General features: G+C 40.9%; 4 protein-coding genes and 1 long non-coding RNA gene across 11 annotated transcripts in view; 2 read left to right on the forward strand and 3 right to left on the reverse strand.

The window, feature by feature from the left end:
- sptbn4a (spectrin, beta, non-erythrocytic 4a) overlaps positions 1-34,100 on the reverse strand; it is a 41,107-nt gene extending 7,007 nt beyond the window's left edge. Inside the window, exons 1-18 of one of the 3 annotated variants that reach the window (XM_086012796.1) lie at positions 33,659-34,100; positions 33,436-33,539; positions 33,077-33,231; positions 17,846-18,109; positions 16,323-16,556; positions 16,163-16,252; positions 15,816-16,094; positions 15,608-15,738; positions 14,314-14,518; positions 13,290-13,535; positions 13,044-13,178; positions 12,160-12,401; positions 10,844-10,982; positions 10,622-10,706; positions 10,208-10,419; positions 7,862-9,216; positions 5,082-5,142; positions 4,732-5,000 (exon numbers count right to left, since the gene is read on the reverse strand). In XM_086012796.1, coding sequence (XP_085868922.1) covers positions 4,732-5,000; positions 5,082-5,142; positions 7,862-9,216; positions 10,208-10,419; positions 10,622-10,706; positions 10,844-10,982; positions 12,160-12,401; positions 13,044-13,178; positions 13,290-13,535; positions 14,314-14,518; positions 15,608-15,738; positions 15,816-16,094; positions 16,163-16,252; positions 16,323-16,556; positions 17,846-18,109; positions 33,077-33,199 — 4,070 coding nt within the window. In that variant the 5' untranslated portion in view covers positions 33,200-33,231; positions 33,436-33,539; positions 33,659-34,100. Of the gene's footprint in view, positions 1-4,731; positions 5,001-5,081; positions 5,143-7,861; positions 9,217-10,207; positions 10,420-10,621; positions 10,707-10,843; positions 10,983-12,159; positions 12,402-13,043; positions 13,179-13,289; positions 13,536-14,313; positions 14,519-15,607; positions 15,739-15,815; positions 16,095-16,162; positions 16,253-16,322; positions 16,557-17,845; positions 18,110-33,076 lie in introns of all 3 variants that reach the window. The other 2 variants (XM_086012795.1, XM_086012794.1) reach the window with 2 other exon arrangements.
- Positions 34,101-47,013: 12,913 nt separating this feature from the next.
- Positions 47,014-47,877, forward strand: bhlha9 (basic helix-loop-helix family, member a9). Its single transcript, XM_086013086.1, has one exon. It carries the CDS (start codon positions 47,014-47,016, stop codon positions 47,875-47,877), a length of 864 nt encoding a protein of 287 aa, XP_085869212.1.
- A 48,915-nt stretch (positions 47,878-96,792) lies between these two features.
- On the forward strand, positions 96,793-141,479 carry wscd1b (WSC domain sialate O sulfotransferase 1b). Of its 3 annotated transcripts, XM_086012557.1 has the most exons (10): positions 96,793-96,992; positions 99,514-99,677; positions 99,784-100,154; positions 114,405-114,519; positions 115,446-115,630; positions 126,120-126,241; positions 127,761-127,950; positions 133,702-133,866; positions 133,969-134,169; positions 139,992-141,479. In XM_086012557.1, the coding sequence occupies exons 2-10, from the start codon at positions 99,628-99,630 to the stop codon at positions 140,342-140,344; spliced, it is 1,752 nt and encodes a 583-aa protein (XP_085868683.1). In that variant the 5' UTR covers positions 96,793-96,992; positions 99,514-99,627; the 3' UTR covers positions 140,345-141,479. The 3 variants fall into 3 exon arrangements, with proteins under 3 accessions (XP_085868683.1, XP_085868685.1, XP_085868684.1); XM_086012559.1 differs by lacking the exon at positions 96,793-96,992 and having other exon boundaries at positions 99,519-99,677; positions 99,762-100,154; XM_086012558.1 differs by lacking the exon at positions 96,793-96,992 and having other exon boundaries at positions 99,519-100,154.
- A 24,778-nt stretch (positions 141,480-166,257) lies between these two features.
- LOC147132916 (uncharacterized) lies at positions 166,258-218,060 on the reverse strand. 2 transcript variants are annotated; one of them, XR_015081912.1, is made up of 4 exons: positions 217,541-218,060; positions 184,807-184,874; positions 167,772-167,805; positions 166,258-167,443 (listed from the first exon to the last, which is right to left on the reverse strand). It is a non-coding gene; the product is annotated as an uncharacterized LOC147132916 (long non-coding RNA). The 2 variants fall into 2 exon arrangements; XR_015081913.1 differs by lacking the exon at positions 217,541-218,060 and adding an exon at positions 199,686-199,936.
- A 23,258-nt stretch (positions 218,061-241,318) lies between these two features.
- On the reverse strand, positions 241,319-273,043 carry usp25 (ubiquitin specific peptidase 25). Of its 2 annotated transcripts, none has more exons than XM_086012872.1 (24): positions 272,814-273,043; positions 267,838-267,915; positions 265,710-265,854; positions 265,456-265,579; positions 264,554-264,716; positions 263,159-263,245; positions 262,336-262,473; positions 260,754-260,830; positions 260,547-260,620; positions 258,975-259,126; positions 258,544-258,671; positions 256,809-256,904; positions 256,515-256,679; positions 255,911-256,149; positions 255,584-255,654; positions 255,268-255,496; positions 253,741-254,007; positions 252,595-252,734; positions 248,005-248,183; positions 247,181-247,259; positions 247,007-247,086; positions 246,636-246,759; positions 245,272-245,464; positions 241,319-242,201 (listed from the first exon to the last, which is right to left on the reverse strand). In XM_086012872.1, the coding sequence occupies exons 1-24, from the start codon at positions 272,853-272,855 to the stop codon at positions 242,029-242,031; spliced, it is 3,243 nt and encodes a 1,080-aa protein (XP_085868998.1). In that variant the 5' UTR covers positions 272,856-273,043; the 3' UTR covers positions 241,319-242,028. The 2 variants fall into 2 exon arrangements, with proteins under 2 accessions (XP_085868998.1, XP_085868997.1); XM_086012871.1 differs by having other exon boundaries at positions 255,911-256,152.
- Between the last annotated feature and the right edge of the window lie 7,129 nt (positions 273,044-280,172).

Genomic DNA, 280,172 nt, shown 5'->3' on the forward strand with positions numbered 1-280,172 from the left:
CATGTATTCCATATCTTTTAAGAAAACGGGAATCCTAATAGCTCAAAAAGTTGACGTGGATTCGGCTTTCAAAAATTTGTTAAAGGTTTGGTCATTACCTGAGCCCTGAGAAACTGTGATTTTCAGTCGACAGGAGTGACAAATTGGCCGCCCCCAGAGATGGCCAAAAACGGGAGGATTAACTCTTATTCCACAAACGCAATATTTATCAGAATGCCTTGTTTTAACTAGTGGGCCTGCATAGAACCGATTCTTGAAAAAATATATAATTGGGTTGACTTCCCCTAGGGCTGCTCGATTAAGCGATTTTGAACCGTAACCGAATGTTCTGAATAAAGCGATGTTAAAAATGTTCAAATCAGCAGGTTCGATTTTTTTATTTTTGGTGTATCTAAGTGTAGCCCAGTTGTACTTTCTGTATTGTGTTCTGTTTGTACATTCTCTTCGTATTTGTACTTTCTGTTACTCTTCTCTTCGTATTAAGATCTCTGTTTTCCGGTGGTTACTTCCGTGTTTGTCGTGCGCTCACGTGAGTAGCGCGTTCAATCCAATTGCTTGAATGCGAAAGCGATTGTTTGAGAGTTTGAGGGTTTGAGAGCAAATAATCGGGATTTTCTTATTAGGTAAAATCGAACAGCCCTAACTTCCCCTTTAAAAACAGCAGTCTGACCGAACTAAACTAAAATTGTGTTCCCCGGAGTAATTACTGTTCAATATTCCTGACACATATGCTATTTTATTTCATCTGTCCATATTCTATACCTTACCATATTAGCTTCGCTGATGTGCTGGACCCTATTTCAGCCGACTTCAGGCGAGAAGCAACAACTGTTCACACTCAAATGTATAAATAAGGCAAATTTCGAGTCTTGAACGAATCTAACGTGCATGTTTTGAGAATTTGGGAGGAAGCTGGACTACCAGCAGAACGCACGCATGGAGAGACCATGCAGGCGGGAGTCCACATTCAAACCTCAAACTCAGAACTACGTGCAAATGTGCTAACCGCTCGGTCACTGTCCCGCTGCTCTTTTATATAGAATACAAAATACACCAGACAGCTTAGCAGTTCAACACATTGGCATTTCATATACCTAAAATTACGACTTCCGGCGCCGCGCGCCGCGCGCCGCGCGAGTGGCAGCCCGCTACAGTAGCTCCGGCTCATCGGTGAGCCTTTTCGTGTGTTTTTGTTCTTTAATATTACTCTACCTCATACCTTTTTCGTATAATTGATAGTCGTAACTTGCGTAGCAATGGACACCCAAACGGCGGTATTCTTGCTGCTGCTGATTGCTATTTTTTGCGCGATCGTGTCCGGCGACTTGGCTCGGAGCCGAGCCCCCATTGTTTACAGCCGGAATCAGCTGTTAGCACTCCGTGCTAACCATGCGCCGGCTCCCGGGGCGAGACCCGATATCCCCCGTGAGCTGAGGAGGAAGAGACGGGGATCTCGTGCGGGGGTTAAACGCCGGGAAAGGAGGAGACGATACCATCCCGTCCTCCCGTCTGTTATCATGGGGAATGTTAGATCGCTCCCCAACAAGATGGACGAGCTAGCGGCGCTTACCCGGCACGAGAGGGACTTCCGGGAGGCTAGCCTGATGCTATTCACGGAGTCGTGGCTAACAACGCTAACGCCGAACGCGGTCGTAGAATTGGACGGCTTCCAAATCATACGCGCGGACAGGACGCTGGAGAGTGGAAAGAGGAAAGGAGGAGGGCTGGCTGTGTTTGTGAACGATAGATGGTGTAATCCTGGGCACATCACGATTAAGGAGCAGCTTTGCAGCAGGGATATTGAGCTGCTAGCTGTTGGCATGAGGCCATTCTACATCCCGCGAGAGTTTAGTCACGTGATCGCGGTGACCGTCTACGTCCCACCAGCTGCCAGCTGCGACACAGCCTGTGATGTCTTGACTGCAGCAGTGAGCAGGCTACAAACACAGCACCCAAAAGCCCTGGTACTCATCTCTGGTGACTTCAATCATGCCTCCCCTTCCTCCTCTCTGCCTTCATTCACACAGTATGTCACCTGCCACACCAGAGACAATAAAACACTGGACCTTTTCTATGCCAACACCAAGGAGGCATACACATCACTGCCCCTCCCCCCGCTGGGCAAAGCTGATCACAACCTGGTGGCTCTCCAGTCTGTGTACAAACCTCTGGTCCGCAGGCAGCCAGCTGTGACCCGCACGGTTCAGAGATGGTCTGGAGAGGCCGAGGAGGCCTTAAAGGACTGCTTCAGCACAACTGTGTGGGAAGTATTCAGCGATGCTCATGGGGAAGACATTAGTAGTCTAACGGACACTGTTACAGACTATATAAATTTCTGCATGGAGAACACCATACCCACCAGGACAGTAAGGTGTTTCTCCAACAACAAACCCTGGATCACACCAGACATAAAAGCTCTCCTGAAGGAGAAGAGGAGGGCTTTTGCATCAGGCAACATAGAGGAGCGGAGGACTGTGCAGCGCCAGCTGAGGAGGAGGATCAGAGAGGGGAAAAGGTCCTACAGGAAGAGGATGGAGGAGCAGCTGCTGCAGAATAACGCCAGGGGAGTCTGGAGGGGCCTGAAGACCATCTCAGGCCACGGACAACCCAAGACCCGGACTGAGGGGGACCTGCAGTGGGCAAATGAGCTGAATCTCTTTTTCAATAGGTTCGATCAGATGCCTGCCTCCACTCAGTCTCTCCTGTTGCAGTCTCCACCTACTCCTCCTGCTGGGCGTGTCACCCCCTCCCCTCTTTTCTCCACAGACTCCAGCTCCCAGCTACACCAGATAGCCACCACTCCTTCCTGTCCAGCCTTGGCCTTCACAACATCTCAGGTGAGGAACCAGCTGAAGAAGATGAAGGCGAGGAAGGCAGCGGGTCCAGATGGCATCAGCCCCCAGCTCCTCAAATCCTGCGCAGACCAGCTGTGTGGAATTGTCCAGCACATGTTCAACCTGAGCCTGAAGCTGGGCAGGGTCCCCCAGCTATGGAAAACATCCTGCCTGGTTCCGGTGCCAAAGACCCCCCACCCGAAGGAGCTCAACAGCTTCAGACCAGTGGCGCTGACGTCTCACCTGATGAAGACCCTGGAGAGACTGGTCCTTGTCCACCTGCGCCCCCTGGTGAGCTCCTCAATGGACCCACTCCAGTTCGCATACCAGCCTGGCATCAGTGTGGATGATGCCATCATCTACCTCCTCCACACTTCACTCTCCCACCTGGAGAAGGCGGGGAGCACTGTGAGGATCATGTTCTTTGATTTCTCCAGTGCTTTCAACACCATCCAGCCCACCCTACTGGGAGACAAGCTGGAGCGGGCGGGGGTGGCGCACCACCTCACCACATGGATCCAGGACTACCTCACAAACCGGCCACAGTATGTGAGAACACAGGACTGTGTGTCTGACGTGCTCCTCTGCAGCACGGGGGCCCCACAGGGAACTGTCTTGGCTCCCTTCCTGTTCACCCTCTACACCTCGGACTTCAACTACAACACCCCTACCTGTCACCTGCAGAAGTTCTCTGACGACTCTGCGATTGTTGGCCTCATCACAGGCGGAGATGATCGGGAGTACAGAGAACTTACTCAGGGTTTTGTGGATTGGTGCCAGCAGAACCGCCTCCTGATCAATGCGGGGAAATCCAAAGAAATGGTGGTGGATTTCGGTAGGCGCCAGCACTCTTCACCTGCACCAGTGAATATCCGGGGAACAGATGTTGAGAGAGTCTCAACTTACAAGTACCTGGGTGTTCATCTGAACAATAAACTGGACTGGTGCGACAACACAGACGCTCTCTATAGGAAGGGTCAGAGCAGACTCTTCCTACTCAGGAGACTGAGGTCTTTTGGGGTTCAGGGGACACTCCTCAGGAACTTTTATGACTCGGTGGTTGCATCGGTCATCTTCCAGGGAGTGGTCACCTGGGCAGGCGGCGTCTCGGCCCGGGACAAGAAGCGGCTGGACAAACTGGTCAAGAGGGCCGGCTCTGTCCTGGGCTGCTCCCTGGACTCTGTGGACTCGGTGGGGGACAGGAGGATGTTGGCCAAGCTGTCATCAATGCTGGGCAACCCGGACCACCCCCTCCAGGGCACCCTAACAGCACTCCACAGCACCTTCAGTGACAGACTGTTACACCCTCGCTGTGCAAAGGAGAGATTCCGCCGTTCCTTCTTGCCTGCTGCTGTCAGACTCTTTAACAAGAACATTGTGTAGTCTCTACAAACTGGCGGTCATTAGTGCAATTGTGCAGTCCTGCACCTGAGCTCGTATCGTGCAATACCCAATATTCCCCACTACTGTAATACTGTGCAATACTCAACATTCCCCACTACTGTTAGTCTAGTTTTATTTTTATCCAATGCTGTTCCTTACATTTCACTACAGCACTGCAGCACTGTCACTTAGAGTATTTTTTCCTCTGTACTATGTACAGGCCGAAATGAGTGTTCCTCATATTTTTTATGTAGATGTAGGTTGGTGTGTATACACATGTGTATATACACATGTTACTGCGTATATCTACATAGGTTTGATTCTAAATGTTTGCCGTCAATGTTATACATTAATGGCCACATTATGCCGCCGCCCCTGTGTGACCTATATCTTTGCTACTGTAACAACGAAAATTTCCCCACTGTGGGATCAATAAAGGCATTCTTATCTTATCTTATCTTATCTTAAAATGCGTAAGATACGTAAATCTGTATGAATCACTGCAGTTTTATACCTGGTGGGGCTCCTCTGCTGAGCTTCAAGATCAGAGCTGGTGGCCTTTTTACGATACAGGAATCCTTCATTGTGTGCTGTGTGTGACGGTGGCTGGGGTGTCGTCGGGGCGCCAGTAGCTGGAGCCGATCGAGAGCGGCGAGTTTCCTCGGGTTCTTTCGGACGGGGCCTCCTCCTCGGTTTGGGTCGGTCCCGAGCACGAGGGCGACCATCAAAGCGTGTGACAGGAGCTGAGAGACTGCTTGGAGGACGATACGGCTCTCCTCTGGCCTGATGAAACAGATTTAAGAAAACGACACAAAACCATTATGTATTTTGCACCATTCTGCTTCACCATAAGAGATAACTTACATGGGCTGCTTCTCTCTCCTGGACTTGTTCTACAATCTCTGCCATAGTCGATCTCTTTTCCCTGCAGTGATAGAGGACAGCATGAGTCATCCATGAACAGTGAACAGTGAAAGTTGACCAGTCAAAATTCAGGGTCTGTTAACACAACAGTTTTCCACAAAAAATGTGTAAAAACTATGACTTGGCCATTTTTTGGGGACAACAAAGGCAATTTTGAGCATGGAATGTATGCATCCATCCATCCATTATTTGAATCACTTATAATCTCAAAATACACTTTCATTTATAATCACAACTAAATTATGTTGCTTTAAACACTTAAAGGTGGAAGTCAACCCAAACATATTTTTTTCAAGAATATGTTCTATGCAAGCCCACTAGTTGAAATAAGGCATTCTGATAAATATTGCATTTGTGAAATAAGAGTCAATGCACCCGTTTTTAGCCACCTCTGGGGGAGCGGCCATTTTGTCACTTCTGTTGACTGAAAATGACATCACAACTGCTCAGGGATCAGGTAATCAAGGTGATCAGGTATCAATTACGGCTGACCTGTTTTCTGAAGCTGAGCCCCCCTCAGATGGCTAAAAAGGGGTGCATTTTGCTGCTTAACTCATATTCCACAAACGCAATATTAATCAGAATGCCGTGTTTCAACTAGTGGGCCTGCTGGGAACATATTCTTGAAAAAAATATGATTTCCCCGTTAAAACAGCAAGCTGCGGAGTGCTTCGGTAGTGTTCATGCTAGACATATGTAAATGCTACATGTCTAAACCATCAATGCTGAACTACAGCGCTGTTGTTGCATATGTGGTCCGAAAGAGAATGACTTTAATAACAGTGTTTGAAATACAGAAACATGGACTTGTGTAATATAGTTGTTCTGAGACAAAATGAACAGTAACTTTAGCTGTAGTAAAAGTGATTCCTCGATATTATTTAAAATACCAAATCGCTCTTGACCCCCGAATACACTTGTTTTTCTCTTGTCCCCACCATCTTGATTATCAAGTTTTATATCATATGTAATAAAAATAAAATCAGCTTTTTTTTGGCATGACTTTATGTGCTTAAATATACAGTACTTGATTAAAAAAAAGTGCAGATGGTTTGCTGCTTGTTTTTCTTGAAAACATCACAAAAATGATAAAAGGTCCATTATCTAAAATTGTTGGTGCCTAAATTGTCTTCCAATTCTGTAATGAACTTAAAACTATATTTAGCATATTACTGGATTGATTACATGGCCTGTTACACTATTGCTGTCTCTAAATTGCAAAGCATTACATGTGTTACCATGGCGTTACTCTTACTAAAACAAGTACGGAATCCTAACTCTATTATAGTTTGAGTAGAAAAGCGCTATACAAGTGACAGCCCATTTACCATTTATATACTTTAGTAAGACAATAATGCCAAAACAACAGATTACAAATAACATTATTCTTAATATGTTGTACTTTTTCCACAAAATCAAACATGAGCTGTTTTCTTTTATGGCAACCGATTAAAATAAAAAGTCTGAAACTGGTTTGTCACTTTCAATCATGATTTACCATTACAAATTGCCCAAAGTTTATTTTGGCAAAATAAAAGTAATTATTTGTATTCACAGTTTTTTCTCAAAACAATTTCAACCACAACAAACAACAACATTGATATGGCAGGAAGAATGCGCTACTGTAAAAATGTAAAGGGAGCGGAAGTGATGTGCTAATACAGTAAGTCGACACACTTCATGACATCTGCTACTATAATGACTGACATCTTCCGTCCAATGACACATCAACAGTGACTGTTGAACTGTTGAGTGAGTGAGATCACAGTGAGGCAGAGCCCTGGGAATTTTCAAATGTCACTTTTTGTACAGTAAATCTCCAAAAAGATTTATAAAAAAGAATGCCTTACGTTATATTGTTAAAGCAAAAAAATGAAATATAAGGCTCAGTTTTCGTGCGCAGTCTACTTTTAGCCACCAAATTGTCAAGTGAGCCGGGCGCATGTCAAATCATGGTGCAGATATGAACAATATTCCAAAACAAGGGAATTGAGGCTTGCGTCGGGCAAAAAAAAATCAGGATACCCCAGTTTTTACACTCACAAATGCAGAGCCCATACAGTCAAGGACAAGTACTTTGTTATATCATTTAATGGACATAGTATTTGTTACACACAAAGCGACATTGTCCACTACTGGCCTAGGTGTGAATGAGGATTATTTCGACATAGCCATAATTTATACATGAAATTTTTCAAAAACGTCAATGAATTATTTCCTGGTTTTTCTAGGTGGTCATTGTGCATGCAACCTGAGTGCTCTATTTTTGTAACCGGTGTAAATCTGGAGTGGCGTTTGTTGTATCTCAGTGCGGATCTTGGTAATTTCACATATAAGCGCAGAGGCCGCCAGATCTGCAAGAGGGAGGGCTGCACCGCTGTGGGAGCAGTCACAGCCTACTTCACTCATGGCCAATTAAAACGGCTCCATTCATTCCCTTTAAATGTAGCACGCTAGTCACGCACTAGAGTCTCGTCAAGGCGGCAGGTGTAACTTAGGACTGACTTTCTGCCGCCGCATTGTCACTCAGCAGGGCGCATCTCCAAGGAAATACCCTCACTGCGCTGAAACGCCCAGTTTAGCGCTGACCAGACCGCCAAATTGGCAAACACGCACAGTGAGCCTTGCACAAAAATCAGGACACATCGGCAAATGCGCTCGGCCCCAGATGAACCGTCTGCGAAAATAGTGTCACCAGTTCGAGCCGTTGGTTGACTTACCCTGAGCGTTTGTCAGAGCCCTCTTTAACAGATCCCTCCAGGTCACTTGAATCTTGCCGTTGCAGCCTCTGCTTGCCACTCCCCTCCTGTTCACTGGATGACTGTCTCTCCAAGCGTCTCCGATACCGCTCCTGACGCACGATCATCGGAAGCTCGTTCAGCCTGGCTTGGATCTCCTGTTCGCTGGAGGTTTGTCTACCCAGTTTGTACTCCCTCTCTCGTCTCAGGTGGTCCATCTGAGGGTCAGAACGGCTGCCGCGGGGATCCCTCTGGAGACGGCCGTGGAGCAGGTCCAGTCCTGATTCTGTGCCCATCATGTCTGCCATCGGGATATCGCCATACTGTTCCCTCTGTACTCTACTGGCTTCTAAGAGGGGGTTTACAGCCTTGTGGATGTGATTGATCCCAGGTTGCATGAAGTCAGCTTTCAAGTGTTGCCACGCATAAGCCATTTTTGGGTCCATGATGCCGCCACTAGGCGCCAGGTAACCCGAACTGCCGAGACTTCCACTGCTGTAATGATTTTGTGCGAGATAGCCTGAGCTACCCATTCCTCCACCACTGTGATAATTCTGAGCTAGATATCCTGAACTCCCTAAATGTGGCTGTGCAGCCAAATATCCTGAACTCCCTAAATTGGGCTGCTGTCCCAAATATCCTGAACTCCCCATATTTTGAGGTTGTGTCAAATATCCTGAACTCCCCATATTTTGAGGTTGTGTCAAGTAACCGGAACTTCCCATATTTTGTTGTGTCAAATATCCAGAACTTCCCATATTCTGCTGCTGAAAAAACCCAGGGCTTCCCATTGGACCACTGCTTTGCTCCTGAGCTAGGTTACCCGAACTTCCTAACCTGCCAATGCCTGGATGGCTTTGCATTGCATAGCCAGAGCCGCCCACGCAACCCGCAGACATTCCAAAGTAACCAGAGCTCTCAGCACTATCAGTTGTTTGATTGTTTATCCCAGGGTAAGTAGAAGTGTCCTGTCCTCCACAGTGGGAAGTCAGCACTGAAAAAGCAGAGTCACTTCCACCTCCAATGGCTTGGTGGTTCATCCCAAAATACGAGGGGTTCATCAACTTTCCACTACATTGTGGCTCCAGCCCGTGATAGCTGGATCCATTTAAGACTGGATTGTAGCTGGCGAGCGATGAGGACAATCTCTGGGTTGCAGAAGGGGCAGCTGGTTCAACGCTTGTCTGTAAGGGTGCGGGTTCTATTTGGGCGTGTACCATCTGCCTCATGAAAGATGGAGTTGAACTGAACGAGGGGCCACTTGTCAGACAAGATAATGGGAACATCCTTCGACTGGAGAGCGGTGTCTTTTTGTCTTCCTCTTTTTTCTTCTCCGCCTGAAAAAGGATTTGAAATACGGGATTATCGGCACATGTACTAGGGAGGAAAACACAAAAGACAAGAAGCATATTTGCAATGCAGTTGTAGAAAATGACTAGGAATATTTGTTTTTTGGCAGCCATGCAACATGGGAAAAAAGATGGGGTGCAATTAGCAAGCTCATGGTTCATGAGACGGCTTTTAAAACCCAAATTTTATGTTATGTTCTATGCAGGCCTGATTAGTTTTTCCGTTTGAGGAAGGTGAGTTAAGCAGTAAAATCCACCTGTTTTTGTCCATCTCAGTGTGATGTCATTTTCGGTCGACAGAAGTGACAAAATGGCCGCCCCCTGAGATGGCTAAAAATGGGTGGATTTTGCTGCTTAACTCATATTCCACAAACCCAATATAAATCAGAATGCCATTTTTTTTAGACCAGTGAAGACACATAGTACATATTGTAAATAATTTCGGCTTCCTATTTAAGGCTATAAACAAAGAGGTGGTATAGACCAGTGGTTGTCAAACCTTTTACACCTACCACCCAAAAAAAAACTTAACTCCCATCAAGTACCCCCATCATGACCAACGTTACAATACAGTAGTCGCACAGAAAGTCCAAGTGTTCACCAAAAACGGGACAGAGGTTGATTACAAAAATGTATATTTTATATGTATATTTTTGTAAACCACTGTCACATTATGTAGTTTCAACATTAACACTACCTTTAAATATAGGAAAATTACAATCGCTCACACACAAACACTGTAACTACTGCACACACAATTTAAATAACAACAAACAGTGAAATGCAAATGTATTTAAAGTTAAATACAACTGAACTGTACTTAGGCTGTGGATATTTTGTGTTCCTCTACAAGTGTTACACATACCACATTTTGAGAACCACTGGCATAGACCCATGCATGCTGAGCAACTACAATTCCCCAATATTTATTTTCCCATGGAATTAAACTAATTAAACATTTAGCTCCAGTCAAGCTTACTGCGGAAAGCTGGCGGAGAGAGCTGAAGCGTTCTTTCCAGGTTACAGCAGCCTTGCGGAAGGCTTCGTGGCGAAGGATGAGCTGTTCAACCTCATCAGTTTGGGCCTGGGTCTGTCCCCCCTCTGGCTGCTTGGAGGTGATCGGAGGCTCCTTGGCCTTTAGCCAGGCTTCTGCCCTCACTGTCTCCTGGGCAAACTGGAATCTCTCATGCTCTGAAGAAGACAGCCTCCCATTAACCCGATAACCATTACCTCACATTATGATGCATGTGGCACAGTTCATTTGCATTTGTGTGTCATATTATAGTATGGTGCTATTTTAGGCCTGTGTGACATTGAGAACGACGAGGTTGATTTTTTTAACATTGAGGAATGTTAAAATTGCTTAATTGAAGAATTAAGCTACAGTACTTACTGCGCTGCAATCGTTCCTGGTGTTTGTCCCATTTCTCAACAAGATCCTTCTGCTTGGCCAAAAGAGCGTCCAACTTCTCTTTAATCTGCAGCCATGAACAAAAAACATATGATTAAGATCAATTTAGTTCGAGAAACCTGATGTTGTTTGCGTGGTTTCTCCTCAAGCCCATGCATAATTTCACATTTGAAGTAATTCATCGTTTCTTTTTGTTCGACTGACCTCCTCTGATGCAGGGTTGCCAGCCGCTATAAGGATCTTGCCGAGATCTGCACACTGCTGGATAGTTTTGCTGCGGCCGTCTATTTTGACTTTTAGCTCATGGTGTTGTTTCATCATGACCTCCAATGCAGTCAAATCCCTGAAACAAGAAATGTTTCGAATTACAGATTACAAAAATCAATACGTACTCTAACTTGAACTGCACTACATGGAAAAACATATTGAGACAATGGATATTTTTGGAGGTTTTGTCATTATAGTTAATCCCAAACGTGTTTAATGGGTAGGAGGCTCCAGCACACCTGTAATCCTAGTGAGGGTAGACAAGTATTTCATGGCAGGCAAATTCTTATCATGCCATACATTGTCGATCATTCTTTGTGCTCTTGGTCACAGCCATGCTCCCCAAAAGATGTTTTGTTAATCTGAATAATTATGATTTAGGGATAATTGAAGAGTCTACCGAGCCCCATGCTGATTTTACAAATTTTAAGGTTAAGGATGTTTTACAATTGGTTCGTTTTCTCTTGTCCCTCCAGTTGGTGCGTTTTGAAATTCGGTTGGTGTTGCCCCTGGTTCGGTTTATTTTTTGAGAAATTCCAAGCAAACCAAAATGCTAAATAAACTCTGGAAGATTGCTGTCTAATCTTATTCATCAAAATAATGAAAACAGGAAGAAGGCTTGTCGTACGGATTTGTGGAAACGTTTTTTTTTCTTGGGGGAGGTATCTTACTCAAAACTGAAAATTGACTGCAAAATATACAGTATCTGTCTGAACTAATGCAGCAAATAGTTGAGTTCACTTATTTCATTGCTTTTATCAGACAACATGCAAACCACATACAGTCTATGCACAACCAGAGAGGTTTTTGCTAAATCATCATTACGGCTTGAGGCCACCATACCGCATTGTGCCGAATTTGTTTCTAACCACCTGCTTTTCATCTTGTCCTTACCGTTAGCAAGTCACCGCAAGCAAATCAAGTGCTGTGTGTTTCTGGTCATTGATCTGAGCTCGTCTTAAAGAAACTCTTGGTCATTTTTCTCATTTGTGAAGTTTGTTTGATCAAGTGCGAACCCATAGTTGAACAGGGGTAACTAACTAAAAGCATCAATCCCATGTCTTTTTTTAATTCATATTTATTAAAACACATTTTGCAACCTCGAGATGGATGGAGTGACCCTCAAAAGCTTTGATTACATGATATTGAAAAATGAAGAGCGTTATCATTGCAAATGAGGTCAAGATGACACTGCGGCCCCACTCGACACTGTAATACAAATATGTTCACAAGAACAGTAGACGACATCTTACCTGGGCTCGTCCCATCCAATCTGGCCCATAATGCCTTCCATCCACATGAGATTTTCGCGCACCACAGAGAAGAACTGCACCTTGTCTGTCACTGAGGTGACCTGGACACGACTGGCCTCACAAGAGCTCAACAGCTCCTTCCAAGCTTCCATCACTTCGTGCTCTTTTACCATAATAGCCTCAGCCTTCTCGCCAGCATAAATAGTACGCAGCTGTGCAGCGTTCTCCTGTAGCTGTCGTACCTGAACAAAGATAGGATGCAATGACTTCATTTCAGGTAAATCTCTGTTGTTCAATACTGTCAAATAGTCAGGAGAGGTGCACCCATCCAAAACAATCTGTATAAACGTACCATACGGTATGAACTGAAAGTACACCAAAACCACAATTCTGGTAATAACTTCAAGCGGAAATCAACCCAAACATATTGTTGAAAAAAATATGTTTGGGTTGTGTATGTATGCGTCATTCTGATTAATATTGCGTTTGTGGAATGTGAGTTAAGCAGCAAAATCCACCCGTTTTTAGCCATCTCAGGGGGCGGCCATTTTGTCACTTCATCGACTGAAAATGACATCACAGACCCTCGGGGGTCTGATATTGACCAATCATAGCTCAGCTTCAGAAAACAGGTGAGCTTTGATTGGTCGTTACCTGAGCCCCGAGCAACTGTGATGTCATTTTCAGTCGACAGACGTGACAAAATGGCCGCCCACGTGGATGGTTAAAAACGGGTGGATTAACTCTTATTCCACAAACGCAATATTTATCAGAATGCCCCGTTTCAACTAGTGGGCTTGCATAGAACATATTCTTGAAAAAAAAATGTTTGGGTTGCCTTCTGCTGTTTGGTGGTGGTTTATAGAAGAGATGATAACACTTGCCTGTGTGACTAATAGTTGAAGGGCATGCTCAAAAGAGTGCATGAGTCTCTGCAGGGTGGCTGGATTGGTGATGTTGGCTTGGCATGCCCTCACCTCTGGCAGCTGCTTCGTCTTTCCTGCAATCTGAGCCAAAACCTACAACGCCAGACAGAGCCGTCATCACGAGCGCTTTGAAAATACAAGCCAGAAAAACGCCCCATGAAAAGAAACACCTGAAACACAGGCGGTTCTGAATTTGGAACACACCTCTTTGCAGTCAGTGAAGAACTTGTGGAGCTGGTTGGATGCTGCCAGCATCTGTCTGCGGGTCTCCATCAACTCCAGGAGGTCGGCCCAGGACTCGTTCAGTCCATCCTTCCACTCAGCGATGGTGGCCGCATCCGAATGACCACAGTCGATCATTTCATTCACCATTTTGTTCACCTGCTCCATCCGCTGCTGGCCAATGTTGTTTGTTTCTGAGGCAAATTTGGTGAACTTTTCTTGAAGCATCTGAAACAAATACATAAACTATCTAACATAGTACTGTATAAGGAAATTCATGTGATCTATGATAATTTGTATGGAAACTAATTTTGGGAAGTACACAATTAAAAAATAAAATTTTAACCTACATCTATAATAAAATGCTATAATTAATGTAGAAGAACGCGTAAAACCGCATTATTCTGAGGCTCATCCAGGGGCAGAACTACATGCTGGCGAGGGGTGGCCAAGGGCACCCCTGGTCTCTCTCTGGCCTTAGCTAACCAGCACTGAGGGGAAATTTTGAAACCTGTGACTTCACTGCCATTTTCACATGGATGCGACATTCTTAGATCATTTGATATTCTACCAAAATATATTTGTTTTACTTGTATATTTCAAAAAGAAATGTAAAATTATATTTAATGCTAACTCTTACCAAAATCTGCCAACAAAACAAAACATTCTTACCATCAATGTCAATCAAAATAATTACTTTCACACTGTGCCAAGAAACCAAAATGGCTGGGAAGCCATCGTTCATTATACAGTTCAGAGTCATGGTTTCATGTAATAAAATGCCCACATATACCAGTCCTACCCAGCACATCCACAATCACAAAAAGCAACATTTAGAATTGTTAAGAATTAAGAGATTTCGTCTGTCATTGTGATTTTTAGATTTTTTTTTTTTTAGGATTTGAATGACTTCTCGGTTACAGAGGGGGTGCTTATGACTCCTCAATAAAATGTTGTGACTCTGGCCAACCCACCGAAACATTTCTGGCTGCGCCCCCATTCTCACCGTAACATGCTCCAGGTTTTGGCCAAGATCGGTAGAACTTGCCACAGTCTCACGTTCCGTGATCCATTTCTCTAATTCTTCTACGTCCTTATTGAGTTGATAAAGCCAGTACTGCTGCTCCAGCTTGATCTTTCTATGCTCCACCATGTCTTTCAAAGAAACATACAGTCTGTCTATGTGGGACTGCTGCTTGGTGATTTGCTCACTGAGGAAAAACAACAACAACAATAACAGATCACAAAACTACACTTACAACTGTATCAAGTAATAGAACTACAACTGCATGTTGCAGACATGTCACTGTGTCCCACCAGGTAGCCTCCAATTGTTTAGGATATAACACATACAGTATAACATATAACATACTGTACTGCGATCCATTCATTTTCGATACTTGTTAACAAATTCAGGGATAGAGGGTAAGAAGCTAGCCCCTGTTCCTAAATTACTACATACCTCACCCTTAAAGGCGTAAGTCAACCCAAACATATTTTTTTCAAGAATATGTTCTATGCAAGCCCACTAGTTGAAACAAGGCATTCTGATAAATATTGCGTTTGTGGAATCTGAGTTAATCCACCCATTTTTAGCCATCTCATTTTGTCACTTCTGTCGACTGAAAATGACATCACAACTGCTCGGGGCTCAGGTAACGACCAATCAAAGCTCACCTGTTTTCTGAAGCTGAGCCGTGATTGGTCGTTACCTGAGCCCTGAGCAGTTGTGATGGCATTTTCAGTCGACTGAAGTGACAAAATATCCGCTCCCCGAGATGGCTAAAAAGGGGTGGGTTTTGCATCTTAACTCATATTCCACAAATGCAACATTAATCAGAATGCCTTGTTTCAACTAGTGGGCCGGCTGTGAATATATTGTTGAAAAAAATATGTTTGGGTTGATTTCCCCTTAAAAGTTATTGGGACCAATTGCAACAAAGTAATTACGAATTAAACACATCCATCCAGCTATCATCCATCCATCCTTAATTTCAAACTCACATTCGCACTTTTGGACAATTTAGCCTTCAGTTTACCTCACATGCATGAGTATAACATGCAAACTCAACACAGGAAGAACTGAGCTGAGATTTCAACCTGTGAGGCAGACTGAATCCAACACAGTGAAAATGTGAGCAGTGTCCTTTGCACTGAAAATCTCAAATGTGATTCCTATGTAAGTTTACACTACTAAACCGTTCAAGGTTATAAAAAAGAAAAAAAAAGAAAATTGTTTCTAAAACTATGGCCTACGCTTGATAGGTGAACAGAAAGTCAAATGATGAGTCATGTCACACCTCTCTGGGTGTCCGAGCTCTAGCAGCTGCTGGCATTGCTGGGACAGCATGCCCACAGTCTCTGCATATGTTTCCACTGTTTGCTCCAGCGCCAGGTGAGTCTTCAACAGTTGCAGGGTGCTCGCCTCATCCTGGAAACAATCAGAAGTCAGTCTGTGTACTGGAGTCCTGGTTTTACAACTCAACTGACTGCCAGCGTTGTCCGTACCGTGCCTTTTTCGTCATTGGCCTGCTGGAGTTTTTGACCTGATAACCAGGATTCCACTTTGGCTGCCTCACCGTAGTATTGTTGAGCCTGCAGTGCTGCATCCAGCATCACAGATCTCTTTTCCAGCTCCAACTGCAAAACCTCCCACAGCTGCCGCACATGGCCGGCCCCCTCACGCACAAATTCCACTTCAGGAGTGCGAAGTGATGCGATGATTCCCGCTCTGTCCAGAACCTCCTCAACACGCGCTCGCCTCCCTGCCAGCTCCCTCTGGAGAGTCTGAAAGACCAATCCCCGGTAAGTCTCAAGAAGGTTTTGGTTCAAAGTTCAACTCGGAATTTATTCACCTGGTTCTTTTTTACATGCTGCTGCACACTCTGGAGATTATTCCCATATTCCTTACATGATGCCAGGGGAAGCCTCTCTTGAATCCAAAGCTATTAAATGATAAAAATTAGATAATGGAATGGTAAGACACGTTTAAAAATGAGAAGATGACGAGCTAACCATCTCGTCCTCCAGGTCTTGAGCGACTTGGTGCATCTCTTTGGAAGCCAGCAGGATGCGACGCCTCTCCTTCAGGGGCTCAATGAGGCGAACGATGCGGGTCTCCACCATGCCTGAGTGCTCACCACCCTCCTTGTCGTCCGCCATCAGACCTCGCTGGGGAAGGCAAACCCCCTGCAAGCTACCCAGTTCCTCCACATCCTTGTAAATGTCCCCGAATTGAGACTCCATAGCCTAGGCCAAAAAGACGCAGTAGACTTTTTTTTTTAGGTAATAGCAAGGTGATTGTGCAACTAAATTGTGTCAATAGTTGTGGAATGTAAATAGCATAATATAGTATTTTTTTTTTTTTTTTTTTTAAAGACAACTAACCTTGCTTCTTAGATTAGAACACATCAGAGCTCAGAAATGACTGTATATACAGTATATACAATATTAACTGAAGCCTATCCAAGTAACAAAAACATTTTTTTTTATGGCTCAAGCTGCAAGGGTCAAAACAATACTTTTGGGTTAATTTAGGTTTAAATGAGAAAACACTTTTCTAAAGGACAAAACTGCCCAATGATTTTCTGAAACATAAAGAAATCTTTATTTTTAATTTTTAAACAAGGTTATGTTCATACCCGAACAATTTTCAGCAACATGCACATTATAAGTAAGCATATTAAAGTCCTGCTGCAACATGCTCTACAAACACGCCAGATAATTATTAAGGTTGGGAGATTCAATGAGATTCAATGAATTCAACCCATGATGTACATTTATTTTCTACTGAGTACAGTGGATTGATTATTACAACTAAACAAAATTTTAATGAGTTTACAGCTGCTTTTGCCCAACAGTGAAGTTTACTTAACAAGTATGGGACCGCATTTGAAAATGAATATTAAGATAATAAAGTTATACAATTTTTGGGATAATATAATTTTGGAAATAAATAGTAAAGAGGAAGTCAACCAAAACATTTTTTTTTCAAGAATATGTTCTATGCAGGCCCACTATTTGAAACACGGCATTCTGATTATTATTGCGTTTGTGGAATATGAGTTAAGCAGGGTGGATTAACTCTCATTCCACAAACGCAATATTAATCAGAATGCATTGTTTCAACTAGTGGGCCTGCATAGAACATATTCTTGAAAAACAATGTTTGGGTTGACTTCCCTTTAATTTTACAATAATTTGAAAATGTACATTAAAAAAAGCTACACAAATATGCACAGATATCCAAAGGGCTTTACTGCTTTATTTATATGATATTGATTCTAGGAAATATTTTTCTTTTTATTGACTGTGAGCCATATTGTCGCTGTGCTGTGAAAAACACTTATGTCCGTTTTTTTCAATTTTCTTATTTTTACGTGAATGTTGTTTCCACGTTACAGATATCACATTAATGTGAAAAAAAATGTTCTCCAAAATTGGACATGAGTTTTTTTCAAATGACAGCCCTGATATATTATTATGTATTATATTATATATCAATATATGATATATATTGTTATTTATACTGTACTTGCCTGGAATTTCTGCAGCTGCTCATTGAATGTGGGCAGATGATGTGCCTGCTCCAGTTGGGGGGGCTGCTGCTCCAAGTGGGAGAGCTGGTTGTCAAGGTCTGAGTAGCTTTTCACTGCTGGCTCCGGCTTGTTGTTTTCAAAGAGCTGGCGAGCCTTGGCTTTGGTTGTGGTCTCCAAGTCAGACCAGCACTCCCTGATCTCTTCTAGCTTCTGCTGCACAACTGTGCGCAGTTCTGGCTTCTCCTGGATCAGACCCTGGCCCTCCTAAGAAAAGAAAACAGGAACAATTGTTAAACTGGAACAAGACTGCATGACAGCACAGATTGATACAAATCATTGTATCGGTGAGAACAGTGCTAGCCGTATTTAGTGTAAAATATGCATTATGTGGGAGCGTTATTTCTTGGCTGAGTGACTCTGCTTCTCCCTTGTACACTCCATTAATGTCAGCCATAGCTTCAAGGGATGGTTCTTAAGGGGTGAGCTGCTGCCTCACTCAGTACAAGCTATGGAGAAGATGAAGAACACTGCAGCTGGGAAAGGCTGTTAAGCTTGTTCAATTTATAGACAGTGTCCGTCATTTGAAATACAGTGTATCTGAATCCATCCATTTTCCGTTACACTGACAATCAAACATTGATAGGTCATCATTAGCGCAGGAGCTGATGAGCCTCAGAAGCTAACCTTATCTGTACATTGTACATATGCCATTGCTTGGACTGGGAAAAGAAAAGCAAATAGGCAGTAGACACATTCCATTTTGTAGCCAAAAATAACACGGAATAACACAGCTCCATGCCAAGGCAGAGACCCCCTGCTTGCAAAGAAGCAGGGAATAGAGAAAAGTTTGGCCTCGGGCTGACCTACAAATCGTGCATGGTAAGTCTAATACACCTCTATCTGTCCTGTACCTGTGCTTTTTCTTGCTATGGGGTTCTTTGCGAGGGATTCTGACTGCACAGATGCATTATGGGCAATGCATCTGACGTGTTATTTTTTACCAGTCGGGCTGGTATTTTTTTTCCAGTACAAGTTTATAGAGTTACTAATAGGAAATACTGATTCGATGCCAGTGTTACTTGAACATCTTATATTTGTGTTTCATATAATGCTCTTTATGACAGTAGTGGTAGAACTGGAAACTTTCCTATGAAAGTTCAGATTAAATTTCATTTTTATTTGTGAAGGTTAAAACGGATGTAGTGTGTGGATTCAAACACAGCAGTGGGCCTCAATACTGCTGTTGCATGCGGGAATTTAGATATTGTCTGACATGGTGAAAGAATTCGCTGTGTATACTGTATGCAGGTGGTGTGGCCTGCTGTGAATTGTGTGCTGCATGCATGGAACTCGCAATTCACTTCAAATTATAATAGATAACTATAATGTTACTAAAATAAAATAGCAAGTCCCTTGCCATAGAGTAACCTGTAATTTTGCACCTGCCCAGTTAGTCCTGTATTTCCCTAAAATGTAATTCCAATGGAAAGGTTCCAAACTTAAAGAAAATCCTGATATGCGCTTTAAAATAGTGTAGTATACCTTCATATTCAATACATCAAATCAAAACAATCAAAAATCCTGATTGTCTACAAATTTTTTGCTCTCGAGCTGGACTATCTACTCAATCCAATGCAATAATGCAATGCTGCATTCCTCCTCTTGGCACAGCCTCTCTGTTCAACTTCTGCTTGTGCTCAGTCTCTCTTGCATCCCTCTGCCGCTTTCTCCCTCTCATAATGCAGAGCCAGCAGAAAGCAGTCTCCCTCCTCTCGTGGCTTTACTGACACACAGAGGCAAGAGGAGAAAAAAAAAATCAGAGAGGGGGTGGCGGCGAGGGAAGAGCAGATGAGGAAAGGCAGAGTAAAAGAGGAAAGGAGGCAGGCAAATCAAAGCTTTGTGGAGTGGGAATCAGGCCGCGGGTGTGCTGTGCTGTGGCACAACCTTTGCACAGTTGGTTCCAGTCAACATCTGCGAGGTGATGGCTTTGTTCAACGCAGTCACGGCTACCGTGTTACAATGTTGAAACCGCATCCACATGGCATTATGATACTGTTCTAAATTCTGCAGGCTTTCCTGTAATGCTGAGGCAGCAGTAAAATTTGAATTATGCAAGAGCGTGTTTTCTGTGGACAATATTTAAACATACTAAAGACAGAAAAGAGAAACCATGTCACATTGTGTGTGTGTCTTTTTATTTTATTCCACAAAGTCCATATGCAAAATGCATTGATAGTTGTCCATATGCGTCTGAGCCAAAGCAGCATTTTAGAGCTTGAATAACAACAGGGACATTTGTATGTGCACCCGCACGTACTAAAATAAATACAACTAAAATAAACTAAAACATTTGGATCTGAGCTAAATCACTGCTAAACAAGAAGCTAAGGAATAAAGTAACTAAAAAACAATTGGTGGCTGTTCAAAGCCAAGTGCATCTCTTCTGTTCAGGGTATTCAGAGTGTCAGGGAATCTAAAGCCAATCCAAACTGACTTTGGGCTAAAGGCAGACTACACCATAGACTGGCCGCACGGTGTTAATAACACATTGAATGAGAATGTAACCCGTACCAGCTCCACAAAATTCCGGTATGCGAACACTTCACAAACAGTGGCTGTGCTGTTTAAAAAGAAGGCAAAATATAAGCAGGCTCACATTTTGCAGAAACTGGGAACTCGCCACCTAGCGTTATTTTGCTGAAAACCGCGCAAGAACTTGCCACCAAGTGTTATTTTGCCGAGAATTGCGTGAGAAATTGGTCGAGAGAGCGGTAATGTGTTTTGGATTTGAATTGCAGGTGCTCAGGCTTCCTCCGGCATTCCAAAACCATGCATATTAAACATATCCATCCATCCATTATCTATACCGCTTATCCTCACAAGGGTCGCGGGACTGCTGAAGCCTATCCTAGCTGTCAACGGGCAGTAGGCGGTGGACACCCCAAATTGGTTGCCAGCCAATCGCAGGTCACATATTAAACATACCGGTAGATAAGACGAAAAATACCATAGATCGTATAGATTATTTGTTTGTTTGAATTTACTAACAGATTTGATACTGGAGTAATCCAAAAGTAATTAAAAGTATTCAATTTACATTACTTTAACATTATGGTATTTGGATTACGTTACTAACTACGTTATTCAAGATGTAACCAGTAACTATATCGGAATACTTTAAGTAACCCTAACAACCCTGATTATACATACCTGTAAGGTATAGAAGCCTATAGTATTCTAAAAGTAATATTCAACTCATCACATAAAAAGCACATTTGGACAATGCTAGCATGAATGAACAGTCTATGTAGCATTTGCAGCTAGAAGTAGCTAGCTGTATCCGGTCAGATTTAGAGTATATCTCAGACAATTTTATGATTACCGTTACTTTTGGAACAACACATCAGTCAGCAAATGTACCGAGACATTCTTGACAAATATCTGCTGCCATCTACGAGGATGACGAAAATGAAAAGGTTGACAAATTGCCAAGGAAACTCTCAATTAGTTTCAACGAAAAAAAAAAATGCTGCTTGAATGGCCCAGCCAATCACGTGAGTTGAATCCAATTGAAAATCTATGGAAAGAACCGAAACTCAAGGTCCATAAAAGAACCCCACAGAACCTTCAAGATTTGCCGACTGCTTGTTTGGAGGAATGGGCCAAAATCGCCCCAGAGCTTCAAGTCCAGGGGTGTCAAAATCATTTTTGTCACGGGCCACATCGTAGTTCTGATTTTACTCAAAGGGCCATTACGACTGTTAAACCATGTAAATGTATGATCGCCTTATACACAACTAATTGATGGATCACTAGTTTTGAAATCAGAAGCCAGTAAATTGTTTGTTCAACAAATTTTCAATGTATTTTTAAGGAAGGATTGGTAACAAATGGTTGAAATATCTAATCTGTTGTGAAGACAATTTAAAAAAAAAAAGTCAAGTCATCACACATGATTTGTCTTCGCGGGCTGCATAAAATGATGCCGCGGGCCAGATCCGGCCCCCGCACCTTGAGGTTTACACCTGTGGTCTAGTCTTTTCATACAAGAGGCATCTTGAAGCTGTCATTCAAACAAAGGCTTTTGTACAAAGTATCAAATACATATCAATTGGTGTATTAAGTACTTTCCCCCTGTCATTTCACATTATTACACACAACTTAATTTTGAATCTTATTTGCTCTGCTTTCTTTGCATGTATGGATTACTTGGGTTGTTTTGGATGTTTAGTGCTAAAAATGGTGACATGTTAAATACTAATTTCATTCGCTGTGTGTGCGTGCGTGTATATATATATATATATATATATATATATATATATATACACACACGCTGTGTATCAATATATATATATATATATATATATATATATATATATATATATATATACACACACGCTGTGTATCAAAACAAGAAAACATTTGACATACTGTATAATTAACAACTGTGATTTAACACACTGGGCATCGTCCAGTTTCATTGATGATTGTAATTGTTATACTGACTGTGGCCTCAGTTTTAATATGATTATTGACATGCGCTATATTTTCACCAAACTCTTGTCTTCACTCAGCTATAAAACCTCGTGAACATGAATCTGGACAGAAGAACAAGATCCTTTTCTCACTGTCATGTCATTGACCTACTTTTGAGCATACTGGCTCACAAGGGTTAGCACTTAGCAGTAGCACCCAAATGTGCAGCATCTTAGAATATTGTTCTCCTACGACACTGATTCATTACACCAGCAAGACAACACGAGTGCCCAGCACACACATACAGAGGATATATACAATATCTAGTTTGATATGGATGTAATTTGTGTGTTGAATTACTGTAGAGAAAACATAATTAATGTTTCTGTGTAAGTGTCTTTTGGTTATTGATCATATGCAGTGGGCCCTCTAATGCCAAATACCTTGACTTTGTACAATTGAGGAATAACAACAAGCATTTTCAGGAAGTTTCCAACATGTGTTTGAGACAACGTAATGGATGATGTCATCAAAAGTGTCCCTGGCAAAACCTCAGTTCAGCAAGCAGGGGTTAAGTTCTGTGTGTGTGTGTGTTTGTTTAGTGCTTTCATGGACTTTTGTGTGTGTGTGTTTTTTTGTTTTTTTTACACTTATTGTGAGAAAAGATTCAACCTGCACAAAAGGTGTTAAGAGAAGAATGTGAGAAGAGAACAGAAGATAACTTTTTTTTAAACACGTGTGTTACTATCACAAATGTTTAAAAGTGAGATATAGCTCACCTTTGTAAAGTTAAGACTGGGTGTTTTATGGTTGTTGTTTTTTCATTTTACTATTAACAGTGGTTAACGGGTATGGCTGTTAAGATATTAAAATGTTTACTTAAAGCATTGCCTATATGGTTGCTAAATGTTTGACCCAGACACTATCTGGGGATTTTTTTTTTAAATTTGAGGTCAATGAGCATGCCAGAACATTCCACCAGGGATGGGCACTTTATCCTTTTTTGCTAAGCATTGGTAGGACAACACGACGGACAGGACACCGGAGCCCGCTAGGGGACAGCACGAGAATTTTTAAGATTGCAATATCTTTTCAGTTTTTATTGTGGTATTTCGCAAAACAATAATCATTGCAAAATAACAAGCAAGGTTATTTTAGGAGGAAACGAAAGACTTCCACTTCCGGGTCGTTTAAGTGTACATCGGCGCTGACAAGGATTTTTACGTTCTAAATATGTCCCACACAAGGACACACTTTGCATGTAAACTTTGCACAAAATTGCTATCCACCTTTTCCCCACGCCCAATACATACCTTCTCCCGGATTACACACACAAGACAGGCTGGGCATGTTTGTCAGTCAGTGAAGTGGGGTTCTGTGGCATAATCAATGATATTACATGTGTTGAACCACTAGAGGGCAGACTATGCCTGTGCAATGTTACTACAGGGAATGCACTTGAAAATTGTTGTGCAGGCAGTTAATCAAGGTGGCTCCGTGGTATCGCAGAAGAGAACAGTGGTTTTTCTTTTCAAAAGAACCCAGCACAACACGTAAGTCTGTAGGCTACTTGACCCAGTTAGGGACAAATAGAGAGACGGATGAAAGCCCACATCTGTCCTTGTTTAGTCCATCCTTTTAAAAAGACTTCTCATCCTCCGTCCACCTGTCCACAAAATGGATGTCCATCCCGTCCGTTCCGTCCCCGGGATGGAATGCCCATCTCTGCGTTCCTTTGTAAACTGTCAAGCATAATTTATATGAGTACTCTAAAATATACTTAACTGATCAACATCTGTTTAAAAATGTCCATCCGTTCGCTTCATTTGATTGGACTTTTACACTGTTTCAACTAACATTGTTTCGCATCATAATATATTCTAAATGTTGCCCACTCGGGCCCACCCAGCCTGATCATCCTGGGAGAGGGATTTCCCCTTCCACGGCCCCTTCTGAAACCTGTCCAAGCTGATTTTAAGATGGAGGGTACACTTTGGACTGGTCGCAGTCAACCTGTCCGGTTACATTTCTTACGGTTACGTTTCTATTTGCATGCATATATGGTATTGAGTCGACTTATAGTACATACACTCGAGACATGCACAAAACCTTATAGGACATCTATCCATGCTGCATGTCCTCTTTAGGATCACAGGTAACTGTCATGCCTCCTGCGTTTGGGTCCTCCTCCACGAAAACCCTGACAGTAACTGGCAGTTCATATATAGACACCTATTCACACTCCTATTCACATCCACGAATACCAAGAGAAAATCCATGAAAACTTGGGGAGGATATGCACACTCAACACAGAGATGTTCCAAAGGAGATTCAGACCGAGATCTGTGAGGGAGACCTTGTAATTACTATTCCACAATGCTGGCCCTACAGGACAATGTTAATATGCTCTTTAGCAAGTGTTGTGTGGTTTGTAACAGCCTCATGCAACCTTACCCAGAATGACCAGTAATCAGTTCATATGGACCGCGGTATCGCATTTCAGGTATCGGGAATTGGAATTGGATGATGTCATCCATCCATGTTTTAGAACAATCATTAGGGTTGTGGGTGAGTTGGGGCTTATGCCAGCTGACTTTGGGATAGAGAGGGGGTACAATTAAAATTCCTGTAAGGTGTGGTGTCGCACACACACTACTGTATTTATTTGTGCCTAAATATAACTGTTGTTCCAACTATATAAATAGTTTCTATATCCAAACATGTAGTTGGTTTATTTGTCAGGGGCAGCTAGATGGGCCATGTTTTGTTTGTGTAGTTACGAAATATTGACCCCTGGGCCAAAAGTAAGGCTTGGCACAGGGTCAGCCGTGAATGCTCACACTATAACAGAGAAGCATCCAAAGTACTTTCCCACAAGCTGACCTTGAGCTGTGTACCATACCGAGAGTGCTGAGTGAGAAGTGTAAAAGAACAAAGCTAAGGGACATAGCTAAACTCTTCCAAAAGGAGTGCAGAGCTCAAAAACCATGACAACATGATTGAAGTGCGATATATATTTTTTGGGGGTAAGCAAGGTTTTCAGGCCATTGCTATAGAGGCCTATAGGAAGAGGCAAGACATAACACCTACAATGCAGACATGTTTAGTTTGTAATCAGGACTAGGGATGATTATCATAATCTATTACCTTTGTTAAGATTTCTGGCAATTGTGTAGAATTGAAACAATTGAGGCAAAATGGAGTACAATATCCTTTCGCGGGTTACGGGTGAGCTGGAGCCTATCCCAACAGAATTTGGGCAAGAGGCATGGCACACCCTGCACTGGTCGTGAGCCAGACAACCATTCTCACACACTCACAATGTAGAGTCTTGACCGAACCTAATACGCATGCTTTTCGAATATGTGAGGAAGCCGGAGTACGAAGAAAACCTACGCAAGCACAGGGCGAACAGGCAAACGCTACACAATCCCAATTCAATTTGCTGAAGAAAAATCATGACATCAGCTATTGAAAGGCAATCTACATCATCGAAGACCTATGTCTTGACACAACTCTTTCAGGCAGCATTATTTTCCTAAACAGGATGCACTGGCATCAAAACAGGAGTTCACAACATTCAGAGAGAGAGATTCTGATATCCTTTTAAAAGTTCCATCCATCCATCCATTATCCAATCCGCTTATCCTCACAAGGGTCGTGGGAGTTCAGGAGCCGATCTCAGCTATCTTCGGGCAGTAGGCGGGGCACACCCTAAACTGGTTGTCAGCCAATCGCAGGCCACACAAAGACAAACAAACATTCACACTCACAGCCACACCTAGGGACAATTTAGAGTGTTCAATTAATCTACCAAGCATGTTTTTGGAATGTGGGAGTACCCGGAGAATACCCACACAGGCATGGGGAGAACATTTAAACTCCACACAGGAAGGCCGCAGCCCGGATGCGAACCTACGACCTGTGCACTGCGAGGCGGACGTGCTAAACAGTCGACCACTGTGCCGCCGTCCTTTAAAAGTTAAATTTATAAAATAAAAATTGATTAATTGATCATTGATTTCTGTCCGCTGATAGTGTAGTGGTACACACGCCTGAGTTGTGTGCGGGCAGCGTGGGATCAATTCCCGCTCAGTGACAGTGTCTATGTGTGCCCTGCGACTGGCTGGCGACCAGTTTGGGGTGTAGTCTGCATTGACGGCTGGGATAGGCTCCAGCAACTCACCGCGACCCTATATAGGATAAGCGGTTTGGAAGATGACATGACATCATTGATTTCTCATAAATTTTATCAAATGTCCATCCGTAATTAGGATCTATTGTTACACAATAATGCTTTCTCTTTGTATGTGCAGGTCTACAACTACTAGTGTAAATTTAAAAAAAGGTGTACCGGGTAAATGCATAATTACAAGGGGTTATACTATAGTGCAGGATCTCGGGACACATAAAGTCCACATAAGTACTGTTTATGCAACATAACTCGTCAACATTTTGAAGAGGTGATAACACATACAGTAATTTGTTCAATAGTCATAAAAATGTTTGTGTTTATGCAGGAGCTTGCCAACTTCAAAAAAGCTTTTCCCCAATTGTGATTAGCCCCTGGAGCATGTGTTTATTTATTTTGTACAATAATGAACCACAAACAGTTTGAAGGAAATGGTTAATCAGATCAGATCAGGCCTTGTGAGTTTCTTTTTCATATTTTCTTTTTTCAAAAACACCAAAAGGTGGATTACCATGAAAGACTGCTGAATTAACATGTACATTTTAAGTGCCACATATCCAAGACGACTGTACTTTTATGAACTCATTCACTGCCTGACATTTTCAGACCCTCTTTTACCCTAACGTTTGAAAAAATTTAAACAAAATATAAATAGGTTCCTGGTATTGAATGGCTGGACTGTGAAAAGACAAGTACATTTGTCAATGGCAGTCAATGAGTTAAAAAGGACAAAACAAACTATCTGTGCAGAAGTCCAAATTACACATACTGTAAATAACACTTGTGGTAGCAACAAAACACAAAGCGTGTGTAGGCAATAGTAAATAAATAAATCTAATATGAAGATATCTGTTAGCACGTCCGCCTCACAGTTCAGAGGTCGTGGGTTCGATCCCGGCTCCGGCCTCCCTGTGTGGAGTTTGCATGTTCTCCCCGTGCCTGCGTGGGTTTTCTCCGGGCACTCCGGTTTCCTCCCACATTCCAAAAACATGCATGGTAAGTTGATTGGATACTCTAAATTGCCCCTAGGTGTGATTGTGAGTGCGGATGTTTGTCTCTGTGTGCCCTGCGATTGGCTGGCAACCAGTTCAGGGTGTCCCCCGCCTACTGCCCAAAGACAGCTGGGATAGGCTCCAGCACGCCCCGCGACCCTTGTGAGGAGAAGCGGTACAGATAATGGATGGATGGATGAAGATATCTGATTCCACATGTGTTTTTATTATCCTTACACTGCCAATAAAACTTTTCTTGATGACATTTAAAATAATTTACCTAATATTGTTAAACATCTTGGCAGCATGGAGAAGTAGTGCTTAGCATGTCTGGATCCCAGTCTAAGAATTTCTCTAGCCTTTCTGTGTAGTTTGCATCGACCTGTGAGTTGAAGGTTTACACTACCTCGCACCCCCTGAGTCAGCTGGGATCCAGCCCACACCATTTCCAACATGGATCACGGGTATAGAAAATAATCTTTGTGAGATCTTTGAGAAGGCCCCTTTTTTGTTCCAGCATGACGCAAGGCCGTAGCATAAACCATCCGTGGTGTAAAAGAACTCGAGGGCTCACTCAGAGACACCTTTTGAATGAACGAGAATGGATCATCCATCGTGACCTCACAAATATTCTTCTGGGTGAATGGAAAAAAAAACCAGACACACACCATATACACAACCCCCCACTAAAACCCAAGTTTCTGTAGACAACTTCTGTCCATGAAGTAACACCTTTAAGAAATGTGTATTTAAGAATACTATTTAATGCTATTGAATCATTTCAATGGCAGCTGAGTTTGTCACATAGGCCTACTGCTAGCAAGACCAAAATGTACGGCTGTACGCTAGGGGTAGGAATGGTGATAAAATATTATTGGGATATTTTGCCAATGGCAATGATGGCACAATACAGAGTGATAGTGTGATAGCCGATACATTGTAAGAAAATAGGATCACATGGCTATGTAACTGGAGAAGTATAAAAATGGACCAATATCTATTCATTATCCCTTAATTTTTTATGGCTTCATTTTCTTTTATGTGCAGTATTAACGCGTATCAATTCTCTGAACAATCATCTTATTTTCCAAGGTATTCAAGAAACAGTAAAATGCTTGTTGTGATAATCATAAAACATATTCTGTATCTGTGGTACATACAGTATTTCACAAGTTATTTCGCCATGGCATCTTGACATGGGGGATAATAGAGATTGACATTGCATTAAAAAGTCAAATTTGTAATCAAGTGCTTCACAACAGTATCGATCTGATCTGATGCCGGCGTATTAAACCCGTGACAGATAGCAACTTTGCGATATCGATAATCCGTCCTACACCAAGTGCACAATGCTGATGTTGTGATAATGTTGAGTAATTTCAACTAGTATTTAAAGCTGTGTGCTGTTGTATACAAACTTTAGAGTACACTAAAACCAATTGCAGATATTGCTGCTCTACTGAAAATCTATTTTAAAAAAAGGCAAAGAGTAGGACATGGATTGACTGAAGTCGCCTTTTAGCCTCTTACAATGTTTAAACTCATGTGGCTCTGTCAAGGTAGACAGCACATCTGCGTCGTCGGGCAAAAGCCAGAGGATCCAGATTTTTGGACCACTGCAAGTCTCGCTTCGCATGTTTGCCAAATTGACAGACTGGTCTTGGCTAAAATGGGCTGGCCATCGCAGCATAAGGAGTGTCTTGGAGAAGCATCTGGTGGAGTGACAATTTGGTGGGAGAAATTTGATGGAAACCTTACAGCTGCTCAGACCACATCTAACACTGGCGCAATGGTCAACAGCTGGTCTAATGCAACATATTTCATTCATAAATATGTGAATTGCGGGCATCAAACCCTATGAATCATTGTACAGGTATTGTATTTCTTAAAGGGATGGTGGGACCGGGATGGCCATGTTTTCACTAATAAGTTCATTTTAGATATTTTTTGATCAGGAAAATGGAAAGAGTTGTCATTTTCTATTTTATCAATAACTTTGGGGGAAATTAGGAAATAAGTGACTCCATGAATAATGCTTGTTAATGAGGAGAATGGCCACACCCCCTACCGTTCTATCCTTGTTCGGTCGGAGTCACTGGAGGAACCGATTCCAAACTCTCCAATGGAAATCATTGTACTTTCATTGCTTATAACGTCCAAAATGATGATCAATTGGCACCAAAATGTATGTGGACATCCCTACTAATGACTACTTCAACATATCAAAAGGATTAACCTCTCCGTGGCTGATTTATATGAGAATGAGGAAATGTGGAAGTGAGCAGAGCTACATAGATTTATGCTGGGACGAGTGCACACTGCTTCTTTGCTTATAAAAAAAAAAAAAAAAAAAAAAAACACTGCTTCTTTGCTGATCACGGTTAAGATGAGCGAGGCATTTAACACCAGTCAGGATATTTACAGAGACTGAAGTGGGAATGAGTGGACGTGCACATTTACTTGGATGAGGAATGGCCACAGTTTTTCGACCGACAACACGCCGTGGAATGTAACAGCCGAAACGGTACGTTCCAATGCGGCCACACTTGGCTGTGCAGTCAGCCTCCTTGCTGGAACGTTTTGTTTGCTGAACATTAACGCTTGCTGGCAGCTGTAAGCGGTCTCAGACAACGCACGCGACTGCTTGGGAGGCAACCCTGCGACATGAAGACACAGGCTCATGATCACCTCCACATGCTGCACGGACAGTAAGGAGCTAATGTTGTTGTGCTAACGCCTTTTGTTTTATCGGCCTGAAGCTAGTTGTTGTGATTAGCCGTCCCGTTATCCTGCCTTTCGGGGAGGGAAGGGGGTGGGGGTATAAAGCTCCAATCTGCCTGCCCTTCTGCTCGTTGCAAGCCGCCGTCTCCCTCCTGGGAGTTGACACGAGTTAAGCGTTGCTAAATGTCCGAAATATAAACCAGTCGGTGTTCGTGTGCGCATTCATGCTCTTTTCCACTTCAGCCTGTGTAAGGGCAGAAGCGATCGCCACGGTATTTTTGATTTTGTGGAGGTGATCATTATGAGATCACGTTTTATGTCAATAAATCCAAACTATTGAGCAGAACACTTTTATACTTTCACAGGTTGAAGTGGACAAGAGTAATAATGCGCGTTTGCATTTTGGTGGCGATCGCCGTTTTAGACAACAGAACTGACAAAGCGAGCAATATTACCACGCTTGGCTCACTCCCGTGACGTGGACAGCTGAGACCGAAAACATAACATAAGCCACGCCCCAAAAAGCGGCGGGGAAATTTGTCGTAAACCTAATCACAAAAAAAGTCTTTTGAGGTGGGCATTTTAGTTCTGATGTCATTTTTACATGCAAACCTGTTATATAAGTGTCAATGTTAAGCTCATCCAAGTGTCCCTTTAAATCAGGGGTGTCCAGCTCCGGTCCTCAAAGGCCGCTTTCCTGCCTGTTTTCCATCTATCCTTGCTGCAACGCGGCCTGATGATCGTTAGCAAGCTTCTTCAGAGCTTGCTAACGATCATCAGGTGCGTTGCAGCAAAGAGAGCTGGAAAACAGGCAGGACATCGGCCCTTGAGGACGGGGTTTGCACACCCTTGCTTTAAATCATCCCACGGAGCGGCACAGCTCTGAGGGGCCACAAGAACAATCGGGGGTGGAGGTTTTGACTCCAAGTTCCCAATTCGCACCGCGGATGTGCTTCCACCATGTACACGACTAGTGTGCCACATTTAAAGAGGTTGAAAGGATCCGCTTCGATTGACCAAGACTGAACTTGTCTGTGACCACTCCCACAGCGGCACAGCACTCCCTCTCACAGTCTGCCAGCCTGCGCTTGTCTGCGCAATTACCAACATTGGGTTTAATCCGCCTCGTCGCAGTTACACCATGCGCCATGCAGGATTTACGCCGGTCACGGAAATAGAGCCCATGATGTCTACTAATGATTTTTGAGTGTCTAGACCAGGGTTGTCAAACTTATTTTCACCGTAGGCCACGTTACAGTTATGACCTCCTAGGAGGGCCTGCTGAATTTATTATCTTTATGAATGGAACTCAATTTGAATTCTATTTTACCATATAGGCTAATATTCAACAGCTCTATTGTAAAGCCAAATCTAAAAAAGCTGTGTTTTCCCTCTGAACACACTGTGAAGTAATCTACTGCATGTATTGTACACTATACACCTAGACCAGGTGTGCCCAAGTCCGGTACTCGAGTGCCCCTATCCAGTCTGTTCTTACGTGTTCTCTCCTTCAACACACCTGATTCAAATGATCAGAATCGTTATTAGGCTTCTGCAGAGCCTGCTAGTGCACTGATCATTTGAATCAGGTGTGTTGGAGGAGGGTAATATGTAAAACACGTTCAGGAGGACCTGACTTGGGCACCCCTGATCAAGACTCTACACTATAGATACTTTAATGTACAGTATTTACTAATAAGTCTACTCAAGACTTATTTTAAGACGACCATACAATTTTTAGGTTCTGCTGCCTACATAAAATTATGTGGCATCACCAATGCAGTCTGGGGGGCATGTCTTCAACATATATGGCCAGGGCTATATCTCAATCTTAAATTGTCTTTTAAATATATAATAGACAGCCAAAATGGCTAATTCGATACATTAGGTTGGAGGAATTGTCTTCAAGGACCATGGATATAATTAGTTACACCACTATCTCATGAATATTTAATCATGGAGACAACAGTAACTTAATGTATTAAGATCATGACAGTCAATTGTATTTCTTCATGCAATGCGAGGACATAACAGATTTAAGTACAATACCCGAACACACATTTTCGGCAAAACAAAAATTCATTTGTATTTTAATATATGAAGACTGCGCTCAAAAATCCCAAGCGTACATCCTATCCTATCTGATAATTGTATAAAAAAAAATGTTCTCATTTTAATTGTAATGCAGAAAGATGAGAATTTTGAAGAGTTTACATTACAAACCACACTATCAAATACCCTAAAACGATTATAATTTTCAGTCTTCTCAAACTAGAACATATTGAACTGGAAATGCTCTTCTTCAATGAAAGTAGCAAAAGATTTGCAACATGGAATACGTGCATTGCTAACGTGGCTAATTTACATGGCAATAGCCCACCTTAGCTTCATCAAGGCAGAGGACATGTAGATAGGACAGCATAGCAGCATAGGGTGGTAATGACATTTTTGCCTTGAATAAAAACCTGCCTTTCTATATGCCCATAGAAAAGCAGAGTACATTGAAAGAAATCCACATTATCTGTACTGATCACGGCTGCAGCGAACATTTTTGTGTCATGAAAATCATCTGAAAGCTGACGCAATTGTGCTCTTTACATTGCTGCTAGAGAGGCCAAAGCGATCATGTCACCTGTGTATGTGAAATAGCACAGTCAACATTCATAACCTTGAAAACGTTATTCAAGATGCCCTCAATGAGTTATGACACCTTTCCCAATTTCAACGAGCTTCAAACACAACTCCGAAATGCCATCTTACAAAGGTGGCGCCCCACTCCCACCTCCCCCTGACTGACCTGCTCTATGTGACCTCTCCATCCTGCATCATGCCTTGATCACATCGACTCACCTGTTCTATCTTGGCCAGCCATTCCTTGTTTCGGGCCAGTTCTGCCATGAAGGCCTGGTGCTTGAGCCACTTCCTGTGTAGCTTTTGAGCCTCATCTCGCGCCGTGTCTCGGGCCATAAGCATCTTCTCTTCCACCTGCTGTCCCAGTCACTCAGCTAGGGGAGACAAAAATAGCCACCATCAGGAGGCCAATGCTTGAGCCGGCCCTTTCCCACAGGACGTCCTGCTTGCTTCTTCTACGCACGAGCCACCCTGCTCTACTCGGCTCTGCGGGGGCCCGGATACCTGTGCTCTCGCCACCCACCCCCACCAGACACCCTTTTTCTGGAGGAAAAAAAAAAAAAAATCAAGATAAGCACCTCAGCAGTGGTAGCAATGGAAGCACTCAAGCCCTTCGTTTGGATTGCCCTGGGTCCTCATGCCCTACTACTTCATCGGTCTTGCGGTCCTGATGCTGCAGTGCCTGCTAGCCAGCAAAGGCAAAAACAACCAGCAAAAACAAGGAAATGAGCCAATGGCAATGCTGGTTAGGAGTGACACACACATCCAAGATATCCTGCAGGTGGCGAGTTATCGTCTTGCCTCATATGTCAATTAAAATCCAGGAATCATTGAAGATGTAGTTGTAGCATCGCCACAGAGAAATCTTTCAGCCGGAGCAAACCTGATCATCCAGCACTCGCTAGTCCCGGTCAATCTATAGTCCTGTCTAGTGAAGCAGTAGACGGGAGGAGGATGAGGAGGAGGAAGAGTTCGAGTGGGAGGAGCAGGGAGAACAGGATGCAGAGGCAGTGCAGAGGAGGCCGGATAACATAAGCTATCTGCTCTTGAAATGCATCATTGCCACCGCTGCAATGATGCATGCTGACGTGAGACAGCACACAACATTCTCGCCTCAGTTCGCCTTTCTCATGCTCCCGAGCAGCTCACCCGCGGTTGGCGCATGCTGCTGCAGTCCTTGCCTCTCAGCAACGCTCTGTGTGGGTGCATGGGGGTGTGCGTGCGTGTGTGTGTGTGTGTGTGTGTGTGTGTGTGTGTGTGTGCAATCACAATCAGCACTGCAGTGCCAGAGCAGCGAGAGAGAGAGGGAGCAAGTGAGAGAGAGAGAGAGGGGCAGGGAGGGAGATAGGGAGAAGCGGCAATATCAGCGTAGGAGAGGCGAGCAGGAAGAGGGAATATAAAAGGGGGAAAATGAGGGAAGAGGTAAAAGATGGTGGTGGGAGGTGGTGGCGGTGGGCTGGTGAGACACAGAATGGAGGAAAGAGCCTGCGTCATCCTTCAGTGTCACCAGGGACATTTCCCTGCACTAGAAATGACTGCACTCGGGAGCAGGAGCAGGATTTGGGATGGAGGAGGGGTCATTGTAAGGCAATGAATGAGAGGGAAGGAGGTTGCATGCACACATGAGCAACAGTGCAGCTGACTGATTTGGATCAGTGCTCACTCTGCTGCTTCAAGACAGTCTGCAATGGGAGCCCCCTGCTAAAAATCCAAAACAAAAAATCAGTGTGCACAGTAATTCAATAATCAGGGGATGCACACATTTGATGGTTTCCGCACTTTTGCATACAGCATCATTCAAACAATTGCTTATACGGTATATAAATGTATTTTTTTAATTTTTGCAAATATGCTATTTTTTTTAATGAAGTTATGCTGGTTATTAATTTCATTGTTTTGCCAAGCATCAAGAAATAATTTATTTTATAAAATAAAATAGACAGGATACAATCAACCACTATTTCATGTCATTAACCATGCTTGTGTTAATATCAATGCTATGAATTTCTTTGTCCAACTTTCTCTTTTCATCCAACCATTAAGCCCCTTAGACTGTGACAACTTGTGCTACGACGCTGCTCAAATTCCATGTCATTCTACAAATCATACAAACATACACCCCAAATTCCTAAACACACAACAGCGGTTTAGCTGACAGGTGATTAAATGCCATGAAAATATATATCAAGAAGGAGAGCTGGGCTTACCGCCTAGCAGGCGGACCGGTCTGGCTATGATTGACGCCAATTTTGTAGGCGATAAACAATGCTTTATACAGTTTAAATTAATCTCCATAGTTAATGCTTTAACTTTGACAGCCCTAATCTATCTATCTATATACAGTGTATTATATACATATATATATATACTCATATATATATACACTCTATATATACACTCTATATATATATGTATGTGTGTATATATATATATATATATATATATATGTATGTGTGTATATATATATATATATATACACTCTATATATATATATATACACACACACTCATATATATATATATACACTCTATATATATATATATACACACACTCATATATATATATATATGTATATATATATATACACACACTATATATATCTATATATATACATACACACACTATATATATACTATATATATACACACACTATATATGTATATATATACATACACACACACTAATATATATATATATATATATATATATAAGCGGTATCGATAATGGATGGATGGATATATATCCATCCATCCATTATCGATACCGCTTATCCTCACAAGGGTCGTAGGAGAGTGCTGGAGACTTTCGCAGTCTTGGGCAGTGTGCGGGGGACACCCCAAATTGATTACCAGCCAATCACAGGGCACACAGAGACAAACAAACATCCGCACTCACAATGACACCTAGGGGCATTTTAGAGTGTCCAATCAACCTACCATGAATGTTTTTGGAATGTGGGAGGAAACCGGAGTACCCGGGGAAAACCCACAGGCACGGGAAGAACATGCAAACTCCACACAGGGAGGCTGGGGCTGGGATCGAACCCACGACCTCTGAACTGTGAGGTGGACATGCTAACCAGTCGACCACCATGCCGCCTATATATATATATATATATATATATATATACACACACACACACATACACACACACACACACACATACATATAGATACATACATATAGATACATACACACCTACACACATACACACCACAGTCCATCTGGCTCCTTCTCCTCACTGGACTTCTGTTGACTAAGGCATTCACTATAAGTAGGTCATCCTTTGGGTCCATCATTTTGATGTATTCTTGGAGGCATGTTGTTTACTCCTGAATAGTGCCCATGAGGCTCAGTAGTCCACGGCACCCCTCTTTCCACTTTGTGTACAGCCTCAGGATGCTGGATTTGAGGTGGAACACTCTGCATTGTCAGAAGCTTTCTAGTTTGTCACTGCCTCGCATCTCTTCCAATGGGCAAGGTATTATGCCAGGAGGGTATCTGATTACCGGCAGGGCATAGATGTTAAGGGCAGGGATGGACTTCCGGGTTGTTTAAGTGTACGTCAGCGCTGTCAGAGATTTTTACGGTCTACGGAAGTCCCACACAAGGACATACTTCACATGCAAAGGGATAAGGTTAATTAACAAAACAAAATTGCAAAATCCACCTTTTTTCTACACACAACACATAGATTGTCCCAGATTACACACACAATACAGGCTGGGTGTGTTTCTGTCAATCAGTGAAATGGCATAATCCATGGGATTACATGTATTGAACCATAAAAGGGCAGACTATACATGAAATGTTGTGCAGTCAGGTAATAAAGGCGGCTCCGTAGTATCGCAGAAGAGAACAGTGGTCTCGCTATTTAAAAGAACCCAACACAACACGTAAATCGGTACATGACCTGATTAGGTACGAATAGAGGGACGGACGAAATCCTGCTTCCGTCCCTTTTTGTCTATCTTCTTAAAAGACTTCTCTTCCTCTGTCAGTCCGTCCACAAAATGGACGTCCGTCCAGGCCCATCTCTGTCCTGTAGTATCATTCATACAAAATGTCATTATACAAATTTCCTGCACAATTGCCATTCAGTAATCCTGTTCCGGTGGGTCCACAATACACCAATTCATATATTTCTCATTTGCCACTAACAATATATTTACCACGTATTTATCACAGTGATGTATCATTCCTTCATTAAAGTAATTAATTTCCAGATTCTTGCAGTTTAAGGGGACATTATACATCAATATCCTTTGCATGGTGATGTTTATCATTTCTCCAAAATGTATTGTTTTATGAAATTTCTAGAAGATGTGCGTTCAATTCCTCACAAAGCAGGGTGTCTTTTAATGTAGTGGTCTATGAAGCCGGTGACATTTAATGGGTTATGTAGGATGTCTGCTTCCTGCAGTTAAGAGTATATTGTCGTTGATCTTAATAATGACCATATTATTGTGGGTATTAGAAGATAAATATAGGCCTACAAGATATACAGTTGTAGTACCTGTAGAAGATAACATTTGTCTCCTGTGGGTACTGTGTAATTTCCAGTACAATTTAGAATAGCCATCATAAGTGACGTTTCTTTGTTACATTTGAATTGATTTGCAAGGAATTTGCCGGATTTATCTTAGCTGCAGTAATACTATTTTTTTTTAATACGATACTGCCTTGTTGCGGTCTGGGATTTAGAGCTTAGTTTAGTCAGTTAAAAGTGATGCATTCATGGAAATGATGCAATGAACAGATAATATACTGTATTGGAAGTGGAACTTCTGGCCTTTGATGATGGAAAATAGCAAAAACGTTTTGTAGCCTACTTACACCATCTAGAGGGGAAGATGTGCATTTTACACCAACTGGTCAAACAGCATTTTCTAGCATAATAGCCTTCCTTCTCTTTTCTCAATAAATATGTAAATAACCGGAGCTCTTTGTAATGGATTATGTTTTTGGATTTGTTAATATCTTATCAACGTATGTCAGTCATTAAAAAAAACATGAATTTTACATAACATCCCATACACTTTCTCATTTCTCATTATAATTAGTCGTATTATTAACTTGGAAATGTACTGTCTACAGCAGTTAAGAATGTTTTTTAAAAAAATACAGGAAATTTTGCCTGTACAGTCAACAAAGACTTGGTGACAGTTTGACCCTAATATAGAACATTTCAGTTTCTATGTTTAGTCCATATCAAACAAACAAACGAGTTAATGAAAAAATGCTAGTTTTGACAAATTAATTTCCGTAGTCACAGACCAACTGAACTATGTGGAGGAATTATTGTAAACACTCACTTAGCTAACAGACAATAAACAATGTCAAACAATTCTTCTCTGCATAAATTGATGGAATGAGGTCATTACCTCCACAGACCCATAACATATTTATTGTCTCTATCCACTTGTAGGATTAAAATACTGCACAATGAACACATTTACATCAATACACAATCTGCCTATGCATCAACTTCAAACTGCTGTTAGTCATCCAGTGTCCCTGAGAGCAAACACTTCTCACACAATGTTGGACACTGTCGTTAACATTTTACATTCAGTTACACCAAGTATGGCTGGGGACTTTGTTAGAGTTTCTGCAGTCAGCGGGCACCACTATAAATATCGTGAGTTGTGTGGGAACTAGCCTACAGACAGTTAACCTTGACCACATGTTCCAACACTGCGAATGGACCCCTTAATGATAACCCAGTGTAATGACTGACTTCTCTGTGGAAAGAATGTCAAATGAACATACATCTCTGCCTTTGAGAACTTCAGCTCAATGCGATGTGGCTGATGTGTTAAAATAAATAGAAGCAACCGATTGTCTGTCCTTTGCCATGTGCAAAACTTATATCTTTTAAACAATCTCTGCCCTTATTTGCATTTACTGATCCTCCGGTAAATACTGCTGTCTTAAACTGAATGATTCATAGCATGATTCAGGACAGGAAGTGTGCCAACATTCCTTAGCAGAGGAAACTGTTAGACGTGTCATGACATCAGTACTACAATGACATAAATCAACAAGAGAGGTTTACATTAATGTCCGACTTATGGCTAAATTAGAGAGTGCACGTCTGTCACTGACCCAAACATTATCACATTTTTTTTACATGGCAACTATTTTACATTTATGACCTTACTGAAACAAAAATGTCTCAATCACTCAGCAGTTATTTTTTTTAAACAGAGACCTAAATCAAACATGGAGAAGAAAAAGACTAAAGCCAAAAAATACAGGTGCTTATTTTAGCCCACATATAGAGTAAAAGTACTGAAAAGATATGCAATATTGCAAAAACCTAAGCCGATTGTCATCTCACTGTCAATTGTACTGAGTTTGTAATTTTGCAACACGCAACTCACTGCTTTATACTCATTTTCCAAATGATCATCACGCACAAAACTATACACATTTATGGCTATTAATTCCACTATTCTGACAATTGTCTGGCTGTCGGCGTGGAGTACAGTACAATGGAGGGAGCAGGAAGAGTGAGAATTAGATGAGGTAGAGGAAGAAGAAGACAGAGAGGAGGAGGAGGACAAGGTGAAGGTCAAGGCGGAAGGAGAGTATGAAATAGAATTACTGATGACATCAGAAATACAATAGTGGACCATGTAATCAACCATGCAATGACCCAGATGGACAACATGACGTAGACTGATGTTTTTTTTTTTTTTGGCTCAGTGAAATTACTGTTTGTGTGTGTGTGTGTGAGTGTGCCTGTGTTTTGACACGGAAAAAACGTTGTTTTGTGTTTGTTTTGATGTTTACAATCAATGCAGTAACCACCTTGAATAAAAAAAACTTTGGATCCCTGTGTGTTTCCACAAAAGTATGACCTCAAACTGACAGCCTACCTTTTGCACAGACAAAACAAAGGCCAGATGTGTTTTTCATTCTTCCCAAGTGCGTAGTTGGCGCATTATGTGTTTGATATGTTAATATACTCTGATTTTTGTGAAGGGTAAAGGACAATCAGAGGTTGCTGTACACATTACCAAGGTCATGGTAACGTTTCAAACTGACTGAGTAACTACCATTTACAACTTAACTCCTCCAAAATGGTAGCTGTTTTTTGCCAAAATAAATAAATCCCACATAGAATCTGACATTTTCATTTCTGGACAGAAAATCCAAACTGTAAATGAATATAAATTATCGATACCAGTCTAACTTTCAAACATTACATTGATAGAGTACAATCATCAATTTTTCACTTGCAAATTTTAAGCATCTTAGAAATCACATGTCAACAGATGCTGAACACTTGTACATGATTCCCTGCATAATATCTCATATTGATTACGGTCTACCCAACTGGACCACTGCAAAATTGACTTCTCTAATATATTTGCACAAAATAGCGCTTAAAATACTACATATATAGAAAAAACAATATAATTCCATCATTGCACAATCCTCAATAAATAGAGGCTACTAAACTGGAAAAACTATTTTTTTTTCAGGACTGCCTCCTTGTATATAGAATATGTCACACATTAGCTCCACTCCCTGTCAGGTTTTCGTGGAGGAGGACCCAAACGCAGGAGGCAAAATGGTGTGCAAGATAAAGTATTTAATTTAAAAACAAAAGGCAAACAAGGTGCTGGGATAATACCAAATCAAAAAATGACAACAACAAAAAAATGACTTTGACAAGACAAACCAAAACGAACCAACAAGGACTGAAAGAAAGCGGAGAACTAAATACAGACAAGTTGACGATACAACGAGGAACACCTGGACAAGACACAGAGGGTAGGAGTGAGCTGATTGGTTAACACACAGGTGGACACAATCATCATGACGAGACAGACACAGAGCAAAACATGAAACTAACAAAACTAAAAACCAAAACAGACCAAACATGACACTCCCCCTCTGTAATCTTAAACAATTTAGATTAGCTGCGACAGTGGTTACTAGATGGGTTCCTCAAAAAAGAACTTCATTTAATCAGCTGTTGTTTTTTTCTTATCGACCAAGTAATGAGTGGAATGCTATCCCACAAAACATGAGCGAGTCAATCTTCTACTTGTCATTTAAAAGTAATTTAAAGAAATGACTCAGTGACAACCATATTTGTCAACATTAATCTTCTTCTTTTCCTTTCGGCTTTATAACTAAACAAAACAACAACGCCACACAACAGATGGGACATGCTGATTGACTGACTGTACCTCTCATCCAAAAAGCGAAGAGTCTGACCAGCAGTCACTCCCCTAACCAGTAATTACCTCTTCCGGCTTGCACTTCAGGGCCACCCCAAAAAACACAACAAAAACATCAAAGCTCTTGAGCTACCTCGAAATGCTGATTAATTTTTATTTGTTTAAGCATATTGGTGAGTTCAGAGCATGAACTTTTAAAAGTGAAAAAATAAAGGCTACCCTAACCATCATCAACATTTAACAAAACAAATTCAAGGGATTAAGGTGTGACAATTGGTTAAGGGACAGGGGAAACCACAAACACCTTTTTATTGAGGTGAGAAAATTCTTTGCAAAGGCCAAAAACACACATTAACATACCACCGCAAAGCCAAGGTTAGCCAACCCAGACCTTACTCGCTTATTAGCCTTAATTACCCCTTTGGTAATATACATCTACGTTTGGCACACAGACCTCTAATAACAAATAACTAGCAACCAGTCATTATTGGGGCTTGAGCATGAGATTTACAAATCTTAGTTCCAGTGGCATTGGACAGGTACAACTTCCTTGAAAATGGTTATCCCATCACTGGTGAAGTGAAGTGAGCTGCGTGCGTGATAAAATCTTGTGATTTATTTCTGGCGGCTGATAATTACTGGTGTGTTGTCACCTGTCAAAAATGAATGGGCGGGGAGAGTCCGAGTCTGTAGCCTGCATGGTCTTTACAACACTGCAGTAAATCGGAAATGTTTGTAAAACCATAAATCCATAGCTTGTGATAGAGGCTGCGCTCTCCTTGGGCTGAACATTTCAAAGCGTTTTGAACATTAAAGGAATGCAGAAGATCAGCAGGGTTATTTGAAAGGTGTGGTAACTAAGGAAGTGTCTACAACTTAACTGGTTGAACACAAAACAAGTACTAAAATAAAATTAATTATAAATGATGGTACACAGTGAGACTTTGATGGCTAACAGGATTATACTGATTTTGGTAAGGAATAGATTTGGAAATTTTCCAAAATGCTTCTGTTGCATTAAAGATGGCCCTCATTTTTCATACTCTGATCGAACATGTCATAATAGGTACAGCACTAGTCACAAATTTGGAAACACCTTCAAATTCAAATGGTCTTGAACGCATTAAGAGGTCAAGAAGTTCAAGATATTAACTCTTGATAATACACAGCTATAAGTCACTCCAGGTTGTGAAGCATCATCCACATCATAAAGCTGACTGAGAAAATCCCAAGATGTGCAAAGCTGGTATCTGGGCAAAAAGTTCCTACTTTGAGAATCTTAAACTCTAAAACATATTCTGTTTCGATTAACATTTTTTTGTTTACCAAATAATTCCATCAATATTTCCTCATAATTTCAATACAATTTTATTTATATAGCACAATATCACAACAGCTATAGCTGTAACAAAGCACTTTACATACAACAACAAAATAGCCATAATAAGTGAAAGCAATAAATTAACAGAAAACACTACATACAAAAGACACCGGAAAACTGTTAGTCTCAGAGATTGCTGAACATTTGCATTTGCGTTGTTAACCCTTTCCGATTGCAGCATGCCAAATTCAGTGACAGTAGCACTTTAACAGATTCTGACAGTTGAGGAGACAAATTCAAAGTGTTATCGTCAAATGAGACCAACACTATGCTGATACTACAAAGTTCAAGTACAGCTTATAATTTACTTTGGGTGCACCTTTTTAGGCATTCAGGTAAAAATGACAGGTGGAATTGCACACAGAAAAAGAAACATTTTTATAAAGGCCATAATAAGGCAATAATAATGTTATATTAAAATATGGGCTGTCAAAATTAAAGCATTAACTATGGAGATTAATTTAAATTTCATAAGGCTTTAAAAAAAAAAAAAGGTTTTATTTACTTCCTGTAGCAGCTGACCTCTGCTCACTCTACAGCCAAACTTAGAGCAGAGTCACTGTCGCAAAGACGGACTTTTACGTTGTTTTACTTTAAAAAGTTGCTTGACGGCTCATTGGAGAAATCCAAAATAATTTGCACACTTTGCATTGCCAAATTCAAATAACATATTAGTTGTACGTCTTTGGTGTATCGTTCAACTGTTGTATTTTACAGGAAAAGAATCGTATTCAACGATCAAAGAAAACTATTAGAACTTTCTTTGAATCGAAATATATTTTCATTTTTTTCCCCACATTAATTTACGGATTTTACTCAAGTAAATAACGGTTTCAAGCTTTGTAAAAAATTGTAGTTGAAAAATATGATTAATCGCGGTTAATTATGGAACATTTCGCGATTAATTAGTTAAAATATTTTAATCGTTTGACAGCACTAATTAAAATGTTACGTTGATGTCTACCTGTTTCGGCTGCATACCGTATATGCCCATTAAATATGGTCACATTTCGTAGACCTACAAGGCAAATACATTTAAATGCAATGTGTACTACTGAGCATTAACGTTTGTTTCATGGAGTGGAAGATATGATGACTACCGGTAGTTCAATATTGTAATGGTGCAAAGACTCCAACTTTCCTAACTTTTCTTGGTAGGTCAGTGTGCATTCACGGTTGGGATTTGTGAGGGCCACATATTTAAGTTGACAAAACTGGCCAAAAGCAGTTAGTGTTACTTACAAATATTGCAGATAGCATTAATATAACTTCAAATAACGATAACAGATATCTGTAAATTCAGATTTGGCAAAAGTCAAATTTCAAATATCACAAGCACACACACACCCGCCCCCACCCGCACACATACACACACCATTGGCTTGTCTCATACCCAGCCATGGCAAACGTAGTACAGTACATGTACTATTAACTAGTGTTAGTACGTCACTAAGTATTACATATAGCAATAAATAAAACTAATATAACATTTGACTGAAGTCTAATTAAGTCTCGCACCCTCGACACCCCTTGATAGTAACCTTTCAGCTTACCTGAATATGCTACTTGAAGTTTGACGGCACGTTTTTGAAAGTCTTTAGCAGCTGGCACTTCAGTTTGCAAAGTTTGTTGCACATTCGAAATGGAGGGTTTTTTCTCAAACAACCTAAGTACAACCAGGGATTTGCGATGGTTGGCTGGCCTTTCTGGCTACGAACCTCATCGCTGCTGGTACTTGATTGGGACACCGACAATCGGACATCTTATCGTCAAAGCTTTACGTCTGCACTAGTTTGAGTGTCGCACGTTGATTTGTGTCAGGTGCAAATAAATGAAATAAATATGGTTATGAAAGAAACACCTGCTTCAACAAAAAGCTGCAATAATTCAGCTTGGCATAATAACAATATTCTCAGAAGGGCAAAAAAAAGCTTAGATTTATTCTTCTTAGGTTTCTTAAAGAATTGATCATGTAACCTGTATTACAGTACATACCCTAGGTGTCATTAAATTATACAGAGCAATCGCGATTAAAACATCCACAATGTACTTTGAAAAATATGTACAAGAGAATATGGATAGAAAAATAACAGTTTATCTTTAAGATACTCGTACATCTATTATTATTTACTATCAGTCTAATTTACGTTATTTGTTAAATGGATAACTATTAATAAAGGAATTGGCAATTGTGACATTCTTTGATTTGATTAAATATTTACTGCAACTTTCAATTTGAGTCAACCATTGTTTTAAAACTGTTTCAGATTGCAACCTCAATATAGTTGTGAGTTTAAAATAATAAATAAATGATGCATTACTGTCTTGAATTCTTTATCAAATAAAAAAATAAATGATGGATGTCGATAGAGATGATTATTATGATATGAAGTGAAATAATTTCTTCTTATTACCGGTATTTTAGAGACTGCTCTTTCCTCTGATCCAATAGAAATAACGGCAGTGCCGATTTGTTTTCTTTTGTTGTTCAAAATGTTGACCTGCATTAATGTTGACCTGCATTAAGTGTTCCAAACAATATGTTTTGGCTTGTTTCCACTTCTACAACAAACTCAATCTTGGTGTTTGGTGTTGAATAAATTCCTTTTCTTCGCCCTCTATGCTCTGATTTTGAGGAGCGAAAAAGTCATTTCATGCATTCATCAAGGGATTGCTACTAGAGTTTATGGTTAATTGGAGGCATTTTGTGAAGGAAGTTTTTCCCTGAAAGTACACACATGATAAATTTCAGTCCAACAAACACATTTAGAATCTTTTCACTCTGCATTTGGTAAACGGTGTCAAGCTGGTCTATGGTTACAGAGCCAGAAAGAAAACCACATTGCTCCTCCTGAATAAGAGAGTCGACTTCCACATGAAACCTCCTCTGCAGAACCCATTAAGTATATCTCAGCGAGTGAAAGTTTAGTTGGAGTTGCCGACGGACGGCCATTTAAAATTAGAGGCGGACCGGCCTATAGACGGGTACTATTTTCCCCTCTCCGGAAAAAAAGGTGAATGACGGACGACGGAAGGGTAACTCACAAAATCCCAAACTATTATAACCCTAAATCATAGGTGTTTTTTGTGCGACATTTTTGTTTGATGATGTGCTTTCTCTAAAGGACAATGGTATGAGCCCTATGTAAGTTAAAAAAAAAAAAATTCATCGTACAATGTTATCAAAATGGGTAATGTCAGTTAAAATCAGCTCCCACTCAGAACACGGAAGCATACAGGAAAATATGACACCTACGATCAACAGTTACTTTGAGATGCAAGCCTGTAATTGTTTTAAGATTAGCGTCTCAAAGTCACTGCACACAATAAAACCAAGAGAGCTGGAAGGAAGCAATGCATCTCAATGACTCTCAGTTCGTGTCTAAAGACTTACCCTTGAGTTACCTGACCTAATGCTCTGGGTCAGGCGCTTAAAAGTCACAACCATCACCTTTTTCTGTCCAAAACAATGAGTGACACTTGTACCATTCACGTGGGTGAGATCATTTCGCTGACGACTACGCTGTTCGGAAGAGTCTTGGCAGGTTATTCACATGGTACATGTCATCGTACAAAGACATTGTTAAAAGACAAAGCTTGTGCTGTAACCGTTTGTGATACAATAACAAAATTGAAAACCACATTCTATTTTTGAGTAACAGGTTCTGGAAGACCGACCGCCTCAGCGAGCAGCAATTGCAGGTTCTAATTGTAAAGTGGCCTTGTTTTTTTTCCCCTCTCTTTGAAGTTGAGGCTTTGCTCTGCTCTTGTCCTGAGGTGCTGCCCAAGCCTGATTTATGAGGACGGTTTCCAGGGAAGCTACTCTAAATTACATGCCCCCTTAAACCGGAGCAGAGAGACACAGACAGAGGGTCAAATCGTTGCTGTTGAGATGTCTAATTGCAAGACAAATCTAACCTGTGATAGATAAGAAGGGTCCCAGAGAGAAAAGGGGAAACGTGTTTGAAAGATAGGGACACTTGGATAACTGTGCAATTTGTCTGCTGTCACTCATGTTGCGTAATGAATCCTGCCTTTATTCCTTTTTATAGAAAAGAACGAGCAGCATGCATGGAAGTACAGAAAAGCTTGCAAAAAGGAAGGCGTTTGAACCAATGAAGACCAACTCAGCGGAAGTTATTTGGACTGCCACCCCTCTTCAATGAAGCAAACTAAAACCAGGATTAATTTTCCTATTTATACGTCTGTTTTGTTCTGTATGCTGAGGCACAAGTGTTGAAACTTGTAAGGGATGTGAGGGGGAGCCAGAGTCAGAGGAGGTGATAGTGCCATTTGGCTGGAGGGTACTCATAAACCCGGAGAGGGAGAGAGTGCATCATTCCTCACAGGTGACTGTACCATGTGACTTCAGGAGCTTTAAAAAGCAAGCCAACCTGTCCCGTAGAAGTACAAGTCATCACAAGGCACCAGAGGAATCAGGGGAAGAGAGTACCAGGGCTGTCGGCACAGCAGCAAACACCGACAGCCCCGCAATCTGCTAATGTCGTACGGCGTTGAGATTTTCACTGCAAGTCGTATTTTTCATACCTCCAGCTAGTGTCCACTTCTACGACACAATGAGCTGCAGCAGCATTGCAGAGTCGGAGTTTTCAGAGGAAGAGTCGGACCTCGGCGCACTTTGCCAAGCCAAGGACGAAGGAAGTCCAAAGACGTCGTTTCAAGACAGCGAGAGCTCAACAAGCAGCCCGAGCGACCCAGAGGAGGGCCAGACCAAAAAGCGGAATAGGCCGGTCCGCTCCAAAGCTCGACGGGTGGCGGCCAACGTCCGTGAGAGAAAACGCATCATGGACTACAACCAGGCCTTCAACGCTCTACGCGTCGCTTTGAATCATGACCTCAGCGGCAAACGACTCTCAAAGATCGCCACGCTGCAAAGGGCCATCAGTCGCATTTCGGCTCTTTCTGTATTCCTGAACACGAACCCGCCCGGCAAGCCTTGCGCCCATCGGGAGTGCAACAGGTCACCGGTGGGGCCGGCAGCATCTCGACATGAGCCGGCCAGAGCTACGATCCCTTGTCTGGAGCGCCAGAGTTACGCTCCCTGGCATGCGTCCGTCTGCCACCAGATGCAGCCACAAGAGGGGCCTCACGTGCACGGGCTGGCTGTGGAGCCACACGTCTACGTGGATAACGCTGGGTCGTCGTGTCCCCCTTCACCACACTACCCTTGTTATCCTACGGAGGGACAACCTTATGCCTCACACGGCCACTGTGGCAGCCCTGGTGAGCATCCGCCTAGCCCTTTGCGATACTCTCAGGTGGCTGATGGGTTGGGGTATCAGCCCGGAATGTGGGGCCCCTGCTCTCAAGGGTGCATCGACACTTTTGTGGAGCCATCTCCAGCACTGGGACATCCCTGGCAGATGAACTATTTGCAGGAACTTGAGCACAACCTCTCTGCGGGCTCAGACATTTTGTAACAGGAGCTCTGACTGCTATGAACACCACTGGACAGTTGAATGATCTCAGGGAAGAGTTTGATGATTTTTTTCTTTTTTTTTTTTTTTCTGCTGATTAAATCAACTCAGTATTACAATTCACTCTAGGCGAATATAATTAACAGATACAAAAGAATGAATATTCTAAAAGAATGTTTGCACACAGAATGATGTCATTGTCAATTACGTCACAGCGTAAAATTGGAATTGTTCAGACATTTCACATTTCTCATTATGTAATAAAGAGATGCACAAGTACTTCTGTGCTACACTGTCATGTAAGAGTCTTTTCGAGAGCATATAGACACATACGTCAACATTTTTAGCAAGTATTTATTTACTCTTTTGTCATAAAATCCGTGACTGTCTGTATATTTTTTGTATATTTGTAAAGCATTTTATACATTTTCAAATTAAATGTTCAAATAACTGTATACGATTCCTCTCAATTTATATCACTTGGTTCTCTTTACTTTAAGCACCGCTCAAATATGCCTTACCTCCAACATGCATTTCCATGTGTGTGTTTGTGTTTCGAAGTGTGCTTGTGTGTGTGTGTGTGTGTGTTAGATTATAGCCTAAGGTCAGCAGCCTCTACTATTCCGTGTCTGCGATGACAGAGGTCCTTCACTCATTTGAAAAATGCCCTTGCAAGTCCATTCTTGTCATTTTTCTTGTCAAAGGCCAAAGAACTATCGGCACACAGAAGAATAAAAGCATCGTTGTTTTGTGGGCCGTTTTAAAAGGTATGGCGATTTTAGTTAAAGCAACTGTTTCAACACTACTGAGTAAATTTATTACAAGTGTGGGGTCAGGTGGTATTTGTGCAAATAAAAAGGCACACATTAAAACAGCAATTTCTTCTCCCGGTTGTACTTGCTTATGTTAGTCAACAACAACTTTCCCTCCCCTGCCAAGTAGCATGCCATGAAAAATAGCTTTAATATCATACATTAGGAGCAAGTTCACCGACAGATTTATGTGGGTTCAGGAAGGAAGACTGTGCCCCGTCATCAGTGCGGTGAAATCCCCCGTCGGAGCTGCACTGGCCTGAAGGTACAAATGAACGTGCGATTTTTTTTTTTGGAAACATCTTAAAGGTCTGTATGGCCCAGAGACAGCACTGAAACGAGGTGGCCCGGGGAGAACTACAGAAAGCTTGGTGTTGCAACAGTTAACAGCGCGGAAGAAAAGGGAATTTTGGACAAAGAGATAAACAGTGAGGAGGAGTGAAATAATTGGAGGGGGAAATGTGAAAAAGGAGGAGAGTGACTTCACTTTTTGCCTGTCGTTTAGCAGACGTGAATCAATAGAAAACCTTGACTCACCTGTGCGAGACGATGGGGGGTGACAGCCCTCAATGACAGCATGTCTTGTTTTACTCCTTTTTTGGCATATCATACCACACTCGCTGCACTGTCTGTTTCTGATCTTGTCTGGGTATGCAGGAGATCTCCAATTGTGGATGCAATCACAATATCATAATGAAAATAATAATGTAGCGTATTTCATTGAATATAGGTTGACGAGGATTTGCGCATCATTGTAGTCTGATTTTATTTTACACAACGGTCCGACTTCATAAGAATTGCGGCTTGTGATACAAGGACCCATTTGCGTTATTTTTTTCACATCACTCTAATTTTGTAGTTGGCACCAAATCATCTCCACCAACAGAAGGCCTTTTATTGTTATTTAAGTTGAATGTTTTGCAGTCGAGCCTAGAAAGCACAGTGCAGAGAGTAACGGGCAAATCTAGGATCTGATATCAAGCGTGAAGGCTCTTTTTTTTGCAGTTTTGCAAATCAATGACTTCATACCAAACAATGAAGGTTTTGCGAATCATTGAAGCAATTTAAACATTTTGAGAAGCAATTTTTTGCAGGTTAATCACAGGACCTGAAGCAAGTTTTTTTTGCAGGCTAATCACAGGACCTGAAGCAAGTTTTTTTTTCTTTTTAACTAAACAACAAAAAAATGGATGACCTACAAAAAAAGAACATACATATCACGTGCTATCATCTCTGTCTGCCTAATCTGTCTGTGCTATCATCTCTGTCATCATTTCAGTTTAAAAGAACATCAATTCTGCCTCGGTCTGCATTTGGAAACTGTAATGATTGGTACACACATAGGGATTTTTCCAACCTTAAAACGTTTTTAATCAGTGACAAACACCACACATGAAGAAAGAAAATCAGGTATTTAACTGTTTTGGTGGTATTGTGCGTGGTCTGCGGTCTGCTCAAATAATTTCAACACAGAGCACAGAACACTGTCCCACCACCTGTCTCGAAACAAAGTCCTCCAAGGCAGATATTTTGTACGCTCATACGTGACCTCACAAAAATGAATAGAATAGGAATAGCAGGAATGGGCATTCCATCCCGAATGAATGCTCATTTTGTGGACGGATGGATGGAGGATGAGAAGCCTTTTAAAAAGGACGGATGAACAAGGACGGAAATGGATTTTCGTAAGTCCCTCTATCCGTCCTTATCCAACCGGGTCAAGTACCGACGTACGTGTTTTGTTAGGTTCTTTTAAAACGCAAGGCCAAGGTTGTCTTCCGCGATACCATGGAGCCGCATTTATTAACTGACTGTACAACACTTAATGAGCTCTCCCTGCAGTAACATTGCACATGCATAGTCTGCCCTCTAGTGGTTCAGCACATGTAGTACCTTGGATTATGCCCCCATTTCACTGATTGACAGAAACACGCCCTTCCTTTCTTGTGTGTGTAATCCGAGATGGCAATTTTGTTTTGTTAACCAACTGTTAACATTTACATATCTTATTATCCCTTTGCATGCAAAGTACAGTATGTCCTTGTCTTTAGCGTAATCTTATTTTATCTTAAAAATCTCTGTCAGCGTCGCTGTATGACGTGGAAGTCTTTCATTTTCTCCTAAGATAACCTTGCCTTATTTTGCAATTACTTTATCGCGAAATGATGCAATAAAAACTGAAAACGTGTTGCATTTTGAGGCAAAAGTCTTTCAACAAAATGCAATAGAATTGCATTATAAAGCAATCTGAAATATTCTCGTCATGTCCCCTGGCAGGCTCCGTTCTAGTGACCGACGTGGATGTGTTAGCAGCTAAATGCTATCTTGGTTAAACAGTTGTAAACAATTCAATCGACTCACGATACTCCCAGCCGGTAAGTGGATGTGAATAGGAAATTAGCCAGCTAATGAGCTTTAAATAATGTTCATGCATCATGATACCTCTACCTCTACCTCTCCCATGGCATGCACAGACACACATTAAGGCTGGCAGTGCATTACCATACTTCTACCACTAGAGCCAGGAGCGCTGTTGCGTCTTTCTACACCTAAAGCCGGGAGAGCGTATATGTCATTTTCTTTTTTTTAATCCAATTCTCTGTCTCTTGTCATTTAAATGCATCAGAATATACACGTGGCCGATTCTTTCAAGTCATAATGGCAGACGCTGTCAATTGCGGGAGCTCTGAAATGAGTAACGGCAGTGTTATAGCTTGTTGGACTTTGAACCGGTAGAACCAGTCGAACGTGATATATGGTTAAGATATATGTTTTTAGACTATGACAATATCGACGGCTTTGTAGCAGAATACAGGATGGTAATTACCACTTGATTTTTTAAATCAAAAATAGTGCTTCTCTTACACTGACACTTTATTTTTACATCTTCGATTGAAACAGTAATAAACCACGGCCTGTTTATTTGTAGAATTACTTTTTCCTTTCATATAGGTCACATTATTCTCAACTAAGTAAAATGTTTGGCTTTTATACCGACCTCTGTATTTTTCTATGATTGGGCTCACTGAAAATATTATTGCAGGTTCATCAAATTCATGTGGGCTTATGAATCACCTGAGAGGTTACCTCACTTCTCCAACAAATGAATGGAGTGTGTCAGTGATGTGTCTTGTTCTCAGACAGATCCGCCTCCTCAACACCTCTGGCTGACAAACTGATGGAAAAGAAAACAAGAAAACATGAGAGAAATGATGCAAAGGCACAAGCGTGTGCTTGCGTGATAATGGGAATGAGTCAGCCTTCAGAGTGAAGACGCATGTTGATATTGTAAATAGTCCATGTTCTCCAAGCTTGCTCACACGCACACACATCCAGTATGACATTACCAGTTATGGTAAATGCTATTGCTAGTGACTACCTATTATCAACATTGAGAGAGAACTCAAAGGAGACTTTTATGATAGTCTTTTCTTTATTTTTTTTCCCCCTAGCAGTCTCAATGTGACATTCTTCTTTTTGTTGCCTCTTCAGTTACATACATTCATTTTCATTTTATTATTTTTCACGGTTGCACACTCACTCCCGTAAATGCTATCGCTGCTAATGAAACAAGATGTAGCTTGTTTTACTGATCTGTCTGACTTCACAGAGCAGCAGGCAGTGTCCTTACTAAACACCAGATGGAGACACTGGACCACAACAAGAATCCAGTTGAATTACCCATAAAAAAGATGAATAATGTTTTCTGTAAAATACAAATACATTGAAGGTCAAATCAATTTTATTTAAATAAGCGCCGATTCACAACGTAAGATATTTCAAGACACTTTTCATAAGAGTAGGTCAAGAACCACACTTCTCACACATGAAAAGAAAATCAACTGACCCCACATGAGTAAACACTGAGACAATAAAGGTAACTGAAGGTGCAAGCTTTGAACTGTATAGAGACTCTGCGTGGGGCGGCTGTCCGCGTCGATTGATGGGATTGAGATGGGGGGCTGGGGGGTGGGAAAGAGAGAGAGTTAGTGGTATACATAGGTGTGCAGTATAAGAATGTGAACAGGTAATGATAGAGAGAAGGGGCTCGGTGCGTTAAAAATATCCATTTAGAGATGTCCTGGACAAGCCTAAGTCAGCCCTGATAACAAGCTTTTATCAAAGACGAAGGTTTTAAGACTGCATTCAAATAGTGGGCATGAGAGTGAGAGCGTCTGCCTTCATAAGGTTCATAAGGCACCACAAGCTTTTTAACATATAATGATGCCTGACCATTTATTGCTTTATGGATGAAGCGAATGATTTTAAATCAAATTCAGTATTTTATTGGAAGCCAGTGCAGCGAAGCTACCAAGGGGATATATGAGCTCTTTTACTGGTTCAAGTCAGTAATCAGACCACAGCGTATTGGACCAGTTGGAAAATCTTTTAAGACTTGCTAGAACAGGCTGCTAGATAGAGAGGCGTTGGAATAATCCAAGGTCTAGAGATCACAAGTGGTGCGAAATACAGACAAACATTATAGTATATCTATCTATCTATCTATCTATCTATCTATCTATCTATCTATCTATCTATCTATCTATCTATCTATCTATCTATCTATCTATCTATCTATCTATCTATCTATCTATCTATCTATCTATCTATCTATCTATCTATGAGGAGGAACTCAGTTTTGTTGCTGTTTAATGTCAGGAGGTTTACGATAAACCAGGTTTTTATTTGACAGATGCAATCGGTAAGGGAGCTGGGTGGTAAAGTGGAAGATGCTTTAGTAGTGAGGAAACAGTTGGGTGTCATCATTAAAACCATGGAATTGAATTACATTTACGGAAAATATTGCTGAGGGAAAGGAGGTAGATGAAGAAGAAGAAGGGCCCCAGGACAGATCCCTGGGGCACACGCTTTTTACAAGGTTTCCTTCAGGTATTTTTATTTTATTTGAATTTTTTTCATGAAATATACCTGCTGTCAGTCATAGCAACATGGATGATTCTCTATTTTGGAAGAAATAGGGCAAAGTGCCCATCTCTGGGTGTTATGCATAACCAGCACTGTATGAATTGTAAGGGATCCCTTGATGACAAAACAAACGAGAGAATGCGGACATTCCACTATCTTCTACTTGAACATGAATGTATTAATCCTGCCAATTTCTCTTGAACTCAAAGGTCAATAAACAAATCAATATGGCCACTTCATGACAGTATTTCAATTAATACATTATTAAAACTACAATAAATCATTTGTTGTGGCAGCTGCCAATAGATTTTTTTTTTTTTTTCATGGGATTGGAATTGTTATGCTGTATGTTTGGTATTGTAGAGGATTTGATTCTTTTCTACTGGCACTTGTCAAATTACAGTTATGAGCCATTTCACTGAAAGTCAATTAATTCTTTCTTCCAATTAGGCTATTTTAAGTTAAATTCATTGTCATACCGGGTAGCCCCTCGGCTCCAACACCTTAAGCACGCCACAGAGGCTCGATCACTTAACGCAAGTAATTTAGTTAACAGAGGGGGCCTAAATAATTGTAAGTAATAAATTGGTCTATTCCGAGCCTATCTGTTCCCTTATAAAAGGCCCCGTCTCAGGAATATAAAACGAAACCTTGTTAAGTAATTGGACAGCTACTCGCACCGCTCTGCCCTTAATTATTACGTTTTTTTGCTCTCCTTCTAATCAACCTCTAACAAATAGATTTTTCCCCACTAGATTGGTTTTGAATGCCTCTGCATAAAAGAGTGACAAGCAATATTGGAACCAAATTTATTCAAGTTGACAGAATAGATGGATGGAAAGAAAAATAAGTCTTTGTGCTTTAAGTAGTCAGCTGCACTGTAAGACACGATTTATTTGTAGCTTTTCTAAGTCTTTGTTCACAAAACACAAATTGACACAAGTTACTGAACTTTCACATCCTTGGAATATTGGACCGATGCTGCCCGATGCTTGTCCTTCACAACTTAGATTTTTATATGCTTTTATCTTATTCAAATGATCATCCTCTGGGTTTAATAGCTAAGATGCAAGGAGAATTCCATCAAAGTTGTGTCATTAGTCATACTGTAGATAAAGATACATTACATGTCAGACTTACTTGGCCTTAAGGGCTTCACTGTACAGTAGTTTCCTTTCACTGAGATTTTCTTTTCTCTTGCAATGCCACTGAGATCCGTGATTTAATCAATTCTCCTTTCTAAGCTTGAGAACTAGACAGATAGGGCAATTACTGAAATAGAAAATATGATAAATATGAGGAATTTAACCCCAGCTGTCAAAAGAAGATGGATTACCTACAGTATGTTCGGTGTAGTACAATGACTGTGGTTTTACTCTTTTTACGTGTGTTAAGGACAATGAAACAACCAAATATCGCATTGTCAAGTTCTGCTCACAATTGATCTGTACAGTGTAGCCACTAAAGTCAAACAAGTAGGCTCAAGCACTTGCACATGTGTGCACATGGCATGACTTATAATTAATACAATTACTCCCATGCCACAGAGGTACCAATTGCACAAAAGGAATTAATAGAACAACCAGAAATAATTTCCGTGGGCACATGCAATATACATATCACGATTCACTCGAGACTACTGCTGCTGCTTCTTCTTTTTTAAATGTTTTTTTTGAAGCGGTTTCTTGGCCTGCACTGGAATGATTAGAAACAACTACTTTTACAATTCAAGGACAAGTAAAGTACAGGGTGTCCTTAAAGTATCCTTAAAAATTAAAAAAAATATATTACAAATGCAATTGATGAGACAGTTTAATCAGATTTTGTCTCTATATACTCAGAAGTTATCAAGGTAAGGGTATTTAATCACATTGCATTTGTGCATTCCATGTATCCTGTTGATTAAATGGGTAATGTTAAATTATTTTTGCAGTTGAAATGCTGGAACACATTTCTGAGGATGAGAAATTCCTTTCTAAACTGTTTAGTGATGAGGCATCCTCTCATGTTTCAGAGAAAGAGTGAAGACACAATGTGAGGATTTGAAAATCAAAACACCTCCATTTGACCAAAGGGAACTTTACGTAGATACTTCAAAGTGAATGTGTAACGTGGAATCATTTGTTAACATTTATGAGGCTAAGTAACAGGGAACATGGGTTAAAATCGAGTATTGTCATGATGTGCTTCGTGCAACTAAAAGTGTCTATATTCTGTACAGGTTTATGAAGTAGTTGAAAAAAATACATAAAACTTCAATTTATACTTCACAAGTTGTAACAATTTCCACATATGTCGCTGTCGTGTGAAAAATACTTATGTTCATTTATTTCATTTTTCTTATTTTTTGTGAAAGGTGTTTCTGCGTTACAAGACGTCACAATGTGGAAAAATAAGAAAAATGAAAAAAATGGACAAAATTGATTTTCACAGGATAGTGACGATATGTTCATTTGCTATTTTAGTACTGTATATTAATTTGTAATGCTCAGTTACAAAAGCCTTATTGCTGGTGTCAAAAAGCAAGACCATTAAAATTGAATTCACTGTCAAGCGTTACAGTTTTTCGCAGCTGCTTTGGTACATTTCTCAGATCAGAATTGAATTTCTCAAAACTACTTGTTCAACGTCCACATCAATGTGTCACTTGTGCACATCAAAAAAGCAGTTTCAGTTGAACAAATTACAAATGATTTGCAACATCCATGCAAATGATTAGGTACAATGTTCTGAGTTTCTGTTAAAGTGTCTAAAACCCCATATTTTGGCATTAGTTCATCGTATAAATCTTTACATGCAAAATCGTTGAACAAGTTGTCATAATGCGGTATGTCAAGCATGTTTCTATACATTTCCTTTAGTCTTTTTTTCCCCAGGTGAATCTTGAGTTTTTCTAAAGAAGGAACATGTTTGAAGCATTAGCTCAACCAATGATCAACCAGTTTTCTGAAATCACTCACAACAAGTGAGGATAATGATTGTAATGTGGATGATAATTTGTGGCCCAAAAGCCAGGAACGTAAGGTGTAGGGAGACTGCACTGTAATTTCTACAGTTTTGCCTGTACTTGAGGCTAAAAAGCAAAACAAAAAAAATAGCATACACTAGCATGGCTGTGTTGTGATTTTATGGATTTTCAGCAAAAGCGAAAAAAAGAGCCAAGATTCGAACAGCCGAACTTTGGGTTACTGAGTAACCCGCTCTATGAACTGAGTTGGCGGCACGTCCGCCTCACAGTGGAGAGGTCGTAGGTTCGAATCAAGCCCCAGCCTTCCTGTGTGGAGTTTGCATGTTCTCCTGGTGCGTGGGTTTTCTCCGGGTACTCTGGTTTCCGCCCACATTCCTAAAACATGCGTGGTAGGTTAATTGGACACCGTAAATTGCCCCTAGGTGTGACTGTGAGTGTGAATGTTTGTTTGCCTCTGGGTGCCCTGCGATTGGCTGGCAACCAGTTTAGGTTCAGGGTGTACCCCGCCTGCTGCCCGAAGACAGCTGGGATAGGCTCCAGCACGCCTGCGACGCTAGTTGAAGATAAGCGGTTAGGATAGTGGGTGGATGAAAACTGAAGTTATGGTGTTCGGTCCCATTGGCTCTTCTACATACCAGCCTGTTGACCTGGGCTCCCTGGCTTCATATCAACAGCCAACAGTCTCGAACTTGGGTTTAAATTGGACAGTGATCTTAAATTGGACCAGCAAATCAGCGCTGTGGTTAGGTCCAGCTTAGACAGTTGTCTTTTTTAACAAAGTTTCTACGGTTGTATGCTTTGTGTGGATATGTGGGGTGTGTGTGTGTGTGTGTGTGTAGGTATGAGTGCTGATGTACTGGCGGATATATATCTTTGGGTTTATTGGGAGGGAGGGCGGGAGCGGGTCTTCCACTTGATGTTGTTTATGTTGTGTTTTGGACATTTTTACTGGACAGCACTTTGAGTTGCATTCTTTTTGTATGAAAAGTGCTATATAAATAAATTTGATTTGATTAAGCCCCTCCTTTGTCATCAGCATTTAGAAACAGTTATCCATGCCTTTGTAACATCTGAGCTAGATTACTGTAATGCACTTTATTTTGGAGTCAGCCAGTCTTCTCTCAGGCGTCTCCAGTTGGTTCAATATGCTGCTGTTCGCCTCCTAACTGGAGTTCGGAAGACGGAGCACATAACAATTCTGGCCTCACTTCACTGGATACCAGTGCATTTTAGGGTTCATTTTAAGATGCTTCTATTTGTTTACAAGTCTTTAAATGGTCTCGCCCGGGCGTACCTCTCCAAGATCCTCCACACCTTCCTGGTGCCTCAGGTCTGTGGACCAGGCGCTGCTTGAGGTGCCGACGACCAAGCCATGCCTCAAAGGCGATCGAGCCTTTTCTGTTGCTGGTCCTTCCCTTTTGAATGACCTTCCATTGAATGTTAGGCGAGCCCCCTCTCTGTCCATTTGTAAAACCCGTTCGAAGACACATTTTTATTCTATGGCATTTGATCCGTGAGATTGACGGTTTTCTGCTGTTTTCTGGTGTCTATTTTATATAGTAATTTGTGTTTTGATTCATTGCTTTCACTTGTTATATTATTGCTATTTTGTTGTTGTAATGTAAAGCGCTTTGTTACAGCTGTAGCTGTTATGAAATGCGCTATGTAAATAAAGTTGTATTGCATTGTATTGTAGAATATCAACATTCGCTACCTTCGCCAGAGCACTGAATTGACGGGGCATTTAATGTGCATGAATTAACTTCATTGGTAACCCTTATTTTTAAGACTGGCACAACATGATTGCGCCAATGCTGATTACACACTAATCAAAGAGATGGTCCAAATGAAAGTCCTTCATATCCCCGCAAGCCCCCCCTCCCCGAAAACCCCCAAAATAAAACAGGACAATACCGTGTAGTCTTACAAATAAGAAAGCTATACGCAGTGTATAAATATAGTAAAAGGCTGAGCTACAGGCTGAATCAAAGGTAGAATACATTTAATTATCCACAGGTTAAAAACAAATAACTGAGAGAATGACAAAAGATTGAAAATCAATCAGTGATTGCACAAACATGGACCAAAGCAAGTACAACCATTTGGAATGTTCTAAAAAAGAAAGAACTCACTCGTGTACTAACAGATGCTAAATCAAGGAAAACAGCAGCAGTAGAAGACAGAAAAAATTTGAGAGCTGTCAAGAAAAACACTATACCAACTGTTAGTGACAACCTTTAGTGCAGGATTTAAGGTACAAAAATTATGATGAAATACATTTTTGCAGTGGATGTCATGGGCAAATGCACAAGTGTTATGCAAGAAGATCTAAATCAATCATTAAAAAGAAGAATTAAAAGGCAGGCTGGAGCTACAGAATTCTGGGGCATAGTTTTTATGGCATGGTTAACCTTTATCAAAGTTCAAAGGTCCTAACCTGTGCACCAGATCCAGATGTACGCATAAATAGCTAGTGAAAAACTGAAATGGTGATTCATTTTCTTAATGTCAAACCCAAATGTTAAAATAATTTTGGAGGAGAGTGTATGTAATGGGGGTGAAACTGCACTTATCCGTACTCAGATTTTTGGGGGTTGGAACATTTGATATTGTACAGAGGCATTATTACAAGGAACACTTCCTTTCCTGTAGGAGTATTCATACAGTGTACTCGTATTACAAGCTTGCAAACATCACGGCTAGTGGTATACTATTGGCAGCACATCAAACAACGAATTTGAAACAGCATCACACAAACGTAAATATATTAGTGGTATTTTATTAGTGGAAGTTCAAACATAGCTTGCAGCAGCATTTAACCATCTTCCACTAGGCTCCTAGAATACACCAAAGCAATAACAAATGCATCTGGCATTGTTAAAGCAAATTCTGCATACTGTTACTGTTGAACAAGGGCAATCCCTAAAAAGAAGACAAACAATTGATGTTGCATTTTTGTTATGTATTGAATATTATATATTTGATACATTTTCCTTAATGAAGAATTTAAATGTTTTATTTAATTCATATTTTGTTGTTGGTGTTGTTGTAGTTGTGATAATTGCAAATTTCACCATTGTGGGACTAAAAAAGGTAAACTTATTTTATAATCAAAAGTGTCGGGTTAATTCCAAATACTCACAAATATGGTTCTTTGCCTAGTAAAGGGTTACTTTAGTTACATGATTTATTTGAGCATTGTTTTTTTTCCATGAGTGCTGAATAATATTGGTATTCTGAAGAGGACAGTGGCCCTAAGCTTTAAATTTCTAGCAGACTTTTTAAAAGGGGCATCTTAAAAAAAGGGACAGTTATTCTACAATAAGGACAATGGTGGCTTCTGATCCTCCCCTTGAGTGCCCCATTAACTGAAAGACTTCTGTACTCATCCTGGCCATTACCATGTGCCTCATTACCCCTGTGTGAACTAGAATTTTTCTGACTGCATGTTAAGTAGAAATAATGGAACTTGGAGGATCCTCTCCTTATGTCAGCCTTCAGGATATTCTATTCATCTTTTAAGGAGGGAGCACCGACCGCTGCAGCTCATCCAAGATGTGTGAGTGTTCTGGTCATGGGTCTCCACAGCTGCATAATAGATTGGGGAGCTGAAAGGATAAACTACTGGATTCCCCAGCTGTCCAGGCTTTTTTGCTCGAGAGCCAACCAAAATCACCACAAATGCAGTACATTTCACTCGCATTTTGGAGAGTACCAAGGTACATTTTTTTTTTTTATCTGACTGTAAGGCCAGCCAGCAGAGTCATGATGAAGCAGTGGGACTTTTAGGAACTGTTCTTTGAACTTAGGCTTTCCAACAATGTACCTTTCCATCCATTTTCTATTTTTTATCCAAAGTTGGTCAAGGGGGCAGCAGCTTTAGAAGGGAAGCCCAGACTTCCCCCTCCCCAGCCACTTCATCCAGCTCTTTCGGGGGAATCCCAAGGAATTCCCAGGCTAGTTGGGAGACATAGTCTCTCCAACATGTTCTGGGTCATCGCCCCCCAGTGGGACATGTTCAGAGCACCTCACCAGGGTGCTGACCAGGAAGCATCCTAACCAGAGGCCCGAGCCACCTCATCTGGCTCCTCTTAATGCTAAGGAGCAGAAGCTCTACAGTGAGCCCCTCCCAGATAACCTATCCTCTCACCCTATCACTAAGGGGGACTCTACAGAGGAAGCTCATTTTGTCCGCTTATATCCAGGATCTTGTTGGTGACCCCTGACCTATGGAGAATCATTCATAAACTTGATAAATTATACAACTCACCAGAAGCAGCAGTCACCATGGATTACGTCTTAAAGTTTTACTCTACAAAGAGGAACCAGACAAGGCTGCTCACTGTCACTTTTGCTGTTTGCATTATTCATCAAACCACTGACTACCACAACATGTCACAGCGCTTTAATAAAAGGTATTACCTCTCTGATGACAGAACACAAAATCAGCCTATACGCAGATGATAGCGTACACTATTTTCAAAAACCCAAAGCATCACTTCAAGTGGTCTTTAACCTCATTAAGACAGTTTTTCAATAATCAGAAAAGAAGGATTAGAGGTCAAATTACATCAAATAACTTATTTAACATTTTCTTCAGTCTCTCTCTGCCTTTGTTCTGTCCAAAAGCAAATTTAGATTAATATCCATCATAATGCAAATGGCCATGGTGGCACTATAAGAATAAACTCTACTGTTGCATAAAAGAGATATAATTCTGCATGATCTAGCAGCCAAGCAGTAAAGATTTGTTTTGAAAAAAATAAGTATAGTAAAAAAACTAAAACTAAAAAAAAAAAATCCTATGGGTCACCCGATGGCCTGGCCTCCTGAGCAAACCACATTCTGGCCAAATGTAATATTGACCAATGTCCCCACCCCCCCAAATTGAATCAAGCGCGACCTACATGGGATCCATGGGCCTCCACTATGGCAGGGAAACTGATCCGGGATTAGTTTAACAGGTTTGGGCTACTAGCCCAAATACATTCAGATCATCCAATAGATTTGCAATTTCTATGGTGTACACAAAATTCACACCACCCATACCATCCTAAAGAGAAATGGCCAGTGTGAAAAATTTAATGGGACTTGATTGGCCAAACTATCTCCCACACATCACAGTCTCTTTCACCACCACCACCACCACCACTCAAACCACAGGTGGGTGACCCTGTGAACAAACCCTCATGTTGATTTTTTCCCCCTTGATAAGATGCAGAAACTGTTTAGCCGTAATGTCACTAATTGCTTACCGGAACATCAAATGTGCCTCCAGACTGCCTTGAGGCCAAGGAGCGGAATCAAGCAGAAGCTTGCCTCAGGAATGAGTGGCATGATCAATGGGCTGCAGCTTGCGATAGGGTGAAATTGTCTATTTGCAAGACGACAGTGCTTGAGGTAAAGCAAAGTTCCAGGGTTTTTCAGTCCCCATCAAGTGTAGAGTTGTTCTGGCCCTTTCTGAAGGTGTGGCTTTGTACTCTATTGCATCTTTCAAGCAAAGATCAAACATGTCCATCAAAATCTATTGCAATCAGACCCTTCCTCCTGGGCAAGATCCTGAGATGTTAATGAGACCGACCCTCTGCCATTAAAGGAGATGACCAAGAGAGTGGCGAGCGGTGGATTATCACTCAACCAGGGGCCCCAGTGGCACTCCAACCAGTTACTCTTAATCCCTCCATTTCCCCTTGTCTGCCAACCATACCAGTGGAACCTTTTGCTGTTGCCACTTCCCCATTAAATGTGGACGTTGCCAACCCAATGGAAGGACCGGTTCCCCCTTGTAGCATAAAATGTCAGCGACACACAAACCCCTGCAATCGTCCATTGACAACTTGGAGGAGAGGCAGATATGCTTCAGCTTCTGTGGTCCTTGGATCTGGTATTATGATTTCCAGTGGTGGGTCAGTCTGACGGAATGTCCGTCACTGTTTCCGTCATTATTTCAGGCAGACATACGTGGTGCCAGTGGTGGGCATTTTGCTAAATTTTGCTGGTCTGTCATTTTGCATCCGTCAGTGGCCAGGGTACCTGTCCGTCATTCGTCAGTACGTCATTTTTTGTGATGAACTGACGAATCATCACTCCGTAGTCAGTTCTGCCAGTTAGTCCACCAGAAGTCCATTGGCTCGTCAGCTGGTCCCCCCCCAAAAACGTCAGAAGAACAGGCGTCCACCAGTGACGGACTAACGCTCCATCACTGACAGATGCGGTTACTGGCAGTCAGTCCGCCATTTTTAAAAGGCGTCCCGTCATTCGTCACTCGTCAGCAAAACAGACAGTGACGGACTGACGGACCGGTCAGTTAGTCTGACGGAATGCCCACCTCTGCTTGGGACCAATCCGTACCTCGCCAGCGATAGCCAATCGGCGTTGAGAATGTAATTTTCATGTCAAATACAGATGCCGCGTAATCCGACATGCAGCCAAATAAAGAAATAAATAAAAATAATGACAAACACACGCACACACACCCAGAGCGTGTTGACTGGTGAAAATGAAAATGAAAAAAATATGGACTCGTGACCACCTCATTCGTGCACTCTGACTCCAGTAAGCTTCCCTGAGAACCCTTTCCTCATGGTCATCTTCCTGTAGTGATATCCATTTTTGCAAATCATTTTTTTGTAATTAATTCAACATTCTAATATAGCCTCATTTTATTTGTTAATCCTAAAATTCCATCTGTGTACAAAGATAGTTGGTGTTTGAAAGTGGGAACTCAGATCTCTGCTGTCTTTGTCTGTGTAATAAAAACCCGTGAAAGTGGGTATTCTCTGAGTGAAAGTCCCAGAGTGGTGTTGTCTCACTTGTCAGAGTTTATAGTCGCCTTGGTCACACATCTATGTATGCCTCTATCAATATACAATGAGGTTTTGGTTCATAATATAATTTATGTGGATGGTTGTCATCTCAGCAGTCACATAATTAGGACAACTGACTATTTTTGCAGTGTAAAAATAGCTTTTTGGGGAATGTTGTGCAGTATTATGATTGTGCAGATGCTTCAGTTTATTAAGGGTAAACATCCGTGCCAATGCTATGTCTTTAGGATTCACTATTATTTTCCATGAAGAAAGTGAATCACTACAGAAGGGGATTCAGACACTTTAGAAGTCCTCTGTTTCCTTGAGCAATGTTCTGCTACAAAGAGATCGCAGGAGGTTATTTTCCACATTACACATTGTTAAACATAACATTGCTGACAGACACTTTCTCAAGAAAAATAAAACCTTTGGTATCATTTTGTGTCTTGCAATGTGTCCTATTTTCCAAGATTGGTACCCTGGTGTTCACCATCCACACACGTTTCTAAAATCAGGTTATTGATTTTAGAAAAATGCTATTATTTCTCCATGTCCTTGTTGAGTGGATTTCATAGACCACTGATTATAGATTATAAAATTGATCAAATTATAATTATATCATTTATAAAATGATGGCATATGAGATCCACAGCTCTACAACTTTCTTTTGAATGTTTTTTTTTTTTTTTTTTTTAAAGACTTGTGAAACATCTAAGAGCAGACAAGTGGAATAATAGACCCGCTTGAAAAATAAAAATAGATACATCAAAGTCACTTAGAATTAGAAAATCACCTAATGAGGTGGATTTGGTTAAATAAAACCAATCCAAATAGAATAAAATAAAAATGAGTTTTAGGGGGAAAATATTTACCATTTTTCTCATCTTAGGTACTTTGTTCTTCTTGGGTGGCTGGAGCTCCGAAGATGGAGCATATAACACCAATTCTGGCCTCCCTTCACTGGCTGCCAGTGCATTTCAGGGTTTGATTTAAGATTCTCCTATTTGTCTATAAATCATTAAATGGCCTGGCCCCGGCGTACCTCTCTGAGCTCCTCTACTCCTACGCACCTTCCCGCAGCCTCACGTCTGTGGACCAGGCGCTGCTCGACGTGCTGAGCACCAAGCGGAGCCTCAGAGGGGATCGAGCCTTTTTGACTTCTGGTCCTTCCCTTTGGAATGACTTCCCATTGGATGTTAGGCAAGCCCCCTCTCTGTCCACTTTTAAAACACGGTTGAAGACACACTTCTATTCGCTGGCTTTTGATCAGACCTGAAATTTTCGGCTCTTTTCAGAGTATATTGTGTTTTATGTTAATTTATTGATCAACACTGTGTATTATGGCCTTTTATTGTTTGTTATTATTATTATCATTATTTATTTGTTGTTTATTGTTTGTAAAGTGCTTTGTTACAGCTCCAGTTGTTATGAAATGCGCTATATAAATAAAATTGTATTGTATTGTATTGTATTGTATTTTTTCCAGTGGTCACAGCCCTTTTTGAAAATGAGAGCTACTTCTTGGGTACAGATTAATGTGATGAGCTACCAGTTTGATACATACCTCTGGAATAAATAATCACAATAATTATCAGCATTGAATTCACAAGGTAGGAATTGGTTAAGCTCAATATTCAACTCTTTCTATAAATCTCTGCAAGTGTTTATGTTTTTTAAATGATCACTTCTAAAACATTTCTATCACAGTGTCTCATCACAGGTGAACTATATTTACAGCAGGCTGGCGGACTACTAATGTGGTCCACGGGCACCACGTTGGTGACCCCTCTACACACCTTCACCTACCTTTTATAATTAATGCTCACAATATTATATTAACCATGATTACCAGAAGACTGCATATTCTCAGTTGAACTATTTAATGGATGCCAGGAAGTTTGAGCCCTTCCAGCCCTTCTCTGCCAGAAGCGGAAGAAAGTCCAGTCTGACCAGAATGGTTCCTACTCTTGTTCTGTTTTGGCCGCCCTGTCAGAAGGGGGCAGCTCTGCCTTGCCCATGTGACAATGTGTGACTTCACGGTCTTACATGGTTTCAGCTAGATATGTGTGCAAGGGATACGAAGATACAGAGCCATGAGAAAAGGTCACAGCGACTTATAAATATAAATCATTTTCCAGGAATTTCCCAGGACCATTTCATCAGTTACAGTGCAAATCAAGTTATCGCAACATAGACTAATAAATTCTACCCACAAAATTTAGAGAAGTGGTGCTTTCTACAATTATACCTTATATTTTGTACATTTAACCAGACTGCTTCAATTATAACCAATAACAAATTGGCGTAAAAAAAAAAATGAACGCCTCCCTCCCAGAACTGCGAATCAATTTCCATCGTTCACCCCTAAAGAGCCGTTCAATAAACAACAACAAGAACAATTCGCTCATGATTGTCATAAAACTCATAAGCTCTCACTTGGATGTTGACACCTGACTTGCTTTCTTTGCTAAGTACGTCAAGACGATGGAATACAGCTGACTGACTAACGAGCTGCTGATGGGTTGGAGAGAGGCCAAACCCCATGCGAGCACCAATGGCACTGCCACAGCCAGGTTGACTAGCCCAGGGGTTTAACACTAGCTAAAAACTGCATGAAAAGTTGCATCTCTTCTCTGGGCACATACACAGTACATGAATAGAGCTGAATTCCTATAGAAGTTCAATGACAGATTTTCTGTTTTTGCTGTCGGACAGAATGGAGCATGTATGCAATACGAATCTAAGACCACAGTTACGTGTCGCTATCTCAAAGCCATTGTCATGGTTTCTGCGACTCTACTGAAACCAGAGATGTATTTCATCTCATAGCACACAGCCAAAAGTGACGGTGTGTCCACTAAAGCTCTCTGTCACTCAACAGAGATAACAGACAGAAGAAGAAGAGCCACACACTCGATATACAGCGCTACAGCAACACCCTCGAACTGAATGTTGACAGTTTTGGCGCTTCTTTGGAGAAAATAAATCCTTACTTGGGTCTGAAAAGCCGGTAAATCTAGCAGCAAAGTCATATGGGAACACAAGGGACTAAAATACAGCACACACAAGCCCAGTTTTCTGCTAAGTATTTTATTAACAATAAAGTCTCATAAAACTGACTTGTTTTCATTGGTCAATGGCAGAATGAATCTTTTCCAGGACATTAAAGGAATAAAACTGTTTCCCCTCAAACTGGATTGTTACTTTATTGCGGAAGGAGCAGGCATGCCAACTGATTATTTTGTGTATGAATGTTTTTTCAGTTATAAAATTCTTTCTTAATGTCACAAAACTGTACTCCAGGTCATACAAGCTAACTATGTGATTCAAGGTACATATGAATCCCAAGAGCACTGACATTTGCAAGTTTCTGTTGTCACCATCTTAAGGAAGCTGCAGGTGTTTTTCCAAATTAAATGCTCATGATTTGATTGCAATTATTTTTTTAAGGAAAAAAAAGGAAGAGTATAAATTGCTGAGTCAAACACATTGCAGAGATGAGTCCAGGGCGAGGATCAAACATAGTAAATTAAATTAACTGTGTTAACGCCTCCAAATAGTCCTTTGTATCTTGCTGGTTCATTGGTACTCGCTCCTCTGCCATTACAAATTGATGTTTAAAAGTCACACCCCAAGAGATGTCTGGAGATCAAATTTCCTCTCTTTGTTTTGGGGATGAACCTCATTCTTTCTATTGTCTAACATTATTAGATATTGCTCTAAGAACTACCACTTGGTTCTAGTCACTTAGCACACATTTATCACATCGGATATTAGCTTGGGCTCTTGTCATTACATTGAACTTCAAAAAGGTAATCAGTCTGAAGCTTGTGCCTGAGGAAAACATCAAGCTGAGTGATTGATGCTGGAATGAAACAAGACATTTAACAAGGAGCAACTGACCGAGTGTAAAAAAAAAAACTGGTTTGCCAAAAGGTGTTATGTGTGAGGTAGCAAAGTAGTAGCTTGTTTTTTAGTCAGATGAAAGTGCTGTTTTCTTATCGCTCGTGTGAAAGAACAAAGACAATACAGTACAGTCAGTGTTTTTGGCTGTCTTCTCTGAGATCACAGACGGTAGGATGAGACTACGAGCCAGTGTTTGATTTGGAAGTGAAACGAACCACTCAACAGATATGCACACAAACTGCTCAGCTTTTCTCAGAACTGACCTTGCATCTACTAGGAGATGCTGAGCCCAGAGTGTTGATAAAAAGTAAGTGCCCTTAAAGACAATAAAAGCACTAACTGCGGAGGCAGCAGTTCATAAGCTATCAGAGATGGGAAATTCAGGTCAAGAAAGTAAAAACCCTGCCACAATTTGTCTTGAGCCACAGGTGCTTCTAATCAACTGAGCTCATTTAGCTGCTGGTTGAGGTGAAGCACCTGTGGCTAAAACCAGACTGGGGCAGGGTTTTTATTTTCTGTACCTGGATTTCCCATCTCTGTAAACTATACTGTGTGTATGTGACACGTGGCTTTCCAAACAGCAACCCCGCTAATAACTTAACCTAGAAATCAGGTAATTATTGCCTACCAAATCATGGTGTTAAGATAATGCTAATCTGTGCATACAAAAAAAAAAATCCTTTTGTGCTTAACTTGCACAAAGACAACACTCACGTGATGACGTGATAGTGCTTCTGTGCTGTCCATCGGCCAGACTTGGCCCATTTTCTGAAAGCTGCTTTGAGTCTGTGGCCAGCCTGGCAGATTATGTCATCGGTGGGGAAACTCAATGTGGGGATGGCTGTTTACGGCTCACTTAGCTTCAGACATATTGAGAAACAGGCCGATAACAAAGAATTTACCTTATGCTTGTGTATATTCTCATCCCTTCAGGTCATTTAAACTCCTTTGGAGCTGTTTCCTTGACATTTTAGAGGATGTATTGGTAGATCGATTTTGGCCATTATCAATGGCAGTCTGTCTTGTGGTGTAGGCCCTATAACATTTTAAACATGCTGTTGCATAGGTGTGCCCAAGTTCGGACCTCAAGATCCCCTATCCAGCCTGTTTTAGATGTATTCCTACTGCAACACACGTGATTCAAATAATCATGATTGATTGATTGATTGAACATTGCTGCGATGCAATCAATTGTAGCAATGTAGCACAACAAAACTAACAAAATGGGAGTCTACTAAATATAAAATACTTGATTTTGAGTAGGGCGGCACAGTGATCGACTGGTTAGCACGTCCGCCTCACAGTTCAGAGGTCGTGGGTTCGATCCCTGCTCCGGCCTCCCTGTGTGGAGTTTGCATGTTCTCCCCGTGCCTGCGTGGGTTTTCTCCGGGTACTCCGGTTTCCTCCCACATTCCAAAAAACATGCAGGGTAAGTTGATTGGACTCTCTAAATGATGTGATTGTGAGTGCGGATGTTTGTCTCTGTGTGCCCTGCAATTGGCTGGCAACCAATTCAGGGTGTCCCCCGCCTACTGCCAGAAGACAGCTGGGATAGGCTCCAGCACGCCCGCGACCCTTGTGAGGATAAGCGGTATCGATAATGGATGGATGGATGGATGATTTTGAGTAAAAAGTATGTTACATTGAATTTCCTCTGACAAAAGTTCAAGTAAATGTAACAGAGTAGTAGATTAGAGTAGGCCGTTACTACCCACCTCTGGGTAGGTCAGATAATAAAAACAGAGACTCCAACGTGACTCTTCTAAACATTTGTAATCTTTAATCCAATTGGGCAAGTTTCAAACATATTTTATTATGGTTGATAAAGAATTATGAAAGGTAACAGCTATGGTCAAGTTATGTTAAGTTAATGAAGCTTGTAAACATTGGCGTTCAATGGCAATGCTTATTGATAAACATGACCATTGTGGCAGTTTTATCAGGATTTGTTCAAAGAAGCTTAAAAAAAACAGTGATCCTTTCTCTCCAGAACGAGATAATGGCTGTGACAGACAGAATGTTCGTCCAATCACCTTCCACAGTTTTGAAAGGTCTAATCCTAACCCAAACCCCAGAAAAATACTTTTCCTGACACTCTTTAAACCATTTTGTAGGTAATGTTCTTTCCATAGTGGTACAAGACCAACCATCAACTTAGCATCTTTTGATATGTAGTTCTGTTCTATAATTTGGTCTTTACACTGTCTTGTGACACCAGTGATGACAAAATACAAATGGCCTGTTTAGTACTAAATGTGGTTTGGTAAATATTGCATCGAGGGAGGCTTTGAGTCTTAACGTGCGGTTTGTCCTTTGTGAATAGTCAAATGCAAATGAAGTAAAATGTTGTAATACAGTGAAATCTCTCTTTAACAGTCACACGGGAAAGCACATGAGATATGATTTCTTACAGTCCTTTTATTCTGACAAGTGAGTGTGAAGATGACCTTTGAGAGAGGCAGAAGGAGCAAGGGATGGTGCGTCATTATAACTTTGAATGACAAGTAATGTTCTGCTTTGCATGGGCACACTCTGCCCAAGGATGAACAAAACATTTGGTGAATAGATCAAGAGGCTTCTCTATGAATTACAGGAGGGATTTTCTGGTAATGGTGCCTGCAGCAAAATTAATCTCCTTTGAAATTTGAATTCCTTAACTTGTGTATTGGCTCTTAAGCTTTGATGTAATCATTGCAACAGCGTCATGGAGCTTGCGTAGCACCCAGTTTGCTCCCCATGCACAGAAAATACCAAGACGTAAGCGTACTATTTTTTTCTCCTTTCAATGCTCTTCACTGTTGCCTGGCTTGATTGATTGAAATGTCTATTGAAGAAAAAGCCGCTGTAGCCCAAGAACATAACTGATTTAGCGACAGTCATAAAATTCAACCCCGGTCATAAAAATAGACTGGGGAAAAAAACATTTTGTGTTTCTGTATTTCTCCCTACTAAGTAATTATTGTCCCTGTCTTTCCTTAGTGTCTGATGTTTTTTGTCCTTTAAAGTCAAGAAATTCATAATACAAAAATCTGAGATGGCCATAGGGAAAATTAATTTCTACTTCCATCAGGTTATCAACTTTCTAAAGTAAGTGGAGTGGTTTTTTTTGTTCAGTGTGGAGACAAAATTATTCTTATAGTCCTGCAGCCACTCTCAAAGGTGAGGTCAACAAAAAGAGTGCAAGAGCAATTCTCTAATCACATCTTGTCATCTGTTTGCTGAGCAAAATATTTAAATCAGTTTGTACTGCATTCCTGCAGGATACTTCCCGCAGATTTTTGTGTGTGATCGAGAGCAGTGACTCATCATCATCATCATCATCATCATTGTCGTCGTCGTCGTCTTCGCCGTTGTCATCAACATCATCAGCATCATCATCCCTGAATACCTTTTAGAAGACTACAATCATCCTTCATCCACATTAGGCCCACCAGTCTTAGCAAAGACTTGAGGCTTGCAGTAAAAAACAGCCAGATAATCATGTATCCATTCATTTTCTATATCGTTTATCCTCATTAGGAATGCAGGTGTGCTGCGGCCTATCCCAGCTGACATTGGGTAAGAGGCGGGGTACAATCTGCTCTGGTTGTCAGCTAATTACAGACCAGATAAACAGTTGCAAGTAGCAGAAGAAACTGCTAACAGTAGAAAATTATACATTCTATTTACATAAAAAGGAAAAATTATCCATTGACAAGTCTTTGGATAGGAGCATGTTCATCTACGTACATGGACTTTACACAAGCAATTCTATGCATACAAGTCTTGCCAAACAGACTTACTTACTAACAGAGGTGTGTGGTATCAAGCTACAGTAAAATTACTCCGTTACATTTACCCAAGTAACTTTTTGGATTAATTGTACTTGTCAGAGTAGTTCTAATTCAACATGCTTTTAATTTTATTTATTATTTATTTATTTTATTGTTTTTAAGGAAATATTTTCAAACAAGTAACACAGGCTCTCATATTGTCATTGTGACTAGTAAAATGCCTTTTCGCTCCGCACAGGAACACAGTTCACTTGATCTTTATGTACTTGTTTGGAGTATATAATTCATACGCTAGCATATCTGTCCGCAGTTAGGAGATCCTGTTTCGAATCACTGTTGGAACATCTCTGTGTTGTTTTTACATGTTCTCCTTGTGCGGATGGGTTTTGTAATGACACACCATTTCACTTCAATGTCCCAAACCCAGAGGTTCATTGAAGAATTCCATATGTGTGATTTGTTGTTGTTTTTTTTTTCCGTGTATCCTACAATCGACTGACCAACGTCAGTTGGGATATGCTCCAATGAGGACGAGAGGTATAGAAATTAGATGAACACAAAACTAATTGTGAGCTAATGCTTAGATTGCTTAAACAACAACTTTATAATTCAGGTTGAGATTGTACTATTCAGCAGTTAATGTCATCTTTTGTCCAAACACTGTGTTTGTTTTTGTGTTTTCCGTTGTAGCACTACTTGTCTCATCACATATATTTTTACCTGCTGCCCTTGTGTCTGTAGTGACACTTTGATTTCTTGTCCCTCCCTAATGCGTTGCACCACTTTTACTATCAACACGCTGTGTTTTCCTCCATTTCGTCTTGTTTCCCCAAGTGATCCTGAGACAGATTGCTTTGGTAAGCTTTATTGTGTATTGCTTCAGGGTTTGTGCACATATACCGGTACATAATTATAAAACCCTGGAGATTGAGGCAATGGGGGGTTGGGTGGGGGGCATGTATAGGAAAACTTTCAAGTCAATGTTTGGGCAAATACAAGCAACAGATACAATATAAGCCATCTATCAGTTTTCCAGAGGTGGGCATGGACAGACCAGTCCGCCAGTCCATTACAATTTTGCTGACGATTGACGAATGATGGGACACCATTTAAAGTAGACAGACTGACGAATGACGGAAGTATGTTTTTTTCTGTTGGTGTAATTGTCACCAACCATGTCCGTCAGTGACTGTCTGTCAGTCTATCACTGACGACGCATGTTTTCCTAATGTTTTTGGGGGGACCGACTGACGGACCAATGGACTTCTGACAGACTAACTAACAGTCTTAAATGATGGACTGACTGACTGATTGATGGACTGATGCTTACAATTCAGTTTGTCACAAAAAATGATGGACTGGCGAATGATGGATGGATACCCTGGCTGATGACGAATGGCGGATGAGCAAATTTTAGTGAAATGCCCACCTCTGCCATTTCTATACGCTTGTCCTCATTAGAGTTGCTGGGGAGCAGGCAGAGATGAGTCCCAAATGATGAGTTTTTAACTCCCAAGTTCAAATAGTCTCAAGTCTTTTAGTTTTTGTCAAGTGAAGTCCCAAGTCATCAAAACGTGACTCAAGTCCAAGTTGCATTGATTCAAGTCCCCATCGTTGGAAGCTGGAGCCAATCCCAGCTAAAATATGGGCTAGTCACATGCCACTAGGACGAGTAAAGTGTCGAGCATATTTTGATAAATGCCACAAAACAATATGGAGAAGCCATATGGCTTCACATAATCTCTATATATTGTTCATTTAGTGTTCTGATTCTGTACAGTACAGAGTTGAGCTTTTGGTAACACTGCATGAATTTAACTGTACATTTGCTGCGTGTGCAGTGGGCAAACATACCATTGGTACGTAATTTACGGATGTTTTTGAATATGTGAGACCATGTAAACTTCATCAATATATTTACCATGTTTGCATTCATACAATCTGCCAAAATGTGGGAGTGTGATACTCATACTATCAACACAGTACAGAGTTGTAATTAATAAACAATACATCATTCAAGAGTTAACAGTGATGCTTCCTACGAAACCTTACTAATTTTTACTAAAGTCTCATTAAGCTCTCTGCACAGGGGACGGCAATTAATCACGGTGCATTTCTGGCAAATAAATATACCAGATGGAAAAGATAAGCACTCAAATCAAATTGAACAACCATCTTTCTCACATGAGTATTGTACAGTGCAGCATAAGAGACACTTTGAGTCTACTGTTGATTGTATATAGATTTTGTTAATCAATTATGCCATCAATATCAGAAAAAAGTCACATTAAGTATAAGCTTGATGCAAAAAAAGCAACCCAATGAACAGCTAGACCTTTTCTTGCTACATTTACTTACATCAGCTGTACAGCTTGTCAATGTATTTCTTGTGTTCTGTCTTCTGTCTTGCCCTTTTCACATTTAATGTTGATTTTAGATTATTGCAGTTAGTTATTACAATCTTTTATACATAGGACTTATTCAGATTGTTAAGGCAAGGCAGCTTTATTTTACACAGTGCATTTCATACACAAGGTAACTCAATGTCCATCCATCCATCCATCCATTGTCTTCCACTTATCCGAGGTTGGGTTGCGGGGGCAGAAGCCTAAGCAGGGAAGCCCAGACTTCCCTTTCCCCAAGCCAGCTGGGAGACATAGTCTCTCCAGCGTGTCCTGGGTCGTCCTGACAAGATGCCCGAGCCACCTCCAACCCTCACTGGAAATGAACCTGACTTACTGCCGGCAATGCGGACCAAACTCTGACATCGGTCGTACAGGGATCGAACCACCGGTACTAGGGCGGCTGATACACCATACTCCTGAAGCACCCTCCACAAGATCCCTCAGGGTACATGGTTTCTGACAAGGGATTCTGACAGACGTTCCCAGCAAACCCTCATAATACGTTTGGGTCTGCCAGGTCGGACCGGCATCCTCCTCCACCATCAGAGCCAACACACCACCAGGTGATGATCAGTTGACAGCTCCGCCACTTTCTTCACCCGAGTGTCCAAAACATGCAGCCGCAAATCCGATGACACAACCACGAAGTCAATCATTGAACAGCGGCCGAGGGTGTCCTGGTGCTAAGGACACCAGTATGTTTGAACATGGTGTTCATTATGGACAATCCGTGACGAACACAGAAGTCCAGTAACAGAACACTGCTCGGACTCCGATCAAGGGGGCATTCCTCCCACTCATGCGCCTCCAGGTCTCACTGACATTGCCCATGTGGGCATTGAAGTCACCCAGAAAAATGGAGTCCCCAGAAAGAAAACTCTCCAGCACTCCCTCCAAGGACTCCAAAAAGTGTGGGTACTCTGAACTGCTGTTTGGTGCAAAAGCACAAACAACAGTTAGGACCCATCCTCCCACCCGAAGGCGGAGGGAGGCTGCCCTCTCGTCTACCAGAGTGAACCCCAATGTACAGGCGCCAAGCCGGGGGGCAAGTATGCCCACACCTGCACTGCGTCTCTCACCGTGGGCAACCTCATAGGGTAAAAGAGTCCAACCTGTCTTGAGAGGACTAGTAACAGAGCTCAAGCTGTGTGTGGAGGCGAAGTCCGACTATATTTAGTCGGAAATTTCTCTGCCTCACACACCAGCTCAGGCTCTTTTCCTGCCATAGAGGGGGCATTCCACATCCCTAGACCAGGTTCTATAGCTGGGGATCGGACCGCCAAGGTCCCTTCCTTTGGCCACCGCCCAGCTCTCGTTGCACCTGATCACTTTGGCCCTCACACAGGTGTAGAGCCCATGGAAAGGGGGACCCACATTGTTCTTTTGGGCTGAGCTGGCCGGGCCCCATGAGTGCAGGCCCGGACCACCAGGCGCTCACCTTCGAGCCCCACCTCCAGTGACCACCATCCGTGGTTTCAGTGCATTCAGCAGGCACGGCCGCAACGTCTGAGAGCCGCAAGAATGTCTTGAATTTTCAAGCTTTTAAAGGCTTTTTTTTTATATACAGTACTTGACTTTTTTGGGGGGGCTGTCTTGTTAACAACACTCATTTCTGTGGTGATTTCAATTTATAAGATATTTTTATTCTCACTTTACAGGTACTTCAATAAAACATTATTAACTGATGGTGTACTGCTTCTAATGCAGGTGGTCACCAACTGGCACCAGCGTGCACCAAATGATCACATGAGTAGCCTGCAGGCTTGTTCTAAATAGCTAACCATTGATGGGAAATTGTGGTTTCCTTGGAATATTGTATAGGTGATCATTTAAAAGTGTAAAAGGAGGAGAAGGGACTTATAAAAATATAGTCTTGCATATTGATTTTTGTATGTTTCCCACCTTGGTAAATCATTGCTATAATTACCATTAACAGTGTCGTCACACATAAATATAATTAGTTATTAATAATATAAATAAAGGTAATTGGAGCAAATTTGGAGTGTTTATCAAACAGGTAACCCTTGGTATTTATCCGTATACCTCTCTACGGAGTGGTATTTCGATGTTTTAAAATAGCCACAAAATGCTAGAGAAAATATAAATGTGTAAAGTTTACTATTTGATGTTTTTCTGAACAGAGGTGTTGAGCGTGACTTAGAAGCCCTCATCATGGTTTGGACTCCAAGATTATGTGCAAATTTAGAGGCATATAATTCACATAATGCTGGGAGAGTTCGTAATTGCACAGCTTTGGTGTCGTTTGAGATTCCGTTGTTTATTACATGAGTAATTTTGATGAGAAAGTTAAGGCTGTGACCCGATGTTCTGTATCATAGCTTAATTTGATTTAACCACTTATTTTGAGTGTGACGCCAACACATAAAAAGCCTAGACTCAGGACTTTTTGTCTTTGCTCCTGTTCCCCCTCTCATTTTCAAACCAAACCAATTGGTCGATGCAGAGGGCCACCCACACATAGTCTGCTGAATCCTCCTTGTAAAAGCCCCAAGGCCACCCTTTCCAGTTTTTTTTTTAAACAAACTCATGAGTGTCTGAGTAATGTATTGACCAGATTACTTTGTGAACCTTGTATAAAATGCCCTGCTATCAATTATGTTATTTGTCTCTGTCTAAATCGAACTGATTTGACTTTGACTCCGCGTGACTTGACACCTCATGTATAAGTCATACAAAATGACACAAAAACACTGGAGGCTATCCGTACAGCTCTGCACAACATAAGAGAGATGGACTGAGAAAAACAGTAAGGCAGAGATGAAAGAGCAAAACATTTTGAGGCGGCGATCTAACCTTCTACTTCAAAACATATCCTTAAGCATTTTTCTTAAGAGGTCGAAGAGTTAGTCTGAGATCTGGTCATAGCCCCAACTTCCATTATTATAGGGGATTGTTTGAACATTCTCTGGTGGAAAGATTGTGCTTTTATGAACCATTTACTAAATAAATGATTTTGTCATTTGCGCCACACCCCGTCTTGTCTGATGACATGTGAAACCAGCCCTATTACTCGTTAGAAATACAAACATCTAATGAGTCATACATCTATATTTTTTCTTCATTAACCCTTTCATGCAAAGTGGTCACTACAGTGGACAGCTATTTAAAAGTTGCTTTCGCCTATATTAATAAATCTAACAAATATATTTATATTTTAAATAATAACATTAAATCATAATTAATGCATGAAAGTGTTACAAATATTTTAAAACATTTAGATTAATTAATATAGGCGAAAGCAACTTTTAAATAGCTGTCCACTGTAGTTACCACTATGGATGAAAGGGTTAAAAAAAAGTAGCCAATTGGTTAACATTGCAATAATGCCTAACCCTAACCCAACCCTCGAGATCCCAATTCACACCAATGGCTGTGGTGCCTTCAAGCAAGGCACCGAAATCATAAACAACAGGTCTATAATGAGTTGCCCCCTGCTACAGTGTTAAATACAGACAACCAGTTTCATCAATACGCACGTAAAAACATGAATTAATGATGATTATTTGGTGATTATTTGTCCAGTGCAAATCTTCCAGCTCACATTTATCCTCACCGTAGATATTAAATACTGATTGGATTGAGTTTTTCTTGGCGTTCTGAATAGTAATTCTAATGAGTGAATGTACATTTAAATGAGTCTTTTAACTTTCTGCAATTCTCATTGGGTGACCCCGGAAGGCAATGACATGTGAAATTGTTCTAATCTACCTTAAAGCAAATGTGTTTTGGGCCAGGATCTCCCTGTGAGTATATACTTGGGTGCAACTCTGCTGTAACCTAAATGAATCATCAAGCGTGCAAACTTGAGCCTCCTTTTTCATGAGACTCCACAATAAATTTGTATATAGCATATAGCATGTGATTATAGATTATGAGTTTACAATCTTCTGATCTTCAACTCTGTCTCTTTTACTTCCACCGTTGTTAGCTTTATGCCATTCTATCTATCTATTCTATCTACAGACGAGTGAGCCATGACAATGGTACAATCCCACCATGTCGAGACAGATTTGGGGTTATGCTTACTGATGGAAGAATTGAAAACCCATGTTTTGAGATTAGAATAGAATAGACATTGCAGTAACACTGAAAGGCAGTTAAGACTCTCTCTGTTTAACACCAACGTCCCCAACATTGCAAATAAACAGCAAATATATAAACAACAAGGTGTATGGAGTCAGCAGTAACACGTAATATTCTAAATCACCCGGTCTGCATGGCCTTCCTATCCTCCGTACAGCAACTGAATCACACTTCAGGGGGGCACTTGATGGTAGAGCTATGGAAGTTGATACCTCGTCTGAAATAACACATATGCATCCGTAATGCCAGTGAAGGTAACAAACATAATGATCTCTTGGGATTATGAGCATCTCACCTTTAAAATAGATGTCAGGTCTCCCTGCTCTTCATAAACCAAAAATGAATACATGAAGTTGCTTGTGTTTGAATCTTTCATTCCAACTGATTTAAAACACACTTTGCACTGGGGATTGTTTTGGTCCGTGTCCATCTCGTTGAAACCATACCATTTCAACACTACAGATCTACTTTTGCCCGATTTATTAACTAAATGCTCACTTGCCTGAGCAAACATAGCAGAATCGCCGGTAGCCATGGATGTTGTTGTTTCGGACTGCACTCTCCAGGGAGGAAGCGGAAATGCAGAGGAAACTACGGTGGCTTAGATACACCAAAAATAAAAATCGAAGGTGCCGATTCGAGCGTTATTAAAATCGTTCTATCCAGAAAATTCGGTTACGGTTCGAAATTGCTTAATCAAGCAGCCCTACCCAAGAGAATTCAACTTTGCAACATCTCTTCCTTCTCTCAATCGATGTAGAGGCATGAGTGTGTAAATCCTCTTGGATCATTTGAGAACATCTCCTTCAGCTTTACTGTTTTCAGTACCAGGTGTCTCACTTATCAAAGAGTTTGTCGGATTCGAACTAGAAGTGTGCGTAAGCATAAAAGATGAAAATGATATACAGAGAAAATCAGACCTAATCAGAGAAGGAGGGAGACAGACATGGCTGTTGAAATTAGGTTTGCTTTCTTTGATAAGTCACCAAGATATGAACACAACGCATTCCGTGAGGCTGTTCATAAAATGGATTGTTCATAGATCATTATGTATTAAATTAAAATCTTTTAGGGTTAGCCTGACGAATTTATTTTCCAAGTCCACCTTCAGGGGTTACGCCCTCCACTCCCTATCTGAAAATGTGCCGCTCTAAACAGCCACACTCGGCTGGAAGTCCGATACTCTGAATTTTTCAAAGTCTGTTTATCCATCCATCCATTGTTTGCACCGCACTATCCTCATGTGCTGGATTTTTCAAAGTCCAACCTTGACATTTTGCCGATCACTGGGGCTTGTCGCGCTGCTGCATATCCTATATTAACACACTCGAACAGGCCATTTGCATTGCCACGCCGAGCTGCGCATCTCTCGTCTTTAGAATTAGCAGTCGCCCCGCTACGACTAGACAGCTGCAGTTGTGTTAGCCACAAGAGCTAGTGGGAAGTAGCTGTCTTTCTTGTTCAATAGCCTCTGACTAGACACACCGAAAATCGCACGCACATACTCATCCAGCAATACGGGAACAACTGTGCTGGTAAATCAGTTTTACCAGTATCCCATATTGTTCCACATCCCTTGCTGTTTCAACAGCATTCTAATGCTGGTCCAACAGCATCCCATGCTGTCAGGATTTGGCATGGAGGTGGACCCAAATGCAGGGAGGCGAGGCAGGATGTTTATGATATTTTAATGAAAATGAAACGAAATACACTTGACCGGTTACTGAGGCTTGGCGTGGTTATGAGGCTTGGCTTGGAAGTGGTGAGGCTTGATTTGACGAGGTGACGACAACCGGTAACTCTGTCACCATGACAGCATCAACAACCCAGACTAATACAACAAATGCAAGGACAACTATGACAACAGCGACTACACGACAATGACCCGACAAGAACTGAACAAAAACTAGCAACTTAAATACAAGCACACTGACGAGACAATGAGAAACACCTGGACAAGAGACACAAGGTAGGAGGGAGCTGATTGGCCAACACTAGGGAGTGGAAGGCATACAAGTGGACACAATAATCATGACGAGAAAGACACAGAACACTGAGCAAAACATGAAATTAACGAAAGCCCAAAACAAAACAAACATGACACATACTGGTCCAACAGCATCCCATGCTGGTCCACCGGCATCCAATGCTGATCCACTGGCATTCCCATCCTGGTCTACCAATATCCCATGTTGGTTGACCATCACTGCCATGCTGGTCCACCAATATTACAATGCCTGCTTCCTTACTTCACTGACATAGTCTAGATGATATGTCAATCATGCAGTCTTCTCCCAATTTGGAAATGTTATAACCTGAAATACATCACCAAAAAAATCTTAAGTCACTATGCAGTTTTTCAGGAGGCTGAGCCCAATAAAGTGTCCCTATATTTCAGGCTGGCCTTTGTCGGTGGTGACAGCCACTTGTTATTGAGTACTTACTATTTATTACGTGACATGTAATCAGACACAAGTTAAAAATAAAACAAAACATTGTTGTATACCTTTCGGTCCTACAGACCCCAATGATACTGTCCCATGTTGTTTTTATTCCACCAGTCACCAGTGTGTGTTTGTTGTGTTGTTGTTTTTTTGCATACGTGTATGTGTGACGTAGTAAGTACGTTCACGACGCCGATAGGCTGTCGTTGACAACAACAGACTCGGCCAGCCTAAAGTAATGACGGAATGATGACTAAGAGTGTCCGCAATCACGTTTGTCTTGACAAAAGCCAACACTTTAAAATTGAATTGAGCTCCAGTCAATGTTTCACTAACATCTCCGTGAAAGCATTGTGGCATTATACAGAACAACGCAGGCCATGGATATTTTATCTGCTGTTTTAGTCGCGTATAAAAGCTTACCCACAGCTGTGTCTCTCTACTACTCTCTACCAGCCATATGTTTGTGGACAGCACACCTCATCTGTGAGTAAGTGACTGAATCCTGGTAAAAGGTCATTCTGCTACATGAGGGTTGGTTAAGGTTGCCACAAGCTGTATTACTTGTGTATAATGTTTATGGCTGTGCAGCCTTTGCAGTTTGTGATGTAACTAGTGAATAAGTAGTGCAAGAGATTTTTCAAATAAAATGATATCAGTCATTTTTAAAAACATTTATTAATTGTCAAAGACCAGAAAAAAAGCAGAATCAACAGTAACTGAAGCAGAAAATATTCACAATGACATAATATATCATGCAATCAAAATCTAATCAAATCACACAGTTGCTAATCCATTTTTTTGCCACTCAACTGAGTTTAGTATGACTAGAGATAATTCAGGTTTATTATGGTTCATCCAAGATCAAACATGATCTGCTGCAATAGAGTAGAATCTCTACACAAAGATATCTGTGAAGGACAACTGGCTGTGAATAAGAAAATGATTTGTCTATCTTTATACCCTCAAGTGTCATTGTAGAGAATACCCAAATGTAATTCTGTGTCATAAAAGCAATTAAATGTTTTTCCACACAAACATAGCATATAAAGCCTGATGAAAGCTAAGTGCTTCTTGAGGTTTCAACAGCATGCCTTGGCATTTAGTGGACAAACTAAATAGAATCCTCTTGCAAGTTAATTTGATTCAGGCATCTTGGTGAATCTTCAGTTATACCCGCTATGAAAGTATGTTTGCTTTATTAATATAATGTATACATTGAACTGAATACAAAAGGCATCTAGTTTACTCTTATTGACCAAGGGTACAAACCAGGGGCGATTTTAGGTTCAGAGCTTTGGGGGTGCTGAGCACCCAGTGTGTCTGGCTGGTTAAAATTTTTGTTTCACTTAAAGTGATTTAGGATCATTCATTAGATATTTTCTAATTTTCACGTTAATGCTGAAACCATATTCACATAAAAATAAGAAAAAATGAAAAAAAAAATGGACAATGTTTTTCACAGGACAGCGACTCACCTCATATGAAACCTCATATGAAACTACAATTTGGCTCTTTTCATAAAAAAAAAAAAAAAACGGGTGTAAGAAATCTGAAATGTAAAAGAGGAGTGTGACTCATTTTTTCCATGGATATTTCTGGCTGCTTTTGACTGACTCAAGCAGTCTTCTGTCATTTTGCACAGCCAGAGAGAGTCCTTACATGACAGGTGGAGTGATTTGCTTGTTCTGAGATTGACGCTTTATCTGATCTAGGATCTGTCATGTGTAGTACCGAGAGTGTCCATTAGGAGCGCTGTAATGTGCTATCACTGTTTAAGAACCAGCAATGTATGTTCGAGCAAGTATACAAGAAAAAGACATTGAGCTACCAACCCGTCTGTGTCCGGCGTTATTGAAAATCGATCCCCATCCAAAGCTTTACTAAAAGCATCTTATATTACAGGCTCGGTAGATTGCAGTTTTCTGTATTTGCAAGAGTTGATCGTCAATATACAGGACATTTAAAGTCGCGTATGGGACAAACCAAATTAGCCCAAAATACGTGACGTCCCGGCTAATATGGGACAGTTGGCAACCCTAAACCACACACATAGCTTACACACACTCAACAATTAAAGAGACGGTGGGGCCAGGATGGCCATGTTTTCACTAACAAGTTCATTTTATATATTTTTTGATCAGGAAAATGAAAAAAGTTGTCATTTTCTATTTTATCAATAAATTTGGGAGAAATTAGGAAACAAGTGACTCTATGAATAACGGCCCTTGTTAATGAGCAGAATGGCCGCGCCCCCTACCGTTCTATCCTTGTTTGGCCGGAGTCACGCGAGGGACCGATTCCAAACCCTCCATTGGAAATCATTGTACTTTCATTGCTTATAACGTCCAAAAACGGCGATCAATTAGCACCAAAATTTATGTGGACATCTCTACTGATGCCCACTTCAACATATCAAAAAGAGTAACCTCTCCGTGGCTGATTTATATGAGAATGAGGAAATGTGGAAGTTACAGAGCTACATAGGCTGGAACCAGCACACACTGCTTCTTTGCTTAAAAAAAAAAAAAAAAAACACTGCTTTTTGCTGATCACGGTTAGGACGGGCGAGCCATTAAACACCAGTCAGGATATTTACAGAGACTGAAGTGGAAATGAGACGTGCACATTTATTTGGATGAGGAGTGCCCCAGATTTTCGGCTTACAACGCGCCGTCTAATTTGGAAGGTAACAGCCGAAATGGCACGTTCCAATGCGGCCACACCCTTGGCTGTGCAGTCAGCCTCACTGGAACTTTTCGTTCGCTGTTCGATGAGGGCTGTTGTCACTCTCAAGCCGCTTCACTCGGGCAGAAGGGGGCTGCATGCAAAAAGCAGGGACACCGCGCGCGACTGCTTGCGAGGCGACATGAAGACACAGGTTCATCTTCACCTCCACACGCTGGGCAGACAGTAAGGAGTTAATGTTGTTGTGCTAACGCCTTTTGTTTTAACGGCCTGAAGCTAGTTGTTGCTAAACTTCCGCTGTCCCAATCCTACCTTTAACTGGGGAGGGAAGCGGGGGGCTCCAATCTGCCTGCTGCTGCTACAAGCCACGTCTCTCTCCCTCCTGAGATACAAGTTTAGCGTCGCTAAATGTCCAAAATATAACCAGTTGGGGTTCGTGTGCGCATTGATGCTCTTGTCCGCTTCAGCTTGTGAAAGTGGAGGAGCAATCGCCACGGTATTTTGGATTTTGTGTAGATGATCATGATGAGCTTACGTTTTATGTCAATAAATCCAAACTATTGTGCAGAACACTTTTATACTTTCACAGTTTGAAGTGGACAAGAGTAGTAATGTGCATTTGTATTTTGGTGGCGATCGGTCACCGTTTTAGACAACAAAACTGACAAAGCGAGCAATATTACCAAGCATGCCTTCCTCGCGTGACGTAGACCGCTGAGACCGAAAACATAACATAAGCCACTTTTTGGAGCGTGGAAATTTGTCGTAAACCTAATCACAAAAAATACCTTAAATCACTACAGAGTCTTTTGAGGTGGGCATTTTAGTATTAATGTCGTTTTTACATGCAAACCTATTATAGAAGTGCCAATGTTAGGCTCACTCAAGTGTCACTTTAAGCTAGGCTGATCTTTGTTGCATTCGATTCAATGCAGCTAAAATGAGGACTAATATCTGTTGATGATAACAAAGGCATGGTCTTGGGTGGTAAAATAGTTGTTCAACATAACCACTGTAAAACATACTTTCACCGTAATACACGGGAGCCTACACACAGACTCGCCGCTATGCCGCACAAGTGACACAAGCCGAGCGAAGGTGGAGCGGGGAGGGGGGCAAGAGCGGTGCTGGGAATCAAATGGACTGAATCATTTCGAGGCAGGGGCGTATTTCCGATGCTACGTTGTTCACATTTTTGTTTTGTTTTATTTTTTATCCAGCGTTTTTCATCATATTTAAGCATATCCTGTCCTTTATTACGGAAAATAAAGTTTTAAAAATGCTCTAATTTTTGGGGGTGCTTCAGCACCCCCAAAAACGGGCTGGTTACACCTATGGTACAAACATTATCTTGGGAAATTTAAAGAAATCTAGGCAGTATGTGGCCTTTTGCAGTACTTTGTTGCACAACCTTCACATCATTGTATTTTATAAGTACAACCAAACCTTTTTAATCCGAACAATTTATAATTTTACAAAAATTGTGCCTCTACAGAGGTGCAAAAATCTGAAGTTCAAACGGCCGTATTACTTGATGTGTTGCAACTACTGTAGCCTATCACTGGTAAGTGATGGCTGAGAGGAAATGTTTTAGGATGACTTTCTTCTTATCTTCTAATTAAAATATACAATAGCTCCTTTGACATAAAGCATACAGGAGGTGCATTTGTACGAATGAGCCATCGTACAGCTTGGGAGCTTGACACTCAGTAATTATATCAGCCAGAAGCAGTAAATTATGGACTGTCTGTATGAAGAACATACTAACGCAGGTTTACATTTACTAGTTCACAAGAAGACAAAAGAAAGTTGCAAGCGAGTGACTCTAAATAACTGCTGCCATAGAAAAATCGAGGAAGCATGAAATGTTGTGAGACTGTAAAGTGTTTTTATCTCTTGAAGTTATGGATCTAAACTTGTGATATTATAGTATTCTGTTGCATGAGCATTGATTAAAAAAGCTCTATACTCATTTTCAGAACAATTTCAATGCATATTTTACAGCGTAAATTGTGGCTTTCATATTATTTATTGGGGCCTTGATGCCATTGGGTTGTGCCTTTTTGCTGGACATATTATGTCCTTCCTATTAATCGTTTAAAAGAACAGACTGAAAATCAGAAAATTCATATCCTGAAAAAAGATTTAAGCCGATTTGAGGATCAAAATAATGACATATCCTGTAGGATGCCATATTGGATATTTTGGACCGCTTTACTTAATCCCTGTGATGTCACACGTGCTTTACACTAGACTGTCAGTTTCTGACTTGTTTACAAGGAAGAACATGAAAACTGACGGTAGGAGTGATATCTAAATTATGGGAATGCTTGACGACGCCATCCGGCATTTTTATAGCACAATAGACCGGTAAACAAGTCCCAAATGAACAGTCGAGTGTACTGTACGCGTTACATCACAGGGATTATGTGAAGTTGTCCAAAATGTCCAATATGGCTGCGTATAGGGTATGTCATTGTTATGATACTTAATACTTAACCTTTTTTTAGGAAATGAGATGCCATTGATATTTGCACTTTTATTCCTTTTACACACTGACTAATCGAATGCTGGAAAATGAATTTGATCCGTCTGCTTCTTGAAAATAAACTCCTTGCCTGGCTGTCTAAAGTCCGAGGACCCAGAAGATGAATGTGGTAGTCATTTAAGATAGGCAGTCAGATCACACTGATGTATGTGTCCCTCAACTAAAAAAAAAAATAACTGGAGTCATGAGAGATGCTGGACATTCAAAGGTTGAGAAAGCAATGTTTTTCTTATGATGTACACATTGTGAAATTCTTGCCAAATGGGAAAAGACAGTGTATCAATTGCAGAACATTGGAGGAAGCAAACAGAAAACTTGGTATTGCCGTGTAGCTTGAGGTGCAGGCAGGGGCGGGGTGGCCATCACGAAGTTTAGGAAAATATGTGAATTTCCCCGAACGGCCGGTGTATTTCTGGGCTGGTTGTGGCCATCACAGCTGCCGGAGCGGGCAGTCTCCAGACTTGACAAGTCAGGAGGCAATGGCAGGTGGAAAAAAAGAACAGGTGTGAGGCAGGTAATCCACAATAGGCATAGCAGCGTGTAAAGGAGACAAAGGACATAGGTCAACAACCACCTCACAAGGAGTGGAAAAAGTGAGCCACTCTTTTAAGCTGCCAGAATGTGCACTTGATTGCCATAGATGAGCTGCAGGTGTGGAAGCAGCATCTTGAGAGTAGGCCAAGCTGGCTCAACGAGAGACTCACAGGGAGAACACAAGGGCAGACAAAACACAAACAGGAAGGGGAAAGGAGCAGGAAACACAGCCAAATCCCAATGCAGTGAAATCATCCTTGTCATGTGTACAGTAAATGTGTCTTTCGGTGTTATCATAAATGCCGAAAAATCAACAAGAACTCACAGTTTTCCGCCAATGTTCAATGGCTCAGAAAATCTTTAATCTTTAATTAAAATGTCTTATCTTGTTAGTGTTTGTTGCCCTTGAACACTTACTCCTAAGATTGCCTTCCATGCCTATGATAAGCTTGCCTTTTACTACTGTTTGTTTTATCAGTTTTATTCCTTACACCTGTTTCGATAGTGAAGCTAATCTTTTGTTGTACATGTGGTACGTGTGGAAAAAAAAATGTTCAATCGATTCAGCCATACGTCTCTTTATTGTGAAGAATACTTGCTAACAGTTGCAAGGAAAAGTATGAGAACCCTTTGGTATTGCATGGATTTCTGCATAAATTGTAGTCATAAAATATGATCTGATCTCCTTATAAGTCACAACAATAAATAAACATTGTCTGGTTAAACTAATTCAACCAAACCATTATACGCTTAGGTATGTGTAGGCCAAGGATGGGCAACTTAGTATTGTACTCAAGTCACACTCATGGTTTCATATTAATGTGCAACACATAGTTTACCAAACAGTTAGTTAAGACAAATTCAATGAACTACGGGTAACAAAAGCTGACGTAAACAATAATGATTAACGTCCTAACTAAGGAAAATAGTTCAGCATTGGATGGTATGGTGCATGCTGGGATGTAAAAAGCGGCTGCTTTCACCAAAGATACACCAATAACAGTATTTTCTTTTTGGTCTTCACACAAAACATTGACAGTTTGTTTAAAGTGGATTAGGATTTGTGCTCCATGTGTCCCCCGAAATACGGACATATTGTATTTAATGCCCTTAATATAGTGTTTCAAACGCTTTTGGTGACTTGGACAAGTGGCTGTTGTGACGGACTCACAATGCAGGGGAGTTTTGTTTGCCTCCTTTACAAAGCAGAGTAAATTGCATGGAATCATGCAGGTCAGTGAGTCTGCCTAATGGATGTCCATATGTGCACTTGGCACCGGGACACCCTACGCCACAGCTCGATGATGACATTGTCATGTGGCCGTATGTGTTGGACACTCGGGTGAATGGAGGAGTGGAGCTGTCAACCGATCACCACCCGGTGGTCTGACCTGACCCAAACATATAGTGAGGATCTGCGGAGATATGTCTGGCAGAGTCCCCTGTCAGAATGAATTGCAACTCGTCCTTGGTGAGACAGGGGACCTTTAGTCTGAGTTGGCCATGTTCCATGCCTCCATTGTTGAGGCTGCCAATTAAAGCTTTGGTGGAAAGATGGTTGGTGCCTATTGCGGTGGCTAATCCCGAATGGACACCGGTGGTGTGTGATGTCATCAAATTGAAGAACGAGTCATATCAGGCCTTTTTGGCCTGTGAGACTCTGGAGGTGTCTTATGGGTAGGCCTACTGGCAGAGCTGGGTATTCCATCCCAGGGATGCCCATTTTGTGGACGGTCGGACGGAAGACGAGAACTCTTTTAAAAAGGACGGACTAAGCAATGACAGAGGTAGGTTTTCATGCGTCCCTCTAATCGTCCCTAACCGGGTAAAGTCCCGGCTGACATGCTGTGCCTGGTTCTTTTAAAAAGCAAGACTGCCTTGCTAAGCCTGCACAACACGGGAGTGCTCTTTTTCACGTGTGTTCCCCCCCTGCAGTATTGTTCTCACAGGCGCAGTCTGAGAAACTTTCCAAAATACGTCTGTTTCTTTTACTCATTTGCTAGCACGCGCATTTAATATTAGCGTTACGCAACAGAGACAACTTGACATTCGTACAAGTACTGTACATTATTTTTTTGGCCCGGTCCAAGGGGGCTGCGGCCCGGTGGTTGGGGGCCACTGGATTACGCAACATGTTCTACGAAGAAACGGGCCATTTTCGTACCATGGCCTGATTGGATCCGTCAACTGTCAATAGTTAAGTTTGAATAGTGGGAGTCCTGCAAAATGGGAGTCAGTCGCTCAAAAAATAAAGTGGAAAAAAAAATATATATAAATTCTGTTTGTTACAACATTTGCCGGCTCTATAATGATTGTTGGCCCACTGGGCATTCCCGGTTGCCAGTCCATCCCTGACCACAAACCACTCAAGTTTGGTAATGATGATGTGTAACGGTTTTGTATTCATCCCGTGCCATCCCGGTACGGGCTTCACGGTTCGGTGCACGCAGTCACACGACGAATACGTCTGATGGGAAAAAAAAAAGTCAAGGCCCGAGACCAAGCGACTGCCACATTTGTTGTTCGAAGAAGAAATAGATCAAAACAAATGTCGAAGAGTGCGAGTGTGGGAGAAAGCATGGGGCGAGAGGAGCCGTCTGCCCCTATACAAATCAGCCGTTTGGGAACATTTTGGCTTCCCATTTGAGTACGACGGCGATGGAGTGCGAGCGGTGGAGCGAACAAGAACTGTGTGTCGGTGTTGTTCGACATCCGCGCAGTATGTTACAGGTAACTAGGGTTGCCAACCGTCCCTTGAAAACGGAATCGCCCCATATTTAGAAATATAAGCACGCGTCACGTATTGAGTTGTAAAGGGATGCACTTTGCCCCGTAATATCGTGAAAGTCAAAAATAGTCCGTCAAATGTCAATGGAATTAATGAACAACAGTTGTCTTTATTTGACAACTTACGGTAATGGTCCTAGGACCTCTCTGCTCTATGACCAATGAGCTGACAGTATATTTTTACATGAGTATGACAATACCGAATCCGCTTATCTTATTAGTCGAGGTAATGCCGCTTGCCAAACTCGATAGCGGAAGACAAACAAAGCAGCGTGAATGACGCGGTGACACTGCCCAGCCCATGGTGGACTGACTGACCTCAAACAAACATGCTTTCAGTGGTGGAGACATACGGAAGGCTCAACAAAACTAGGGGAGAGACAAATTTGTTGTCCACCAGGTCACGCCAGAGCTAGATACGGTGTGTAAATAATTCTTTTTTTTTTAACCCTCTGATCAAGGTTAATATGGGAATGTGCAATGAATGTCAGCATTGTGTAACATAATAATAACAAACATAATAATTTTGGGGTGGAATAAACAAGTACAATTAATTGATTGATTGACATTGATGAATAATAGCTAAAGAATACACACACACACAGCCTTACATTAATTACAAGTTCAAACAGATATGCGTAATTTTTACTGTACAGGCAGTCGATATACTACACTGTAATTATAAATATAGTAGAAAAACATTAAAAAAAGGTTTTATTTTGGTCTTTTATCATCATTCTTCATCTAATCAAATTTGTTTACAAAGTTCTGGTGGGCGGGACCAGAGCCATGCAGTCTGGTTCTGCCAAGGCAGAAAGCTCTTTGCCCTTGGCAAATATTCAATACAACCTTCTAAATTATGTCATGTCATGTCATCTTCCAAACCGCTTATCCTATATAGGGTCGCGGGGAGTTGCTGGAGCCTATCCCAGCCGTCAATGGGCGAAGGCAGACTACACCCCGAACTGGTCGCCAGCCAGTCGCAGGGCACACCTTCTAAATTATGGATTTATAAATATATTATACAGTATATATAAATTAATTGCAGATATCAATACTTTAGCTTGAGGATCCATACTTAAAATTGAGCACTCTGGATCGGAATATCGGTATTTTTGTATTGATATGCCCATCCCTAGTTGAAGGAAGTCAGGTTGGCCGTCCCTGCCGATGAGGTGTCCCTTATTTATTTTTCCGGGAGTTGGCAACCCTACAGGTAACACTTCAAACATGCTAACACGTGTAAGACGGCATCACCCTGATACAGTTACCGGGGGCAGAAAAAAGAAACCCGCTCAATAGCAACAACGTATCTCCCTCTACTTTTAAGCAGCCTGGAGAAGTGAAGGCAGACAGAGCCAACGATATTCGTAATTACTAAAGCAATCGGCATATACATAGCAACATCTATGCGCCCATATGGTTTAGTCGAGGAGCCAGGCTTCAAACGTTTATTAAACATGCTGGAGCCCCGTTACAAACGATGTTCCATCCCGGGTGCATATTAGCATATTAGCATATACACAAGAGCCGCGGTGGAGCATGAGCTGGCTTCTGCTAAGCCCCAACTTAATGAAAAGCCTTAATGCGCAAGATTTTATTCTATTTTGTGCTTTTATAACAGGGAATGTTTTTGCTTTATAGCAAATTGAATTGTAGCTTGCTCTCTGTTAAAACAAAATGTAAAAAAAAACAATCTAGTCTTATGCATTTGAGACTTATTGCTGTACCGAACCCGTACCGAACCGTGACCTCCATACCAAGGTACGTACCGAACCGTGACTTTTGTGAACCATTACACCTCTAGTAATGATTAATCTTCAATCATTTGTCCGAGAGAACGTCAAATACTTTAGCTAAAATAAAATTGCTAATTATTTTACCTAACTATTATGGATCATTAGATGCTAATTTGCATCGGTATTATAGTGTTTAATATAATCATGAATAGAGGCAGGTATCCTTTCTACAGTACATCCACTATTCCACTTGAATGTAATTTTTAGGGTTTGCTTGAATAATCAGTCGTAAAACCATCACTGGTTCCAACAGTTAATTTGCAGCTCGGATAATTGAATTGTATTTAGCCTGTTTGGTGCATTTCATGTGTTTACTGTGACTAGATATGATGCAAGGCTGCCCATTACATAAATTTGGATATTCGACATGCACCAGGTTTTAATTACTTGCTTCAGGGTAATTATCACAATGAGCACAGCGTTTCACAAAGCATTAATAGTGTGCTACACAGAAGCTATTAAAGAATACAATTTGCAATGTTTTTAATTTCAGCATCTCATATATTCTCAGTGATGTTTTCACACGGTGTCAAATGTCTTTTGTTTGTTTCGAGTTGCACATAAATCAACCATGGAAACAAATCTTCTTCCATCTATTATATTGCTTTTTGAAAGGCGTCATTGCTATTGTCCGGGATGCAAATGTGAATTAACATGCATGTATTGTTGGAGAAGAATTGAAGGCTTGAAAAGAAATCGTGGTTTGGAGCCGAGGTCTTGCACTGTCAGCTTGACAGAGATAAATAGATTAAAAGAGCAGGAAATGAGGTAATGGCTGTTGGATAAGATGGTAAAAGGTCTGTCGTGGAACCTGGCCAGGATAACATTGAAGTTGCACATACCTTGAATATGCACAACATTGGGAGGATATTTTGTTAGGGTTGCATTCATTTCAAAATCATTCTTATAGGCATTGTGGTGACACACTACAAGACATGTTTTTTCTTTTCTTTTAAAAGAAAAACACGCTCAGAGTCCAAATGCAGGTAGCAGGTGGATGATACACATATCAATGTGTATGTCAAAAGAAGAGAAGAAAGATGTAGTCCTGTCACCTTGAACAGTGGGAGAAATCCTTGAAATGCGCCAGCAGAGCCAGCGAGATGCTGAATAGCAGTTCTGAAGATAGACAGATATGTTTATCACTTCAGGCTTTCCCCTCACGGAGGTATTTTATGCTTCCTGTGTGTGGTAGTTGCAGGGTGTGCAATTATTCAAGAGGATTTTTTTCACTTTTCTTTCAGACCCGTATCCTTACATCTTTGTGGAATAAACGTGAATGTGTCCCAAGAGTTTTATGTTGGCATTTACCTCAGTCACCAGTGGAATATTTAGATCACTGTGAGGTATTGTGACAAAGGATGCTCTCGACTGACTTTTGGAATAGATTTTACGACCACTCAGAAAATGCCTCTGCTTTACAGTCTTTGTAATTTTCTACACCTCTCCTGTTTTAGCTTGTTTTGGTTGCTGCTGCAAACAATGATATTAACTAATTATTTTAGCTGTTGTACAAATATGTAACATACATCCTGAATCTCCATTATTATTGCATGTACTCATCATATAAATATTACTGCTCAAAGCATAATGGTGGTGACCAGAGCTGGATGTTCCGCCTACGTGATGGACCGCTTCGTCTATCTGTCACTGACGGATGCCCGTTTTGCTGACGGATGATGAATGTACAGGAACAATTTTAAAATAGACAGACTAAGCATAGACGGAAACCAGTTTATTTTGTCCGCCATTTGTCTGCAGGCCGTCATTAGTCTATTTTTCTTGGCGAGGTTTCGATGGCGGTGGCGAGCGCGGGGAGGAAAATAGCGAGTTGTTGTTGCTTGGGGGACAGATTTGAGTGACGGACCAGGTTGTGAACAAGCTTCTAAAGCACAGTGGCTCACTATTTCTGTTAAAATATCGTCCGGCGGGGGGGCAGGGGAGGGCTGGTTAGTTTGCTAGGGGGCTTCTAGTGAAAATTTTGTCGGAATTGCCGACGAACGCCCTTTTAAAATTAGAGGTGGACTGGCCTATAGAGAGGTACTATTTTTTCGCCCCAGAATGACGAACGACGGAAGGGTACCCACGCTGCAGACGGATGTCGAATAACGGATGCTACATTTTTAGTAAAATGCCCAGCTCCGGTACTGACTAGCTTTTCCAGCAAGATGGCACACTGCCACACTGTCATCTCACTGCCAGATGGTTTCTCAATGAGCACCTGCCAAACAGATTGATGGGCTGAGCTGGATAAAATAATCAGGTGTTCCGCAAGTGGCCTGTAATGTCACCAGACCTAACTGCTTGTGGCTTCTTCCTTTATAAAGCAAGGTTTGTGCACCCCCACTTCCTGCAATCCCAGGACGAGCTGAAAAATTGTACCGCTTAAGCAGTATGCAAGATTACTAAGGATATGCTGCAGAGCTAGTCTTACTTCTTCACAGACTGTTGTCTCATCACTTTGGCAACCAAGTGTTCTTACCAGTGTCCTTGAGAAATAAGACAGACCGTGTGACATTGCCATCCAACAGTATCATTTCCAAGGCAGCAGTATCAAGAAGTTGTGCAAAATACTTTTAACCAATAAAATATGTTCTTACCTACATGAGGAATCCTCTCACTTTGATGAGCCATGAAATGCAATTCTATTTCATCCCTGCTGACTGCCAGAGATGGTGCCCAACAGCACGGAATGTCCCTTCGCGCATTCGGAGTTCAAGAATGCATACCAACAACATCATCAGTGGCCCCTGGCTGACCCAGGGTGGCGATAAGAACTAGTGTCACCAGGAAGTCAGTCCCTCTTCCTTCTCCCGTTTGGTTTGCATTACACTGGGTTCTGCTCTTCCCTGAAGTTCAAAGGACTTGTCCGTGTTCCATCGCTGGGAGCCCCGTGACGAGTTTTTTTCCACCCTCCTGTGGCTGCTACTGTGTTTTGGTTTATCGTGGTCTTGTGTGGTCATGTGTTCTGACTCTGTTGCTTGTGTTTTCAGTCCAAAAAAGGCTGAAGCAAACTCAAAGTTGCAGTTTGACTTTGGTGGTTCCATTCTTTGAGGAGAAGAAAACACAACAAAAAACAAAAAGCTACTCTGATGTTTTTCGCCAATCATGATCTTGACTACGGTCACAAAACACCAAAGCACCCAATCAAGTTCAGAGACAAATTTTGTTTTAAACATCAGCCTTATTTCATACTGTCACAAGTCGAAGCTGTGATGCCAAAATCATCAGAGAATAAAAGCACTCCCCTGCCCCTCACCAATCTTAGGTGTAAGAGAAAAAATAGTGACATCAGCCTCTGTGGATTACAGAAAACTGAACCTCCAAACAGTTGAAATTGCGTATGCTTTGCCTAATTTGGAGGAAAAAGTTTTGCACTAAGTGGATCTCAAAGGTTCTCGGTGATGAATCAGAAACCTGGTTACTATCAGATGGGGATTTAAAGGGGAAGTCAACCCAAAGGTTTTCTTTACAAGAATATGTTCTATACAGGCCCACTAGTCGAAACACGGCATTCTGATTGATGTTGTGTTTTTGGAATATGAGTTAAGCAGTAAAATCCAACCATTTATCTCTCTCCCTCCACTCTCTCGTTTACATACTCACTAATCCAGACACTTATACCTTCATTCATTCCTTAATTTGATTTATCTGAAGACATTTTTTTCAGATGGGTTACATACACATAAACTGGAAAGCAGTGACGTTTTAATTGAGGTGTAACGCATAAATGTAAACAACTTTCGACTTTCAAGCATGCCATTTTAATATCAGCACAACATACTTCAGTTAGTTCCCCTTACAAGTATGTGTCTCAAGTGTCATAAAGCATCTACACATTATGTCCATCAAGCAGAGTTTTTGCAATCTAGTAGTCTATTGGAGAAGTCAGGATGTGATGACTACAGAGAGTCAGGGAAAAATAAAAGATGCATTTAGATACTGAGGTATTGTGCTGCAGGAAGATACTGAAACCAAGTGCTGCAGAGAGAGAGCAGCAAGTGCTTCTGTCTAGTCTGAAGTGATCAATGTCTGTGAGTCTCCTCAGAAAAGGACGGAAACAGGAAAAGCTGAGATCCGGACCGCTGACTGCCAGCTCCTGCGTACTGCTTTTCAAATCCGATCCGACCTGTAGGTTTGAATGACATTTGTATTGCCAGGGACAGATGAAAACAAGCTAACTTGAGTGGAGAAAGGAGACAAGAAAAGGATGCTGCGGACGGAAATGCCATGACAGTAAATCGACAAGTTGTCAGTGATTTCCTTTGTCCGTCAGCTGGCTGATGTGTGTGAGCATTCTTATTTCTCTGCAGCTTCAATGAGAACCAGTTACACAAGGCCGCGTATCTTACTACAACACAGGGGATCATCAATAACATAACATAGACATAGACAAAGGGCATAACATCATCTGACATCCTAACATCGAGCCGTCAAAATGCTCAAACAAATGTAACAAATAAAGCAACCCCAGCATACCCCACAAGACTTTGTTTCACAGGGCATCAAAGCATTAAGTCCAACTTTTGCTTTTTTCTTTTCTGTTTTTTGGAGACTTAATTTGAACGAAGAACCAGCATCAACAAGGGCAGTTCAGTGAAGAGAGATGAGCAGAAGTTGCCAAGTGTTACCAGCGTTTCAGTGCCATGCCAGCTGGATATGATGCAATGTTGAGCCAGGAGATGATTGCCAGGAGGCATGTGGATGACTTAGTAGAAGTGTTGGCTCTGTTTAGCAGTGTTTAGCACGGTTACTGTTTTATATTTATGAATTTATTTTAGTACCTCACAATTTCCGTTTTTCTTTAATTCCTCTTTCTCACAGTCTGTGTTGCCTAAGCCACGCCAAACACTACAATCACATATCATCTCTCTCTCTCTCTCTCTCTCTCCCTCTCTCTCTCTCTCTCTCTATTTCTTTATAATCAATGAATTGTTAGGATACCTTTTTTTAATTGAATAATTTCCAAATGCTCTGAATTTCAGTCTCCAATTTCTGTAGTCTTCCATGAAAGTAGACAATCTTTGTGTTGAATTAAAAAAAGAAAAATTTTCTTTTACTTTAAAAAAAAAAAAGCTCAATATTTTGGGCTATTTAATGATATGCTAATTAATTAAAAAGTTTGTGCATTTTCTGCATTTTTTGCATAGAGCGATGATAATGAAAATATGTTCCTGGTGCATTTTCCCCTCATTTCTATGTCTTCTCTTTTGTTCGTAATGTGTTTTTTGTAAAATGATAATAATAATAATAATGTCTCTGTATTACTGCTGCGCATCTTTAGGAAGGACTTACACATTGCGGTGAACGCTGTGGCTCAGTTTGACACTGGAGTGTCAAAGGTTAAACTCAGATTGCACAGAACAGAAAATAAATGGAAAATGTAACTGGTTGTTTAAAAGATGTGCCAGCTTCCTGACAACTTTCAAGGTGCCCTTGAGCAAGGCATTAAACCCTGTATGTGTGGATGAGCTCTTTGTGAGGCATGCAACATTAATATAGCAGCGTGTGAAGAGAATTTTCTCTGGGGGAAGAAACATTTAACAAAAGATATATGGAACAAGAATTCGAGAAGCTGCACCCTGTCCCCTGGAATGTGGATCATTCGCATTTTACCATCCATCCACCATGACTGTCCAAACACTAATAGAAGTCTTCAAACTGACTTGAGGGGAAAATCCCCATACAGCATGCCCACTTTCTTCAGATGTCTCATGCTTTTTTTTTTCTAACATTCCCAATCCCAAACTCCCAGACAAATTAACATTTGAAAGCCTGAATGAAGACTGGCGATGCACACAGTTGCATCGTTGAACACACCATGCAGGCACTTGTGTCCAGGCCATATTGGTTTTTGAAAGCTTAGTTTGAAGGTCAATCAGCCGTGACGAGGCGCTTTGCTCTTCAACTCTTTCATTTGATCTTTTCGTGCAGAGGAGGCGCTGTTCGTAGTGCTGAAATGTAAAGCCATCAACTGGGTCACACATGGTTGACTGATTTAATGCGTCATCTATGACTCATGGCTAAGTCAACTCTTTATGCTTCACCTAAAGTATAGCACCAACCCCAGGCAGTAATTCAACCAGGTTGAGATTCACGTTATTTCTTCTTCATTTGCTGCTTCTAATCAGAGCTTGTTTCCACAAAGCCGACTGCCTTTCCAACAGTTTATGTGTGGTTGAGGTATTTCTTCCCTCTCTTGAAAACTCACTGTAGTGTGAGTGGTGTGTCAAGCTCTTTGATCGCTGCGACGGATACGGTTCTATCGCGTAGAACACCCTGCTGACGACTGAAGACGACTCACCGGTTTGCACAGCGAAGACGCCGTGACGCGCGCACATCGTCGATGCAAATGAAACTGACGCACGCACACACACCACGCACGCACACACGCGCGCGGTCCGGTACATCCTATCGCCGTGTAAACGTCTCAGAGAGCGTGAAAGGAAGAGCGAGAGAGAGAGGGGGGAGAGAGAGAGAAACAGAGAGCAAGAGAGGGAGATTATATAAAAAGCAGCTTTGGGAACGCTGGCGAGCTGAGGTGACCGGAGCGAGGCAGGACGGCCATAACCCAAGAAAGTGATCGCTGCTGTTCGTGGATACACGCTATTGAAGGTAATCTTTATGTTCAAACATTCTCCCACGTCAATAGTGCCAAATTTTGAGGGAGAAAAATTGCACACCTCGGATTTTTTTAGTATGTGACGTGAATATACACTCTGCGTTTGCTTCGCTCTCTGTCGGGCTTTAATCATTCACACCGCTTGAACAAATCAGGGAAGGACAATGATATGATAAATAATGTGGAGTTGAACCTAACTTGTTCGGCAAACTGTTGCTTCTGTCCTCTGGACCATGCACCGCACCCCTACTTTTTGTGGGTGCAGTGTCTGCCCATATGAGGCAGCAAGAGAATTGCGATGAAAGGGAATCTGTTTTATGGGGACCTCTTTGGGCTTCACAGAAAATCAGATGTGAAGAAGAGACTTCTGAAAGTGAGCATCATTTTTCAAACAGCTCGTCTATCCTGTGAATGAACATGTACAGTGAATTTTAATCATCTGAACTACACATTTTGTTTGAAAATATTACTGAATTTATCTCCAAGAAGCAAATGGAAGAGGTCATCTTGCTGTGATAAGATTCAGTTCATAGACACACTTAATGCACTTCCCAGCCTGTTTTTTTTTTTTATTGCATGTTGTCATTTCCCTGACTCTGAGATTGCAGAGATATTGTTGGTGAGATACACATCATCAGACACTGCTGAAAGTAAATGGAACATCTGCAGTGAAAGATAATCCAGATTAAAAATGGTATGAAAGGTTGATGAAAGAGCACCTTGTCGTTCTGTTTTAGGAACTGTGCAACAATGCACTCTCATAAATAAATAAGTAATGTGAATTATAATTACGATCAGAATTTTGGAGCCGATCATCAAACTTAAAAAAAGAATATATCAACCTCTTGGCACCGGCCCACAAATAGCAAAAATTTGCGTATAATTCATACCCACTGAAATGCAGTGGGAAAATATTGAAAATGAAGCCCTAAAAATTCTCCCAAAAATGCTGATGATGAACATCCAATACATAAAAGGGGGTGATAAATCCCAACAACCACCCTCCAAAAAAAAAATAGAATAAAATATTGAGGAAAAAAATGTAAATTTAATAAATGTAAACAATATAGCATCAGAGAACGTCCCTGGAGTGAATGAGATTGTGTTTGCTGTATTTTGCAGATCCGATCAATGACGTCATTGATCGATCGTTAAATTACCGTCAGATTACCTATTTTGCATGAATTTCAAAATATCAGAGCTGGGCATCGCCTAACCGTCACAAAGTTCCAGTCTGCATATTTAGCCGATCCACGTGGTCCCAACAGACACACACACATGCACAGCGTGGTGATCTGCGAAATAAAAATGAAACAAAAACAATATGGGGCACATGTCATTGCATCTGTTGGACCGGAAGGACAACACTGTTTTATTTTTTTCTTTATTTGGCTGCGTGTGATGTGGTACTGGTGTTCTGAAATTCCTTCTTACCCTTACGTCCTACCAATGCCCAGTGCATGCATAAGTATTTTTGTGGGAATTTTGTAACTTTTTGTCCTACCAGTCGTACATTCAGTTAAAAGCGGTGAGTACTTACTATTTTCGTTTTTTTGAGTCTTATTTGACTTTTTCATTGCCTCAAAAATACTTTTGGCGTGAAATTCCCGTCATAGCTTTTACGCAATGCGTGTTTTCTTGTAGTAGCTTATGAGCATAGTGTTGATCTGTAGACCAAATTCAACACGCAGTGTATGCATACTACACTCAATTGTCAGGACGTACTAGCTGCTTTTACCTTTGTGTAAGTATTTCCTTAAGAGATTTTTTAAGTTCTACCTACCAGTCTGCATCCAAACAAAACAAACTGAAAGCGCACAGTAGTATTTTGGCTGTCAAATTAGCCTTCGGTCGTAAGTTTCGCAAAGGGTAGAACATTTTGGCAGAACAGGCTGTCAAATTAGCTTTCCGGTAGGAAGTTTCGACGGGGTAGGTCAATTTGGCATTCTCGACGTCGTTTTGCTGACTCGGACCAACTGGGTCCATGTGGGTCGGATAAATATGCAGACGGGAACTCCGTGATGGTTAGGCGATGCCCAGCTCTGCAAAATATACGTGTAAAGTCTAATAATAATTCTCCGAGCTAGGTTATGAATTAGAAACAAACATCAGAACTGGAAGCAACAACACATCACCCACCAAAGGAGATGTTGCAAGATGCTGCAAGACACAAACACAAACCAACATGTCAACTTGGACTGTGTCTCTAATGTTTGTAGCAAATACTTTTCTTCCTTTGACCATGCTCACTACCAGTAATACATATATTAATATATTGTATTAATACACTTAATCTTTGCTATTTTTTTCTTCTGTTGGTTTTAACTGTTTCTGTTTTAATGGCAGGTTTTATTTTGTTCACTTGTTCATGTTGTTAATCGTCTTTGAGTGATATGAAAAGCGCGAAACAAATAAAATGTATTATTATCATTATTATCATTATTATATTCGTGCTTTAAATCCAGATGCATCTACTGTATTATGCGACTGTGTGTGCATGTGTCTCCCCCCAAGGATCGTCCTAGAGTCAGTGACCACAGACTGGGATATTAAATCCCTCTCTGCTGTGACGCATCCATTGTTCCACCAGCAGCGTTGGACTCTGTGCCAACGAAGGACCGAGACTAAATGTCTGCGACATTGCCAAAAGCTGCAGCTCCTGCCAAGATTATGAAGTTGTAAGTAGGTTACTAGATCTGTCATTCTCGCACCTAATCCATGAAATGGCCCTCCTCTTTGATGAGAGACTGTAACGGAAGCAGGCATGGCGGTGCTGCTCTCCAGACTGCTTTGCCCCTTGAAGCAGGCTCAGATGCTGCTGCTGTGCCTGGGCATTGCCTACCTCATGGCGGGCAGCATCCTGCTCATGCAACGCTCCAATGTCCGAGTAGCCCAGCCGAGCCTCCTGGCGCTTCCTCCCTTGCTGTCGATCGCGGCACCTCCGACCACCCTCGGGACCGCAGGCTTGGGTGTGAGGGCGCGCTCCAGGTGGGCCGCAGTACAGTTTGCATCCGGCGCCGGTGCCAAAGCGGGGCAGCACTGGCCCGCCTCCCGAAGCCTGAGAGTCCAACACATGCATCGCCACTGGTTTCACACTATATTACCAGAGAGTCCGGAGAATGCAGTTCCTGTCCAAAAGAAGCCCAGCCACAAAGGTATCATCCAGCTACCTATTTACTCAACCAATCAGTATTACCCAGCCCTTCGCCGTACTACCCACACAGTACATTTCGTAGAGTACATTTTACTCTATTGGAGGAAAATGATACTCTGAAAAAGACTATCTGTACTTGGTCCCATCAAACTGAGTAAAATTTACACCTGGAAGAGAGTAAAATATTGTGGCCAAAAACACGTACTTTTCACTTTCCAGGAGACCTCAAAAATAGCAAGTTTGTTCAACCATTAGCATTGCATCCTGAAAGAGAGCAAGCAATTTTCAGCACTATAGATTGGTCAATAATGTTTAAAAGTAACACCCACGCGTGTGGACTGACCAAAAGTATAGATATGTGAAAAAATATGAAATCCACCAATATGTGACTTACGAGGTTTTGGCCCGGCGCCAGCGATATTCAGATGAATGTTACTCAAAGTACATTAATTGTACTCCAAACAATTAAAAACTACTTTTATTTGATGAGACCATACGTTACTCACCCACATTTTACACAGATGAGTAGGGGGCGGTGCCTCTTGTAATTAGATTGGAGAGATTTTGATCGATTCTGACGATTTGCTCCCCTTATCGTGGCAGGGGGAGGCAATTGTGTTGATGTTTAAATGGACCTCCATTGGAGGGGAAAAAAATGTGACTCTGTAAAAATGACTCATATTTTACCGTGTACCCGCCTATCCACTTATGACCAAATTACCTACCTCCCCAAGTACTTACCATTAACCAAGCTGCCTGTCTATCATTTAGCCATTGTGTAGCTACCATACTTAGCAACCAAGCAACCCAACCACTAATTTACGTCACTTTGGCTCGCATCAATCTATAATTTAGCTATTTTAGTGGAAGTTCGTCTCTGTTGTTTCCTATAATGTGATACTGGTTCAAACCAATACAAAACATACAATGAAAGAGAAGATGCATGACATTTAAATCTCATTGGAGTGCTGTCTGGAGCAAAATGGCGGTTTTCCTTCATATGAATATTATATGAAAACGAACATATTTATTGTATGTTCTTGTTGAAATGTGTCTTCAGTGTGAAGATAGCCTGAGGCAGTAATACTCACATAACACTTTGACAGCAGACTATATTGTTCATTCATGAGTTCAATCATGACCTGAGAACATTTAAAATGATTAAGAACACTTTACACTTGTGGAAGTTTTCGATCTTTTAGATTGTAGCTCACAGTGACTCTGAAAGTATGTCACCACTGGATTTAAAACGTACATATATTTGTAATTAGCCCTCACGAGGGCTTCTGTGAAGTAGCTTGTACTAGGGCTGCACAATAAATGCACACACACACACATATATATATATATATATATATATATATATATATATATATATATATATATATATATATATATATATATATATATATATATATATATATATATATATATATATATATATATATCCATTATCTAAACCGCTTATCCTCACAAGGGTCGCGGGAGTGCTGGAGCCTATCCCAGATGTCAATGGGCAGTAGGCGGGGGACACCCGAAATTGGTTGCCAGCCAATCGCAGGGCACACAGAGACAAGCAAACATCCGCACTCACAATCACACTTGGGGGCAATTTAAAGTGTCCAATCAACATACCATGCATGTTTTTTGGAATGTGGGAGGAAACCGGAGTACCCGGAGAAAAGCCACAACCTCTGCACTGTGAGGCGGACGTGCTAACCAGTCATCCACCGTGCCTCTCTCTCTCTCTCTCTCTCTCTCTCTCTCTCTCGCTCTTTCTCTCTCTCACTCGCTCTCTCTCTAGGGCTCTCTCTCTCTCTCTCTCTCCCTCTCTCTCTCTCTCTCTCTCTAGGGGTGTAAGGGTTTTTGTATTCGTCCCGAACCGTCTCGGTACGAGCTTCACGGTTTGTATGGTAACTCTTAAAATGAAGTTAAAAGTTACTATTTGGTAATTAAGTGCTACCTGACTTTTTCTGCAACCTCATTCTATCCATACAATAAAGGGTGTTTTCCTGTTTTTAATCTTATTATTATTATTATCATTATTATTATTATCTATTCATGAACAACCCCAATGCGCAGGTTTTTATTCTATTTTGTGTTTTTATAACAGGGAAGGTTTATATCAAATTGAATTCTAACTTGCGCTCTGTTAAAACAAAATAAAATAAAAATAAAAAATTAAAAATAAAATCTTTCATTAGATCATAAAAATGTCATTTGAATATCCGGTTAAAATAATATAAATATTACAATATTCAACACCCATATTGCATGTTTTTCCATTATCGTTCAGCCCTAGCTGGTACAATTAAATAAGATCTTGAATGTATCCTTAAAGATTTCTTTCCTTGCCCGTCAGTGCTTTGACCATTTTAGCTGAGATGATGAATCCACCGGAATTACCTCCAGTGGAACATTCGCTCTCCTGGCCCATTCATAAAAAGCATCCCACAAGAGCTCTTAAACCATTTTTTTTCAAGAGAATATACAATTACCTAGTCACTAAGGCGTAATACAGATGAAAAATGTTGAGGCCCGGAAAAAGATCAGTTTTAATAACGGTCATCTGGCAAAGGTTCTTATAAAACAAGAATAACTTGAACACTGTTTTTTTTTTTTTTTTTTAATTACACAGATCCATTGTGGTTTGGAGGGAAATTGCCTGAGGGATACAAAGCAAGCCACTATTATATTGATACCACTTAAACACAGACTGCAACTTTAAACAAGAAACATTCATTTATCATTGGCAGGTAGGCTACAACTTCAAAACGAACCGTGCATCCATCCTTCCTTTTTCTATATCACGTGTCCGTAACAGGGTCGTGGGCGAGCTAATCCCCATCCCAGCTGACTTTAAGAGAGAGGTGGCATCCATCCTGAATCACAGGCCAAATATAGAGGAAGTGAACCCAAACATTTTTTTTCCCCAGAATATGTTCGGCCCACTAGTCTTAACACGGCATTCTGATTAATATTGCATTTGTGGAATATGAGAAATCCACCTGTTTTTAGCTAGCTCAGGGGGCGGCCATTTTGTCACTTCTGTCAACTGAAGATGACATCGTGGTTGCTCAGGGCTCAGATAACAACCAATCATAGCTCATCTTCAGAAAATAGGTGAACCCGTGATCGTTCGTTATCTGAGCCCTGAGCAACTTCAATGTCATCTTCAGTCAACACAATTGACAAAATGGCCGCCCCCTGAGATGGCTAAAAGCATTTTGCTTCTTAACTTCAATTCCACAAACGCAATATTCATCAGATTGCCGTATTTCAACTAGTGGGCCTGCATAGAACATATTCTGGAAAAATATGTTTGGTTTGACTTACTCTTTAACTAGTCACAATTATTTATTTGAAAGTACAAATAAATTGAACAAATCATATTTCTCTATAGAATTAACAGATAACTTCAGCATACACATTGTAAATAGGAAATAGCAAATTTAATTTTAAATTTGAATGAGTGCATCTGTAGTTTAAAATCTAGTATTAAAAGGATAGCTCGGCTGGCTCTCATGCGGGGATCAGGAACTTTGTGAAGTCTCTGCTGGTTACCTAGCAACCTCAATGCAACAAGAAGAATGCAGGAAGGATAAAGCTTTCAGCCAAGTAATACCCACATGACCCCATGTTAAGATACAGTGTATTTTATACATTTGATTTAAAATATTTCAGAAACCAACGATGAAAGGACGGTTAATACATTTCAATAACGATGCTGGAGGTGTGATTCCATGCCATTAAAATGTGTCAAGGAAGTGCTAGATGTCTAAAGCCATCATTCTTCAACTAACAATCTGCGACAACTGGTTTTATGTTTAGACACTCATGCATAAAAATAAGCGCATTGGCATTTCATGCACAAAATGTCATGCTCCAAGTAATGATTTGTCACATATCTGAGGGCTCCAACTTTGGAATTATGTAGAGTGCGTATGTAAAGGCATTTTTTTGCATTTGTTCTTTGTTCTATGCTGGAGCATATATAGTATTGTATATGCTGACAGCAATTTGAAGAAGGGATTTTTAAAATTATAATTTTTTTAATATTATGTGTTTCAAGTAATTGCATTATTCCTCATTTTTTAGACTAGCAGGCACAGTGCAAAAATAGCCCCAAAACCATTTCATTTGAAAGAAAAGCTCTTGTATCCTCCGTCAAATCAAGATTATGCAACTGTTCCCACTGATATCAAACACAATAAAATGAGATATATAATTTGATGTGATGAGGCAGAAACTCATTTATGTGATAAATTCATGTCCCAAATAATACAGAGATGTGAGAAGTTACTGGTTAAAAGAACATTTTAGAAGTTGCACCATAGATACAAAACATTTTTTGGTATTTGTTTAGCAAATATTCTCTTTTTCTTTGACCAAAAAATCGTTTAGCTTTATTGGGACACACACATTAGATTTACTTGCTAGTAACCTGCTGGATAATTGGAGTTTCCAAGTGTTAAAGTTGAATCCTGACCTGGCTCAGCGCAGCATTTAATGAGCCCCTGCCTGCTGTGGTTTGATGGCTTTCCTTGCATCACTGATCATGAGGAATATTAGAAACGCGGTCAACAACGGAGAAGAGAGTTGGTGCACGCCCTTCTCCTTGGTCATATTGTTAGTCCTCTTCATCCAATCCTGTCGGCGAGCGTCATATCCAGCTCTGCCATCTGTCTGAGCACTTAAGAAGGCAGCACAGTGTCAAACCCAAGCACACTCATTTTTATTCGGTCCGAGAGCTTGGGTCGCTTCCCTCCATTAAGCCCAGCTGCAAATGCCGTTGGCTGCTTCTTTATTTTGATTAAAGCGCCTGCTGGGTGGGTTAGTGCGGTAACACTCTAACCTAGGCTGATGCATCAACATGCAAGATGCTTGCTCCACCAGTATCGTTTTATTAATGCTTGAATGCAGCAGCTGCTGGTGTTCCAGGGTTTTTTTTTCCACTAAAGAGGAGTTCCCTTGCTCTGTTGCCAAAGTGGTTGCTCTCTTTGTCATGCTTCTCAGTGTGTGAGGAGCACAGGACTGGAATTCAAAAGATGAAACAACACATGCAGTATAGGAATAGTAGTGGTACATTTTTGATTACCTAACAAAAGGAATCAAAAACTCATTTCCAGATGTCTTGACAGTGTCGCCTGTTTCACTCCTACTAATTAGTTTGCATCCATATACGCTTTGCTCCACCTTTCCTTGCCAGTTTAAGAGTCCCTGTTGATCATAGCCTTAGGCAGGTATGAAAAGTCTTGATTCGTCCCTGGTAGAGCTGGGCACTTGACCCTTTTTTGCCCGTCCGGCCGCGACCCTCCACCCTTGACCTGGGTACCCCCCGGCCATATTCATAAACATTGTCGTCCACCGCCCCGTTCCGACCCCCGTCCCCCCAAAAAAACAACAACAACAAAAAAAAATGTGCATGATGACCCCACGGGAGGGATGCTAACGGAAGAGGTTTATTTAAAGACAATTAGCTGGCTAACTTACTATTCAAACCCGTTGTGGACATGCTTCAAATGCGCCACTTACTCACGTACTTATCCAGCTGCGTGTACTTACTTCCATTGCGAGCCCTGGGGTTGGTTTTGTAGTATTGTATAATTTGAAATGCGCTATACAAATAAATTGTATTGTATTGTATTGCATTGTATTTGGGTCCAACAGATGACAATTCTGCAAGCATTCAACAAGTTACCGGTACTTACTTTCCACACTTCCCCTCCTTCACACTTCCCGGCCTTCAAAATAAAAGCATGCCAGCAAAACACTACAGAGGAGTTTTGCTACGGCGTATTTCCGGAAGTAGGAAAGTGCATGATGCGCCATATTTGAGTGCTGTGCGCAGCTTGAATATACTCCCGGACACAAGTTTTTTTGAAAGAAGTCTAAAAAGAAGCCTTTCACCGAGTAGGCTGAGATGAAATTTGGCCGCCTCGTGAGCATGTCACAGGCACGAGGGCCGATTAGTGGGCCGGACTAAAATCCACTTCCGGCTATGCTTAGTCCCTCCATTTTTTTAAATTTGTCACCCCCCACTGCCCCAAAAATGGGCATCCAGCTGGGCCAGAGGGTCCGACCGGTCCGGCCCAGGGACGGACTGCCCAGCTCTGGTCCCTGGTGCTACAACTTTTACTCCACCGTAAAGAAGACTTGAGATATTTTACGTCATGATTCTGCACTATTAAAATGAAACTGAATTGAATGTTTTCAAATCAACTCTATGGTCCCCAAGGTTAGCACGTTTGTCATTTCTCTTTCACACAAACAATTGCAATACGTGTCTAAAAGACCTCGCAGAAAGACCAATACATGTGTTGGTAAAGGGCTACACAGCATATAAATACATTGTTGATATGGAAATTATAGCACAATACATGGATGCAGTGCCAATAGTGGTGATTTATTCAGTGCATATAATGGAATATATAGGGCCCTTTTTCCCAACTCACATAGTAAAAAAGCATATATAATGCATGAAATTCCGAATTGAGGAAATACAAATTCATCTCAAATTTTTCCTCTTGATTGGCACATGGGGGTTGATCGAGCTGGAATGGAGACAAAAGGCAAGTGGACACAAGCGCAAACAACAGTAAAGACAAAGCAGGAGTATAGGGTATTCTCACATAATGGATTTATTTAAAATAAAGGCAAACAGTAGGCAAACAAAGACAACAAGGTGCAGGATCAAGGTCTGGCTGACCACAACAACAAAAAACGCTGGTGGGCATCTGGTGATGCTCAGCTTGGCTGAAGACTGCTTTTGGCGCCTAGCAAAAGGAGAATGTTCAGGCCTCTCAGGTGGATGGTCAAGATGCAGGACCCCACGGAGTTGTAAGAACCAGGCATGAGCTCTTGGCTGACAAGCCAAGATGAAGGATGACAGCAGAATGTGCGCCAGACAAAGCAAAGTCAGATGATAATTGCAGGACATGCACTGCTGAAGAAACAGCACCAATTAAAGAGATGAAGAAATCTGGGCTCCATTGGCCACACACCCTAATAGATGACTAAACTGGTACCCAAGTAAAGGTCAGAAGGGAATGAGTCATAGCCTATAATGACCAAAATCCAAAGTCAATCTCCTGGTACGCATGAGAGTACCCCATGAAAAAAATGATGTGCACCCCTGTATATTGATATATCGCCGCTGCCCTGTGAAAAACACATCTCCAATTTTGGAAACTTTTTTTAAACACCATTCATGTAAAAATAAGAAAATGAAAAAAAATGGAGATAAGTGTTTTTCACATGACAGCGACGACTTTTACTCCACCGTAAAGAAGACTTGGTATATATATATATATATATATATATATATATATATATATATATATATATATATATATATATATATATATATATATATATATATATATATATATATATATATATATACATATACAAGTATGTTTACGTTAGCGTTCAGAGTGAGTGAATTTGATTGATTATTCATTTTGAATTTATAACCCCATGTCTGATTATGAAAACTGTATTTAGTATTTAGTTACAGTATTGACCTAGCTTAGTGTCATGTGTTGAGGTTTTGGTGGACTTCAGAGGATTTTTATTACTCAATGGCTATAATCTGTCTTTTTTACGTCCAAAGTCTTTCATCAACTTGCACTGCCCCTTCAATTAAATAAATAGAATTGAAATTGATTTTCTAGCACTCTTTAAGTTATGGAAACAACAAGGCTATTACTTAGTATTCAACACGAGACACTGGAATTGGAGGATCTGGGCTATTTAAAATGACAACAAAAGATTGTACAGAACCTTTTCACTTCCCTTTTATTATGTTTGCAATAAGCTTGGTGGCAACAATGATGTTTTACTGGAGGGTTATTTTTGTGTTCAGTATAGTTATTGGAAAATTAATTATCTGGCTACTTTTGCTTTACTGCCATTGTGTCTTACCTCAACCCGACTTTGACATTTTATTATTCATTTCTTATTCCACTATGGAGAGGAGCAGTAGAATGCAAGAGGATGATAATTTGCTCATGAAAGTAGGATTATTTCTGAGAAATATGACACCCCCCTACCTCTGAAATGATGGCTATGACCTGGATGATGTCATATCATTTTGGGCCACCAAGACTGAATAGTCAGCGACCAAGCAGAATGTGTGGAGGAGAAGGAAACCTGGAAGGGCGGATCGAAAAAAAACATTCCAAGAAACAATGTGGTGACAACAGGACGCTGGTGACAGGACAGAGAGGAAATTACAGGAGGTCCTACGGACTGAGAAGTGGCTTGGCGAGCAAGCTCATGGTGTTGGCCAGCAGCATGAAGACACGCAAGCCGAAACCGAAGCAGGCAAGGCAGGATTGCAGAGTGTTGTCAGAAAGGTTTTTTTTTTCAATTTTACAAAGGTCATAGAGTGCAGGAAGAAAATACCATAATTAACTACTGTGGAATTTTTGATAATTGAAAATCCTTACCAAGGCGAATTAAATGTGCTGGATGTTTGAATTTCAAATGGGAACAATGATTGAATCTGTTTTGTTGAATGTGTCTTTGAGAATAAAAATATATTATATAATATATATAATATTTTGTGGGAATTTCAATGATGGAATGTTGCATTTTTGGTCATAGGGAATTTTTGGCAAGATGAAAATTGTTCCCAAGGTGAATTGAATCTGTTGAGTTGAATGTCGCGTTGGGAATGAATGGAGGCCTAGCGATGCACAGTGCAGTATACCAAATTCAGAAACACGCTCAACTAAACTTTCACCCGCACGAAAACGAACATGCACCCGTTTTTACACAGAGCGCACGGGCGCTGGTCTACTAAAATTGGGCCCCTCAAAAATTCCTCAACCTGAAGAAAACACACACATTCCACACTACACAATGTCTGGAAAGGACCACTTTTATGTGCCTCCTTAACAAAAACACTGATGCCAGACTCAGAGTTAAAATACAACACCACATGCATTGGATGTCAACAGTTGTATCAGCTACCGAACGTACATAATGCAACATCATACCAGAGTGATACAATGTAAGACTAAAAAAACGGCAATTAATTTCAACAACAAATGTGGCACAGTAAATAGCGCAACAATTTAGCGCAAATACCTATTACAACTGTAGAGCACAGGGCTGTTATGACATCTACATTTACTGTAACATATAATAACCTGCCTATTACTTTTTTTATGAGCTCAGAATGACAAGCAATTTATGTGCATGCATTGTACTAATCTGTCATACAAATGACAGCGTTTTCATTCGTTTCTACAGGTCCGTGTGAACAGGAATCGTTTTGACGATTGAATTTTTTTTCATCCATAGATAAACAAAAATGCAAAGAACATACAGTATTATTAAACACAGAACTGCAGGTCGCTTTGCGCCACCCTCTAGGTTCCATATCATCTGGTTTGCCAATCTAATACAAGAGTACTCAAAAGTGGTATGAAATGGATGTTATTTTGGTACCCAAGACAACTTCTGACAACACAAGCTCCCAAATTGTGAACGCCAAATTGTATTGCTTAGTGGAGCCTGGTCTTTGAGATCCCGTTGTTCTGACTGGCCGATATTTCTAGCAAATTGAATTCATGAATTCCGTATACTGGTGCATGGGAGGCACCAAAGGTTCCATGCTCTGCTGCTTGCTCCACATCTTGTCTATGCACCTTGATGCCACATGCCTTCACCGTACATTTATCTTCTGCAACACTCTAGATTCACTCTTTGGCCCTTGGCAGCAATTTCATTTTATGTCGGTAGTAGGAGAGAAAAAAAATGGAAGCTCAAACAGTTGCATCCATGAAATCTTAAAAGCAAAAACATCTTAGAAAACAGACTCTTGGGAGAGATTCTGAAATAAATTTAAAAGTCAACACTGTATGCATTCCAGGCATCCAAATACAGAAAATCTTTTCTTCACAGCGTATAGCTCTTGAATGAATAAAATATGTAGCATATAGTCTAAAAATATGACAGCATCACACCCGAGGGGATATATATAATGAAGTCTTCTGAAGAACCTGAAGAAAACACACACACACACACACACACACATGCACATTTCACGCTACACAATGTCTGGAAAGGACGACTTTTATGTGTCACCTATGAAAAGAAAAGGATACCATCAAAGGCTGAATTTGGATGACATTTTATAAGAAGCCTTAATCTTGCCAGCGCATCATAATAGTCTCACACAGCCTATTATACATTACATCATTCCATCCACTGGGGTTATTTTTTGCTATTCACATTACTGTAAGAATATGAATAAGCTATGTAACGTTATCATTACATACATATTATGCTTCACTAGACACTCCAGATTTTATAATTACTGTGAGTTGCTGTTGATGCAAAGACTGCGCTGGCACGTATCCAAATCAAGGTAAAGAAATGTGCGTCAACATGGAATTACTGGGAGTAGCGACAATTTACAGTGTGCTGGTGTGACAAACGGATATTAGGATTACCATTTCACATTGTAATTATCAATACCGCTATATTTAGCAGAGCTGGGCTTTTCACTACTAATTGAGCATCCGTCATTTGTCATCCGCTTGCAGCGTGGGTACCCTTCTGTCGTTCGTCATTCCAGGATGAAAAAATAGTACCTTGTCTATAGGCCGGTTTGCCTCTAATTCAGCTTCCGGGCTTCCGTCGCCAATTCCGGCTAAACTTTCACCAGCGAATGACAGATTAAATAAAGGGGCTACCGACTATGCTTATAATTTTACCCGTCATTCGTCATCACTCAGCAAAACGGGGGCCCCTCAGTGACGGATAGACGGACCAGTCCGTCATTTAGGCCGAACGCCCAGCTCTGATATTTCGCATCACTTGACGTAGTATTTGCCTCTGGCTTCTCCCATCTGGTATGGGCCACAATAGCAAAATAGCTGATATGTGAACTCATAAATAGCCAAGCACGGTAATCATTTTAACATGTCTTTCGTCAATGAGTCATTTGTGACAGTACAGGCCACAGAGCATAGCTGTTTCCTGAAAGCACTTGTCTGAACATATACCAAATTCCTGAAAATTATGAAACACAACATCTCTCTGTAAAAGATTAAAAATTCAGATCAAATTGTTGGAGGATCAAGTCTTTCAATAACTTAATAAGAAACCGTTTGAATGCTCATTTTTACAGTCACCGGATTTGCGAATCTCGGGTGAGCTTTGGGAATTTTGTCTCTTGATTGAAAAGAAGTCATGCATGCAGCTGTGCGCCACATTTAGCATCTGAGTAGCGCTGCATTTTGTCATGTTGTCTTAAAACAGTACAGTCAAATTTGAAACGTGGAAGATGGCACTGGAGGAAAGTCTTGTTTTGTGAATATTATCCTACCATAACAAAGTCCATGTAGTGAATCAGATGTTCTGTACATGTAGAATGGTACAGTGTACCTTGTTCCAATGCATTACTAGATTACTTTACACTCACCTCCAAATGTATTGGAACAGCAACGTCAATTTCTTTGTTTTTGTTGTATACTGAAGACATTTGGGTTTCACATGAAAAGATGAACGTGAGACAGAAGTTCAATTACAGCTCGTATTTCATAATACATTATTAGAAAACAATCGCTGATAATGGTCCACAGTTTACATCTAGAGAGCTTTATATAACAGTAAGACCTCTGTCTATTACCCTTCTGCTAATGGAGCTACTGACAGATCCTATCATGCCCTCAGAAGATGCATTCAATCTGCCATTCAACAATCTCTGCCCTGGCAGGAGACTGTAAAGCATTGGATCGAGGTGTGCTGTGTCACACCACATGTAGAAACAATCACTGTATGAATTTGGTTATAGTAGGACCATGTGCACAGAAGTTCTTCCAATGTCATCTCCCATGTGTCAAATGGATATTATACTTTTGTTCATTGTGCAGTTCAAAGACAACAAGACAAATTACAGTTGCTACTCGCATGCTAAACCTCATGCACACGCCGTCTTTTAAATCAGGAGATGAAGTGGGAATTAGAAAACCTCATCGGGTTCCAAAAGTTCTCCACATCCACAAATCCAGTGACTGTGAAAATTACAATTCAAACTCTTGCTTACTGAGTTTTGGAAAGACACTATTTTTAGTATTTGCCATAGATTTTCAATGGGTTTTAGATCTGGACTTTGACTGGGCCATTCTTACACATAAATATGCTTTAATCTAAACCATTCCATTGTAGTTCTTGAAGGACTGCACTGTATATGTACTGCTTACATAAAGCTTGCTTGTGCTGCTGGAGTCAACTTGGAGGAGTCCTTGTTACAGGCACATCTATGCATTGTGGCTACAACCTTTGCAAAGTTAAGGAAAATCTTTGAGTATAATGAAACGAGACCTGAGAAGGACCTTAAGGGACTAGAAGATGGAGGAGGTCTCAAGACTGCATCAATGCGCCCTTGATCATGAAGAGTGCCCTCAGCGGTGTTGATGACCCCAGAAGTGGAAGGAGGGCTTCCTGGAGTGGCATTTATTGGTATTGAACACCGGTCCAACACCTTTCAGTTTCTGAAAGCATTGGGTTCCGGTCATGTTTAGCAGAAAGTTTGACCACTGACAATGAGCTAATAATTTTTGGACACCTGGAAGGCCCTTGTGGGTATTATATGTATGTAGTGGTAGCTGGCAGGAAGCATTGACTAGGTCAACTGTAGAAAACATTTCACCTTGTTGGTTTGAAAACAGTTTCACAAAAGGCGAGGTAGTCTGTAATAAAATCTTTATGCATTCACACAGAGTAATTTGTTGCATTTACTGTATTTTTGTTCCACCAGTTTTACATTCTATAGCTACAACAGCATCATTCAGGCTGATGCCTCAATCTTTTGAAAAACATTAGCTTTCAGTACATGGTCCAGTTGTTCCGTGACAGAAGCATGTACAGCAGAAGGCAGGCAACGTAGTTCCTGGCAACGGAGTTTCTGCATGGACTCCAGCAAGGACTCCACTGACTCCGCTTCTCAATATAGACCGGGCGCCTCTCCTGCACTGAATTTAAAGACAAGGTGGGAACCATTTCCATTGGTCGGGAAACAAGCCGGCTGTGTTCAGCCCCGTAACGGGTACAAACGCCAATGAGGTACAAACGCCTTTACATGTCTTTGAAAGTACCAAAGTAAAGAAAACTCCACTTAGCGCTTTGCACTTGACTTGCGCTGGGCACAAAAATAGGGCCCCATGTCTTTCTGGCCTTGATTGTTCCATGGCCCTGAACATTCATGTGGCTCTTTGGGCTCAGCTACTGGCGTCTCCTTTCGTGGAGATCATCACCTCAGTAGAGGGCTGTTCTTCTCCCCTCTTACTGTCATTGTTATCCACTATCTTTTACATGTACGCTATGTAGAATGTCTTCGAGTGTCTAGAAAAGGGCTATATGAATTTGATCTATTATTCTATTATTATTCCTATTATTATTATATTCGTCTTCTTTTCTCACATTCTCCTATTCTCAGAGTTGTCTTTTCAGAAATGGTCTCAGTCAGTCAAAACAAGGAAGTGAAAAAACACAAGCAGTTTGATCCTGTTTGAAATTAGGTTGACTGAAGTGCTTTTAGCTATAGATATTTCAATAAGATAAGATGTACAGCAGACATCAGTTCACAATAGTAGAATACGGAACACAGGTGTACTTAAGTACACTGCGGCTCGAGTGCTAGTAACTTCACATTTTGGTTGTGCAACTTTTGGGGTGTTCGAACTTCAAGGTACACTTTATTCTAACAATCAATTGTATATTTAGATTGGTTCCAGGTTGTATGATTATCGTCACACTTTTCCTTCACCTTCCCTAATCCTTTTGATGCTGCTTTTGATGAGATTACATCTGATATTATTTTCTGTTGTAAAAGACACATGGTGACTGTTCAAAGTCTATGTTGCATTTCAACTTTTGAGGCTAATTATTCCAGAAAATTCCTTGAACTCCAAATTGCTCCACAAGTTGGGATTTTGTCTTTATTTTAATGACTGCTCTATGAATGGTTAATATTGTTCGGGCTATAGCCCTCATCTAACAGATAAATAGCATTGCCCAGTCTGTGCAACTGACTGATTGTTGAGCTATTGCCAAGCAGGAATTCTTTACGTGTGCTTCAAAAATATACAGTGATACTCTATATGCAATTTGTAGTCAGAGATTTCCCAAGAAAAAAAGTGTTATATGTTCCTCAATTTTGTATTCAAGATTATGGTGGATGCAGTCAAACTGACTGACAATTACTGACCAAAATCAATTCCGTTACATATAGGGACCTACATGGGTTGCTTCCTGCACAACGCCAGCGAGCGAGCCCTTGGAGGAATTATGCTTTATGACCTGCGGAAAATGACCAGCTCTCTGTGTCAAGACACCTGCTCAGAAAGGTAATGCTTTTTCACCGAGCCTCAATGAGTGGACCACAAAAGCCCTGCTGTTTGAGTAAATGCTTTGGCTCTCAGTCTCCTTCATGAAAGCCTCCTGTGTGTTGAGGCAGTGGAGAGCCAGGTGGCTAGATGACAGTAAAAGATGAGGCGGGGTGAAAGAAGCAAATATAATGCCGTATCTGTTGCAAAAGTAAGAGCCGGGCAGGTGTGTGTGTACGTGTGTGGGTGGGTGTGTGCGTAAATGTGATGACATCAGTGGTTTGTGGCTAGAGCGGCTACACAAAAAAAGGTTGAGAGCAGGACTGCATAAAAATGTGGAGAAGCAGGTGGGTTTCTTCAAAGCAAAATCAAGAAAGGAATTATTCCTTTTAATACCTTAATACCTGAGATGAATGCAGATTTGCTGCTCACAGCTCAAGCAAGCACCCAAACCTCCTCCGAGTAGCCTCTTGGCCCTTATTTCACCCCTAATCCACAATTCCACACCGACTGAAATCCTGCTCGTTAACTGAGTGGGCCAATTACTGCGACTGGCAAAAACTAAAAAGTCAAGGCAATTTAAGAGGAAGCGTCAAAAGCAAGTATGTAAAGGTCAGGTTTGATGAGGTCTCTCTCTTTGCCTAAGAACAGAGGATACAGATTGAGGTGGTGAGAAGGAGTCACAGCAGCCTACCGATCACAGGTGACAGGTGTTATAGCTCAAAAATAATTTGCTAGATGAGCAAAGGAGGATGCGGTATGACTATAACATCATGTACTGTAGATTAAATGTGAGTAGGTTTGACATAACAGGATGCATTGAATTATCATGAATGTCCCGTGGAATGAGTTTAGCCTGAGGCCAGTAGCTGGAGGTTATTGACCGACCTTGCTTTGGGCAATAACTAGTAATAATTCTTAGTTGTTTTGTGTGCGTGTACTGTTAGTGGGTACCAGTTTGCAGGGTTGGAGTATGGCGCTGAATGTCACTGTGGGAACAGAATCAATAGCCTGCAGGTTGCTGAGGAAGATTGTAGTCTGGCTTGCCGGGGTGAGAGGGGATCTCCTTGTGGCGGCGTGGGACGTCTCTCCATTTACAAGGTGCAGGAGCAGATGCCTGGTCACCGAAAATGTGAGTCAATTCCTCGTCAGTGAAGATGAAAGGAAGTGTCTTTATTCTTTGCACAAGATGAACACTTACATTCAAGTAAGAAAATAAAGTGGAATCCCTAAGGACAGTGGGAAAAAATTAAATAGTGGAAATAGAAGTACAGTGGACCCTCGCTATTCGTTGGGGAAAGGGATCAGGCTGGCCCTTGAATTGCGAAAATGTCCATGTAATAGACATACATTTTAAATGCATTGAAAATAATTGGAGTAATTTCTTGAATAAGAAGGGCTTCATCCGCGAAAACGTGTTTTGCCCAAAAAACGTGAGTGCTCCAATAAATACAAATTTAATAAAATATTTTAAAACTTTAAAACTATTGGGAGGGGGAATGGGGGTGAGGGCATGGGGGATCAGCAAATAGGTGAATCTGCGAGTGCAGGACCGCGAGTATCTGAGTATGTGGGGGTCCACTGTAACCCATTCCCGGGTCACCGACATCTAGTTAGTTGTAACATCCAGTCTAGACTACCAGCCACATGTGGCATGTTCAACGTGTAAAGTATAGTGACCACATGGGAAAACCCCATCAACCGAGTTGATGCTGAAGAAATCTCGTCTTTGAAAAAGAAAAACCTTTGACAGCATTTCAACCTTGAAAAGTACCAGCACTGAAAGTACCTTAAAGGGGAAGTCCACCCAAACATATTTTTTCCTGAATCTGTTCTGTGCAGGCCCACCAGTCTAAACAGGGCATTCTGATTATTCCGTTTGTGGAATATGAGAAATCCACTTTTTTAGCTAGCTCAGGAGGCGGCCATTTTGTCACTTCTGTCGACTGAAGATGACATCAACGTTGCTCAGGGCTCAGATAACGACCAATCGTGGCTCGGATTCAGAAAAGGTGAGCCGTGATTGGTCCTTATCTGCGACCTGACGAAGGTCGATGTCATTTTCAGTCAACAGAAGTGACAAAATGGCTGCCCCCTGAGATGGCTAAAAAGGGGTGGATTTTGCTGCTTAACTCATATTCCACAAATGCATCAGAAAACCAGGTTTCAACTAGTGGCCTGCATAGAACATATTCTGGAAAAAAATATTGACTTCCCCTTTAACAAACATTTAACGACAGAGATTATTTTTCAGTCAGATGGCATTGCAGTAGCTTCCATATTGACGGTGGAAACTGTTAGGCCACCTGATCTTTCCAATGGTAATGCATTGCAGTGCATAAGGTCCACTGAATACTGTACTCTAAATTGGTCAAAGGTGTAAATGTCAGTTTGAATGGTTGCGGCTGTTTGATCCAAAGAAAAATACAGTAATCAGAAAAATTAAACATACCCCAAGGATACCAATGTTATGCGATGCAGGTACAGGACAAATTGTTTCTTGTTTAGCCATGCCATCTCCATAAAATTAGAAAATCGTCAAATAGTCAAATATAAAAAGTAACAACATGATTGTAATTTCAATCCATCCATTCATTTTCTATCCTCTTTATGACTGCAAGTCAACTGCAACCTATTCCAGCTGTACAATTTGGAGAACTGAATTTTAATCTAATATGCATATTTTTTGAATGTGGGAGGAAGTCAGTATACCGGGAGAGGAAATCTACCCAAACATATTTTTTTCAAGAATATGTCCCCAGGAGGCCCACTAGTTGAAACACTGCATTCTGATAAATATTCACTTCTGTCGACTGAAGATGACATCACAACTACCCAGGGCTAAGGGAAGGACCAATCACAGCTCGCCTGTTTTCTAAAGCTGAGCCATGAATGTTTGTTACCTGAGCCCTGGGTAGTTGTGATGTCATTTTCAGTTGACAGAAGTTACGAAATGGCCACCGCCAGAGATGGCTAAAAACTAGTGGATTAAAACTCTTATTCCACAAACAATATTTATCAGAATGCCTTGTTTCAACTAGTGGGTTTGCATAGAACATATTCTTGAAAAAAATATGCTTGGGTTGATTTCCTCTTTCGGGGAGAGAAGAATATGCAAACTCCACACACGGATGCTGTAGTCCAGATGTGAACCCAGAACCTTTTAACTATGAGACAGATGTGCTAACCACTATCGATCAAGTTTATTTATACTCTGTAGCACTTTTCATACAAAAAAATGCAACTCAAAGTGCTGTCCAATAGAAAATGTCCAAAACACAACAAAAATGAGAATATTCCGCTTTCGTCAAACTTTTTTTGACAGGTTTGTAGTCTGGAAGTAAAAATCGTGACGCAATTTTGTAGTACATACGCCCCGCCCCTTTTATGATGTCACATCTGGATAAATCCCGCCCACTTTATGACGTCATTTGTAGCCCATAAATCCCATACCTAACCACGCCCCTTTGCAGTCCATAAGTCCCATCCCTAACCCCGCCCCTTTGTAGTCCATAAGTCACACACCTAACCGCGCGGTTTGATGATGTCATGTTGTAGTCCATAAGCCCCTCCCTAGCCCCGCTTCATTTCCTGTCCGCCATTTTGGCACTTTCTATTCCATTTCCCTTTAACACGTCATTTATGATTAACGCCCCCTTCCGGTATGACCAAATATGGACATTATGCTTCCGCCACGTTCAAGGCATGCCCGGGCATGTTTTGAACAATGATGTCAACCCGGGCAAGTCCAGGCCTGTCCTGGCTGCCGCCATCTTTTCCGTTATGCCCAAATATGGGTATGGATGAGATCATGCTTCCGCCTCGTTCAAAGTAAGAGAGGGACATGTACAGACATGTCCTGGCTGCCGCCATCTTTCCCGGCATGCACAAACAAATATGGGTATGGATAAGATCATACTTCCGCCTCGGCCAAGGCATGTACAGACATGTTTTGAACAGTGATGTCACCCCAGGCATGTACAGACCTGTTTTGAACGGCCGCCATCTTTTCCGGTATGCCCAAATATGGACATACTGCTTCCGCCTCGTCCAATACACGTACAGACATGTTTTTAGACACTCCCCTCATTTGCAATGCGCTACCACACACTAAAACAGAAAGTAAAACAGATCTTCATGAAGGCATCATGATTGAGGGGACATGATTTTTGATGAGCGTTTGATCCACAGCCTTTATGAATAGAAATACAAGGATTTATTTGGAAAGAAGACAATACCCGCCCACTGAATCATTGACTCAAACCTGGTCTTTGTCCGCCCCTGCCGCTGGAATATGGGGTTCCACATTTGCCTGTGAAACAGCAGAACTGCACCTGTCAAGTCAAGTCAAGTCAAATTTATTTATACACCTGTACATCATTGTGCATGCTTGGTTATGTTTTTTTTAATTGACTGAGAATCGCAACTCTTATTGCTCTACTACACTTTGTTAGGACGTTTCCCATACAATTATGAAGTGCCCATTTGATCGAATTCATCTTAGCGCAATACCACGTCATCTACACATGTGCCTATGAAACACCTGAACTACACCTGTACACCATTGTGCATGCTTGGTTATGTTTTTTAATGACTGAGAATAGCAACCCTTATTGTTCTAATACAGCTTGTTAGGGCATCTTTCATACAATCATCAGGTTAGTGTACAGTTTAGGCAACATAATTGTGAAAAGTCTAAGCGCAGGCCTCTTCTCATTTTCTGGTGTCAGTACAAAACTGTTGCCCCCACCTGTGCTCGGAGCCTGCATGCCTTCTTAAAATACAGACAGATAGGCCTCACTCAGGTGTCTATGGGCTCCCCAGAAATGTGTGTGCGTATCATAAGTCTTACAATGAGGTGCTTTGTTCATCAGTGGTTATACTTTCCCTTTCACGTTGTTAATTAGGAAGTTAGCATTGGAAAAATGTGGGGGGTGTAGGCCTATACAGATTTTATCTCGTCAGGATGGGTGATAAAACCCAATATTCCAAATAACCCATGACCTTTCAAATCGTAAATTAAGAGTCAAATGCAGAGAGGTATGAACGATATGAACGGAGTGGCACAAGAAGAAGAATCTCAGTGGAGCACCAAAGAAACTCAGAGACAAACAGACCATAAAAAATGGACGGTAAGTACATACTTTAAAAAACTTCTCATAGTTTCATGACTAACACGAGTTTATGTCATCTAAATGTGATCTTGTTTTACATTTAACTGAACTTTCTTCCCTTAACTCATCGTCATCCTTCTCCTCCCCGTTTTGTTCCCCTTCCTCAGTCAACGTCTCTTTTGTTAAAGTCTTGACAGCTCCGGTCAAGGACGTTTGAGGGATGTCCATTGGTGGTATGTTCTCCTTCTCAGCCTCCTCGAACACCGACAGCTTCTGCTGAGGGCACTCCGTTGTAAAAACGTGGTCAGCGGTCACCGTTGGTTCCACCGTGAGGTTTTCATCAGCCACATTCACTGCCGTTTCTTCACAATCATTATTGTCTTAGTTGCCGATTATCTGTGTCAGAGGTTTGCAGGTGGTGGGCGTTTGTCTCGAACTTTTAACCCCAGGACCACTCTCCATTGGCTGACCCCTTTGGGGTCCCAATGGTGCCCATACCGTTTCTATGCGTCTGGATGTCTGTCGGGTTACTGGCATTGTGGATGTTGTTCTTTTTCTTTTCTCGAGCCACAGGTTGTTATGGGTTGGTTTGGAGATCTGCTGTCTTATACCACCGAAAGGGGTTGTGGATGACACGCCTCCTCGCCATAGGCGTGGTTTTCTCGTTAGAGAGAGAGAGAGGGAGAGAGAGAGAGAGAGAGAGAGAGAGAGAGTGAGAGCGAGAGCATGTGAGAGATGGACGGGGCGTGGTTAATTGAAGGATACTGATGTATTCGCCTTAAGAATTCGTAAGAACCTCGAAATGAAAAGTTCAGAGATAACCCAATGTGACAGAACTTTAGCTCCTTTCACTGAAATAATGTATCGTGTAGGTTTTACTTCCTGCTCTGATAAATTAGATGAACTCTCATAACGATTTTTAAAATATCAGGATTCTCAACAAACATTTGTCTTCGTAAAAGTATGCGTTTGTCTGCTTGAAATTGTGATAGTCATAAAAAGCATGTAAAAACCTGAGAGTCACAGTTCTACACTCTCAAACGTAACTCTAAAAATACTTACTTTAATACATCAACGCATGTTAAACATGTGAATCATTGAAATCAGCTTTCAACTTTTATGATTTGAGTTCAAATAACAACATTGATAATGACATTCACTTCATTCAAAACTTTTAACTTTTATGGATTGACTTCAAAATAATGTTGATCATGACATTCACTTCATTTAGTCTGCATACTCACTTTGTATTGTTGGTTAGCTTAAAAACAACATTCAAGTTGACATGACTTCATAAACTTAGCTTGATACCTTCATTTTTCTCAACATGTGGTGGTTTCCTTTTTAAAGACCCAGCTCTTACCCAATAATTGAGTGAGACAGGGCATCATTTAAAAACAAACAAACAAATAAACAAAAACTTTCAAATCTAGGTGCGTGTAAGAACTGTATACATTTGACAATTACTCGCATGTTAAACACATACTAGGTTCAAATAAGATAAGATAAGAAGATAAGAATGCCTTTATTGATCCCACAGTGGGGACATTTTCAGTGTTACAGCAGCAAAGATATAGGTCACACATGGATGAACTGAAAGATACTTTTCCTTACATGTCAGATCATCTTTTACCGCCTCACAACAATGTATAACTTACCATGGCACCCCAATTTTAAATATCTCAACAAATTGACAAAGTCAATTTAGACTTGGTATTCATCGCTCAAGCAGCTGGTTGGAGGCAGATTGGTGTGAGGATGGATAGCTCAGTGTGTCTCTGATTTCGCATGTAACTTTACTCCTTGTCGTTTGTTTTTCTCATCCTTCCTGCTAAGGTGGATGTGAGAAGGTCATAAAAAAAGATAAGACAGCTTGAACACTCCAGTATGTGGGGTCTACTCACGTACTGATTCACTGGTGAGGAACTTGTATTTCATGATGTCTGTACATGAATGTACAAATACGACAGAGCTTTAGGCTGAAACAAGAAACAGTATATTGTATAGGTTTTACCTCCGTCTTTGATTAATGAGTTTACATCAATCTCTCGCATGATTTTAAAATAACGGGATTCTAAACAAACATTTATGCTAGTAAAAGTATCCACTAAAGTAACAGGTCGATGTTTAAACACTGGGTATTTAAGAAAGCATGGTCAACAATAACAGATGATCAAATACATAATATAATTAGTCTATACATTATTTGCATTATTAATAAATATAGAGGTTCATCAAGTAAATGTGGATGACTTTAAAGGTTGAGACTGACTCATTTGAAAAAACGTGATTAAATATGATTCTTGGCATAACTTAATGTTCTATTTGGCATTTTCATGAATATGCACGAAGACATAGTTACATCTGAAACAGGTATAATGATTTCACAGATTGTTATTTAGGAATGCATGGACGGCTAAAATCCTAAAACAAATAGATAATAACATAAACTAGTGTTATTCATGAATGCATGGATAGCTAAAATCCTAAAACAATAGCTAATGATAACTTGTACAAGTGTTATTCATGCGCCTCCAGTTAAATGTAAAACAAGATCACATTTAGATGACATAAACTCGTGTTAGTCATGAAACTAGGAGAAGTTTTTTAAAGTATGTACTTACTGTCCATTTGTTATGGTCTGTTTGTCTCTGAGTTTCTTTGGTGCTCCACTGAGATTCTTCTTCTTCTTGTGCCACTCCGTTCATATCGTTCATACCTCTCTGCATTTGACTCTTAATTTACGATTTGAAAGATCATGGGTTATTTGGAATATTGGGTTTTATCACCCACCCTGATGAGATAAAATCTGTATAGGCCTACACCCCCCACATTTTGCCAAGGCTAACTTCCTAATTAACAACGTGAAAGGGAAAGTATAACCACTGATGAACAAAGCACCTCATTGTAAGACTTACCATACGCACACACATTTCTGGAGAGCCCAAAGACATCTGAGTGAGGCCTATCTGTCTGTATTTTAAGAAGGCATGCAGGCTCCGAGCACAGGTGGGGGCAACAGTTTTGTACTGACACCAGAAAATGAGAAGAGGCCTGCGCTTAGACTTCACAATTATGTCGCCTAAACTGTACACTAACCTGATGATTGTATGAAAGATGCCCTAACAAGCTGTATTAGAACAATAAGGGTTGCTATTCTCAGTCATTAAAAAACATAACCAAGCATGCACAATGGTGTACAGGTGTAGTTCAGGTGTTTCATAGGCACATGTGTAGAGGACGTGGTATTACGCTAAGATGAATTCAATCAGGTGGGCACTTCACGATTGTATGGGAAACGTCCTATCATGTTGTATAAGAACAATAAGGGTTGCTATTCTCATTAAAAAAACATAACCAAGCATGCTAAATGGTGTACAGGTGTAGTTCAGGTGTTTCATAGGCACACGTGTAGATGACGTGGTATTGCGCTAAGATGAATTCGATCAAGTGGGCTCTTCATAATTGTATGGGAAACGTCCTAACAAAGTGTAGTAGAACAATAAAGGTTGCGATTCTCAGTCAATTTAAAAAAAAACATAACCAAGCATGCACAATGATGTACAGGTGTATAAATAAATTTGACTTGACTTGACAGGTGTAGTTCTGCTGTTTCATAGGTAAATGTGTAACCCCATATTCCAGCGGCAGGGGCGGACAAAGACCAGGTTTGAGTCAATGATTCAGTGGGCGGGTGTTGTCTTCTTTCCAAATAAATCCTTGATTTTTGATGAGCGTTTGATCCACAGCCTTTATGAATAGAAATACATGTCCCCTCAATCATGATGCCTTTATGAAGATCTGTTTTACTTTCTGTTTTATTGTGTGGTCGCGCTTTGCAAATGAGGGGAGGGTCTAAAAACATGTCTGTACATGTCTTGGACGAGGCGGAAGCAGTATGTCCATATTTGGGCATACCGGAAAAGATGCCGGTATGTTTGTACATGTCCCTCTGTTAATTTGAACGAGGCAGAAATATGATCTCATCCATAACCATATTTGGGCATGACGGAAAAGATGGTGGCAGCCAGGACAGGCCTGGACTTGCCCGGGGTGACATCATTGTTCAAAACATGCCCAGGCATTTCTTGAACATGGCGGAAGCATAATGTCCATATTTGGTCGTACCGGAAGGGGGCGTTAATCATAAATGACATGTTAAAGGGGCGTGGACAAGGAAGTGCCAAAATGGCAGACAGGAAACGAAGCGGGGCTAGGGAGGGGCTTATGGTTTACAACATGACGTCATCAACGCGCGCGGTTAGGTGTGGGACTTATGGACTACAAAGGGGCGTGGTTAGGGATGGGTCTTATGGACTACAAAGGGGCGGGGTTAGTGGTGTGGCTTATGGACTACAAAATGACGCCATCAAAGGGGTGGGATTTAACCCGTATGTGACGTCATAAAAGGGTCGCGGCTTATGGACTACAAAATGACGCCATGATTTTTACTTCCGGACTACAAACCTGTCAAAAAAAGTTTGACGAAAGCGGAATATTCTCATTTTTCACAACATAAAAGAAAGACCCACATCCGCCCTCCCTCCCAACATACCCAAAGACATATATCCGCCAGTACATCAGCACTCGCACATACACCTCCACCCACCCACGCGCACACACCCCCCCACCCCCACCCTCACCCCCACACCAACACACACACACACACACACACACACCAAGCACACAACCTGATAAACTGTGATAAGAAAGACATGACAAGGCACAGAGAAACCATATGAGTAAAAGGGTACCCAAGGGGGGCTCATTCACACTGATGGGAATGACAGCCCGCGGACCACTAAACCTGCCATATCGTCGCTGTCCTGTGAAAAAGACTTATGTCCAATTTTGGAAAAAGGTTTAATTTTCACATTAATGTGATGTCTGTAACGCGGAAACACCATTCACGTCAAAATAAGAAAATTGAAAAAAAAATTGAGATAAGTGTTTTTCACATGACAGCGACTATATTTTATTTGTCATTTATAGCCATTACTACATAAGTTGAGGGTAATGAGACAAGATCTCTGTATGCTGCTTACAGATTGGTCTGCAAAAACACACTGTCACACAAGAGGCCTACTTTAAAGCCCCTTCATTTGATCAGGAATGTTTTTATCTGGATGTGCTCTCTGAGGGCCTGCGGAGAGTATGTCAATGTCAAATCGCTGACAAAGCAATTCAACAACGGCGCAACCTCTGCCTCTCAATCCACATGTTTCCTCAGGCCACCTTTAAATCCTTGAAAAATATGTTCTATCCCTTTTCATCCTACCGCCATGCCCATTGAGGATTTATACAAACACGCCTTGAGTGTTTTTCTCAGTTTTGGATGTAATTTACATCGATTCCCACCTGGCTGTCTTCAGCACTCCACCATCATGGTCTTAAATACAGTGATTCCTTGCAATTAGTGCGTTTGCTAAAATGTTTGTGCATGTGTACACACTGTACATGGTAATCACAATGTTTGAGCATGTCATGTGTGTGCCAATGTAGCCAAGAGTTAATCTTTATTTGTGCACCACGCACCAAAACAAATCTTATGAAAAAGTCTGCCTTTACAAAGACAATAAATGACTTTCATTATTTTAACCACGATAGTTCTCTGATTCTGAGGTAGCAGTATGTTTATTATTACCTCTGCCAAACATGTTGTTTTGATTGACTTTTGCAGGTTATCTGCTTATTTGGTAGTCCGTATGTAAAAACAATCGCAAATCATTTTCTGTGGAAGGATGGCTGAACAAGATCATATTACATTTTGGAGATCGAATATAAAAATGCAGAAACCATCCTTTATTTTTACTTCCTACATTTACAATATAGCAGGATGGCCTTACAGTTGAAAGGTTTTGAGTTTGAATTTTGGTTCCGGCCTTCCTGTGTGGAGCTTGCATGGCTACACTGGCTTCCTTCCAATTCTAAAAAAATGCAAGTTAGCTTAATTGATGACTCTAAATTGCCTATATGAGGTCATGTGAATGCTTGTTTATATCTGTCCTGCAATTGGAGGATGTTGCTTGCCCCTCACCCAAAGTCAGCTGGGATAGATTCCAACTCACCCACGTGCCCATTAAAGTCAGTTTCAATGTATATATAACAAACGGAAAGATGGAATTTCCAAATATTTTTTTTTACCTTCTTTAACGAGGTGGAAAAGCAGTGCAATTCAATTAAGTACAAAGTAATGTACAATACTAAACATTTGTTGAATAAATACCTCTCTTTAGGTCATAACTAAGATTTACTAAAAAAGGGAATTGATTTCAAATACAATATTGAAGCTCTTTTAAGTAAAGTGCTTAGTGATTGCATTTCTTTGATTTTGTGCTGTTTCTGTTTAATAATATAATTTAAAGTCAAGTATAAGGCTGCTATGAAGTCAGAAATATTTATTTTGAAAGTTTATTCTAAATAGTGATTTATGTTCGTCGATTGTTTGTTGCCTGAAATCCATTGGTCATATTTATGTGTGTGTTTTTTTCCTTTCTTTTGCAACAGTCAGGAATGCTCGCCAGCGAGGCTGCTTCAAATTGGTGAACAACACTACCAACAATTTCCCTATTCACTCATTTCAAACCAATCTAACTACACAGTCCTGCATCGAGACTTGCACCGACAAGGTTTGAATATATTTCTTTCCACTGAAGACTTAGTGATTGTAGGCAGACTTCCACACCCACAGTCTCTGACATGCCCTCACAATCTACCGTATATGAAGTAAAATTAGAACATAAAATATTTGGTGCTTGTATTTTGTTGTGCACGTATTTGGGCGGAGCAGGCGAGCAAGAGCAAAGACGTGTCTTCGGTGTGGCCAATTTAGCAAAATTGTCGCCACATTACCTGACTTTTCCGACGCCTCTAGCAACTATTAAAAAACGGGGGGTCATCCTCTTAGCAATGTTCTTATTTCCTGCACGTTGCAGGGAAAGAGGGGGATTTTCCCTGATAATGATTTTTGAGTCCCAACTAGGAATGGATGAAACTAGAAATATTGAAATATTGAAATATAGTGTGTGTGGTGTCTTTTTAATGACCGCTTATACCGCTTGATTTGAATAAAATGTTGACCTTTTTTTCTTTCTTGGTGGCTTGGTGGATTAGTGGTTAGCATTGCTACCTCATAATTCTGAGGTTGGGGGTCCAAATCCCTCAATGCCTTTCATGTGTGTATTTGTATGTTCTCCCTGCGTTTGTGTGGGTTTTCTCCAAGTACTATGGCTTCCTCCCACATTCTAAAAGCATAGCTTTTTAGGTTAATTGAACACTCTAAACCTGTCCTTAGGTATGGAAAAAAATATTCTATGATTTATATAAACAGTAAATTAACAAGGAACACAATTGAGGTTAGCATTTTAGGGTGGCCCTTAACAACTGTTCCAGTTCTCACATGGCCCCTTTGGAAAATGAATGAATTAGCCACAGCTGGCCTATGAGAAGTGTATACGCATGTAGACACTAGACAGCTTCTGGGATTTTGCATTGGAATAGCCTTTTTGTTCCTCTAATGAGAAAGATATAATCTGAGTCCTGTAGTGACATCCTGCAGGCAAAAAAGAAATGGCTGGTAAAAATATTACTAGCGACTGTGTGGGTTTAATTATCACAGCGAGCGTGTCTGTGTAATTATGCAAAACTTTTTCACAAGTTTTCCATGAAGTGTTCTAATTATTCTACACTGACGGCTCTATTTTTGTGACATGCACAAGTCTGTTGCGCCTCGCTCTGTAAATCTGCGCGGAGGCAGCTTTCACCGGGTTTTGCATACAGGCGCACGCCGGTGCATTAAAAAAAAAAAAGCCATTTTGCGCAATTGTGGGCTTGATCACAGCCGAGGCCATTTTCTGCCAATCAAAGCGGCTCCTCCCGTTCCCTATAAAAAGTGGCACAGTCACACAACTCACATTGGAGACATGGAAAAGGAAGCAGCAATCCATGCATGCCCACATTGTCACTTCTCTTTGCATGCGGACCAGTGGGATGATTTTAAAAAAGAGCGCTTAGTGTTATCAATCTACAGGAACATGTGAGAAAACATAAGGCAGGTGTTACGCCACTGTGGCTCAGAGTGACACATTGACCTGTAAATGAATCGGATGAATCATGAACCACATGAACATTTGTGCATCTGCTTTGCAGGAGCTGCCGCTCGCCGTGTTCAAGAAGCCCCATTGTTTCTGTACTTGGACATCATCTCTGTTCAGTCTGGACCAGCAGTCAGCTAGAAATCGATGTGTGGAAAACACTGGTCAGGACAGCATTAGTAACTCCACACCTACAACAACCACTGAGCAGGACTACTATCAGGTCTATCACACGCCTGTCCTTGGTGAGATATTTGTTCTATACAGTATGTTATATAAACATGTGTCAATCAATAGAGGTTTACAATAATCCAGCCATGTTTTTTTTTTCAGTATGAGCTTTACTTTCATTTAAAATCACAGGCCACAGCAGAATTTTTATACATATACCACTTTTTTTTTATTATTATGACTGTTTGCACTACGGCACCATACTCATAGAAGTTTTTAATACTTTAATAACTTATTTAGCTACACTATAAGGGCAGGATTTTAGAAACGCATTTACTATAATAGAGTGCAGTTATATACCACTGCCAACTACAGCCATGAGCATACATTTATCATTAAAACAATTTTAGTTTATCGCATTGGAATCAATGTTAAATGAATGAATGAATGAATGAATGAATGAATGAATGAATGAACGAATGAATGAATACAAATGTTAACTAACTACCTGTATAACCTTGCAATTACAAGAATTGAAAAAGTAAAAAGTCATTTTTTCTTGACATATAGTTTTAACATTCAATTTATATTCAGTAAACACTGAGATAAATTGAATTCAATCAAAAAACATCCTGAAGAACGGAACAAAGCAAATATAAGAGGCAAAAGCATATGTACACAGTAAGTATATGTCAGGGTTCTCATTGGAAATGTTTGTTTCGACTGTTCTCTCTAGCCGGGTTTACAGTACGGTATATGGAGCTTTGTATTCCAATTACAGTGAAACCGAATGACTAAAATGAATGAAAATGCTCCTTAAAAACACTTCAATCTGAATGAACAAGGCAAATCTGAATGGAATTCCATCCGGATTCACACAGGTGGTTTGCTCCTTTTGCCAATCCAATCCGATCATTGATAAATCGCATGACACTAATTTCCGCGTGTCCCGGTGCTACAAAACGGCTGTTCTGATTAAATTTAGTACCACATGTAAACGCCAGATCAGAATAGATACATCACATGTAGACAGTTGACCAGAAATCTTCAATCGTAATGATATCAATTGGAATCACAAAAAAAAGTCTCCATGTAAACCCATTTTCTGATATAGAAGCAGTTCAATTTAGGCTATTCATTTTGAAAGAATATAATAAACTTGTATCTGAGTTTTTCCAATGTGAACTTCTGCATTTGGATCCACTATGCCTCCATGCCAAAGCTCCCACAACAGTACAGAAGTATTTTAAAGAGATAAAATTCTTCAGCAGATCTAATATTTGAGGGACAACATGTCTGTGCCAGAAGGCTCTGCCTCCATATGATGGTTTTACCCCAACTGCTTGCGGGAAATAGGGACCAAGTCTTGCCGCAAAGAGTGAGTATGTGACGCCCCTCTCTAAAAAGGTTTATAGTCTCTTTAGATGTGGTAAATGACTACTTTTATTCTACCGAAGCTCATCAATTCATGTCAGTTGTCCTTTGGCACAAATATGCCACCAGCTGGCACCAAAGCAATAATGTTATTGATTTGCCTGACCACAAAAACAGTAATAAGTGAGTTTTCAGTTAGCAACCGCAAAAATCTGCAAATTAAGTCAATTTACGAATACCTAGTGACTAATGTACAGAGCCCCCTCCATTAGCCGTCACCTTACTGTGGTGGAGGGGTTTGTGTGTCCCAATGATCCTAGGAGCTAAGTTGTCTGGGGCTTTATGCACCGGCAGGGTCACCCATGCCAAACAGGTCCTAGGTGAGGGACCTCATTGGCAAGCGCCTGGTGGCCGGGCCTGCACCGATGGACGGGCTCTGCCCGAAAAGGCAACGTGGGTCCTCCTTCGCATGGGCTCACCACTGGTGGGAGGGGCCACAGATAGGGTGACCATATGTCCCGATTTGCACGGGACTGTCCCGCATTTTAATGATTTTTAATGCGTCCGGCAAATTGACTCGCTGTCCCGCATATTTGATCGGCAGGCACCAATTTTCAAACGTGCGTCTAAAATCTTGTTTTTTATTAAACGCCTGTGTGAGGAGAGCAGACAACACACGTTGGAGGCTATTACGGGGTCGGGGCTCCGGCTGTGTGTGCGTGTGGGACTGTGAGAGGCAGGGGTATTCTGTCAATCAAACAGCATAGGCAGGCAATAGTTGTTTTTAAAGATACGCCTACCAAAAACAAACAAAAACAAGCATTTTAGTGATGCGTTCCAGAAATTTGTGATGAATTAAAAAAAATGGAGGACACTTAAGGAAAGTAAGAAGACTGCAAAGAAAATGAAATGTAGTTACAACAAAGTCTGGGAACTCATTGTCCGTGGGTGAAGCCAGATAAAGCTTTCTGTGAACTTTGTGACTGCTGTTGCTGTTACGGAGAAAAGTAAAAGACTTGAGTTGTGATGGACATAACCTCAAGTGTTTCATCAGTTCTTTCCTTGCTTCTGGAGGCGCATAGTGCTGCTAAGGTGGACACGTTTGTTTACAACTGAATTGAATGTAGTTACAGTATTGTTATCTCCTGAATATTTTTGATATACTTCTTGTTTTATTTTTGTTTTATGCTGTGACTGTTAAATTTGAAAATAATTTGAATTGCAGTTGTTGTAGTAGCCTGTCTTTGAATTTTTTACTGTAGTAAATTGTTAATGCACTTCATGCTCTACATGTTGACTTAAGATTTGACAAGGTTCTATTGTGTGAGTGCGACTATAGTTAAAAGTGCATCCATCTCAAGATGTGATGAGACCGACTAATTTCTGCCTTTATTGTTAACTCCTATTGATATTAATGTCTCAGAGATTTACCTTTTTACTAGCAGTTTGTGTTGTATTTTTGTAAATGCAGATAATTTCAACTGCAATTCTGTGTTCTGTGTTTTTATTTGTAGATCTATAATTGTTATTTTGTTACAGTTTATTATTTTATATGTTACTGAACAGTTGACAAGCTGTGCCATATGCATTTTTGGTGTCCGTCGCGAGCGACAGCAACTCCCTGTCCCACATCTTTGGATCTGGTCACTCTAGCCATGGGGGTCAAGTGCCGTGTGAGCTGGGCGGCGGTGATAGGCAGGGACCTTGACAGTCCGATCCCCAGCAACAGAAACTAGCTCTTGGGACCTGTACATTGGGGTTTACCCCGGTAGATGAGAGGGTAGCATCCTTTCGCCTTAGCCTATATGCCTATGCACCAAACAGCAGTGCAGAGTACCCACCCTTTTTGGAGTCCTTGGAGGGTGCGCTGGAGAGCACTCCACCTGGGGACTCTATCGTTCTGCTGGGGGACTTCAATACTCTCGTGGGCAATGACAGTGAGGCGTGGAAGGGCGTGATTGGGAGGAACGGCCCCCCCGATCGGAATCCAAGTGCTGTTCTGTTACTGGACTTCTGTGCTCGTCACGGATTTTCCATAACGAACAACATGTTCAAACATAAGGGTGTCCATATGTGCACTTGGCACCAGGACACCCAAGGCCACAGTTCAATGATCGACTTTGTAGTCATATCATCGGATTTGCGGCTGCATGTTTTGGACACTCGGGTGAAGAGAGGGGCGGAGCTGTCAAATGATCACCAACTGGTGGTGGGTTGGCTCTGATGGTGGGGGAAGAAGCCGGTCCTACCTGGCAGACCCAAATGTATGATGAGGGTTTGCTGAGAACGTCTGGCAGAATCCCCTGTCAGACGCAGTTTCAACTCCCACCTCCTTCAGAACTTTGGCAGACCCAAACGTATTATGAGGGTTTGCTGAGAACGTCTGGCAGAATCCCCTGTCAGAAGCAGTTTCAACTCCCACCTCCTTCAGAACTTTGCCCACGTCCCGGTTGAGGCGGGGCACATTGAGTCTGAATGGACCATGTTTCATGCCTCCATTGTTGAGGCGGTCGATCGGAGACGTGGCCGCAAGGTGGTCGGTGCCTGTTGTGGCGGCAATCCCCGAACCTGCTGGTGGACACCAGCTGTAAGGGATGCTGTTCAGCTGAAGAAGGTGTCCTATGGGGCTTTTTTGACCTGCGGGACTTCGGAGTCAGCTGACAGATACCGGCTGGCCAAGCGGAATGCAGCATCGGCGTTTGCTGAGGGTGTGGGAGGAGTTTGGTGAGGCCATGGGAAATGACTTCCGGTTGGCTTCGAGGAAATTCTGGTCCACCATCCGGCGTGTCAGGAGAGGAAAGCAGTGCATCATTAAGACTGTATATAGTGGGGATGGGATGTTGCTGACCTCGACTCGGGATGTTGTGGGTCGGTGGGGGGAATACTTCAAAGACCTACTCAATTCCACCAACACTACTTCCATTGAGGAAGCAGAGCCTGGAGACTCCGAGGGAGTCCTATCCCCGCAGGAATTCATAAAGGCTCTGGATGTTGTGGGACACGCGTGGACATCGGGGACAGTGCCTCATGATTGGCAGACCCCTTTTTAAGAAGGGGGAACGGAGGGTGCATTCCAATTACAGAGGAGTCACACTCCTCAGCCTCCCTGGTTAAGGTCTATTCACGGGTGCTGAAGAAGAGGGTCCATCGGGAGGTTGAATCTCAGATTCAGGAGGAGCAATGTGGTTTTCGTCCCGACCGTGGAACAGTGGACCAGCTCTACACCCTTTGCAGGGTCCTCGAGGGTGCATGGGAGTTCGCCCAACCAGTCTACATGTGTTTTGTGGACTTGGAGAAGGTGTTCGAGCGTGTGCCTCGGGGAGTTCTGTGGGGGGTCCGGTTTGGTGGCCTCAGTATTGCATCTCTGCTTTTTGCGCATGATGTGGCGCTGTTGGCTTATCAAGCCGCGATCTCCAACTCTCACGAGAGCGGTTCCCAGCCGAGTGTGAAGCGGTCGGAATGAAAATCAGCACCTCCAAATCTGAGACCATGGTCCTCAGTCGGAAAAGGATGGCATGTCCTCTCCAGGTGGGGGATGAGATTCTGCCCCAAGTGGAGGAGTTCAAGTATCTTGGGGTCTTGTTTGCGAGTGAGCGTAGGGTAATATGGGAGATCGACAGACAGATCGGTGCAGCATCTGTTGTGATGTGGACTCTGTATCGGTCTGTCGTGGTGAAGATTCACCGGTCGATCTACGTTCCTACTCTCACCTATGGTCATGAGCTGTGGGTCATTGCCGAAAGAACGAGATCTCGGATAAAAGCGGCCGAAATGGGTTTCCTTTGCAGGGTGTCCTGGCTCTCCCTTAGAGATAGGGTGAGAAGTTCGGCCATCCGGGAAGGACTCAGAGTAGAGCCGCTGCTCCTCCACGTTGAGAGGAGCCAGTTGAGGTGGCTCGGGCATCTGATTTGGATGCCTCCTGGACGCCTCCCTGGTGAGGTGTTCCGGGCATGTCCCATCGGCAGGAGGCCCCGAGTACGACCCAGGACACGCTGGAGAGACTATGTCTCCCGGCTTGCCTGGGAAAGCCTTGGGATCCCTCCAGAAGAGCTGGAAGACGTAGCTGGGTAGAGGGAAGTCTGGGCTTCCCTGCTGAAGCCGCTGCCTTCGGCCTGCCTCGGATAAATGGCAGATAATGGATGGATGGATGGATAATGTACAGAGCTTCACTCTAGTTGGAAAGTGGAACATTTGAGGAGTGGAGATGTTAGGAAATGGAGTACGGCACTAAAAGAAATGTGAAGAAATTTTAGATTGTGAGCAGCTATAAAAGCTTCCAGTCTACTGGAGTTCTTTCTACACTGAGCTTTGCCAGTGACAGTAATTCTTGTAGTACATGCACTATATCTTATCAGTTTCTGGTCGAATATTACTTTGGGGTTGCTTCAATTGAATCCACTAAGCACTCCTTCAGCTTCCTGACAAAAAAAAATAAACAACTACTCTTCCAGACTCCAGGTGCAAGGAGAGGATGTTTCTACCACAGAGATCCAGCTCTCTCGTGGCTCTCTCCAGTTTTCCCGGTGCCGGTAACACTTGGGTCCGACACCTGATCGAGCTCATGACAGGCTACTACACTGGCAGCTTCTATTTTGATGGCACCTTGTACAGCAGAGGTGGGAATGGCATCATTTTCAGTGTGTTTTGACAACTGTTAAGAGACACATTGCCTTGCAGATGATCATTTTTGTTTGTTTACCTTTTCACCCCCGCCACAGGTTTCAAGGGAGAGAAGGACTTCTGGCGGAGTGGTCGCAGTATTTGTGTAAAGACTCATGAGAGCGGAAAGAAAGAGATTGAGATGTTTGACTCCGCCATCCTGCTGATTCGGAATCCTTATCGGTCCCTAATGGCTGAATTCAACCGCAAGTGTGCCGGACATTTAGGACATGCATCCGATGCCCAATGGAAAAGCAAAGGTAACGCTCTATTATTCGTACCCATGTGGTCTAGTGGTTGTGGTACAGCTTGGGGATTGTAATGTTGTGCCTTGTTCTGATGCAAACAATATATTATTACACAACAGTATACTTAAGATAGATCTCATTCTCTTGACTCACATGGGTAATTTTTCTTTTAATTAAAAAGGGAACAAGTGGTCGTTTTTGCGAATAATGGGGTATATGTTCCAAAATAAAAAAAATAAAAAATAAAAATCTGCAAATTGGTGAATTGGCAAATGCTGAAGCAGGAATACACAGGGGTCCATGGCATAGGGGCTTTTATATCCAGAAGTATTAGTTCACTTATCAATCGAAAGAAACATTGTTTTTGAACACTACTCAGTTGATTGCGTAATTATGTTATGCTGTCTCAGAATCAGAACATACCTGTAAAACATAACAAATCGAGTCATTACGTTAAAATTATAATTTGTTTTTAAAGTTTATTTGATGAAATTATCCACAAACAAAGCCATTTAATATGTTAATCCGTGTATGATGTGTTACTCTACTTATATTAAAGCATTTTTTTTCTCCATAACATAATAATATAAACAAACGATACCTTCACAATTGATTTCGGAAGGGAGACTTTGAATGATGATAATGTGGGCATGGCCAGCAGACTCCTTGTTGCCCACACTCTCACTCAGTATAGCCAGTGAGTCCTGGAATTCTGTTTGAATCAGGTCCAATTTGTAATGATTCTAATCATCGACAACAGGAGCTAAACACAGACAGCGGGAGATCAAAACAGCTGGACAAGCCGGCGAGCAAGCAAATCATATCAGTTGTCTGCTCTATGAGGCAATGTGCATCGACAGCTGTGAGCATCAGCTGTGTGCGAGAATCAGTTTTAGTCTTATAGGAGCACTGTTGCACAGTTGCAGCCTGGGATGCCTGCCCAGCCATTTTCGCGAATCTGCCCAGCTTCTGTGCGCGTCTGATTCAGTTGCTAGGCACCAATTGAGGGTCACAATAAAGATCCACATTTTGATTGTCGATCAGCTACTCCATTGTATAATTAGGAAGTTTGTGCTTGTGTTTTGATCTGTTGAAGTGCCCAAGAATATTGAGGTGAATCTCGGTGCTGGTTATCAGCAACACATCAACACCATGAATCTGGCATGCACACCGTCATGATCCACTGTTACATAAACAAATGTAATTTAGTGCAGGGGCGTAGCCATCATTTCAGAAGTGGGAGGTCGAATTGTTCTGGAGTGAAGCAACATTTATGAGCAAATTGTCATCCTCTCACGTTCAACAGTTCCTCTCCATGATGCTGAAGTGCCGGGTTTTTGTGACATATAAAAAACCTAGACTAAGATAAATGCTTTTAATAGTTTTTTCCACCTATAACCAGAGATGGGAAATCCAGGTCAGGAAAGTAAAACCACATGTGCATCTACTCAACCGACAGGCCGGATTTGTGCCGTATCATAAAAATGACAACGCAATTAACTAGCGGTTTCTTAGCATCCTTAATTTAACGATTGAATATGAGTGGAGGGCGGCACGGTGGTGGACTGGTTAGCACATCCGCCTCACAGTTCAGAGGTCGTGGGTTCGGTTCCGGCCCCGGCCTCCCTGTGTGGAGTTTGCATGTTCTCCTCGTGCCTGCGTGGGTTTTCTCCGGGTACTCCAGTTTCCTCCCACATTCCCAAAACATGCATGGTAGGTTGATTGATCACTCTAAATTGCCCCTAGGTGTGATAGTGATTGTGTATGTTTGTTTGTCTCTGTGTGCCCGGCGATTGGCTGGCAACCAGTTCAGGGTGTACCCTGCCTACTATCCAATGACAGCTGGGATAGGCTCCAGCATGCCCGCGACCCTTGTGAGGATAATCGGTTCGGATAATGGATGGATGCATATGAGTGGAGGGTAGTGGTACACAGTACTTTACCTGGTCAAGCGCAGCTGGACAACCATGTGCAGCCCTTGGCTTGTGTGAACCCGTTTCAGACTTGAATGGACCGGTCGCACGGCAGTTTTCCTAAAATTCCCCTTGGCCACCGCACTACTGATTAACTACCAGAAGAGTGTATTTTTCCAGTTCAGACTATTTGTTGATACCAGATTTATTTAATTATACCAGTTTGACACATTGCCAGGGAATCGTATCAACCAAACCCGTGCAGAAGAAGGTATTATTTGTCCAAAATGATTCTCTATTCATACTGTTTTTAGCCGCAGCAAAACAATGCTAGGGTGCAGATAGATAAGAAAATGCAAGGCGGCCTTGGCAAGTGGAAAGTTACAGCAACAACAGTCTAGCTCAAGTCACTTATCTGATTATGTTTGCCAGAGTTGCTTATTCTAACAGCCTGAGCTATCAGCCACTATTTTTACAACTTGATGCGCTACACGTGGCAATGACAGCATGACAGTGACAAATGCACACTAAGCTTAACCCTAACTGCAACTGTCTGCATTCCTCCTCTTTTCCATCTCTGATACTTTGCAGGAAGTAGGCAAAGCCCCAGGTCGACTTCAATCCCCCCTTCTATATCGATTGCTTACACACAGTACAGTGAGCAAGGAAAATGCGCTCCTCGCTTCTCCACTACGTGCCAAAACAATAACACAGAATTATGCAGTGTCACTGAAAGAGATGTTTATTTGAGTTGCCACTACAATACCACACACAAAGACAAAGAGCCAAGAGCTGGAAAAGATGTTACTGACAGTCACTAACTACACCTCAGCATGGATAATATGGAGTCAAGCCCTCCTATTTACTGTACAAGTGCTATTGACTGCATGCATGAGTTAATGAGACTGGTGTCATGTTGTTTTAAAAAATAATTATCACTCTGTAAATTCATGTTACAGTAATTATTAATGAATAGAAAGATTAGGCACTTTTGATTTGTAGTATGTACTGTGAGAAATTTAGATTAATAATTATTTAAAAAAAAAAAAAAAAACATAGCATGGTGACTCACAGCTGAGACCAGGAGTTTCAATCTTGGTTCAGATTAGAAATTGAATGGATGAATTAATAATTTCTAAAAAATATTTTGCTTTTCATCACAAATAAACTGTCATCACTCTCTTGTGGTGGTAGAGGGCGACAGGGCGTTCATACTCGCAGTCCAGGTCTTCGGGCAATGCCTGAGGTAGGACTTTTCAGAGCAGAACTTGGCTTGCCATGACTACCTTATGTCGAGAGCCTGTGGAAATGTCTGATCATTTTTGGACAAAAAAACAATTTGTATCAGAACGATGGGAAGATTCAATTAACATGAAGAAAACTAAGCTAATGATCCAAAGCATACCACATCATGTGTCAATTATAGTGGCGTCTGTATTATGGCGTTGGGGTATCTAGCTAATTTTAGGGTCTTTGTTGAAGATGTGTTTGATGAATCCTGTTTGTTGACGTTATTAACAGGATTAATTGTCAAAAGGTCAATGGTCTTTCCTCATAGTCAGCTAAATGTCACAACACTGCTAGGACAGTGCAGATGAATAATGGTCCTTCCTTATAGCTTATATAATATAAACCTTCTGGTGGAAAAATAAAGAGAATACTGGACAGTATTATTCGATAGCCAACACAGTGGCCTGATCTCAAACGGGGTGTGATTCACAGTATTTAATAATATGCATTGCTTCCAGACTTCAAGTGATCTTTCCCTGTAGATGATTTTCATTCATCCATCATTTCTTCATCTTCCAAACCACTTATCCTGTAAAGGGTCGCGGGGAGGTGTTGGAGCCTATCCCAGCTGACAATGGGCGAAAGGCAGACTACACCCCGAACCGGTCGCCAACCAGTCACAGGGCACACACACAGACACGTCACTGAGCGGGAACCGATCCCACGCTGCCCGCACACAACTCAGGCGTGTGTACCACTACATCCATCATTTCATTAAATAATAAAAACATTTAAATACAGTACCTAATATATTGAATTTCCAATGAAAATAGTTGTTTTAAAGCCCCTGATGACTATTTGTTCTTGCTTCATGAAGAAAAAGTAAACGTATCATTTTTATCTCCTCTAGTGAAGGTAGCAATTTGTCACCAAGACACGCGAAGTACACTCAAACAGTCTGATTCGTCCGTGTATTGTATGTAGCACATAGAGCCAAACACAAATATTTATAGAAACATAAAATACATGTGTAATTTTACACTTGATGAATGGCAGACACCATGGCCCATATTTTCATGCCCAGTGCAAGGCTAGTGCAAAGCGCAGTTTAACTGTGTGCATGAGTGGAGTTTTCTTTCTTTTGATATTTTCGTAGACGGGCGTAGTTAGAAATAGGCCTTCATGGGAGTGAACACAGCCGACTTGCTTCCCGGCCAATGGAAGCGGCTTCTCTCATTCCCTTTACAACCAATGCACTGGAAGCGCACAGTATTTGACATTGAGGAGGTTCATGCAGAGGACCAAAGCAAGCAAAGTATGTTTATAGAAAGTGCAAGCAGACCTCCAAAGGTGGATTTGTTGGCCAAGGTAATCATAGACCACCGCTGTGAAGTGGGGACTTGGAGACCGCCTTCCACTCCGCTCGTTCATGTCAGTGCGTGTCGTGTCCAGCATAGCTGTGACGCCGTCTAGGGGGGTGATAAAATATAGTAAAAATAATCACTATAATGATGCGTTGAATGAACTGATTTCAACAATGATTCAGAGGGTTCGATGCGCACTCTAGTCATTTATGAATGAAATAAAATGACACCACCAGTACCTCGATCTAATTCACCAAAATCGCGCTCCACCACCTGCACCACAAATTCGACCAGTCAAAAGTTTAGTCTTTTGGCCATCAAATTGTCAGCTTCACCAAAGGCGTGTAAAAGAATAGGCCTATGCACTCACGGTGCAGTGCGGTCTGTCAAATTCCCAAACTTGGTAAAATGGACTTGCTCCAACACGAAAATCAAGATGCACCAATTTTACACTGAGTGCAGTATGCTGTCAACAAAAATAGAGCCCCAAATCTTTGTACGCAAGTAGGTAAGGAGTCAAATGTCCATAATATGTCCACTTTGAAGCTAAAAGGCTACACTTCACAACATATACTGTAAAGTAAAATCAATTGTAGGATTGAATAGTTGCACTCAGCAATGCATTCTTGTACAAGCAACATATAGTTTATTGTAATAATCATATTAAAATTCAAAACTATTCTGGCTCTTAGGATGTGTGCAGGCAGCACATTGAGTGTACAAAGAGAATAGTGAAGTGTTTATCTTTGATGCATTTATTCCATTTAGTTCCTTAGCCATTTCGAACACATTTCATCATTTACTTTGTTCATTATGCAAATGTCATAGTTGCTCCATTATTCCACAAATGCAATATTTATCAGAATGCCTTGTTTCAACTAGTGGCCGTGCATAGAACATATTCTTGAAAAAAAAATATGTGTAGGTTGACTTTTCTTTAAGTAAGAGCGTAGCAGAAATGAATCCAGTGGAACTTAGTTTTTTGTGATTAATATGTAAAAAAAAAATGAATATAGTAATGTAAATACAAAATTACAGTCATCCATTACATATATTGCAGAACCATATTAACAAAATGTGCATTTTATAGAGAAATGTGTGAAGTTGTAAGCTTGTATATTGAGTGTGACTTTTAAATAAACCACCATGTGGCCCAAAAATGTTTGGTGAAACTGTGCTATTTTCAATGTGTGACTTGACAAGAAGTGTTAAGCAGATGTCTATGAAAACCAAGGTTCCACTTCGTCTTACAGTGAATGAAATGAAAGTGGTTGGGAATATACAGCCTATGTCCAAGCAATCCCCTGTTTGTGCTGTTTTACTGCAGAATGGCCAGAATTCGTCTCCAGCTACGCCCCCTGGTGGGCATCCCATGCATTGAGTTGGCTGAAGTTTGGACGTCACCTCCAGGTGGTATATTATGAAGAGCTACAGAAGGCCCTCCTTCCTCAGCTCCGGCTCATCACGGCCTTCCTTAACGTCACCGCGACTGAAGAGCGGCTGATCTGTGCTCAGAGCAACCAAGATGGCTACTTTAAACGGCCAGCGGCCCAACAGCCATCCATTGATCCATTTACACCTCACATGAGGCAAATGATTAACACATTCATTCATACTGTTGATGCGGCACTACAGAGCAGGAACTTCAGTGGACTTCCAAGAGAGTACCTACCTAGATGATGGCATGGAAAATTCATCCAGCTAGTCGTCAGTAAAACACACACTGGCCAATGTTATTGGACCAACTGCTTCTTTGTCAGGCCAGATGCCTGTAAGTGGAACCACACGGGAGATTAGAGGAGAAAAAAATTATTGTGCCATCGTACGGTGAACACTGGAGCCTGTGATAAAAGCTCAGGCTGGACCTACTACCCCGTGAACAGCAAATATGATGAATGCTAAGAGAGGATTTCACCAGATGTGTGTGGCACCAGAAGTGGATTATCGAGCAAAGTGTTGACTGCACAAACGAATGACTGTGCAAATTGAAGATGGAAATGGTTTTCTCAACGCCTCTGTAATATTTTCTTTTGGTGTACACCCACATTAACACACACGATAACAAACAAAAGACAGATTAAACCGATCTGCTGCTGCCTCAAATGTACAACATGCTACAGACTCTTAATGCAATGACTGTATTGAACTCCTGCTGTAAAATGCACCTTCATTAAATACATTTACATTGCATTGTAAGAGATTTTAAAATTGAATGACTGAATGAATAACAGGTACGATGGCACACCTTTTTGGTGGTGTGCTTTTAGGGATCTTCAAGGCCTTCTCCCTGATGATCCAGACACTTTTAGAAGCACAGACCTCCATTTACAACTTACATGCGTCATATTCTGTTCTTGTTGTGGTCATGTTTTTGTTTTTGTTGTTCCCGGTTGCTCCAGCAGGGGCAGTAGGTCGATCCTCTGCAGCGCACCTGTTTGTAATCTTAATCAATGGACTATTTAAGGACTGCCAAGCAGACAACTCCTTGTCGGATTATTGCTCTGCTTGCTCGTGACCATAGCACCAAGTATTGAATTTTCCTCTTCGCCATGTATTTTACTCCCTTTGTTGCCTCAAATTTTTCGCCATAGTAACTATTGTATCTTGAGTTATTAAAGCTACCCTCGGTTGAACTTTTTGGAATTGGTGTGATCTTGTCTTTTTACGACAAGCAATTTTCATTATTTCTTTCCTTGACTTTTGCAAGCGTTTTTGGTTGTTCTTGTTTTTCTGGTTTTGTCATACCAGCGCCTTTTAGTTGCACTTTGTCAGTCTTGCGTATTTTTGTCTAATAAACCCTTTTTGCTCAAAACACCATCTGAGTCCACGCTTTTGGAGTCTGCTTTGGTTCCGGGTCCTCCCGGAACCCTGACAGAATAATCCGACCTTTGACTCTGTGGTCTCGGATCGGTTTATGAAGCACTGGCCAGCCAAGGACAGCTGGTGACAGAGCTCCGCGGCACTGTCGCCCTGCTAAACAACCGGCTAGTGGGGTTAGGGGCGCAGGTAGAGCAGCCAAGCCCCCAAGCTGTGCCTACATTCACGTCACCCACATCTCCTACCGGGGTGTACCCACCCATGGGTGGGAACCGCGAACCCTCCCTACCTCACCCATCTCGTTATGGTGGGGAACCTGGGTCGTGCGGTCAATTTATACATCATTGCAGTCTAATCTTTGATCAGCAGCCCTTTACTTACCCCCAGGATGGCACCAAGGTGGCTTTCATGATTAGTTTATTGATTGGCCAGGCTAGTTCTTGGGCCATGGCCATGAGCAATTCCCATCCTGAACTTCGGTCTTACTTCCTTCCTGAGTTTCAGCGGGTGTTCCACCACCCAGTCTGCGGGAAGGAGACCGGAGGTCAGTTATTGGACTCTTATCAGGGTAGTCGGTCAGTTGCTGACTATTCCATTGACTCCCGCATCTTGGCGGGGAAGAGTGGTTTTGGTGACTGTGCGTTACGTGCCATCTTCCGCCGTGGCTTGAGTTCCTCTCTGAAAAATAAACTGGCCATCCATGATGATACCATGACTTTGGAGGAACTCATCAGTCTTGCCATTAGACTGGACAATCGCCTTCAAGAGAGACACCGGGAGCGTGGAGGGGAGCAGCTCCATGCTCAGCCGAGGTCCTTCCATATCGACCAGATGCCTCCGAATCACGAGACTGCGCAATCCCGCCATCCCGAGCGCCACATAATTCCAGGAGCGGCCACAACAGTTGAGGAGCCGATGCAGCTAGGAGGAGGACGTCTGGGACTGATGGAAAGACGGCGACAGTTGCACGCTCATGCCTGCTTCTACTGTGGTCAGCAGGGTCATTGCGTCTCCACGTACCCAACCAGACCTCCATGCCGAGCCGGTCCATCTACTTGTATGGGCAACTGTGAGTCAGCCACTCCGCCCAGCAGTGACCGCCAAGATCAGGGTGAGATCGTCTCTGTGCAGACTCTGGGGGGAGAGACTGAGGTCGGTGCTCTCCGAGGGAACAGAATCCAACTCGAGGGCGAAATTATCAGCCCTTACCTAGGCCTTGTTATTCGCTCACTCGTTGACTCTGGGGCGGATGATTGCTTTATTGACCCGGCTTTGGTTAAGGAATTAGGTTGTCCGGTCGAGTCGTTAAAAGAGGTCAAGCGGGTGAACGATCTTGATGGGCCACTCCTGGCGGAGGTTGAGCAAGTCACGAGGCCTTTGATTTTGAACATTTCCGGCAATCATGTAGAGTATAGGCGCTTTTTCGTCATGCCCATACGAGCCACACCAGTAGTTTTAGGATTACCATGGCTTAAGACCCACAACCGGTCATCTCATGGGACCACCCTGCCATTGTAAGTTGGAGTTCCTTTTGTTATGCTCACTGCCTGAGGTCGGCTGTCGAGGGCAGTAAACCTTCCCGGGAAATTACAGTGGAGGAGATTTGTCTCGACAACATTCCCGAGATATATCATGACCCACGTCGGTTATTTAGCAAGGAGCGCGCACAATCATTGCCTCCCCACCGACCCTATGACTGTGCAATTGATATAATACCCAACTCACCACTGCCTACAACCCGCTTATATCAGATATCGCAGCCCAAACGGCAAGCCTTGAAAGAATATATTGATGATTCGCTCACAGCAGGTCTTACCAGGCCCTCCATGTCCCCATTAGGGGCGGGGTTTTTCTTTATAGATAAGGATGACAAGCCCCTACGACCATGTGTAGACTATCGCCGTCTTAATGAAATCCCCGAAATACCCGCTGCCTTTAATGGATTCCGCTTTTGCCCCTCTTCAGTCCGCTACGGTTTTTACTAAACTCGATTTACGTAGCGCTTACCACCTGGTACGCATTAAGGAGGGGGATGAGTGGAAAACGGCCTTCAAGACTCCTTTGTGGCACTTTGGGTACCTGATCATGCCATTTGGTTTAACTAACACCCTCGCTGTCTTCCAGAATTTGATTAATGATGTGCTCAGAGACGTTCTAAACATTTTTTGTTTTGTCTATTTAGATGACATTTTGTTTTTTTTGTTTTAAAAAAAAAAAAAAAAAAATTTTCCCGTAACCTTTTAGAACACCAGCAACACGTTCGGATCATTTTACAGTGGTTGTTAGAAAATCGTCTGTTCTTGAAGGCTGAGAAGCGTGAATTTCACGTCGAGTCAGTTCAATTTCATTGTTGAGGAGGGTCAGCTTAGAGCAGACCCGGCTGAAGTCCAAGCGGTGGTGGATTGGCCCACACCCACCACCAGAAAACAATTGCAGCGCTTTCTGGGTTTCGCCAATTTTTAACGAAGGTTCATCAAGGGCTATAGCCAGAGGGCGCTACCTTTAACCCATCTTACGTTCGTTAATGTCCCCTTTGATTGGAATGATAAGGCAGAAACAGCTTTTCGCATGTTAAAGACATCCTTCACCAATCCTCCTGTCCTGCGTCATCCTAACACTGCGATACCTTTTTTTGTAGAAGTGGCCGCTTCAGATTCAGGAGTGGGGGCTGTACTGTCCCAGTGTTCCTCGGTTGACCAGGGACTCCACCCTTGCGCCTTTTTCTCCTGTCGACTTCGCCCCGCGGAAGCCAATTACGACGTGGGTAACCGTGTACTGCTGGCCATTGTGCTGGCCCTTCAGGAATGGAGGCACTGACTTGAAGGAACCAAGGACCCCTTCACCGTGTACACTGACCACAAAAACATGCCGGGGTGGACCGCACGTGTCGTCTCATCTCACAGCGATTTTGGTGGCCGGAGTTAAAGAGGGATGTCTTGGATTTTGTCAAGGCCTGCTCTGCCTGCGCCTGCAGCAAATCTTCCCGCCAACCACCAGTGCGGTTACGGCAGCCTTTACCGGTTCCACCGCGACCTTGGTCCCACATCTCTATGGACTTTGTCACTGGCCTTCCTTCATCCCAAGGCAAGTCTGTCATACTCACCATTGTTGACCGTTTTTCAAAGTCTGCTCACTTTTGTTGCTCTGCCTGAGTTACCATCTGCTCTTGAGACCGCCGACCTGCTAGTCAGCCATGTCTTCCGCTTACACAGGATCCCACTTGACATAGTATCGGACCGGGGTCCGCAATTCGTCTCCCACGTGTGGAGACGTTTCTGCCGTGCCATGGGAGCCACCGCCAGTTTGTCTTCTGGATACCACCCTCAATCAAATGGTCAATCCGAAAGAGCGAATCAGGACCTAGAGTCTGCACTCAGGTGTGTATGCCTGAGTCGGCCCACGTCATGGAATATGCGCACAACACGCTGGTCTCGTCAGCCACAGGGCGTTCACCTTTTCATGGCCGCCTACGGGTACCAGCCTCCGTTGTTCCCGTCGCAGGAGAGGCTGGTTGTGGTTCCGTCCGTTGAGCACCACTTGCGGCAGGCCCGTCAGGTTTGGAGGGAGACCAGGGCCGCCCTGTCAGATACTACAGCTCGCAATCGGGCGATTGCAGAGTCCAGCGCCAGCGTACCAGGTTGGGCTGAAGGCGTGGCTCTCTACCAAGAACTTGCATCTTGCTGGCTCATCGCGTAAGTTGGGACCGAGGTTCACAGGGCCGTTCGAGGTGGAAGCTATCGTTAACCTGTCCGGCTTTGGTTACCACCGACCATGAAGGTCCATCCCGTCTTCCACGTGTCCCTGCTCAAACCTGCGGCATCCAGCCACCTGGCCCCCCCCCCACGCCGCCTCCTCCGCCGGTGATCAACGACGGACCTGTGTACACGGTGTCGGAGAATTTGGACTCTAGGCGCAGGGGTCGGGGTGTCCAGTACTGGGAGGGCTACGGACCGGAGGAGCGGCGGTGGGGGGGGTGGGGGGGTTGGGGGGTACTGTCATGGTCTGTTCTTGTTGTGGTCATGTTTTTGTTGTTCCCAGTTGCTCCAGTAGGTGGATCCTCTGCAGCACACCTGTTTGTAATCTTAATCAATGGACTGTTTAAGGATTGCCAAGCAGACAACTCCTTGTCGGATTATTCCTCTGCTTGCTCGTGGCCATAGCACCAAGTATTGAATTTTCTAGATGTCCTCATGTTCTCGCCATGTATTTTGCTCCCTTTGTTGCCTCAAGTTCTTCGCCATAATTGAGTTATGTCACGTGTGTTGGTTGCTATGGTAACGGGCTGATGATTAGGTCACATGTCATCAGTAGTGAATGCCGGTTCATTTTAAATAGGCGTGCTTACCAGCTGTGGGCAGAGAGAGTTGGGCTGGTAGCCGTAATTTTTGTTGACCACTAAACACTACACTTTGCTTTGCTACACTCAACCATCCATAGTTTCATTATATCATTATTGTGCTACCATCGAACCATCCGTGAAAGCCACTGCTTATTAAAACCATTCAAAGCGCAATCAAGATTCAAGTGTTTCAACTGTCAAGCCACCACAGCAGCGCGTCAGGCAAGTACCCAACCCACCCACTGTCTCTCAATAGCGACAGGATGCTTGGAGTCGCTACACCATAGTAAGTATTGTATCTTGTGTTATTACAGCTACCCTCGGTTGAACTTTTTGGAATTGATGTGATCTTGTCTTATGACAAGCAATTTTCATTATTTCTTTCCTTGCCTTTTGCAAGCGTTTTTGGTTGTTCTCGTTTTCCTGGTTTTGTCATACCAGCGCCGTTTAGTTGCACTTTGTCGGTCTTGCATATTTTTGTCTAATAAACTCTTTTTGCTCAAAACACAATCTGAGTCCACACTTTTAGAGTCTGCTTTGGTTGACAACATGAAATTGTATTCATTTATTTCCAACAGTCTATTTTCATTTCATAGCCTGCCCCGCTTCCAGTAGTGTTAGGTTTTTTTTGTTTTTTTTTCAATCCAGACTTCAACTTCGGTGTGTTGTCATAAAATCTGCCCAAGGCCTTCAATGTTGTAAATGCTGATCCATGATGCAAACACAATAATCTTTAAACTTTTTTTTTTTTTTTTTTTTTAAACCAATCAGATTTCATATTCACCAAACAGGGACTGCTAGTACATCTTAGAAGTGTACTCCTGATTGGTTGAGCTAAATAGTCTCACCCTACTGTATGTGCAACAAAGGTTGACGTGGCAGTCAGTTTTTGCCCACATCAGCTTGGTGTGTTTACACCTTTTATGGGGAGAACAAATGTCGCACATGATTAAAAATTATCTTTCAAAACAAGTTTACTATTACTACTACTAATAATAATGTAAACATACTTCCTGTCAGAGATGGGCACTTTACCCTTTTTGCCGCTCTGTCCGCGACCTGAATACCCTTCCATCGTGCCTCCATCTTTGTTCATAAAAATAATCGTCCTCTGACCCCATCCCTCCTCCTTTTAAAGTGCTTCCGTCCTTACAGTCAGTCTGCACTCGCCCGCCCCACCCCCCAAAAAATTAATAAAATAAAATAGAAAAACGTTTGTGTACTTGTAAACATTTAAAGCTCCTTATCTGGCTAATTTCCTATGCACATCCACTTACTGGCTGGGAGTATCGTAATTGGATTGAATTGTTTATAACTGTTTAATCAAGATAGCATTTAGCTGCCAACACAAGACCATTGCGATGTGATGATGCGGACCGGAGCAAGCCAGTGGACATTACGAGAATATTTAACATTACATAACGCAATACTATTGAGTTTTATTGCAAAACCTATGCAAGATGTTTTTAATTTTTTATTGCATTTCAACAGTTACTACCTTTTTCTTCGAGCACTCCACTGTTGTGTGCAGGCTTAGTCATGGCTGCTCCGTGGTATCGCAGAAGAGAACTGTGGTCTTTCTTTAAAAAAATTAAAAAACACGTCAGGTCAGCGGGTACTTGACCTAGTTCGGGATGAATAGAGGGACCCACTTCTGTCCTTGCTTAAACTATCCTTTTTAAAAGACTTCTCATCCTCGTCCGTCCATCCACAAAATGGGCGTCCGACCGGGACGGACGGACAGACCATTCCCACCCTGGGACGGAATGCCCATCTCTGTTTCCTGTGTTTAAAAAAAGACTGAAATAACTTTTAAAAAATCAAACAGTGGCCTAAAACTATTACACAGTATTGTACGCTCTTTAATCCATCCAAAAATATTGGCGAGAATTTTATCAGTCTTTGTTACTGTTTTGTGAAATTTGTGGTCACTTTCTACAATCGCTGAGATTCTGTGAATTTCCTCGAGGTTCAACCCCTCGTCCATAAAACCTAGAGACACCCCTGTTCACACACACATATGCACACGCACTCCCCTCTGCACACAAGCGTGCACACACACACATACATACAGTATGCAGCATATGCCTATATACATATGTAGAGACCTATGTATATACTGTATATGTGAGTATATACTGTATGTATATGAACTGAGCTGTTGATGAACATTGGCAAAAATCAAAACACAGACAATTTCCGTGTGTTTGCCCTTATTAATCCAATAAGCAACAGGGTTTCTGTCACTAGTCAGTGACACATTACCAAGTTTGGGAGAGTCACAAAGCATGGATTGTGCCTGGGGTGAGCGATTCAAGTGTTTAAGCATCCAACACTTTATTACCTCGGTAACAGCAAGTCACAAGTCACTATTGAATCCATTCACAGCTCACAAACATCTTTGGCTCGCTTTGAATGCCTCCCTTGATGGCAATATGCAATAAAAATGTATCTTTTTACAATTTCTGTTCTGAGAGCAGATGGCACAATAATCCCACCCCCACCTCGTAGTTTCATGTATGCCTCCTGCAGGCTCTTATTTCCATCATCTTTGCTCTGAGCACACCACTATGCGTGCAGTGAAGTCAACAAGGGCTCGAGACTGACCAAAATCGTTGCATATGCGACCTTTTTTTCAGCATCTGCAGGTAAGAATGTCATCTTGTCTCATACGTGCGAGTACGTACGTTTTAATGCTCCCTACAACATGGGAACTGTATAAGACATGGTTGTTAATAGTCACCCTTTTTTTCAGTCTTCAATTAGTTTCTGCATTGTGCATTTGTCAACCACTTTTGACTCTCACACGGAACGCTGATGCACACGCTGAACCATCCAATCCATTCAGTATTAATTTCACTAATGCACATTCGTCCACGTGTTCCCGTTGATAAACGCGCTGCGTGTATTAATAATCCAAAACATGCTGCATGAATACATGCCAAATGAAGACCCCACTAAAACAAAAAAACAAAAAACATAACCGAACGGTTCCTGTGTCTGTTGTTATGGTGAATGGAAATTAAAACATCCAAACTTATAACTGTGAGTGGGTTGTGCCAACCACTCATCCACGATGCCATCCTTTGTTAAGTCATTGTTGATAGTTTTTGTGAGAAATCATTAACATGATCAGTGTCATCATATAGAAGAGTATCATTAACTACTGACAATGAAAGTTAAAGGTATATGAACTTTTATTAACAAATTTGTGTGCATCAAATTGGTATCCGTTTGCTTTGCTTTATTCAGCACCCAAGAAGTACCTCTCAGTTTCAAAATTGTCAGCGAACAGAATTTTTGTTTCCTCATGTGTGGGATCTCTCACATTAAAAAAAAAAAAAATAAATAAGATGATGTTCAAAATCAATATGTGTGTGCCCCGCTTCAGACACTGAGGCAAAATGTGTAATCAACAAAGATGCAAACAAGAGGCAGGCAAAAGAAGCTAACTCAGGACACTAAGAAAACTCACTGGTGCATTATTTTGGTTTTGGATCATTTTGGTCAGTGTAGACATGGGAGAGCCTATTGTCCTGATTACAAGGCAATACAGCATCAATATGAAGTGGTTATTTTAAGGTAGAATTGTTTATAACGTATAGATGCTTATTGGAGGAATACAGTACCTACAATAATATCAAAGGCATAACTAAATAACAATAATCAATAGAATGAAATACATTTGAATTTTACTTAACAGTTTATGTTGCCCTCAACTGAATAAAATCAAATCCTACATGTGGAAAAGCGAGTGTTCTATTGTATTTTTTTTTTGTATTTGAATTTTTTTTTAAGTATACAGAGACAGTGCATATTAATTAAACAGTTTCCCGTAAATATGACAGATTATAGCCAATGGCTAATTTGCATCTGTTGTCCCTGTGGCAGGCTGATGTTATAACATCATACAAGTTTGAAATGCAGTACAAATTCAGAGAAGAAAAAGAATACAACAATGGAAAGCCATAAATATATAAGACCGAGTATGAGTATGATTCGTAAAGTGCTACAGTGCTAGGTTTCATACATGTTTAAGTGCTTTAGTGCAAAGTGCTTGAATGTTAAAGTGCTAGGTGCTAGAGCCAGCTGATTTCTCAAGTAGTATGATACTATTGCACTGCAGTAATGTACATAGATGTTTGTGCATGCACTCATAACAGTATTCACCCACGTGGTGGGTCACAAAAACACTAAACACCAAATTACAGGGCAACAAACATTTCCAAAGACATATTCATACTCGGCGGCACGGTGATCGACTGGTTAGCATGTCCGCCTCACAGTTCAGAGGTCGTGGGTTCGATCCCGGCCACGACCTCCCTGTGTGGAGTTTGCATGTTCTCCCCGTGCCTGTGTGGGTTTTCTCCGGGAACTCCGGTTTCCTCCCACATTCCAAAAACATGCATGGTAAGTTGATTGGACACTCTAAATTGCCCCTAGGTGTGATTGTGAGTGCGTTTGTTTGTTTGTCTCTGTGTGCCCCGCGATTGGCTGGCAACCAATTCAGGGTGTCTCCCGCCTACTGCCCAAAGACAGCTGGGCTCCAGCATGCCCTCGGCGACCCTTGTGAGGACAAGCGGTATAGATAATAGATGGATATTCGTACACATAAATTACAAGCAAATCAAAAGAAGATGATTTCCCACTCTATAGTAATCAAGTACACTAGGAAGCAATGTGATTACAGGCTTGATTCTCAAGAAGCCAGGTTTTTAGGTGTTTACTGAATGTAGTGAGAGTGGGTATATCTCGTATGGCAATAGGTACTGTGTTCCAGGTGTGAGATGCTCTGTATGAAAACACTGCCTGGCACCTTTTCTGAATGGAACTATACAGTCACCTCTAGACCCTGCTCTAGTTGACCTGTTCATATTCTTCTTTACTAATGTATTTATTGGAGGCGGAGCCAGACCATGGAGTATTTTATATACAAGGATACAATCAGAATATTTTATTGTGTTTTCCCAGCTCAGGAGTTCATATTTCTTCAGAATTTCACAGTAGTGGTATGTGTTGGGATTTTTATCCAAGATTTTCAAAGACTCTTTGGATACAATTTCAACAGGCTTTAGTGTGGATTTACATGCCATTGCCCAACTGGTTAGACAATAACTGATATGTGTCATTATCATGGCATTTAAGAACAGTTTAGATGAATCAAGAGTTAAGTTATTCCTAATATATCTAAAGTTAGAGACATTAAATTTCGTGTGATTCATTTATCTTTTTATTTGTTGTCTGAACTGCAACCGTGAGTCCAACATGATTCCTAAATATTTGAACTCCCGTACAACCTCGATTTTCGTTCCTTGCACAAGTACATTAGGATTTGTATCAGCGCTTCCCCCACTTGAAAAGAACACACAGACAGTCTTTGATGTAAACGAGACTGTTCCAACCAGTTTGACACCACAGACATAGCGGTTGATAGATATTGTGCAGCTTGATGTTTTGTTTTTGCATGTTCATAAACAACTGCATCGTCAGCATACATCTGACAAGTAACAGTTGATGGACAATTTTGTGGAAGGTCGTTTATGTACAAGCTAAATAGCAGTGGTCCCAAGACAGACCCTTGAGGTACACCAAATGAGTTTTCTAATGTTGCAGATCTAATGTTGTGTATTTTGACACACTGTTTTCCGTGATTAAGGTATGATTCTATCCATTTCATTGAACCCAAGTAGAAATTAAAATATGATAGTTTAGTCATTAAAATACTATGATTTACAGTGTCAAATGCTTTACGCAAGTCAAGAAACACTGCTCCTATCACACCACCTGCATCTAATTTTGATTTCATTTTTTTCCAATAGATAGCAGATGGCTGGTTCCGTAGAGTGTTTTTTTCTGAAGCCAAAATGCATTTAATTTAGAAAATACGGACTGTTATTCAAATGCCTAATGAGTCGTTCAGCCACTAATTTTTCAGCTATTTTAGAGACTACAGGGAGAATACTGATTGGTCTATAATTAGTTATTATTGTTGGGTCTGCAGATTTCCAGGAAACAGGTAAGGTACCTTCATTTATCAATTGATTAATAATACTAGTAATTGGAGCAATAAGAGTTTGTTTGATAGTTTTTACTGACACAGTATCCATATGAAATGCATCTTTATTTCTGGAATTCTTTAGACCAAATATGAGTCTGTTAACTTCTAGATGTGTCACTTCATTTACATTAAAAACTGCAACAGTGGTGTTTACTTTGAGTTGGGTAAGAATATTTATGAGTCAGACTCTTTACAGAATCCATGAAGTATGTGTTTAGGGCTGTTGCAATCTCATTTGAATCTTGGGTCATATTTTCATTTAGCTGAATTTCCTTAATGTGGCTATTTACAGCATTCTGCCCTGTTAGTTTCTTTGTTTGTCCATATCCCTTTAAGCATTGCCTCTTGCATTACTTATGGCATCAATGAAGAACTTTGTCTTTGCATAATTCTATAAGTAAGGGAATGCTCTGAGTGTAAACAAGTAGTGTGTCTAAAAATGGAACAGTTATATTTATTGATAGAGTCATGAGACTGTGAACAAAGTTTCATCTTTTGAAGCAGGTAAGCTTGGAGGCTTATTTTAATTCTCTCAAACAGGTGTCTTATTCACAGACGGCTGGTAATTTCAGACTAAGCTTCGTTAGCAAAGCACTACCTGAGGCTTCGAGTCATCTGTCATAAAAACTTGAATGGATTGACATCCTCTGGCATTTTGGTGCCGCCTAATGACACATGCTTATAAATATATAACACTTGAAGTTACTCTACTCAAGTTTACTTAAAAGGAAGTCAACCCAAAGATATATTTTTAAAAAATATGTTCCCACCAGGCCCACTAGTTGAAACAAGGCATTCTGATTAATTTTGCGTTTGTGGAATATAAGTTAAGCAGCAAAATCCACATAAGAGTTAATGCACTCGTTTTTAGCCATCTGCGGGGGCGGCCATTTTGTCTTCTGTCGACTGAAAATGACACCACAACTGCTCACATCAACCAATCACGGTTGACCTGTTGTCTGAATCTGAGCAGTGATTGGTCGTAGTGAGCAGTTGTGATGTCATTTTCAGTCGACAGAAGACAAAATGGCCGCCCCTACAGATGGCTAAAAATGAGTGCATTAACTCTTATTCCACAAACGCAATACTGATCAGAATGCCCTATTTCAACTAGTGGGCTTGTATAGAACATATTCTTGAAAGAAAAAGGTTTGCGTTGACTTCCCCTCTTTAAGCATGCCAAGCATGCGCTGTTTTCTTGAAGGTGAAAGTGACACGGTTGAAAGACAAGAGAGCTGGAGAAGATAGGAGGGCTGCATGATGATCAAGTTAAGTGATCTTCCTTGAGCTTGTTACGTGAGCAGCACAGGTAGTGGGTGAATCTGTCCACATTGTTCCCAAAGGACCCATCACTTCACTGTCAATGAGTCTCACCACTGTAAAACAGAGAGACTGAAAATGGCTCCAAATATATATGTAGGCTACATACTTAAAAAGGGGAAGTCAACGCAAACAGTTTTTTTCAAGAATATGCTATGCAAGCCCACTAGTTGTAACAAGGCATTCTGATAAATATTGCGTTTGTTGAATATGAGTTAAGCAGCAAAATGCACTCGTTTTTAGCCATCTCCGGGGGCGGCCATTTTGTCTTCTGTCGACTGAAAATGACATCACAACTGCTCACAATGACCAATCATGACTCAGATTCAGAAAACAGGTCAGCCGTGATTGGTCGTTGTGAGCAGTTGTGATGTCATTTTCAGTCGACAGAAGACAAAATGGCCGCCCCCAGAGATGGCTAAAAACGAGTACATTTTGCTTAAATTCCACAAATGCAAAATTAATCAGAATGCCCTGTTTCAACTAGTGTGCCTGCTGGGAACATATTCTTGAAAAAAATATGTTTGGGTTGACTTCCACTTTAATTAAATGCAAATCCATTTTTAAGTTGTGATTTCAGTGAAACTATACTTATATATATACTATACTACTATATACTAATAATACTAATAATAATATATATAAAGTATGTACTAGCAAAGCATTTCATGTCATGTCCTGTGGACAATTTGGACAAATACATATATTAATTGAAACATCCATCTACTGTATAATGTATAGCAAAGTTCTGGATGTGTTTGTATTTTTTTTCATGGAACACAATTGGTGCGGCACGGTGGTCGACTGGTTAGCACGTCCGCCTCACAGTTCAGAGGTCGTGGGTTCGATCCCGGCTCTGGCCTCCCTGTGTGGAGTTTGTATGTTCTCCCCGTGCCTGCGTGGGTTTTCTCCGGGCACTCCGGTTTCCTCCCACATTCCAAAAACATGCATGGTAAGTTGATTGGATACTCTAAATTGCCCCTAGGTGTGATTGTGTATGTTTGTTTGTCTCTGTGTGCCCTGCGATTGGCTGGCAACCAGTTCAGGGTGTCCCCCGCCTACTGCCCAAAGACAGCTGGGATAGGCTCCAGCACGCCCCGCGACCCTTGTGAGGAGAAGCGGTACAGATAATGGATGGATGGATGGATGGAACACAATTGTGGATGATATCATAAATAATGGCTTCTCAGCCATGTTATTTACTTGCTAAGGTGTGAAAAGATGATTTTGATTAACTTTTTTTTTCAGATTCATTTTCTTTCAGATCAATTGTAAATGTCTCCTTTGAATATGTAGTTAGTATAAATGTATTGTGGCTGAGTATCAAAGGGATCTAAGGATACTGCATCGGTCATATGAAAGGGAACGTCACAGGTATCCAAACTTTGATATACGGTGGCCATCCCTGGCCACCAAGTAGCTCCACCACTGGCGGGACTGGATGTAGATGCAGTGTAATTAAGAGTAGAAAGACTCACAGACTGTTTTTCATGCTAAGCTACTGTAGTAGTTGTTTCAACAGAGTGTTAAAGATTTATATTTTGTTACTACATCATCTGTGCTCATTTTGAGTTAGCCAGCCTATAGTGATTTGCTAGGTATGTTAGTGGACGTTTGTTATTACTGTATATGTTTGGATTGAAGATTTTGGTGTGGAAATATCTATCCATCCATTTTCTGTTTTGCTTATCCTCCTCACTAGGAGTCGAGGTGGAGCCTACCTCAGCACATACAGTACAGACAAAAAAGCAGTGCAATTAATCTTCAATTGTCCTAATCAATTCAACAATACAATACAGCAGCGTGCAACTCAAACCGCAAGAGCGAGAACACCCTGGCCTCACATTCACTCCATGTTTACATTCAAATGTACGAAAAACAACACATTTATCAGGTGTTGTCGCATGTGTCTTCCCAATTTTAGCATACAAAAAATCCACTTTTACTTGAGAAAACATGTTGCAGCATCTTTCGGGGCACATGACCCTGCCTCACTCACTGCCTTATTTAAAGGCACCCACACACGCGCGCACACACGCACACGCACACACATTCTCACTACAGTTGTAGTGCAAGTAACATAAAGCATATAGCGACTAAAAACTATAGTTCCTCAACGAGAACCAGAGGGCGGGAGCACATTACGCCAGTTTTGAAATTGCTGCATTGGCTCCCTGTGTGTTTCAGGATCGATTTTAAAGTACTTTTATTAGTTTATAAATGTGTTAATGGTCTTGGGCCATCTTATTTATCTGATTTGCTTTTATCATACCAGCCCTCGCGGATCCTGAGGTCCTCTGGCGCCGGCCTTTTATTTATTCCAAGGGTGAGGACCAAAATGCATGGCGAGGCTGCATTCAGCCGTTTTGGTCCTCACCTTTGGAATAGCCTGCCAGAGGATGTCAGGTCTGCAGAGACTGTTGATATTTTTAAGAGGAAGCTCAAGACACACCTTTTTAGTTTGGCTTTCAACAACTTTTAAATAATTTATCTTTTCTTTTGATTGAAGATAATTCTATGTTTTGCTTTGAATGTTTTAAAGCACTTTGAGTTGCATTTTTATGTATGAAAAGTGCTATATAAATAAAATGTGATTGATTGATTGATTGAACAAACCTGTGCAACAAGAAGCTTTATTTGGTTGTCTGTTTTGGCACTCTAAATCGTTACATTTTACATGAATTTGAATGTGATTGGTTGGTTTTGAACAGCCACATCATGAATTATAAGAAGGTGTGCAACTATGTTATCACATTTATTTATTTTTACTTCCACTGTCAATTGAGTTATACAATCTATCGGTCACATTAAATGTGTAAGGTTTTAAATTACATATCTTGGTCTCATTTTTTAAATATGTATCACCTATATCGCCATTTGAACAGTGGTGGGTGCATAGACTTTTATGTGCTTTGTTCCCACTTTTGTAAACCCTGCCTGGTGATCTTATTTATTTATGTATTTATTTATTTAGAATTTACTTTACCATGCTCTGTTTAAACAAATACAACAGAAGTGACTCAGTAGTTATTCAACACTTGAGAAGTGCGCTATATACTCTTACTAAAGTAAATATTTAAAGGACTCCTTTTTACATTTACTTAAATCATATTATTATGAAGTAACAGTACTCTTACTTGAGTACCCACCTCTTATTTCTTGTAAGATGCAAGGCAAAAACACGTAGTATTTTCTGACTGATGAAGCCATAGAACACAGAGTTAAACAGCGCCACTTTGTGGTGATTTAAGATATATTTCTTCACTTTTACAAGACAAACAGGGATCCACAGCCACACATGTTGCACATTTTCAGTATTTTGATTGGTAATTCAGTTGTACCATGAAGAATTTGGTCCAAGTTAGTTAGGGTACTTTATGGTGTGTGTTTAACATTGAAAAAAGTATTGGAAAAAAAGAGGTGATTCCACTTTCGACTCGCCAGTTGCTGATCCCTGTATTTTATCATACTAACTTTCAAATAAAAAGAACCATCCACAATCTGCATGTGAAGTGGTATTTTTTTTCAGGGGGCCCCAAATTCCTGGTGACACCCCTGGTTAGACATGAATGTGTTTTTTATTTGAAACCCTACAACATCTTGTGCTCTATTACACCCCATTTTTTGGACCTTCAGACAATCTTTTTCCTCTTTTTTCTTTATCATATTACAATAATAGACAATGCACCGCAACCAAATCAATAGACATATGTTAAGATGAGACCGTTTTAACTATCATGCTCGTTTTCTTTGCTTTTATTAGTGTGTACAGAAAAATCACAAATTACTGACACCGTGGAATCCAGCGCATAGAGATGGGTTTGGAGGGCATCAGTCAGACACAGAGCATCTTTTTTTAACATTGATAAACAGTTGAAAAACATTGTCAGGGTTTCGTTTAATTTCTGTAGCAATTCATGCAGCGTTTCTAAATGTCAAATGCCTCTCTACAAACTGGAAACGCAATCAACAACTTTGCGGTTGCGTTAAAAACATAAAAGTTGAGTGGTAAAACCTCTCCTTGTTTAAATTAAACCAATTTGCCCTTTCCTGTTGAATTTCATTACCCAACAAATTCTACCACACAAGCTAAGAGTTGGCGTATAAATGGAAAATGTCACTTGTAAACAAGTGGCTCATTTCCCTCTAGACTGGTGTCACCACAATTGACTTTCGAGCCAATGATTTAGATTTTTTTTCTTTTTTAACACTACAGAGATAGACTAAAAAAAAAAAAAAGTAAAGTCACCCCCTGCCCAGAACGGGCACAGAATGATAATGAACGTATTGCTAGCAATGACACCCTGAAACAGATCCAACTTGCATGGGACAACTCTGTACATATTGACTCAATCATAGGGAGCTTTATGCTGAAGTGATGTGCACTTCATGAGGGCGCTTGCATCAAATGACTGTACTCAGCTGCTGTGTTAAGGAACACTGTAGCCTGTCGCATTAGTGGCGGTGCACTTGTGTCACCTGCTGCTAAATCTCAGTGGGTAACAGGCAGCCATGCCAGTCTCATGACAGTATGGCGGCCAGTGTAGCCTGAAGTCGCCGTCTGTGGACAGAGAAGTTTATGCTGTTGCTCACCATTTATCTACAGTCTTGGTTGGTTAGAATAGTTGTAACATGTACCGCAGAAGAAGGAAGTTCGACTGAGTTACCAGCTGCATCTTCTTGGCACAAATATCCTTTCAAATCGATACAATTCCTGACTTTGGCACAATTGCTAAACTATTCCTATTAAAACGGTGAGCTTTAGCACGCCTGCCTCACAGTTCTCTTGTTCAGGTTTCTAATGTTGGCTAAAATCAAATGAATCCAGATAGATTTTTTTAAAGAAGACTTTTCCATCTACTTTAAAACTGTATCTGGATATAGATGGTTTTATTTTGTGCAACCACTTGAGAAAATAAAATTGATAAAATTAAACCATCATTTTGTTCAGTGTGGAGTTTCCGCATTCCCCTTAGGCTTGTGTGGATTTTCTCTGGCTAGCTCCATGTTCCACAAACTTGCATGTTACCGCTAGGTTAATTGAAGGCTCTCAAACTTAGAGCCTGTATATGGAGAATTTACAGTTAAAATTGTCCATTATGTACAATTTAGAGTCAAAATTGTCCATATACACACACAAAAAAATGGTGTGTTGAATTTATTCAATTTTATTTTCTTAAGTGGTTGCACAAAATAAAAACATCTGGATCCAGATACAGTTTTTAAGTAGACAGAAAATAAAAACTAAAAACCATGCAAATTCAACACACCATTTTTTTCAGTGTAAATGTGAAAGTGAGTGTAGATGTGGAGGTGTAGAGGTGGTATAGAAAATGGATGGATGGAAGATCAACATGTATTGTAGGCCATAATGATATCCCTTAATCTACAAAGGTTGTTTACATTAAGAAGGGAACCTGTAACTCCTAATTTGACCCTATTTAGTCATCGTCAGTAACAAATTACCAAAATAAAGATCCAGCTAAATACTTTGAATGTCTGTTTACTCAAATAAATTCAAATTTGAACATTTTAGAAACCGTTTTTAAGATAAAACGATGTTACCACTCCAACTGAATGAAAATGGCAGACAAGTTAGAGAACATAAACCCAATAAAAACTACACTGATAAAAATGCTGTGCACCATTTACTCAATTTTATTTCGGCAAGTGATTGCATGAAATAAAATCATCTGAATCCAGATACATTTTTTGAGCAGATACAATTCAAACATATTTTTTTTTTCAGTGTATACAAAAGTTTTTACAATTTTTTTGGAAGGGGAATCAAGAAATGATAAATATCAAGTGTTCATTTACGTCAAGATTAAAAAGTATTCCCAAGAATGCACAAATGTAATCTCGATAGTGTTTCTAAATCATTTTCCATGAAATAACCACTTCACAGTATTCCATGCCATATTTAATGTCTTGTATACATTCTTTTGTACTCTTCCCTCTGACTTTGCATGCGGAAGCATGGTGCTGACCGTGGCTTGTGCCCTAAAATGTGACTACAAAAATACAACAAGTATTCTAGACCAACTTAGTTTATTTGATTAATAAGAATCACTTTAAATGTTGGCAGGTGTGTGCTGACTTCCATTTAACGTGAGTTTCAGTGTGGTTAGTTAATTCTAAACACAGCAACATCGCTGGTTATAAGAGGGTATTCTCACCTGCGCAACCCTATTATCTCAGAGATTTTTTTTTATTGACTTGTTTGGTTTAGAGTTCACATAAATGTTGAAAAATGTTTTTAAATGATTTATCTTGGTCTTATTTTTTTAATGTCACAAAAACCTGACATTTGAACAGTGGTGTATAGACTGACTTTTTATATTTACTGCATGTATCCAGAGGAAAATGTAGTAGGGTTAGAGGAAGGAAAAAGTCATGCAGCTGTTAGACTAAAGTTGTAATTAAACAAGTGACTCTCAACATTCTCACATTTCTGTGTGAGACCATATTTATATGTGATGCATTCATTATTTTTCAAAAGTTCAATTCACTCAAAAAATGTGTGTGTGAAAGGAAAGTGGGTGTTTTTGGTTGTTGTGTGAGTGGTACATGTTGTTTTTGGTTAAAGGCCTAAAGGTTGCTTCTGTTTTATATTTCTTACAACTAGGTGGTGTCATGGCTGATTTTCTCACATACCACTAGATGGCGCCAGACTCCTTTTGGTGGCGAAACAGCATCGCGGCTATCTAGATTTGGGAATGACGACGAGACACTGCACCTGCACCTTTGTCTTATTTTTTCACTTGATTGGTAACTGATCATTTCAAAGCATATTCACGATTAGCTTAAGAATCAGGGCACTTTAGCGTCAATGTCAGCAACAGTGTCCTTGATCGATTCATGCTACCTTAGCTAAGTATTCTACTGTACTGCTTTGAGAACAGGTTCAGTAATTATTAATACAGACATTTACTAGACAGAAGATGTTGAAGAAGTTTGATGTTGCAGTCTGTCTGTTTGTTTTACAGCGAACTTATAGTTTGTATAGCTGTGAATCCGCATCAGTCAAACATCGCCCTCGCGAAGTGTTCCAGTAAAACGTATGACCCGTCAGAATTTGCGACCCCAGGTGGCCATTTTAATGCAAGTATTGATGTCAGTATTCTCCTCTTTTGTTGTGGAACTCTCAAAATACACTCAAACACTGGCAATGGGCGACAACGCCTCCTGGTGTCAAAAATTCTGATGGGTCGCAGATTTTTTTTTTCATCACTTAACTCGTGAGGGGGTTGAATGATTGAAGGGCTAATCCTCCAATCATGACTGTATCATTTCCAGATTGTCCGACGAATCCTCCAAACTTGACAATGTCACATAGCCAACCACTTCATTTTAGATTGTATCTTTAATCAGAGCATATACAGTAGCAGTACATTAAAAACACTAGGATGATGTTTTGCGGCCCCCTATCTTGACATCAAAGTTTTATGTTAGTATGACTGCCACCTTTTTGATGTGTTGTTGCATGTGGTGATTTGTGTGTGTACCTACGTGTGTTTGTGCATGTATGTTTTTTAACCATGTATGGGCTATCATAGCTCAGGCTCCTGACAGCCTTTGGTGAAACGTCATTCTGAAGTGACACTATAGGCAGTTTCACAGGGTGGCAAGGGGTGGCACCTGCCACCCTACCAAATGCTTTGACCGCCAGTTGCCACACCTGGCTGTTGGCATTGAATTGATCAATACTAAAAACTTGTATCGTAAAGGCTCCTTATATAGTCGCCGTAGTGTTTATAAAAAGTGTTTTTAGAATTTACTCCCACTCAAACCCCTCCCACCATTTCAAGGAGATAGGGTTGCGTCCTACTGGCGTCATTAATTCATCAGGAAAAAGTAAAGTGCACTTTAGCTTGACCGCCCCAGTAGGGATGGGCAATACCAGTGATTTTGGATTTGATCCGATACTGAGTAATACTAGACCAAATATTATTAAGACTGATCCGATATCGATACCAGAAGTGACTTTTAATTTTTTTATACAAAGATGCGAACAAAACCACATGTGCGCTGCCGCTGCACTCACACCTGTCGGAGCGCACACATCTTCAGTTGAACCAAACTACTTCAAACTATTTTGTTAGCACTTCCATGTCATTTTGTCAACAGTGTTATGTTTTATATGTTCAAATGTTGTGTCAAGTGTGACAATTTATGTGAAATAATAGTTAGCAATAGTAATTTTAGATTTTTAAGGTTTATTGAGGCATTGTGCCTGGCTATGCGAAACAAGATTTTGAAAACAATACATTGTAACATATTCCAAGGTTCACAGGAAACATTGTGACAGTAAACACTTTTATTTGCAAAACAAAACACGCACTGTAGACATTGTGACACACTGATGAGCTCTCTTTCTCTCTCTGTCTCTCTCGCTCATTGTCACACTTGCGCTCAACATTAAGATATGTTATTCACATGATATGCAAATTAAAATGAAATGAAATCAAAATCTGAATTACAGAGTTTTTGTCCGTGCTGGCCATTCCAGGTAAAACTGTGAGTGACACCAAATGGAAGGGCCGTGATCGGTCGTTACCTGAGCCCTGAGTAGTTGTGATGTCATTTTCAGTCGACAGAGTAACAAAATGGCCGCCCACAGAGATGGCTAAAAATGAGTGGATTAACTCTTATTCCACAAACGCAATATTTATCAGAATGCCTTCTTTCAACTACTGGGCTTGCATAGAACATATTCCTGAAAAAAATATTTTTGGGTTGACTTATACTTTAATAAAGGTTGAGAAGTTTGGATGTGTTGTGCCTTTTTTTTCAATACTTGAACCCCTATTTTGGGAATAATTGATGCAGCCCAGACACTCAGACTCTAACTCTAGCGGCACGCCCATAGTTTGTCAACGCACCACCGCTCACAAGTGTGGCAATGAGCGAGAGAGAGAGAAAAAGAGAGAGAGACAGACAGACAGATATAGATAGATAGATAGATAGATAGATAGATAGATAGATAGATAGATAGATAGATAGATAGATAGATAGATAGATAGATAGATAGATATTTGAATGATAACTATTAATATCTATATAATGTATTGAAAATATGAGTCATAAATTCTAAATGCAAACATTGCAGTAGAAAATGCTCAAATTAGCATAAAAGGTAAAAGTCAAACACACATGTTTTTGTTTTTGCCTCAATTGTTTTTCTGGAGGTGTATAAACAGTAGGCCTACATGTGATTAACTCTTGTCAAAGTTACATGGAGATGCTAACTAGATGGATATTTCCACAACTATCTTCTGAGGGTGGTGACTACCTTTTCACAATTGTACCTCTTCAAGATGGTGCAGTGCCGCACTGGCATTTTGCTGTCGGGAGATTTCTCGCTGAGCACCTGCCAAACAGATAGATAGGTTGTGCTGTACCAGATGATCGGCCGTTCTGCAAGTGGCCCGTGAAGTCACCAGGCTCAAGTGTTTGTGACTCCGTGGTTTGGGCTTTTGTGAAGAGAAATGCTTAAGTACCCAACATTTGCTGCAACCCTGAATAAGCTGAAAATGGGTCATTGACGCAAAATGCATGACCACTCCAGATTTGCTGCAGAGAGTCTGAATGGAGCTGGACTATTGGATCCATGTTTGCCGTGTAACGCCAGGGGTGCACATTGAGTGTCAGTCATGTTACCCGATACAACATGCAACTGTAGCTACAAACTGCGAAATGATTATGTGCTAGTTTCTATGCTGAACAGCGTATTGGTGCAGAAAATAAATGCTCAATACTGAAATTTGGCGCAAGATTGTTTTTTCATTGTCAGTTTCAGACCTTGGGGACAGTATTATCTGGTTTTGGCAGTTCATAAAACTGTGGCAGACTTAAATCTTCATAATTGAACAATAATTCCAACAAAATAAATGAATGGAAGAGGCTGAACTGGACTGTGCTGCCTCAGAAATAATCCCTTATGGAGAATTAAAAACACTCAGTGCTAATACACCACTAAAGAAAACACTGAATTGATTAAGACCAGACTTTTGAAAAACATGCATATCTGATCATATTTGAAGTTTCAAAAGTTGGATACACACCATGTCCAAGGTCCTCTTGCATGGATGCACTTTATTGTAGGGCTGCACAACATATTGAAAAAATATCGAGATCGCGATATTGGCTCATGCAATATGCATATCGCAGACACATGCAATCATTTTCTTATGGACTTACATGCTCTTATTTGAATTTGACCGGTCAGATGCAAACTTAAATCGCCACCCAATAGTTTAACATTATCTTGGGTAATTGCAATTAGATAGCTAAGAATACATTTGAGCTCACTTATTTTGCTGCATGAAAAAAAAAGTTCATTAGATTGTAAAAATGTCATTTCTTTAGGAACATGTTAAATATCGCAATAATATTGATATCCCTATATTCAACAACCACATTGCATGTTTTACCCAGAATCGTACATTAGTACATTATAGGTTGAAAAAGCACCTTTGTGGCGACTATAAGAAGAACCAAATATGAAATAAATTTGCGCTACTTTAGTTGAAAGACACATCCACGCTTTTTCTTTTCTATACTGTGTATCCTGGTCAGGTTCCCAGTTGACCTGAAAAGCTTGGTGAAAAGCAGATGAAACACTGGACTGGCCACCATTTTTAGGAATTTTCACTCCCGCGAGAGTGTGAATTCACAAGGATGTGACATATGTTCACCAATTCCAGCCTGCTTACCTTACTAAGAAAACCAAATTGTTAGTACCTATTCAGAGCTGGGCATTCTGTCTATGTGATGGACCAGTCCACCCGTCACTGACGGATGCCCGAATGACGGGGACATTTTTTAAAATAGATGGATTAAGCATAAAGCATACCCCTTTATTTAGTCCGCCAATCGTCTGCAGTCCGTCATTAGTGTATTTTCGTGTCGAGGCCTGGATGTCCACGGCGAGGATAATAGTGAGTTGTTGTTGCTTGGGTGACAGATTTGAGTGAGGGACCAGGCTGCGAACAGGCTAAAATATCGCTGAGCGATAATTTCACCAAATATGGCATTGCCTTTACCTTGATGAAATATTATTTTTAATTGTTATTCATTGAACACTTATTAAGAGAGTGCCATGTTTTGACTTGTGCTGGCACATACGAAAAAAGAGAAAGGGGCTTAATTCAATTTAAGGAGCATTTACTATGAGCAAAAATCTAAAAGAGAATAAACCATGTCAGCAATCCAATCAATTTGTGCATGTAGTCAATGAGTCCATTGTGAAAGAAGACTGAAATGGAGTATAACATTGCAACATAATGGCGAGCAGCTGGCTGGTCCTTGACCTAATGCACTGCGTATTAACCAAATAAATTAAAACCACCATTCATGCAAAATGATTATGAAAATTGCTGACATTTGGACTGAGCTCATGGACAGGAGGTGCGGTAGCTGATTTTGGCACAAAAACTTCGATCAACCTTGTCCCACTCGTAATGTTATCATGTGCGGAGGAATGACTCTCGAGGTCGTGCTTCAACTTACTGAGTTTCAAACAAAACATTTTCACTGTGTAGAAATACAGGATTTGTTTTGTCCAAAAGGTACCCCTTTATACTTGGGTGTTTATTTAGGTTTAAATAAATATACTGTAAATTGGTTATTAATTACTCTGCCAACACTTTTCTTTGACTTGTGAAACAGTTGTGAGAAAAGAGAGAAGCCCATATTTTTCTCTATTATTTCCCCTTTTTGTTAGTAACTACTGTTAATGATATTTCTTACATTTTATACTAAGCATCCACTTTCCTTTTTCTATTGAGTGCTCATGTAGCTATGGATAATTAATATGTAGCTAAATAAAGTGCAAATGGCAATTACAGTAGAGTGAGACAAAGACCTCTCGGAGAATGTAAAAAATATTTGTTATAAATTGTCGTGTTTAAAATAAATATCTCAAACTGGATCAGTTGTGCTGGTTGTTGTACCAAACAACGTGCCGAGCAAGTGCGATATCACTAAACAGACGGCAGTGGAGCAACCAATCATACGTTTTATGCAAATCATTTTGCTCTCATTTTAGAGCATACGTTTTTATCTGTTTAATTATACTCTATACAATTAAGACTAAAAGGATTCATATAATTGAATTAACGTGACTTTGGGTCAAAAATAAAAATTCTAATTAACCCTCGATTTAGCATGAGTTTAAATAACATTCCTTTATATGTTTTGCCACCCCATGTGGCATATTACTCCATGATTTGATGCATGACGCAGTTTATGTGAAGCTTAAAGCTCGGACACAAAAAGAACACTTGAAATGTTCCGGACTTATCACAAAAGCTATACAATGTCGAACAATAGCTTTAGCAACAATTAGTCACAGCTAGGCAGAAAGTATGTAATCCAGTTATATTGGTTGTCACAACACACCCCTGCCAAATTCCCCCATGAAGATATTTAATCTGATTTAAGGAATTATGCTGTGATGTCAGCGCATTTGTGCAGCTTGATGTCAGCTGCGTTTGTGGTGCAACAAACTACATTGCTCCTCCCAATCACAACAGTTGGATGCTGTATGCTGATATGACTCACAGCAGTGGTGGCCAGACTGAGTTCTTATAGGCTGTGATCCCGCATCATGGGGTTAATGGCTCTGCGTACTGGTGAGGCGAGGGGGGAGCGCCGCAGGTTTGTAAAGCTTTCTGCGACGGAACATTTGAATGCGGCGTCTGTTGTTGGAGGTGGGGAGGTGCCTGCCACTTTCCCAGCAGCCCTTGGGCCGCTGACAGGGAGATGGATGATATCTGCAGCCTGGCCGCATTGCCTCCCTCATTGCACACACACACACACGCACACCCACACACACACGCACACGCACAGAAAATATGAGTTCTTGTCTTCTATAGCTCATGCTGCCTGTGGCAACAAAGCCAATATCTTACATATCAAGGGGAATGAAAGCCTCACTAGTGAAAACAATGCGATTGTTTTGAGAGGAAATTGGAGGATTCCTCCTTTGTTTGTTTGTTTGTTGGTTTGTTTAAATGTCACATTACATGTGTACACAAAGAAGGAGAGAAAACATTATCCTTTGCGATCCGTTTATTTAGAGTACAAATCACATACTGCAAACCAAAAGAAATACATGTGAGTAACATTTTCGGTAATGCATACCTGTACTTCCTACTTGACTTGGCACATAATGAAAAAAAAAATACAGATATTATTGCATATTCTTTTACTAAGCTTATCAAACGAAAGGGACTACTTAACACGGACTGGCCACAACATTATAATCACTTGCATCTAATGAGATCAAATAAAAGCTGTTTAAAAAAAAATTCTTTTATACTCAGCCTTAAAAAAAATATTAATCATATGACTAGCATTGTTTTGGCAGTGGTATAGAACACCAATATGTCACACTGGAAGGCTTGTCTAATTTTAGCGTTAGCTTTTTAGCATGAAAGGGTCAACATATAACACGTTTAAGTATGCTAACTTTCAATTATGTTTAGGAAGATTTACTTATTTGTATAGATACAGCACAAAGCAGCAGGCACGGTGCAACTTTGCTTGTGATTCTCTCCAATTGCGAGAAGTTTAAATTAAGAAGCACCAAGACGGCAAAAACTAAATGAGTTAAAATTTGGCACGTTAAAATTGTTCCAGAAATTCAACAAGCATCAACAGTAACATATAAAAGAAAATGTATGCACAGGTCACAATTAACCAGTATAGAATGTGACACTGTCGAACTAAGGACAGAAGCAACTTAGTTCGCTTCACGTTTAAGTCCTTTTCACCTTTTTCGGGGACTTCAGTGTACAGCTGTCAGTTAATGTTGAAAAACTAAACTGACTATTATATTTGTAAAGAAAGATGTTTTTTTTTACTGGTCTCGTACTGGCTCAGACAGATCCAGTGGTCACAAAATGGTGGCCAGTTAATGTACACAGGACAGCGATGCATACACACATACAGTAGTTTATACTCAACGCTCAGGAACGTGTATCCATGCTTTTCCTCTACTAGCCTCCAGTCTATCACCCCACCCTCTCCGTCATTGTCCTTACCTGCTACCCTGCTCTCCATTGCACTATTGATGTTTCTGCAGTTAGGCCCCCATCCAGCGGTTTTATCACCTTAGCAACAGCCGCTGAATACTGATGTGGAGCTTGGGGGTTTCGAGACGCGGGTGGTGGTGGACTGTCTCCTTCACTTCACTTCAAACCTGTCCACTTTCTCTTGCATCTTCCTCCTCCTCATTCTGGAAGAATGGAAATAAAGCAAGGCTGTTACACCCACCGCAGAGGAGAGGGGATAAATGTAGAGGATGGAGCAGTCGGAGGAAGGGTGGGGGAAAGTGTCGAAGGGAACATCTATCACTGTTTTAAGTGACTGCTGTGGGACAGAGCGGGGCAGAAGGTCGTTTGGTCTCTTCATGTACACAGTGGGCACCTGAGCAGCTTCCAAATGACTCGGGCCTAATTATCTCATGCAGACTTACAGCAGTCTGACTTTTATTCACTTATCTACTCCCAAGTACACAGAAAATCAAGAGGATCCTACACCTGTCAGCCACAGAGAGTTCTTACCTGTGACCACAAAGAAGGAAGAGCACCTTGTCTCCTATAGATGAAAAACATAATGAAAACTATTCAGCAAATGTATAAAAAACAAAACAAAAAAAGTATCACTTGTAAAGGTGCATTGCTTCTACTTTTACAACAAAAATGTCCCTCACTAAATAGCGGATACACTCCCCGGCCGAAGGACCTTATTTTGGACCAGTACCTTCACAAAGAGACATCAATATACCTAAATGTTACTCATGAGTCATGCATTATTTGGTTACAAATTAAGGACAATTTTGAAATACTTTTTAAAACAAAACAAACAAAAAAATCATGGATCTGCACCAACATTTTCTTTTCATGGCCCATGCCAGCGATGGGCAACTTAAATGCTGGAGGAGGCGACATTTTTTCACCAATACTCCTGGCGGGCCATTTAGGACCACAAACTTCCTAACAAGATGTATGAAAAATGCTACTTTAAATATGGACAAAATATGTGCGAATGTACAAATGATGTGTTCTTAATATTTTTCATTTTTGACAATACATTTTTCAACACATGTATAAAAACATTTACAAATGGGTTAAAGGGTTTGAAGCAAACAACAAAATAACCGCATACTGTTATTTTTTTTTCCCATTGAAAAGTTCTCTCTTCCAAGGACGGCACAAAACTGCTGAACATGAAAAAAAAAACTAATTTTGTACTTTTTTTTTTTTTCCACAAAAATCAATTTACTAAAAATGTTTATATAATCGAAGTATGTATGTCCTGCATATCATTCCAATTCCGCGAAAAAATTATTACACTCACACTGTAGGATAAGACCCAGTATGGGCGCAACCAAGACATGTCTGCCATCTCGTGGAGAATGGTGATATTACAACTTAAAACTATAATAGACCCCTGCAAATTCACAGTTTGACACCCGCAGATTGGCACATATGCAGAATTTTCTTTTCTTTTGTTTCAATAAGTTTATTGAAACTTTCGTGGAAAATGCATAGTGATTATTATCATTATACAAACAGTGTTTTCTGAAGTATTTGGGGTAAATAAATGTGTATCACAAGATAGGCAACGATAATGACTGTGACAATCCTTAATGTACTGTACAGATTTACTGTACATTTCTGATGATACAATTACATACTGTCATATGCGTTGTGTTCTTACAAGTATGTCTGCTAGTATAGAAATTAACAAAAAATTCTATTTTTCTGTTCTAGTTAGTCAACATCTTTATTTTCTTTCTTCAATATCTTTTTTTACTTAATGCAGACTAATACAATTGTGTGTTGTTTTCTGAACCCACTCGCTGTACAGTAAAATGAGTAGAGTAATTTTTACAGAGTGACAATTATTTTCCCTCTAAACATTTTGGAGTACAATTGCCTGCCCTGGCCACTAGAGCAGGAATAAGTCTACAGAATGGATCGAAATCTCTTCTCTCAGAGTACATGAGGCCCCGCCCCTACTCTCATTGCTGTAAAATGTGGGTGAGTAACATTTGTTGTTTGATGCTCTCATCAAACAAAAGTTAACTTTAATCCTTTGGTGTACAATTAATCCAGTACTTTGAGTAAAGTTAATCTGAATAATTTACTCTCTTCCAAGTGTACATTTTACTCTGTTTGGAAAAGGACAGAATATTGTTGATGATGGCTATCTGGTGGCAAAGATTTTACCCGTAGCAACAATTCCAAGCCGGCTATAGGTCACATTCGAGTCTCAGATAGCCAGCCTACAGTAGAAGACAGAGGACAATTATCCCAGCCCGTTACAGTTCAATAAGCCCATCAAGCCGCAAGCCAGATACCGCGTTTCCCTGGCAACGCCTCTCAGGTAAATCACAGATCAGGTTGTAGAGAGAAGGGGAGCTAATATGAGACAAGGAGAGGCAGCAGGGCCCGCAGGACCAAGGGGGGATGAGCCCCCAACAAATCTGCCTTGAGAGCGTCCAGGCAGACACAAGTGGCTCATAAGGCGCAGAGTCTTCTCCACTTTGGCTTTGTTGCTTGCCCGTCAATCACATGCTCATAGTGAGAGTCCTCAAATCTTAGCGCATCTCTCAACTGTCCTTTCAGTTGACAACCCCACTTTAAACAGCACTTAGAGTAATCTAAGAACACTAATGAAGTTAATCGCTTGTCCCATCGCCCCGGGGAAAAGGGAGAAACTTTGCCCCGGATGCACTCGCCAATACAATTACGGGTGGCACTACGATTCATAATCTTTATTGGATTGCAAACAAAATTGAATTGGCTTCAGTGCAAGAGGCGGAGCTCAGAATGAAATGCACGTCTGCATGTTGTCGTACAGGTGCATGCGAGCGCCGTCATCATCGGTGTGTGTGTGTTCAGGTGACTGTCTGGCCTCCTGCCGCAGTGTCTGGAAATTCAGACACCCCCCCCCCCCCCCTCCAAAACCGCCCCCTCTACTTTTTCGACGCTGCACTGCGATCAAGCATACCGGACATCCCCCTCTTTTCTTCCTCCTCCTCCTCCCACCCTGCTGTGATAAGAGATCCACTAAATACAAGCGGCTTCACCAAACGACAACCTGAAAATAGATGCAAAAAAAAAAAAAAGGAGAAAACAAAAAAAAGACATTTATCGCCTTACATAGGTGTTGAGGCCTAAATCCTAAAAAAGTGGATTAAGCATGAATCTGTCCTTATTCCTTTTATCATGGAGCAATGTGGCAATGCATTGTGTAACACAAGCACCTTGGAACAATGCAGCCTAATCTCCAGCGCACACTCGGGTCCATCAGCTGTAGCCTTTGATTTATCGTTTTCATTCCTTTTTCATATTTTTGTTCAACATTTTGCAGAGTCTTTTAAAACAAGACATATTTTTGTATATGTTTTTTAAATAAAATGCATTATTATTATTATTAAATCACAAATTAAATAATAAATTAATAATACGGTACATAAAATAAGCTTAATACCTTAACTTTATTAACCTGAATTAACCATCTGCTGTGATTTACCTAGAGAATTTAAAAAATGTTCTGAGTTTAATATTTTACTCTGTCTGCCATAAACACGGCCACTCTTTTGTGACATGCAACAGCCTTCGATGTATCATCAGCTATTGATATACCGAGAGAAAAATATGATTGATTATTTTATTCGACATTTCCTCTACTTCAACGCATTTATTATCAATTTAGTGGAATACGATACAATACAATACAATTTTATTTATATAGCGCATTTTATAACAGCTAGAGCTGTAACAAAGCCCTTTACAAAACAATAAATAATAAACAATAAAAAAGCCAAAGTACACAAGTGTTAATCAATAAATTAAATTAAATTAACATAAAACACTATATACAATTGACACCGGAAAAGAGCGGAAAATTTCAGTGAATGCCAAATGTTCTTCCACCCAAACCTCCTTCCCCACCTGTGGTACGTCATGGCAGAGAAGACGTAAATGTAACATTTGATCAGTGAGAATTAGTTTGACTTTCAACTAAATTGTAATCCCCGGCGTGTTGCATTTACAAATTAGCCGCGGGCTGATTTTTACAAGGTGATATTTATTGGCAGATTTCACCAAGTTCACTGCTTTGTTACCGTTGGGGGAGCTGCTGATGATTTCATCAGAGGGTTGGGTGCTGCCAGACTTGACTGCTTGTCAGACAGATCCTAATAAAACTGTCTGGCTGTTTTGTGGGCACCAGCTCCGCTTTGGCTGTGGCGCATCTGACTGTTCAGCACTTGTCGCACTGTGCCTGGCTGTTTGGTATTCATGGGGCACGGTGTCCCTTCAGCTGTTGCTGGGGGCTCTGTAGCACAGACACTGTCTGATGATTTGGCATCGGCGATGCTCACTATGAAACCAAATGGGAAATGGGGACGAAAAAAAAAAAAAACATAATTAGACAGCGCAAGATTGGAGACAAAGAGATGGAGAGAAGGGTATTAAAGATAGAATTGAAATTGTGTTTGGAGCTGCATTTGTAATGTGGATTTAAAAAAAAACAAAAACAAACAACAACAAAAAACGCCAAACCATCTCAAGCTTTAAATGACACATTACTTCACACCTTCGAGCATCAGTGACATTTTTTCCCCATTACACCTAATTTGTTGTAATGACATGCCTATAGTCATGTCCATAAGAGGTCAACTCAATGTTTTCATTTGTCTGTTAATATCCAACCTCATTTTCTAACCAGGCCTTCCTGATCAAGTCATATTACAGCTCCATTTTGGGATGTGGATTTACAGAAATGACTAACTTGGTTTCGGCATGTCGTGGCAATGGAAAATTCTGACATTAATTGTCAAATAAAGAGAGCAAAGAAATTCTGGCTTCGCGTCATACCTAATATACCCGAATGCCATTTGCTGAAAAGTGTATTCAGTTCTTTATACCATTTATGTATTAAAGTGTCACTCCCTGTAAACATTATACATGACTATTATTTTAATAGTATGAAAAACCTTTACAACTTACATAGAGGTGAACAATCTATATAGTAGCAGCACTGTGCCATTGTTTTTTGTCTGTAAGAAATATGGAAAGGATCCCCCCCCCCAAAAAAAATGCAGTGCAACCTATGTCTTCTATGATTAAACAAGCTATTTCTTTTTCGACTGCTTGGGGAAACACAGTGCTTTATTATGGTGAAAAGAGAAGCAGATGTCTCCAATAGTGTCCGAATGAAGGTGGAGGGAACACGTGAGAGGAACTGCCTTAGTCCAGATCACAGCTATTGGCTGTGTCTCAGCATTTCTATGCTGTGGTGTCAGAGCTTTATCAGCATGAGTCTGGGGTGTGGTGCTGTCCTTCCATTCTTAATCTTCACTACATTTTACTTGCATGACAATGTTGAAAAAATATCACTAACGACGTGTATATTCATTGGCTGGCGACCAGTTCAGGGTGTACCCCGCCTCTCACCCAAAATCAACCGGGACAGACTCCAGCACGCCTGCGACCCTCGTGAGGATAAGCGGCACAGAAAATGGGTGGATGGATGTGGAGACTCCAGATTTCATGTTGCTTTTTCAAGTCATAAAACACACCGCCAATCGAGCAGACATTCACATTCCATTGTGGTAGCAGAGATCCCGCTAACATTCGTGTCATTTTCTTGTACAAAATCGTATTTCTTTGTCTATTTTGCCCAGCGCCTGAAAGTCGATTGTGCCCTCCGCCCGCGTCCCAAGAGCCTAACCCGTGATTTTTATCAGGAGAGCTCACAAGTTAGGGTCTCAGGGAGCAGGTGAAGTACGACAGAGTCTATCGAGGAGCTGCAGTCTGCTGCAAGACACCAGTGTTTTTCTCGACTTATATCCATCATGCTTTCCTACTACTGTGACTTAAAAGTAGCCCATTCCTCCCCAATGCAAAATATTTCCCTTTCGGAGAACCCCCCCCCAAAAAAATCAAAAAAATCTTCTTTCATCCACTCAGCATGACTTGTCCATGGGGCTCAGTGTGATTTCTTCATATTGACAGACATACAATTGCTTCCACATGCAAAGTATAACAAAAGACAAGGCAGCATCAACAACAAAGAAACACAAACGGGTTCGATTTGTTGCAGGCGACATGACGACAAAATGATTTTCCTAACTGCACCGAGACCCGAGCAGAGGCTCAGACAAACGCGCAAGCCTGGCTCTGTGCAACTCGCCTTTGTGTTTGAAAAAGGAAAACCCCTGCAGCCAAGCAGCCTTTTTGTCCTCAAGCGTCGGCTGATCATGAGTCTACATTTCTCTCCGCTAGGACGGCACGACCTGGACCCGTCTGACAGACTGTCTGCTCACCTTGACTAATAGCTGCAGAGCCTCGCAACGCAGGAGCGAAAACCCCTGAAAGGGATCGATATGCTTCATTTTCTAAAATAACAACTCAAACATTTCTGGGGCTGATCTGAGGCTGCTCTACATTGCAGAAATAAAAAAAGGAAAAGAAAAACACTGGTATAAAAAAAAAAGAAACATCTAGTCAGGTCCAAATGGCAAGTTGAGACTCTACAATCTCGCTGTCTCGCCATCATGAGAAAACATGGCACGTAATCAGTTTCTTGCTTCTAAGCAATAACTAGAAAAACAAACAAACACACATTACAGGTATAACCTACCAACCCATAAATGGATGTCATAAAATGGCTAATTGCAGGACATATTAACAGATAAATAATGGAGACATAGTATCATGTACCCAAACACATCTGATTTCTCCCCCGCCCGCCCCTCTTTCCACCCCATCCCATCCGGAATCCCTCACGCCACCCGTCGCTAGCCACCCGACTCCTCCCCCTCAGAGAACAAAAAAAAAAAAAAAAAAAAAAATCACATAGATGTCTGACTGTCTCCTTTTCTCTGGCGAAGGCCAAGCAAAGTGCAGGCTTCCGGAAATGAATGCTCTGCTCCCCACAACATGCGCGCTCACTCTTCTGCCTGCCTCCGACTTCGCCTTTTTTTGCGATCCTCCTTTGAGCTGTGGATGAGCAAGTACAGAAGGAAAAAGGGATGCGGCGCTAGAAGAAGGTACCGAGGGTAGAAAGACAGTTAGATGAGGGGGATGAAGCCGAGGTGTCTGTGGGAAGTGGTCGCCAGATGCAGGTCAGTGAGGTGGGAACTCCCCTTCCCCAGCAAGACCCCCCCGCCCTCCCTCTGCAGCATCACTCCATGGCAGTTGTTGCATTACACAGCTCCAATTCAGCGCCTTCACCAACACCACTACAACCGCTCCGCCTCCCTGCTCCAGACACCGGGGCAGCAGACACGCCGTGACACTCATATGCGCTCGGCCCCCGATTTCATATTTCCACCTCTTCCCACTCCTTTTAGCATCTGACGCGACGACGGGCTCCCATCACAGATTCAAAAACAAAACCAAAAAAAAGCCCCAAACATTTGCTTCCTCCAGCTGCTCCCGCCTGCCGCCCGCCGCATCCCCGCTACCTTGCAATCCCCCAACCGCCCCCTCCCCCGTTTGACCTCCGCACCCCAAGCCCTAACTCTCCATCATCCACTGCCCTCCACCTCTTACACCCCCCCCCCACTATTACACCGGGTCTGTACCTGTCTGCTTGTCTCTGCTGTCTGTTACTCCCTGTCTGCAGCTGCTTGCCCAAAGTGAGCTACTGCAGCAGGAGTCTGCAGCGACAGCCCTTGCACTTTCTCTCCCTCCCTCTCTCTCTTACACACAAACACACACACCCTCCATCCAGCCTTTTCTGGTGAACAAGTTCCACCCTATGCTGATCAATTTCTTCTCTTTTCCAGCGGTGCTCAGACAAACACATACTGCAGCAAAACTGCCTGACTGTGGAAAGGGGGGCGGAGGGGGTGGGGGGGGGCACACTTAGGGATTGCATGGTCTCGTAGCACGGAGCTTTATCTATCACGCGCAAATATTATTAAGCAGATATTGCTTATAATTAATCGCATGTCATCTGAGAAAACGCAAAGGAATAAGGGGTGCGCGCACAGACGAAAGTCGAAGCTCATGCTCGAGCAAGAGCAGACACTAGCGCATATACGGCAAAGACGCCCAAAGCAGTTTGAGACAACCAGCTAACACCCATCGAGCATTGTGGACAGAGCGAGTCAAAATGTTGCGGATAAGAATATAGATGAACAAATATAAGGCTTTACTCGAAGGTTCAAATATATAAATGAGTGAACTTTCATAAAAATAAAAACGTTAACGTTCACATCTGCCCTCGACAGCTTGGCCGAGCCGCAGAATTTAATTGCTTTCAATACCCTTGATAGATTTGGCTATGACCCTCCGTGACATGGAGGGGGCAGGGAGTGAGATCTGCAAATGTTATCATTGATTGATTATTCTCTTTAATAAGAACGAAAAACAACAGCGTCTTAATGCAATTCGAATTGGAAAATGGCCGACAAAGTGTAGCTCCCTTCCTGTATTCTTCTGCAGAAACCTCAAATAAAGGGCCGCCCAAGTGCAGAAAACACGTACAAGCGAATCCCGCAGCCAATGTCAAAACCGTGGCCAGGTTGAAGTCTAAGGGGGGATGGTTTGCCTCCGCAGATTGGCTCGGCGATAGCGGCGGTGGCGCAGAAAGGAGGGAGGGGGTTGCGAGTTGCTCTCGACTAAAGCCGGCGGGGGCCAGCAGGCGACCGTATAGGTGATCAATCAGCTCCATTACAGCAGTGACACTGCAGAGTCTGGAGCTTGGCTGCGTCCCGCCCATCACCCCTCTAAGTACACATTCACACACACATACATTAGCCGCTTCGTGTCTAGTCTAGACTGGAAATAGAAACCATTTGAGTGGTGAAAATGGGCCGCAAGAGCCAATACCGTGCAGCGACAGATAAGCAATCCAGTTGCTGTTTCACACACACGAGACATTTTTAGATCCGTTTGAACTGCACTGAGACGGAGTATTTCAAAGCCTCCAAAAATAGGACAGGCTGTTTTGCAATTCTTGCACCTCCTATGAACCCAGATTACACAAGCAGACTTGCACTGTTGTTTATGCTTAACAATTAGTGCTTAGCCATCAGCGTGAGTAAATGCTGCACGTCCGCCGAGTTTGAAGACAGACCCATCAGATACGTATCCAGACGATTCTCTTTTATAAATCAGTGCAAGCGACATCGAATGGAAATATAGAGGCAAAAGTAGGAGGGATGAAGGAGGTGAGCAGAGGATGATGGTGGAAGGTTGAAGATCGAGGGGGTGGGTGGGGGGGAGTAGGAGACAGGGAATGTGTGTTGCACAACGTCTTTCTAGCCAGCCAGCCAGTCCACCAGCGGGACATTAATGACGATCATGTCTTGTCACACTCGCTGTCGGCCCAGTCAGCAGATCCTGCCCTTGTCCCTGCCCTTCTCCAATCAATGCCATTGATTTGTCCCAAGGGTCAAGGGGCAAGAGCGTATCAATAGGAGAAGAGTGGCTGATGCAGCATTCAAGAGAGGGGCTGACTCCAGACAGATCGATGGCACCCCGTCTGCCATCGGTGTGTTATGTTTATTCATTTGCCGTTTATGCGACCGCATGGAGCGAATACGTTTCATTGGGAAGAAGAGCTTGAACAGTGGCACAGCTGACATCTTTCATTTGTTTTTGTATAGTGATTTGAATCGGGGAGTGTACATCGCAGTCTAGTCAGTGATCCCACGTTTCTTATGTCAGGCGATTTGTTACTAAGGTTTCTGCTCGTGTGTGACGTCAAGAACTTTGAACCAATCGTTGCGAACAGTGCGTCTGAAAGGCACAAGCAGCAGTGCGCTAAAATACAGCCTTCCAAATCAAAGCTTGCAGGCTAAATCTGGCCCTCCATATTATTTCATGTGTCCCACAATTTTTCATTGACTTCTCTTTGAGACTATTTGTGTTGTTCACCCTTCGAAGTGTGTTTATTTCAATTTGATGTTCTCTATCATGAGGTGCAATACTGTTGCTCAACGTATAAATCGGTATGAGGTCACAGTTTGTGAAAGTACGTGGCGTTGTGTCCATCAGCATCAGGCAGCGAATTTATTCTGTTAACGTTTGCGCCTTGGACACCGTTTGATTGAAATTGTACTCATTAATTAGTTTTCACTTCTCTGAGTTGGTTTGCGTTTCAGACAATGTTGCATCATTAATATTTTCATGAGGTTGGATATAGCATATTAGGTTAGCATATTAGCATGTTGAAAACTCTGGCTTGACATCAGACTATATGGTATTTCCCTTTTTGTCTATGTATGTACATGCTGTATACAATTTCTGTTGTTTCTTTTCAACAATCTTTAATACAACGTGATTATATGATAACCAATACCGTATGTATTTTGTTACTTTAGTTTCACAATGTAAAACTTCGATAAATAGAAAAAAAAAAATCAAGCCTTGTTGGTTGTTGCAGTAACCACATTTGTAGTTACCCTTCAAGGTCAGCTTAATGTCACAGTGAAAGGGCAGGAGATGACTTGTTAATGTTAATAATCAAATGCAGAGTCAATTATGTAATATGATATACAGATTATTAGGATTCCTACATTAAACATATTAGATGAAGGGCAAAAAGTGGAGCTGTTTCACGCTCTAACCAGCATCCGTATACAAATACAGAGCAGCTCAGCTTCTGGCTTGCAGACATCATGACTAGCCATATGTAAAACCAAAAAAAAAATAGTGCTGTCCAAGCGTAATTTACTGCGGCATTTTAACAGCCTCTACCGGACATTTCTGATACAACCAAAGACAATTACGAATGCCATTATTATTGTTTTTATAGCATAATAATAATAATAATAATAATGATAATGTTAAAACTGTTACTGTTTCACTTGTCTGCATTCTTTATTTCTAAAAACTCATTCATTTGCCTAAAAAGAAAGAACTGAAACTGTTAATGTTTCATTTATATTCAATCAAATGTGTTACTATTAAAACAAAATATTGCACATAATATATCACGCTTTGCATTTTCTTCCCATACCGTACGAATGTGAACCGACCATGACCTTAAAACCACAAGTGGGCATTTTACAAAATTGTGCCGGTCCGTCATTTGTCATCCGTCAGTGGCCCGGGTAACCGTCCGTCATTTGTTAGTCCGTCACCAAATTGTAATCGCCAGTTGGTCCGTCAGAACTCCGTCGGTCCGTCAATCTGTCCGTCAGTTTGTCCACCCGCACCCAACCCCCAAAATACGTCAGCAAAACGCGCGTCCGTCACAGACGGACAGGATTAGTGACGTAAGTGCTCATTGTCCGTCATTTTTAAAAAGTGTCCCTTCAATCGTCAATCATCAGCAAAACGGGCGTCCATGGGCGCCGGACTGGTCCGTCAAGTCTGACGTAATTCCCACCTATGCTTAAAAACAAAGGAACCTACCGAACTGTGATTTTCGACGTACGATTACACCCTCAGGGACGTAACATTTATATGGTTTCGCCATTATACCCGGCCCCCTGAGGGCAACCACAACTAACGTAGCCTTTGATGAAAACAAGTTTGACTCTCTACTGTTAAGTTTTCTGGGATGAGAAGCTGTTTGGAAATTGAAGGAAGATGTTTTTGGTTGGCATTATACTATATGACTGTATCCCATCTTAGCAAATGTAGTCATGAAAGAACCTTGAGGCTCTGGGCATGCGGACTTCTCAAAGGGGCTATTATGGCAGCCGACTGAAAGAGAAATGCCTCGCTTGAAACATCTCTATCTAATCCCATAATTTATTTGCTCAACCATCCCAGAAATGAAGGCCCAGCTGGAACCAATGACTTTTAGATGTGCTGCTAGGGCATTTGGACAAGAGAGTGCTGAGACAGCATGATTCTAAGCAGAGATACTTTGCTCCTCACATCTGGAGTGAAATTTGTGGTTCAGACATCAGAAAGACGAAAGACTTATATTACGTGTTATTTAAGTAAGTTTGAGTGTTGTATAAAAGTCATATATTGTCTGCTCGGTACAATAAGGAAAGTGTAAACGTGAGTTCATTAACCAATTGTACACGACAATGTCAGCTGCATTTGCTTTTAATGAGAAAATACTCAGCTACTTCCCTTTTTTCTACAAGTTTGTCAGTTGTGTGCGTCCATCACGTGTCATCAGAGTTAATAGTAAGCAGACAATTTATCATGTTTAGGTTTTAGTTTTTACACCAGCGGTCACCGAACCTTTTGAAACTGAGAGCTGCTTCGCAGTGCAGGAGATAGTCGCGCACAAAGTTTATAAGGAGCTGCAAAAAGATCCCCACATGTGGATGATGTCAAGGTGGTCGCTGTCAAGCGGACACTTCGAAACCACCATCAACCCCGATAGTGCGTCTGTGTGTTTCTCTTGGGGTTGGCCATACATTTATGGCATTTCTGACACACTGAGCAGTGAGCAATAAGAGAGATTTAGACGCAATCAAAATGCATTACCGCAAAAGGACGGTAGTGTCCAAACCTCTACCTTTGGGCAAATTCCTACCTTATATTGAATAATACCGTTTATATCGTGCACTCCTAGTTGAATTGCTTCATTTCTACAATGATTCAGAGTTTTCGATGCAGGCCGACGGAATATTTATGAATGAAATACGACGACATCCACCACACGTACAGTATCAGCAGAGCGCAGAATATGCCTTCCTGCGCCTGGGTCAAACTCCCAAAATCGCAATACCCCTGGTCTAAAGTCTATTCCACTTTCTGTCACCAAATTGTCAGATGCGCTGGGGGGGCGTAATAGAAAATGCCATCAGTCCGTCAGAACACCCCACAAGGCGTAGCGCGGTAAAGAAGACTTGCCTCGGCATGAAAATCAAGATATCCCAGTTTTTACACCAAGTGCAAGTGCGCCTGTCTATGTCAATTCGTCATCATGTGTGTCATCCAATAATGATAAATAAATGAATAAATGATGCCTCCTTTTTTGTGACAAAAACAGTAGTCATTTTCGTTTTTAAATTTCACATTTGAGCGTGTTGAATGCAGAATTTAAGAACTTGGGCGGCTGTAGTTCAGGTGGTTGAGTGGGCCAATATGTGCACTCCATTTACCGTTCCATGCCAACAAAAATAGTTGCAACTACCGAGGTTGTTAGAGTACAGACCGAGAAAGCGGAGTCTCAGGATCACCCTGACTTTTTGGGTTTCAATACAATCCACTCATATGCCCATTATAACGTTTAGATTGATGTTTAGCAGGAATTTACCTTGATGTTACTATATATATATATATATATATATATATATATATATATATATATATGTGTATAGACACATATTACACACAACCTAAAGTCACGGTTTGTTTAAAAAACAACATATATCATCAAACAAATATGACAAGGTAAATGTGCCAACATTCAACTATTAGTAACACAAACACACATGACAAGGATTAACATTCTTATGACTTCATTAATTAAATGTATTGCATTCTGGGAGTCGAGTGCCTTTACTGTCATTACCATCGAGTTTACAGTGATGTTAACGCTCGTACGGACAAAGAGTTGCCGCCTTCCACGTTCGTGGATGTCATAAAATATAATAAATGAAAAATGCATTTTCTGAATTAATAGCACACTCTTTGGCAATGACAAGAATGTAAGCTTCATGAAAATTGGTTGAGGAATGAGCAAGTTATGACTTATTTTCAGTGCACATGCATCGCCTTCAATGGAAACGTTGCTGCCACCCTCGCAGAGCTGAGCTGGGCTGAGCTGCTACTTATCACGGCAGATGCAACACTCGTGCTTTTGTAACAGGATAATAGCTTGCTGACCACTGAAGTAATAGAAAGTGGTTCCCGAGCAATCACATAGTAGTTGGTCGAAGCGAAGTTGGTAGACGGAAATGTTAACGGAAGCCCGTTTAAAATGATCGGTGGAACGGCCTATAGGCGATTTCTATTTGATCCGGCCTGATAAAAAGACGGATAGACGGACAGCGGAAGGGAACAGAGGCTCCAGACGGAAGACAATAAACGGACCGGGAAATTTTAGAAAATTGCCCAGCTGTTAAAAGACCTCAAATAGATGCTCCACCCATCTGAAGTTGAGCAAATAAATGCAAAGAGAATGCTGTATATATGAATATGTAATCATATGGAGACTGGGTTGGAATTTTACAGCTGAAGGGATATCTCGGGTTACGAGGGAATTACCAGGATCATATTCCCTCATAGAAACCAGTTTGATGACAGTTCCTCTTTTGTCATTACAATGCTGCAACAGGATCACCAGGCATGTTAGTGTAACTCTAGATATACTAATCACTGCTAATCTAAAATTGTTGGTTCTAAGGTAAGACACCTGGGTCACAGTTAAATCGTTTCCTGTTGCTACCTCTGGACTGCAAAGATTTTCTATGCAACTTTGGGATTTGCCTCAAGTTCAACGACTCAAGTATCACTCATTTTTTTGTTATCATTGTTAACCAATGCAATGCTTGACGGATTTTCCAAAGATCACAACAAAATCCCATAAAAGCCTATAGTGAAGGACAAGTGAATGTGAAAGCTATTTTCACCAGCTGAAAGCAAAGTGTTCTAATGACACCATCCATCCATCCATCCATTATCTGTACCGCTTCTCCTCACGAGGGTCGCGGGGCGTGCTGGAGCCTATCCCAGCTGTCTTTGGGCAGTAGGCGGGGGACACCCTGAACTGGTTGCCAGCCAATCGCAGGGCACACAGAGACAAACATCCGCACTCACAATCACACCTAGGGGCAATTTAGAGTATCCAATCAACTTACCATGCATGTTTTTGGAATGTGGGAGGAAACCGGAGTGCCCGGAGAAAACCCACGCAGGCACGGGGAGAACATGCAAACTCCACACAGGGAGGCCGGAGCCGGGATCGAACCCACGACCTCTGAACTGTGAGGCGGACGTGCTAACCAGTCGACCACCGTGCCGCCCTAATGACAACATATATGATGCAATTTATTATACCATATAGAATCGACTCCAAGAGGGTACATTCAATCTGATGTTTCGTGCTGAAGGTAAACACAATATTACATTCAAAGCGGTCTGTTTACCAGAATCACCAACAACTTCAACGTGCATGTCCAAACCATATTATTGAAATAATATCGAAAAAAATGAACAAATGTAAATATCAACCTGCCATGATAGGACATTAATTCACGTAGAGCTGTCACTATCACATATTTTGAGCATCGACTATTGGATCGATTATTCCATAGATTAATCGGATACAATTTTATTTTGCCTTAAAGTGCAATACAAAACAAATGTTCCCCAATATCTGATTATTAAAGTATTATTGTTGTTTATTTGGCATTTTAGTGATGAAAAACAACTAAACAACAGTTTAGCAATACCACACGAGAGGGATTGACCAATCTTTTTTGAAACTGACCCAGTTACTGGCTTGGTCATTGTTTTCCACAGCAAAAGCAGATGTTTGCAAATGTCTTATTTTGATTAAACACAAAAGATAATCAGTAACTTTACTACAGTACTACAGTAACCAATTAGTATTTACTGCTGAGAGGCTGAAATTAGAGGATTTGGACCATTTTAAATTAAACACTAGCTGTGAACGATTACTCGATTATTTACACAGTTGCTGGTTTATTTGGTAATCAATTAATTATTAATTAATTAACTGATTAATATAAGAAACCTAACTGTATCCATTTTCTACAGTACTATAGGGAGAGACTACAACATGGACTAGCCAGTTGCTGAGCGGCGTGTTTCTAAAGTCTCACTATCACAGATTTAGACTGGTTTGTGATTTTAGAAAAATGGTGACATTGTGTGTGTGTGGAAAAGTTTTAGTCCTTTGAGGTCATTTCATAAAAAATGGGAGCAAAAATCAAGTGTTGCGTTTATATTTTTGCTGAATATATGTGATACAATAATGTATTTTCCATTACTGACAATATTCCATCCATGGTACACACAAACAATAAACAGCAAACCACAACTTCTCTGAACATAGCAGTAACATGTCAGCCTCCGCAGATGATGATTGTATCATTTACATATCAAAATTTGTACCAAGTGAGCCACAAAACAATTTCTAACAAAGTTATGTTTGAGACTCCTCCTTGTAGTTCTCATCACTAACACAATCAATGCAACATATCTTAAATCATAAAGCCTTTCATGTACTTTATTATTCCTTGATTTTCTTGCAGGGATCTACCGACAAAACTACAATAAATACAACTGTGGTTTTGCAAAAGAGAGCAATATGTAGTAATAATGACAATAAATGTTACGCCAATACAGACCCACTTTTTCTAAAATCAAACATTATGAAGTTAAAAGACTTATGTTTTTATAAAATTATGCAAATAATATTTAGAGCAAAAACACAATCTCTTTCTTACGTCATACAAAAAGCTCTTTGTAATTTGAGAGTCTCAGGTGTTTATAAGTTTATTATACAAAAAGCTGTTAAAGAAATTGATGTGTTTCTGTTGATGGCGTGAAATATTGCAATGAAAATATATATATATATATATTGGAAAATGTGTGAATCACTTTTAGTTTTTAAAGTACTGGTTCGCAAAGCTATTTTTGAAAGTTGTAAACAATGAATTTAAAAATAATGACTTATATGTTGTTTGTTTGTTTAGTATTTATTTCTACGTACATTTGTAAACTATGTTTGTAAGAGAAAAAACAAAATTGGCCAGGTTTAAATATGCTGTTGCTTCTGCCCATGCCATTCTGTCACCAATCTGTATGACTGTTGATTTTTATAGTGTGAGTATATTGGACGGTACTGTATGATGACAGAATAAACAATAAACACACACAAGTATAATGTACTGTTTTCACACAGTAAGAAAAAGTAAGTATGGTTTGTTTTTGAAAAAAAAAAACATCGACTCAGGATGTATGGATGGATGTGGTCGGTACAGTGGGAATACTCTGACTAACCACAATACATTAAGTCTAAAAATACTGGTGATCAAGCTAGGCTAAAGTGCGACTGTAAAATGAGAAGAGCAATATTAGAAGAAGGCACTGAAGTTTGTATAGTGCAGTGTTGCCTAGCGAGTACTGCAAAACATTCTGAAGTCATACGTGTACTCCAAGGAAAGCTAGAAGGTTGTACAGTTAACTCCCAGGGTATAATTCTAAACCATACAACCTACTACCTCAACCCGGATGCACACATTTTCTTTAGAGACCCATTTCAAACTTTACAGAACACCATCGTGCTACAAATGTGTGTTGGGCATTGCTAGTCATTTGATGTACTGCAGGATGTAGCACTCCATCAACCGAGCATTAAAGCAAAAAGCAAAAAAAACAACAACAAAAAACGGTTTAAAGACGATGTTCACACCACAATGACAAAGACCCACAGAGGCGAACTTGTGCTGTCAGATTTGCCACAAGATCGGATCTACGGGTTTGCGCCACATGGTTATTGAGCCAAAGTATCAAAACAATTTCACAAAATAGAATCCGAGGAGCAAGAATGGAAGAACAATTGATTCATGCAGAGATTTAAAGTGACAACCAAAATGTTTGAACTGTAGGGTTGTTGTTGACATTCATCCTAAATATGATCCTTGGTGGAATAACTGCTGAGACGAGAGCGCAAACCTACCCTTTCACGGATGTGTTCCTTCAATCGACCGTTTTTTTCTGGCCAGGTTCATCTTCTCGTTGAAGTCCCTGAAAACAAGGGGAAAAACATTATTTTTACTACTTCACAATGGTGTGTCTTTGCCGCTTGTCACAACTCATTTTGTTTTTCATTAACACGAGAACAAAAGGGGGAAAAAAAACAACCTTGGGTTGAAAAAAAACCCATGAAAACTAATCTCTGGTGCTAACTGATGTGTCTTTGGAAGACTATCGTGCCAAAGCGTTTCCCACAAATCCATTGTTCTAACAGCAATTACTCTACTGTATTGGACTTACGATCCCAACCAAGGCCACAGAACTGCTAGAGTTGTCTCCTTTCTGGCCCGCACCAATGTGAGTGTGGTGAGAGGTTTATTCAACTTAGCCAAAACCGCAGAGAGTACAGAGCTGAGACAGAGAGAGATGCCAGTGTAATCAAGCATGCCACGGTCAGCTACCATTAACTGTGCCAGTGCCAGAGAGCCATCCGCAATGGAATATTCCTACGGTCGCAGTGCGACAACACAAGAAGAGAGCAGGCAATCAAATGGCCGTAGTGATGTCGTCTGATTTATCATCTGAATTTTCTGTGTAAAAGAGAAGCAGGAAAATAAAGCCATTTTTGCTCGAAGCTTCTTAAGTGAGCTCCCATGTGGGTAAGTACGGGCTGAGCTCAGCGGGGTGGTGTCCGCCATTTTCTGAGTAGCAAACCCAAAGTGGAGAAGAGAAAAGCTGCATCTAAACTTTTGCTAGCATCGTTAATTCTGAATCCACCCCCGTGTACGCCTCCCTTTCGTGCTGGCACGATTATAAAATCTTGGCAAGAGAGATTTCATGAGTTCCTACCAGAGAGCCATGCGCGGTATTCAGCTTACACTGTGAAGACATCCTTTGTCTGAATCAAAATATTAGCCCCAGTCTGCCCCCTCCCAAAATCTGGCACTTTCTTTTTCAGGAGTCATGGCAACCCCTACATGGCACGCCGCCCAATACCCTGAGGAGAGTCGAGGTAGAGGCTAATGTGGTGTTTGATGCCTTCCAAAGTTAACTACAAGCCTGCTGGTTACTTAAGAGTTCAGGTTAAATGCCACATTTGGTTGTTTGGCAACACAAAACACAAAAGAAGAAAAACCTCATTATAAATATTTGGTGATGATAAGGATGACGGTGATGAAATCTTTATATGTTTTTAAGTCACTGCAAACATTTGAAATGTTTTGTATAAAATTAACAACGTGGTTTAACAATGGTCAGTTTAAAAATTATTTGTAACAAGGTTACACCTTTAATGGCAAAGGCAAATTCTTGCACCAACAATACGTTTCCTTTGCACTCTGCTCAGCTACAGAGAAATAGGGAATACAGTTCACATTTACTTCGATGGATTAGCCAAAAGCATTAGCACAATGCAGTAGTGTCCAGACATAAATATGCGCATGCACTAATACGATAGGACGCATGTTTATTTTTGTAATTTCTAGCTTGGTATCTTGAACTTTAACCGACTCGGTTATTGTGACTCTATTCAATTTCTTAGTCTTAACATGATGCAAACATGTAACGCAATATTGTTGCTGTTGTGCGTGACGAGTACATACACGTGTGTATACTAAACAAAAATCATAAATCAATAATAACAATTAATAATAAATTGATTAATAAAAACGGAAATCATTACAAAAAGTGCACATTTAGAATATGTGTGGGAATCACTGTGTCAACAGAAGCACATATCTGAGTGAATAAATCTCAAGTACTGTATATTAATGTTTGCGCGAATATAACTCTTGTTTGCCTTGTAACTATAGTGCTGAAAAATATCTTTATAGACCCTGTAAAGTGAATTTATTTGTTTCTGAATGAAATATACATGTTCAAATACAACTGTTCAAAACCCGCAAAGACTGAGACCTATGTTATGCTAGGTTGTGGAGCTATAGCATTAAACTGCTTTTCACTATTTCACTTTTTCTCTCTCTCACTTTTTTTCTAAAATGGTACAGAGTGACGCTCCAACCGAGATGAGTCATCAACTATGAGCACCTTCATTCACAACAGATCCGGCGCCAATTTGAGTTATTTAGCTAGAATTGTTGTTATTCTACTACAGTGTGCAGTTAGCAAGCCAGCTATACTGATGCACCAAAAATGTATCATCCCTCAAGCCGCAATTTACAGAACAGCTTGATGTCATTATTTGAACTCCCAAGTGTTTTTGTGTCTATTTTGTGGTATTCAGGCTAACAATAGTATACAACTTCAACAAATTCACATAACACAATAGGGAGGTTACAAAGGATACACAGCCAATGAAAATAAATGAAGATAGAAAACAAAAGATGACACTATATAAACTTAGACAACTATATTATAAAGTTTAATAACAATAACTATGTTTTTAACAGCTTTTTGGCTCGAACAGTTAGATAGGGGAAAAAAAAAAATTCTTACAATATCTATATACAATAAACTCAATGAAGTTTGGTTTCTTACGCATACATCGGGATCTTTGAATATATGCTATATACGAGCAGTCTTATAATTTGCAGTCGTACCAAATAACACGTTTCCAAAGTAAGGAGAAACGGCAGCAGCTGATTTGTGTATGGACAAGACCAAAATTGTGGAGGACCAAAACTGCCAAAATTATAAATAAATAACAGTGATAATTAAAACAAATATAAAGAAATGCATTTGAAAAAAATAAAAGAAATTATATAAATGTATATTTAACTGTATGTATATATTTATTTTTGTATTTATTTTCACATTTATCTTGGTATTTATTTTTTTATTCTTAATTATTCTTAATTTTTACTTTTATTTTGTACTATATATTTTTGTTGTTCTTATTTCCATTTATATATCGATGTATATAGTTTTCAATCATATTTTTTATATTCACTTTCATTCATTTATTTTTGATTTTTGCCATTTTTGGTCCTGCAATGCAGAAGGAAATGTTATTCAAATGAGGGAGTGGTCCTAAGTGTGTCTTGAGCTATACGCCTATTGGTTGATCAAAATGTCAGTACAGCAAGCACCAATCAGCTACCCAATAGGTGAATAGTTCAACCCAAGCCACACTCAGGACCCGCCCCTCATTTGAATAACATTACTGAGAGCATGAAATGCAGAAGGAAATCAAAATAAAAAATAAATAAATAAATGGGAAAATAAAAAGATATACCGGTAATTGAAAAAAATTATTAAAAATATATATGGAAATAAGAACAACAACAAAAAATATAGTACAAAATAAAAGTAAAAATAAATACAAAAATAAAAAAGATTTAAAAATCTAAAATAAATAGCAAAATAAATGTGTAAATAAATACAAAAATAAATATATACATACAGCTAAATATCAATTTATTTACATTTTCTTTTTTTTCGATTACATTTCTTTACGTTTGTTTTTATTTTCACTTTTATTTATTTTTAATTTTGGCAGTTTTTCTCCTCCATACAGAACAAATGGACTATCGTTTCAGTAAGTGTTTAGTAAGTGTCTGTCATGTAGTGTGTGGTGAATTACGTGTGTGGCCGTGTTCATACAGTAAACGTTTAAGTTTCTCTGAGGTGTCTCTGTTAGGTCGATCTACACACTGACAACATCCGACAAGGCGGTGATGCCATTCACGGATGATCCAGCTGCCTGTTTGTCGCCGCTATTAGCTCAGAAGCTAGCTGGTTGTGTTGGCTTAAAATGCTAAACGTAGTGGTGTTTGATTAACAGTTGACATAAGAGAGGGGAATGATTTCAGCACACACGCCCACCAATTATTTATTCACAAACGAGCATTCAAATTTGGCAGGGTTGTTAACATAACTTTTCTCTATGGTGCATCAGATTTATAATGCACTTATAAATATATGCACTTTGAGTTGCATTTTTATGTATGAAAAGTGCTATATAAATAAAATGTGATTGATTGATTGATATAAGATGTGTTTATTTTCACTTTACAGGGACGTCAGTGAACCCCATCATGTGATCACACGTGATCGGGGTGGAAGCCTCACTTCACAGATCTGTTAACGCCCTAGCTGACTTCACATCATCTGCCCAGGGAGGTCTGCTAGCACTATTTTAGAAGCGTACTTTGAGTGCGTCAATCTGCCGCACGTTTAGAGTAAAGCTATTTGTTCTTCACACACACAATTACGCAAAGCCTCCTTTTTTAAATCTGTTTGCACATGTCTGCAAAAATACCAACACAAGGTCAACCCTGCCTCTGCATAGATTTAGACCACGCGTCTGTGGTCCCATTGATATTGATGCTAGTAATGTGTGAACTGATTTGTGTGTGATGAAACTGTGATAGACCTAATGCAAATTAAAATTCATTAAAAGCCAGTTATTCTCAACGTATGTTATGCTTACCTCTTGTGGGAGGTGAAAGAATCATCGTCTAGGACAGTCCAGCAATACAGGCATACTCAGCTCATTAAACACACACTCACACCAATGTATTGAAATATTAAGATACATACATTTGCTTTTAATCTTGAGGAACGATTTGTTTTCAAATGTATTCAAGTATGTTTTTTTATTTTTTTATTTAACTTTTATGGGCAATACAGTTTGATTCAATCGTTATTTAGGTATTTTTTTTCCTATATTTTTTTATTTTCTATATTTAAGCACATTGTTAATATTGCTCATAATTTTACAGTGGCTGACAAATATATAAAATCCACTTTTTCGGATAAAATTATTGTTTTGTTTTTGTTGAACCCTTAAGCCTACTACGCTACTGTATTTCGATGTTGGTCATTATGGTGGTACTTGGAGAGCGAAGTATTGTTCTTAGGTGGTACTAGGTGTAAAACATTTTCAAATCACCAATTTAACCTTTATTACTAACACTGATGGGGTTCATGCCAATAATTTCAATATACACAATTGTCACACTACCGTTGACATTTTGCAGTGATATGAAACAATCATTGGCAAATGTTACATTCTGTTGTACACATCTCTTCAATTTTGGTTGAATAAAAATTATTGAAAGTAAATGTATGTGCAATTTATTTTAATAATGGAAGAATGGCTGATGACAAATATATCCAAGATTAGGGATAGACTGAGTTGACATTTGTGGCGATGGTCGTCTTTCATCCATGCAGACGGTTTATTTGTTACCAGCGCCAATGACGTGACATCATCTTTAGTATACGTCTCCGTAAAATGAGGAAATTGAGGAGTGTCATTTTCCCAAAATATTTCTACATCTTCCCGCCTCGCTACTGTGGCGATATGAGATGATAAAAAGATGTCATGGGACCATATTTACTCCCGTAAACACTGAACAATTCTTCAAAAAAAGAGGCCATGTTCTTGTTTCAAGCTTTATGTTGTAGGGATATAACGGTTGACCCCGATTTGATTACATTTTCAATTTTCAGTCACGATTCGATTCAATTTTTAACAAAATGAATGACTCATTTTATAACCCAAAAATTTTTTTATTTAACATCTGCATTTTGTCCTTGTTACAAAAAGTAACTTGAAAATTAACTAATAATTTTAACTACATTTTTGACCTGTTTATCAGTGTTTTGTTAATACCAGAACTAAACATAAAAATAAATAAATGTAAAATAGATTTGACTATTATCATTACAAACCACTTTCTGATCAACATTTCCAAATAGATTATTTTATTTTTTACATCGATGCATAATTTAAGAAGTTTACATCAATTTTAAATCCATTTTTGATAAATCTCTGTGTTGCCGATCCTAGTTTATAGTGGAAAAACTAAACATAAAACAAAGAGAATTACAAAAGTCATACGAAAGTCTGCTAGCTTAATGCTAACACACAATGCAAAACGCCATAGATGGGCTAACCAAACTAGCACAGATTTGACATTTTACAGAAAATCCTTAAATAACTTATATTTGGACATAAGGTATAGACAGATTTTAAACTAGCAACAAAGGGGCCCTTTAAACAAAAAAGAATAGCGAAACATATCCAAAACATTGTCCTTTAGGCAGTGTTTTTCAAACCTTTTTGAGTCAAGGCACATTGATTTCATTGAAAAAATCCAGCTGCACACCAGCAGCTGAAATTGTGAAAAAAAAGAAGCTTTTTTTTAATAATATAAGTGTTATATTGTTTATATAAGCATTTTTTAATATTGAAGAATGACGTTATTTTATAACATCTTGAATAGGAATTAAATAAACACAAAGAAAAAAGTATTTTATAATGTTTCATATTGATACTTAGTGTGAAACATGGGCCTGTTTGGATAAAAATACGTCACTAATTCGCTTATCTCTAAACAAAGACAATTAGCTACCTGCTGCTGCTGCTGCCACCTGCTGGTACGGAAGAATACTACAAATGTAGTAAAGACATGATTACACTGCCGGGCGCTAGACCGCACAGGCACACAAATTAGGTAATTTCCCACGGCACACCTGACAATACACCAGTGTGCCGCGGCACACAGTTTGAAAAACACTGCTTTAGAGTGTGTGTGCGTGTGTGTGTGTGTGTGTATGGTTGGGTATTTCATATCCTGAAATGCAGCAGACCAGAGTCAAAGTTCAAATTAGAATAGGGGAGCAGAGGTTAGAAGACCCCCCTTGGGATGGGATAAACCATTGCAAACCAGACAGGGGTGAAAAAATTAGAGAGCTTTTCCAACCTGGTCAGACATAATGGGATGGATCTGTGGCCAGTGGGGGAGGGAGAGAGAGGTGGAGCCAAAAAACGATTTGGTTGTACACATATACAATTATTCCTGCCATTTAAACAACCCCCGCCATTTAAATGTCCCTTTAAAAACAAACAAAAAATACAGCATATGCAAAAGAAACCCGGGACCGTCTATGCCATACTCTCAAGATTGAATGATTTCAAATACAACAAAATCTGTGACACACATCTGCTTTCTTAACCGAGTTCACCATGCCGGCTGACAAAAAGTCAATTTGTGTTTTGTTATTCTCAATAGGCGCCCTAGTTATCTTTGACCTGCCTCGTATCTCCATTAATTTCATGTTGCCTCGAGCCATGACAGAAAAAAAAAAAACGTTCAACAGGTTCATTTTGGCACAACTTTGTACAGTTTCCTTTAATGCGATATCACTGACATTTATATTGCTGAAGATAACAGCATGCTGAAATGGGATATTCTGCTAAGAATTTGTTCAGCATTTATAGAAAACTGTGTTCAGCATGGTTTAGTCTTTCCCCCTTAAAAAGTGGCCTCATCACACTGCTCTTCACATGAAATTAGCCCCAAATTACTCTACAAAGATTTATTGCCCGTTTTCTTCTATGCGTTGCACATTATTAGACCGATGCCTCTTCTGGCTTTCCTAGACTGATATATGATAAATAACATTCCGTGACAGTCAATTTGGGATCTAATGTTGCTTTAAAGACCAAAGAAGATTTCTTTTGATGAAAGCCCGAGGGGGGCAATGACTTTGCCCGACGCACCTGTCTGTCTATCCTTGCTGCCTTGCACCAGAGGAAACTCTGAGATTTTTTTTTTACCAGGAGTGATTGGCCGCAGCCGACTAATCGTCAGCCAATCGGAACGCGCATGTGTGAGCCAGGCTGTTCGAGGTAAGAAGAGAGGAAGATGCTGAGCTCAAACAACAGAAACCTTACTCCACTCAATACAATAAGGGAAAAGCGAATCGGTCAAACAGGAAACATTCTTGAAACGCCATATAATCTCATCATTTTCTGCTGAGTGTGAATATCACTTAATAATCAGCCATTTGCTCCGAGACATATACGCAATCTTGGCGAAGCAATAACAAAACAAAAGGACAGGTTTCTGAAAGGCACTGAATTGATTAGCGCAATGCCGCTATCTGACCGTAGTTTTGACGAGTGAAAACGCAATCGATACCTAATGAATTCCAAACGGCTGGATTAAAGCAACATAAATGTATCCCACACAGAGTAACCTGAACCGATCAATGAATATGCCGTTACGAAGCAAGAGCAATGTATCGTCTTAATTGACACAAACATTTCAAGTTCAGTCAAACAGAAATGAAAATGGATTAAACTACAGGATATTGCAATTTTTAGCCTGAAGTCTTAGGGAGCGTTTTATTGTAAGTTTCCTTTGTTGTTGCAGTCTCCTTATCGGGCAACTCAAGCAATGTACAGCCAGCTCAAGGCAAACTGAGAGAAAATTGAGTTAAATAAACAGGAAACAATAATTACCTTTTCGGTTTGTTTGTTTGTTGGTTTTCTGCTCCTGGGCTTGCAAAAGTTGCTGTTATAGGATCATGACTTGGAAAAACAATTTTAAAAAAAAAGAAAAAGTTGAACAAGCATCGCCCGCAACTCCGAATTGAAATGTTTTAGTGCTGTTGCTCGTACTCACAAGTTAACAGGTGTCTTTCTTACAGTTTATTTATGAAGTTAACTTACTCACCAAGAAATACAATGAAAATGAGAGACCGTGTTACAGAATCAGTTTTTGACACGCTATTTTCAGAAATATGAGAAATATGATTTTGGCAGCAGAAAATGCAACATTCACTTATTATCATTATCAAAACAATCATTGGAGGATGGGGAAAAGGACTACAAGAAATTCTCGTAGGACTGTGAAAAACAAGAAGACTCAAGACTTTAATTAAGTTCTTGCAAAATCATCACACATAATTGGGTGTTAGCAGCCATTGCACTAAAACTCACAAGAAAGGGTGAGAGAAGGAGTAATATTTGATGATTTTTAAATGGTTATTTGCACTCTAACGCCTTTGGATAACAGTTGGATACTGGAGGGTGAAAAGTGTGGGCAGATCTCAATGTGGCTAATAAAGCAGGTGACTTGCAGGTAAATCAGCATGGCCAGGCCATTAGCGTCTAAATGGCTTTCTAAGCACTTTTGGAATGGAACACTGAACATGCTCTGAATAAATAAATAATTCACAGTGCAGCATGCAAATTTGATTGTGTTGGCGGAGAGCTCAAATGCAGCTATTTTGTTGGGTTTCTTTCTTTGGAAAAAAAAAATATAAATGGACAGTCAAGGTCATACATATGTGCACTGAGCATGACACTATCTTCAACATTAAAAAACAAATTTAATTACCATTTATTACATTGATCGCGATTAATCGCATTTTTCAACTACAAGTTTCTAAGCTTGTAACGGATATTTACTTGAGTATAAACTTGGAATTAATGTGGAAAAAAGTATATTTCGAATCAAAGACTGTTCTTATAGCATTCTTTGATCCTTGAATATGATTCTTTTACTGTAAAATACAACTTGAACATTATGCCAAAGACGGTATTTTTATCAAAATCCCCAATTGGCTTTGCAAAGTGCACAAATTATTTTTGGATTTCTCCAATGATCCACGGAGCAACTTTAAAACTGCGGAAGTAAAACTACATAAAAGTCCGTCTTTGTGCCAGTGACTCTTTGGCTGCAAAGTGAGAGAAGTCAGCTGCCACATGAAATAAATAAAACTGAGTTAACTGAGTTCATTTTTTTAAACTCTTTATAAAATTTGGATTAATCTCCATAATTAACGCTCTATTTTGACAGCCCTTTTGACAGCCGTTTTATATATATATATATATATATATATATATATATATATATATATATATATATATATATATATATATATATATATATATATATATATATATGTATATATATCCACCCAACCAATCCACGGTGTACCCCGCCTCCTGCCCACTCTCACCCAACAGGTTAAGTGGTGCAAAATGGATGGTTGGATACATTTGCACAATTTCAGAAAGTCATGAGAAGTACTTCCCAATAAGGACATCATTTTGCGAAGGGTTGAGCAAAAGTATGAATCAGACCCTTGTACTGGGGCTGTTAAGCCGCCAAAACCATCCGCTCATAATTGGCGTTGTGATTATATTAAAATGTAATGTGGTTTGGAAATGGTTATTTTGGTGGTATGTGTGTAACTTCATATCATGTAATTGCTTTGGCCATTCACAGGATACAACCAAGCCCCTGGTCAGTGGTGATTTATAGCCTTCCTTTAAATAAACATATTTGTTTTTGTTATTTTTTCCGCTTTGTTTCACTCTGCTGGCTGTAGCCAGTTTGGCATTGCAATTGAGAATCTGGTCCAAATTGTCTTACCTCCATAAATAAAGGTGCAATACATATATTGTTTTTCAAAAACACATGTTAAATACATTAATAATTGGACATTTGAGATGTTACAATGAATTGATTAATCTATAGCTAATCATTTATCTAACTATGTAAACTATTTTATCAATCGATGAATAGTTTACAGCTCTTGTGAAACTAGTGTTTGCCTATTTTCTGACATGTTCCAGACCAAACGAGCAGTTTGTTTATGCATTTTTTTTGTTAAAATGTGATTAATTATGTGTAAAGCCTGTAATTAATTAATGAGATCTAATATATTTTTAATAGGCTGTCATCCCTATTAAATATAGCTATGCAACGATTAATCAAAAATCATTTAGATAGTTAGAGTTTATGTTTTAATTTAAAATAGTCCAAATCCTGAGAATTTCAACGATAAATATTCACCAATTTCTGTAGCATATTGATAATCGTTGTGTTGAATCAAAATAAATAATTTGTTTTTCTTTGGAAAACAATGATCAACATTTCTTGCTTATTTTTTACATGTTACAGACCAAGTCTGGAAATGAATAGTTAATTTGTTTGTGCAATTTCGACACTGACAATTCGAAATAATGTGTTACCATACATAGAGATAGAGTTACATAGTTATGGTACCAGTAATTAAACCCTGTTATTTCAAATCTGATTTATCAATCAATCAACAAAATAATTGACAGATTAATCGATTGTTAAAATAATCATTAGTTGCAGCCCTAATTAAACATATCATTGTCATATAAAATGAATTCCATGGGGTCTCGCTTGTCAAAAAGTGTATCGGGTTGCTGATTTTGGAACTGGTATTCAAAATAAAACGTGTTTCGTTCCATTTTGGGGAAATGGGTCTGCCTTTCGTCATCATTGTAACAGTGAAAGGCGTGATCATTTTGGTCATGATTTGTGTTCAAAATAAAACGTGTTTCGTTCCATTTTGGGGAAATGGGTCTGCCTTTTGTCATCATTGTAACACTGAAAGGCGTGATCATTTTGGTCATGATAATCACGATAGCATTTCATCTGTAACGTGTGTGTTGTCTACAGGTGCTGCTCAGTCTCCAAATCTCGGCAGCCCTGCTGAGTGCGTCAGTCAGCAATGATTGCAGACAGTGAAAACAGGATGAGACAGAGCAGGGATTATATGGCGGCCTGGTGTTACCACCGGGGTCTCCCCTGCTGGGCTACACGGTCCTAGCTCCCTTTGTCTGCTGTTAACCCTTGAAATCCTGCAAAGAACTCCTTTCAGGAATGTGTCACACACCCCAGGGGTGCGTTTTGTGGGGAATAATGACCTCAAAGGTTTTACAGAGGATTGCCACAGTGTTATTACGTCACTTAAGAAAAAAACAAAAAAAACGTGTTTGAAGTCCAGTTACAACAAGAGAGTTAATTTTGTTTTAATTAAGCAAGCCCTGGATAATGGGCATGTTTGGCGTTGATGGCAACAAAACAATAAAGGAGTAACAATAAAATGCTAATCTGGAGTGTGCTGGTCAAAACTGCTGTGTGTAAAAACAAGAGACTATTGTATAACAAAATATTGTATGAAGATGTTGCGGTTGAGCTTTTGTGATATAGAGACAAAAGATAGACCCAAAAGCAGGGAAGCACGAGTGCAGGATGTCATTTTTTTAAATCTGGGAAAACAAAGAATTTATCAAAAATACTAAATTAACTCATTCACCGCCAGACATTTTTAGACCCCCTTTTACCCTAACGTTTGAAAAAAATTTGAAAAAAATATAAGTATGTTCCTGGGATGGAATGGCTGGACTGTGAAAATACAAGTAAATTTGTCAATGGCAGTGAATGAGTTAAAAGAACTAAAAAAAAAAAAAAAAAAAAAAAAAACAGGACAAAAGAAGACCACAAAAAGAAGTAATAGTTTGGGAATTTACTGTGTATTTTTCTCTGAATTGACAATCGTTAGCTTTATTTAGCGGTACAAGTCACCGACTCATGCTAACGCAGTAATAAAGCCATGATTACAGTCAATACTCGTATAAAAAAAATGTAACTCAAGAATATTAAACAATCATCTGAAAAATAGTAAATACATCTCAGCTCCGTTCAAAGTTCATCAGGTGCCATTCGTAACCTTGAAACAAAATATGTCAGTACCGTTGTAAAACCGAGCACCCGCATTTCTGCATACAGTAACTTCATGCAACTGTTTACATCCGAGAGACAGTCCAATTATTCTGCAGTAACAGCACAAATGATTTACGACGTGGACCTCTGAAACCAAACCATCAAGCCAATGGCAAATTACCACTATAAAAATAAACCATGATGTGATCGGCTCAGCAAGGCCAGAGCACAAAACGTCTCTGGGTGTGTACTTATACACGATGCATGAACTAATAGTGAATGAGGTCCAGCAAGCCAATTAATGTCCATCCACTGTCAGAGGCCAGCTGTGCGAAGTGTTGATAAAGTTCTACAAAACATGTTCTTGTTAGTGTTCAGAGTGAACACGAGCATCTGCGATAAGATTCATGATCTTTGTACAATAAAAGCATACAGATTGTATCTGGAGATGACTGCGGTGCTTGAATGCCAACCAAGCTGAGAGATAACAGGTGAGAGGAAAACAACAGGCCCTCAAAGCCGGTCAGAGTTGGAAGCAAAACAGCCGCCGCTTTTTCCACCGTCGCTTTCGTAGGAAATGGAGCCAATTAAGGACGTGATGTCATCCGCGCAGCCTGATAAATGCCACAAACGCGGCACCTGAGCGAATGCGAGGAGCACAATAAAGCTCCGACTCCAGCGCTGAACACTTAAGCACCACAAGGTCAAGTTGGATTTTTTTTTTTTTTTTTTTAAGTCAAACACACTAATAACCTCCTTCAACCAACACACATCCTTTTTCACATCGAGAGCTCTTGACTCCTGCCCCGATTGAGATCACATGTCCCAAGGTTGTTTTTTTAAACATATATTGCCATTGTAAATTGTAATTTATGAGATTTTGTTTTTATTAGCTGTTCACTGAGGTACTTGGAAAATGGAACTAAACTGCTGCTAAAATTACAGTAAAATATTTGTAGTCTTTATCATAATAAATAGAAGTAATCCAAAACAGATCTTACCCAAAATTGGTATTTTATTTTATTTTTTATTTATTCATTTATTTTTTTAATCCATCATCAATAGAGCAAATTTTCCAGCATTTGAACCCCACAGCACAGTTGATTTTCTTGTGTTGAAATCTGCACTCAAGATCATACATGGGAATTCCTGGACGGTGAATAAAGGGCTGCTTGTCTGGTTGCTACACTACACTGATCCTTCTCCCAGTTTCCAGTGCTTTGTTGTTTTTGTTGTTGAAGATTTGACAGTTGATTTGCAAGGTCTGAGAGGGATTCTTGCACTTGTCAGCACACTTTCAAGCGACATCTTCCAGCCCAACTGATCTTATTACACATTCAAACAGACAAGCGACGACACATTTGCCGCATGATACGGTGACTCTTGTGATGATGAACATCCAGTGCTATTTAGGATTATTCGGATAAAAGGCGAACAAATATCCGTGTTCTTTTTTAAAAAGATAATATATGACAGAGGCCGAGGTCATCAAATGCAGAGAAAGGGATGATCAAACACATCGGATCTTAGGTTTTAAACCCCAATAAAATGGAAGTCAACTCTTTTCAATCATATTGCAAATTGTTTCCTTCAGGCAAAAAAAAAAATTGGCACTATTTGTCATTTGTCCCAATTTTTCTTTTTTGACACGATGTGAAAAAAAAACAAGCAAGTAGCCCTATGTGCCGTTGTCATCTTCCGTTGGAAATTCTCCCCAGCTTCTTTTAATTCTGTTTAATCCACACATCAGCCCCCCCAAGCAGGTGAAGTCATCCAGAGACTTTCCCACGGTCTAAGAGCAAATCCAGCACCCTGAGCCCTTCCTGAGGGCCGGCCATCTGTCCGTTCTGTTTGGAGCGTGTTCGGGGGGGAACGTGTCAGCGACACAAGCAAATTCAACGTTCCAACACACGCCTCTCTGGTCAAAGAAAGCCCAACACATCCATTCAAGTCAGCACACACTGCTTGGGGCCAAACACGAACACAAACACAACAACAAACACACACAAGGCAGAATAATTACGCAGCTTGCTCCAAGTAACGGTGTTACAAAGTTGGTCAAATAGGATTCAAACCAAGAAATGTTCAATGTGAGGAAAGTTGTTGTCAAAAAGTCAAAGGAGTTTTCAACGGGTTGGAGAACAATCTCATTACGAGGATGTCCCTGCATCTCAACAAAGGAGTTCCCCGTATAAACCTTGACCTTTGCTCCCTCTGATGATAAATCATCGGCGCCGCTGACTTCCTTGGAATAATTCCGTTTCTATTACAAATATAGACCAAGCAGATTTTAGAAAAAAAAAAACCCTGCGCTTTGCACAGAAATATCCAACAAAATTCGGATTGTATTCTCTCTCCCTCAAGTACCCCCAATTTGCATTCCACCGTGTTTTTTTTTTTTTTTGTCGTCCCCACATCAAAGTGAGCGGCTATCATTTTATTTCTCTTCCCTGACTCTGCTGCCGGTGGATAAGGTGCTCACTCCGGCCTGACGCATTTTTAAAATGCGTGACATTGCCTCTGTGGGAGCATGAGAACGGAGCTTTCTCAATTGTAGGCTCCCCATACCCGGCCCGTAACCATGGAAGCAGATGCTTGCCCTCCCGGCCCTCCTTACCTCCTGTCGATCGCAGGCTGTGCGCTGCCTCGGCAGTGAAAAGAGGCTATGCGTGTCTTTCTCCTCGCTCTGCCCGAACTTGCCCCACTCCTCAAAAGGACCCATTGAACAGGTCACTGGTCTAGACTTGTTTGCACGGTCCAGGGAGCAGCCTTGATGTAACCCTTGCTCTCCTCTCTCTCTTTCTCTCTCCGCCTGCCACAGCAGCCGCCCAGCGACTGCAGACTGCGGAGGGGCGGCGGGGGGGACATCGGAGACGTGCGTTTGAAAAGGAACCCGTACGATTTTGCCATTGTGCCTTTTCATTCATCGATCGAATGAATATCGAACCTTCTGTCCCCGCGCGTGTGAAACGGATAGCTCGGCGAGCAGTTTGCCCTCCCTCCTCGCAGGTCTGTGTTGGGGCCCTGAGTTGGGATATTTTCTCCAAAAGTGTTGTTTTTCGATTTTTTTAATATCATGTTTGTCCATTTGTAGGATTTAGATTTTAAGCACTCTGGATATTTTCTAATTAGTACAGAATGGGTACCAAAATTGGATTTGGTGGTTTTCAGTTCTACAAATTACCTGAGCTATTTGCTTCTCAGACATCAAAAATGTAATTGATTCACATCAATTTAATTATTTTGTGAATGTATGTAATATAATTGTGATGCTTGAATTACATTTTAAAGCCTACACACACCTTTAGTTCTGGGAAACACCAAATATGAATGTTTGATTTTTACGACCACAACCTGTATCGCAAATCAAAACAATTAAAAACAAATAATACAATCCATACTATTTAGGCAAACTACTTGAAATGTTGAGATCGAGCAACTAGGGAAATTAAACACACAAGTGGGATGAGGGAGACAGGGATGAAGGTTTTGTAAAAGGTGAGACGATCAATGTCAACATATCAATATTGTTCAATCAAGCACAAGGCCATGAATAAGGTGACTATTTGATCAATATGATTTATAAAGTAAAACTCATTTTGTAGACATAAGGTTGTATGGACTTAAACTCACTTCCAAAACCTGGAAAATGTGGTTTTCCAACAATTTAAGTCATTATTATTACAACTTATTCATTTTTAATAAATGTTTATTGCATTGATTGTTTTTAATTGCAATAGATATAAATAACAAAGTTAAAGTATCAAAGAATTTCAGATGATCTAGTTCATCTTGATTCTGTGATTAATCAGAAAATGAAGTGGATGATTACAATTCTATTTACAATGAGAATAATTCCAAAAAGGTCTGAGGAGCTGTGATATCCACTGTGCCGCGTGTGACAGGGGCCAATTAAGGGGGCAGAATGGGGAACGGCGTGGGCACAAAAAGAGCAAATTCAAAGGCAGGGGAAGGAAAGCAAAGGAAGCAGTCAAGTAAGAAGGCAAAGCCATTGTTTGGCTGCTTTGCAGAGCTGTTTCCACGCTGAATAGCAGGCCTGCCACTGAAAATCTGCAACAAGCAAGCATATCCACATGCAGTACAAAAACAACAGAGACAGCGACAGAAAGCGGTGGAGGGAAATTTTGTCTAGCAGCGGTGCGTTTTCTATAACTGCACCCGAGCAATGTTGACAACAATGACAAAAAAGAAAAAAAAAAAAAAACAAAGGTAGAAAGTCAAAGCTCATAGCTCCACTGGGGATTTTGATAAAATATGTTGTCAATACAATGTTTGCAAACATGAGCTACAAGTTCTATTGTGATAAAATTGTTGAATGATGTTTTCCATGCATGAATACATTAAAACAGTATTTGCGCATAATGACAATGTCTTTAGAACCAAATCGGCTCAATGTATTTGATTTTAATGCCACTGGGGTATATGTTGATGACAAATTGTAGCTGTGGAGTTTGTGAGTTTATTTTTATTCGTTTGTTTCTTTTGTAAGTTTTGATGAAGAAAACAACAACGAAAATCCTCATGTATTGTATAAAAAGAGAAAAGCACATCATTCAGTGATGCTTTCCATTTGCCATCAATGAGATAGCTCAATAGTCCAAAGTTGCAAAATCCATGCATGCCAAAAAAGATTCACAACTATGGAACGAGGAAGTTGGATCCTGGGTTGCCATGGCAATGGCAAGGCCAGAGACGGATGTCGTAGCACGATGCTTCCAACACTGTTACATTAATGTAAAAAAACAGAAAACAAATCACTGTACGTAACTTAGAATGAAAATGAATGAGTTTACTAAAGCTAATTGTGATCTTGGAAGGGTTTGTGATAAGTGAATTGAAGGAAAAGAACCTCCTGCCTTCATGTACCGTACATTTCAGGACTCAGACAAACGGAGAAATAACAGATCCGTGAAATGTTCCATGGTGCCATACGCGTACACAACATCCCCCTAACATCCGAGCTGGAAAGGCAGCAAGCAAAGTGCAGCTCGGCTATGTCTGCTCTCTCACTCGCATGCATCATTACAAGGTAGCCAAGCAAACAAAATACAAGACAAATTGCAAGCAATGAGATGTTCCAGTCACACTCTGAGCAAGCAAACTGTGACGGCAAGATATGTGACGGACACAAAGAAAATTCATTCAGACATGACTGTCACAGCATTTCCAGAGAGACATATTCTTTACTGTTTCTTTGGAATTTAAAGTGTACCGCAGGCCGAAACAGTGCAAAAAAGAAAAAAAAAAAACGTTTAATGGTCAGTATGCTAAAATTCCCATACAACTAATGAAATTCCTCGTGGGTCAAGGTCACAGATTCCGAATGAAATGGAGAGATTAGGCCTATAAATAATATATACATTTTCCAAATTAAAAATGAAACGGATAACACGTGAGAACAATCTTCAATTCCAGCTTTTACAAATTGGTGGTCAAGAAAAGGGCCGTGGTTACGATGACATGAAATGTAATTAGTATAAGAGGTTTAACCATACTCCCAACAGACAGTTGTTTCTCTTTTAAAAAAAAAAAGAAAACATCTGGCCGAAATACTGTAAATCACCAGGTCAAAGCACACAGGGCATCCTAATAAAGATCCTTGAAATCAGCCATGTATTAAAATTGCACACTGTCACTTGGCCTGAATATCACTTCCTCTCCTTATGATGTGTCTGTCATTGTGTCACATGCTAGCATGCACCTGTTTAACCCTACAACACTAACATCGGGTGATTTTCACCCGCACAATTTTTCGTGATGTGATATTTTGTATTTGGAAATTAAAGAAGACAACTTCCACTTTGTAATCCAGTGTTGTACTTTTACATACATTGATGAAAACTGTATTTTATCCGGGATATCATCATGCACCTGATGTTAGTGATGGTCTTACTGGTTTGTGTTCTAGGGTTGGTGATCGGCTGTTAGCACGCCGCTGCTAATCGTGAGCAAGGAATACTACGAGCTAGAGGTGGGCGATATATATCGTTATCGATATCATCGTTAATCTTGCTTTCACGATGTGTAATTCGACATTATCGAGTATTAATACTGCCTCTGACTCGAATCAGTCGACGGCCGCAAAGTATGAGGAAATGCTGAAAAATCAGTGCGCATTGACGGCAGAGGAGGAGGAAGTGATAATCATTTGCCGAATCAGCGGGCAGGACCCGGTCACGTGACTCTGTCCGCACTGCAGCAAGTATGGAGGAGTGTCCAGCGGGGAATAATAGCAAGGCGCGAGTCCACGTAGTTCGTACAGTCTGTAGATGGTTTGGGGTGGACAAGACTGACGTTGGTGGGAATAACATTGTTAGATGTGCCAAAATGGTCACCGTGAAAAGCAATTCTGTTGCACCACGAGCCAGATGGATTACGAGGAAAACTTGGCGACCGCACAAGCACGCTAAACAAAAGCAAAAACACACACACTCAGAAAACAGTCGCTGAGTTGAACCAACAAATATAAACGCACGCACGCATTCACGCACACACACACTCAGTACTTTCAAACGTGACATCCTGGATGATCTGTTAACATTCAGTTTACACGCTTGTAATCATTCATAACTAGCCTGTATTCCCGAGGCATGTTGCACAAACTACGACGGTTTATTAGTGTGACGCCAGCATACACCCAAACATGAATAAAGTCACAAGTCTACATATCACAGCGACGAATGAGTGGGAAAATGCACTTTTCGGGAAATTGCAGTTTTGTTATTCAACTTTATTCTGAATACGTTGGGCAATGTGTGAGAATGGGTGTTGTCATGGCGACGTCTGTTTTTTCCCTCGCAGGGTGACACTTCGTCACACGTCACATACCAAATACATTTTTTCCTCATTCTGATTGCTGTAGTTAACACCTTTTTCTCAATCTGATTGCTCTCGTTGTTGGCGGTGGTACACCAGTACTTACTGCAGCTCAAAATGCCACGTCATTATGGAATAACAGCAGAGAAAGCATTTAAATGACAGAAATATTCCCAAAAATCAATGTATGTGCATACATAATTTTTTTTTCTTTTTTGTTAAATATTGTCGTAGAATATCATTATGTTTTGCAGAAGCTATATTTAGTCATTTAATAGAGATGTTGTTCACAAACGCTGTCTATCCACAATTGGTCTGTGAAGCAAGTGCAGATTTAAAATATTTTTTGTAGAATATCGAGTTTTTTTTTTAAATGTCGATTTTTTTTTTTTTGGGCCATATCGCCCACCCCTGCTACGAGCTATTCATGAAGCATGCAGCCAAACGTAGTAAAATCAAAATACCTCTTAATGATCAGTATTCAATTTAACTACTGGTCTTGGGTCTATAGACGAAAACAAATGAATCACAATGCTCGAGTCAGCGTATTCACTTTAAGCTAACTATCTTACAGGGTGAACTAAAACAATAGAAGAGCCCGCAGACTCTAAACAGCCTGGAAAGGTCTGAATGGCAGCGTCTGTGTATCACATCACGGCAGGGATTCGGCCATGCTGTCACCAGAGTCAAACATTGCGCTTTGGAAGGTGCTTCAGAAGGTGGATTGCAACAAAGGCCCTGCACCATAACCATTAGTCAAAGCACTGTTTAATTAGGTGTAGAGCAACAAATCCTCCCTATTCAGTGGCCGGTCAGTTGCGATGTCAGAGTGGTTAGTGTTTTTGGTGTGTGAAAGACCCCCGTCATAACACTAGAGGAGTGTCCCCTCCCTCACAAAAACACACTAATTCAACTAAGGCCTGTGTGTGTTAACAAGCCCACTGTCTGCTTCTCTAAGTGATTGTCTTTTCAATCGGTGCTAATAGCGAGACAAAGCAGCATGTGCGCGCACACTGAGGCCCACCCGGAACACATTTAGCTTTTTATGGACTCACATCGGACACTGGCTTTGGGAAGCCGAGTCGTACTTGAGTCATATATTACCGAAAAGGAGAATGATTTCTGTGGAGGAAAATGTGTGTAATTGCAAATGATTAAAATCAAGCTTTCAGATAATTCAATGCGAGCAAAACGTTTGAAAATAATGACTACACCTATATGAAATATACAATAGTATATCAATATTAAAACACATTTTAAAACGAATTTTACCATAATGAAACATTTGAGTTGCAGAACAAGTGAAATTATTTTTTTATGCTAACCTAAAATATATAGGCCTATTCTTTTTTTAAATAGATATTTACATCCGTAGTATTTCTTTTATTTCACTAAATATTTTTGAGGCAAAAAGAAAAGCCTGCTAAATAAGTTCAGCCGCATGTCGATCTCCGCATGGTCATATAAAAGCCACAGTAAGTGAGTTTGGAATATGGGTGTTGGATTCTAATAATGCTGACGGACAAAACCGGCACATCCACCGAAGCAAATCTTGTTTGATGGATCCCTGCTGCTAGATCCGAACGCTGCAGCCCGGTCTGGGAGGCCCTTTGTGTCAGAGACACTCAAAGAAGGAAACACGCTCCGATTTTATTAGAAATGGAACTCGCCTATACAATAACAATTTCCACACAACATAAAAGCAAATTATCGTCATCCGACCGTGGACTGTGCACTCGCTCAGTCGCAATGAAAAAATAAAAATCATCTTACATATTGTAAATTTCCTAATGATGAGCAATTGGGTATTTTTTTTTTTTCTATTTCATGTTTTGACAGCTTTTTTAAACGCATAGAAATAATTTCATTCTGGGTGTGATTTAGTTGTATTTTGGTGGATGAGATGTAATAGAATTAAATTAAATTAAAAAAAAATCTGTTAAATTGAAAATAATTGAAGCTACTTTTGTAAGGTCATTTATCTGATTGTGGTGTGTGTCAGTAAGAGACAGCGAAGGTTAATTTGAAGAAAGTGTCTGAGAAGAAAAAAAAGATGAGTGCTGGCAAGATTTCAAAGCTGTCTTTCTAAGTCTAATAAAGACAATGAAAAAATAATGGTGTGCTCCCAGCTAATTTTAAAGGGAAATTATGAGCATCTTCAATTCTTTTTTCTGGTCTGAGGTTTGAGCGCTACGATTTTTAGCCAGCTCAGGGTCGGCCCAAACACTGGCAGCATTCATGACCGGATCAAGTTGATGTGAGATTCTGTCCCTCCGTTGCCCCCAATTTCCATATGAATACAGGATACGCTAAAGAAAAAAACAGCAACCGAGATCCTTGTCCATGGCAGCTGCCACAGGGCGAGAAAACGCACTTTTGCAAGAAACGGCTCAGACAAAAAGCAACTACTGACACCAAAACAATATCAAAATGACTCGGTCACGCAATGTCTTTTTGCATCGCTCACGTTCGCCGACAGTCAAGGTCAATGCTGCTGTCGGCCTTGCGTCTTAGGAAACCATAAAAATTGCATTGTCATATTTCAAATCCTTTGCTATTCAGTGCGGATAAGTGACTCGTTTTCTTGTTATTGTGATCAATTCTAAAAGTGTTTATTTAATTCATTGTAGTTGTCCACATGACATGTGCTGCAAGGGAAACAAAAGAAAAATCCAAATCCTAAATCCAAATTAGTGCAATATGATTCTTACTTGTAACTAAAATCTGCTGACTCACTTATATAATCAAATCAGAGCCATAAAGGAGGCATCATAAAGTATTGCTTACTTAGAAAAGCTGATTTTTTTTTTGTAAACAAAGCTCTTCTGTTCCAAAACAGTTGCATGAGAATGAAACAAATGAAATTAAAATGTGGCCAGATGTTATAAGACTAAGGCAACATTACATTTTTTTTTTTCAGACAGCAACAGCTCAACATCATTTTTATATATGTAATTATAAAAGGATTGCCCAGAGGCTAAACTGCAACTCTACATTATCTTCTATTTGTAGTTTCATGTTTTTTTTTTTTTAATGACATCTCCAAACATGGAATATAAATCTAAATTAATGAATTTTTTAAGAAAGGCATCCAAGCCTCAGAGTCTTCAGCGCACAGGAAAAAAATCATTGAGTTTAGAAACAGCTCAAGAATCTCAGAGACAATAAAATAAATGGCCTCTGAATCATAAAATCATGTTGGAGGAAGAGGAGTGCAATGGAAAGTGGAGGAGTAAAATACAGACAAATTTGTCCAGCCTTGGAGCCGTGACTTCACTCTGACTGGGCCAGTCTGGCCTGAAGTCACCGTACGTCCACATGGCCTCCTGCTACACACACTGACAATGTCACAAGCTTCTATTGTTCCACTCCACTGCGTGGCCGGAGACAAACCTTTGTTCTCTCAATCTATATGAATGTGGACTTAAAACCAAGAGCAACGAGGCAAAAAGGGGCGGAGTCAAAGAGACAGCTAATTTCAGCGACTGAACACCGAGAGCAAAGCTTGCTGCAGTCGCATTAGGAGGACCAATGCGTTTACAACAGCTGGCAGACACACTAAAACCCCAATTGTTATTCACTGCTTTTTTCTCTCCACTGCAGTGATGCCTGAGAAAAGAATAATAAGTCGACCTGCTTCCTCACTCAGCAGCAGTGGAAGAAATGGTGACTGCAGAAACTCGAGCTATATCAGCGTAAACGGCCTATTTCCTTTGATTTCATGTTCTAAAATATGAAATTATAGATGGAAAAATCGATCACCGTATGCACTTCTTATAATTACTACTTGCATGATTACAGAACTTGCAAGTCGAGTGTTCCTATCCACACTGCGTGAAATTCACGGTCAATTACGACCACAATATATCCCATTGCCGTCCCACTGATAATACTGTGCAGCCCTGCCAAAAATATTGGTCGACTTTGTGTTGCCCTAAATGTGTGTGCCATCATACTGACATTATATCTAAAATGTTTCTATTGCATACGGAAAAAAAGAACACATGTTCAAGGCTGAAAGGCTAAAAAAATGGCAAAGGCTTTGCTAGAGTTTTATGGTTATGAACTGTGTTTGCAACAATATAGAAGCAATGCAGGTCACAAAAACTGAAGAAGTTAATGACCCAGAACAGTCGGCTACAACTGCATATACGGTGGATATAAAAAGCCAGATTTTTGTGATATAAAAGATGAGCCCAAGAATAATATTTTTCCACAATTAATTTGACCTGTAACCACTACATCTGGATTAAATGAAAAAATCTTCCAGAGTGAGGAAGTAAAAATGTTTGCATAGCCTCTTATAACCGCGGATAGTGCTGTTATCAGACTTAAAAAAATCACATATAAACTCATGTTAAATTGAAGCCAGCAAATGCCTGCATATATTGCCACACATCAACATGTGCCACACTGATGGACTCATACTCAAAAGACTGAGTGCTGTAATACTATAAGCCAAAGGTGGTGCACCAAAGTATAATTTTGAGGGTGTGCATATTTATCCAACGTGGTTATTCTTTGTGAGAATGTTTTATTCTTCCCCTTAAAAATACTGTCTTGAGTTGTACAGGTTATACGTTATATTAATGGTGTTTTAGTGAAACTTTGGAGAAGTTTTACCTTGGACTCGTGTGTACCTAAACAAAATGAAACCCCATTAATATAGTTTTTTTTTGTTTGTTTGTTTATTTTTGGGCCCATCTTGTGACCTCAAGTACTGTTACAAACATACGACATTTACATGTGATCTTAATAAAACTTTAACGTGTTGTGAGCGCCCCCCCCCCCCCCCAAAAAAAAAGTAATTGATGAGTATGAATCCAACATATCTCTTGGGTTCCCACGGCAGGGTCTAAATTAATACGTTTTCAAATAGCTAATAGTCTAAATTGTAAGCAAACCATAATGTAGTAAAACTATGAATGAAGGACAAGAACACTCATTTTTAGTAACTACAATGTTAAGACTACATTGGACTTTTAAAATTGCACAAAAAAACCCATTCGCATTTGTTGAATATTTTCCTTATCTCCTTACCACGAAAAGACAGAGCTATCCATCATTGCTAATTAGGACACATTCAGAATGAGTCTTTGTTTTTATTTCGAATTGACCAGAAAGACAACAGACATTTGTCTCCCTTTTTAAGTACAGTTTATACAGTAATTACGTGCCTCTAAGACCTTCAAAGACCTCCTGCAGCATTACAGCCTTGAGGATTTTCAGTTCAACTATTTCGGCCACATGGTAGGCACACTCTTTAGCATTGTGATTGAGGTCTCGTGAAAACAAAAACATTTTCAATAAACTGAAGAAGGACCGCTCTGCCGATATAAAAAACCATGTGAGTGAATAACTCACTTAAACACTCCAACAAATCCATTTTTTCTGCCACTTGTCCTCAGTTGAGCTGTAGCCTATCTCGGCTGACTTTGGGCAAGGGGGCGGGGTCAAACCTGGACTGGTAAATAACAGAGCACACAGAGAGTGTATACAGTAGACAAAAAAACATTTACTCTCACAGTGACACATGGACAATTTAGAGTCCTCTTCAAAGAGGAAGCCAGAGTAGCCGGAGTAAATCCACGCAAGCATAATACAGTACTAACTTTGGGAAAATAATAAGTGATATCTGACATGCCACGTAGAGCACTTGCTTGAGAGGTTGTCGGTAGCTCCTCAATGTATCTTCTCTCATTAGCACAATGGATACATATTTAAATCTGCCAAGTGCATCACCCATCCATTCATTTTCAGGCCCAATGGACATCCTGAATCCGCTAAATAAAATACAATCTCAAATTGGGCCTGTGTGGCTCTGGCTCAGGGGAAGATGACCACTGCACATCAGTGACGTCACATCACAGGTGAGACTGTGTGTGCTATTTACGTGAGTGTTGATTTGGGAGTCATAAGACGGTGATAGCACCTAATGTAAATATTCATCACAGTCATTTTGCCATCAGTTTTAATACGCACAATGAAACACCACTGTTGGCTTTTTGCAATGCTGAGACATGATTGTTATCAAAGGTTAGATTCCATTGTTTAGCTTTCTTCTATTTTGGTTTAGTAAAAGATAATGGGAGTTAATTGCATCATTCCAAATTAGAGCCCCACTCATTCGGCCCGTCGATTAATCGGGCCGAATGTAGTACATCACCGATAAATCAACATATATCAATATGTAATCAATGTATTAACACACAATTAACACTCACTCGACTGCTTTTATTCCCCCCATGGTAAGATGTGACTTTGTTAAACAATATAATATTACACTTTAGTGCCCCATCACAATTACTTCATCGCAGAAACACGCTATTAGGGCACGTCAAGGAGGTTGTTGGGTTTTTTTTTCACATTTTAATTTTAGAGAGCATATTATAGCATTTTCACTTGGTGTAAGTGTGTTTTTGTGAAACAAACAAAGGCATATGCGACTGTTAATTTCCAAGTCCATCACTACAGTGTTTTAAAGCAGTCCAAATTATTTCTGGAAGATAAACAAATATATATGCAACTATTAATTTACATGTCCGCCATTATCAAATATAAGACTATTATACAGCTTAAAGTTTACTGTCCTCATGTTGACATGGTTACTAATTAAGTTGATGTGCTTCTTTGTCTTGTTTCATATTTTGGGTGTTATAAGAATTTATGTTAATGTACAATAGAAACCAGGCATACATCAACATCCTTAAATTTATATCAATATTTCGGTTATTGGCCAATATATCATATATTGGCCAAGGCCCCAAAAATCTCATATTGGGTGGGCTCTGTTAGAAATATTCTTCTAAGTGTGATAGGAAGTAAGAAAAACAATATGGATTGACGAGATGCATTCAAAATGCACCAAAAATTGCAAATCAATTACAATTGTAGCCCTCTGCAATAAAGTGTGAGGAGGCGATAACTGTGTGACACAACCAACCTCTCCCATGTACGGAAAAAGAGGCTGAACATGACGTCACTGACTGTATATCACACAACAGAGGCTCAGAGTTCAGCAGGTTCACATGATCCAGAGGGGAGAGTATGTGATCCGACCAAAGTAAAAGATCCAATTTAAAGCAGATTTGTATTCATATGTAACCTCCTGAAATGTATTACTAGCTTATTATGTTAGCATTCAATTTCAAGAGAAATTTTTCCAGCACCATTGCTGGTTATGAAGTGAGGGATATATATATATATATATATATATATATATATATATATATATATATATATATATATATATATATATATATATATATATATATACATATATATATACACATTATAAAATTATCTGTCATGTACTTGGAACATTAAGTCAGCAGTTTATAGTATAAAAAAGAGAACCCAATAAAGCTAAATTTAATCCTGGTTTAAGAGAAGAGGAGAGAAAAACGGTAGTCTAACTTGCGGCCCTCAATATTCATTGCTCCCGTTTAATTTATTTTGGGTGCATAATCCTTTCAGTTTCAATAGCAAATTTAACAGTCCCTAAGGTCTCAGCACCAGACTGGTCAATACAAAACCAGACACCTAATTACTGAGCACACCGCACTCTCCTCCAACCCCCTCCTCCCTTCTTTTCTCACTCGCTTCTCTTCTTCTTGCAGCTGTGGGGTTCATATACACAAGAGCAGCAGTCAGGCAGTATAAGGTTTCCACTTCCCAGGTCTCGCTTAAAAGCCTGTCCCATAATGGCCCTTCAGTCACACAAACACGCATTGGGTTTCTTACAAGAAATTGTGAGACAACTGCATGTGAAGGTATAAAGGTTCACTTGAACAATTTTCAAAAAAATACATTGCTTTGTCCCTCTCCATCGCCATACACACTCCTTACGTGTGTTGCATGGGCTTCTTGTTGGTGATTTTTGTTCTACGCCCAAAATATGCCCAATTTTGTTGTCACTGTAGCAACACTAACATAAAAAAACGTATGTTTGAAATTTTACACTGCTAATAAACAGGTGCAATTATTAGGCCATTGATGCCTTGTCGGGTGATAAATTACAACTCCAAGTTGATAGGCTGTTTAGCTAACAAAATACAGCTGGACTTCATCACAGCAGGATCTGTTTTATCTACTACACCATACCTATAGTAAATCCTGAAAAATGTGTGTGTGTGTGTGGTTATTGCTAACTTTATATGACCATATTTAGGTTGAGATGATGAGTAAAATGATGTTGACATGATTTCGCTTTATTACAAGAAGCACCAAAAAACACCATATGTACCCTATGCACTCACTGTAAACCAGTACAAACGCGGTGTCTGCCCCACTAATTAGTAAAAATTAATAATCATGACAATATTTGTCTGGAGTTTGAATTTCTAAGTATTTCACTGAGAACCCTATAAAGGGTTAAGATCACTTCCCTCAGACAATGGGAAGAGTTAGCCACTCAGTGACCCAAGAGGAACGTCCTTTGTCCCACTGCAAATGTTTGCCGTTGCCCATTGTGTCCACGTTACCCGTCAACCCCTCCTCAGCCCACGGTTTGAACGTGGCGACCCGCTGCTGCCCACAGAGAGGAAATTCATACACGTAGTCTCATATGCACCCTAATTTACAGATGCAGCTGATAACACAAAGAGGTCCAACACCCCTTTTACTAACAGATGAGCGTCTGTCACTTTAAACAAATTGACATTGATCTCTTGACCCAGCATAGGAAACTGCTTTAAAACGTTTAAAAAAAACTACAACAACAACAAAAGTGTCTAATAACTTTAAATGAGAAAAGGAAATAGGATACAACAGTGCGGTGCAGTCTTAGTTATGGATTAGATTCTTTTTTTTTTTTTTTTTGTCTGCTTGTGTTGAGAGCATTTTTAATTTTTATTTCCCTGCCTGAAGTATTGGCTTGGTGAAGTTCAAATGAACAGTTCTTTTTGTCTGGATTTACGTATGAGGGTAAAGACAGTTGAGTAAGAAACTAGATCCTTTTTAAAATGATGCTCAGGGCTCCATTTTTATTGCACAGACCAAGTCTGCCGATAGGCGTGGTGTAAATCTGCGCAGGAGCGGCCTAGACTTTGTTTTGGTAATTTTCACAGATGCATTCAGCTTGGTGCAGTTTAAAATTCGTGTTTTGCGCCGTTGTGGGTGTGAACACAGGCGACTTGATCCGCCGCCAATAGAAGCGATGCCTCTCATTCTTGTTAAAATCAGCGTGCGAGAGGCGCAAAGTCCTTGACCTGGCAAATTTTTAAAATGATTATCTGGAGTCTATGCGAGTAGATTCAAGAGCGCAAAGAATGTTTGATAAGGAACTGCAAGCAGACCTTCATGGTAAAATCGGCCAGGGAGATCACAGATCTGTGAAATTAGCGCTTGGAAACCGCTTTCCACACCCATCATACCTGTCTGTGTTCTAAAGATGGGAGTTTGACTCCCGGCTCCTTTCTTGATGTTCTCACTGAGCTTTCGTGGGTTTTCTCCAGGTGCTAACCTATCATGCATATTTTGGGGATGTGCGCGGTACCTGGGGGGAAAAAAAGCAGAGAACACACGAGTATCCACATAGGAAGGCCAGAGCAAAGATTCAAACCCCGACTTCAGAACTCTGAGGCGGATGTGCTAACCACTATACCTCCATGTCTGCGCACTGTAATTATAAATCATCCAACTTAGTCCCTTCATGCATGCACATCCACAAAGTCAATCGGATATAATTTCTTACAGGCGTCTAAAATTTGTTGTGCATATCATGTGATGTAAAGATTTACAGGGGTAAAATTTGCAGAGCTCTCCAATAAAGCATCCTTCCTCTCCTCAAGTACATTCCCAGACATTGTATTCTGGACTCGGGCACGTGGAGGTCATCCACACTGAGCCACATCAGTTGTCTTAAGAAAATTCAGAAAAGATGGATGACTTCAGTTTTCACTTACATGGTTATTATGTATATATATCAGTTAACAAAAGCAACAATAACATTTTTGTAGACAAAAAAAATAAAAAGAAAACTGAAACTACATCATATGTTGATAACTCTAACTAATGATATTAGAGCAAAAATTGACTTTGTTTTTCTTTTTTGTCAATTGATATCATACACAAGCTTTTGGTGTTTATTTTAAATGTGAGAGATTTTTTTTCTCTTCACTGAAAAAAAAGAAACCTATTGTATTTATTTCGGTTTCGCTGCACGTCCGTACTGAAGAAGGAAAGTCGAGAATTGTAGTTTATTTTACTGTATTTCATAATACTTTGTGACCTTTTTGTTTTAACCTTGCACTCAACAAATACTCCATATATTAAAAAACTAAAACTAATGCTGAAATTAATAAATACCACAGTAAAACTGAACTGTTTTTAAAAAAAATAATAAATAAATAAATAAATGCAAACACAAAAAAACGAACAAAAAAAGAGTTAAAATCAACTGAATTTAAAAAACAAAAGTCAAAACAAAATAAAAACTTTTAGGAAAAATCCCAAATTATTATAACCCTGCACTAAAGACTGCTCACCAGCCATTGCGTATATTGTGTTTTTCAACGGGTCAAATTTGCCAGATTATTTGTTGATGTTGCAATTGAAATATGTGTCCAAGGTAATGACTATTGTTTCTTTCTAGACAGAAAACAGTGTCAGAAAAGGAAAGTATTTCTTATTTGTTCAAGCTGTGAGAACTTAACAGCTTGCTGATTTGCTGCTTCCATCCTGAATGGCACGTCGGTCATTCACATGGCAGCAGCAGGATCACAACTAATAAATCACAGCTACTAAGTGAGCTTTTCCTTTCACCGCTAGCAAACAACAACTGGGCTAATTTATAACCAGGCGCTGCACACAGAAGAGAAGCTATAATTGGCTGTTGGGGTCAAGCAGGTTATCTGAAAACGGACAGCAATACAATCATACCAACAAGTCTTCACTTTGCATACGGACATGATCTTAATTTAAAACAGGTGAGAAACATCATCAAAGACCTTGATCAAAATAAACTCCCAGCATAATAGTATAACTTTTTGACAGTATACTTGATGAGACCTCATTACCACAGCTCAGAAGTGTTATTAGATTGTGACCCACTTGCTCAAAATAGAGAGCTCCATTCTGCTGCAGACTTAATTTGTGTATATTTTTAAATCAGCAGAGGTTGTGGCTAAAACCCAGAATCCCCCCTGGCGCTCAACAAGTACAGTATTACAAACGTGAACAACATGTTGCTCTAATTACAAAGCCAAAATGGCACAGCACAAGTAATGAAGAGCATTATAGCCAAGACAAAATGAAGTGTGATGAACTTGTTTTTTAAATACTGGTACTTTACAAGTACGAATATTCTCTGACAGATTTAAGCAAAGTAAAGCACGCGGGCCACATCTGGCCAGTACACAGTCTCGGAGCAGCAATCGCATAGATTTTTTTGCAAGTTCAACGACTTTGTCTTCAGTGTGGCTAACCTTGTGACTTACATTGATTTTAGGGAATATTTATGTCATTTAAATGCTGTCTCTGCTGTTATTACCTAACAATGTGACATTTTCAGCTGCAGTAAGTTCTGTTGTACCACTGCCAACTACTAGAGCAGCAATCAAAATGAAAAAAAAATGTGTTTGATATGTGACGTGTGACGAAGTGTCAAACAGTGAGAGAAAAAAAAAGACGTTGTCATGACAACACCCATTCTCATACATTGGCCAACGTATTCGGAATAAAGTTGAATAACAAAACTGCAATTTACAGAAAAGTGCATTTTTTTCACTCATTCATCGCTGTGACATGTATACTTGTGACTTTATTCATGTTTGGGTGTATGCTGGCATCACATAAATAAACCGTCGTAGTTTGTGCAGCATGTCTCGGGAGTACAGGCTAGTTATGAATGATGCGGACTACAAGTGTGTCAACTGAATGTTAACCGATCATCCAGGATGTCATGTTTGACTTGCTTGCTGAAGTACTGAGTGTGTGTGTGTGTGTGTGCGTGAGTGTGTGCATGCATTTACATTTGTTGGTTCAACTCTGCGACTGTTTTCTGAGTGTGTGTGCGTGTTTAAGCTTTTGTTTAACGTGCTTGCGCGGTCGGCAAGTTTTCCTCATAATCCATATGGCTCGTGGTGCAACAGAATTGCTCTTCACGGTGACCGTTTTGGCACATCTAACAATGTTATTCCCACCGACGTCAGTCTTGCCAACTCCAAACTATTTACAGACTGTACGGACGACGTGGACTCGCGCCTCGCTCTGAATCCCCGCTCGACACTCCTCCATGAAATGAGGAGGAAACAGCTCGGCTGCTGTGTGGACAGTCACGTGACCGGGTCCTGCCCGCTGATTCGGCGAATGATTATCACTTCCTCCTCCTCTGCCGTCAATGCACACAGATTTTTCAGCATTTTCTCATACTTTGCGGCCGTCGACTGACTCGAGTCAGAGGCAGTATTAAAACTCGATAATGTAAAATTACACATCGTAAACGCAAGATTCACGATGATATCGATAACGATATATATCGCCCACCTCTACTTGTGACATAATGTTTTTATTCAGTGATATTCCAGCCCTTCATGCAAGTAGTCTTAAAAAAAAAAATTCCACTAGGGGTCCTCAGTTTTGGCATAGATTTTGCCATGTCGGCGGTAAATGGCTGTCTCAACTTTGAACGGCTAATACTGTACAGCTGGTGACAAAATGTGAGCTGACTTTAAAAATATATGCAGTGTTTGTTTTTGTGAATGTTGATTTTAATGTTAATAAGTGCTTATGTTATTTTAATGATTGCTTATAGTTTCAATATTTTTATTTCCTAATTTTATAAACATACAACCTACCTATACAATTAGCAGCTTATTAAAACAATACAATTTAATGTTTTATGTAAAAGCATTCAATTTGTAAGGAACACAATTGAGGTTAGCCTCTCGGCGTGGCCCTCGACAACCGTTTGAGTTTCCCTCATGGCCCATTTGGAAAATAGGTACAGTTGAAAGTGTGTATCAGGTTTAGTATACCAGAGCTGTCAGAATATCACCTCACGTTACTTCTGACTTCTTTTACTTTTATTGATAACTAAAAGTCTGGTTGACTATAATCTGCAAGGAATCCGAAAATTGAGACATTTGTTTCACAAGCGGCTTTAAAATAAATTCTAACATTAATCAAGAGCTATCATAACAAATGTAATAATTTCACTCTCTGGCTTGAATACTTATGACTTGTGGGATCATACAACACAAAACACATCCAACTTTGGGCCATGAAGTTCAGAATCAGATATTTAACAATCAACAACAATTTCCATTGTGCAGCTGATTAATTTCTTCCATCTGAATAGCCACTCTTTAATATACAAGTCAACTGAAACATTACTAGAATGTCAAGTTAAAAGTTTCAACTTCTGTGTTGCCCCCCACTATTCCCTTCCCCCAGTCGGCCCCAAGCCCACCTCTGCTCTCACTCTACCTTGACCCTAAACACAATCCAAAAGCAAAAGCCTTTCCTTCCCACTTCAAATCATAAGCTCATAACAAAATGAGACCATGAACTTGAAGGAACGAAAAGGTAGAAATAAATTCAAATACATTTTCCAAAAACACGGCTGCTGAATCAACCTTTTTAACAAACTTTCAAGAGTGCTACGAGAGAACTAAGAAAAATAGAAACACTTACCACAGAGATCCCAATATCCCAGAGAGAATGTAAGATCCCCCTTTTGTCCGATACCCCTTCCATTTTTCTTTCCATACAGCACCCCCACCCCTTGGAGAGGCAGAAAGAAGAGAGTGAGACCGAGGGAGAGCGGTAGAACGAGATGGGGGCGGGGGGTGTGGACATTAGTTCTGCTGCGAAGAGAGATGGAAGGCACTGTTGCAGCTGTGCACCCCCATCAGTATCTGCTCAAATGCAATCCTCTCGTCCATGTGGGACTGTGGCACCGTGGAAAAAAAGCCAACGGAAACAAAGTGATCCTCTTACACGCAGCCCAGGGAAACTGAGCGAGACAAACAAGGAGAGGACGAGAGAGAGAGAGAGAGAGAGAGAGAGGGCGAGAGAGGGAGCGAGCGGGGAAGGAAAACACGTGAGCTAGTTGGAAGGCCGAGGCAGAACGGCAGGTTCAAGTTTTCAGCATTTCCTTTACTTTGTCGTGAAGCTACGACGACCGAGTGGGAGGGAACAAGCCGCAGCTTCTGAGAAGGCGAGGAAACAGTGGATAATACCTTCCAGCTTCTTTCAACCCCCACCGCTCCCTCTCGCTTTCTCTCACCCAAAATCCCTCCTTTTTTTCTATCTCTCTTGCTCTGGTAATAAGGCTGGCTCGCAACAACCCCCCTCCTCCTACAGCTGGAATGCAAGGCAAGAGTTTCAAGAGGCCCAGTTAGACAACCCTCAAAGTCAATGCACCTTGACCTCCAGGTCAGACAGACAGTGCGTGTGAGTGTGCGTGTGAACGTCGGAGGGCAAGGGAGTTGGAGTTGTGTCTCTGTGTACTTCAATTTCTAGACGCGAGCTTAGCCTGACAAGATCAGATAACCATAGCTGCACAACCACTTGACAGAGATACACTATCATGCATTGACGCCGGGAAGGAACCGATCCTGAGTCACAATCGGCAGAACGCTCCATGTTTTTTGCTCTGCACAATAGCTGCTTTCATCCTGAAAGAGTAATTGTGGTGAGCTGTTTTGGTTTGGGAATTGGATGAAATTAGTTCCACAACAACTTCACAAATGATACTGCTGACTTTGCCAAAAAACAAAGCGGCACTTTTAAAGTTCAAAGGATAAAAAAAGGGGGGGGGGGTCACATGGAAAAGTGGATCTATAAGAAGAAGTGTTTCAGAGCCCCAAACAGGCAGATTTGCTTCAGTGGAATCAAGCTTCAAGACTTTGGTGTTGAGTGAGTTCAGCTTGTAAAATGCTATTCTTGGAGTTCACTCAAGTGTCCCTGCTATTGTGATAATCTTGTGCCCTTTCACATTTTCTCTTTGGGACCCACTCGAACCTTTCAGTTCACCATGCCACGGACTGGCTCATACAAATTTATACCCTTTGCGGCCCTGCAACTATTCACTGTCACTATATATATATATATATATATATATATATATATATATATATATATATATATGTATATGTATATATATATATATATATATATATATATATATATATATATATATATATATATATATACATATATATATATATATATATATATATATATATATATATATATATATATATATATATATATATAGTGACAGTGACATATATATATACATATATATATATTTTGCTGGAGCCTATCCCAGCTGTCTTCAGGCAGCAGGCGGGGGACACCCTGAATTGGTTGCCAGCCAATCGCAGGGCACACAGAGACAAAAATCATCCGCACTCACAATCACACCTAGGGGCAATTTAGAGTGTCCAATCAACTTACCATGCATGTTTTTGGAATGTGGGAGGAAACCGGAGTTTCCGGAGAAAACCCACACAGGCACAAGGCGAACATGCAAACTCCGCATAGGGAGGCCGGAGCCGGGATCGAACCCACGACCTAGATAGATATAGATATATATTATATATATGCTTAAAAGTTGCTGGGTCTCAGTTGCATTTTGAGCTTCATAATATGATACGCCCCACAGTTTCAATGGGAGACAGGTCTGAACTGCTGTCAGGTCAGTCTAATTCTCACACGCTTTTACTATGAAGCCACGCTGTTATAACATTCCGAGTGTGCTGTAAATAAGCAGCGATGTCCTTGAATGGTAAATGGTAAATGGGCTGTCACTTGTATAGCGCTTTTCTACCTTTGGTACTCAAAAGACTTTGCACTGTACCTCATCTGCCTACTGATGACGCAGCATCAGGAGCAACTGGGGGTTCAGTATCTTGCTCAAGGATACTTCGACATGGTCACGGGGATCGAACCCACAACCTTCGGGTTGGGAAATGACCACACTACCACTGAGCCATGATGCCCCCGTAAAAGAAGTTATTTTCAAGTTAGCCACCCATGTGCACCAAGCCCCCATACCATCACAGATGCTGGCTTTTGAACTATGCATTGATAACAACTTAGACTGTCCTTTTCCTCTGGCCTGGAAGACACAACATCCATAATTTCCCAAAACAATTTGAATTGTGGACTCATCTGACCACAGCACACTTTTCCACTTTAAGTCAATTCATTTTAGATGAGTTTGGGATCAAAGAAGCTGGCTGCATTTCTGGATGTTGTTAATAGCCATAATCACCCTGGGACACCACGTAGCTCCCCTGACTATTTGGTCACGCAGTTGCTCACGGTGTGCTGAAACCCACCCCATCCTTGCTTGAGAACAACTGAGCCTTGCCACAATATTCCTTTTATTCCCAATCGTGTTCCAGTTTAACGTGTTCACCTGTGGAATGTTCCAAATGGGTGTTTTTTGCCCACTCCTCGACTTTCCCAATCTTTTATTGCCCCTGTCCCAGCTTGTTGGGAATGTGTTGCAGGGATCAAAGAATATTGAATATATAAAACAAGACAATGTTGATCAGTTTTTACACTGAATATATTACCTTTGTAGTGCATTCAATTGAATACACGGAGCAAAGAATTTGCAAATCATTTTATTCTGTTTTTATTTACGTTTTATATACAACGTCCCAACTTCCCAATTTGTACAAATGGATGGGGTAGGTGGCGTTTTATTGAACAGGACTGACTGTCAGTCATCAACATTAACATAAAATCACGGATAAAGTAGAAATCAAACATTTTACTGCTGCTCTGCAATACACTTTTCGCTCAGTAAGTGGATGTGGACCATACTTTTTTTGTTGTGCTGCCTCCTGTGTCACAAATTTTTACCAAACCTGAACTGTACAACAACTATTTTAGCATATGATGGATGTTTTTGTCGCACTACACAATATAGCATGATAGTGTATGCGCAGCTTTAATCTACAAATAGGCCAATTTGTGGATGCCGACTCTAAAACATTGTTCAGGATTTCAGGGAGCTGGCTCCCAGCTGACTTTGGGCGAAAGGCTAATCATCAGACAGACAGTCCAACCTTGCCTGTGGAATCCTCACACCCTCATTTCCTTAATAATAAAAAAGTCCATTCTTACCATGATTTCTTGCTCAGTTAAAATTATTTCATCCACTTCTACTTTTATATCATGCAGCTAAAATACAAGGTTAAATATGGATCTGCGCTGTTAATCTGTGATAGCTTCTAGCCTTTACTGCTCTGCTATGTCAAGATGTATCCTTCAAAAATGTAATCCCCCAGGAAAATACTATGCCTCAGCCAACAATGTTTTCGATTGTACCTCCCACTCATGTTGAGTGAACATTGCCATTGCGTAGGAAGCCGAAGGGTGTGTCCAGTCATACAGATGCCAGCATCTTAGTTCAATAATCATTTCTTAAGAAATGGTGGTGGATTTCGGTAGGCGCCAGCACTCTTCACCTGCACCAGTGAACATCCGGGGAACAGATGTTGAGAGAGTCTCAACTTACAAGTACCTGGGTGTTCATCTGAACAATAAACTGGACTGGTGCGACAACACAGACGCCCTCTATAGGAAGAGTCAGAGCAGACTCTTCCTACTCAGGAGACTGAGGTCTTTTGGGGTTCAGGGGACACTCCTCAGGAACTTTTATGACTCGGTGGTTGCATCGGTCATCTTCCAGGGAGTGGTCACCTGGGCAGGCGGCGTCTCGGCCCGGGACAAGAAGCGGCTGGACAAACTGGTCAAGAGGGCCGGCTCTGTCCTGGGCTGCTCCCTGGCCTCTGTGGACTCGGTGGGGGACAGGAGGATGTTGGCCAAGCTGTCATCAATGCTGGGCAACCCGGACCACCCCCTCCAGGGCACCCTAACAGCACTCCACAGCACCTTCAGTGACAGACTGTTACACCCTCGCTGTGCAAAGGAGAGATTCCGCCGTTCCTTCTTGCCTGCTGCTGTCAGACTCTTTAACAAGAACATTGTGTAGTCTCTACAAACTGGCGGTCATTAGTGCAATTGTGCAGTCCCGCACCTGAGCTCGTATCGTGCAATACCCAATATTCCCCACTACTGTAATACCGTGCAATACTCAACATTCCCCACTACTGTTAGTCTAGTTTTATTTTTATCCAATGCTGTTCCTTACATTTCACTACAGCACTGCAGCACTGTCACTTAGAGTATTTTTTCCTCTGTACTATGTACAGGCCGAAATGAGTGTTCCTCATATTTTTTATGTAGATGTAGGTTGGTGTGTATACACATGTGTATATACACATGTTACTGCGTATATCTACATAGGTTTGATTCTAAATGTTTGCCGTCAATGTTATACATTAATGGCCACATTATGCCGCCGCCCCTGTGTGACCTATATCTTTGCTACTGTAACAATGAAAATTTCCCCACTGTGGGATCAATAAAGGCATTCTTATTCTTATTCTTATTCTTATTCTTAAAATTAGCTGCTTTTTCACTTAAAACCATGGAGTGATTTTCCTGAATGCTATTAAATGAAGTAGATTTGTGGATCACAATGTAGAGGCTTAAAAATTGTACTATTAGACCACACAGCTAAATGTAAGGTTCATGCAACAGATGCCCTATATTGAAGGTACTCGTAATTATTTATGTTTAATACAGAATTATGTAGAAGCTCTTTAACAACCAAAATGACTGTATTTTTAATGCTAAAATATGATTCTTGTTATTGAGGATTTTTTCAATTATGTATTTATAACATTTTGTAAATTTGACATTGCAATTGCTTACATGCAAATTCTTCTTCCCAAGTTGAGTTGTTGTGCCAACGACTTGGCAGCTATCTTGAGTAAAAAGCTGCTATGCGTTCACTTCATAATAAAGAGGTAAATTAAGTTTAAAAAAGATCTATTTTTGGAATATATGATTGATGATTCTAATATGTAGATGTGTATTGTATCTGTTCATCCATCCATCCATTATCTTCCACTCATCCGAGGTCGGGTCGCGGAGGCAGCCGCTTCAGCAGGGAAGCCCAGACTTCCCTCTCCCCAGCAACATCTTCCAGCTCTTCCGGAGGGATCCCAAGGCGTTCCCAGGCAAGTTCTGGGTCGTCCCCGGGGTCTCCTGCCAGTGGGACGTGCCCGAAACACCTCACCAGGGTCCTTATCAGATGCCCGAGCCACTTCAACTGGCTCCTCTCACCCTATCTATAAGGGAGAGTCCAGACACCCTGCGAAGGAAACCCATTTTGGCCGCTTGTATCTTGTTCTTGTTCTTTCGGTCATGACCCACAGCTCATGACCATAGGTGAGAGTAGGAACGTAGATCAACCGGTAAATTGAGAGCTTCGCCTTTCGGCTGAGCTCCTTCTTCACCACGACAGACCGATACAGGGTCCGCATCACAGCAGACGCTGAACCGATCAGCCTGTCGATCTCCCGTGCCATCCTACGCTCACTCGCAAACAAGACCCCAAGATACTTGAACTCCTCCACTTGGGGCAGAATCCCATCCCGACCTGGAGAGGGCACGCCACCCTTTTCTGACTGAGGACCATGGTCTCAGATTTGGAGGTGCTGATTTTCATTCCGACTGCTTCACACCCGGCTGCGAACCGCTCCAGTGAGAGTTGGAGATCGCGGTTTGAAGAAGCCAACAGCACCACATCATCTGCAAAAAGCAGAGATGCAATACTGAGTCCCCCAAACTGGACCCCCTCGACACCTCGGCTGCGCTTAGAAATTCTGTCCATAAAAGTTATGAACAGACAAAGGGCAGCCTTGGCAAAGTACCCCTCTGTGATCCCTCTGTAGGTGGAGCACACCCCCTTCTTAAAAAGGGGGACCACCACGCCAGTCTGCCAATCCAGAGGCACTGTCCCCGATGTCCACGTGATGTTGTAGAGGCGTGTCAACCATGACAGCTCCTCAACATCCAGAGCCTTTATGAACTCCGGGCGGATCTCATCCACCCCTGGGGCTTTGCCACCGAGGAGCTTTTTGACTACCTCGGTTGCTTCAACCCCAGAAATGGGAGAGCCCACCTCAGAGTCTGCAGGCTCTGCTTCCTCAGTGGAAGGCGTGTCGGTGGAATTGAGGAGGTCTTCGAAGTATTCTCTCCACCGACCCACAATGTCCCGAGTTGAAGTCAGCAGCACCCCATCTCCACTATAAACAATGTTAATGGTGCACTGCTTTCCCCTCCTGAGACGCCGGATGGTGGACCAGAATTTCCTCGAAGCCGTCCGGAAGTTATTTTCCATGGCCTCCCCGAACTCTTCCCACACCCGAGTTTTTGCCTCAGCAACCGCCAGAGCTGCACTCCGCTTTGCCAGCCGGTACCTATCAGCTGCCTCTGGAGTCGCGCAGGCCAAAAAGGCCCGATAGGACTCCTTCTTCAGCTGGACAGCATCCCTTACCGTGTGGCAAGGTGACAAGTGATTAGTGGTGTCCACCAGTGGGTTCAGGGATTGCCGCCACGACAGGCACCGACCACCTTGCGGCCACAGCTCCGATCAGCCGCCTCAACAATGGAGGCACGAAACATGGTCCACTCGGACTCTATGTCCCCCGCCTCCCCCGGGACGTGGGCAAAGTTCTGCTGGAGGTGGGAGTTGAGACTCCTTCTGACAGGGGATTCTGCCAGACGTTCCCAGCAAACCCTCACAATATGTTTGGGTCTGCCAGGTCTGCCCGGCATCTTCCCCCATCATCGGAGCCAACTCACCATCAGATGGTGATCAGTTGACAGCTCCGCCCCTCTCTTCACCCGAGTGTCCAAAACATGCGGCCACAAATCCGATGATACAACTACAACTACAACTACAAAGTCGATCATTGAACTGCGGCCTAGGGTATCCTGGTGCCAAGTGCACATATGGACACCCTTATGTTTGAACATGGTGTTTGTTATGGACAATCCGTGACGAGCGCAGAAGTCCAGTAACCGAAAACCGTTCAGGTTCAGATCGGGGGGCCCGTTTCTCCCAATCATGCCCTTCCAGGACTCACTGTCATTGCCCACGTGGACATTGAAGTCCCCCAGCAGAACGATGGAGTACCCAGGTGGAGCGCTCTCCAGCACACCCTCCAAGGACTCTAAAACGGGTGGGTACTCTGCACTGCTGTTTGGTGCATAAGCACAAACAACAGTCAGGACCTGTCACCCCACCCTAAGGCGGAGGGAGGCTACCCTCTCATCCACTGGGGTAAACACCAATGTACAGGCGTCGAGCTGGGGGGCAATACGTATTCCCACACCTGCACGGCGCCTCTCACCTTGGATAACTCCAGAGTGGAAGAGTGTCCAACCCCTCTCGAGAGGACTGGTACCAGAGCTCAAGCTATGTGTGGAGGTGAGTCCGACTATATCTAGTCGGACCTTCTCAGCCTCACACACCAGCTCGGGCTCCTTCCCTGCCAGAGAGGTGACATTCCATGTCCCAAGAGCTAATTTCTGCTGCCAGGGATCAGACCGCCAAGGTCCCTGACTATGACTGCCGCCCAGCTTGCACAGCACCCGACCCCTTTGGCCCCTCCCACCGGTGGTGAGCCCATGGGAAGGTATCTGTTCATGTTCCTGTTATTTGTAATGCACTTTATTAACTGCTGATAAGCACTGACCTAGCTCAGTGATTTACTGAAGCTATAATAATAACATGACCATGTTTATAGGATTCCTCTCCCCTTTCTGCTATTTTCACAGTTTTGTTTCTTCTGTCAGCATCAAGAATCAATAGATATTGTGTGGTACTAATTATGCTGTAATAATAAACCGAATCGCATTATTGTAAAAGAAATCCCTTGATTTTTCTGTCCCATTATTTTCTTGAATTTCAATACCCTCAACATGAATAAGAGGATTGATTTTCCTTTGCAAATACTTTACATATTATTTTTTAAAAATATTCTCCATGCAAGCCCACTAGTTGAAACAAGGCATTCTGATAAATATTGTGTTGGTGGAATAAGAGTTAATCCACACGTGTTTAGCCATCACTGGGGGTGGCCATTTTGTCATGTCTTTCAACTGAAAATGATATCACAGTTGCTCAGGGCTCACGCAACGACAGATCACAGCTCACTTTTTTTCTGATTGGTCGTTATTTGAGCCCTCAGCGCATCTATAATGTCATTTTCAGTCGACAGAAGTAATAAAATGGCCGACCCCTCAGATGGTAAAAAATGGATTTTACAACATAACTCATATTCCACAAACACAATATTAATCAGAATGCCTTGTTTGAACTAGGGGGGCTGCATAGAACATCCATCCATCCATCCATCCATTATCGATACCGCTTATCCTCACAAGGGTCGCGGGGCGTGCTGGAGCTGTCTCAGCTGTCTTCGGGCAGTAGGCGGGGGACACCCTGAATTGGTTGCCAGCCAATCGCAGGGCACACAGAGACAAACATCCGCACTCACAATCACACCTAGGGGCAATTCAGAGTGTCCAATCGACCTACCGTGCATGTTTTTGGAATGTGGGAGGAAAGCGTAGTACCCGGAGAAAACCCACGCAGGCACGGGGAGAACATGCAAACTCCGCACAGGTAGGCGGAGCTGGGATCGAACCCACGACCTTGCATAGAACATATTCTTGAAAAAAAAAGTTTGGGTTGACTTTCCCTTCAATTGAAAAAACAAGCATTGGATTCAACTCACGCGATCAGCCCCTCAGCCCTTTTCAAACACACACACATACACTCACACACACGCACGCGTGCGTCTTTCAGCTGTTACTAAAAGCCTGCTACTGAACACCAATTGATTGGCTAAACTTGTCTTGCTTTAGAGAGAAAATATATATGGCAAACACAACGCTGCATTTTAAGGGTAAGCAAGGAAAGTCTATCTAATCTAAGCAGTCTATGTAACCATAGGATGTATCTGTATGTACAGTATTTATGTATATGTTGCAGCTACGTATGATCTAAGCTAAATATTAGCTGGATACGTGCATTTGTGTGTTGAACTTGTTGGTTCAATGTTGCAATTAGACGTTCTTAGCCGATTCTGACTCTGGGTCATGAGCCGCACGCGTCATTCTATGGCTAGGCGTCGGCCGAATGAGCCGGCCGGGCCGGCCTGGGCAGGATGACCGGCCCCATGAAGGGTGACTGCTGCCACCGCAGTGTCCCAGCGGCCGAGCAGCTGTGAAGATCTGTGAGAGTTGGCCCGCCCAGAGTCGCTGCCGGCACCGCTGCCCACGCTTGCCGGCCGGGACGAAGCGAATCAAGGAGCTGAGTGCGAGTGAGGGCGAGCTAACGTGCTATTGCTACGCATATACACACAGTTAATGGGTGGAATTTCCTCTGCCTTTTCTGGCCAATTCCGCGCGATCGTGCCTGGTAGAAATTGATCAAGAAAGCGGTGGCATAGGTGGTATGTGGATGTGTAGGCTTCTTTACACACCCGCACATGTACTCGCACACACCCACACACACACACACACACGTAACGCCCACTAAATGTGTAGTGATTAAGGCCTTGTCTACACATAGCCGTGATTTTTTAACAACCGTATACAACCGTTGGATGTAATACACATTAAAAAAACACATCCACACGTAACCGCAGAAGTGCATCTTCAAATGTCTGCCAGTGATGTAACGTTTGATCAGTGTCCAACAATTCAGAGACATCATTTGTTGTGGGCAGAAATATTTTGTTGTATCCAAAACAACTATTCTACACGGACGGGGTACGAAGCTGTATTGTTCGGGCTTTAACCACATGCTTTTTCACCATTTAGAGATGAGAAAGCCCAACTTTCTCTGGGCAGCCATAGTTTGGCCAAACTTCCAATTGGCATAGTGCATGAAAATTGGGACTTCACAGAGAGGTGTAAAAAAATGGAGAACAAACTGTATCAGGGATGGGCAACTGGTTGCCCATGGGCATTATTTTTCTTTGGGGGGAGCGAAATTATCAACAAGTTCCCTCTACTACAGTTAACCCTCAAATATTTCTCTCAAAACATCTTTAAATATTTCCTTTTTTTTTTGCGGGGGGGCTAGTGGAAACCTCCCTTATTTGATATACCTGAACAGGATAAGCGGCGTTGAAAATGTATGTACTGTATGTATGTATGTATGTACTGTATATGTATTATAACCTAACCCTATGTATATTAAACATGCTTATTTTGCTGCATGAAAAAATGTCTTTATTAGATAATAAACATGTTTTTTCCTTTGGTACATGTTCAATATTGCAATAGTATTGACAGGGCCACCCCTCCCTAAACGCAGAGCATGCACAGTGGGTAGTCCATGTAGTTCTTGTGGTGGACTGAAGATGAGGCAGAAAAAAAATCCACATGAACACAAGTCCTGGGATTCCACAAAAAATGTTTTTGGTTTATTCTAGCTGCAACTTATTAAGTCTGTACAGCACCTATTTGGTCATAAATTAACCCCAAAAAGGTAGAACACATGTTACTTTGCGCTATGGGGTGAGTTAACAAAATAAAAGAGGAGCTATTGAGACAATTTGGATGCAGTCCAAATTCATGTATTGTGCTTCTTCATGTATGGCCGATGTATCGGATCGGGACTCAGACTCAAGTGACTTGGTCTTGCACTCAGGTGCAGAAAATTGTGATCTGGACATCCCTAAGATGTTGTGTACTCACCATAGTATTGATGTTGCACAACTGAGGTGTGATGCAATTTAACATGTTCCTAGAGGACAGTTTTTTTTTTTTATTGAAAATGGATCACATTTTTTAATCCTGGAGAAGTGCTCCCAAAATTTTGCTCGAAATGGCTATTTCTGTGTGGTTTTGGGGGCTCCAGCAAGCTCTCATTTTGAATAAGCATTTGTTTTATTGTTTAATGATTGTGAAAATAAACAGTGCTGGCATCTCATAAACGTCACAAAATTCCCGTCTGCGTATTTAGTCTGACCCAGGTGGTCCCAGTCGGCCCGAGTCAGCCAAACGATGTCAAGAACGGACTTAACCAGCACCACATCACACACACGCACACCTAACACGCAGCCAAAAAAGCAAAAATTAAAATAAAACAGTGTTGTATCCCCGCGGACACATGTGCCCCATATTGTTTTTATTTCACCGATCACTAGGCTGTGCGTGCGTCGCCGACGAGGGACGGATTGGGACCACGTGGGTCCGCTAAATATGCAGACGGGAACATTGTGACGGTTAGGCAACCCCCAGCTCTGAAAATTAAAACATTTTGCATTTATTTAAGATGGCAAAAAAATAGTCAAGAAATTGTGTTTTTCCACGGGAAATTATATTGTCCAGGAAGAAATTATAGACTGTCAATGTTTTCACCAATTTAAATACTAACTGGCTTGTTTAGACCAAAAAAAGGCGAAAAGACACATTGAAACACAGAATGACGAAAAGCAGCTGTCAGAATATATAGAATATATATAAGTAGCTCCAGCCTATTAGTGTTAGATGAGTATCCAAGTGACCAGCATTTACTCCAGCAGCTGAAAACACCCAGTTTTTTCTTTTTTGTAATTAAAAAATAAAAAATGGTCCTGTTTTTGTCAAATGTCCATCCCTACTGCAAACCATCACGTATTTTATTACAAGTAAAACCCGAACCCGATGACTTTTTAACAACCCTCTGAAAAAGTCCAGCTTTCAAGGAAATGTCTGTTTAAACGCTACAATCCGGACTGCAGGTTGCCTTGGCAGCTATCATAACCAACATCAGTCATACAGACAACTTCTTCATTGCTGATGCCAACATTAAGTATGCTGTGACACATATTAGTCAAACTGATGCTATAAAGAAAGGTTCTTTGAGGACAAGCACATAGACTACCTCAGACAGCCTCTTGCCTTGTAGCCAGAGGCTTTAAAATCAAGTTTCATATGCCAAGTGTGCTGGCGAAGGAAATACTTGGAAGGCATTTCATTGAAATCCTCAGTAATCAGGCCCACGAGCAATTAAAAACAAACAAACAAAAACTAGTGAAATTAAAGGGTTTACATGTTTCAGTCCTGAGTCGGACAACGCAGTTAATGTTTGTTTAATACATTAAATGTACGGGTTGAATGACTAACAAACATATTTTGTTGTCAACACTATAGTGACAAAACTTGAGTCAAAGTCAATAAGTCAATGACGTCATTGATATTTTTTATCACAGTACTGTATAACGGTTCTCAGACTCGCCAACCTATTTTGGGCCACAGACTGGTTTCACATAAAGATATTTTTGTGGACAGGCATAGAAACAAGGAAAACAATTAAAGGGAAAGTCAACCCAAAATATTTTTGACAGTAATATTTTCTATGTGCCTCCACTAGTCTCAACGCGGCATGCGGATTAATATTGCATTTGTGGAATTTGAGTTAAGAAGTAAAATCTATCTCTTGTTTAAAGTGGAAGTCAACCCAAACATATTTTTTTCAAAAATATGTTCTATGCAGGCCTATTTGTTGGAACAAGGCAAAATAATTGAAATGAAATACGAGTTAAAGGTCAGGGTGCAAACATTGAAAACTTTTCTGTAGCCCTCTAGAACCCCCTTTACAATGCATAACTGTCATTAAAATGTGATTAGGTCGTTGGTAGACAGCAGTTTAATCACTAAATACAATCCAGAATGTGTCGTCTGCCGTTTGAATCTCGCGCGATGTGACGTCACAGTAGCCAGAGGATTCAGTGACTACTAATCATGAACCGTCCCATAACGCCCCCTTCTGTCGGCTCGTGTGTTTCAAAATCCTCTCATTCCAAAACATCGCTCGCCATTGAATGTGCTGTGTTTGTAGCGCATGGAAATTGTACAGTCTATGGTGTAGCGAGCTGTTTAGCTATATCTATGTCACTTCCGGTGGCTAGAGCCACGATTTCCATGAGTTTCGGAAACACTCGGAATGAGTAAGTAAATTATTATACATAAATAGGAAGCAGAGCTGGGCAGTCCGTCCCTGGGCGGGACCGGTCGGACCCTCCGGCCCGGCCGGATGCCCATTTTTGGGGGGGTGGGCGTTGGCAGACACATTTTTTAAAAATGGCTGGACTAAGGATGGTCGGAAGTCGATTTTAGTCCGGCCCACTAATTGTGGTCGCTGTCTTTTTGAAGCGAAGCCCCCCAACTTGTTTCAAAACAACTTGTGTCCACGAGTATATATATTATTATTTATTTTATTTTTTTATTTTTTTTAGTATATTCAAGCTGCGCGCAGCACTGACTCAAGGATGACGCAGCCACATCAAGGTGGAGTTCATGCACTTCTCTGGCGTCTTCCCTATTTCCGGAAATACGCCATACCAAACCAGCTGTGTATAGTGGTTGCTGGTATTCTCCGGGAAGGAGGGGAAGTGTGGAAAATAAATAAGTAACTTGACTACGACTTCTGGCTGGCTGTTGGTCCCAAATAATTATACAATACGACAAATCCAGCCCGGGGCTCGCAATGCAAGAAAGCACACGCACGTTGGCTAAGTACTACTGGCGCATTTGAAGCGTTTCCGCAGCAGGTTCAAATTGTATATTAGCCAGCTAATGATCTTTAAAAAGCCTCTGCCGTTAGAGCATTTCTCCCGTGGCGACGTCAATCATGGATGTTTTTTTTTTTTTTTTGGTCGGCGGGTGGAATGGGGCGGGGGCCGACAATGTTTATGAATATGGCCGGGGGGTCGCGGGTATCCAGGGTACTCAAGTCAAGGGTGGAGGGTCGCGGCCGGACGGACGAAAAATGATCAAGTGCCCAGCTCTGATAATAAGTATGTATTAGAAAACCTATTACCAATGAGAATGTGAATTTTAACAGACTCTGAAAAATGCTTGCACCCTGACCTTTAAGCAGCAAAATCCACCGGGGGCCATCACCGGGGGCGGCCATTTTGTCACTTCTGTCAACAGAAAATGACATCACAACTGCTCAGGGCTTCGGTAACGACCAATCACGGGTCACCTGTTTTCTGAAGCTGAGCTATGATTGGTCGTTATCTGAGCCCTGAAGGTGTGTGATGTCATTTTCAGTCAACAGAGGTGAGAAAAAGGGCCACCCCCAGGGATGGACAAACACGGGCGTATTTTGTTGCTTAGCTCATATTACAGAAACAATATTAATCAGAATGCCTTGTCTCAACTTGTGGGCCTGCACAGAACATATTCATAAACATATTCATAAAACATAAAAATATGTTTGAGTTGACTTCCACTTTAAGGACGCTCTCACATTGTATTTCACTCGACTGTGCACAAAACTGTTTCAGACATATTTGTCTGCCCTCATGGCTCAGGAATCAAGTAGCAGGAAGTGTGAGATAGACAACATTTCATGCTGTGAAACATTTGGGATTTGGCAGTCCGTTATTTAAATGATTGATTTATGATAAGATAATTTATAGCTAGCGTTACCAACTCTTTCCACCAAGTAGTACAGCTCGGACTAGAACTTCAAGGAGAATGACAGAACGTGTGCCGAGCTTTGAGAACAAGCCAATCCCAGGAGAAGAAAATCGACATGACTCATTAGCACGAAAAATGGATACGTGTTGGTGAAGCCAAGTTCAGCAGTATGCTTAAAGCCGTTGGATTCTAATAATGAGGCAGTCTGCCTGTTTTTACAATGATGGCAGGGGCGGAGTTACAGGGTGGCCTTGGCCACCCCATGTCACTCTGTGGCCAACACTGTACATAGGGGAAAATGTTGATATCTGTCATTTTCAGCCATTTTCACATGAATGCAGTATCACAAGCTGCCATCACAAGCAACCCATCCATCCATCCATTATCTATACCGCTTATCCTCACAAGGGTCACGGGGTGTGCTGGAGCCTAGCCCAGCTGTCTCCGGGCAGTAGGCAGGGGACACCCTGAATCGGTTGCCAGCCAATCGCAGGGCACACAGAGACAAACATCCGCACTCACACTCACACCTAGGGGCAATTTAGAGAGTCCAATCAACTTACCATGCATGTTTTTCGGAATGTGGTAGGAAACCGGAGTACCCGGAGAAAACCCACGCAGGCACAGGGAGAACATGCAAACCGAGGCCGGAGCCGGGATCGAAGCCACAACCTCTGAACTGTGAGGCGGACGTGCTAACCAGCGGACCACCGTGCTGCCACAGGCAACCCAAAGAAAATGAAAAACAGCCATTTCACAGTGCTCTGTAAAAGTCACATTCAATTTGCCCTATACAGTACCACCAAAGACGCTGTAATGAATCAACAGGAAAATACAGACTTTAGTGTGCGTCACATTAGGCAAGGCCTGCTGCTCTTTTTGTTTTGACACTGCCACAGCTGCCGTCCTCTCTCCAGCTTCATCTTATTATTCTCCAGTTCCACTGTTTGTGTCTCATAAGACAATCTGTTTGGGGGATGTCGGTTTCTCACTCTCCGAGTAGCACTGGGAACCACTGCAAAATCGTCCTTGTTGACAATATCACCTGCCTCCTCTTCATGTTGACTGTTTCCACGCCAACCTCCGCCGTGTTTGAGTCTCCATCCTGTTTGTCCACTGTATCGGGCAAAACACACTCCGTCCATCCCTCAGTCTCCTCCATCATCCTGTCATCTTCTGTATCTGACTCATTCTCGGAATCTCTTGCATTCGGATTCGGCCCGACGTTCTCATTTGCTGCTTCTCAAACCTGCTGCACAGGGAGGAACATGTGAGGAGGTAGCGGTGCACCACTCTTTCAGTTCCACCATTCTCAGACCGCAGGATGTTCACAGGTACATTTGGTTGTTTTTTTACCACAATGTATGGATGTGATCCCCATCTGTCTCCTCCCTCAACATGGCATATCTTGACTAGCAGTCTGTCCCCGGGGCTGAATGCTTGGCTTCTTGCGCTTCTGTCATAATACTTCTTCTGTTGCCCTTTAGCACAGTGAGAGGTCTGATTGGCCTGAGCATAAGCCCGGGATAAACAGTCGTGCAGAGTTTGGACATAATCACTGTAGCCGCAGGACTCTCTGGTGGAATTAAGCCCAAAAACGAGGTCAACAGGGAGCCTGGGATGCCTGCCAAACATCAGGTAATATGGGGTATAACCAGTAGAATCATGTTGTGTACAGTTGTAGGCATGTGTCATGGAATCCAGGTATTCATGCCAGCGGGGTTTCAAATGAGGATCAAGGGTACCTAGCATGTTCATGAGGGTCCGACTGAACCTTTCAGTGGTCCCATTACCCTGAAGGTGGTAAGGGGTGGTGTGGGTCTTCGTGATACCAGTGCATTTGCAAAGCTCCCTCACCACGGCACTTTCGAAATTGCGTCCTTGGTCTGTGTGCAATTTTACAGGGAAACCAAACCGACCGAAAAAATTCTTCCACAGCACTCGTGCAACTGTGTTGGCTTTTTGGTCTCTGGTGGGGTAGGCTTGGGCATCACGAGAAAAATGATCAGTGACAATCAGGACATTTTCAATGCCTCCTCGTGACTTTTCCAGTGTCAAAAAGTCCACACAAACCAGCTCTATTGCTTGCATTGCTGTGAATACTAATCAGAGGAGCCCTAGTGCCAGCAGTGGGTGTCTTCCTGAGGCAGCATCTTTCACACTGTTCACACCATGCTTTAATGTCTTGGAACATTCTCGGCCAGTACAACCTTTCCTTTATCATGTGCAAGGTTCTCTCAAACCCCAAGTGTCCTGAGTCATCATGGAGGGTTTCCTTTACCGATTTACGCATTGTCTCTGGCAAAAACCAGCTGTTCCACTACACCTCTCTGAAAGTCTTTCGAATGGCGGTACATGATGCCATCCTTCATTATTAACCTCCTCCACTCCTTTAAAAGAAGGCACACGTTACCCCCCCCATCTCGAGTCGCTCACTACGGGTAGGCTCCTGGTTTCGACTTTTGAAGTGTGACACCAGGCCAATCACAGGATCCTTTTTTTGCTCGGCACGAAGCACCGGTTTCGTCATGGATGGGAGTGAATCAGTCCCCACTTCACAATAAGGTTCAGGAACCTCGGGAAAAGGTGTGCTTTCACCCACAGATCTTTAAGGCACAGGGGTGACTTGCGGCTCATCAAGGCCCTGTTCCGTGACTGTGAGTTGAGGACACATCTGCAAGGCTTGAGCGACTTCCTGGTTGGATATTCGTGAGACTGCATCGGCATTGGAATTACTCTGACCCCTCTTATACTGGATATCAAAATCAAATGAAGAAAGGAGTGACACCCACCGCTAGCCGGTGGTGTCCAGTTATTTGAGGGGGTTATTATCCATCTGGACAGAAAATTTGCGCCCATAGAACTTATCTGTCACTGCCCATTTCAGAGCGATGAACTCGAGTTTATGTGCAGGATATCTCATCTCTGGAGGGCTCAAACCTCTGCTGGCGTAGGTGATGACCCTCTCCGCCCCATCTTGTACTTGTGGCAGGACAGCACCAAGCCCTCGTCCAGAGGCGTCAGTCTGTAGCACAAACGGTACACTGTAGCCAGGGTAGCCCAGCACTGGAGCAGTCACCAATTTTTCTTTTAGGGTCAGAAATGCCCTTCCACACTCATCAGTCCATAAAAAGAGTGATTCAGGATCCACTTCCTTTCTCCCTCTTTTTTTCTTCCTGGGGTCGCCAGAGGTGAGGCGATAGAGTGGAGCAGCGATGGTGGAGAAGCCTGGCAATATCCTGCCGATAATATCTTGCAAATCCCAGGAATTGCAACACTTTTTTCCGGTTGGTGGGTCTAGGACAGTCACTTTACTGATCTTCTCCGGGTCAATCCTGATCCCCCCAGCAGACACCAAGTGACCGAGATAATGCACCTCTTTCCATAGGAGTTGACACTTCAAAGGCTTCAATTCAAACCATGCTCTTTTAGCCGATCAAACACGAGCTGCAGCCTCTGCAAGTGCTGGTCGAATGTTTTTGAGAAAATTATGAGGTCATCAAGGTAGATGAGGAGATGAGTGAAATTGAGATCGCCAAATCAGCAGGTCATGAGACTTTGGAAGGTTGAAGGGGCATTCTGTAAACCGAAGGGCATTCTGTTAGCCACAAACAGCCGGATTGGAGTGCACAAAGCAGTCTTATGCGTATCATGTTCTCAGAGCTGGGCAGTCCGTCCCTGGGCCGGACCGGTCGGACCCTCCGGCCCGGCCGGATGCCCATTTTTCTAGGTGGAGCGGTGGGGGGTGACAAATTTTTAAAAATGGCTTTTTAGTCCGGCCTACTAATCGGTCCTCATGCGTGTGCAGGGTTCGCGAGGCGGCCAAAAATCATCTCAGCCTACTCGGTGAAAGGCTTCTTTTTAGGCTTCTTTCTACTCCCGCATCGGCGCAAGCGACAATTGTTGTTATAGGGATTGTGGTGTTGAACCTCCGCCCCCTCTTGTCATGGTATGCCCCAGTTGCAGGTGGGAGGCGCGGGTTACGTGATGTGACAATGAGGAAATACAAACACGCTTGAGCACGTTGCTGTCTCACATGTTGAGATGACATACAGTTTCCCACACGGAGACGGATGAGCCTCTCAGCTCGTTGCTGCTGCTGCAAAGTCCCATCACTCAAAGTAAACAAGCTACTCACCCACATTGACCCTTAGCCGCCACCTTCCAGATCGTTTTCACAATAAAATTAAATGCATCGTCTAGTCATCCCTTTATGGGTGTGGCAGGCACGATATGCATTGTTGTTGTTGTTTGAAGCGACGCCCCCCCCCGACTTGTTTCAAAGCGATTTGTGTCCACGAGTATATTCAGACGCTAACACATCAAGTTGGAGTTCATGCACTTTTTCTGGCATTCCCTACTTCCGGAAATACGCCATAGCAAACCTGCAGTGTATAGTGGTTTGCTGGTATGCTTTTATTTTGAAGGCGGCGAAGTGTGCAAAATAAATAAGTAACTCGACTACGACTTCTGCGACTTCTTCTACGACTCTTCTCTATAATTATTGGACCCAAATAATTAGACAATACGACAAATCCAACCCCGGGACTCGCAATGCAAGGAAGCACGCAGCTGGGTAAATACTACTGGCGCATTTGAAGCGTGTCCACAGCGGGTTCGAATAGTAAATTAGCCAGCTAATGGTCCTTAAAAAGCCTCTGCCGTTAGCGTCTCTCCCGCAGCGACGTCAATCACTGACTTTTTTTTTTGGGGGCAGGGGGCAGAACGGGGCGGGGGCCGACAATGTTTATGAATATGGTCGCGGCTGGAAGGGTACCCAAGCCATGGGTGAAGGGTCGCGGCCGGACCGGCAAAAAATGATCAAGTGCCCAGCTCTGCATGTTCTGCTACTTCCACTTGCCAGTAGCCAGATATTAGATCGAGGGTGGAGAAGTACCTCACCTGGGCCAGAGCCTCCTCTATCCTTGGTAGAGGAAAGGCATCTCTTGTGCTGCAGGATTTAAGCTTTCTATAATCGATGCATAACCTCAGTGTACGATCTTTTTTTTTACAAGCACGATCGGTGACACAAATGGGCTTTTACTGGGCCTAATCACGCCTGCTGACTCCATCTCGCTCAGCAATTTCCTCACATCTTGCCACTGTTAGGGAGGGATTCAGCGGTATGGGATCCTGAATGACCTAGGATCAACCAGGGGAATTTCGTGTGTTACCGTTTTGGTGCAGCCATAATCCATCGGATGTTGGGAAAAAACATTCCAGTTTTTTTCCACCAGCTCTTGCAGAAGAGAACGTTAGTGTTCATTTTCCACCGCTGCTTCACTCAAATCTACCTCACAATTGGTCACCACCTGATCGAGACTTAGGCAGGCCTGATGGGACAAGTTTATTACTCTGACGGGAGCACAACCCTTTTTAACATCTGTAAGAACTTTGGCCACCAAGAGGTTTCGAGGGAGCTGTACTGAAGGATGCCCTTCAATGAGGACTGTGTAAGTCTGTCTTTGTGGACCAGCTTTTATGTTACACCACAAATCCATTTCTTTACCTGCAGGGATGCTAATCTTACGCCCAGTATAGACAGCAGCATTGCATACACGATCTTCATATAAACAGGAACAAACCTAAGTTAAAAGCAACATTTAGAGTTGTGAATTCGAATAAAGAGTCATTGTGCTTTTTAGATATGATTTGAATGAATGAGCCATTGATCGGAATGCAAAATGGCGTCGGCCGTCTGTGACAACTGACTATTCTGATTGGTTGCTAGCTGAATGTCATCATTTGATGGAGACGGCTGCTAAAGATTACGTCATGTCATTGATGTGTGCCGGAAATGCACCATCTGCTTGAATTATTACTATCACCACAAATGTCCACTTTATGTTTTGTTTCTAGTGGGATTGGAGTCAAATATCAACACTGTGACACTGTTATTGACCGGTCCAATGAAAAAACATTCCGAGACAATGTGGCCCTTGGTAACCTTGGCATACTTTGGCACTAAGCGATAACTAACTGGAGAACCATGATTTAGACAAACGAGTTAAAATAGTGAGGTTAAATTGGCATGTTTTGTTCAAATCGATTGCTGTATAGCCTAATGCTCATTGCAGAACGGCCCTCGTGAGCTATAGCGCTAATTCTTTGTGCAGATAATCTCATAGAATACAGGATTAGTCGGCTCATTGTTTTATTTATTGTTTATTGTTGCTTCGTTCATGGTTTAAGAAAGTTTGTGAAGAAGACAACGTACCTGGCGTTTGGTCTCGTGAAGTATCAAAAGGCTTTTTGCACAGTGAGGTCTCAAAATGAGAGAGGACCTTGATAGCTGATGCTGCCTTTAATGACACTGTAATAAATTAGCTATTATGTTTTTTATCATAATAAAATGTCAATTCAACATAATTTTGTGTGGTATTTTGTTGACGTGAATGTGCAGTAGCAATATACTACAACTTGAACCAATCTCCTGAAAAGTCATTTGACGGTACAAGTCCACCCAGCACCGCCCATGGAAAATAGTTGCACACCAATTTTACGCTAACACATATCAAAGTGTGTACATTTACATTTTATGACATAGAGTTGATATGTACAGATTAAAAAAGGGTGCACATTTTTCGTCTCTTCTCAACTGAGAGTAGTGCAATGGAAAAACAAACGTGCAAGTGGATTTAATTCGATTGTTACCCGCTGCCATGGAATGTTACCCTCTAAACTGTGCGCATGCGCAATTGCGCACAGATCATCCCCTCGCCCTACAGCAAATGCACAGTTTATCCAAAAATTCAAACCAGAGCTGTATTGGCATTTTGCATTTTCATATTCGTCTCATATAAATGCATTTCAAAGTTTATTTTTGGCATATGTAGTCGACGGAGCAGGAAGAAAAGTCAAAAATTGTGAAAATGTGGGACCATGTCAGATTGAAATGCGCATGCCTGCCGTGTAATCATTGTCACGCGGACCTTGTTCAAAGATGCCCACTTAGGCTAGGTTCACACCGCAGGTCTTAATGCTCAATTCGGATTTTTTTTTAAAAAACGATTTTTGGTGTAAACGTTCATATCACATTATAAATGCAACTTTTGTCTTGTATTCTGTATGAACACATGCGTCGCCAAAGCAACAAGCATGTGCAGTAGAAGAGACGACGTCACTCCCGAGTCACGACGTTGTGTTTGCGGAAGTAAATGTGGTCCAGCATGCCGGGGCATTTATACAGTCAAGCGATTAGGTAGCAGGTAGAAATAAATACAGTATTTGGGGAAAATCACGAGGCGAGGCTTTAATATCTTATTTCATGGAGAAATCACTAACGATGACGTCACGTCATAACCGTGCGTAAAAAATGAATATCTGAGCCGTGGCTGAATTACTACGACAGACATAAATATCCACTTTGTGCTTCATGTTTCAAGTGAGAATAAAATATAAAGCCAATAGTGTTACTCAAAACAACTTTGCACATTCGATCCCCTGCTGCCAGCAGTTTCCCTCTGCCTGCGCTGAGGACATTTTGGGCTCCGAATGACGTCGATGTCGGATAGATGCGATCTGGCTGTTCAGACCGCGAACGTATTGGAAACGATCGGATACGTGTCCGATCTAGGACCACATACGAAAGCGACCCACGTCCCATTTGAAACAATCGGAAACAAGCCGTTCAGACTGTCATGTCATGTCATCTTCCAAACCGCTTATCCTATATAGGGTCGCGGGGAGTTGCTGGAGCCTATCCCAGCCGTCAATGGGCGAAGGCAGACTACACCCCGAACTGGTCGCCAGCCAGTCGCAGGGCACACATAGACACTGTCACTGAGCGGGAATCGATCCCACGCTGCCCGCACACAACTCAGGCGTGTGTACCACTACACTATCAGTGGACCCGTTCAGACTGTCACAAAAAAAATTAGATACAGGTCGCATATGGGCAAAAAAAATCCGATCTGGGTCGCATTTGCCTGCGGTGTGAACCTAGCCTTAGTTCATTTCATCTAATTTCATCTCTTTGCTATTTTTTTCTTCTTCTGTTGGTTTCAACTGTTTTTGTTTTAACAGCAGGTTTTATTTTACTCACTTATTTTTGCTGTGAAGCGTCTTTGAGTGATATGAAAAGCGCAATACAAATAAAATGTATTATTATTATTATTATTATTATTATTATTATTATCATCTAGTTCCGGGCCTAAACGGCGTACAGTGATATGTTAATGTGCCAGGTCTCGGTCACAATGGTCTCTGTTAATTATGACTACCGTCAATTTGTGGCTTGTTTATCGCCATCATGGTGACAAGTGCAGTATAGGCCAGGGGCGCTACGCAGCTAATCGTTTGCCCAATGCAAACATAGTCAGATCCGGTGTCCTTTTGCTCATTTTTGATAAAATGTGAGTTAAGTGATTGTGACATACTGTAGGACATTTTGTCCTGCTTTTTTAATCTAATACAATGATCTATTTAAATTAGCATATTAATATTTTCTTGAGGATTATCTAATAAATGAAGCATCTCAATACTTTTAAGAATTACTAATAACATCGTGCAAGATTTGATGTAGTTTACATTTTCAACCATTTTAAACTTGTATTGTTTATGAAAACGATCACTATTGTTACTCTTCACTTCATATATTTTGTATTATTGGCAAATATTGAAGCAATCATTTAGGAACAATTTTAATAGATTTCCCATGAATTACATTGATTTATGCACGAGCCAATTTAGGCCAATTCAAAACATAAAAAGTAGAATAAAATCCTGACTCCTTAACCGATTCTTACAAAGTGTCCCCTACGTTGACATATTGGTGGTTTTATTTATATATATGTATTTTTGTAACATACCTACATCGTGTATCTTATGATGTCAAGTTTTGGACAGTAATACCGGTTAGGCCACCATGTGCATGTCTGACGTTGCTCACCGTGGTCCAAGGAATGCTCAGGGAATTTGTGTGAATTCCCAGACACATGAAAAATGAAGAGGAACCTGGCTGTCATTGTGTCAGGTATTAATTCCCTAATTTTATGAAAAATAAATATCCTAAACAATTCAGTACATTTTTAGAACACCCTAGTCTTCAATTTTACAATTTTCAACCCAGTAACCCCCACACACAAAATCACAACACATGCATTTATTTGGCCTAAAAGGGCCATAAATAAAATTTTATTCTATGGATTTATTAACAAGCCACAGAAAGTCTATGGCTGCCCACCACATCACTTAAACCAACACATCCTGGAGCAGCCCGCAAAGACATGAGACCCATTTGAGTTACTGAGCTGCTGACAAACCCGGTTTCCTTTAAATCCAAAGGTTTTTCTTCCTTAGAAAAATGAAACAAAATGTAGTAACACTGTACCAAACTGGAGGCAGAGCAGCAGGGCAAACAAACCTTTTCACGCAGCGACAGATGCTTTGAGAGGTTTGTAGCTCGGTTGGGGAAAGCTTGAATCAAAACAATAACAACACTTGTAAACTATGAACACCCCCAAACTTGTTTTGTCTTTGTCTCGCAAAGCTGATGCTGAATGTGCTTGGCTTTTAGCTGCAAAGTAGCCTTTGTGCTCCACTAACATTTCTCTTTTCATCTTCCCTCCAAAACAGTCCACCTTTGTCCTCTCCCCACTACACTTCCTCTGTTGTTTTTGCGTAAAATAAGTGACAAAATATCTGTAATGATAAAACCTATAGCAGCAAAAGAGTAACAGAGGAATAAGAGCTAGAAAGCAAAGTGAGCCCTGGATTTCTAAAGGAAGGCATGGGCTAAGAGAGGTCCACGGGATTGAAGCCCAGGGCGGAGCCTGGGATAAGGGGAGAGGTGCCGGGCTCATCTGCAGAGCTCATCTCCCATGGTTGGCCACCTTGCAGAGCGTGGTCATGATGCGGCCGAATCTTTCACACAGCTCCAAAGTGGAGTAGGCGGGCACCTTCGGGGGGTCGTGGAAGCTTTTGATCTCCGTCGAGCAGTCCAGTAACTTGGGGAGGAAGTCGGTCAGCTTTTCTTGGAGGTTGGCTATCAACAGAAAAGAGCCAGACAGAGAAAGATAACTAAATGATTGATTGGATAGCTTTACTTAGATCTCGAAACAAAGACATCAAATGAGCAAATATTTGGACTATGATATCATAAGTGGCAGCACGGTGCATAAACAGACAGTAAAAGTCTAAGAGTATGGGCCTGGGTGATAAAAGTCACCCTTTTATGAACTAGCCAGAACAAGCTTTTGCTAGCCCAAATTGATATGAGCTTCTACACATGGAGAAAAAAACGTTCAAAGACAATTGCCCAACGAGTTAAGTGCAATCCAACTGCTGACTTTATTATTACTGCTTAACACAATCGCAAATACTATTAGCATGTAGTATTTTCTTTTTACCTACTTTTTAAAGGGAAAGAGTGACAATGGTGTCAAAAATAGAGCAAACAATTGTTACTTTGTTTTCGGAATCCAAGTGCTTGACAGCGGTAGAAAATGAAAGTTATATTTTAAACAGATGGCAATAATGGTAGTGCTTTTCCAACTTCACACATTTGCTGCAAATACTTTGCTATTGATCACTAAAAGCAGAGCTTTCCTTTATCCCTGGCAATGCCATACGTGCCCGACCTAAATCTCCATGTAAACATTTTAGAACCCGTACACAACATACAGTGATGATTGCGAAAAGGGAGGTGTGGATGGACTTTTTTTTTTTTTTTGAATGGTTGACTTTTGAAAGCTGAAATACTATCAAATATAAGTAATAGGGTGAAACAATAATAATCAAGTACAGACATGTATTGTTGGCAAATTCTTTTACAAAAGAATATCACCACCGAGAATCAGCTTTGGACCTTGGCCTACAGTCTAGTGACTACGACCAAATTACAGCCATTATGATACACGGTACATCACTACCAATCGTGATATTGCGTAATTGTCTAAAAGATATTGATTAATCATTAAAAATACCAAATAAAGAATAATAATCGGTTAATATAATCACATAAACATTGATTTAGCAAATAACACATACAAAAATCAATGTTTATCTGATTAATCAATGAAATAATTGAAAGAGTAATCGATTCTAAAAATATTCAATATCTGCAACCTGAATAGTAACCTTAACTTAATATTTTGTTGCGCAACCTTTTAATTACTGCAATCAAACGATTTCTATAAAGCTCCATGTGGCTCTGCACCTGTCAACAGATAGTGTGGCCCCTCCTCATGAGCAAACTACTCCAGTTGTCTCAGGATTGATGGGTGCCTTCGCTATTGCGCTCCTTCCACAGATGTTCAATATGATTTAGATCAGTGCTCATACAAGGCCACTTCACAAAAGTCAAATGTTCTGTATCTGTTTTCGTGTGGGGTGATTTAGTTGTGCATTTTGGGTCATTTATCCTGTTGGCGGATCCATTCCTGCTAAGACAGACCTTTGTGAAATGGCCAGCATGTTTCACTCTAGAATACAGTACCTTGATAGTGATGGTTGAGATTTGACTGTGCCTTGCACAGATTTTAAGACACCATGTGGCGGATGCAGCAAAGCACCCTGATAACATAGCCACGCCCCCTTCCATGTTTCACAGTTGGTACTAGGGCTGCACGATGTTGGAAAAAAATGACATTGCGATTTTTGGGGGGGTTGCGATATACTGCAATATATATTGCGATGTTAAAAATAGAATTTTCACCAGATGACTTGAATTGATTTGTTTGGGAATCATTTGGTTAACTCACTATGGCATCATTGTATTCATATAATATCATTTAATCCAGACTAAGGGGTTTCATCTGTGAATGATGATTGCTGTATATAAAATAGATCACAGAGGTCATGTCTCTGTAACATAATAAATTATTTAACATTGTATTTCACACTTCAATGTAAACAGCAGCAAAATATTAAACATATTTTTTTAAAAAATAAAAAGAGCAGGTGTGCTAGAACCTTGAGTCATTTAAAAAAATAGAAGAAAATAAAAAAAAACTCTAAAGCAGCAGCAGAGTTATAAACACCTTTAAAGTAAACTATAAAATTTAAAAAAATTAAAAAGCAGGTGTGCTAGCGCCTGAGTTGTTTACGAAAATATAACATTAAGATAAAAAAACCTTTGTGAAACTGCAGCAAAGTTGTAAACAAATTAGAAAAAAAATATTAAAACTGAAAGACCAGATGCATTAGTCCCCTGAGTTGTTCACAAAAATATAACAATAACTAAAACGGTCTGTAAAAAATATTGCATCGGTGATTTGTCGGTGCTGTTTGGATTTCTTATCATAAGGAGTTATGCTGGCGAAGGCGTCTGTAATTGTTTTTCGAGTAGATGCAGTTTCAACTCGGGTCCCACTTCTTAGTTTGAACTGCTCAAACAGGGGCTTGTGACGGCGATTGCAGCAACAACGGCGAGGCACTGTTGGCAAAGGATGTTTTGTTGTTCTGAATCTTCCTTTTTACAGCCGAAATAGCTTTCATATTTTGGATGTTAACTTTCTTTTGGGGACTAAATCCACTGCCGTTTTTGCCGCTGTCATCTCCTCGCCTGTTAGCAGACAGCAGAGTGGAGGGGGAGGGGCCGGTGACTGATTGGCAGGAAGGAGGGGGTGAGCGAGACAGGCTGTGTAGCACGGCGTAGCTTGCTGCTTTTTTGAAGCAAAACAAAGGTTTGTGTGTTTTGAGAAAAAAAAAAAAGTTAAAACATCGCACGTCCTACGATGTGACCATCGCGCATGCGCACGTCGCAATCGCGACTTAGTAGGTACAGTGCTCTTTCATTTTTGTATCAGGAAACATTTTGCGGAGCTGACTTCAGTTTTCAGGCTTGTAAATGTATTTCAACAAATCCCAGTCTCGTCAGTTAAGAGTCATTTTAGTAACCAATTTGGTTTTTCCTTCTTTAGCGAGAAAAAAAAAAAACGTTGTCCATGTGTGTAAAATGATAGAATAACAACTAAGACAAGAACAGTGTATTTTGCTAATAGTCAAACTGCTGAGATTGCATGCCAGATTTAATATTCCCAGAACTTAACCAATAACCTGTTTAGAAATACCCAAAGATCTGATATGTTTTTTTTTCTCTGTCAAACACTCACATTCCATCTCCTGGCCCAGATAGGAGCACCAGCGGTTTCTCATGTCTTCCACTGCCAGCAGGTCCCCCTCTGAGTCGTGGACCAGCAGCAAGGGGATGCAGGGAACCACCAACTCATTCATGATTCCCAAACCAGTGATCACCTCTCGTTCCTCTCCGGACTCAAACATGGCTGCTGCTTGCTCATTTAATTTCTATGGACCATGAAACACATTACAAACCATTAGAGTGAATATGTTTTGCTAGAAATGTGTTGCTACATAAGTGCAACAAATGAGCCTGTGAATTTGTATTCTTTTATTAAATATCCGTATCAGGGCAGATGAGTTTGGCACATCCGCCTCACATAATTCAGTGACAAAATGGGACAAGCAAACTTATGACACATAATTGCTAGTTAAAGAAGGCACACACATATAGGAATTGCCAGTCTGTTTTTAACTACCTCACTTTGTCAGTGGTATCATTCTATATTTGTTCATAGCTGTCTAACAGAACACAACAGGTCTTCTCCCCATGTGAGCAGGGCAATCATTAATTTCTTAGGCTATAGGCAGTGGAACTTAAGGAGGATACAGACTTCTCACACTGTGCTTGCACCCAAAAAAATAAATAAATATATAAATAAAATACTCGGTGACCTCGGTGAAAAAAGTTTTCCCGAAAAAAAAAAAACAGCTTGGCGTCCGGGGATTCAAGGTTGGATACACAAAACAACCAAGTGAATTAACTATGTCAATGTTGGCAGTGTTCTCAATTAAAACAAGAGCAGGAGGTAAACAGCTGAGCCAGGGGTTCTGGACGGAGATCTGAGATGACCGATGTGGCTGCACAGAGCCAAAATTTGAGGTTAGCTGAGGACATGCTAATGTGTTTACACTCACTGGCCCTCCTGCTTCCTATTCCCACTCCAATGATTACATTACAAGCACAATGCTGGCGTAAGGTTACTGAGTGCAGACTGCTAAAGATCAGCTCGAGGCTGATCGGACTCAAATAACACCAGCTCTAACCAAGCACACAGCTCTTAAGCTCAGTGGGAATGAAAATTACAAAAAGGGGCGGGGGGGGGGGGGTCATATCAAAGCATAGAGGGGCTTTTCATTGTCAGCTTCTGATGAAAACCCTAAAAGTGGAATATTTTGTGGGCATATTTTGTCTCAGCAAAGGCATCGTGATTATAGTACAACTGTTCAATTCAGAGGAAGGGGTCTGGTCATGTTCCTTTTGCTGAGTCACTGGGATAGAAGAATTCTGACAAAGACAGGAGTAGGATGGCCACTGAACACAAAAGTTTCTGTTCCAACGCAAATCTTGCAGGGTTTTTGCAACCAACCAAGCATTTTATTACACACTTTGACTCACCAGCAAACAATCGCGACGGTAATGTCCAAGGAACTCCTCATCATGTCCTCTGTACAGCCCCTTGGACAAGAGCTCTTTGTTGTACTGGTATGAGTATATCAGATATATCAGCGCCTCCACATAACTGAAAAGGAAGCAACATTCAGTCAAAAAAAAATTTCCTAGCACTATAAAGGTTGCTATGAGGACAAAAAAAAAAAAAGCTCATCTTCCCAAATAACAGTGAATGCCTGTGCATTGTCTTTAATTTGCTGCCCTCTGCAGGTCACATTCAAGTTAGTTTCAGTATGTTTGTAGTAAGAAACAAACCATGCGATATGTATTTTTTTTACATTAAAAGATGATGTTAATCTGTTCGTGTGTGACCATACTTTGTCTTGTAGAAGAGCTCCAAGCCAGTTATCATGAACATGGTTGTTTCCCGAAAGTTCCTGTAGTCCTGATGCCACACCTGCGTTGGGGAAAATATTAATTACAGAAGGGCGGTTCACTGAGATAAATCCTCTAAAAGGAATGTATGACGGATAAGGGAAACCCCAGCTGACCTCATACTCATCCATGTTGACCTCCTCGGGCTTAATTTGGTCCAGTTTTGCACGTGCCACATTCATAATGCTTTTGCATCTGTGGGGGAGGAAGGAAGGCCGTAAGACTAACTGGCATCAGCTCTGATGGTGAGTCATTGTCAGGAGATGAAACGGTCTAGCCTGCCCCTGGGCCATAACTTGGCCTAATGAATCACTCTTTAGTGCTGAGAGGAGAAGTGAAACACTCCTCTGGAGGCTCCTATTGAGGCCACATGCACACATAAATCTAATTATCTTGCTCAAAATCGAGAAGTGAGAAATCAATTTTTCACTCAGGAATTTGGATAGAGGCCAACAAGCATCGGAAGAAAGATTTCAGAATGTGGCGTCAGGAGAAATAACACACAGAGGTACAATCAGGAACATATTGTAGACACCAAGGAAATGCTGGTATTTGTCAGCAATGTGGAAGTTATCACACCATGTCTTTTGAGATTTACACATCAATTTAAGATTGAAGGAAAAGAGTTGAGCGCTATCCATGTATATATAAACTGCCTTCGCTTGTACAATAGGACATGCTGACTCTGACACCATAAGTGTCTACTACCCTCTGGTGGCCATTTTTAGGACACGAAAAGCGTAATCCTGCTTAAAAGGGGTTTTTTTTTTTTTGGGGTTTTTTTGCACCACATGGAGTGTTGGCTGGCAGCGATACCCAAATGTAATGCCCCACAATTTTTAAAACCAAATTAGTATGCCTAGCACCATAAAATGTTTTAACATAATTTGCAGGGCTTTAAAATGTGATTTTTGTTGTTGTTGTGCCTGGCATAGTGTACCTCTCATCAAATGCCAGGTTCCGGTCAGCAAACTGAGTGAGCAAAGTCCTCTCAAGGATCTTCTTGGGTGCTTGGTTCTGGAGGAAGTAGACAATGACGTGCTGAAGTCTGTAGTCATTCTCTGGGGGAGTGTCTTCTTGGGCAAACCTCAGAAGTCGAGCATATTCTAGCTTGAGAGCCTGGCCAGAAAAACAACATCATACATGATCATTAAAAATACAGCTTATTCCACGGGTTTCTTAAAGGGCAAGTCATAGTAAAAATGGTCTTTACAATAAAATGTTCTATGCGGCTCCACTAATCTAAACACGGTAGTCGGACTTTGCAGACGGCTGCTGGCGGACCAGCCGTTGGGGAATATTAACATATTTTTCTGAAATTCCCAATAGCCACCCTGCCCCTGTGAGGGACGATGTCTAAAACACAAAAATACTGTAGACCACATGTATGCGTTTTCTACCTGGTTGAAATTTCTTTCCTGTCTCGTCTGCACACATTTCCCCCACTTAAACTCAGCTGTCATCATGAACTTTCATTATTATATATTTTAGATTAACATTGCATGTGGCGAATACTGTATAGAGCTTCAAATCTACTTGTTTACAGAAATTATATTGTATTATCACAAAGTACATCTGTAAGAATAGTAATAAACGTAATAAATAGTTATCATTCAAGGGTGACTATAAAACTTCTATATTGTTTAGCCACATTGGCTAAGGTCTCACGAGCCAATGCCAACCCTGATTATGTATGTGTGTGTGTGTATATATATATATATATATATATATATATATATATATATATATATATATATATATATATATATATATATATAAATAATAATAATAACGATGAAGTCACTCTGGGTTTCAAAGTGTCTCTGCTGGAATGTACGGACGTAAACAAGAAAAGACAAACACGCTGATTTGGATGAAAAGGTGGAAGTGGGTGGGGAGGGAATGCGAAATGGTGAGCGAGAGACAGTACCTTAAAAAAGGCTGCCTCGGGCCCATTCTTTTCATAAACTCTGCTGGATTTGCCAATAGCCATAATTACACCCTGCATGTTTGGGGTCATCATTGCCTGCCCAGGAAGCAGGAACTGCATTAAACAAAATAATAGGCTCTTGTGATGGAACAAGTGTGGGCAATCACAGAGTTATTCACTCTGAAACGCTAAAATACAGACATGCCAGATGTACATCACTCTGCAGTCCATGCATTTATTAGAGTGAAACACAACTTGAGGAACAGAGCCATCAAGTTTAACGGTTCAAAGCATAGTCCTCATTGGGATCATGTGCGAAAAACAGGAAGCCATGACAGCTGGGTTTGACAGTGCTCAGAAAGCACTGTTGACCACAATTTCATAACAAGATGCTGTGATCTACAAACTAGGGTTGAACAATTAACTGCATTTGGATAATAATCCTGTTTTGATAAAAGGTGAGTTGTTGTTCACAAAGGCTGCAATTTAACTGGTCAATGCGAGCGAAGCACAGCAATTTAGGTCTGTCGCACTAGGCGTGCATAGTTTTCGGTGAGTTTTCGACGAGACCCCTCATGGGGTTCTTTTTTTTCTTTTTTAAAACTTAACTCGCTGTGTGTGTTGTCTATTTTGTGTTGTGTAAGGTGCCATCGTATTTGGGGTGTGTGGCAGTGAGGGAGATAAATAAAATATCTTTGCTATGTGTGAGATACCACGGCTGTCTGATGTGAGCCGCCCATGTAAAATAACGGGGTAGCCTTCGATTTATGTGTCTCTGATATTTGCGCGTACACACGGTAGTGTGCGCACTATATGGCCAATCAAAACATATCCTACAGTCAAATGATTTGAAAATGGCAACACCCTGCAAAGATGTCAGCAGTCACAATACATCTGTTTGCATTGTTTAATTACATGAAGAACACATGATGAGGTGCCGTTGCTGCTTGTCCTTTATGGCGCCTATTAGCTTTTGATCATTTTTGTTTTTTAGTTTAAAATTACTTATTTTAACTAGAGTCTGGTATCACATTGTGGCCAGAGGCATAATACTGGTTGTTTATTGCACCTTTTGGTGTTGTAGTGAATCCTTATTGTGCTGTAAAAAGGCCGCATGCTAAACTAGCGATACGTCACACATTAGTTACCCATGACTACTACTTTCTTTCTTTCCGCGGTTGGCAAATATTTTTGGTGCATTAATCGCCACCTTGTTAATCATGTCAAAGAAGGTGGTTGTAATGCAAGTCTACTTCTATGACTTCTTCAATCATCGTCATGGTCATCTTCTACTTCCTTTTGGCGATCCAACACCACCACCTTCTGGCCACCGACAGTAATGCACTAAAAGTATTTGCTAACCACCAAAGAAAGTCAACATAATTAGGGAAAGAGGCATAGGGGATTTTGGGTGCCGACATGAATAAATATGAAATAATCACTTGTTAACAAAGACACTAGAAAAGGACCTTGAAAAAAACAATCGCTTATTAAATCACAATCAGATTAATTTCCCAAATCGTTCAGCCCTAATACAAAATACATCATATATAACATGAGAAAGTAAACAGTACAAGCTAAAGCATGTCTTAAGGCTGCATTTATCCCCTTTTACACCGCGTTCCGTAAAATTGGCACACCAGAGGTGTAACCGTAGATTGGACATTTATACGCCTCTCACATAGTGGCGACGCAAGCATCTGTGTGATAAGCACTGCCATCGTTTCAAACAGCAACAATTTCTTTCAACTTAAAAGGGTGGGAGATGAGAGCTTTAACTTCTCATTCTGGTCCCAGCTTCCCACACAAGACAGCGAGCCAAGAAATGACACATTTTGTTAATAAATAGCAGAATTAAGAATATGTGATTAAGTATTAGTGGGGCTTAATGCAAACTTGACTTCTCACTATCATTAATCCAGCTAAGGAAATCTTGAATAAAAGCAATGATGGGCAGTCTGAAAGGGGCTTCTGTTTCTTCTTGCGTGTGGAATTAGCACACAGCTTGCTGCAAAAGGTCAACCTGTCTTTTTTCAAAATGCAATTGGGCTCAAAAGCAGACTTTTTAGAATATTTAGAAAGGCCATGCAAGAAGAGCTTCATATTATTGCATTTTCAGTCTGAAGTCATTCCTGACACTGAAATTCATCACTGTTAAGCATCAAGCATAACAAATATCGTGAAGAAACGTTGATGGGCACTGATGCGCTCACTCTTCTATCACTTTGATCACACAAAAGAAGGATTTGCTGGGTCTAGGTCTACCTCATCATCATATCCCCCTTCTTCTGACTCAATGACAAAGGTCCCCACATTGGGAATGGCCACCTCTACTGTGTGGTGGCCAGGGGACTCATCCTCCGTGACAAAATCAAGAGGCGGGATTGAGGGGTTGCTCAACTGGATTTCAGGCTGAGGGGAAGTGGAAGGGTGAAGAGACTGCAGAGATAATTAGACAGATGAGACAGGACTGATGGGATAATAATGAAATAAAAGGCTCGGAATATTTTATGAAAGTAGTATAAAAATAATACCGTAACTTCCCGAGAATATCACGCACCCGGCTATAATACTGTTCTTGAATGCATCACTTGTTTGTATGGGTTGGAACTGGGAGTAGACCTCAGACTAGCAAGTGATAGAAAAGTGTGTGTGCCCTTCATGACTTAGCGGCAATTTTTTGTTTGGGCATTCACCACGGCCATATAGTAGCTGTGTTTTGTTGCCAATGAAAGAAGTTCACTGACTAACGTCTCCCGTGATTCTTCAACAATTCTACAATATGGCGACAGGTGTCAATGTGTGATGCTTGTGATGCTCTTTGATTCACAATGAGTAGCAAAAATTATCGTATTTTATACATTTGTGACATGACACATTAAATATCATGTTGGAATGAAAATACACACACCGGTACATTCTGCATAACATCTGTACGATGTAAAAAAAATCCTTTTCCTGAGACCCTTGTGTAATACCACCCCTTGATTTTGGATTGTTTGTTGGAGGTTTTTTTTGCAAAAAAATGGGTGCTATTCTCAGGAAATTACGGCAATTGTGTTTCTAGTGCACCTTAACTAAAAAATAAGTTACGCTATTTCACTTGTCACCTTATTTAGAATCTTGGTTGAATTTACTTTGCTGGTCGAATTGTCTTCTGGCAGCAGGATTCAAATTGGAAATATGCCCCATAAAGCTCAAAAGAATGTGTGTGAATATGAAGTGTCAATAAAAGCAATATTGGTTGCATTTCAGCTTACCCTCACTTTTGTGACTTAAAATGACGGTAAACAGTAAGTGAATTTCATAAAGACCTCAAAACAAATAAGAGGTAAAATATGGCAGTAAAGAGAAAAGGGTGAAAAACTAAACGGCAAAGAAACCAGAAGGGAAACAGTTTAAATAGTTTAAAATAAGACTTAAAATGGTTTCCTGTGCACATTCAAGGTGAACAAGATGGCTGTGCAAAGCATGCAAACAGCTGAACATGGGCCACTAAGACATGTTTGACATATTCAACTACCGTGGAAAGCAAAATGACTCTCAATAATGTATGAAGCCAAGTGTGATGTGTTATAGGTTTTCCTGTGTTTTACATACAGCATTTAACAGTCCTTCGGGGCTTCTCTCCTCCTGTTCAGCAGTCGCCCTGGAGATGGCTCTCTGTGTGTCCTCCTGTAGATGTTTGGAGTCATTGGTGGGTGATGGTTGCTCCATGTACTCAGGATCCTGCTGGGATGCTGTAGGAGAGCAATTGCAACCATCACTTTTTTTATTTTTTTAAATACAAGTAGAAAAAGGTCCCATTCCATCAAAATCTAATTTTTTTCCACTTCTTTTTTTGTTGTTGTTGTCCATCCATTATCTATACCGCTTGTCCTCACAAGGGTCGCGGGCATGATGGAGCCTATGCTAGCTGTCTTCGGGTAGTAGGCGGGGTACACCCTGTTGCCTGCCAATCGCAGGGCACACAAAGACAAACAAACATTCACACTCATAATCATACCTAGAGACAATTTAGAGTGACCAATTAACCTATCATGCATGTTTTTGGAATGTGGGAGGAAACCGGAGTACCCGGAGAAAACAGGCACGGGAGGACATGCAAACTCGACACAGGAAGGCCACGGCCGGATGTGTTAAACAGTTGACCAACCGTGGTGCCATTGTTAATTAATAGTAATAGGTAAAAAGATCTCGCTATCTATTTTAATGCAAAATTTTTTATCCGACTATTTGATTAATCGGTGGAAAAATCTATTCAAATTTTTTTTGATAGTGACAGCCCGAGACCATGGCTTCACGCTGGTCAGTCTGCCTCAAGGTCACTGAGCAAAAAAAAAAAAGAAAATGTTCCTCCAGAGGTACCGGGCTGTCACACTGCCTTGGCCGCCTAAGAGTGCACCGTGGGCGCCCACAATTTTGCTGATAGCCCGCTGAATTTCAAAAGAGCCAACACAATGAAGAAAACTCATGGCCAGAAGATGCCCACATAATCGGCAACCACCAATCAGAGGTAAGCTATTTTCGACAACAAATTTTCAACTGTCATACATACCAGGCATTTAGAACCAACTAATATAGCTTGAAAAACAACAGTGTGGGAATTTCCATCCCATATTATCTTGCAAACCCGATAAAAGGACATCAACGATTTAAAATGGTTTAAAATATGGGACCTTTAAATACAAAAACAAAGCATTTGTACTCGGATACATTATGAACGTCTGTGAGTAGGACTCTGACCTGCATTGTCTGGAGGGCTGCAATCAATACTCATGGGCTGGGGTGAAGAGGAGGAAATGGAGGTGCTGGATGCCGCTGCTGCAGCTGCAGCTGCTGCTGCGGCGGCAAGAGCCAACTTTTCCTGTTGGGCCTTACGAGCCTGCAGAGCATTCCACTCCTCAATCTCCTTGTCAAAGAGCTCATTGTCCTCCTTGACATACTGCTTCAGGTCCGGCGGAAGTTTGTCCATGCCACTCAGTATCTGGCCGGTTTCTTTATCAAAGTCCTCTGTGTTCACAATAGATGGAGACAATGAGCGTAATAGTAAACACAATATAAAGTACGGTGCCATGAAAAGGTATTTATCAGCCCTCCTGTAGGGCTTGGAAGCATTGGACAAAAATAAATATTTTGATTATTTTTGGTTGGATTGTTGATTTTGATTATTATTTGATTTTAAAACGTGCGTATTATTTGAACTTCCCAAATTGAACTTTAAAGTGGAAGTCAACCCACACATATTTTTGTTCCCAGCAGGCCCACTAGTTGAAAAACGGCATTCTGATTAATTTTGCGTTTGTGGAATCTAAATTAAGCAGCAAAATGCGCTCTTTTTTAGCCATCTCTGGGGGTGGCCATTTTGTCTTCTCTCAACTGAAAATGACATCACAACTGCGCACAACGACCAACCACGGCTCAGATTCAGAAAACAGGTCAGCCGTGATTGGTCGTTGTGAGCAGTTGTAATGTCATTTTCAGTTGACAGAAGACAAAATGAGATGGCTGAAAAAAGAGTGCATTTTGCTGCTTAACTTGTATTCCACAAATGCAACATTAATTAAAATGCCATGTTTCAACTAGTGGGCCTGCTGGGAACATATTCTTGAAAAAAATATGTTTGGGTTGACTTGCGCTTTAAATATAACTTTGACTCCTGTAAAACGTAATTCCATACAACCATAGCTTGCTTCACAGATTTAGTGAGCTTAATGCCTGTTCGGTCATCAGGGAAAAACACTGTTTGAAGACGTTGAGATATCACGGCTCCCTAGTGCAGCTTGATTGAGGTTTTTTTTTGCAACTTCAGCAGGAGATTTTTATCGTACAGGGCAGGCAGTGCAACTGTATACGTGATTTAGCAACTTGTTCAACGTCTATTATATAACATACTGGAGTAATTAGAGGTGGATATGAGTGCTCTATATATTAGTAGTCAAGGTGGCCTATAATCCAAAATTGGAATCGATATTCATCTTCACTGAAAGGGAAAATATTGGCATCAAAATTTGGAAAAATACAACTCCAACACCTGCTTATTAAATTGATTATTGCAACACGTGTTATTTATTTTTTATTAATCACCTGTCGGCCATCAAACTGATCGTCAATCCCTAATGGGTAAATATGGTCAGCCCCTATCCCCCACGACTTACGGACATTTACTGTAATGTAATAAAACATTGATTGCCTACCTCAAAATTGACATTACCACTGAGAATTGACACAGATAATTCCATTTTAAGTTAAATTAGTTAAGTCTATGCATACCTTCTATGAGAAAGGGCTTCTTGTCATTGATATACATAAGACAGTAGGCACTGGCGTTGCGGTAGCCTCCGAACGAGTCGCGCACCAGCTCCTCCCAGGAGGATTTTGTAACCGAGATATCGTTGTACTTCATCCAGCAACGCTGGTGTGGGTCATAGATGTAGGCCCAGTAGTGCCCTGCGTTGGCCTGGCCTTCATGGACCAACACCGCATGAAGCCGGTAAGGAACCTTTAAGAACAACAAATGGCGTTTTCAGTGCATATGCATGCAACTGATGGATTTCAGCACAATCACACTATCACTAGTCATTTTCACCTGCATCATTGATTTGTCCGAGTACATCAGCTCAACGGTTCTGTGGATTCTTTTTATACTGTCCTGTAGATCTGGTGAGATGAATAGCATACAAATGGAGTAAGTGCCCTGTGTACTCTAACCACAATTGAACTCATTCACTGCCATTGACGAATTTACTCGTCTTTTCACAATCCAGTCATTCAATCCCAGGAATTTATTCATTTTTCCCCCCCACATTTTGTCAAACATTAGGGCAAAAGAGGGTCTGAAAGTGTCTGGCAGTGAATGAGTTAAGGAGTAATTGCATAAAATAACAAGCAGTTAATTAAGGAGGTATAAATTTACCACGGGTGTCATTTTCAACTTCACTCCTCCATCGGTGCAGGCATCCCTCAAGCACCCTCAATTCCTCTTCACTAATGTGGCGTGGTGCAGGGTGCATGGGGAGATCAGGAGGTAGTCTGGACTGGGTGAAAGGCTTGTGAATGGGTGCTCTCTGTTGCTGGGCTGCAGTAAGGTTTGAAGCAAGGCCTGAGGCAGAGCCTGAGCTCTCTGGGGAAGCCAAAGAGTCCTGCTCGGACACGCTGCTGGGTGAAAGACATGAGTGCCAAAAAAAGGTCTTTACTGTATATCAGATTTGCATCCATCCATTTTGTTAAATATAAAAAAACACTTTGACTTTGTGGTTGAGATGAACATTTTTGGATTCTCTGATATCAATATTGTTTATGAGGAGAATTATATGGAAGAGAGAAAATTGATATTCATATTATTTCGGGCTGGTCTTCAGTCAAGATAAAGGAAGGCCCCATTGTTTGGCGGATCTGATTAAGTCAAAATAAAGAGCAAGGAATCTTTTTTTTTGTCAACACTGTAATATTGGCAGCTTTAACATTTCCCTCATTGTTTTAAATTATACAGCCCTTTTGTTATTTATTATGAAACTTACCTTGGAGGGGGCAGCTGTAGGCCAGTCGTGCCACCAGGAGGAGCTGATGAGTCGATATCTTCCACAGGCGAAGTACACACAGGCTTACTGGAGGCAAACTCCATGGCATACTGGAGGACATCTGCCAGAGGAAACCTCTTGGGGCCGGAGCCATAGCTCAGATACCTAAACAAGGAAATTTTGAAAAAAATAAATACATTTAAAAAAAAAACATAACGAGAGTGTGAGACATCACTCTCCTTAGCCATGTTCTGTTGAATTTGGACTGATTTAAAATGTTAAAAAAATAGATACCTTTCCAGTCTCTGCTGAAGGAGTGTCAAATGCTCTTTCAACCTCCTGATTTCCTCCCTCTTGATTCTGGTTATTTCTCGGTTTCTGTCCATGTATCTAATACAAATATCAGGTAAGAACAGAAAGGTCAGTCTAATTGCCTATTCATTGTGGTAGAACTTGTGTTTTATTGGCAAAGGGATGCTGTGTGACTAACACATTGTAAAGCCATCACGTTACTGGTGTCATGAGTTGTTTGCGGCAAGACAGAAAGTAACTTCACACTGGGGATTTAAGGAGCAAACAGGTACAACTGTGACATTACAACCAAATGCCAGACAGTGTGACAGAGACAGTGCGGACTGTTGTGATGAGTAACAAAATGACAAAGACAAAACATCCACGTACCGCAACTGTGTTGGCTATAGCTCAGAATTCATTCTGTTGATATGCTTTGAATTTATGGAAGCAAGAAGGCATGCGCTAATTAACTGCAACCAGCAGAGGCTGTGTTGATTAAGTCTCAATACTAGTTTGCACTTGTTCCCAAACGTACAGTGACTTTGAACAGTTCATGCAAAGGGGGCGCAGTTATTTGCAGATACTTTTCCTTGTTTATGCCATATAGGGGAAGACAACCCCAAAATACTTTTTTTTCAAGAACATGTTCTATGCAGGCCATCTAGTCTAAACATGGCTTTCTGATTAATATTGCATCTGTGGAATATGAGAAATTCACCCGTTTTTTAGCTAGCTCGGGGGGGCTGGCAATTTTGTCACTTCTGTTGACTGAAAATTACATCACAGCTGCTCAGGGCTCAGATTACGACCAATATTGGCTCAGCTTCAGAAAACAGGTGAGCCTGGATTGGTCGCTACCTTAGCCCTGAGCAACTGTGATGTTATCTTCAGTTGACAGAAATGACAAAATGGCCACCCCCTGAGATGGCTAAAAGTGTGTGCATTTTGCTGCTTAACCCATGAAAGTCGGGAGCGCATAACCACGTTTCTACCACTAAAGCCGGGAGAGCTGTTGCGTATTCCTCCCTTTAAAGCCGGGAGACCGTATACGTCATTTTCTTTTTTTAATCCAATTCTCTGTCTCTTAGCCAATGAAATGCATCAGAATATACATGTGACGGTGTCGTGAGTTGTCGGAGTATATCCAGAATTTTTTCGAGGAGTAATGGCGGCACAGTCAATCGTGAAAGCTCTGATATAAATCACGGCAGTGATAGACGACACGCTCGCGGACTTTAAAGCCGCAAAACCATCCAAACTTAGACATGTGGCTTGTGTGAAAGCCACATGTCTAAGTTCTCAAATTCGTTTGGAATTCTGTTTCGATCTGCTACAGGGGCTAAGATATTAATTATCTTATAGGTGGCGAAAATGTTTGGTTTTCAAGGGTGACTCCAAAGACGACCGTAGGTTTTAGAGAGATGTCTCACGAGGGGCTTCAGGCTTTAATGGGTTAATTCATATTTCACAAACACAATATTGATCAGAATGCCGTGTTTCAACCAGTGGGCATGCATAGAACATATTCTTGAATAAAAATGTTTGGGTTGACTTCCCCTTTACTTCTTGTTGCTTTTTCAGTGCTTGTTTTTTAGTAAATAGCATGCCTCCCCAAGCATAAAGGACATGTGCGATGTCAGCAGAATTCCACACCATCAAAGCGCCAATTGTTTGCTCCTTGCTGCAATTGTTATTTACCGCAGTGTTAAATACAAAATAAGTGAATGTGCATCACCTGTCCATGTAGAGCATGGAGGGGAACTCGAGCTTGTTGTGGATCTTTTCAGGCCGTCCAAGTGCTTGATTAAACTCAAATCTCGAAAGCTCAAAGGTCAACACAGGAGGGAGTTCTGTGAACCAGTGCTGAAAGAAAACAACGTTGCTCTGATTTTGGGAGATGCTTGAGAACCTTTTTTTCTCTGTATTTCTATGTATGCCCGGTAGACACAGTACAATACTGTAGAATTGACAATAAAGCACTAAAGAACATTTTCAAGGGCCTAGCTCACAGTTTCCATTATAGTTTGCACGTTGGATATATGGATAATTGTGCATCAATGGATATGTAAAAGATGTGTACGCTTCCCCAAAATAATTGATATTTGTCCAAATTGTGTGTAAATGTTACAAATATTATATTTGAGGGCATTGCTTTGTGACACTGACCTCTTGTCCAGATTTGGCAGAGTTCTCTGCAGAGTGCAGGGATTCAATCTCCCCTTCGATCATTGCTGCCTCCAGACACTCGTGGAGATCCTTGAAGCCATTCACCTGCAGCGGGTACTGGCCAAACATCTCGGTGTTCTCAAATTTTTTACCTGTGGAGTTGCACACGTGCACACATCAGAGAAGCGCTGGATGATTGCGGAATACAAACGCAGGATAACTGCAATTTGAAATTGGAACAAGCTCCGTGTCTCCTCAGCTGATATTCTCTTGTTCAGCAAGACACTAATTCATCACGGTTACTAATAGGGCTGCTCGATCTTGAAACAAAAAATGAAGCACAATTAATGGTAAAAACTGAAATCGCGATTATTAAAACAATTTATTTTTGGGAACAAAAGTTTAGTAGGCCCCCTTTTAGGACACCTGTCCATTACGTCGCCACATTGGAGGCAGTTGCTTGGGGGGACTTTGATGCTGTCATGAGCTTGGAGTCTTGCAATAACTTTGACTCCCGTGTCCAGATGGGGAAAGCATGTCAGCAAAGGTATGTATATGTTGCTTGTACAGTACGTCAATCACTACTTTAATAGTGTAAAACATCATGAAATGGGTTGTGTTCGAATAAACTCGTCTTTCTGTACGTCTAAGCCTTTGGAGCTAGTGCTAGCTTGCTAACTGCTAACAAAGAACACATTTACAACACATTGCTCACCAGACATCAACTAGACTGAGTATAAAGAGTTGTGATTGAGTGAAAATGTGTGCAAGACCGATGAAAAAGGTTCTATAATGTTCCATCAAGGTATCAAATTTGAATACCTACATAATTAACAGATTCATGTTGAACGACAATGCAAACTATAACTTGAATGGGTGAGCCAACAAGTAAGCATCACATCTGCCTCAAATTTACAATCAAAGGCAATCTCATGACCCACTGCACATGAAAAAGAAAACAGTAACTGATATAAAGTGATCAGAGGGGGGGTCTAATAGAATCACAGAATATATTTTAGATGTACAAATGCTGCACCTTGATTTATTACAAATGTGTGTATATGTTACTGCAAATACTTCACAAGTGATGATTTAAATATGAATAATTTGACATCCAAGTGAGTATGCAATTCTTTTTGATTTTTCAAATGGCATTGGCCGATACTGCACAACGAGGTAGCGGAATTGGTACTGGGGCCAAAAAGTGGTATCGGACCAACACTAATGAGAAGCCCCCCCCCCCAAAAAAACAAGCAGGAGTTGCTAGCAGACATGCAGATGTGGCATTAAGTTCGATTTCTGAGCGGCGGAGCCCACTGGCCCATGTTTTGATGGCTCTGGGCTACTATTGTCATGCATAATAACCACAATGTCAATCAGCTGTCAAGGTCTTCCACGATCAATGCATCAGCACTCCTCTCCACTGAGAGCATCTCATTAAGACAAGGTCACCTTTCATTACCATGGGCAAAGACGTGTTTTATGGGGACTGCAATCAAACCACCCCAAGCCTTTTTCTGACAACTTCACACGTTTGCTTTTTATCGATTTCAATTTGACACCTCATCTCACCTTCCAGGACACCAACGGCGAGGAATCGTCCGTAGAAGAGCTCCACCATAGGATTCTTTGGCTTGTCCTCTTCCCTGACAGCAACAAAATATAGATAGCGCTGACAAACATGTATGCCGGAGGTGCGTACAGAAAGCAGACTCGCCTTAATTATCGATAACTAATGGGCGGTTTACGATCTGTTTCATTGAAAAACGATGTAGTTACCCGTCTTCTTCAGCCTTCATTTGGAAGGCATCCTCCAGCCAGTCCAGGAGCTTGTGTGTGAACTCACTCACATCCTGCTGATGAGCAAAGAAAGTAACATGCAGCGCACAGAGTAGAGCATGATCAATTACATGACTACTTTGGCGACGTTGCATTGTCAGCTCAGATGATAAGAGGCAAGTAGGTCAAGAAATTCAAGTCGTCTGCTGATGGGCCCTGAGCTCTACATTTGAGATGACTCATCTTCACAGAGGAGTTCACAAATTGCTGAATTTCAAAGAAACGTTAACACCCCGTGGCCATCGTAGACCTCAGGACCGCCTGCTGATTTGGGTCAATGCATACCTAACCTGACTAAAGCTACGAGAAGTGACATGACTGATGAGTGGCGAGGCCAAGTGCTTGACCCCAGTTAACCGCTACAAAGACACTGGCTTAGTGCAACTGCTTATGTAAGGAGAAGAACCAAAGAGTTTTCTACTCTGACATGGGGGGCCTCACAGTGTAGGATGTGTTTTTGCATAGTTCAGCAAGGGATGATGTGGGTTTGAGGATTAATTGTTACAGATAACAAAGGTTAAGTGTCCCAGAGTCAGTGGTGCTGAGTTAGCAAAGAGAAATTTGCAGTAAAGTCTGGAGTAGTAAAGAGAAGGCACAACAAGGTGATTAAACATTAGCATTAGATAGAAACTGCAAAATGTCTCGGTTTAACTAGTTGGTAGTTTTTGTGTTGGTGGCATACTGGTGCACTGACAACTGATGATTACAGAAATAATTCATTTGTAATCTCTTTTTGAAAATTTTAGATAGTAATTCTTTATTTCACCTATCCACATTCTATTTTACTTATTCTTACTCTTGATTTCCTTTATCTCTCATTTAGGGGTGTCGCTATATCGGCAATATCGTGATAATGCCATATTAAAATTGCCACGATATATCGTCGTTATCATGTCACAATATTAAGAGCAGCATATCTGTTCGAAAGCCCAAGTTGTTTTCCATTTGTGCAGCTCCAGTACCCTCTGGTGGTTAGTTTATTAGTGCAGTTTAATTTGATGCCACCTACTGTATTTTAAGACCCACGCTAACCGCCAATAGGAGCGCATGACTTTTTTGTGAATGCTGTTATGTAGAATATTGTGATTTTTTTTTTCTGTATATGAACTCCTTTTTTTTTTTTACTATATCGTGAGCTTTAATACAGTATCGTGAGCATTATATATATCGCCAACCTCCCCATAATATCGTGATAATTATCGTATCGCGAGGTTCATTATCGTGATACTATCGTATCGTGACATTTGGATATAGTGACATCCCTGCTCTCCTTTATTAAGTCACGTTTAACCCCGCCTTAGTTAGCTTTAATTACAATTTTCTCAACATCGGTCATGCAGCTGTTAGTAGCAGACGACCATGCTTTTATTGTGAAATCGCTTTGTGAAATTGTGATACAGTATAATGTATTAAAAGTACTAAATAAACACAAAGATTGTTTGATTGATTATTGTGGGGATGGGATTTTATTGTGTTAATTGTAAAGGTGCTATCATGCTCAGTTCAGCAAGTTATGGCTTACCTGTTGTGACTCGCTGGACTTAAAGGCATCTTTGAGGATTTCCACTGCCCGTGACGGATCCACATATTTCCTCTTGGACCCAACCATGAGGGAGAAGAGTGTCCTCAGCTCTTGCATGAAGGGAAGGTTCCTGTGTTCCTAGTAGGAGCAACATGAATAAATCATTTAGAGCAGGGCTTGTGTGATCAATCGTCCGAAAGGGGCCGCGTGAGAAACTTGGAACTGTTATAACGGGCCACGGGAACCCTCAAAGTAACTGAGACTGTGACTTATTACCTTGCTGAAGACATGATTTTCATTAAAACAGTGGAATACGAGGTGTTTAAAAGACTCTTCAAAGTACTAGACCCGCGTTACGAGCTGTGTTTTTTTTTTTATGTTTACGTTATGTTACCTTTTATGTTTACATTCACTGCACATTTTGATAAAAATAGGCACTATTCAAATTAAAACCTGTTCAGAAAGCTTAGCTGGCTTAAAATGTCTTTTTTAAATTTAGGGTTTTATATACATCTTAAATATGTTTTATTTGTTTAACATGAGGAAAAGGATGTAAAAAAAGAATAATGATAAAATCATGATTGTGATTTTATTTTTTAAAAATCGTGATTTGCCGACCACTAGTACAAATTAAGGCAAAGTAAAATTTCAGACGATTATATGATTAATCGATAATAATAGATTTCAAAACATTGAATGATCTTGTTGCTGAGAAACACCTCTGCTCTTTTTCACACACGCTAACAACACAGCTCGGCTTGGTCTACTCGCACCTGGCGTTGCAATTGTCATTGTTTCAGGAGTAAAGTGGGTTTCGCCTCACCTTCAGGTTTCGAGGCAGGTCATGGACCCTGGCTGGTGGACTGTAGTTGAGCACCAGCCGCTGGAACTCCAGAAGGTTAAACAGAGACTGCAGGAGGAAAGTTGAATGAAGATATATCAGTCATTTCCCCCAGAAGGACCAAGCATTTTGAATTATAAAAATCAGCAGACAGATTAACCAGATTTCATTTTCAATTGTAAATCCAATAAATTGCAGTTGTGATGAAATTGTGTTATCTCACCAAAAATTACACTTCTATCCAATTATTCAAAAATTACAAAAACTATTATCTTGGCGTTGGTATTAATTGGTAACTGGTGTACCCCGAGAACCCACAAAAACACAATGAGAACGTGCCATCATCACACTGGAATTTTTTTTAATCAATGAACAGAGCTACGAGGCAGAGACTAAATTCTCTATAAGTTCGAATATGAGTGGGAATAATTGTCTATCTTTATGTGTCCTGAAATTGGCTGGTTACCAGTCCGGCGTATATTAATTTGAATTAATTAATTAATTTTTTTTTATTGAATATTGATCCCATGTAAAGATCTCAGAAACTGAGAAGTGCGTGTACAAAGCTGAAAATAAAACTCTGTGGAAGGCATAGCAGAGGAATGGGTAACACATTCCAGTCGGGGAGGACAATTACCTGCAATGTAAGTACCGGTAAATGACAAAATAAGGCAAAGAATATTTTTGCTTTTCCCAGACAGTTCACAGAAGCATTTTCATAAATGTCAGATCATGGTATGAAAGGAGAATGTTGTTTACGCCACTTGTTGTTCTAAAGGCAGCAAGCTCGAGTTCATACGGTGGCTTTTTCTAAAAGGTTGGAGAATCACATTACAGAGGAGCTTAGCAACATGTGACAGAGTGTCTGGTGTTCAGCTGGCATATTTCAAGTCCGATCAAATTTGAGCATTAACTCAATTACAACACGTACTCAGTCTCGTAATGGTTTAAAACATTTTCCTTCATTCACCGACAGGCTTACAACCCCCAAAATGACCATTAAAATCAAGCAAAAACTCAACAAAAAAAATGCAGTAACATCAATAAAAAGGACAATACACAGTTGGGAGGTTGTATGAAACTAATTGTAATTATAAAATATGTAAATATTTATTCAAATGTATAGACCATTACAGACATTTTAAACAAATATGAAAGGGACACGGACACACGATTAGGGGTGCAAAGCGGTCTCCAATCGCCCACATCACATGCATGGCCAACTACATCATCCGCAAGGGAAGATCTTGCAGTTCACCTGTATAAACGCACTGACCAAGACACTTTTTGTCTTCATGTTTTTTTTGCTTTTTGGGAAAAACAAATGTGTGTTTGATGAGAACGCATGCACATGCATGTGTGTTTGGGTGCACCCACCTGAATTACGGCACTGAACCAGCAGGTATTGCCAACATTTTTCAAGCCTACGGGGCAGTTGTCTATCCTCTTCCTGTCATGCGGGTTGGGTGAATCACTCCATACTTCGGTATGGGTTCGCTTCAGACTTGCCTTGTTCTCTGCTATGCTGGCCTCCAAAACTCTGGGGAAATAGGAGTAGCGGAAACACAACCAAACATAAGGTAACAGCCCATATATCTGGTAATACTAGGGATGTCACGATATTCAAACGTCACGATACGATACTATCACGATACGATAATATCGCGATATGAACCTCGCGATATGATAATTATCATGGTATTGTGGGGAGGTTGGCGATATAGAACACGATATTGTTAAAAAAAAGGGGTCATATTAATAAAAAAAAACATCACAATCACATTAGTACAAAATTTAATGCATACGTTTTTTTTTCGGGTGAGGGAATTTCCGTTTGACAGAGGTCCATAGGTGGGAATACTTACTGTATTCTGTTTTTGTACATAATAACAGCGTTCACAAAGAAATCGGCTTGGCCAGTCATGCGCTTCTATTGACGATTACCGTTACAGATACGCGATTACTTAAACATAGGTGGCAGCTAATTAAACTGCACTAATAAACTAAACACCAGAGGCTGCTCGACGTGCGCAAATGGAAAACAACTTAAAACAGATTTGCTGCTATTAATATCGTGACATGACGACGACGATATGTCGTGGCAATTTTAATAACGTGATATCACGATATTGCCGATATTGTGACATCACTAGGTAATACCAATCTACTCTCTCCATTTTACTTTTCTAATCACATTTAAGGTCGTCCAGGCCCTATTTGAAGTCATCATTCAAATATTGGCGAATGGGCCTGTAGGAAATCAAAGTTGTGGCTCGCACCTGCTAATGGCCTGCTCCTCATCGGTGATGCCGGTCTCCCTGAATGCCCGGTTGGACTCTGCCAGGCTGAGGGCAATTGCTCTCTGAAGGTCATCTTTATCATCTCCTGTCAGGTCAATGACATCTAAACCAAAACCAAAGCGGAATGACCAGGATAGTGGTTATTTAATTGATAGTGGATTCCCATTTTCCTTTCTGTTTTTTGGATGTCACAATATATACTTTACACTTTTAGGCAAGGCGAAGATGCTTACTTGAGTCTGCCTGGCTGCCCACGCTGATATATCGGTCATTGGACACCTGAGAAGTCTGATAGTAGGTGGTCTCATCCTGCTGAGGAACCTTTGCATTCTTCTCTGTCAGAAAGGCCACAGCCTCAGCCAGGTCTCCATTGCTCACCTGCAACATGCCATGAAAGTTAAGGCCAATAACCGCTAGGCCTAAACGATTAATTGCATTTGCAATATCGTGATCCGAGTTCATGAATGAAATTGAAGACACTGACGAAATTATCTTACTCCTCGTTTAAGTTACGAGGCCTCGCTGTGGCCGCTTGGAATGAACGATGGCACTTATCGCTGTTTTTGAACTCGGGTATTATTTTACTTTTCCTATACTAAACTAGAACCTTTATTTTGTTATATATGTATGTTTTGTTTTATTTATAGACTGTCTGGATGAGTTCAGCGTTTAAGAAGGGTAGTCCACATGTTTACATGTTTTGCTATTGTTCGAATCCGCACTTTAGTTTGTGTGATTTATTACTGACTTATAATTTTTTGTTCACGTCACACTTGTTTGGCTGATTTTTTTTTCTAGTTCAAGTGCTGAACGCTTACAAGACTGCACGTCAAAGCATTAGGAAGTTTACAACTGCTATTGAAGTGGATAACTCAAACGTATTTCATATTAACCGACATAAGTTATCATGTTAAAATGCATTGTGGGGTGTAAAAGCCTGACAACATTATAACGCTAACACTTAACCCACTTTTGGTTCACTGATTTTATTTTCAAAGAGATATGTCGAAAACATGAAGCACTCGAGCCGTGAACATTTGTTTCCATTACTACTTGTTCACACCATGTGTGATACTGATTCTACATTACCGTACTTTATTAATGCAGTCATCATGTTCCTCTTCAGCTGATGTTAAGTGAAATGACTAATTATGTGACTTTAAAAGAGACATACCGTAATGTACTCCAGTCCCTATCCCTAAATCAACCAAATAAGAAATAGCCAGCTCACAAAAAATGACTTTTTTGTGTAGTTAAATACTAGTTAGGGCTGTCAAAGTTAAAGCATTAACTATGGAGATTAATTTAAATTTTATAACACACAAAAAAAATGTTTACTCAGTTAACTCAGTTTTATTTACTTCCTGTGCCAGCTGACATCTGCTCACTTTGCAACCAAACTTAAGAGAGTCACTGGCGCAAAGACGGACTTTTACATAGTTTTACTTTAAGAAGTAGCTCGACGGCTCATTGGAGAAATCCCAAATAACTTGCGCACTATGCAAATCCAATTTGAAATACCATATTAGTTGTACATCTTTGGTGTTTTGTTCAACAGTTGTATTTCATAGAAAAAGTATCTTATTCAAGGATCAAAGAAAGCTATTAGAACAGTCTTTGAATAGAAATATACTTTATTTTTTTCCCTACATTAATTCCAAGATTTACTCAAGTAAATATCTGTTCCAAGCTTTGTAAAAAATTGTAATTGAAAAATATGATTAATCGCGATCAATTATGGAAAATTTTGCGATTAATTAGATACAAAAATTGAATTACTTGACAGCACTAATACTAATAATAATTTCATACAAACTATTAAAACAAGTGAGTTGCCACTTGATAATCAGGAAAATACGTCCAAAAGCCAGCCAGTAGTCATCAATGAGGTGTGAAATTATAACAATTTGTGGTAGGGATGACCTGAACACAATTTTTTGCACCTTAGGCCGACTCCAAGTCACTTGATTTTAAGAGACCCAATTCAATACTTCTACAATGCAATGAAGACGAAAAGGAAAACCCCATCCAAATTGTCTCAATTATTTTATTTCTTTAATTTTTTTTTAAAATAAAAGGTATCCCAAGATGATAATAACTTTGTACATGGCTGTAAATCAGCAGTGGTGCAGTGGTTCAAAAAGTAAAGAACTAAAATATTTTATTCTTGACTTTAGAAATTAAGAAAATGTAATAAATCGGATCTTATTCAGATGAGATCAATCAGCTGAAAATCATGTGATCAGCCCCAATTTCCGATCATGTCGATCGGATTAGGGCAACACTAATTTGTAGCCATAGACAACACTCCTGCATTTCGAAAACTAAATGGCAGTGTAAGAATGACGGTGCATGAATTACCTGCAAGGCCTGTTGAAGAAGTTGAACATCTGTGGTGCCTGTGACCTCTCGTAACTGGTTTAGTAATGTCTGCTGGTGCTGTTGAAGGGAAAAGAGCAACAGTTGCTAAAAAGGCACAGAAACATAAAAGCATGTAATTTGCTACGGATTCACAAAAAAAATTAAAGTTGAACTGTAAATAGAGTTAAACTTTATAACTAGCTTTTATACATTTTTTTATTCTCAAAAAGAGAAGTGACTCTAAATTTACTGACTTGAGAAAGCAGAGGGCATCGAGGTGGAAGTATTTAAGAATACTACAATCATCCAATATGTGAAGACACCTATTCATGATTTTTTTTCTATCCTCAGCTACTCGCTAAAATTAATCTAATTCATGTTTTTTGTGCTCTTTCATGAAATGCCAAACTATGCCACAAGATGGTCCCAAAGCCCTGCCTAATAGGAAAGCAGTACATTGGTGCCAAGGAAGTATGTTGAAGTAACTGACTGGACAGACACGAGCTTTGCATGTCACGAAGTAGTAAAATTCAGGTTAGGATGCTAGCGAAAGACGTTATGAGAGACTTCACAGCATGTGTATGTACATGAAGACTTTTATGCATTTTCTTTTTTATATCAAATACTCTATAAGCTATTTATTCTATGGGTAATGTTAGCATGTGGTATTTTTACAGTTTAAACTATTAATATATGAAATTATAAACATTTAGGGGGTAAATTAGCAGCATATTTTCTGTGTCAAATGGTGTCAAAGTCAAATGGACGGAGGGCCAAATAATAAATTCAGCTACAAGCCGAGGGCCGGACGGATCAAATGTTCATTGAACATTTTTTAAATGTCCAGATTGGATCAAGTCCTTCGCGCCTGCTGACAATGTCAATCTTCATGGTATATTTCTGTAATACATTTCTTTGCCTAAAATTCCTTATCCACAAATCCAAATTTAGTCACACAAAACCTCTCTATGTAATTTTCGAGGCATAAACCAGACAGTATATAAATCCTATTCTGGATCGTAAAAATATGAACGCGATTAAGACTGTTGCTTTATGTTATTTATTTAGAATTTTTGTTTAAAATCCCCCCAGCTTTTCTTTTTTCTTTTCTCTGTGTATTATGTATGTATCTGTGTTTGGTGTGTGATAAAAAATAAGAATAAACAAATATGTATATATTTCTTTGCCTTTATGTTTGTCAACACCATGGCTGTTGTGTTTTTATGTTCGGAGTTACTAAATAAAAAATAAAATAAAGTACATTACTGCTACTTTTGTGAGGCAGCTCGTACGTCACTTCTGCTTATGACCCGAGAAGAAGCCGCTGCCCGTCTAGTGAAATAAGATTAGGCGGACGTTTGCGTTTCTCCTGCCAAACTGGCATCAATTTTGTGGTTCACTTGGGCTGCAAGATTGTATGAAATGTACATAATGTGAAGTATTTCTTAATAAAACGTGTTTTACTCTGAATAACTTTTCACCACAATCCTATTCCAAAAGCCACAAAACAGTGACGTGACGTCTTCAGTCGGCACGTAGATCGGCACGTAGACGACCGAAGGACAATCCTCGCAAAAGTAGCGGTAATGTTCGTTATTTTATTTTATTTAGCAAACACAACAGCCACGGGGTGACAAACACAGATGCAAAGAAATATATTATCTGTGTTGTGGTCGAATTTATGTTTTGCAGAGTTGTGTTGTTTCCGAGGATGCATCGTGCGGCTCGCTGGATGGGAGGGGATGCGAGCGAAAGGGAGAGGAGCAGAGGACGAAGATGAAAGCTGTAGCACTTTTTTGACTGAACGGTTGTCACACTGTATTGGCGTCGGTTGCGGCCCCCACTAGCCGGTTGGACTAATAAAAATTTGATAATTAAACTACGTCTGACGATGTATTCTCGGAAGAAGCTACAATGTATTATAAAGCGTGACGTCATCGGCCGGCGCGAAGGACCAATCACATCTCATACTCATGCCAGCTTACTGCGGTCCGGTTGTAATAATAAATCAATATCAGGGGCAGTAGAAAACCTTCTCGCGGGCCATATACGGCCCACGGGCCTTGACTTTGACATCAGTGCTTTAAAGGAATAATCTACTAGTGTCTTAACATAATGTTAAATAATTCATTGAGAACCAGGAATGAATAGATTAGTTTTGTACTTCTTCCTACCTTTGACCATGTAAACTGTGCTGAATTAAGACATAAATTAGTTCTATAGATGATCTTTTCCATTCTTTTGATTTTTGTTTTTATATCTTTGTTACGTGTTTATATGTTCAATCAGTTAATCCATCAAACACTGCATAAAATGGTCTTTGGACAGGATTGTGTCAACTTTTTATATCCACTATATGTCTGATAGCTTAATGATGTCAAAATTAGCAGTACTGCATAGCCTTAGCACACACTCCACCTGCAATGAAAGTCTTGAATAAATGCACTCAAAATAACGAGTGCCCTTTGTAAACAAGGTAGGCAGGCCCACGAGTCTTGAGGGAGGAAGGGAGCTGCCCGAGGTTTGCCTGCTGGCCCTGCTGTCACAGGTGCAGCAGGCAGCACTCAAGGGTGCCAGTTAGTTCAGAAAGGTCCTATTTGCATTCACCAAACTCGTATTTATAAGTCATCAGTGTTGTATTTTTAGCTTTTATTGAGATGTAGTAACCATACAAAAGGCAATGAAAAAAAATGCCTGAGAACATGGGCCATAAAAAAAATATTCCCAGCACAAATAAACACTGCAGCTTTTACTGCACACGCACAGCAGAACGATGTGTTAAAAGTCAGTTTATGGGGGGAAAAAAAGTGTTTCAGATTTGTTTCTTAACACACTATACATGTTTGAAGATAACTTAAGAAAACATGAAAAGACCAACACCTATGTAGCTATGTTATTAAGAATTGTGGACAAATACCGTTAAACTGTTTTTCACCATTTCTGTGTTCCTTTTTTTTTTGGCATTACTAAAGCGGCTACCTAATGGCATAGCTGGTAGACCAGCATGAAGCTGATTCTTTCGCAAGTCAGTGTCTTCTGGCTCAAAATTGGATACTGGCTCTGGAAGTACATATGTAGGGATGTGTAGGCATAAAGCCCTAGATAGACCAAAAAGACGCTGGCCAACAGTGACAGACTCTCACCCCCTGTGGTGTCCGGCTGGCTGTCGGCACGTCACGCTGGAGGAATACACCGTAACGACAGACAGCAACGCTGACCATTAAAATACCTTCAACATATGTAAACGCCCCCCCCAAGTCGCTTACAGACGGGTTAGGACACTACGACGGTGGCCACTACACCAAACAGACGGTGCATTCAGACGCCACAATGCTTCACGACCTCCGACGTCGGTTTGGTCTATCAAGGCCTTAAGAGAGTTACTAGAAAAAGCAGCAACCATTTTCCAGGTCATAGTACTGATTGATGTCCTGGTTTCAGTGCATTCAGCGGACACGTCCACAACATTTGAGAGCGGAGACAAAAACTTTTTGATGCAACATTTTAAATACTTGGCTATTTTTATTTTATTTTTTTTAACATGGAAGGATTGCTCACAACAATTCAACACTACTCTCTGTGATGTGTCATATTAAGACATGTATTTTAGTTTTAAAGGACCTTAACACAGGCAAAGTTATATTCAACTTCAGAGGGTTTAGTTAAAATGCAACATTATAATGAGTCAGAGTGTTGGATACACTGATCTTGTTTCATAGTCAAAAGAGAACGAGAGGGCGGGTATCTCTAACCATTACATCGATACAGTGCTGTACTTGGACTAAGGTTGTAAAAATCATGCAAAATGGCCATTAAAATTCTCAGTGATCACATGTCTCCACACGAAAACAATGTGGTTTAATTGTGTACAATAATACAATAACCTTACCAATCACATTATGAAGCCCTTAGTTGTATAACTTAAAGTGGAAAGCTGTGCTGAACATTGAAGCACATTTCCCTGGCCTCTGATCCAATGCACCACAGCCCCATAAGTGGGAATTGTTTGATGTTAAGCAAAATCACAGTACAGCCAACTACTCAAGATCTGCAGCCAGCTACACACTTTGAAAGGGTGATGTATGTAGTTACAATGCTTCTAAGACGTCTTGAGTGGAGATGGAACGTAATGTATAGAGTTCAACGGATCAAGAAGTAAAGAAAACGACAAGTGCAAGAAAGTAGAGACGACAGAAACCCTCAAATTAGCACACGTGGAATTAAGTACTGTATGTTACACTGCGACGTCTACCTTAAAATGATTTGAAGGTATAGACAATTCTTCTGTGCTTTTCCTGTGTCGGCAAACGCCTCTGCGTGCTCATTCAAGTCAAGTGACAGATACAGGCTGCTAAATCTCCGCTATGTACGAAGACTCTGCTAACCCTGCTAGCCATGCTATGTAAACAATGCTATCAAATACTTTGGACATGAGTAACCTCGACTACATTAGCACGTCCAAAAAAGGAGCACATTATTTTCAAACAAAACACCCTGTGGTTTGTTGTAACGTATACAAGCTAACACAAAAGCAATAATTCGCTCTGCAAATTGATTCAATACGTTAATGACAGTGAACTTGCATAACACTTACTTAGTGTTGCTTAATTCTAATGACGCCACGGTTGACTAACATTACTAAACCGGTTAACTGAGTAAAAGCGCGTTCGCAAAGGTCAACAAGCAGAACGCTTATAAGAGTTACGCAATATTCACAAACTGCAAAACATGGGCTGGACTACTAAAACTAGCTAACAACTAGCAAAACATTGGCTAGTGTGTTACGATAACACAAGGCCTCCTGTAAACAAATCGCCTTCGATTAAATTCCGAATCATAATCCTGATGTATAATACCGCTGCAAAATGATGCAATCCGCCCAGAAACGCTTATTTTATTAATAACGATCAACTCCAAAACAACATTGCATTGCACCTACGATAAAGTTAGCTACCCACTGTTAGCTTTAAGCTTACCTTTTGAGAATGCTGCTGGAGGACATTCTGCTCTACAGTCATGGCCGATTCAGAGATAAATGTTGACTAAATAAAACTAAGATCAGAAAAACGCACGAGTTAGTTTTGATCAAGTGATTTACACACGGTGGAAATTCTTAGTCTGCGACATTACGGGTGCCATGGCAGAGTGAGATGGCCAGATTGTCAGCAGGCATGAAAACATTGCCGCCTCCCAGTAATCTGGTATCGATTACTCACGTCTGTGCACGAGGCTACGTCACGAACCATATTAACGTTCTTAGTAGTATAGTTTAATTATAGCAACAAATGTTTTTTTTAACAATCTAGATTATGTATATGACTTGTATTTTTGATAAATCTGTAATAAATACATAACTGTTATCCTGCTATTTTTTTCCTACACTCAGGTATGGGTCTGCTTGCTGAGCAATATGCTCATCCCCCAAATTGAACCTTTGAGATTAGTGATGTGCGAGAGGGCATGTTCCAGCTAGTGTGATGGAGCTAAAAAATAAAATAAAATAAAATCTATATAAATATACAGTATATGTATAAACACCATCTCAGGGAGGGGACAGGACAGTAAGCTGCGGCCGCAGGCCATCAACATGGAGTCCCCTATGCAGCAGCTCTACACAGAGACCAACAAAAGGTATCGGATCAGGGGCGTTACCAAGGGGCGGGCAGGGGGGGCCAGTGCCCACCCACAGACACGCTCTGCCCACCCAAAGAAAACTGGATGTAGTTTTGATGGCAGTCTGGGCACCGCGTATGGTATCCCATTCATATAGTACTGTGTATGACAGAGGACGCTGCCGTGGACTCTCCCGCATCCTACAGCACACACTGTCAGCTCAGTCCCCACGGAGAAGCCCCTCCCTGCAGGGAGATGTTAACCCCTTGGCGTCCAGGTTGCAAATGAATCGGGCATGTACCAAAGCGCAACTCGCAGACATCGACAGTAGTTCAGACTGTACTTGACGTTTGTCCTGCTGTTGTTCATTTATTACTTGTCTGCCTCGTTATCTAGTTTCAGTCACGTCAGCGATCTATTTGACTATTATCATTCATTTCACTCATCTTTCACTTTTTGTCTGTCATCTGTGTCCTCTGTTGTCTGTTGTGCTACGTGTTAGCAAGACTTAGCTGTTACCTGCCTTTGGCGGGTAGCGCCTGCAGTCAAATAAGCACATACTGCCTGAAAGAGAGATGTATAGGTGGCTCATAAAGAAGCACGGAGCTTCCACGCCTGCTAACCCCCCCGTATCACCGCCACGAACACAGAGCAGGGCTCAGTATCACCGCTGGGGTCTACAGGTGATGTGCGCCTGCCAGACGCATCATGTCCCGGCAGCAGTTCAGCCCCTCTGCCGGCGGTGTCTGAAAGCGTCCCTCCTGTTCTTCCCGTCCAGTCCTCTGACTCTGGCCCTGCTGTGTGTGCTCCTCCAGACTTAAACTTGGACCGCCCATCACAACCCATTCTGAATAACCTTTGTTTGTGTTGTTACCTCCTCTTTCACCTTAAAAAAAAAACAAAAAAAAAAACATTATCACCTGAATGTCCATACTGTTCAGTTATGGATGTCATCTAAGTGAAATAAAATAAAATCAACTGTTATTTGTTTAGCCCAAATCACAACCACAGTTATCAGTTAAGGAGAAAACAAAACACGTTTTAAGGTGCAGTAGCGATACGCTGGATTTCGACCTACTTGAGCATTGTAGCATTTTTTTGCCCCCCCAGGTAAGACTAATGCCCACCCACACCTGGCATCCTGGTAACACCACTGTAGCAGATCTATTAAAAATTTCGGCTGGACTTATTCTATTTATTAATACTATAACACACGGTGCCCAGTGACTGACTGGCAAACAGTCCAAGGTGTAGTCTTCTTTTCGGTTGGAGTTAGATGGGATAGGGTCTAGCGCCCTGTAACACTGAAACATCCATCCATCCATTATCTGTACCGCTTCTCCTCACAAGGGTCGCGGGGCGTGCTGGAGCCTATCCCAGCTGTCTTTGGGCAGTAGGCGGGGGACACCCTGAACTGGTTGCCAGCCAATCGCAGGGCACACAGAGACAAACATCCGCACTCACAATCACACCTAGGGGCAATTTAGAGTATCCAATCAACTTACCATGCATGTTTTTGGAATGTGGGAGGAAACCGGAGTGCCCGGAGAAAACCCACGCAGGCACGGGGAGAACATGCAAACTCCACACAGGGAGGCCGGAGCCGGGATCGAACCCGCGACCTCTGAACTGTGAGGCGGACGTGCTAACCAGTCGACCACCGTGCCGCAACACTGAAACAGATCAGTATAAAAAATGGATGAATAGATCTATATGGATGTATGTTGTTTTGTATGTCATTTTTTTATACACAGCACGATACAGTTGATTTCACATTCAATGGGTGATTCTCAGGACTTGTGTGGTTTGCATACTAAAATACGGCATAGGCTATGGCCAAATCCCCCAAACGTTCCTTTCATATCTCTCAATAAATGCAGAAATGTTGGAGTACTAGACCCCTCCCTCTCCAAGCGGCCAGAGTATAAACAGGGCCTGCTGGTGGGAATTATCAGTCTGCATGATAAAAATGTTCAGATTATACAGCCATGAGTCACCAATGAAAAAAGAGGAACTTCATAAAATGTGAGCTGGAGACGCTGGTAAATGAAGACAAGTCCCGAAAATCTGTTAAAGCGGCATTGGTGATCACGGGAGCTTAAACTTTAAGTTAAATAGGGTGCTAAGCGATAGCGGCGGCCTGGAATTCTATCTCAGTGTTCAGCGCTCTGCACTCCCAAACTGGAGACATGGTGGCAGCGTGGGTTTGATGATGCCCAAGTTGAGTGGGCACTGCAAGAGTAAACCCCACTGAAAGTTTTCGGGGGCATCGAAACTGGTCGTTCGCCCGGGCATCTACTGTGTTTTGCACACCACTGCTAGTTGCCGTAAAACACTGCACATTCCCACAGTCATTTCAATCTCGATACACATGAACATGCACCCTAGAGAGGAATGGCCTAATGTTAAAGAATTTTAAAATAGTATGACATTTTTATAATTTATCAGTATTGTTATTTCATTTGCACAGTAGAGTTCTGAGTTTTAACTTTGACTTCAGAGGTCTGTACGATAAGTATTCTCAAAACTATATTAAAGCAGAGCTTTTTTTTTTTTTAAATCAATTGAGTTTTAGTTCTAGACAATTATATATTTGTGTGTGTGTATATATATATATATATATATATATATATATATATATATATATATATATATATACATTTATATATATATATATATATATATATATATATATGTGTATAGATATACACAAACACACACATCGAAAATATTGGCAGCACCAGTTACACATATACAGACAAAACATTTTTCAATAGCTACCATGTAAATAATAATAATGATGATAATAATAATAATAATAATAATAATAATAATAATAATAATAACAATAATAAAATGCATTAAGGAGGAGCCTCTTCTAGCCAACTCTTAATTTATATTAAAAAGTGTACTCACAATCCTAACTGTATTTAGCTACACTCTATCAATAATGGAATGCAGGTCATCGGGTCTAAGAGAAAAATATTTTAAACAATCAGTCATAAAATTTAAATGTTATTTATTCAGTTAAGTAGGGAGCGAATGGCCGCACAACTGGGTCATCCTCAGAAATAGCATTGTGCTCGTTGTTATAACTGAAGCAGGCAGCATGCTGTGTCAAACTGAATTGTGTCATCCAACTAGCACAAATGCATATTGATGGAATTACTCTGAATATGTAAATGATGAGGATGTATACACACACAGAAGCTCATAACTAGGCTATGTTGATGAAAGTGTTCACAGGTCACACCTTTTGATTTATTAAAGAAGCAGGCTGAACCAGACCCACAATCTCAACCGTGGCTGACATTCCTTTCGTTTTCAAATGTTTTTAAATATTTTATATAGGGAATGTTTATATATATATATATATATATATATATATATATATATATATATATATATATATATATATATATATATATATATATATATATATATATATATATATATATAAACAGTACCTGTGTACTAGTACCAACCGCGTGTGCAGGTATTGTTGTTAAGAGTTTTTCCAGCAGATGGCAACATCTTCCTTTCGAGCGCCACCTTAGCAGCGTGCACACATACACAAGCAGCTGAAATAAGCGATGAATGATTCATGAAAATGATCTCATTCGGTAAATCAAGTTGCATTATAAATCACAAGGTATGTTTTTAGTGTTGCATCTTAATATTTTGTGTGTGTTATGCAAAACTATTGTCTTTGCATATATATTACCTAAAATAAGCAGTCAGCGTGCTTTATTTATACAGCCCTTTAAACAGTCGTCTTGCCTGAGCAGATACATCACAGTTTGACCTCAAGGCAGCGGGTTGAGCTATCAGTCATGAAAATCTGGAGCCTTGTCAGGAAGCCAATCAAAAATTCAACGGATGAATCAATTGGCAAAGTCAAGACAGTTGTTGCTATAATCTGACTTGATCCTTGGCTGACAAGATGATACAAAGAGTTCAGTAATGTTTACAGAAGATCAAATAGCAAATTTCATGAAATGTAAATAATGAAATAAAAAGGTGTAAAACGTTATAGTAATGATGCGGCAGCATGGTGGTGTAGCGGGTGTCACCCCGGCCTCACAATCAGAAGACTACAGTTTAATATCAGTTACAACATCTCTGTGTGGGATTGGCATGTTCTTCCCATGCTTGCTTGGGTTTTGCTTTTGGTATCCCAGCTTTCTCCCACGTTCCAAATCATGATTAAATGAAGATTCTAAAATCACTCAAATAACGGCAGTTTCATGTAAAGCCAAAGATTAAAAGTGGCTTTCAAGACATATTTTAAAACATCTCACTTTTGCTGACATCTGGCCTGGCTTTACAAATGACTGTTATCAAATTCAACATTTTCATTTTACTTTTGAGGTATGTATTTCTAGGTGGGTTCAAGGAAATAACTAAAACTAAAATTAAGAAAACATTTATGTTAATGAAATAAAATAAAAATGCTTAAAAAAAACGAACTGAAAGTACATCTGACGTTTATAAAGCTAATTAAAATTATAGTAGAAATGTCCTTCATTTTCATCTTTGTCAATTAATATCACACACAAGCTTATATGTATTCAATTCAGCATTGCTATAAAGCTGTAGTGACAGAAGAAGGAAGGTCAGTTGTTTGAGAATTGTATTTTACTTTACTTTATTATGCAGTAATTAGTGACTTTTTTTAAATCTTGAACTCAACAAATACACCATATACTGCGTTAAAAAATAATAATTAAACTTGAATGATGCATTTAAATAAATAAATAAATAAATAAATGAACAAATAAATAAATACTAACTAACTTGGTCTAAAAAGTAATTAAACTAACTGAAATTTAAAACAAAAGTCAAAACAAAGTAAAACCGAACTGTAATAATCTTCTAGGCCATATATGCACAACAATACAATGAAAATCAGTAAACACGGTGGTAACTGAGTTGCCTTGTCCTGTTGGGTGGTATATGCTGATATATATGATATATGTCCTGTTAGGTGATATATGCTATTCTTAGGCTACTGTACAAACTAATTAATTGTGAGTCATTCTTAACCTGGAAATATTATAGGTCAATGTAAACTGACCTGTATACAGTATACCTACTACCGTTTCCTTCCGCCTACTACCCAAAAGCTTTTGTATTTCTTTGTCTTCAAAAAAGAGCTTGTAAAAACTTGAGATATATTCTAATTTCGTTTATCACACTTACCAGGAGGCAACAAGTTCCCTTAAGCAACATTTCATTGTTTTTTTTTTCACCCTTGAAGAGCAACTGATGTATTTGTGTGCTAAAACAGAATAGTTGTGTAACCATCTAGAATGTACTTGACAACATTATGAATGCCTTACATAAATTCCAATTGTCCTTTAGTCTCCACAGTACAAAGTCCACGGGGCAAGTCGGACTGAACTTTCGAATTCTACTTTAGAGAAATGTTTACTTGGAGAGTTCACGACCCTGCAGATTATCCACCTAGTCATCATTTACCGCTTTACAGGAAATTAGTGACACTTTCTGAAGATGACACGGTACGCACGATGAATATTTCTTGACATTTCTGGTTAAGTTTCTTCTCTGTCAGACTAAACTGAATAACATATGGTGACTCTTCAGTTAACCACAGAAGCGATATCTCCTGCTAGCCTCTCAAATGTAAACACCCAAATGAATGTCAAACGGGTGCCTGTAAAAGGACTTGAAAGGAGGTTCACAGTGGGAGCGGACATGAGATCGTCAGGATACTGACATTGCTTCTTACTCTCCCAAGCCACTTTGTAAAACACGCTTATCTGACATGGCAAATATCATCCGTGTTCTTTCAGTGTCAGCCAAGAGCTATCAAACTGACAGGCTGCACAGTGAACCTCAGGGACTCTCGCATGAATATTGCATTGGCTCAGTTTACATGATTGGATGCGGCCATCATGGATGCCTGGGAAAGCTATTAGTGAGTTTAGCTGAAAAGAAAGCTGTAACAGCCTTACCTTTATTGTAAAGTAGTGCCTTAAGATACGAGTGACCTGATTTACGATCAACCCAAACATGTTTTTTTCCAGAATATGTTCTATGCCAGCCTACTACTTGAAATATGGCATTCTGATTAACATTGTCTTTGTGGAATAGAAGTTAAGCAGCAAAATGCACCCACTTTTAGCCATTTCAGGGGGCCATTTTGTTACTTCTGTCGACTGAAGATGACATCGACGTTTTTCAGGGCTCAGATTACAACCAATTACAGCTCACCTGTTTTATGAAGCTGAGCCATGATTGGTCATTATCTGAACCCTGTGCACCTTTGATGTCATCTTCAGTTGAAAGAAGTGAAAAAATGGCCGCCCCCTGAGCTAGCTAAAAACAGGTGGATTTCTCATATTCCGCAAATGCAATATTAATCAGAATGCCGTATTTCAACTAGCGGCCTGCATAGAACATATTCTGGAAAAGAATATATTTGGGTTGATTTCCCTCTTTAAAAACAAAACAAAATTACGAGCTGTCATTCGGTCGATTTTTGCTTTGACTTGCAACCGCAAACTTGAGATAAAAGGTGTATATACGGGTGCTGTATGGTGGCAATGAACGCACTTCAACTCACCTGACAATAAGCAGCAGTTTGGCAAATGTTGAACAATAAAAAAGAAACTTCTATCTGTTTAATGCCAATCACAGTTGAAGTGTAATTTCAAACTAAACATAAAACAAAAGAAATTACATGTTGTGTATTTAAA

This window comes from Filicampus tigris, chromosome 17 (assembly GCF_054856515.1).
Source record: "Filicampus tigris isolate MCC_2025a chromosome 17, RoL_Ftig_1.0, whole genome shotgun sequence".
NCBI classification, from domain to species: Eukaryota; Metazoa; Chordata; class Actinopteri; order Syngnathiformes; family Syngnathidae; genus Filicampus; species Filicampus tigris.

Coding starts and splice junctions, on each gene's coding strand:
- wscd1b (XM_086012557.1), top strand. CDS start 99,628: ATGTCTGCGACATTGCCAAAAGCTGCAGCTCCTGCCAAGATTATGAAG. Junction 99,678..99,783: donor CCTGCCAAGATTATGAAGTT/GTAAGTAGGTTA, acceptor GCTGCTCTCCAG/ACTGCTTTGCCCCTTGAAGC. Junction 127,951..133,701: donor CTATCACACGCCTGTCCTTG/GTGAGATATTTG, acceptor CTACTCTTCCAG/ACTCCAGGTGCAAGGAGAGG.
- bhlha9 (XM_086013086.1), top strand. CDS start 47,014: ATGAGCTGCAGCAGCATTGCAGAGTCGGAGTTTTCAGAGGAAGAGTCG.
- usp25 (XM_086012871.1), bottom strand. CDS start 272,855: ATGACTGTAGAGCAGAATGTCCTCCAGCAGCATTCTCAAAAG. Junction 256,680..256,808: donor CTTCAGCAGAGACTGGAAAG/GTATCTATTTTT, acceptor TTCCTTGTTTAG/GTATCTGAGCTATGGCTCCG. Junction 256,153..256,514: donor CTACAGCTGCCCCCTCCAAG/GTAAGTTTCATA, acceptor TCTTTCACCCAG/CAGCGTGTCCGAGCAGGACT.